We start from the raw sequence: 207,410 nt of genomic DNA on the forward strand, positions 1-207,410 counted from the left end.
TATAGATGGAAAGAGTCTAGCAATAGAGTTTACCACCAGAGCAGGGGTTAAAATAGGAAACAAATAGTTTGGTAAACAATAGTTTATCAAAAGCAGAGGGCATATGTGCAAATACAATTAACAACAGAAACTATGAACAGAAAAAAAATATTGGGATGATACGCAAACTTGATTCCTGACATCGGGAAATATGCATAATAAATTATTAGTGAACACAACAAGACAATATGAAGTAATAGTGTTCCAACACGTGATTTACAGTTGTAAATTTCATTCTTTTTTACATTTACACTTTTTCCATCAGAATAAGTGAATATACAATTATTTACATTGAAAACTTGAAAATACCTGTGCATTTTGTCAAGTTTTAACATTTTAAGTTTAAAGGGCTGTTTTACTGGAATTATTTTGTTGTTGTTTTTTAATCAGTGACACATTTATGTTTGTATAGATATAAAAGGCTTTGATGGGCATAGTAAAGCTTTTTGGTGTCTCAATAATCTGTTATTTATTGCATGAGTATGCTAGATTATTGAAAAGAAAAAAACAAAATATGTCCACATTGAACGCCGCCTCCCGCCCGGAACGTAGCTGGAGATAGGCACCAGCAACCCTCCCGACCCCATTAGGGACAAGGGTGAACAGAAAATGGATGGATGGATGGATGGATGTCCACACATAAGAATATAAAAGACTTGCACAACACAGCTTCTTTACCAATTTCAGACAAAGGGGGGAAAAACGTAGGAGGACCTAAATAAACCATCCATAGTTACCTAACAATAAGTGGCTAAACAGTCTTCCTTCAGGGTGTTGCCTTCTTCTTTAATGAATATTAATGAGAACATCTCTGGTATGAGGGAGGTAGAAAAATGTTTACTTCAGCGACAAGGCAGAAAGAGAACGTTGCTGCTGCATTAAATACTGGTGGGCATATGAGGCTGGATTGCTAAAAGGTTATTGATCTATGTTAGCATGAATTTGTTCCTCTGGGTGAAGGTTCCAGAGTCAGATAATGTTGTTGTTTCAACTTCTCAGCTGAAAGATGAGAAGTTTGCAGGAGTTAATGATGCGTAAACATGAACAGGAGTCTTTTTGTGTTTTTTGTATTCTGAAGAACGGATGTGTTGGCTGTTGGGAAATGTAAAAGTCCTTCGGCCTACATCAGTTCCTGTCCAGTGTGTCTAATATTATGCTGATGTATTGATGTTAACAGAAGCATCTGGTCTTTAAAGCTGTACAAGGTGAGAGGATTTCTTTGAAATTCTGCCTTTTGTAGGCTCAACAGGGATAGAAAACTCAGCAGGGCAGCAAAAAAAAGCCATAAAAGCCCTTTGTTTGTTTTTCAAAGATGTAACATTATAGTAATGCCTTAGCGAGGGTCAAAATCACTTGCAACAGCTGCATCCTGAATCACTTTCCTGCTTTTCAGTTTAATGAATGCTCTCCTCCATTTTGGTTAAGTATTAAGGGATGGCTGATTTTTCTCACCAAATTGTGATTGCTGATTATGCTCTATAATTAGATTGAATGGAAATATGATTGAGAAAAGGGGGAAATACATATAATATTTCACAATATCTCACATTTTCAGTATTTCTCATATTACCTGTCCTGACTTGCAATACAGATAAATAAGGGCCTGAATTCACATTCATAGCCATTTTTGAATTTCTCAGTTGGATTATAAACATTCACCTCAAGTGTAGTTTTTGCAGGACGTTTCCAAAATGAGATAATGAGCTTTTGAGCTGCTGCATCTAGAATTAGTTACAGCATTTGCTGCAGGCCTATTATCATTTACGCATAATAACTAAAGAAGATCCAGCAGAGTCATGAGTACCGTCTGCTGTTTCAGTAGTTTCCTGAAGTCATGTGAAAGTCAGCTACATGCAAGATCAGAAATTTAAGAACTTTGCCTGCAAATGTTTGCATGTTACGCTTTTAATCAGAGGCCTTGACTTAAAAATAATAATAATAACAATAATGGCGGTTTTGATTTAACTTTATTTTCTGGCTCAATGACAATGCAGTAAGACTGGGAGGGAAAAAAAATATTATTTTGGATTTGCCTGATAATATCTAATATTAAGAGCATTGACCTGGGAGGCGGGCTATGTCTGCCCTAGAACAACCTTGGAAGCTGAAAAATGAGCAGGTTTTGCTGCCAACTCTGCTTCATGCCCTGGGAGGTTTCAGAAACTGAAACTTAAGTCCCCGTTGAATCCTAACTTGGATCCTCAACTTGTTTCCTGATTCAGATCACAAAATAAATACCTACAGCTTATTTTAATCCACAGAAACCCATCACTTGTTCCACCTCTTCCTCTCACTATTATTTTCTACTTTGACTATTCCCCTCCATAACATACAGATCATTAGTGATTAGCAAACATGTCTGAAAAAAACCCTTGATGTTTGGTCCTTCTCCTGCACTCACGGCTAACATACGGTGAAATCAGAATACTCACCTCCACATGACTGTATAGAGTTGTTATAACCCTTTTCTCTTTATTGTCAGATCACTTCCTTGTTTGCTGCTATGAACATCAGATTGAGATATTTCAATATGTGCAATTACCCAATAAATTTACGTTTAATTTTTGTCCACAAGTCTTGGTGCGTTCAGATATTCAAGTCACAAACTGGCCACCATGATGGTGTTATAGAAATTCATGACAGTATACTGTAAGTAATGTGGGAACACTACTGTAAATAATTTTGTTGTTAGATTTTTCATGTATGTCTCAAAGTTTTGTTCACCCGTGAATAAACTTTTTCTTCGCCGACTCTTGAAGTGAAGCAGCAGGAGACAGAAAGTAGACTTTAAACGGAGGCTGCAGGGTTGTAAAGAAAAGAAGGTGGCCTTGGAAAGATGTCATGAGGGATGAAAGAGTGATTAGAGGCTGAACAGCAGAAGACATTCTATTATGATGCATTAAAGAATATTGTTCCAGGCTACGTAAAGAATGAGACCGGTGGGAGAAAAGCAGGGCCGAGGAACTTCCAAATTCTCCACAAGAGAAAGGGGGAAAAACTCTGAAACTTATTCAAATTGTAACAAAGTAGGGAGCTTTGTACAAATGCGTTTTACTTAGTTACTGTATATGTGTTTCTTGGCGGGGGTACAGGTGGGATGGAACTACAGAGACTTGAATACAGATGCTACCAGCTGCAGCATGGGGATTGAAGCTCTTATTCCCAGAACCCTCTGGAGAGAGAAGGAGCTTTAACGGATGGAGGGTAAAAATAGCAGTGGCACTGAAATAAAAAGCTGATCCATGCTGCCAATATCAGCTCATAGTCCTGTGAAGGGAAACTGAAAACCGAGCTGCCAACTCTCCTTCATGCCCTGGGAGGTTTCAAACACTCAAGCTTTACAATTAACTTAGAGAAGTTGTTTGATTAGTTTCACCAATTCTTTAATCAAATTTGTTCCACCGGAAATGAGCAGAACCCCACCACTATGCACAGTTAACAGCAGAAATGTACAAACTAAGAAAAACGAAACATTCTCTGTTTTAAATGATTGCAATTAAGTCAAACAGAACCTTTCCTGTTTAGGTCAACTGGGACACCATAATAATGAGAGACATTTTTATTACTTTCTTGGAAGTTAGAATGTTACATATATTAAGACTGCCATGCCTTAGAATTTGGCGTAACAGTGTCATTGCCTTTTGTAAACTTATTCAAAATGTGTTAGCAGCATTTGGGTTAACGAGAGGAAACCTGGCAATGTATTTTTAGAAAATGCTGCTTCCTTGCGTAACATCAGGAAAAAATCCAGCCAAGACATGGAAGAGTATGGTGTTGCTCCAAAAATTTGGTCGAATTTTCACATTTCTAAAGCTTTGAATGGCTTGAACAAATGTCACATTAATTTTGTTCAAGCAATTAAAGACACTAGGTGAATGTCCACACATCTGGACCGGACTCAACATGTCTGCGTCAACTCCAGAGCAAAAAATAAATAAATACCTTTGCAGATGTGCACATGCTACCTGGAGTTAGTAGAAGAGTGTAGTAGTCCAGGGTTTAACAAGGCCTGCCTAAAATTGTCTGAAAGGCCATTTAGACCAGGAAGAAACTATATGACTCTAAAAGTAACAAAAGAAAACAAAAAAAGACGGAAAACAGTTTGTAATGCGCTGAGGAACAAAGACGTTAAGGTGTATGGGCACGAAGACCAACATTATATGTGGAGAATATGCTGAAGCACACCATCCCAAGGGTGTAGTACAGAAGTGGGGTGTGTTGTGGGTGTGATTCTCTGTAGGATGGACTGCTGCACTTCACAAAATGGATGCCGAACGTTATGAGTAAACATGGCAACAAAATTTCAAGAAAAACCAGAAAACTAAACTACGCAACACATTGGTCTTTCAAATGGACGATGACCCAGCTGTACTGATTAAAAAGTCTGTTTTGGAGTGGTTATCACAAAGCCTGATCTCAATCCTGTAGGTAATTCGTGAGCAGATTTAAAAAGGTGTGTGAGCAAAGCGGCTTACAGCGCTGAGTAAAACCAGTTCTATCAGGAATATCTGCTAAATTGTTGAAGGAAAAAGAAAATTATAAATCCAGTATTTTCTGCTTCATAAAATTTTAAGCAGTGACATGTGCAGAGATATAAATTTGAGACATTTATGGATCCCTTAAATTAAAACTCTTCAGCCCTGACCTCTCCCTTGATATCTTTAATGATAACTTTACATCTGCACTGTCTGGTGGATAAATCCTGCAGCCTTTCCTTTAGAATCACAGGCTCACCTTGCCCCTTAGATAGTTTCAGATCTACATAATGAATGTTCATTTTGCTGATTCTTTATTAGGGACACCTTCAGAAAAATAATACTGCAGTTATCAGGACTTGATTTAGGAACAGTTTAATCAAGCTCTCGGGTTCCGCAGGAGCCAATTGTCCAGCCAGGTCTACTTCTTGTGTTTGTTTCAACTTTACTACTCAGGTTTGCCCGTGTTGTGTTTCTGTTAGTGTTAAAGTATTTTCAGAATGCACAGGAAAGAGGTCTTACACAATGCAGTTGATCTTTCAGAAATATGATAATACTGAAAGGCCTTCACTCGCTATGGCCAACGTTCAAATTTGGTCTATATTCTACAAAATCAGCTGCACTATTCAGTAAGTTGTTGTAAAGTTATATTAACCAAAACTTTGTGCTTGGGGTTTCTTTCTTTTTTTAATTTGTTTTGGATGATTCCTTTGTTGTTTATTCACTTTCCTAAATCTTGCCATTTTAGTTTAGTATTTTGTGTTAGTTCATTTATTCCTTTGTTTTGCACTTTGTGCTCTGGATTTTGTTCTAAGATTAGTCCATTGTTTTCCTCTTTATTTGTAATTCCTGTCTCAGCTCTGTTTATCTTTCACAGTTCTTCACCCTGCCAGTTTGTTCCCCTGTACAACTATTCCCCATCTCCTGATTCCCCTCTGCCTGCATTCTCCATCAGCTGTTTCTACTTGCCTGTGATTAGCCCTCCTGATTCCAGTGTTTTTACCGTACTAAGGCTGTGACAATATGGCATCCCCATTTTGAAGTTAAGCTAATCTAAAGCTATAATATTTTAAACCATTTATTAGATAGTTTTATCAATATAATCATGACACTCAAGATCTTGAAGTGGCCCAAAAGGAAAATGAGTTTGACACTACTGATAAAACGATACCACAAAATCTAATATCGCCCCATGCCTAAAAAACATGTATACAAATCAAGAGTCTAACATAACAAAAACATACTTTACAGATTTGACAGGACTTCATGTTTCAGAAAATGTGCTTTAGAGGTATTTTTGTAGACGGCACTTTACATGGCAAGATAAACAGTAAATTTATCTATATCTAAATCTATAACACCAAAATGTTGGAAAGTTTGCATGTTTACATTCTTTGTTAAACTGCAATGCATAATTCAGTTCCTGCATCCAGTGTGAATTGAATCACACAAAACGTATTCACCTTGATCATACACTACAGAAGGTGTTTTGTAAAATCCAAAATCAAATTAAACAAATAGAAAAAAGAAGTTTTAGATTTGCTGGTTTGTATGCGTGGGTTTGTTTGTGAACACATCCATGGGAAACATACAATTCTATGATATTTTGTTTGACATTTCAGATGGCTTCAAGAGACGTCTTTGCCAACCTCTACAGCCTGTCAGATTGGGGTGTGTGTGTGTGTGTGTGTGTGTGTGTGTGTGTGTGTGTGTGTGTGTGTGTGTGGGGGGTGTGTGTGTGTGTGTGTGTGTGTGTGTGTGTGTGTGTGTGTGCAACGCTCAGCTGGAGCTTTCAATTTGCATTATCCAACTTCTGTGCATGAAGGCAGTATTGCCAGAAACATGTCTTGTACTTTCATTGTATTGCATTTGTGTACACAGCCAAAAAGCAAAGATGTTTTTACCCTTCAGTTTTCTCATTGTCAAGTTTTTCTTTTTTAATTATAACTTGGTTATTAAAATTTCTGAAAGGGTCCCGGGGGTGAACAATGACTATGAAACACTTCAAAAATAAAAAGGGGTTGTATGTTTGAAGTCTTGATGCTTCAGACGCACCACAGTAAAAATATGTAGACAGATAAAATGTGTTTAAAGAACTTGTCTTAGAACAGTTAAAAATAAATTATCTAATCAGCTCTGTTTATTTCTGAGTCTTATCCACTCCCTATAAGTAGAGTCAATATAACACCAGCCATTATTCATACATGGCTGCTTCCTATAACATTTACTCAAATACCACAATGCCCTCTAGGTTAAAGAATGCACAGCTGACCCAATCATTTTACTTTAGTTTCTTTAATGTGCTTTTTTTCCATCCATTCTTGCCGATTTTTTCCCCTGCATTGTTTTTCATTATTTTGCTGGGCTTTTTTTATACCATGCGTTGCTGTGCTTTTTATCTCTGAAAAGTCTCAACAAATGAATGACTTGACATAAAATGAATTGGCAGCTAAACAAAACAAAATCAGTAATACCAAACAACATTTTTACAATTTTATTTTTAGATGATATGTGATATTGTTTTGTTTCATAGTAAATTCTAAAGATTTTTGGCTTTCAGATTTATTTTGAAATGCCTAATAATTTTTTTCATTATTTTGAGGTCATCTTGCACAAAGACAAAAAACTGCAAGATTATGACAAGAAATAAATCAGCTCCAGATAAGTGATTATTTCACGGCTAATCATTTAACTATTACTGTTGCTCTGTTTGCTAATTGGGTGTTTTTGTTTTTCTTGGTTTAGGTAGAACTGATTTGCATTGAGTTTTGCAAGAAGAGAACAAAAAGGAAAAATAAATTACCTAAAATCTTGAGTCTGATTGCTAATTTCTGAAAAATAGCTAAACTTTCATTAAACAAATTAGAATGCAAAAATATAAAACAGTGATTGACATCCAAATGTCTAACGTGCAACTTCATGTTTTTCTGGGGGTTTTTTTTGTTTTTTTGTTGTTTTTTTTGCCACATGACCACAAAACCAGACTAACAAGATAAAAGATTCCCAGCAGAAATTCCTTTCTCTTCTCGTTACCAGAAACGATAACATAAAACTCTGAAGTATCATATTTCTTTCTCCCTTTGAGCAGAGAGGCAATATCTCACGTCTGAACATGGCAAATAAAAACGTTGGCTCCATAAAGCCCATCTGGGTCTGAGGTCAAACTGACATTGCCACAGCACGGACTTTTTGTAGTTTGAGTACTGAGAGCCTTACTGAAAAGTGTAATAACTGAGAATGTGAACAAGTGGTCTTATATATTTATGAGTTCTCTTTACTCCCATATTCCTAATGCTGGTGGGAAGACAGAAAAATAAAAGATATTTAAAATATTATCTAATGCTTAATGTATGTCTTTCAGCAGAAATATACATATTGCAGCTTCTGCGTCTTTCCAGGAAATGGCTGTGTGTGTGGGAGTTTACTTCTTTTTAGATGTCAGAGGTCAGGTCTGTTTTTTTCTTTTTCTGCATTCTGGTAAAAGCCGTTATTGTGGAAGAGCTGTTGGGTATACTAAGTTAGAAACAAATTTACCTCAAGCATGCTGTGTTTTGTCTGCCAGTCAGTACAGTCTCACATCATATATTTTGCTTTATTAATGACTATTTAATCAATGTACCTTTTTTATTTTCCCCCAGGCATAAATCACCAGTTTGGAGTTTCTGCACACAGAAACATAACCATCATTCCTCGTTTTTTTATATATATAAACTCCAAACAGAGAGGAAATGGAGCAGAGGAAAATCAATAAGGCTTTCAACAGAAAATTAAGATTTATCGCCAACTATGCTGATTTAGAATCATAAAGCTATCTGAATACATGCTAATGAAGATAAATGAAGATTGTAGCATTATAACTTCTTGCATCTGCTGATTTCCTTTATTCTTCTTTCCAGCAGGGTTTATTTGAGAGCTCTGGACAGACCGTGCAAGGAAGCTGATGATCTCATAATGTTCTCTTGGGATGTTTTATTCGGGAATAGCTATGAGGAAATACATAACAGCTGCAGTTCTGGAGCCCTGCGTATTAATCTTGTATTAAAGTCCCTGTCTAATGCTTTGATGTGTTTATTATGACTTTTTTTTTAACACAAAACTTTTAGTAGGATTTAATAATAAATAATATGGATGGATGGATGCATGGAATGACTAGCAAACAGTTGAACCTTTCAATTAAGGTATCATAGAGAGAAATTATGTTATGATTCTGGGGAGGTTGTGTGTTGCCCATGTATTCTTTACTTTTGCTCTCTGCTCTAATCCTGCTGCTGAGTTCAATAATTTCATCACAACTTTTCACAAAAAGGATCAGCAAAGCTCTCCTTCTGATCTCTGGTTGCTGTAAACAAGCGCTCTCTTTGTGAAATGTTCTTACTATTTGCTCATCGCTGACCTAATGTCTGTCTCTAGAACATCTTATCTTCATCTTGCATTTCTGCTAGAGATGGAATTCATACCTGAAGGAAACATGATCTTGAGGATCTTTTCCTCAAGAGGTAAAATTAGGATCATACAAACTTCCATCAATATATATTCTATTGTTGTTGGATTATCTGAACATGAGGATGAGTCTCTGGAGATCATGTGTTTAAAACAAGAACAAACCCCCCAATTTCACAATACTTGCAGGGCAATTTAGCTCAATCTACAATAATCCAGCAATACCAGCTCTCTGATCTGTTTTCTAAGTACTTTTGTTTGTTGGTCCTCCATCCTCCTTAGAAATCAGAAAACCTAACTACATATACTGTATATCTGGATTCTCAGCTCCTCCCATCAGCACTGAATGACCTTCTCATGACAAGTAAAACATCACTTAAAACTTTCTATTTCCTTAGAGCCAAATTAAACCCAATCTCTCGCTTATCAAACCACTTCCTGATCCACTTATTCTTCCGCTGGCGTCGGCGAGGCAAATTAGCATTATTCAACGTATAATACATCTTGTGTTTAACCTTACTGACAGGAAGTCATCGCCTTAGTGCTTTTCGGCTGAACAAAGCTCTAAACACATGACATATTCAGTTACACACAGTCAAGCTCAGTCCAAATTATGTAACAATAGCATCAAATTATTTTGGTCTTTAAAGTTTTATGAAAAAGATTCTCAACCTACATTGTGCAGTCTAGCAAAATATGCCTGCTATCTATAATCCTTTGCAAATGAGTATGAATGACTATTTAGTTGAAGAGACTTTGCAGCTCAAGTGGGTTCTAAACAAATCAGCTGGAGGTTTGGATTAGATCTTGTAAATTGAACACATAAAAGAATATTAAATTCTGTATTAAGACAAATAGTGCTTGAAGGAGCTGGAAACAGCAAATAATGCTGATAAGAGTTTGCTGGAAGTGACATTCTGAGCAGAACTGGACTAAAATCTCCACTTTCCACACCTGCATTTGACACAAACGACCAGCTGGTAGATGAGAAGCTGATAAATGATTCCTGATGAAGCTCAGATTAGAACAGAAAATGTAAAGTTTGGAGGCAGTCTTATCTTGTTTTTTCCCACCAGAAGTCTTTGCTGGACTTTTTTATGTTTGTTTGCAAAGACACAGAAGAGAAGTGCTGTCCTTGGCAGATAAAATGAATTACACTGTGTATCTTGTTCAGATGGACCCAGTCAAGGAATGAAATATATTAAAGGGATGCATCACCTTTTTCTGACGTCAGGTATTTTTTTATATACGTATGATTAGTTCTTGCTTTATCTGCAGTAGTAGGCAGAGTGCTATTTATTTTGAGTCAGAGGGATTCCTGATATATAAGACCGCTTGTTCACTTATTTTAGTCACACTTCAATGTTTCAGATCATCAAACAAATATTAATACCTCGAGACAAACAACCTGTGCAACTATAAAATACATTTCAAGTCAACCATTTCAGCTCCAAGGAAGATGGGGATTGTACTGTCAGACCATTAGTTTCTGAAACCACACAAAAACAAACCTCAAAGGCATACAGGGTCAATGCGACCCCACTGGACCGCGCAGAGTAAAAAACGCATGTAGGCGGGGTCATTTCGTCTCTTTAAGACAACTCCTGTGTTCTTAAGCATCTCAAGAACACAGGAAGGTTAAACAATTTTGAGGTGGTTTTACTGATTGTTGCTTTGGATCATTGTCCTGCTGCATAACGGCATCTTTCAGCCTACTTCATGTTGCTGGAGAGGTTCTAGTGATTTCTTGCTTTAGGCAGCATTGAGACCTAGGATTGTCTAATAAAATTTACAAAAAATGCTTCTTAATTTATCCAAATATAATTGTCCCCTTTTAACTACGGGGGCAACTTTATGTTCACAAACAGCCGAATTGGAATTTAAGCCTTGTAGGTTTTTTTGAGAAGAAAATTCTTTAAAACCTGGAAGACATAAAAAATACCTTGTCATCTTGTTAAGAATCCCCTCAGGGTTCTGCACCAATTAATTTTTTCACAGTTGCTTGGATAGAACACCTTACAGAAACAGCTGAAAGCCAAAGCTCAGCCTAATGTTATCTTTATTTGATAATTAGTTCACAGTAACTGTACACGGCTCAGTCTAAATTCCCACTTTAGAAGGCAATTTGAGAGCAACTCTTTGCTCGTCACGGTCTGGAGCACACCTAAGTGAGCCTCACATTTTCTCTTCATGTGCCAACAAAAGTCAACACTCAACCTGAAGAGACCAAGAAAGATGTCAGAAGATACAGCTTAATAACACCTCTAGGTTTGAGGTGGAGGAAGTGAAATTGCAAGCAGCTGGTATTCTGAGTTGCTGCTTGTTAACCCCAAAAATGGGGTGCACGAACGGTTTGTAGTCCTATTTGCTACAATCGTGCTCTACATGCATATAGGTTCTATAAAAGAAGGAATACACCAAGCATGATTTCTTCCAAAGTGATTTTCCCAATGCAAATGCAAATGAGTCAATGTAAGTTCAGTTGAAATCTTGCTGAGGGGTAAGAAAGTTTGTGACAGCAAAACATTCTTCTTCTGTAAATAACTGTCGTGAAAGTGTTGGACTCACACTTGAGACATTTAATGTGTGTCCGAATCCATCCCAGTCTGTGTTACATTTATTTTTTACCAGCTGCTGCCACTCATATAACACATTGTCAAGTTGAAAACAGCTTTAGAAACACAGTAGGGAACCACGAACCCCTGTTATTTTGTCTGTCAGTTGTTTGATACAGCGACAGAGAAAAGTTAGGAAGACTTGAGGGGGGTGGGAGGGGGTGGGGGGTGTGGAGTGGGGTGGGCTATTGGTCCTTGAATTCAGGCAAGCGAGAGTGCCTTTTCAGCCGAGCAATGGGCTGGGATGGCTGTGGAAAATAAACAGCAGACCTGAAGAATCAATTCTGTGTGGCTGTCAGAGGATTGTCAAACTCCACTCCATGATGGACAGTCTGGATGTTCACAGTCTATTTGCCGCCAGGCTGTGGAGCGGTGAGTAAGTGAACCGTGCCGGACCGAGCACAGACAATATGAAGAGGGAGTGCAGAGCAATATTTGCTGTTGGCGTGCTAGATCAGCATAAACGTCAAGGCTGGCCTCCTGTGGCCTGAGGAGTCTCCTGGAGGGGCTCCAGGCCTGGATGTGGGTGTATTGTTGTCTAAGGTTGTGTCGATATGTGCAAGTGTTTGCAGTGTCATACACATTTGTCTGTGCGGCTAAGCTAAATGGCAACATAAATCAGCCTTGAAATTTTAATTAACCCAATCCATTTACTTATGGCCTGATTTGTTTTTTGTGGTATGCGAGTAGCTGAGATAAATTCACAGGGAATCCAAAAAGAAACGGTGCTAAAGCTAAAGAAAATTAAAAGCTTATGTAGTTGGGGAAAAAATCTATTCAAAACAACCTAAAAAGTTTTAAAGATGCTTATAGAAATAAGTCACAAAATAGACACTGAGTCACACCTACCTGACTCTGCATTTGTGTCGACAGTAAATTGTGCAGGATGTGGCAACGGAATGGTCCTTTGGCATTGTTTCCCTTAAAGTTTATTTGTTTATTTATAGAGTAGCAGGGTATATCCAAATATAAAATAGACTGCTGACCATACACAGATGACATTGGCATCTTCTGAATTTTTAATTTCTGGGCCAAATTGCCCCTTTACACAATTTGTACCTTCACTGTGTACACAGACATTACTATTTCAACCTTTTTACACCCCCGTACTTGTAAACTGTTGTTGTATTACACCCTAATTAGCCATAAAAATATTTCAGTGGATTTCTTGAGTTTGGAATGTAGTCATTTGTAGTGGACTGTGTAACCCTAAACAGAAAAACAGAACCTCATCCCTTCATAATACTTTTTACTATCCAACAACCCAGTCTTTCTCAGACAGGATATTTACTTTGCATGTATTCAATCAGCATATCTGAAACTGCCCTTGTTAAAACTGCATTACATTGCTTACCGTTATTGCCTCCTCAGCAAGCTGATTTTCAACCCACCTCTTTTCCTAGCTTTTTTTTTAAATAGCTGTTATGACTGAATACACAGATGACTGCTCTGTTCTGTAGTGTGATGATGGTTCTTTGAAATTGTTCTATATCAGACAGACCACATTTCAGACAATCAGAAAATATTAACACATAAAAAAAAGACAGGGCTAAGGCAACGTGTATGGTGTCACTCTGATAAGTGTTGGTCAGAGAGACAAAGAGAGAGCCTCTGTGGCAGATCATTTTTGCAAACAGTGCTGTGTAGCACGGACCTAAGGGTAAAAGTTTAAGCAGTTTGTGTCTAGGATGAGCGGGCTCTGGAGAGATGCTACCTTCTCTTTTTTTTTTTTTATCCAAGACTCGTACAAGTCCTGTATAGAGGGAAGGTTAGTCCATCCAGAGAGGATCCAGATGATCCTCTGTAATAAACAATAAACCTGTCATGTTTTGTGATTGACCCAAACCACACAGTGATGGATATACAGAGGATAGACTAGAGTAATAGCCATTCTGTCTGTCTGTCTTTTAGTAATTGCATTAGCTCCAGTTTTACCTTTCAAACTTTTTTTTTTCCTGTAAGTAGTATCACTGAAGCTCTTGGTTGACTGACCAGGTCTCTGTTCTCAGTTGTTTGTCCTCGGTTGGGCTCGCATGGTCACAGTCCAAAGATGCACATGTGGCTTGTCAAAACTGGCGGTGTTCAGGGAGCAGAATTGCAGAAGACAGGGTCAGCTGTTCTCTGCAGAGCCTCCTCCTCTGCTTGTATCACAGCGGTTCACTGTGAGGGAGCATTCATGCTCCATTGCTCTGGTCTGAGTGCTCAGCTTGCCTTGGGGTGTCTGAGTCGTGCAACGTAGGACTGTAAATCCTCCTGTGTCTGATGGCTATTGATTAGATATTCACATACCACCTCCCACCCAGGAGAAAATAGCTCTGACCTCGACTCTCTCACTTTTAATCCCTTTTGCTGCTGTTCATGGTGGTGCTTCTACAAATTGGACCTTACATAGATATAGCAGTGTGCAGTTTATTTTGCAAAATACAACCAGAATTCTTGCTTCTTTTTAGCCTCTTCTCAGTAAATTAGGCTTCTTGTTTTTGCACTTTTTTTTATATCACACTGTTAATTTCCTCCCTCAGCCTGACCGCAGCTGTGTTTACTTGAATGACAATATTTTGATTATAGACTATATTCAAAAAAGGCACAATTAGTCCTTCTAGAGAAGTATTATATTTGGTAGCATATAGAAAATTCTATTTATACATTTGTTTACATATTGCAGAACATAGTCTGAGTGAGTCATCTCCATGGATGCACATTCAGATTACTGCTCAGGCTGACACAAAATAGCGTCTCTATCTGTAAAAATACAAAGCACTGCCTTATTTTTCCCAAGACCCAAAAGTGCAACTTATTGCCTGCAAGTTCTTCCCTCAACTCACTGCTGGAGCTGGTGTTACTGAAACAAGCAGGTCATTTAAGTTTTAAAAAGATACAACTAGATGCTTTGGGAACTGAAGTCCTACAGTTTTTATATCCTACCTGATGTTTAAAAAAATCAGGTTGTTTGCATATTCATTCAGTGCCTTTTCCAATTATTCCAAAACTTTTAACTTGTTCACATTTTTCAAAATTGCTTAGAAGGAAAACATACATCAGTTTAAATTTTGACTGCTAAAGATTTGAGTATTCTCAACATAATGCCGAGCAGGCATTGAGTCTCCCCAGTCAATGTTATAAAAGACTGTTTTACTTCAGTTTTAGCTGTAAGTCTTTGATATACATGTCAGCTTTTAACAGCTAGATACTGACATTTTAGCCTTTTTTTCCTTGCAAAACAGCTCATGCAACTTGGATGAGAAACGTAGGTAAATATCAGTTGTCAAGACTTACCACAAATACTTCAGGTTTGGCCTTCAACTAAGCCAAAACACATGAACACTATTTGATCTAGACCATTGTAGCTATGGTGATATGGTTTGAGTTGTTGTCAAGCTGGAAGGAGAACCTTTGGAGAACCTATTAGTCTTTTGCAGGCTCTAACGTGTTTTCTGTCAAGTGGCAATCCATCGTTCCATCAATTCTGACTGGTTTCCTGTCTCTGAAGGAAAACATCCACATTTCATGATGGTGTCTCCACTCTGTCACCATAGAGAACTTGGACTGAGAGGAGGAATTTTCATTTTGGTTCTCTCTGGCCAGAGCAACCTCTTCAGCTTGTTTGTGTCACCAACATGGCTTGTGCAAACTTTGAAGGGGATTTATTTTATCTTTCTTCTGTCAGTTGTTTTCTTCTGGCCGCTCTTTCCTAAAAGCCACATTTGTAGGAATCATGACCAATACTTATGCATTAAACACATTTTTCCACTTGAGCTGTCGTTCTCAGTTCAACTCCATCAGTTATCATGGACCTCTTGGCTGCTTCTATGATAGCTTTGATCTTTATAATGCACTTTGTACAAGCATTGGAAATGCATCATTTCCCTTCTACTTCACATTTATGCATTGCTTCGTGTTGGTCTCTCACAGAAAACTAATAAAATACATTCAGGTTAGTGATTTTAATTTGGCAACATTTGAAAAAGGATTCTGTGGGTTTTAATACTTTTATGAGTTACTTTCAGCATTGCAGTCATCCCGGCTTGCATTATTATTTTTGTCAGTATTTAGTGAAAAAAAGAAAGATGAATTCTGGTCAACAATAGATGCAACAAATTCTGATAATAGCCTTCATGAGGTTAATGTCGAAGTAACACAGCAAATGTAAACATGGTCCCTGTGTCTTTAACTTCCAGTCTTCTTGTCATTTTCTCTTTGTTGCTGCATCATTTAGTCCCACTCTTTCACATTAAGCTGTCACGCCTGTACCTTCTATGTAGGACATAACAAGCACTCTGGACGTAATTGCCCCCCACTGGGAAGGCGTGGAAGCATGCTGTGTGTCATTCCTGATCATTTTAATACATGAGGAAGAGTCTTTGTGAATGAATTAAGCCCCTCAAAGACATTTTTCCTTTCTCTTCCACCCGTCTTGAGAGAGGGACAAAACCTAGCTGACCAGGCATTCAATTGCACTACTATTGACGTGTGCTGCAAACAAAACTGAGAGAGTTGCACTGTTAACATAACAAGCAGATGAATCTTTGTGGATTTGGAAAGTACCTGCCGTAACACCAGTGATGCGCAGCAAGGTTCATGGCTGACACTGATGTCTCTGGAGTTGGATGTACAAACATATAAAACTCAAAATGCAACTTTATATCTACATTTTGACCATAATTGAAATGTCTACTTAGTTTTAAAGCTTTTAATTATGCTTCATATAATCAACTCCATGCTGTTCCAACACATGATGTATGGTATGATTATGTCAGCGCTTTGGAAATTTCTGATAGATAAATCTACACATTTCTTTTAGCTGGAGGCGCACTTGTGTCACACCTTGTTTGAAATTATAGGAAAGTCAAGGTAATCAACCACAAGCTTTTGCATGGACATAGTTGTACCCTTATTTTCATGACAACAAGGTTCACGCTCCTGCTTCAATCAAGTTCATACTGTTCAATAACATGACAACAAGAAAAATAAGAATTTCATAGAAAGTCATGGTTTACTGAAGATAATTTTTTGGCTGATCTCTTTAAAAAAAAAAAAACTAAGAAAATTATGTATAATCTTTATTTGCATATGAATTCCATATGCACATCATTCTCCAACACTGTCATAAAAATAGTCTCAGTTTACCTTAATTTTTACATAAAGGTCTGCCTCCTCCCATGGAAAAGATCCCTAAGGAGAAGAGTCGACCTGTGTCAGTTCTTTTCTAACTGTATTTTCAATGCATAAAAGAAGAACACCTGTTGCCTATTGTACATAGGTGCTCAGTACTGCCCCCTGTCAGTGAGGTGCATTGCAATCTACTTCACCCTATGCATTTTCATTCAGCATGTCGAAAGACATTAAATATATTAAGTATATTAGACAGACTGTAGAAAGTCAGCATGAGCGCCAACATACGTACATGTCTGCTAAGACATGTCGGTAATATAAAGGAGGCCAGAAATGGGCATTCTCCAACTGCTTGCATCAGTCAGTGTTTGACTCACTGCTCACTGTCTCACCTCGCCCTTCTCTCATGTATTTAAACATTCAGTTTTTACCACAAAAGTGTGTAAATACATAGAATGCCAAGTGGACACATCGATTTTCTCTTATGATGGTTAGTGTTTTACTTGTCATGATTTCCATTATTCCTCTACTGCATGTCACTGCGTGAACCATAGAAGCACATGAAAAGGAGCAGAACATCAACACAGAAAACACTGGGAACAGGTCAGTTTGACTTTTACTTCTTTTTTCTTTTTCAGAGAAAACAAAAAATGATTTGGTGCTTGTTCTGCCCAGAAAACCCCTTCCTCACACATTCAGGCAGAGTCAAGCTAAATGGCAGTAAATGTAATTTAGGAGACCAAAATCGCAGCTTAGTTATTTATAACTGAAATGTGAATAAAAAGCCCACTACCTTAAGTTACAATCAAAACTGAACTACATCATTTTTATTTGCTCCGTTTATTTCCATGCACCATTTTACTGTGTATTTATAACACCTCCCCACATGCTGTATATCAACCCGCAGCTTTTAGCTAAAAATATGGGTGTAATCTAATTTCCAGGTGAAAGCGGATATATATAATTTTTTTTAATAGAATCCCAGTAGGGTTTCTGTGCATGGAGGTCTTGTCGTATCTGAGAAGCAGGGATTGGAGCCATATATGTCATATTGTGCACGCATTTTTGTGTGTGACAGTAGAGAAAACACAAATTGGAAATGGGGGAGCTTATTTCTGATTTTCCTTGTGAATGCAGAGTTGAATGTGTTGGGAATGAGGGAAAATACATCTCGGCTTCTGCATGTGTGGGAATTATTGTTGGTGTGTGAGGTAGCAAGTAAACTGTCTGCATGAGTTATTGTCAGAGAAGCAATTGCACGTAGTCTTTGAGTTACATGAACATATTTTCAGAAATTGCAGGGTTGAGTGTGTGCTTTCATTCCTCATGTGTGCCTAAGTGTGTGGGTGCACGGACTGCCCAACTGTGAGCTGTAGGCCTGCCCAGGAGCCTCCAAGAACCGTCTCTCAGGTGATTTAGGAAGCTATCGATTTCATAGTTTTTCTTTGTTTTACCGCTTTCTCATAAATAGCAGATCAAACTCGCCCCTGTTTGTTTTTGTTCTCTTCCTCCTGCGGGCTATTTACTCTGACATTTCCTCCACCATCCTTGTTACATGGTGCAGGAAAAATCATTTTTCTTTATTTTTTTTTCAGCATCTCTGCAGACTCTTGCAGAGTAAAACAGCAGTGGTGATGATAAAGAGCCTGATGCAAATGAAATATCACGGATGAAAAACTTTTGATGAGCCCATTACGACTGTCGGTGTACAAGTTTGCAATAAAAAAAACAGAAAACAAAAAGAATATGTGCAGTATTAATGTAGAGAAATTTTAATGTTTAGTTAAAGGGGCTAGTGCATCAAACATGTGTCTGTTTTCTTTTGCTGTTATTGAACATAACATAACAGAAAACATGACTCCCTCCATGGACTTCTGTCACCAATACTCTTTTATGTTCAATCTGCCTTGCCTTCCTCAGATCCAAGCCTTGCATGGGAAAAGAATTAAACCTCACATTCCCAATATATGGAACATAGAAGTGGCAGCATCTGAATTCTTTTCTTTAGCAGGAACAAGGAACCTTGTGCGAGGTGATGGGAATGAGCAAAATACCAAATAATACTGGCAGAAAGCCTGTTGAACCCAGCAAAGGACCTGGGTGGGTGTTCACCTTCAAGCAGGACAAATACGGTAAATATACAAGCAGAGCTACAATAAAAGGACTTAGAACAATTTTTTTCCCCAGTGTTTGAAACACTCAGTCAAATATCCAGTCTGACCAAATCCAATAGTAATATGTGACAAGACTTGAACATTTCACTTTGATTTTTCAATCGTACTGATGTTGAGCAATTCTGTAAAGAACAATGGGCAAAAACCAGATAAGGTGGTTCTGAAAAGTATTAATTCAGCATGAGGATTACAGTATCACACATTTTTCAGTTTTTTATTTTATCATACATTTTTCAGTTTATTTTCTCTGAAGTGTATGTTCTTGTTTTTTCATCCACTCCACGATTCTGAACTATTTTGTGTCAGTCTATCACATGAGATCTTAATAAAATGCATTGAACAAAAAATGAACACTTTAAAGATTACCAATAACATTTCGAGGTGCTGTTCCGCTAGATGTTTTCACACATCAGTGTTCGAGGGTTTTGTTTTTTGCCTGTTGGGAAAATGGATTTTATGTGGTTCCGACGAAATTGAAAAAGCAGATTTAACAGAGGTTTAACCGCCACACGTCTCCCAAAAAACGGCATTGAAGTGTAATACAACCGAAATCTTCAGGTGAAACCCTGACACTTGTGAAAATAGGACTATAAAACCTACATGATAGAATCTTGGTAGGCGTAAGGAACAAATGCATATGGGCAGAGATCATTTAATATTTTCTTTTTGAAACAGAATACAGAAAATTTAAAGTATGCAATAGTGGCATGCCTTAAGATAGGGGCACTAGCCTATCCTTTTTTTCTCTGTGCAACATCTCCTCTGTAAGTAAATGAAATGTACTTTGAGCTTTTTAGATTTAGTTTCCAATTTGAATTTAACTGTTGCTTAATCAGTCTTAGACACATTTTGCTTCACATTTTCTGAGCTTTCATTACGGAAAGCTAGTGCCTAGACAAAATTTCTTTGCCAATGTTTCAGGTTGTAAACGTCTTCATACCACTGATGTGAATGTCAGTATTTCACAGAAGATTCAGCCTTTGCCATTTGTCAACATTAAACATCCACCACCGCTTTGCTGGATAAACTAGACTCGAGTACCAAAATCACTGTTGTGTTGAACAAACGAAATCTGATTTAACACATTAAGTTACACAAGACAAACACTGTAGTGAATCAATTTGCTTTCAACGGACACTTTTTGCTAGTTACTTGGGTCAGCATGTACAGTCTGAAAGGTTAGCAGCTCCAGAGCAAGCTGCAGGCCATTTTCTGTGGTCGGTGGTGCAGATAGAAAAGTCTTCACTGCCCATTAAACCCCATAAACCTCCGTCATAAAATTGTTATCTCTTCAGTTGCTGGATCACTTTTGATGGGTGCATTTGAAATTTGTCTTTTGCATAGAGGCCAGCTATATGAAAGATGTTTTGACCTTTTTATGTAATATTTGAAATTTCTTCTATTTTAAATAGTTGCATGGAATACTTTTTGAACTTTAAATTCTTTAAATTGTAGTGCAATGTCTGAAGAATTGCATAAAGGAAAAAATTTAGAGCTCTACAATTGCTGGATTCTGTCTGATTTTTCATCACAAACCAACAATTGTACACATTGATATTGTGTAATATTTAAATTGCAGTTTTATAAATTGTGAAGATCTGAAATACTGCCATGCAAAGGATCATTTTTCTCTCTAATGTATAATTTGGATCAACCAATTGTTGTTGTATTTTAACCAATATTATAATATAGACTAGCTTTAGACCAATTTTGTTATCTACAGAAATTTACAGCAGAGTTCACAGTTTGATATAACACCTTCTGAGTGATATTCCAAATAGCAAGATGTGTCACGCAGACAGAGTCCATGCAGTTCAAATAGCAGTAAAAAAAAATCCACAGTGTGGTATTCACATTGAATCATAGAGTATTTCTTGTGGTCTAAGGGGACATTAAGTGGTGAAAAACTGTTTCTCTTTTGTCCCCATTCAAAAGCAACATCATTTTGATTTATTTGTCATAAAACCCCTTTTATCTGAAAATAGACGGCACTCTGACGGCCTGCTACTCAAAAGTAGACAAACTACTCATGAGTATTTCAAAAAGCCTGACTTCAGGAAAAGGCGGTCTCCTTTTTAATATATCTCACTCTTTGACTGGGGGCATCTGAACAAGATAAACAGTGTTATTCATTTTATCTGCCGGTGACAGCACTTCTCTTCAGTGTCTTTGCATCCGTCATGTCAAACAAAAACGAAAACGTCCACCAAAAGCCTTCTGGGGGAAAAGATCATAATAAAACTGCCTCCACTCCAAGCTTCATATCTTCTCACCTGATCTGGGTGTCATCAGGAATCATTTATCAGCTTTTGATTCACCAGCTAATCGACTGGGTCAAATGAAGGTGTGGGAATTTTCTCAAAAATATCACCTCCAGCTAGTTCATAGCAGCAGTGGTTTCTGCTGCTGGCTCTTGTCTCCGTTATTTGTCATTTTCAAAAAAAAAGAGAAAAGTTAACGTTCGTTTGTGTGTTTAATTCACAGGATGTAATCTAAGCGGAAGCAGAGATTTGCTTAGAACTTGCTTGAGCTGTGGAGTCTCTTCAACCAAAGCTTTACATTATTATTTCCAAAGATTATAAATTGCTCTACTTTGCTGAGCTGAATTACCAAATTCATCACGACCATTTTTATCACAAATACTTGGTGATAATAAGTGAATATTTGATGACGGGGTAATAACACCGAAGTTACAGCAGGAGCAATAGCATTATTATGATGATGATGATGATAATGATGACGGTTATCGTTGTGGCTCTGATGAAGTTGATGATATGCTGTGTGACTGTAATAATAATGACAAAGGGGCTGCAGATGAAGAAGGTAATAAGGTTTTTAATAATAGCATCCAGATAGGAGTTATTTTCAGGAGTCAGATATGAGTCTGGCTCATGGAGATTCATTTCACACCTTCGTATTTCCAGGATTTGACTCATGCGTGGCTGTGCTGGTTTGTATGTTCCTTTGGGATATTTTTAGGGCTTTTAGTCAAAGTGGAATTATCAGATTGTCAGATGTGACAAGTTGAGGATGCCGGGGCACGCAAGACTTTGCTGAAATGCATAGGTGTTACTTAAATCGCTTGACATAATATGCAACATATATTTAGGTGCACTGCAGGACAAAAAAAATAGATTTGTCTGTCTGGGACCATTGTGTCCATGTGCAGCCAACATTACAGAGCCTTTATCAATTTTGAATTAACTTGCAATCAAGAATTTCTTTCAGAGTAATGAAATGAAACCCATTTATGAAAATATAATTTAAATAGATAATCTAAAACGGTGATGTAATTATGTTCCTTGCATCAAGAAGATTAGATCCATTTTTTTCCTGCTATAATTAAGCCGATGTCATTTTGGCTTCAGTTGGTAATTCTTTTCTGAAAAATTCAGATTGATGACTTTTTTGTTTTTGTTTTTTTTTTTCCCCAATGTGCTTCTGCGGCTATTTTGGAGTTATAAAGTCTGTCCCATTTAAGCACATAGATAGAGGGGAAAGGAAAGGGCAATAGAATCAAAGCAACGCTTTTTGATGAGAGAATAACATTCCAACATGAGGTAAAGCTAAACAAAAAGGAATCTTACATAGTACTCCCTTTTAAAGAAGTATAGGTAAAAATGGGTCTCTCTGTAATTGCACTTTGAGTATTTTCTTAAAACGAAAAAGTAAAATCCTATCATATGAGGATTTTAAAATATCCTCATATGATGCCACCATTGTGTGGTTAAACCTTGAATCATTGAGCATTCAACTCTATTAGAACCAAATAATTTTCGAATGCTTTAATTTAAACCTTTTCAGTATTTCTGAATGTTTTGTTTTTTTTAAGAATTCTTCTTTTATTAGTTTTTTTTCCTGATAATTTCCTGTCCACTTCCTGTCCACTTCAGATGAATGGTTCTTTCTCTGTTTTTGTTTTTGCTTCCTGGGCCACTTAGCTGTGATCTATGATTAGTGTAGACATTAAAATTGCTGCCAAGCTTCAGGGACACATTATGGTGTCGCTGCACATAACAGGCAACTCAGCAAGGAATCAGTTTTAAATTGAGTCTTTGTTACAAGACAATTGTCACAAAGTCACACTTTTATCCTATTTGTTATGTTCAATCCATAAATGAAAGCTAAAGATAGCATAAGGTCATAGACAAAATGAACTGATTCCTTAAATTTTTTTATGTAAAAAAATCAACCTAAGACGGACTAACGAGCTAATTTCATGCAGAATGGCCATGACCATGACACAAGTCCAGTCCAGTATTTTCTGACTGCAAGGTAACCATGCCAACAACTCTGCCACCTTGCAGACCAAGACATTTGTACAACTTTGCAGTGGTAAATACTACATTTTTCCATTTTGTCAAGTTAATGCCAAATACTCCAACGTCTTTGGTTGGATTTTCTTGTGATACACCAACAAAAAGCTGCACAAAATGTATTCAGACACCTTTACCCTGATGCAGTTAAATAAAATCTAGTCCAGCCATTTTTCTGCACAAGTTGCCTAACTAGTAAATAGAATCCATCTGTGTGTAATTCTGTTTACAATACTTTTGCAAGGCACTGTTGGCCAAAAGTAATAATTGTTTCTAGTATCATTACCCATCTTTACTTGCTCTATGATAATGACAAACTGGTTGTAGTTGATGAATAGGAGGATGCATGTGTGTACTTGTAAATGATGCAATAATAATGTGTTAATGAGCACACTAATAACTACAATGGCATGAGAATGAAAAGGAGCTTGAGTGAAGATAGTGGCAGTAATCAAGCTAAACACTGAGGCAGTTTTATGCCTAATGGAGTGTATTTTGTGTCTATGTAATAGTGCAAGTGAGAAACAGCTTATTTCTCTGACAGGGAAGCATCATGACACAAGCATTATGTATAGCAGGAAGGCAACCATGGCAACGATTTGTCTCAGCATAATATCCCATGCGCACAAGGGTCCAAATTAGTTACAAAGCTTCACTACGTGTTTGCGTTTAGCTAATTTCTACTAAACTATCTTGCCAATTTATCTTCCCAAACAGTCTCTCAATTTGTCTGTCGTTTTCTAAGGATTCATTGGGGTTTTTGAAGCAGGCCCCATAACCAGCGGATATGTATCTCAGAGAACACAGATGCTGCGTAGCCGGCTTCACAGAGAGCCGCAAGATCCCTCCGCAGATGTGCTCATTTCTGGGAGCAAAGACGAAACGCCACGCCTGTGTGCAGGATTTGGACACATCATCTGGAAATTATGCAGAAATAAACTGCTAAATAATTCATCTGGGGACAGATTCTGCCTCATGGTAAATAATGGGTTTACTTTATGTCAAGCAGTGTGCCCTTATGACACGTTCAAGCAAAAAGCGCTAATTAAGCTGTAATCAAAGAAAACTCGCCTTTGTTAAATGATCCATAAGCTAAAGTCTCAAGGGTGTTTAAAAAAAAATACAACAAAACAAAAGAGAAGAGATTCATTCAAATTAAAAGATTTTTTATTAATTCATCACACCGCTGATCGAAGACTCTCAGCTCGTTTTTTTGTTGTTGTAATTATTTTAGAGCTGCTGACCACGACCTCCCCCCTGGGAAGTTCAAGCAGCAGAATATCAATAAAGTAAGAAAAAAAATAAAATACTGAGGTCCATCTCTTCAGTTTTAGGTCGACAGCAGAATGTGTTTGTGTCAGTCTGTCTGTGGGAGTTCAATTAAAGCAAAGTAGATGAGAGCCACCCGCGTTCTCTGAAGACTGTGTGGTAAGAGGAAAAAAGAGAAAAAAAAGAGGAAATTTTTAATATAACTTCAACTAGTGTTGGTGTTTGCTGTGTTGATTTTCTGTGGAAGAGGGGTTTAAAAGAAGCCAGGCCAAACTGATCCACTGGAATGAGCTCTGGGGGATAAGTCGGAGGATTAAGTGAAAATGTGAGAAAGTTTTTTTTTTTAAAAAGGAAAAAAGTCAAAAAAGAGGGAAAATGTCTACAGCACAGAGAGAGGGAGATGAGTGAGAAATGAAGATGAAGTGAGGCAGGGAGAACAGACAGAAAACTGTCTAGGATGTGTTAGGACAGAGGATGAATATTTGAGGCTATAGTTAAAAAAAAAACTTCTAATAAAACCAACTGGCTTCTGGCTGCCTTGGAAAATGGAAAAAGGAGGTGCTGCGTGTTGAATCCAGGGGCCAGTGGAGCAAGACAAGGCCTGGTGAGCATGAGCAACTTGGCCAGGCCTTTCTTTAGGGGCGAGACATCATTTACAATCGGTGGTTCTTTAGCTTAGCCAGAGAAAATGAAACTCCTCTATATCTTAAAATCTGTCACTTGCTATAATGCACCACAATAAAACACATCTCATTCTGATGACATGATGAATGGTGCTATTTGTGTCGTGACTCCTGCTTCGGTTGCGTGACTAATGCAAACAGCACAAAACTTTGCCTGAAAACAAACGCCATGGAATGAAATCGTGGAGAAAATGAGCCTGCTTTGGCCGACAAAAAGAATCGGGAAGCTGCTTTGCTCACAGTAAACACAAATCCTTTCTGCTGGGGTTCCAGTAATGACTAAAGATACCTGCTGTGCTCTCCCCGCTTGTTCCTTTTACACCTCTAGGTTTAGCCACTGCTTCGCAAGCCTGGCAAACACACAAAATGTATTTTGGTGTGCAAAGTGAAAGTATAACTTTCAAATAGTACAAAACTGGCCAACTTTTATGCAAGATTAAAATTCAAAACCAAAAATACTTGTCTAGCAACTGAACTTAGACATAGGATTCATTTGTTAGTAGGTTTTGAAAAGCTTTTAAATTCCCTGTTATTTATACAGTAACCCAAATAGAATAAAATTAGGTTTCCTTGCTAAATAGTTGGGTTATCTAACTGTTACGGTCTGACCAGTAAGGCACAAGGACAAAGGCATATGTAAAAAAATATTTTCTATTTATTTTTCCAAAAATTCTTCACAAAAAGACTTCCAACATCAAATCTCAAAACTAGAGCAAAATGGGCCCAAAAGAAATCAACTAAGGCATACCTAACTCAGGATAACAAACCAAAAACTGACCTCACACAATGAACACACAGGGGAATTTATACACAAAGGCTAGCCTACACAAATGAGGAGGGGAGGTGGGAAATGAGACAAAGACAAACAATGCATAAACATAAATAACTAATTCAAACCAACACATTCTGACTACAACACAACTGTAAAAACAAAACAACCTAACACCAAAATATTTTAGCAGTTATGCTATTAGTAGAGAGAGGCAGATTCTTTAACATCAAGTCCCCTGCTTCCAGCAGCCTGATGGTTTATTCCACTTCCTCAGTATGTTGTTTTGAAACTGTGTTTATGCTTTCATTATTATTATTATTGTTATTATTATTATTATTATTATTATTATTGTGGCTGCAAATTTGTCCTTGTTCAAAGATGCATGTTGTCTAATGTGACCAAACTGCTACTTGTCAATTAAAATTTTTTTGTAACCTTGTATCCTTTAGAAATTCAGAAACTGTGCTTTGTGCCACAACTGTCTTTGAATCTGCTCCTGAAAAGCTTTCCAAAAATGTGAAAGAACTCTCGCAGGATGCAAAGCTGTTTATTTTAAAGGCATAAAAACACGCTTCAGGCAAAAGGCATTTCCGTAGAGCATAAACAAACTCTGAATATATTTAGCAACTTGGTGCATCGGTTTAGCTTAGCCTTACTGCACTTCTCTGTGACTTGTTATTAAGTACAGGATGGAAGTTTCTCCTCCTTGGCTGTCCAAATATTTCTTCCACGGTCTTGTCTTCTTGGCAACAGCAGCAGTTCACCGTGATCTGAAAATATCGAGCAGAACAGAGCTCATCAGGGAAACTGCCACCTCTGTCGGTGCAGAGCAGACAAGAGTGAAAAGGTGCAACGTTCACAGAGAGCGGTGACATGAGTGAGTGGATTTGCCTGAAATTAAGAACTGGTGCCCGCTGAGATATTGGACTCACCTCCCCATTACACATAAATCCCCGCTGCCCTCATTATGAAGTAAATTAATCTTGTCAGATGCCCAGACATGGCTGGATTTAGGCTCACACTTCCCATCTATCTTGACAGTGCGGCCTTTGTCCTCATCAGAGAGAAGAGATGCCCTTGTCAAATGTAAGAGACTCTTCGTTGACGACTTTACAACGTGGTGACTCAACGTCTTCTCATAGTACGTTGAGTCACCATGTTTTCTTCACCAGGACTTTGTTTGGATAGTTCATTTGGCCTGGACCAATGACAGCCAAGAATTAAGTCCTGTAGTGAAAACCCACACCAAGAGTCTTTCTAAAGTAACCTTCTAAAAGCTTTATAAGCTATTTATAACCAGCACATGTTAATGTACTTTATATTTTTATTTCACTCAAAAGTTTTATTGTTTCCCCTGAGTCCAGGGATCTACAACTTTCACAAAGGCTCGTAATAACTTTGGACAAAAATAATAATTTTTACAAATGCTATATTTTTATAATTAAGATGTTTTCAATTCAGTTTATTTATGTAGCACCAATTCACAACAATATGAATTGGTGCATGTTTTATATGTTTAATGTAGTTTTTTTTTAAATTTTCATACCAGAATGAAACCTGAAAAAAAGATTTTTGTAAAAACATTTAGCTATACACTGAAAGATGAAAACAGAAAAAAATGCTACTTTCTAAAAAAAGATTTCCTAATTTAGACATTTATTTAAAATTACAGAGCTGCCGTCCAAGGGAAAAAAAATGAAGAAAGTAAAACCATATTATATCATAAAAACTTTATCGTTCTAAAAATTTTTCTTGTGTTTGCATAGTATATTATCATGTTATTACAAAAATAATTAAAATTTTTATAATATAACATTAATAATACACATTGTATGGGTGCATCTTCATTAACAACACACATCTTTCCAAGCATTTTATTGAAGTGTGAGTGTGTATTGTGTGTCTTCTCTGAATCTCATGAGGATAATTACATTTTTGTCATTTGCAACTTTGTGTTGGACTATCACATAAAATGTCAATAAAGTACTTGGAAGGATTAGCTGTGGTGGCACAGTGGGTTAGCACGCCCCACGTTTGTAGGCCTTAGACCCGCGGACGTCGCGGGTTAGACTCCCGGTCCCGACGACCTCTGCCGCATGCCCTCCTCCAAAAAAATGGCGCCGGCTCAGCTGGCTGCCTGCAGACACAGCTCCTGTCGTGTCCTGTAACTGCGAAATAATTTCCCTGCTGGGATGAATAAAGTAAATATTATTATTATTATTTGGCTTTAACTTGACAAACTATTGAAAAATTCAGTGAGTATGGATACTTCTGCGAGGAGCTGTATCGGCCTTTGTAAAGGTGCACTGCCGTGATTTGCCTGTCATTATTCTGTTCTTGCATCGTCTTTAGTGTAGCTATCAGCAGGAAGAGGAGCCCTTTGTCCCATCCTGCTGGTTAGCAGACTGAAGCCTGCGCGGCCATCACTGCATCCGCGCTTGTCACTGTCGGGTTTTTTATCATTAAAAGAAGCCCGATAGCAGGGAGAAATGAAACACGTGGTTACTCCTTCTTCCTGTCTGAAACTGATAGGTTTGTTTTTTCCTCAGCGTCGTTAAGTTTGGTGCGTTCAGTGATGCCTGAATGGACTGTGTGATAAGCCATTGGGAGGATTTTTTGGAGAGTGGGTTAATCTTTGTTCTTTGCATGGTCTACAAGAGAAAAATCAGTTTTTTCCCTAAAGTTTATGGGAGGGGTTGCAGCACTGCTGGATTCTTGTTTAAACGTGGGAGGGGGAGAATATGGTAATCGCAGGTTTAAAATAATTTTTTTCTGATTTTCAATTCTACACCACCGAAGGATGTAAAAACATGTAATAGTAATTAGGTTTTTCACATTGTGGGAGCAGATTGGTGACTTTAAATGTATCCTGAGGTCAGCTTTCTTAATAGAAAACATTTCTAAACATACTGTGCAGTCTGTGCTTTTTCAGTTTGTAATTAAATGCTCTGTTCCCTGGTAAACACCTACCAGCAGCTGCTGGAACAGTGGACCAACAGGAAACAAAGATTATTATAAAATGTTTTACCCTTTTTTAATATTAAAATTTAAACATTTTAATTGTGAGTCTTTAAGACATTAGTATGCACATTCTATTACAAAGTTTCATTCAAAGGTTTTCAGTTTAAGTGATGCAACCCCAAATGTTTTGGTGCAGCGATTAAAATGTTAGAATTGAAATATCCTTCGAACATGTTCCTTTTCACAAAGGATTCCTTCCAAGTTCAGGTAAATTAAAAAAGGCCCATAATTACCGTGCAGAAATCAGTTTCATTTTCTTTTCGGATTAGACTGCAGATTTCTTTAAAAGATGTGTAGGCTTCTAGTATTTCTTCAGGTTTATAAATACTCTTTCAAGCCATCTCTTATTTTCTCCACTTGTAGCATAAAGAAATCTCTAATGCACAATATGGATCTTGTGTTTTTAAATACAACCTTAAAGACATGCCTTTTTCAAGCTTGAAAAGAAACACGATTGCACAAAGCTTTCAAACGATACACATTTGAATAGCTGCCATTGTTAACATTGTTAAGAAGCAGTATTGTCTGACCAAGGAGTCTGGATAGATTCTGTTCTCCTATTGAACATCTTTCACAACCATCATGGTTCCTGTGAAGTATGGAAAAGAATGGGACTTGATTTAAATATATTTCTATTATAAAAAGGATAATGGATATGGAAAAATCTTTGAACTGTGCTTGTTGTAATTGGGTATCCATCCACCCACTTCCTCAGTCTGTGGTTTTAGAAGGTCCCAAAATTAAAGCCTGACCACTGTTGAAATGTCTTCCTTGAATTCCTGGTGAACTTTATTCATACTTCAAAAATGAGCCAGACAAATAAAATGTGAGTTTGTAAATGTGTGAAAATTGTATTTGAACAAAGAGAATAAATCATGGGCCGATGACATCTTATCGATACATCAGCTCCATTCTTTTCTAAGGACATAATCTTCAAATTTAACATCAAACTGTATTGAAAACAGTTTGAAACTAGTCAATGAGTTAATTAAATCATGATAAAATTAAAACCTTGGGTTGATAACTTGGCACATTGTTGTCAAAAGTGTTGTGATTTGAAAGACACCTGAGTTTTTCTTTAATATCTATATGATGATCTGAGATCTAAAGTTTTACTTGATTTTTTTTTTTTGTCTTAATTTAAACAGCAGGGCTGTGAGCAAGGCGCAAAGTAATGAACAGCACTCCCAACTTGACCCCAAAATCTACTGGTGTTACTATTGTCTGTGAAAGAGTGTGTGTTTTCAATTGTGCCTTTAGGTACTGTGAATTACTTTTTTATTTGCTTGATTCTTTTTTTGCCACAGTTTAGTTTTCATTTCTGAATCATTGTCAATTTTGGGAAGATATGGCTCAGAAAAAGCAGTTCTGAAACAGGAAAATAGTGAAACAGCCTCCAAAGGACCATTGTTTCAGGAAAAGGTTACTCCAGTCAAAAACTGACATTTTGAAACCTGTTTCTGACCGAATATTTTTCCTTTTTTGTTTTTTTAATAAATTTCCTTTTTTATAAGAGCATAAAAAGAAGTACCTATCAACCCCTCTTTGTGTGATTTTGAATATATTCACACAGTCCAAGCAGAAGTAGGGAGTACTGACAAAGCTGCCCACATGCAGTGCAAGCAACATCAAAAATATCTACCATTTACTATCCATGTATCACCACTGGATCTGCCAGATGCAGCAAGAGATTTCCTAGAAAACCAACAATCTCACAAATTAGAACAGTGACTTAGCCAGGCCCCTAACTACAGCAGATTTGCAATAATATCAACTACCACAATCGAATTTAAATTCCTTCTTGACTTGCTGTGTACAAGACTGGGCTTTAGAGCGGTCATGTTGTAAAGATGACAAGGATTTTATTTTTTTTCTGCAGAGGCAAGCACGGCTGCTGAGTGCAGTGTCTGAATTGAAAAGAAATCCCCCTCTTACCAGTAGATCTTGACCTTGAGTCTTTGTTTTACTTTCCATTCAAATGACTGGCCTTTTCAAGCTGAGTGTAACTACTGATGAGTTTCATGGTTGCACCGATTATGCCCTTCATTATCTGTAAATGCCAGGCACTGCTACAAATGGAAGACTTGGAGCCATTTAAACCTGCTTCTGACAGTAAACACAGGTGCCTCCATCAATCATGAGATGACACGAGTACAACAATATGGAAGTAGATGTCAGCTTCACAGTACAGGGTTCATAAAATATCCTGTCATAAACACTAGAAACCCTCATCACTTTCTAGAATGCCAGTGCAGGCTCCTTGCTCTGCAACGCATAAACTTGTTTATGTGTTGAGAAGTAAAAGTACGAAAAACACAAAAGAAATAGAAATGCGTTGGAGAATGATTGGAAAACATTTCAAAATGTACACCCTACACCAGTAGACCCCAACCCAATCCCTAGAGTGCAGTTGTACTACATATTTTTGATGTTTTCTCCCTCCAACACAGCTGATTCTAATGATTATGATCCCATTACCTCCTTTGCATGCCTGCAATTGCTGTAGAAGCCTGTTAATCACCTACTCATGTAACCCAGGTGTGCAGCAACAGGGAAACACCTCAAACATGCAGGACAGTGGACAATGAGGACCAGGATTGAGGACCTATGCACCAGATGCTGGGTCCAAGATGTTAGTTTTTAAGTGTTTTTATTTACACTTTCAGTCCTGGCTGGATGCAATAGAAACATCCCTGAAATGTGTGTGCTTGAACGTTCAGTAGCTTTTATATTTAGCCTTCTTGAAGACACCTAAATGTTTTCACCTAACCCAACTTTTTGAAATCATGTCTGATTTCAACAATCCTAGTTTAATCTGAAGAAAGGCATCTCCAGTTCCAGATGTCAATGGTGGCTATGGACTGTTGACAATGTGCTGTGTTGTTTTTGTGCCTAACATACTTTTTGGAATTGGGGCCCAAAAATTTAGGTTTGCTTCATCAGATCACAACTCTTTCACCCACATGGTTTTAGAAAATATTACAAATCTCTGGATATTTTCTTAGGAACAAAGCATTCAGTCTTGCAATTCTACTCCTCAGTGCAGAAATAGAGAACACAGTATATAGTTGTCACATGTAGAAGACAGTCAGTCCTTGTTAGAAAACTCATGCAGTGCCCCCAGTATTGCTGAAAACTATGGCTTCAGGTAAAGGATGCATGTTATATTTCTTCCTCTAGTATTTTTTGTCAACTGTACAGGATATATGCCATATCTGGAAAAGGTTTTGAGATGATTTATCAAAGTCTCATTGTTTTCTCAGGGCTGTGTATACTTTTGAGAGACACTGTATGTATTGACGTATTGCTAGCATGTTAGCAATTGCTGCTTCATCTCCAGACATAATACATTGTTTATATCTAGTCGCCCCTCAGGAGTCACTCTGTCCTCAAAGCATGTTTCTTTTCTGTACAACATCTATATTTTTATTTCTCTTGTCAGTCATTATAAAAGAAGTGTCTGAAGGAAAAAGTAAACACTGCAATTGCTCAAGCTCTTGGCAAGTGACCCCTGGTGAGCAGCGTGGTTGGAAAAAAGGGATTTGTTTACAGCCTGAGTGCAGATCGCTGCTCTCTTCTTCCATTCTCGATGACATTTAGCAGCCAACGGCATCAGGCGACACCGAGGACTGGAGACCTGGTCATAACAGCAAGTCAAAATCCTGCTGCTAATCCAGCACACACCATGGGCTGGGTGTTGAAAAAGGTCAATACTGTTGATCCCGATGAGTCATTAAGTGTGTAAGTGTAAGTAGGTAGACGAGATGCGAGATGACTGTCTTTTATCTGAGGTTTTAGTTTTGTTTTTCCATGTTGAGTACCCTTGTTACCTCTGTACCCCAGAAATCCTTTCATCTTTGTTTTAGATGCAGCTGATGCCATCGTGAAATTTCTAGCTGATTTGGAAAAGGATGAAAGGAGGATGAAAATGATGGCGATGATGCAGGGAAAGCTGTTGTGTCAGGACTGAGCTCCCTTTGCTGCAAGGTACCATCACACCTGTTTTTGCATCGACAGCCTTGACGGGACCTCCTGTAATCACAATTTTTATCCAAATTTAACCAATGGGAGACTGTCACATTTGTTTCTCGTTGAGTTCAATCATTTGGCGGATTTACATATCCCAGCAGTTAGCCTGGTGGCACAAAGATGTGGGTGGCATTAAACAGAAATATCAACGAGGGAATGCAGAGTGCACATCATACTGATTTCATATCGACTAACGCACAAGCAGAGTTTCACACAAAATCCTTAACAAAAACCATCATTAGTGGATTCTGCTGTGGATTATGTTTGCCAAGCTGCACAGAGTCATGAGGATAGTAATGCTACTGTGATATTACACTGCCATCTAGTGTTTGAGATAAAGAAAACCATCTCAGAATTTTCTACACAACCAATTTAATTTCTGCATTGTGCCTGCATTTGGCAGGTACACCATGACAACCACTTTGTTCAAGAATTTATATTAGAAAGGTGAAAAAGTTCAAGGGATAGAGAGAGGTATAAATAGCAACAGCCCCATACTAATCCATCTGACTGCATCAATATGAGACAATTTTAGATTCGTCCTACACCTTTTAAGACAATATAAGTATTACTATAGGTTAATATGGCCTTTAATGTACTGCAAGCACGTTTTTAAATAAACCTCAGATTATGATTATGACCTGCAAGGAAAAAATCTTTAGGATACATGTTTCATTTAAAAAAAAATTTTTTAAATCTTTTAAGATCATTACTCATTTTAAATGTTTCAAATATGCTGGTCGGCAATGTGATATTTGAGGACTTTTGCAGTGATGTTCTGTTAAAAGGTTTTAAGTGAGTTATTATTTTACCCACAGAACAAAAGTGTCTTGCTTTTCTCATTTAGTATAGTTTTATGAATGTGTGAAACAGCTCTAGATCTGCATCAGTAACGTGTCATTTGGTGAATGAGTCAGCCCTGCAAACACACCCTCCATATGTGGAGGGCTGAACTCCGTATATGGCTGATACTCTTAATTAGCTATGAATCAAGTCATACAGCTTGAATTCGATAGGCGCATAAGACAGCCAATCACATGCAAAAACTGATGTGAAAAAGGGAACAGAGGGGCAGACACTCAAAGGCTAGAATAGTGATATAGGTGAGATACACAGAGAGGACAAAAAAAATGGTCAATTGGATTTAAATTCAAGTAAGTTTTAAATATTTTACTAAAATGTTAAACTGGACTTATTGTGTTTCCCTTTAGACAACCTAGGATAGGTCTACGTGTTATGCAAAACTTGTTTATTGCATTTTTGTTTTTCATGACATCATTCTCTGGTTAAATTTTTTTTGCTCAGTTCTGCCTATTTTGATCTTATTTCAGAATGAGCTGTTTTAAGACTCAGTTTATTTCATGCAAATAAGCTGTTGCCCCCCAACTCAGTGTTTGCACTAGCACTTTATATGAAAATGGCTGCAAACAGAACGCAGTTGTACAACCATATATGTGACCTTGAGTCAGACCTTGAAGAGGAAGAAGTGTAGCCTCCTACACAACTATCAAAATGCACCAAGTAGTTTCTGGATGGTATAGTCAACAACACTTGTCTTTTCCAGCAGCCATTATATAAATTGATACAGTCAGGTGACCAAACATGCTCATCTTCTAACAATAAAGTGGACGGCACTGTGCTAGATGAGGGGCTGGGATCATCTGGGGTTGATAGGTGAGAGACAGTGTTCAGTGATTGTGACTTCAATATCGGGGGGGTTGAAACTGTTCTTTTTCCAGAACCTAAAAGCATTAAGTTATTGCAAGAAAATTTCTGGCTGGTTTTGTTTAGTGCTTGGACTATTTCTAGAATCGGTACAGGCCCAAATAGATGTACAAAAACTTGCAAAAAGGGAATCTTTCATAATAGAATCTCTTTGAACAATAGCAAACTGTATTTTTTTGTCATGGAAAAAAGCATAGAAATAAGACTTATATGAGAACAACAAATAAAAATCGATTACCACTTTCTTCTTTTCCTTTCGGCTTTTTCCCTTAAGGAGTCGTCACAGCGAGTCATCTGTCTCCATGTAAAACTTGATTACCAGCTAATAAACTGTAATTGATTGACAATTTGGGTAAAAAGAAGGTAACGAGCGACACTAAAGGAAAAGCCATGTGGGAGCTGAGCAAAAAAAGAAACATTTTCATCACTAGTTTGCAGCGGATGGTTGAAATAAGTTGTTGATTATTTGCACCGGGGACAGAGTTGGAATGCAGTGCGCCACTAATTATCTTCTTGTGAGAAGCATACACAGAACATAAAACAGAAAATATTCCCTGTCAGAGTACCTAGCTAACAGAAAAATGTGGCAGTGTAAAAAATCTATAAAATGATGATGACTTAAATTGCTATAGCTTTTTGAATTGCTTTAGTTTTATGATTACTCGGATCGGAAATGCTATTCATGTTCAGTTGTGTTTCACTCAGGAAGATCTGGCGGTGAACCACATCCTGCATTTCCTATGATGATAACCAACCATTCTAAGCAAAATAACGGTTTAAAAACTACAAAAAATTTAACTCAAAAACAAATTATATTCTTTTTGAGATTATTTTAAAAGGCAAAAAACCTGGTCTCAGACTCCAAGACCAACTAATCTGGATTTACAATAAATGAAAAGGTCAAACGTGTCTTTTACTGCAATTTAATTTCATTACAGTTTGAATTTAGCTCATCTATGAAAGTCTCAGAGATTTGTGAGAGAACGTTAGTAAACAAACAGCATCATGAAGATAAATAAACCAGAACGGTGAGGGTTAAAGTTGTGGTGAGATGAAAACAGAATTGGAAAATAAAACAGTAAAGTCCACTGACCACACCATCCCCTCTGTGAAACATGATGATTGGGATGCTGTTCTCCAAAAGCCAGGAGGAACCTGGTTAATGGAAAATGGACAGGGCTAAATGCAGGGCAATCTTGGAAGAAAACCTGTTGGGGACAAAAGAATCAACACTGGGGGAGATGCCAAAAAAAAACCCCACCTCAGAATAAAGCCAGAGCTTTAGTGGAATGGTTTAGATTAAAACCTGTTCCACATTTTCAGTTTCTCCACACCTGTTTAGCTGTGGAGAATTTAGGTGTTGACAAGTCCACACCTAAATTCAATTAAGAATATATGGCAAACTTGATAGCCAATGCTCACACACCACATTATGTTTAATCAATCATGAGTTTGTTTTTTTAAAGGTCTAGCTACTAAAAACTCTTAAAAGACTTGCAGCTGTGATTGTAACCTCTAATTGTTGCTTTTGTTTGGCAAATAATGTGGATGAATGGTTCACCGTTCTATCAAGATCTTCCATGCATGTAGAAATGCATACATTTCTATTTTACACAAGTTTTTTCTTTAAACTAGGACCTCAACTGGGCTGCACTGCAAGGCAACAGTGCTACTCTGTTGTCTTACAGCACTCTGGCCTATAGGTAGTAGCATATTACCTCAGCTAATGCACAGTTCCAGCAGGTGTTTGCTAATTGCTTCTGGCTAGTCTGAAGGAGCTGAGTGAGGGAGTAGCAGGTATAGGCTGCTATTTGAGGCAGAACCCCAGAAGCTTGAAAATTGCAGCACCAGGGAGGAGCTGCCGCTCAAAGGCAGTGCTGGGTCCCACCAATTGTTTTGCGCCGCTGAACGGTTGCCATTGGAGATTAAAGGATTTCTCAAACATACATGAAAGATTCAAGGCAACACTCCAAATGATGTTGATGAGGGAAAAACATTAAACACAATGTAAAGCTAAAATAAGTCGACTTAACGTAATACTGCCCCTTTAAGTTAATTGCTGTCTCTAAATTGTCCTTAGAGATGAGGATGTGGTTGTTTATCCTGTGTTGCTCTATGACGAACTGGAGACTTGTCCTGGGTGTACCTTGCCTCTCACCCAATGATCGCTGATGACAGTCAGAAGCCCCTTGTCTCCTCTCCTCACCACCTTGCAAAGATAAGCTGCTTTCGAGAATGAATGAATGTTTGAACCTGTCATTTTGCAGCACATAACTCTGGGTTCTTATGTTTGTTTTTCTTTTTCTTTTTTCAGTTCTGCATCTTGTTCTGAAAAGCTGGGGGAAAAAATCTAAATGAAAAGGTCAAGAGGTTCCACCTGCCTCTCCCTTCAGTGTAATCGACATTGAGGGTTATGTCAACTGGCTTCACCTGCAGGTGGTTTGGATGGTGTGTTTGAGTTTTTTATTATTATTATTATTATTTCATTTTTTATGTTTCAAACTGCTAGGTTTGTTTACATAACCAGTTTGTGGGATGTTCTCTTTTGAACACAAAAAGCAGGTGAATGTAATAGCAATTCAGTTGGAACAAGTCATGTGAGATTTAGGCAATTTTCATACCTGAGGTGTTTAGACCACTTAAAACAACCTCTGGTTCACTCCCCTATCCTGCCCCACCATTGCTGTGTGTCATTTGTGTTTATGTGAATTCAGCGGTTGCACTTAGGTGCAGATAAAAATACTTGGTACAATTCAATTATAACTCAAATGGCTTAATAATGTCTTGTTAACAAAGAGCGCTCCAGCTTGGCTCAGTGCGGTTAGGTATGCTATTTTATGGTCCAACGTATTCAGGAGAGTATTTCCAACACTAGTTGAACTCTCACTGGAGGGTCAGGTGGGTGTTAAAGGCAAACACTTAGCATGGCATCATACTAGGGCAATTACACTAGTTTGTCTTATACTTGTCGCAAGCAGTGACACTTTTCTTTCCCCCAATCAAATACTCTGTCATCTGAGCAGCTCCACCCTTACCATATAGTACCATTATCCTCTGGACTTACAACTGAAGAGGGCCCAGGAATGGTGCAGTAAAAGTCAGTTGAATGTCTTCATTTGCAATGGAAACAAATAAAAGAGCTTACTGAAATGCACTGACCTGAACGGTTCCCCTCAGTGGAAACAAGGCATTCATTTTCCATGTTTTCTACTAACTCAGAGCAAAGCATCTGCTTCCTGTATTTACATTTATTTTTGGTACTCCTGCCCCAGACACATCTGACCAATAAACAGACTGAATGTTGTATTTGTAGCAACAGTTTTTGGCTTGTGTGTGTGTTTTGTATAAAAAACACAAACCACTCAAAAAGTTACAAGTTAACAAACTCAGCAGCTGCATGCTAGGTGCACAAAGGAGCGTAATCGCAGATCCTCCCTTCTAGAAGACTTCGTAACCATCACTGCTCTTGACAAACAAAATAAATGTGTACATCTCTGCTGTTGTCAGCACATTTTTCTCATTTCTTTTAGATAATCTGTTGTTTCTTTTTATCCACAAATATACATGCACTTTTTTTGTACTTATCCAACCCATTCTATTCTATTCTATTCTATTCTTATTTGGACCAAAGCAGGCTTGATTCACAGACGTCTAGGCCTGTGAATCAGGCCTAGACGTTTGTGTAGAAATGTGCAGTTCCTCTTATACCACATGATGGCGGTGTTTTGCCAGCATTAGTCATTGAAACAGCTAAGTAAGACGGAAAATATGTGTGTAACAAATGTAGGCGAGGGTTGTTATTGTGATTCAGCTCCTTGCCACAGGAGAGAGAGACCTCTCAGAGGCGCACTGCATATTTTTCAAAAATTCATGAAATAGAGGCAACAAATAAAAAGCCTGTGGGTATTATGAATTTGATTTAGTGGCTTAATTCTCACGGGAGACAGAAAATGGGGGTAGGAAAACAGCATGCAGTGGTTCATGGAGTGTTGTGGTAAATTATACATTTAGAGGCAACAAATTGCAACCTGAAAGCTTGTTTACTGTTTCACAGCATCCAGTACTAAAAGAAGATGTATGCATGTGGTTTGTCTTTCCTTTGCAAACCAACTTGACCCCAACTGGGGTAAATTCATGAGTTTAAAAAGGAATAGTTATGTCTACAAAACATTAGCAACTGTGCTCACATTCCTCTTTGCTTCAGGAAGGCATCATTTAGCAACATGAAAGGTGTGTGTGAGGGAGAATGTCTCTATTGAGTATGTTTCAAGTTAATGAACTTCTGCTGTACAAAGCTGACCCACCGCAATAAAAAATGAATGCCATTTAATCTGAATGATTAGACCAAATCACTGAATAAGCAGGTCTTTGCATAGAGCAGAATTTGATGAAGTGTAACCTTTACGGCACCAGCCGTGTAACTGATGACTGATCCAGAACCTGTCCGCCCAGGTTTGCTTTTAATAAATGTAAATGGGTAGATTTTGCATCAGCATCAAATAGAAAAAGACTAAACTTTTTCCCAAAAGCTGAGAGTGCAGAGGTGGAAACTGAATCAAGGAAAAATACAGATAAACAGATTTCCAGCAGGCAAGCTCATCCTTCAAGTTTGACTTTAAACATGGACCTTGTCCAAAAAAAGAATCTGTATTCTTCATTTTCTTACACTTGGTCCTTGAATCTTTCCTTCAGGAGATTTATCAACTTGTTAGCTATACAAGTTTCTGATTTACTGTCTTTTAACTGAAATTATACTTATTTTAGCATTTGCATATGTTTCTACTCCATTTTAATTGTTCTATGAAGTGTTTGCTTCATCCCTTGTTAACCAGCTCAATATTTTTAAAAAACGATTTTCATCTCTTCTTGATTCATTTACCTTTGAGCTGTCATTTTTGCATGTTCACTTGATCATTTTGTCAACATTTCAGTTCCTTTTCTGAGTGTCTCTGTTTCAGTTTTTCATTTGTTTTGATGTTTGCAGCCGTTTTGCATGTATTTGCTGCAGTTTTGCATCATGCGCCATCTCCCTGCTGTCCTTTTGTGTTTAAGAGTACTTCCCTCCGCATTTGCACTGGGGTTTGTATCTATTTGTATTCATTTAGCATCTCCCTTTAGTCAGTTCTGTCTTGATTTGCATATTTATTTTGTGTGTAAGAGTTTGCAGTCCATTTGAGTTTGTTCAGTATCTCATTTTAATTGCTTTGCACATTTTCTGCTATTTAAATTTTTCTTGTGGTTGTGCGCTTCACTTTGTGCCATTTTGTAGCTCTGTGTAATTGTTTTGCATCTCTTTAGAGTTGCTCCATGAAGCTATGTGAAAATTTAATAGAGTTACCAACAAGGAATACCAATTATTTTTTAAACAGTGTCTAAACCAGAGCTCAGGAGTCAGGAGATGAACTCAATCTAACAGGTTGTTCCTCAGAATTGTGAAGTAAATGTTTGTGTATTAGTTTATTCAACGCAGTTTAAAATTGTTTATTTCATTTTAGGAAAATTCAGTATTTTTAAACTTTAAATTAAATCAAGTGAATAGTTCAGTTTGGAAAAAAATTGTAAACTCACCAACAATCCTCAAATTAGCCATTTAAAACATATATATTTATATATTTATATGTAAATTAATTTTAATGTATTCACCAGTGTTTCAAATATGCTTCATTTTATTTTTATTACATTTAGTCATACTATTCAATTCTCTGTATAATATAAAATTTCTTTGTTTAGTGTAAATTCTTCTCATATTCCAAACTTGGATTTTCCATGCATGATATAAAAGTGGATTTCAAGTTTGTCTTAGATTCCTAATCTGCAAACTGTAATCTAAAAAGATGAGGCTGAGACCGAGCACACCTCTTGGGAAGTAATAGGCAATATCGATATAAATGAGGAATGATCACTTTGCATTACACTGCATGGCTCCAGAGGAGAAGGGAGTGACTCCAGCTGGCATCATCTCCTTCTCTATGTGAGCCCGAGTGAATGCAGTACAACAACCTGACACTGGTGTGCGCACTGCAGCTTCCATTCCAACCCACTCACACCAGAATCCGCAGCAGCCAAAATCAAGCCAACCTGCATCAGCCACACGCATGCAGGAAATTAATTTGCTACGCCTTCAAAATAAATCACCTATTCTATTCTATTCCCAAGCCTCTGCTGGGAGGTGGAGGCACTTTGAAAACAATGATAAAGGTGAGTTCTGCATATGGAGACTGAGGAACTGATGGGAGAAATTTGTGCTTCATTTTTATTTATGTTTGCGGGTTTCCTTGCAAATCTGCAAACGGCAGATTTTAACTCACAGTCAAAACAATTAGTAAAATCAGAGAGGGCAGAGCCAGAAATTAGCAGAGATTATTGGGGCAGAAGCCAGAGCAACTGAGTTTTTTGGGGTCAAAAAAAGAGAATTGCTCTTTTTATTAAATATATGTTTTTCTAAACACCACATTTTCTAAGTTTTCAAAGTACAAACCCATCAATCATTTTGAAAAATAAAGGCAAGAAATCCTTTAAGATGTGAACTTAAACACATTATGAAATGACTAAATAACATCAACTAAATATAACTATTAAGTCTAATAGTAATTAAGGGTAGAATATTTTAGCAACAATGCTTGATATTTCTGTTTTAAATGATTGTGTAAACATTGTAAAATAATGGGGGAAACATTGCCCTCTTTCTCTCTCCCTGGTACTTTCACCTTTTACTGCATTTATGCATTATTTATAGTTATTGCTGTCATTAACACTTTGTTCTCTTAATTTACTCTTGGCCCATGCTTAGCCTTGTCTCCTTCCTGTAAAAAGCCATTGAAGACAACCCTTTACTATAACTTCTGTCTTTTGTATTCTATAGATGAATCTACTGGATTAGCATTAGTCTCTTTAACCATGTTTCTCAAAACATTGTCCTCTAACAGCTGTATCTGCTACTAATTACGTGTATCGTATTTTTCTTTAACAAAGAAAAGTGACTGCTGTATCCTTTTAACAGTTGGTCATGGTGCATGCCGACTCACTATTCATTTACTGTGGAAAGCCTAATCCATTTAAAAAGTAGAGGTTTAGGTTTATGTAAAACTGACTTTTTTGAGCTTTATATCATGTCATCATGAAATTACACTATGTGCTTGGAAAATATGACACCATCCCTTTAACAAAACTATGAAAGTCTGAAGATTCTCTATTGTATGAGCATAACTGCTGTGTTTGTTGGTTACTTTCTATGCAACCTCTGTTACACTATATGGTTGTGAATTTGCCTCAAGTTATTTCTGGATTTATTAATGCAGCCGAGGTGCCTGTGTGTGCATCTTCTACCAACACTAAGCATCACATTGCAGGCCCTTTGTTCCCATTTAGTGGTAAGAGTTTGAATGACATCCAGTTGTGATTTTGCATTATTCATCTGTATTTGAAATACTGTGGTGATTAACCATTCAGAAACTTAGTCAATTTCAAACTCCTGGTCTGCGGCAGAAACAATAAAATTCATGAATCAGGGAAATTTATTTAATTGCTTTTCTTTTCTGCACTCTGCATTTATTGCAGTAAATTAGACCTACCCCCTGCGACAGACTGGCGACCTGTCCAGGGTGTACCCCGCCTCTCGCCCGGAACGTAGCTGGAGATGGGCACCAGCAACCCTCCCGACCCCATTAGGGACAAGGGTGAACAGAAAATGGATGGATGGATGGATAGACCTACCCCTAGGCTATACTTCCTTAATTTAAAAGTTGCTATGTGTACATGATTAAGCATGTGGTTCACCTCAAAAAGTCATCTGATTACAAATGTGAAGTTTGAGATTTAGATCTTGTGTTAGTGTGGGAAGTTTGCTCACTTCTGCTGACTTGTTTCTTTGCCTCAGGCTGGGTCTAATTCTAATGGTCCTGTAGTGTACTTTGGATTGAACCGCACTTTATCTTACTGGATCTGAATTTCATAATATGATTTTATGAAATGATCTTGAATTGTGTTCCATATTTCTGGAGATAAATCGACGCTTTTTGTAAAGATTATATGTCTTTAAGTTGGCGCGATGTAAATAAACTGACTTGATAACTTCACAAGTAAAGCCCCGGCAAAAATGCCACTCAAAGATGAAATTACAAAGACTTTTATTTTTGAAATTCTTCACCGGATGTTGTGTTTTCCCTCCTCCCCGCTCTGTGTTGACACCGGCCATTCAGTAGATCCCCACCGAGCAGACTGGACTGCCGTATTCAGAGACCCAAGCTCCTCCAGTTCCTGTTTCCGCTGCAGCCTTTCTGCTCAGTTTTCTGGAGCAACAAGACTCGCAGCAGACCCAGCCTCCAGCAGCCTCGCCGCCGTCCCTCCGGTCGGATGCCTCTGGAAGCTGGCGCGTCAGATAAAGGTAGGAAGCGAACTATCGCTTTCATTTTGAACGCAAACGCTGTAAAAGGAGGCAGCGCTTCGGCTTACATTTCCCGGCCTGTTGACTGCGTCGCGGCTGATGAGATCAGGGTAGCCAAATAGCGGTCACGGCAGAGAGCAATCCCTGTTACCGTTATCTGAGCGCCGCTGCTCGGATGTGTTTGTGCGTCTTCTGTTGGGGATGTGAGGATGCTAGCCGGTGCTCCGTGCCATGCTTTGTTTATTAGTGAGCAAAGCAAGTAGGACCGGTGTTGTTACCTTGGTTTCAGTTGTGAGACCGTACATTCAGTGTGGTGGATGAATTAATCATTTATTTGACAGCTTTTCTTTCAGGTACAGTTAGAGCTAGAAGGCACTTAGCTTAAGTATAAGTATTGTTTGTGATGGTGTGGCGTCTGCATGAGATAATGCCGTAAAAGAAAGAAAGAAGAGTGAAACACATGTGACCCACAACCTGGAAAGAAACCCGCATGACACAATTAGTTGTGCATCCTCTTGTGTCGTCTTGTTTTGCTGCGAGTGCAGCTGCCAGTTTGGTCAGCATCATCGCTGCGGCCAGGATGAGAAATGTGCAGGGTGATAATCACCACAGCCAGCCAGGCAGGAGTTTGCTTTCAGTGTCTTGAGGTGTGGTTTAATAAGGCCTCTGATACGGTGATTAAACGAAACGGTCTGGCATTACACCAGGATAGTGACAGGGTGACTTCTGTTTCACACAACTTTACAAAGCTGTTATGATTACAGAGGCCGGAAGACGTCATGCAGAAGCAATGATGTGCTAAACGTGGATGGTGTGAAATGACTTGGTGTAAATGTGCAGCTCTTTGGAAACTGCACGCATCCAATACATTGCATGTAAATATTTGTGACCTGTTCACTTTTCCATGATTTATTGTTACCACCACAAACTGCACTGCGTTTTATTGGATTTTTATGTAATAGATCAAGCAAGTTATAGGGTCTTCTCCAGCCTTGCAGCTCCAGAGGAATATTTCTTTTGTTGCTGTTTCAGTCATATTGGATGTAGAGAATCTGTGAACTAATTGTCAAGTCTTGCCGCAGATTCTCAATTAGATCAAAATCTGGACTTTGACTATGCCATTTTAACACATTATATAATCTAAACCTATTTTGACTTCAGTTTTCTGGTTTTTGTCCTGTTGGACGGTTTCACTCTGCCCCATTCACAAGCTTCTTTACAGCCTCTGACGTAAGTTATTAATGAACTGTCCTGTGTTTAGTTGCATCCATCGTGCCATCAACTCTGACCATATTCCCTGCTCACATTGTGGGGGGGCGGGGGGGGAATCCACCACATGACACTGCCACTACCAAGTTTCACCACAGACATGCCGTTTTTAGAGTTGACAGCACATATTTGCTGTCATTTCTGGCTCGTGACTTCATTTTGACAGCCCGTATTTGTGGAGTGCACCACTAATAGTTGTCCTGCCAACAAGATGTAGAAAAAGTCCAGTATTATTTGTTATCTCTGCTGTTTATTTTATAAGACTCTTTTCATCTTCCTCACATGACAGCAAACTGTTTTGACAATAAGTGCCGTAATAATTCCAGACTCCCAATCCATTTGCACAAACATTCCTACTAGAATTGCAGCTGCTGGTAAGGCGGAAGGAAACTCAACTCCTATGGACAAGTAATTCATCATTAATGTTATCTTATAAAGCCTGCCTTGGTTACTGGCAGAGCAGATTGATTGAGTTAGTTGCCCTAATTCATTCATGAATAAGTAAACAGCCGTATATGTTGCGGCGACAGCACTTTGTGCCATAGTTGGAAGCGGTGATGGCGGGGGGGACGCGAGTCTTGTACTTCGGCAGCAGCGACCAGGCCTTACTCAGATAGATGTCTGCCTAAATCTAAACTGCTTTCAACTGTCAGAGGCCAATTATTTTACGTAAAGCAAAAGTGACTCACTGTTCGGCTGCAATTTGCTTTGATCAGGGCTGTCGTGCCATTTTTTTTTCTTTTTTTTTTTGCACTGAACTTAGGTATTCATATCTGCCAAGTGCAAATAATTACATTGGAGTAGTTAATTCAAGGCTGTGCAATTTTTGATGATTAAATCAAATAATAGCAAGGGCAGTCAGAATTATTCTTAATATTTTCAAGAAAGGCTTTGAAGCTTTTTAAAAATTTTTTTAGTAGAAACCAGCTTTGACTTTTCAAACAAATGACTTCAGCACGCTGGCACCTTTCCTGTCATGTTTACACCTAGTCACATGCATATGTAATGCATTTTGAGAAGTAGGCTCTGTTTGCTGTATTTCATTCTCTCTCTTTCTGCCCTTTATGGCCCCACGTCTAATACCTCACACCACTGTCTGTCTTCATTTTTTGACTAATGACTTCATTAAACACATTAGTGTTGCTCTGCCAAAGCCGTTAGGCGCGCTGCACTGAGCAAAAATTGGCGGTGACTCCTGTGATAATTTAACCTGTATATAAAATGTTGGCATTTGTCACATGGTGAGGAGCCTTTCTGTGTTTGTTTGGCTTTTTCCTTTTGTGCAGCAACTCACTGCCAAGTGTAGTTTTATTTATAATAGCACTCGGATTTGTTTTTCATTTCAGTTCTGTCTGCAGCAGCAGCCCCGTCACCTGCACAGCTAGCGCCCATGTTTGCATGAAAAGCCATTCTAATTTCAAGCATCACAGTGTTTTGGCTCAGTGTACAGTGTGTGTATAATGCTTGATATTGGCTTCAGTATGCTGTGTATACATCCTCTTCCCTGCTTTCGTTGTTCCAGATATATCTTGGGTTTTTCCCCTCCAAAGACATCAGTAGGTTGATAATGGCGATGGGGTTTTGGGGGGAGCCTGAATGAAGCAGAATTTATTTCTAAGAAATATTTTGAGGTGGAGTGCCTCATACTTTGAGCATAAACAACAGGAAAGTAAAAACTCTATGCAAGACCTTGAAATTCTTGTATCAAATTGTGTTGACAGAGTGACCAAAGGAAGCATGTTCATAGCGAAGCATTGTATTGTTGGAATTGTTCATCTCAGTGCAGGGAACCTCAGTTTTAGGCTAAGATGCCTGTGTTAAATGTGGGGAATAAATATCTATGTGTTATGTGAAGAAAACAACGTTTGTTTGCAACTGGTTGATATTTTGTGCAATATTTGCCTTTCATGTTGGCTTTATTTTTTCTCTGCCATCTTTTGAAACCAATTACTAATCTAATAATGCGTACAATGGCAATAATAACAATTGAACATGTCAGTATTTTCCACAATAAATGTATTTTTAATGGGGCTATTGACACAAAATTCACTATCTGAGTTACATAAACGTACAAAGAATCAAAAACAAAACAGTCAATAAATTAGGTTTTGTGTAATAACGTGGAATGGCACAGAAAATAAATACTGAAAATGCTTTGTGAAATGTTTTCAATTCTAAGGAGAAAAGCCTTTGTTGGTATTGACAGTTTATATTGTTAAGCTGGTTAAGAATGTCCCAACTACATTTATCTTTTTGCTATATGAAACCACTTTAGTACCATATGCTAGAAAGCAACCCCACACCAAAATATTCCCAGTTCCTAACTTCACAGTTGATATGCTGGTTTTCATGTTTCTCTTACAAACATGGTGTGTGCAATTTCATTTAAAGAGTCCAGTTTTAATCCTATGTCCTAAGACGATACTCTCCCAGTGTTATATTGGTTTGTTCAAATGTTCTGCAGGAAACTTTAAACAAGCTTCAAAGTGCCCATCACTTAGGTCTGAGTGTGCATGGTTAAAAAAAAGTCACCCCACGGTTCCCAACTTAGCCAGTTTATCGATAGCAATTTTTTTAGACCAAATAAAAAATCTGTATTGGCCAAAATTGGAATCGGCAGGTCAGGCTTTTTAAAGATTGGTCAGATAAGTGCACTCTATTGTGAGTGTCATTAGAGGTTTCTATGTATGTATCAATTACTTGGGCTTTTAACCACTCTTAGTGTTAACTTCATGTCAATAAACCTATTGAAAATATATAATACACATTTTTTTGACATGATCAGTACTTGTTTTTCTCCCAGTTCTGTGGTGAAGACTTTTAAGAGAACATCATCTATATCGTATGTATGTAGGCACTGAATTTCTTTTATATATTTTCAGAATGTGGCTAAAGGCCGAAGTCTGTAGGAGAAAGCTGTTCCTCCATCAGTCTTTCCTCGCTGTCATCCTTTGCGGAGGGCCATTATTATCTGTATTGTAAGACAGAGTGTCTGTCTGGTGATTGTGTGAGCCAATCACAGGGTGAGTGTGAGACAGGTTTCCATGGAGAATGGTGGCGAGGACCGGCCTGAGAGGCTGCTGAAGCTCAGCTTGAACAAGCTAGACTGATCCAGGCTGATAGCATTCTCCAGCAGGTGAAAGAGTAAGGCCCCAGAAGCCCCTTGCTGTTTATCTTCCTGTCTCACTGAGGAGTTTGGAATAGTTCAGTTTGAAAAGAACAATAGTAGCTCTACTCAACAGCTTTGTGGCATTAGGTTGGATTTTGTTTCTATACAATGGATTTATATAACATAGAGCTATCTTTTGTTGGTTATCAAAGATGCTACGATGTTAGATTTGGGTCATAGTTTAGCTTAGAATGTGGCCTGCCTTTGTTTCAGTTGTTACCAGAGCAAGGGCTTGACCTGAACGCTACCTCAGACGGTCTGCTACCCTGGCTCTGTTTGGCCCTGCAGGGATGTTGCTCAGCAGGAGAGAAAAAAACCCCAAGATAACATTAGAAAAGATGTGTATTTCTGTCCTCACATTAGGCAGACTTATGTGTGTTTGGTTTTGCTATATCTTGGGCAGTTATTGCTACAGCATCCATGCCTGGGAAGTGAGTCTTCTTGGCTCATTGGGGCTGTCCAGAAATGGGCATCCTGTACTTCCATTCCCCTTTTTTTTCTTGGTATAGGAAGAAGCACATAACTTTGTAGTTCCTTGACCTCCTGTGGTTTTGCATAAATTTCTTCCTCCTTCTGAATTAATCCTTGCAAGTATTCATACCCCTTCCATTTTTTTCACATTGTGTCATGCTGCAACCATTAACTTCATGGAGATTTTATGGAATTGAGCAAGGATTAGCAGCTCTAGTCCCAGTGAGGTACTGTCCTTTTATCTTTGGATACCACTTGCTTCCTGAACTATGCAAGTTATAATGGCCAGATCTTTAAAAACTTTCTGTCATGCCAAGGAGGTTATTTTATCCTTTTGAGTTAGGTGTGTCAGAGTAGATATGCATCCAAATGTTGCAGGACAGTGGTGAGCTTTTGGCCAGTGTTCGGCTCTCTTCACTCACACTATAAAATCCAGTGCAACTAATTGGCATCTGTGTGTAATGGAGTCCCACTAAAAATACAGCTGTTCTGTTAGGGCTTTAGAGTTTTGTTGGAGCACATTAGGGAATAAAAAAGCCCAGTTTGAAAAAGGACTGTGGTTAAGCTATTAAATAATATCCCAAGGTCTGGACTCCTCCAAAGCACATTTTAATCCGTCATCCGGAAATAGAAAGAACCCCGCTGTGAAACACTGTGGTGGCTACATCATGCTGTGTGGATGCCTTTCTTCAGCAGGGACAGGGACACTTCTCAGAGTTCACAGGAAGATTGATTGAGCTACATACTGGCCAATCCTGGTAGAAACCCTTCAAGAGGCTCTGGAAGTATTTTAAACTGCACAAAGGTTGACCTTCTGGCATATTAATGACCCTAAACCTATAGCTAAACCCACAATTGTATAATTTAGAATGACGTATTTTCATATCTTAGAATTGCCAACTCAGTTTTTAGAACTATAGCTGAGAATCATTGCAAAGATTTGAAAACCTATGTTCCCGAATGCTCTGATTCAATTTGACTGAGCTAGAGCTATTTTGCAAAAAAAAAGTTCATAAATTTCTACATAGCTAAATATTTTTAGCTACAAAAGCAATGAAAAACTGTTGATACAGGGAGACTGAATACACATGGATGATATATTATTCAGATTATTTGTAAAAGGAAAAAACACAACAATCAATCTCATTATTGTGTTAATCTGTCATTTCATAAATGCTACTTGCTACATTAAAACTTTTTTTGTGTGTAGTTCTGTGAGTGTGATCAACTACATCAGAACAAATGAAGGTTTCCAGCTCTTTTTCTTCCTTAACAGCTGAATTCAAATGGGTATGACACACAGTGGGAACTTTTAGCTCATCAGAAGTTGCTCAGGGATTCACAGTGGGACACAAACACCCCCCACCATCCACACCCCCATCTTCCCTCAAAACCTCCCACATCCTCGCAGATTCCCCTGGTGCTCAGTACCCTTGGCCCTTAAAAGTGCCTTTTAGCTGCTGTGAGTCCACGGCTGAGGACGGGATCAGAGCGAGCACGGAGGGCTGGAGGGATTCAGAGACGCTGTGAAAAATTCTCAGCTGCCGGAGAAGACACTGTGCTTTCTGGGTTTTAGAAAGTGGCACCACACAGCGCCTTACCTAAAGCTGGATCTGAGTTCGCTTTGGTCTTCAAGACCTTTTTCTCTGAACTGGAGTGTGTTGAGCGCACAACCCACTCTGATAGCATCAAAGGATACGCAGGACAAAGGTTTTGGAGTTTGGAAAAAGCAGATAGAGGAAGAGATTGAGATGGCTGCCTTGCTTCAGGCACAAACACTCAGATCATTTCTAGAACACAACAGAACAGCTGAAGAACCAGACGCTGGACATTAGGATCACAGTGACAATAGCCCCAACTGGAACTCAGAGTCCCCAGGCCCACAGCAACATGCAGAAAGACAGAAAAGAGCACGACTATGAGCTCATGTGACAGAACTGGTGCAGTTCCCACACTTGGGTAGAAAAGGTTGTGTGACAGGCCTGCCTCTGCGTGGGGCAAAATTTGGGATTATTCTGCTTTCAATGCCGAGTCGGAGTTTCCCAGCAGCCACTCCATCGCCACACACATACACACACGCGCATGCCCTCACACGCACACACGCTGAATGTCCTCCATTTAGCCAGGAATATCTGATTTAGTTCTAACCAGTATCGAGTGCCCTGTGTGTGACCTCTTCACGTGTCCACAGAGGGTTCATCCCCAGGCCCTGGAAAGTGGGCACTGGAATGTGATGAAAGGTGGGCATTACCTTGCTCACAGGTGGGGAGCTAGAAGTTTCACTCCTGCTAGTCCTCCTTCCTGGAGGGCTTGTTTGCATTAGTAAGGCAACATTGTGATTGCTGTTGAACTATTGATCTTGAAGGGGTCAATTAATCTCTCTGACCTGCACCGAGAGGTCATGAAGCAAGGTTACTTGCTTTGTAAAGCTGGAAGTGATCCAGTGTTACTTAACACCTAACCCCTTCCTCCCTCCCTCCCATATGTCTTTGCCAAGTTCACAAGAGGTAAGGTGATTAATGTGGATGGTTTGCTGCTCTATATCTCTCAATAAGTTCATTGTAAGTGCATGTGGCATTTGCAGTGTGTGCTGCTGATGATGTGGCGGCGTGCGGCCGTTGGCTGAAACGGTTTGCGAGGGATCGGAGAGGATTGGCCTGATTGGATTTCAGCCGCAGGAGTCCTGTCACCTGGCACAGCGTGGTGCTCTGGAAGTCGGCGGGGCGGTAATCAGACAGCAGTCAAACTGTGAAGAAACCGCAAAATCGTCAGTCAGGCACTGATGGCACACTTACTCACAATGGGGAAAAAATGCCAACAAATACTCTGTATAACTCAAGGGGGTTGTGTGTAAGATGGACAGTAAAAGTTCACAATCTGAAGAAAGGAAAGGTTTCTATTTTCAAGGAGTGGAATCATAAGAGAAAGTAGAAGGTGGAAAAATATCGGTGTTGGAGTGATTTGCTTGTTCTGTTGTTTACTTGCTGAATAAATGAGCTTTGGAAATAAGTTGCTTTTTTATAAAAGATATACATCCATCCGTCCGTCCACCTGTTGAGTAGTCCACCCATCATGTCTTTCCGTCTGTCCATCCATGCATTTGCCTGTACTACCAGCCAGCCCGGAGTTTTTGCAGGTTTTCCATATTTAAAGGCTGATCACCATAGAAACTGATTTTGACAAAGACATACATAGAAGTACTAAACTATTTTGTCGCCTTTAAAAACTCAAATGCAGCTTTTTTTTGTCTGGATTCCAGAAATATCCGCCATGCTTACCGTCTTTTTCTTTTACGGGTCGAACTAAGATGCTAATGCTTCTGTTTGCTTTTCTTTTTATAGCGCTTGTTAAAAAGCACTCTGGGAAATATAGGAAATCACTAACTCAAGCCAAATATGATGAAAAACACAAACAACAAAATTGTAAATATACCAATGAAAGCTGAAATGCATTGTTTGGTACATATTGTGCTTTTCAAAACATTGCGGATGTATCTGAGGACACGGCATGCTTTAGTTGTTTTATTTTTTTTTATATCGCTGCACAATGGAGTGAGGGGGATTTAATTGGGGTCATCAGCAAAAGATTCAGCTGATAATGCAGAGAAGGAAGAGGAGTGGAATTTTAAGTAGTTGCCTGTTAAAGGTACATGGATTTGTTATAGCCATAAGAGACTGAATGTAATCCTTGATCCTAACATCTCAGGCCTTTTGTTGTAAATTCAAATAGACCAGAAATGATTTCCGTTATCCTTGAAACGTTTTTTTTTTCTTTTTCTTTTAGCATAGTGAGCAGCATGGCCATCTTATTGGAAAAAAATTATGAAAAGTGGATTTTATGTTCATAATCATACAAATCATTCTCTGCTAGGTTTCTTTACAGCTGATTTAAAATTCAGAAACTTTCCTCAACTTTCACAGTTTATTTCCTTGTAGCCAGGAGGAACACGAACAGACTTTCATGATGATCCGACAGTAAAAAAAAAAAAAAAAAAAACGACCATTTTGTCACCGTTAATGTGACTCAGCGCAGGTGATATATTCACTTGTTTTATCGCTTTCTATCAGCTTGAGTTCATTACCCTTGGCCACTGCATGCTATTTTTACAATCATTCTGCAACCCAAGGACAACCGACGTGAAGGAGCAGCTGTGATTCCCACAGTGAGCAAGCTTTACTTCAGGCTTTCATGCGGTTGGCTCAGCAAAATACTAAAGCGCGGAGCAACTAGATCTACAAAGCAGGGAGAAAGCATCACATCAGCATGTTTTGACAGTTATTGTAATTGCAGTGCATTTAAAGAAAGGATTTATTGTTATATTAACCTAATAGATGCATCTTGAAACATTTCCAGGAGCGTTCCGCTCCTAGAATACGGTTGTAATATCTCTTATTAGACCTCACTGTGATGTTCAATTTATGATCGCTTAATGGTATTCCTGGGTATTAGGGAGCTCTGTTGGCCAGGAAAGTCTAATTTCCAATGCTTTGGTTATTGATTGAATTATAAAATGAATTTATAATGCTTATGTTGCAGCCAGTGCAATATATATGCTCTTCTTTTATTTTATGCTGCATTGTCAATAAAAATCCTCTCCTTGTGCCAGTGCAGATGGAAGTTATTTATTGGTTGCAGGGGCAGTCAGTCTAAGCAATGCGCGTGCTTTATGAAAAGCAACATGCATTACTCTCGAGACAAAGCAGGCAACACAGAATGACAGTGGTTTTTCATGTACAAGAAACAATTCTGCAAAAATAAATATTTGCAGAAGTGAAAAAATGGGCTGCTTCCATTATCAGATGCTATGTTGAAAGTAAATTGAGATGTACAATTAGTATTGTTACTTTCTGTTGATATCTGATTCATCTTTTCATGTGTAATCCCTCTGTTTTTAATATTTTGCATAGCTGCAGCTTCCCAGTTAATGATTAAGGTTTTAAATTGTGTTGTCTGTAAATTTGCTCTTCATACCAGTGCTTCAACGTTGATCATTCCTCTACAATATATAATCTCCTTCTACATTAAGCTTCTTATTTATTATAATACAAGATTATATGCTCTCTGGTGTCTCTGAAACTTCAGTCAGTTATGCTGCACATTTTTTACTAGCATTTGTAGATTAGCATTGGCACAGTTTGATACTTTGTAGAATGGAAAAAGAATCTAGTTCTTATTTTCCCTTTTGGTCAATTGTTTTCCCTGTTTACTTTTTATATCGTGGTTTTATGTTTCAAATTGTTTTGGATTCTTAAAATTATAATTCTGTGTGGTATTTAATTAATTCTACATTGAGCAGGGATTTGTTAAAATCGAGTTAGATTTCTGAAACCTTTCCTTATATGTTTGAAAACATAAGCATTAGGATCATTATAGATTTTGAATTAAAAAAAAACTGAAATATGTGGACAAATTAGATTGTTGACTAGATTATTGTACCCTGACTACAGTTTCATCAGAAAACAGTTTGTGATTTATTAATAAGCTAGATGTACAAAAAAACAACAAACAGGCTTTTCCTGATCAATATCGATTATTGTTTCAATTTTCCAGATCTTATAAAAAACAGTGTGCATTTTTTCATATATTTTGATAGATGTAACAACTTTTGAATTAACAGTAAAAATTCAATTGCTAAATTATTCCTATTTATGCACCAAAGCCTTTATCTTATTTTCAACTGAATAAAGTGCCCCAAAGTACTTGTTGTTGCTTAACACCATTACAGACAGTCATTTTTTACATGCAGTATTCGGTAGAATATTATAGTTCAAGTGTCGTCCATTCACACTCCACAAGTCACTCATACATTTTTCTAGTTGGGTGAACTATAACCCTCTTAAAGCCCACACCATATGTAAATTTTCAGTTGTTGAGATGCTGGAGCTCATGGAGAGAAAGGCAGGGACATTGTGTATTGGTTAAGAAAGAACTGTATCAGGAAATTGTGTGTGAGCTGTAATCAATACAGTGGACCTCTGGTGTTTGTGGGAGTTGGGGACTACAACTGCTCACCAATCCCTGAAATCTGCAAATACTTGACAAATAATTAAAATGTTTATAACTACCTATTTTAACAGTTCAAACACCAGATATACCTTAATGTGCATTGATACTCACAGTGGAAACCATCTTGGAGGTTTTCCTTATCTCTACCTTTGGAGATGCAGCCAATTGGCACCAAGGAAAATGAGTGGTCCTGGGTTGGAGGCTTTGCAACCACCAGCCAATAGCATATCAAGTAGTATTTAATCTGGGTATTTCAGCTTCCCATGTGCTTGAGAATATTTTGGGCATGGGAATAAAAACTGTAAATAGGCAAATATTCCATGAATAAGTTAGTTAAGTACAACAGAAAAATCCACAAATACTTGACCGTGAAAAAACAGGGATCCACTGTGTCTTCATCAAATCATCAAATTTTTTTTTTTTAGCCCTGACGATCAGAAGCAATGAAAGAAAATATAGTCTGTTCTGATCTTTGGCTGATTCATTAGTGTATATTTGCATGGAACCTTTATTGTATTAGGGCATTCTTAGTTTGTCTGTTGTTGTAAACTCAATTTTTCACCACACTCCGAGTTACATTGCAAGTATACCTAGAAAGAACAAACAAGTGAACAAAAATCCTTGCAAGTTTGTTTTTTTTTTTGGTTAAGTTTCCTGTCACTAACTTGCTTTCCCATGTCAGCACTCTTTAAAATAGTGCATTTTGCTGCCTCTGCAGGCTTGTAAATGCCTCTCAGCATTTATAAGAGTGGTATTCACTTATGGCAAGAACCTCAGTAAACCAACGCAAGGCCATATCCATCTGACACTTCTGCCATGTAGCCTCAGAGATTTTGCCCTCTCCTATTGTTCCTCTTTTCATACTTTCATTGCACAATCTGACATTGTCTTATTGCCAGTGCCATCGGTGCATGAAGGACTTTGAAAGGCCAGTTTGGCAGACCCTGTCCTCAGTTTTAGCTTTTGTCTTGAAGAGCAATAACAACATGCCAGTCAGATATGAGGCTCCTAATAGGCCTCAATGTGATGACACAGCTGTCCAAGACCCATTATGTTGTTGGAGCTGTAAGACACATTGGAGGAGGGGAGGAAGGAAAGCCACAGCAAGTGCCTGACCGCAGTCCAAAAAACATGATGCAACATCATTCACTCAAGCAGCAGGGAAAGCATGACAGAGGGCCGAGAAAACAGCATGGAGTTCGAGCCAGTGGGACGGATCCTGTCTGCGTCAGTTGCCCCTGAGCCAGTTTTGACGAGGATTGAGAAGACATTCATGTGATGCCAGACACGCTACCACGTTGGTAATATGCATCTGTAGAACAGCTACGTGACACGCTGGATGAGAAAAACAGAAACATGTCTTTGTGTAGCTGTTTTTTGATCTGACAACAATGCTACAAATTAAAGTCGGCATATCAAGTTAATGTGGAGCTTTAAATACCTTCCAAGAACTCTTTTTTAACTCTGATTTTGGAAGATAAAGGATTATTGTTGATGGATTCACTTTTATGGCTGCATTGAAACTTTCCATTTTGAAACAAAGAAAATAAAGCTGGAAAGCTTTCTGAACTGCTTTGCCGTGACATTGCAAGATCAATGAGGCACAATGAAACCCCATATGGCATACTTACTCAGTGTCATTTCACGTTAATACCATGTTATGGAGTCATTTAGATACCGATAGATCTGATCTTCTGAGAACTAATTTTATAGGCATTATTGAACCTAGATCTTGGGAGTAGTCAGGCTTCATGTGTAACTCAGCCCTCCGTTTAAAAGCCGATCTATCTACTCAAGTGAAATAACAAAACGCCTTTCTCAATCATAGCAGCATCACCCACCTAACTCGCTCTGTTCGTCCTAATTGAGGCACTCTTGAGCCACGTTTATCACTGTGGCAACGTTACCCCACAGATAATCATTGTCTTGTGGATTAACATAACAACAGAGAGGAGGCTTTGCTTTAATTCCACCAACACTGGACCAAGCTCCTTTGTGTCGGCCTGCCTGTCGGGCTTGTCTTAACTGGGATTAGAAGCTTGGGCCCTCATGTTGTGCACATGCCCTCTCCTCAAGAACTTGGCCTAACTTTCCATTGTGCCCTTGGATGGTTCTGATTATTATGAATAGTAAACATGCCTTGGGTAATCAAAACTTGATAAGAAGATTACCTTTTAAGGTGTAGTAGACATATGCCATCAAGCTTTGGTCTGCCATTTAGACATGGACTGTTTACCAATGTCAATGAATGAAAAGGTTTAAAACAATCGGGGTTAAAAAAGAGAATGCCATTCCTACAGACTGAGGTCGTTCTTAATTTTTACAGGACAGAATTTTTGGACAGTCAGAGCAACAGAGAATTGAGCATCCTCTGTTGCTCCTACTAACATTATGGAGCAGTTGAAAAAAATGTTGATCATCTGATAAAATTCATACAATCAGTTTTTTTTTATATGTAATATTGTAAAAACTGTGATAATTTTAATCCAGGTTGTCAGATTGTGAAAGTCTCACTTCGGCCCGTGTCTACTACCATTTAACTGGTAACTAAAACTAAAGGGCATTTCTTTTTAAGAAAGAGGCAGAAGTGCCAACCAGCTGAGTTCAAATTGCTTATGATGCTGAAAGAAATTTGTTTTAATGTTAGTCTAAAATTGATCTGCCAAATATTCTTCCTTTTGAAAAAGTGACACATTGAAAGCATTCTTTCTAAAGTAAATTGACTGAATTTAAATAGCACTTTTTGTGTCATAATGACCACTTAAGGCACTTTACACCAGAAACACATTGGTTCCTTTCCAGGCAAATGAACCAATGTCTTAATATAGCATTGGACACACACAGGGCTGGTGTGAATGCACTCTTTATTATTTCTGTCATGTTGTTTGTGCAAAGGCAACTGATTCTTTAAAGTTGAACATTTTATATTAATTGTGGTTCAAGTGTAACATAAAACCTGAGTTTACATGGAAGTAGTCTAAATAAGTAACAGAAATTGTGACAAAATGACTTTTACCTAATGGTACTGAACCAGCACACATAAGTGCCCTGGTTGGTGTCATTAGAAATGAGTCACAATTGGCAGCAAGTGGGTGGCTGGTGGCAGCTGAAGGGAATGGAGGCAGGCATGGAACAGGAGTGTGCTGTGCCGTCCTATGCTGATCTTGTCAGAGCAAAGCGGTGCTCCTCTGGGACACTGGGTGTAACCATTTGTGTCCTCCAAGCTGCAGGGGGGTTGAGGACTGAGGCGGGGGAGTGAAGGAGAAAGTAAAGACAAACAGTGGGGAGCAGGGGCAGCCACTGACCTCGAAAGCACACAATATTAAGAAGAAGAATAAAAAGCAGTCTTCCCAGTGCTTCACTAATATGCGTGGTAATTTAAAGACTCTACAGAAAAGAAATGTCAGGGATGTGTGGGTGGGCACATTTCAGAGAAACCGAGAGAGAGAAGGAAAATGATGCATCAACAATCTGCATGGTGGTTTCTTGCGGCGAACCAACTCTGGCTTCTTGAGCAAACAAGTGGCGAAGCATGCAAAAGGAATTTCAGGCCCTCTCAAAAAGATGACCACACGATGGCTGGGGAGCTCCTTTGAGCGATTAGCAGAGCCTTTATGCTCTCACTGCACAGACACAAACCTGTACACACAGTGATCTTTGTTCCATTTATTCAGTGATTGTGGTTTCACGCATCTTCCTGCAGCTGACGTTATCTAAGTCCATTATCCATTGCTAGGCTTTTTATCCAGACTGATAAGATGTGTTTAAGGCCAATGTTTAATTTAGTGTAGCATGCACTGAAAAGTGCTTGGCAAAATCATAGCAACCTGATATGGCCTGAAGCTCTGGATAGCATTTCTGTAGTATTTTGGTTTTCTGTAGTGACTGCTTTGTGAATTCTCTTGAATGTTCTCATTTTGTGGTCGGTTTTTCAATAATAGAAGATCTAAACAATCAAAACATCTTGTTTTTTGTGTCCTTGCTTCCTTGTGGAGCTGCGCACGAACAGTTGGAGCGGAGGGGTTTGTGGAGGGAGAGTGGTGTGAGGCAGGGACCAGGTGACATCTGTGACCTAGCACAACATCGGTGGATGCTGGACACATGCTCCCTCCTCAAAAGCTGCTGGCACTGTTTCTGCCTCACTGGGCCCATGCCCACACAAACACATCCCCAAACGCACACATATATTTTCTTCAGTTCAAGAGCTGCTTAACACATTTCTGTCTAATTAGTTGAGTTTAGCTAGTTTTGCATTTTCAAACAATTGTTTAGCAAACATGAAGCCCTGGCGAGTGTCAGGATCATCCGCTTACAAATCACAAATCCCTGAAATGTACATTTTCATCAAATCTGATTGGTGAGCTTTTTACCTACAAATAAAATAAAACTCATCTCACAAATAGGTTCTTTCTAGTGCACATCGGTGCACAAAATGCACTCATATAGGCACCAATGCAATTATACACATTTCCATTGCTTTGCAAACATTACCATCAGTTCATAGTTTCGTACCTTGTATCACACCCACAAAGTGCATTTAATTACAATTCTTTTGCGGTAGACCAACACAATGCAATATATTGTCGAAAATTGAAAGCAGAAATAAAACATGGTTTTCGAAATGACTTCAAAATGTGCTCATCCAGTGTGTATGCTCACCCTTAGCCTTAAATAAAATCCATGGAACCTCATCACTTAATTTCAGACTCCATCTGTGTGTAGCATGGGGACTGTCAAGGAACTGGGACCAAAGCTGGGACAACACAAATATTAGCTGTGACCACACATGAAACAATATTAGCTGTGAACCCAACAAGTCTAATCTGGCTTTTATGCGAAGGCAGTTAAAATCTTTTTAATGTTTAAAAGCGGAAGACAAGACAGAAAGAATGCTTACAGTATGCTTTTGAAATTCTAACACTGTAAAGACAAATGATCACTTTTAAATATGGTGTTGGCTCCATCATGATATAGAAAGAACATTCTTAAGCATGATAAGGAAGCTGGTAAAAGTAGACAGGAAGATGAATAAAGATTAGAAGAAATGCTAGAGGCTGCAAAAGACTTTATATTACGGTGGGAGTTCACCTTTTAAAATGAGTATGACCCTAAAAAGACAGCCATAGTAATAATAGTACAGAAATATTAAAGTACTCACTAATGGGGGCTGGTTAGATATGACTGACTTTCTTTCCATTTTTTTTACATGAACAGATATGAAAACCATGTATCATTTTCCTTTCTTTTCACAAACTCATTTGTGTTTGTCCATCACACAGAGAAAATCACAATTAAATGTCATGAAACAAAATGGTGGAAAAGTTGAAGGACTGTTATTACTTTGCCATGCTTGGCTAAGTGCCTGAACTGAAACTTTTTGCAGTTTCACAAAGTGATAATCAGGTAATTAATCATAGTTTCTGAACTATAAACCTATTATATTTAGTAAGCCATTAGCCGTGTTATAATTGAACTGTTAATTAAAACGGAGACCATATTTTTCCTTTATTAAGTCCCAAACTCCCCTCAGTAGTCGATTTTGCACTCAGTGAAAAAGGAAATATTGAATAATGTCTAAAAAAAAGTGAAGCAGCCAGCTTTTGATTAACTTGTTTAAAAGTAATAAACTACTCTACATAGCATTGCCACAGGGTGGCAATAAAGGCTTCATATGTCATTAGGTGTCCTAATCAGACATATCTACAATATGTGAAGAAAATTCATTAGTAAATGATTGTCCTGAAGAAATATCTCTCAGGAGTTCTGGGATCCTCACACACAGTGTTTGCATCTCTCTTCCATAACCTAGCAACTTTTTGGGAGACAACTTGTTTGGCTTGTTTGTATTGTTAATGTTGTCTTTGACTATAGTGGCCAAGATAGGACATTGAAGCGATAAGTTACAGAGTATATTAATGTTAGCATTAATATGTAATTTTTTTTGGAGTGACCCAGACAGAGACCTGGCTTGGGTTCAAACGATAACATGGAGATCTATCGTCAAAATACCAGTGAAGACGTGCAAAAAGCTGGTCCACTAATTAAGGAAGGGTTTGATTTCTGTCCTACTAATAAAGATGTTTTAATAATAATTAGTTTTTAATATGCCATTAAAAAGAAAGTTTAATAAAAACACGGAAAGTGTTTTTTTTTAATTAATGGAGCTTTTACTTTGTTTTTCTAATTTCTGTGAGCTAGTTGCGTCATTTTCATTCAGAAGCAAACTTTTTTGATAAATTAACATGGTAAGTTATCGTAGAGGCTACAGTGATTCCAGCTCCTTCTGAAAAATCTAAGTACTGATATACCCAATTATAGTTAATACATAACACAAGCACTCTGCCTTTTATTGCTTCTGTTGCTCTACCAACACCACCAGTTCACTTAGCGTAGTTCCCAAAAACTCAAAGTAATCCACATCTAGGACTATGTCATAAAAGGCACTAGATTCCTGCCAAAAGTCAGGATGTATATTTTAATCTTTTTATTTTCTTTGCATGCACCTCTACCCCTCTGTATAGCTCATCACTTCCCTTCTCTTCTCCCTGCAGGGAATACAACTCTTCTCCTACTTTTTTGCATATCTGAACGGGAGTGATTGCTGCTGAAATGTGCTATACAAATAAAATTTGATTGATTGATTGATTGATCCTGATAAACCAGACTCTGCCTCTGATCTTTTTTATCTGCTTGCATCTCATGCTGTAAAGTCCTCTTCTGTTTGTTCTAAGCTCCTTGACAGTTTTTTTTCTCTTTTGCCCCCTCATCCCTCTCTCCAACCCACTACTTCTCTCAGGTGACGGCTAGGGCCACGTACTGGTACGCAATGAATCAGACTTGTCAAAGTAACCAAATTGTATGTTGACCCGCATCCCAACCCCTAGTGTTTATCAGAGTCTATGATGTACTGTAGCTAGATAACCCCCTCCGAACTCTTGCTTTCTTTGTGCAGTATAGATTTGTTGCACTATATCTCTGGCAACACAAGGCTCTCCTTGCCTGCAGAGGGTGTGTCCAGCGCAGGCTACGCTTGGATGCGTCAGGTTAATGCTGCTGGCTAGCACGGATCCAGCAAACAAACATCTATTACTGAAAGCAGGGAGAATGGTTATACAGCCAAAAGGCCACACACAGAGTGTGTGCATACGTGTGTGTGTATGGTTGCATCTTTCGACATGATTGTGTAAGCATCCACGCTGACCTAGTATGCACGGCGCATTTCAAGAGGAAACTGTTTCAGACCAGCTATAACCAGGCTTGGGGCTGTGGTGTAATAACATCAAGTTGTACTTGGCAGAAGAAGAAACCTTTAAACAGATTGCAGCAGCAAACAAGTTTGTGTGCAATTCCTGCTTTGTGAGGTTTTTGGTCAGCATTATTTAACTCTTGCAAGCTGGAAATGAGAAATCACTTGTTGATGGTTGGAAAATTAAGCAGATTACTACGTTTTCCTTAAACGTAAATAGAAAGTCCCTCAATTTATTTTAATTCTAAATTTTTTTTTTATTATTTTTGTTGTATTCTTGGCTGAGAATTCAGAATCCAGTTTGCTTGCATGAACCACCCCTCAAAATTCATTGAACATACAGTATTTATGGGAAAATGATTGTGAATTGGCTTCACCTTACAATTAAATATTGATGAGTCTGGGAATCAGAGAAAATAGGCAATTTGAATGTCACCTGAAGCCTTCAGGAATGTATTTCAACTTCATTTCCTTCTGCGCAAGATAATAAGTTCAAATATGAGTTCCCTTTCTTGGCAGCACAAGACACAAAAAAAGCCTGGGGAAGAACAACAGCCTTATGAATTACTTCATTGGTTGATTGTTGACCTTGGAGGTGAAAGTGTTTGTTTTTTTAAGTAAAAAAAAAGGGCTAATTACTAAAAAGCTCCACTGTAGGGTATAAAAAGGAATAAAAATCTGAACATTTTAAGCAAGCACTAGTTGGTTTAAACTTTTGATGGTAATTTATGTAAATGAACCAAACAAGATAGCTATTGCTTTGTTATTCTTATTTTAAGTTCTAATATTTCCTGTATTCCCTGAAGATAATATTCACAGAACAAAAAAGGTATGTCATCCTCCATGGCTGTATTAGACCCTAGACAACGTTCCCAATTGATCCTATTTTACTCCATTGACCTGAGCGGACATTAACTGGTTGTTATCCATATTGCACGCGCTGCCGAACGCATTCATGCGTATCGCCTGGTGGACGGGCGGGGAAAATGCGCGACAGCTTCTGCGGTGGCTGGTGGGCGGCGGTGCTGGAAACTGCGCCAGAGCTTCTGCGGTGGTGAGCGGGCTGCGGCTCTGGAAACTGTGCGAGAGCTTCTGCAGTGGCTGGAACCCCCGCGGTGGCCAATAGGCTGTAGCGGTGCTGAGCTGCGAGGGCCGCTCGAGGCTGCTTGCAGCTTTAATTATATTTGATATTTATTGGGGTGTCTGAATTCACAATGATTTTGCCCTCTATATTCCGGTTTAATTCTAACAGCTCTGGAAACGTCATCAAAGCTTAACCTTCATACAGTAATCATGTTGCATGTTGTTGCTTAGTCTACAGCAAATCACAGAAATTTCATTAAGTCTAAAGATGGATGGAGTGGACATTTACCGGCCAATAGCGATTTCTCACTGAAACTCAAACTAACTTCTACGAACTTTGTTTTAATTCAAAATTAGATATAATATAAAAAATGTTGAAAATGCTGCAGCTTTCTTCATGTAGGTAGTGGTTTTGAATCCAGCTGAAAATGAAGGGATTACAAGATTACACTTGTTCATGAATGAAAGGACTCTGCATGTCTTTGTACTTTAATTTTTAGGACACAGTGCTAACTTCTTTTCCGTTCATTAACTATTTTTTTAGTAGCAATGGTTCACTTTGTCATAGTGTTCCCATAAAAAGAAAACTGATCAGGTTTTCAAAGGCCAATAAAAATGTACAATTTTCTTTAAGGTCTTCTTTCTTTTCCAAAGATTATGAATCTAAATTCATAAATCTCCTCTTTAAAAGGTCGGAAAAAGGACTTTGAAGTACATTGAGTTTGTTGATGCTTTTATTGACAGAAAATGCTAAGAGTCCTTAGCTGAAAATCTGATGTCTCTTCATTGGAACTATAGTGTGAATCAAGGGGAAAGTGGCTCATCCCTATCTGTGGCTAATAGGATTGAGTAGAGGCACATTACTACTTTTTGGTAAAAAAAAAAAAAGAAGCTGATACCACATTCAAGACATAATAAATATGTCAGCCCATTTATGGAATGTCAGTTGTTCTTAAAACTTGTTTAGAAATGTAAACAAATGTACTTTGGCTCCGTTAACTCTTTGCCTGGCTATATTTTGTTGTAATTTTTGTAAAAGTAAGTCTTGATATGATATTGTTGGCATTTCAGCCAGCCATAACAGCAGCCCCTCATGTTGAAGGTGAGTTCAGCATGGTAGTTCTAAAACGGCACATTACTAAAATCTGTGATATATTTTAACCTGCATTAATTCATGTTCATCTTTGAGTGCAAAAGGAAAAGAGAAAACATTTGGGAAGATTCTCTTTTACTAGGCTTTCCCTCCGCTACACTTTGATATTTTCCTTCCGTCATATTTACCCTTGACTTTGTATTGGCCTAAGAATGCAAAACAGTTATTTTATGTGAAGTCGTTCTGGTAAAATGCACCTCCTTCGGTACGATCTGTCACACTCTCAGAACCTCATTTTCTCTCCATCTGTCACTGTCTCTCGTACTTCTTCACCTTCTCTTCCCATTTCTTTCATATGAGTTGATTTACAAACAAAAATAGCTCGCAGATATGCAGTAATGTTAAAAACTGGGACTCTTGAGTTAGTTCTAATATTCCGTCAACTCCTCTGCGTCTCCTTTGTAAGCTCAACACTTGCCGTAGCTCAGGTGTGAGAATGAGGTGGCAGCCTGCTCTCTCTGTCATGTCCTCGGCTCCCACTGGCCTTCCAGATGGCCTTGTTGTCACGACCGTACCTTTTGGCTCACACAACACTCCCCGCCTCCTTCATCAGCCCTATCCCTAAGCCCCTTTCTCCTCCAAAAAGCACGCAGATGGAAATTATTGTGTACGTGTAGAATATCAAACAAACAATTCCTAATTAGGTTGTTGTTTTGGATCTAAAACAAATGGTAAAGCAGAAAAAGCCAAAAAAGATCAGGCTTTGTTTAGAAGGTTTATTTTGTTGCCAATGTTCCAGAAGGCTCAATGAGTTGGCTTTTTTTTTGTTGTTGTTTTTTACGATGTTCTTCACATTTGATTTGCATGAAAGAACTTTGTGGTGGTTTCCACACCTTTTGGCATCTTAAAATAATTTAAATTCTTTATTGCAAAAGTAAAAACATCATTAGGCCTGCAACATTTTAGATTCTTCATTGGAATTACTGATGGGCATGTTTAGTGCTAGTTTAAAGTAGGACTGTTTAACAAACTGCACATACTTACATTTGTAATTTTAAGACAAAAAATAAATACTGGCACACCTGCCAAATAAATGATTGCCATTTAGTTGGGATGTGATGGCAAAGATTTCACCCTTTGCTGTAGTTCTCTTACAGTGAGCTTTGAAGAATGTTTTTATCTCCTTTTGTGTGGTGGTTAAAGAAAATTGGGTACTAAGCCAGCGATTGCAGTTGTGTTTTTCCTTTGAATTATTGTTCCGATTGAAGAAATTGTCAAACTAGAGATTTTAGAGGATTCCTTGGGAACGTTTAGAAAACCTGGGCTGAAAGAAAAAAATTTCCCTTGGAGATATCAGCTTCTTGTGCTGTATTTTTCTAATAAGGCCAGAAAAAAAAAAACAAAGAAAAAACTCTTTAGATTCATCTGTGCAGGAGGCTTCTGCAACAGAAAAGTTTTTTTTTTAATCCCTGCTCTTTAAATTATTCAGCAAAAGTCTACAGATGGCTGTTTCGCTTTTGTTTTGAAATGCAGTCATGCATGTTTCCCATCCATTCAGCACTGTGGATTCACCGTGAGGTTTCTGATGGGAAACCAACCACTTGCTTCCTCCTTTGGCCACAATGCGAAGCAGCTAACCCCTGCTTGTTGTTGAGGAAATGAGGGCCGTCCGTCTCACCGTGCCACTCTGACGTGGTTGTCATTTTTGAACTTTGATTCGAGCCCCCTTGTTCTTGGTTTTAATTCTGTTCCCATCATCTCCCCTTTCAGTCATTATTGAAACAAGGTTCATCTATTCAAAGACATATTCCCATTCGGTCTGTGTCTCAGCGGCGCTCCTTTTCATTAACATGCCTCATTCTCACCGCGCTCCTCTCGCTGTTAATACATTCCTCCTTACTTCCCCTGGTGAATTCCTCTGTGGTGTGTATAAATAAGCTCCCATTTGTTGTTCCTATCATGATCATCTCTCTTGCTGTCCTTCCCTCCCTTTCAATCTCTCCCTGTATACCCCTCACCTCCTCTCTTCTTCATAACCTTCCTCTCTCCCTGTTTGCTTCCAACCTCGCTGCAGGGTGATCAGCCTCCTCCCACCCCTGTTTCTGCTCTCCCTGTCACACTGGCCCCGCCATTCTCATCCATCCAGGCCTTTCGCAGAGAGCTAAAGGCGTTCAAAGTCCGTGACTCCGCTGCTGACCTGTCTCTCGCTCAAAAATAGCGCCGATATAATCAAAATGAGATACATCTCTGCCGCAGGTGATTTTAATCGCAGAGTACAGTATGAGTCGCTTTTGTTCAAGCCCTTTTCAGATCAGCAACCAGAAGACGGAGGGGTTTTGATATTTTTTTTCTCTCTGTGATGTGATCACAGCCAAACTTTATCTGAATTCAGAGTTTTTCAGGGATTTTCATCCATATCTTGCAGTCCACTTGGTATTCTTTGGTTGTTGTCCACATAATAGACCACATCAGCACTATTCTCTTCAGAGCCATTCTCCCCCACCTCTCACAAAAGAGTTAGCACTTCTCCGGCAAACTCTTGCTTCAAACGGCGCACCCCGCGCTCACGCACACAGCAGCGTTTGAACGGCAGAAATCCCAGTCTTGATGTATAAAGTGCTCACAAATGAAAAGTCCCCCAGAATCCTCCTCGGTGGAAAATTGAGTCATGGCCCCTTCTGCTTGCGTAAACTGACAGACAAGCCAAGCGAAAAATGGAATCAAAAATGTCCCTTTACTCGGGAGTGTGTGGGCTTGAGCGGTGACAGTGTGCAGCTCTGTAACAAGCACATGCAAATCAAGTCAATCCAATCCCCCAGGCTCATTAAATAAAAAAAAAATGTCACTGAGGACAAAAGCTGGAATCTGCTGTAACCTTGCATGTCCATAATAAGTGCTCTTCGCTAATGTGGAGTGGAAGGATGTAACGCAGGTTGACATTATGTGGCTGGCTGCTTCTTGAGTCTGAGCTATTACTGTAGATTCTGATTAGAGAGGAGTGTAAGTTAATTATGTATTCAGATTGACCTGAAGGGACTCTTTCACTTAAATGTTGCCTCATTATTGATTAGTAAGAAAACAAACAAAACAAAACAAAAAAACTAATTTTCTTTCAACAGTGACACAACATGATATAACACATAACACTTCTCTAAAATCTTTCAGTAGCACAGTTAAAGTGGAATATGCTTTATGTTTAGTTGGTTGCTGTGGACTCCACTGTGCTGAGTTTCCACTTATCTATATTTATTTTTAGTGTTGCGTGAGTCAGTGAGTAAAACCATTCTAAATTTATGTCTGATTTGAATACATCAGCCACTTAAAGCGTCTTTCCCCTTTTCTTACTCGTCTTTTTCCTTTCAAGAGCAATATAATCTTTAGTAGTAACAAGAATAGAAATTGTGATTTTTTATTTTTTTTACTCTTAAATCTTGTGAAGGCTAGCTACTATTTGTAGCTTTCAGTCTTGTTGAATTTCAGTTGCTTCTGCAGACACTCCATTACGTAGCCTGTTCTTGTTTAGTTAATGCTTTATTCAGTTGTCAAGTGATTTGTGTTTAAAGTTCACTACCATTACGATCCTGAAATGAAAATCCTAGCTTAAATATTTTAGATTGAAGTCACAACTCAACCACACCTGAAGCTTGGCTTTGAATCAGGTTTCTTTGGAAACAGAAACTGATAGTTGGACTCTTCCTTGATGACTTGAGTAGTAAAAAAAAGGCACAGTTAGATTGCATAATTTTTCCCAGCAATGTTGATGCCTTATATTAGCTTTCTGTTCAAGTAATTACTTTTTTGGACTTAACTATCAAGAGTCAGCACACAGCTTCAGCTACAACAGCTAGAAAATAGTGTATCTGAGTGTAGTGATGGATTCAGACCAGAACCTTCGGATACACATAAAGACGGTTACAAAATTGGCCTTCTATCACCAGAAGAACATTTCCTGGATTAAAGTACTCATGTCCCAACTTGATCTTGAAAAACTCATTCAGGCATTTAGCTGTAGTTGAAATTAATCACTGCAACAGTGTCTTAAGAAGTCTGATAGTCAGTAAAATAGCTGCAAATGATCCAGATGCTGCTGCTCGTGTTCTCACTACAACTAGGAAAATTGAGCATATTATACTAGTTTTAAAGTCCTTACACTTGCTCCTTGAAGCTCAAGAAATAAACACTAGACGTTGATCAAAGGCCCAGAAAACTGCACTGATTCTGCAACATTAATTTCCTTTAAATCAAGTTAGTTTCCTGTGATTAATAGCAACTAAAACATCATTAACAATAATCTTTTTCAAACTGTCATTATTTTTCCTATCCTTCCCCCTCTACAATATAATGTTTTTCCTTATTTATTATACTTTCACATATTTTTTTCTAATCACATAAGCTCTTTAAAGTGCCATGTTGCTTAAGACGTTTTATACAAATAAACTGCCCTGCCTTGCCTTATTCCAGGGGGGAGTGGTTGCTACATTTTGCTACATTAGCTCTTACTCCCTTCTGTATAAAAAGATGTATGATGATGGCAAACAACAAAAAAACTCAAGAGTGGCATACTTTTTAAGTAAAACTGGTGTTCCAAGTTTTCAAACTTTGCTGCACTGTCCCCAAATGAGCCCTTTATATAGTGCTAAAAAGACAGTAATGCACCATGGCCTACATGTGCGTTTCATAACTACCTTTAGTGCTACATTGGTAGTAAAAATGAGCCAGAAGTTGCTCATTGGTATTATCTTATCTATATAAGCCCACAGAAGTTGCATGCGCATACAGGATGTGGGCTAAACCCATAAAACAAATGCAAACACCATATTTTCTGCTACATCACTGGTTTTATTAGTGTACTGCAGAAACCAGCTGCGGGTCTATAGAATAGGACAAACAGAGGTGGACAAACGCTGGATCATAGTGCAAATAGCTTTTTATGGTTAATATTGGTTCTCATGCACATTTCACCAAATGTATATTTATATCTATATATAAAGTAAAGAGTATGTGTATATGTGTGTATATTTATGAAATGAAAGTTTATTGTAAGGTGAAACACTAAAATATTGAAGTGCACCTTTTTTTCCAACTTTTTTTATATGAAATTCAATTTAAATTGTAGCCGTCCAATTTAATATTTGAGAGACTGTTAAAGCAATTTGTTGTGTCTATAGAAGTGCTTTAAGCTGCCTTTTTGTGGTCGTGATTTAATAGGAGGAGAAACAACATCACACCATTTGTGTCTGAGGGAGAGCAGTCGGCATTACACAGCTCTGCAGTTACAGACCTATGAAATCATTGCAAATGCCACATTTTAGTGCATACAAGCGATCTCTAGTGGTCATTGGGTTAGTGGCGTGGTAAACTCTCAACAGGTCACCAGTACATGATAGGAAAACACATGGAGAGAGAAAACAAAAAGTACATTAATTGTTGACGTGACTACATTTTTATGTTGTGGTAGGAAACCGGATTACCCATAGAGAAGATATGAATTCTTGGAAAGAACATACAAACTCCATGAAGAATGATCCTTTGTCAGGATTTGATTCAAAATATTACTTAATGGAAGGCAACAGTCCTAATAACTGTGTCGCCATGCTGCGTGTAGAAAATACAGCTTTCTGTTGTTCTTCACACAACTTTTTTGCTTACTATTTTGGCCAATTGTCTTTTTCTCTATGAAAATGTTTGACTCAGATTTTGTCAGCACGAGCCATGCATATGTACTAACATCCTAAACGCCTTAAAAATAGTTCTTGACCCAAATTTCTGGATGTATTTCTGGTTTTCTAATTCACATTTGTACTTGAAAATGACCAACACAACTGTAGAAACCATGACCCTTAAGTCAGCAGAGTGGAAAGGAGAACCCATTTAAATCAGGCTGCACTGATCTTTGAGTCTTTGCTCACACTGATGGGTCACATATGTGCAAAGAGGACTTGGGCTCTGACAGACAGTCTTCATTAATGCTCCACTCTCTGCTGCAGAGTCGAATCAAGGTGCTCCACACACGAGCACCCTTAAAAACTGAAGCGCTTTCACATGCATACATCCATCTAAGCAATGATACAGGCAGGCTAAGCGTGGGCACTGATGGCTTCACCACCTCAATCGATGGGTGCTTAGAAAGGGAGGGAAAAAAGTAGATGGCAGGCCACTGAGAATGATGGAACGGCTGGTATGACCCGTTGACTACTATGTGATAGCAAGAGCTTAGCGGCACTTCTGCTCAACATGCAAAGCCCATTACATTAACTCACTTGCAATCCAGCTGTTTCCATTAAACGCTTCAATCGTGAAAAATCGGTCGAGCTGTCAGCAGATACACTGAAACCGAAAAAGAGAAAAAAAGCCTTCTCACTCCCAGGTGTGAAATTATGCTACAAACAAGCTGCATTCTGTTTCACTGATTGGCTATTTACCCAACGCTTGTATGCAGAGTCAAAGCAAGTGCAATGTTAGAATTGGTGTATTGTCATAAATTGCCTATGCTAGGTGTAACCGATTTCATTTAAATATCCGCCTCCACAAAGACCTGGCAGATGCCACGTGTTTCAGTATGTGATCCTCACAATTTACTGCGAGACTTGGCAAAGCTTAGTGCAGTGTCTGTCACAGTGTTCTGTTTGTGCTGTCATTCAAATGTTTACTTCCTGATAGCCATCTGAAGTGTAATCAGCAATATGTGCATTGACTCTAAGCCCATTTAGTGGTGTGATTGAGTCAAACGATGGACAAACAGGCAAAGCCCCTGCAAACATTTTTCTTAGATAGAGGTCAATCGCTGACCGAAGCTGCGTCTCCCTGATCCGTCCTTGACCTTACTGGTAGTAAAGACGTTGAGAGTGCGGCAGAGTGCAAAGTCAAGAGTATACACATGGCGCTTTGTAAACAGCTGGCTTAAGCTAAGGGGAAGAAAAAAAATCCAATTTCACTTTTTCATTGTTTGTGATCTTGTTCAATGATGGCTCAATTATACAACTTATTTTCTTGCATACATACTAAGATGTTTTGTCTTTAATATAGTTTTATAAAGTATTTTGTATTTTGCATGCATTTTTTAAGCTTACTGGGACAATTATTGGCTTCTATATTAACAGAATTAAAAGCTATGTTAGCAATTCTCAATGTCTAATTGTTGCATACAGTTGTTGCTGAACAGGAAGTGTAGAGAAATAGGTATGTTAAAGTTGTGTATCAGTGGGGTTATTGAAGGCATAGAATTTGAAGCATATTACATGCTTTTGTTTTTGTTCTTTTTTCAGTTGTATTGTCAAGAAGCAAGAGTTTAAAGTCCAGATTAGCTTGATGCTATCACGCAATACATGTTGCACTAAGTAGAACATTTATTTACTGCTGTTTTAAGAGTATTAAACACCCACTTAGTATTTCTACAGTTCTTATTGCACAGAACATTATATGTTTTTACCATTCTGGTCTTTATAGAGTAACAAGACCATAATAAACCATTATTAACTGGTTAATTAGTCAGGCTATCTACTCCATTAGCAAGTCTGCTGTCTGCTACTTAACAGCCATACCTTTCACAGTTTGCCAACTGTAGTTTTAAAGCAGCGCTACTTTACTACGAGACTTTGCCATACAGAGATACTGCAGAGAGCATGTCTTTATCATGTGAAATAAGTCATGTATTAGACAAGAAGATATAATGAAAAGCTCTAGATATTGTGTATCTTTGTCTGAGACTCTTATTTTGAAGTAGGAAAGATAGTGAGCATGTTTGAAAATATCTTTACATGTAGCAGCTAACAACAGAAAAATGATTTGGTGTTAAAGTAGAAGAGTTAACTTCCCGTCCCTTTTTTTTTGTTTGTTTTTGTTTTTGTTTTTAGGAATCTCACAATTTGTCAGATCAAATTTAAACCCAATCAAATAGAGATTTTTTTCAGATAGAATTTTACATTATTTTATTCTACTTGAATAAAAAGGCCACTTTTAAGATAGAAGACCACAAAACAAAGACTAGACTGAATCTTTCTGCATTGACTACAGATTACTAAAACCCTGTTTGGGATTTATAAAACTGAGAAAATTAGTATTGTTAGTTAACCAAGAAAAAAAAAATGTGGCAAAAATTTCATTTTGCATAGTTCTCATGAGCCGAATAAATCTTTACACCCCCTGTCTGTCTTATCTACTTTGTTTGCTGAAAATCTCAGATTGCCCATAATAACTGGGTTGCCGCTTCCTGTAAGCTCTCTGTCTCGCCTCTTTCCTGCATCAGCAACATCTCCTCTTCAGCTTGTAGGAGATTTGAGGCTTGTATTCCAGGCATTAGAAAAATCTCCGTTTGCTGCCCCTGTATAATAACACCTCTCCGGTTGGCATCTCACTCATCATAACAAATGTTAAAAAGTTCAAGAATAACTGTCTGAAACCGCCCAGTCAGGACAAGACAAACTAAAATGCAAAACCTGTGTTTCAGAGGAAACGTAAAGGGAAAGAAAAAAAAAAATCCCAGAAAGACAGGTTAATTTTTTTTTGTAATTTACCCAGTGGTCTCTTTTCTTATTGCTCTGTATAATTACAGAAGAAACACTTGAGAGCTTTTATGCTTTCTTCTATAAAATTAGAAGTTTATTTACAAGAAGTAGTTTAAGGCCACTGTCACTGGTTTGTTTAGTGGGAACCAATTACGTGTGTAGATCCTCAAAAGGCTGTGCTTAAAATATAACAAAGCAATGAAGAAAAACACCTTTACAATTCTTTCAAATATGAGTATGTGGAAACAGCCAGGTGTTCCTCTTAAAGTCTCATTTTTAAGTTTTAGTCAAACACAAATTTGCGAACTTAAAATAAAAAATTCTGAAGTGTGTGATTGAAATGGCGTTATTAACATGAATAAACTGGAGTAAAGCACAGAAATGGCATGACAGAGATTTAGAAAAATTTATTATGACAGAAAATCCAAAGTAATAGCAAAGCCATAAATTACGGTGGACTTGTCCTTTGAAGCGTGTGCTACATTCCCTCGAGACTACCTCTCTGTTTCAGTAGTTCCCACACGAGTCAAATAGCTGCCTCCTAACTTTTTTTTTTTGCATAAAAAAGATGTTCAATGAATCTAATTATTCTGATAGATTATGTTCACGTAAACGTTGAACACTGGGCCCTGCTTGTTGGTTTGAAACGCTCCTTCCCTCACGGTCTCCTGCCTAATTAAGTTGTACCAGATTTTCTTTCCCCTCACCATCCTCGTGCTCCGCTAATCACATGAGACAGTTGCAGTCAGGGACAAGACTGATCAATCTCATTAGATGAGCTGATACATCTGAGGAAACTGCATGAGTATTGGCTGCTGGACATGCGGCGACAAATGGAGCCGCGTGACTCGGTGTCTGCTTCAAAGTGCATCCCTTTGAGCGGTTAGGGGAATGAAAACAAGTTTTGCTCCATCAGGAGTGCAACGCGGAGACGGGGTAATGAATTCTAGGGGGCTGAGCATGCTAACGAGTTCATTATTGCTGCACGGTTTAGGAGTAATTACCATTTTGCATCCAAAGCAAGTCAAGACTGAGTTGCGCTTGTCAAATTAAGACAAGTGTGAACTCATAAAAAAGTATTTGCATAAGCGTGAGAATGCACTATGTGAATTTGTTTACCCGGCTGTCAGTGGCTTTAGTTTGCTGACATACTCATATAACCTTTGGTGCATTAGACTGTAACGAGAATTTAATAGCATCTCCTGCGACATGCAATTGTAAAATAAGTCATTTTGATTATCATAGCTTGCAGCTAACTAAAACCATGTAATTTCAACACCAATAAAAAAATATTTTCAATACAGAATGTTGCTATCTCACATGTGAGAGTTTTAGATAGTGACACTTAACGTGTTTTAAAAAAACTAAGGGGAAAAATATAGACTGTATTTGCACTCTGTGGTCTAAAGTTCACTTTTTAGATAAAAGTACATTTTTATTTCATTTTCTAATTGAGGTCCTACAGTTTGGAGAAGGAGTAGAGAGGCACATAAATCAAGTTGCTTCAGATCCAATGTGACGCTTCCACAGGAGGACTTGACAAGGTCTGTCACAATAACAGATTTTGCTGGATGATAAATTGTCCCAATAATTATTGTGATAAATTATAAGATTGCTGTTTTTGAGACCTTTTCCAAGTAATATATTGGTAATGGCAGAATAATTTGAATTTTTCTTCTCAAAAACTAATAAATATTAATTTTGTAAAGAACCTTTGACACGAGAGCTGGAAGATATTTTAAATACCCAAAATAAAACACAACTAAAAACAATATTATTCTTGAATATTGAAAAAATTGAAACATGAAATAAAATGGATTACAATGTCTCTGTGAACAAAAAATATTAATAATCAGAATGCAAAGTATGACCCTAGTTTAAATGGCTTAGTCTCAACAAGTACCCACACTGCCAAAAGTACCAATTACTGATTTACTGGCCATACTATCACTGTTGACTAGCTAGCAAACTGACCTAACCTAAACCCTATAGAAAATGTAGCCATTTCCACTGGAGACGAGCTGGACACTGCTATAAAAGTAACTTAGGCTGCCAAACTGCATTAATGGAAAAATTAATGAAAAAGGATCCCCACTGAGTATTTACTATATTGTGGATGGTCATAGTGTACAGCAACATTCACGCAATATTTAAATTTGCATAAATTTATAAATTAATTTGGCTTTTAAATTTATAAAAGCCGAATTATTATTATTTTTTTATCAGCTGTAAAAGTTTGAAATATGTCACTTTTGTATATGTAACAGATGTACAACAAAAGTTACACTTATTTTAGTTAAGTGAAATAAAGTACGTCTTTAGTGCTGTAGCTTACTGAGCTGCACTTATTTGTTTGTCATTGTTCAGCGTTCACCTGCTTAACTCTGAACCTTTCGCTCTGTTTCCTTTTCTAGCAGGGGATTGGAAATGGCACGTTCCTAATAAGCAGCCATGCATATAGCCCGCATCAGATAAGTAGGTTCGTTTTTTTTTTTAGGTCTCGGAAGAACATCATTAATTATAAAAAAGAACAAGCCCTGAGTAGTTGTCTGTGTTGCTACTCTTATTCCCTTACTTGCCAGAATACGCAGCCACAGAGGAGGATGTGCGAGAGCATCCCCTGTAAGCCTCAGAACTCTCTGATGCTTCATTAAATCTCTTTGCAGAGGTTGCTCAATCAATGTTCCTGAAAAGACGGGATTTTAAGAAGATCCCAACAGACGTGTAGAGAGAGATTGATTCTGTACATCAGCGGATGTGTGACATTGGCAGCTTAGAGCTAAAATTGCTCCGGATTTAGTCTTCCTCGAGATTTTAAAAGGTTCATTTTACTAAAAAATTTTTTATTCATCTTTTTTCAAAGACCATAATTATTGTATTAAATTTTTAGCATATGATCGCTCAATTGCAATTCCCTGATTTTCTCATTTGTTTGCTTTTAACTGGTAATTAAATCCATCAACTGAATGATTTATAGCCTCAAATTAGGAATCCTTGTTGTTTGCTTCTTCTTTGTTGTCTTGCACATGTATTACTTAAAACATCTTTCATTAGAGTGGTTACTGAATAAATCATAAGAGCACATGAGAGAAGTGATTAAACTTCATTATGTTTTACAGTTAGGGTGTAGCTCCTCTTCCTTGGACTCATAATTAAAGTAAATCATGCCTCCCATGTTGTTGTTATTATTATTATTATTATTATCATCAACAGGCACATAGGGAAGCAAAAAAAAAAAAAAAAAAACACAAAAGTATAAGATCTAAGGCTACAAAGGCACAAAATGTATTCCCAAATAAATTTGCTAAATTGCATCTGTAGCTGGAAGCACATTACATCTGTGATCAGACAGATACATAACTAGAAATGATGCACAACCACATTGTTGGCTGTGCTCGTTGCAAAGCCTCCACCTATTGGTATTTATGACAGAGTGCCTTTGTTGTTCTGAATAAACAGAGATATTACTGCGAGCACAGAGTTCAGCCCTCACTGCCAGCTAGCCACAGGCACACGCTCAGTCTTCTGGGTAAGAAATATGTTCACTGCTGGATCAATTTGAGCGCGAATACCACAAGTCAGGGGAAATATATGACTCTAACTTTCATTTTAATGTTCATCCCTCTTAAGAGGCTGCAAAAGCATTCAGCGGGGGAAAAAAGAGACATTCAGTAGGCCCATTACACAGTTCCAATCAGGGATTTCAGTCGATCAGTGAGAAGTTTAGCAACGCTCATTTGATTCTTCATTCTTGTTCTTGCGTTCCAAAAATGTATACCAGCCACAGAGTTTTGTAAAACTATTCATATTCCTTCGATGTTTCATATTTTCTGTCACAACAACCACAAACTTCAATGTCTTTATTGGGATTTTAAATGATTAATCAATGCGATGTGGATAATTGGGAAGCGGAAAGAATATGATAGAAGGCTTTCAGATTTTTCAGATGCGTTGCGTGCCATTTTGTTCCATACAGCTGTTCAGTGAAGGCCTCATTTGTTGAAGAACATTCATGAACAAGTAGCATAAAGAAGACCAAAGAATGCGCCACATCACTGAGAGTCAGGGATGCTGTGCAGAACTTTAAAGACAGTCTTAGGTTATAAAACTTTATCCAAAAGTGCAAAGCTTGTGGAGGCACAACCCAAAAACTTGCAACAGTAATTGCGGTAAATAGAGGTTGCACAATATATTGACTAGGAAAGCCTGAATACACATCCATACCACATTTTAGAAAGTTTTGAAGACCTGTTCCTTCTACCTCACATTCATGCACTACTTTGTGTTTACCAAAAAAAAACAAAAAACAAAGTTTTGGGTAACACAAACAAAAAGGGAGGAGTAAATAGTTTTGCAAAGTACTGTGATTTAATATAACAATTATGGTTTCGACAAATCATCTCTAACTTCAACAGAAAAAAAAAATTCTATTTTTCTGGTTTCTAACAACGGTTGTATCAAAACAGCTGCCTTGAAAAACATGCGGCTTCTCTGCAGGTGTTTAGCTTTGTAATTTTGACTGAAGGTTTGCTCCTCTTTTCATATGCATGCCACTGCAGGTGCACAACTGAGACTTGGAAACTTCACATTACAAAGATTGCTTTTTTTTTTCCCTCTCAGAAATGGGAAACTTGGAAAGAGCTTCTTGAAAATTTGACGTGATTTCCGCATGGTGAATATTTAGTTGCTAGGCAGCAGTTTTTTGGCATCCGATTGCAATTGTTAACTGAACAAAACAGTGAAAGGTGTGGCAAAAAAAGAACAAAAAACAAGAGTAGATCAGATTCTGTTTTATGAACAAAGTGGCAATTTCATGCGGTTTGAGCCGAGTATGTTGTTTGGATAAATTGGACCGCATGCTGGACAGCTGATTACCAAAATAAGGCCTTTAATCAGCACGGCTCAACATTACTGCAGCCTCCTAAGAAGGGATTTTATTCAAAGCTCTGAAACTTCTAGTTTTTCTTGGATTTAGAAAATAACCTGAAAATTTCAAAGTAAGACAGAGCTGCTGTGGACTTACAGTTGAAAGCAGATGTTTACAGGAGATATTTTATTAAATGTTTTTTTATTTTTTACCCTGTCTGATGTTTAAATATACTAAATATTCCTGCTACATATCAGATAGGATTACCCAAAATATTTATATTTAACTTTTTTCTTTCCTTTAGGTTACATACATTCTATTAATATGTGGTATCATTGCCTTTTAGGTGAACCTTCTAATATAGTTTGGTGGAATTTTGACCCATTCCTCTTGACGGCAACACAAAACTAAATCAGTATTCCAGACTTTCTCCCACACTCTTTTTTTCAGTTCTTCCCACAGATTTTCTGTGGCATTGAGATAAGAGCTTTGTCATAGCCAATCCAAATCACTGACTCTGTTGTTAAGTTACTTTGCAACCACGTGGCAACATGATAAGGTTTGTTGAACATTAGGAAAACCCATTTTGTCCTGTTTTATCATAATGTTCTGCATATTGTCACCTGATGAGGCCATCTATTATGTAAAGTGCACCAGTCTCTCCTGCAGCAAAATACTTCCACTATATGATGCGGCCGTCTGCATGCTTTAGAGTTTGGAATGGTGTTGTCAGGCTTGCAATATCCCTTTTGTTCCAACAATGGGAATATTGGTCTTTCTGACCAAAGAGTTCAGATTTTGTTTTGGCAAATCACAAGACATGTCTCCAGAAATTGAGTGTATTTGCAAATCTGTCTTTGTGTTTGTTTTAAATTAATGGCTTATTCCTCTACTAAGAGAAAACGATGGTGTCTTGTAATAGTTTTATTAATATCTGGTACCATAACTGCATGATGTTTTTGCATCTTTAGATATTTTATCATTATTCACTCATTATCTTCAGGGTTGTGGCTGCTACTTGCCGCTCTCTACCACAGAAGAACTCCATGACATTGATGCAGAATGTTCCTAATATGATTCTCCATCCACGCCCAATTTCTTCCTCAGATTAAAAAAAAAATCTGTCATATTTCTAATATCAGGGCATAATAGTATTTGCTGAGCAAAATCCGTTTAAAACCTGTTTTTTTATATAATGGCTTCAAGTGCGTGACATTGCCTGCAGCCTCCTGCCTTGAATAGTGGAAGGATGGGTCTAATTTTGGGTAATGGGTGACTCAGCCGGCTTCCTCGTGTGTCCCACAGTGGGCTGCAGATGGTCGGTGAGCCACGGGTGCAGGGAAGCCATTGTTACACACACATTCAGTCACACGATGCATCAAGCCTGTGACACATGCAGCCAATTCTGGCATTTGTCAAGCCACATCCAGGGAGAGGATGGTGGAAGTAATGAGCCCTGCTCAGCTATAGGTGAGCAAAACGCAGGCGGAAAGGGTTAATCAGTAGCCAAGATAATCGAATCATTTGTCATCAGATTAGATTAAAGCACTGAACCTTTCCTGTGGCGGTTGCAGGGAGCTAGCTGCTGCTCTGGGACTACAACATTGATGGGAAGTTATCCTGTGCGGTAAGTGATTGCTTACTTTTTTCGCTTGAACTTATCCGTACATAATTGGAGATAGACACAAGGTAGACTGCTTGGAAGCTGCAGGTTTTAAAGGTGTGTTTGGCCCTGCATACTGGCTGCTGGATGCGGAGAGGTGAAGGCGTGGTGGGGATTCGAGGGGGTGGCAACCAGCAGCATGCTGGTTCCCAGTGGGGAGTGTGACTGAGGGAAGACAGGAGCCGGGTGCTGCAGTGCTTAGTTTACATTCCACGGAGTCGGTTAAGCTTCACCAAGCACTACTCTGCTTAGACATGCTTACAGACACACACACCTACACACCCCCACGAGCGCACCCTGATGTCTTTGCAATTTGTCTGAAAATATAGCTTTGCTACTCTCCTCTGCTCCCCTTTGAACAAAACCCCTGTACTTCCCAGAACCCCTCATCATACTTTTTCAACTGCGTGAACGGATAACAAACCATCACATCTGTACCACTTCACCTCATCCCCGCCCTCTTTCTTTCCCAAGTTACCTTGGCAACAGCGTCACCTCACTTCATTGTGATGGAGTGTGGATGAGGAAGAGAAGGTCCTGCGAGGTTGTAGCGTGCATGAGTCGGTCCCAAGGGGAGCGCAGACCCGTTTACAAGACAACCCAACAGCATGGCCCTGCCGTGAACCTCCCTACGGCCCCTCAGCCCTCGGAGACTGATTACCAGAGGTCAGAGGCCGATGTGTGTAACCCTTCAGAGATCAGCTGTGTGACCTGACTGCACATAGGGCTTGTCCGGATGGTTAGGCGGTAACATGTCTGCTGTGGATCATCTGTGAGCCACTGAAGGATCAAGGGCGGTGCTAGCATCCCTTCTGTAGAAATTAAAAACTCAAGTAAAGTAATGTGTGTGTAGCTCTTATTTTTTGTGTGTGTGTGTCATATGGTGGCTTTGGGATTTATGCTTTTGGGGAAACATTTTAATTGATGTTTCAAATGTTTGCATTGCCATGATTGTTTGCGATACTGCTGAAGAGTGATGGAGCTATTTCCTTTGAGACTTACTGATTGCCTTTGTGTCAGGGGAGAAAAATAATTTCTTTAGGTTTATGATCAACGGTTTTTGTTAATCAGAGTGCCTCTGTGTTGTTACTATGGCTGCTATTGATTCAAGTGTTAAAGTTAATAATAGATTTAATTATTTAAAAAAAACATTGCTTGAAAATTAAGCTGTAAATGAAACCGTGGTAGGAATTTTCACAGGCAGTTGATTTCAAAGTGAACCTATTAAGCAAATGTCAATTTTTGCATGTTTTTGTACTTCCATTTGGGTCTTTAACAAAGCTATCTCTACTGCTTCTAGAAACAGTTCAAGCGCTAAACATACATATATATATATATATATATTTTTTTTTTTTTCTAACACCCTTGAACCCAGGACCTTCTTGCTGCAAGGCAACAGTGCTACCAACTACGCCACTGTGCAGCCCACGCACACACACACATTCACATATATATATATATATATATATATATAGAGAGAGAGAGAGAGAGAGAGAGAGAGAGAGAGAGAGAGACACAGAGAGACACAGAGAGAGAGATGTATATTTAGCGCTTGAACTGTTTCTAGATTTTCAGAATTTACTGAATTTGATTAAAATATGCAAGAAAAACAGAAGAGAGGATGAAAAAGTATTTGTGTTTCCAGACTTCTCTTTTCCTTCCATCAATCCATTAATCAATTAGGGAATTTCTTAGACAACATGCACTGAAATTCTTTGTATTGTATTGAAATTCATTTCTAAGAGGGAACTCCCCCGTTATTATCCACACATAGAGAAGCGTTCATGGGCATCTGGGGCTTGGTACAATGTGACCTCATCTACTTCTAACATGAAGGGTTTCTTTAAACACAGCATAACTTAAACTTTCTGCACAATATTCACAAGGAATGTCTTTAACCTGAATAAAGCTATCTGTCTGTATAGCAAAATGTAAATATTTAATTCAAAGTGATACTGTCTTAGCTGTATTAGTTTGCTGGAAATATGAATATTAGGTCCTACAGGGGTTGTCATGGCATCTGGTAACACACTGCTGCTTTATGACGCATGCAACCCTGGGCTCCTGCAGAGTGAAGATATAATGAATGCTTTAGATGGAGCAATTTTTTTTGGTGAGAAACAATTCTGAGGATTGAAAGCAACAAAGCAGCAGTAGTAGTGATCATAATGATTTGCACTGGTGCAGTCAGCGGCCTTAATAAAGCCAACCCTCATAAACTGAATACATTCGCAAAGCTTCTGTTATTTTTGTCTACAAAATGACATCTAAAAGCTTATTATTGTAATACAGTGCAGCAGTGTTTCTATTATGCTGAACAAAAACACAACTCTGTGCAAACCCACCACCAAGTTCAGCTCGAGAAATGATCATAACAGTCCTCTCTTACACAGCCAACAAAAAGGCATTGTATTCCTGACAAAAGCAGCACGTACCGCAGGACTGTTGCACAGGATTGCATTAGGGTTTACAATCCTTTGTTACATATTTTGCCCACTGTTGGAAGACAGCTACCAACTTAGGCGCTGCTTTCGACAGAACAGCTGAAGCAGTTTAAACAAACAAAACTTACCAGACGTTATGAATGCTTTCAAATGCAGTAGGTTTTTCGCTCCGTCACATAATACTTCTGTAAATTTGCACGATCAGGTTAAATGACGCCCGACTCGTTAGTCTGTAAAAGAGAGGGAGACTTTTTGCGCCTGAGCAAAGATGCGATATTGAGCCGACTCAATGAAATGTCAACAGAGGCCCTGCCAAAATACACCCTACTTCGGTCTGGACTCTCAGCCGAAATCTGGTGAGGGCGTGCGTCTATCAAGTGGTTGGAGGAGGATTTATCTGTATACAAATCATTAATACCCCCCCCCAACTCTTCATCAATGTAACCGCTTGCCAACTTCAGGGGAGATCCTGCATATGCTGCAGGTTTGTGCGCTTCACAGAAAGCTCAGCGCATGTCTGTGCTTGGTTATATCTATATTTATGGAAGAATTCCTGGGCTGCGTGAGTCCTGCCCCGTTTCTGCCTCCCCATCCCCATTACCTGCAAAAATGACATTAAGGAAGCGCATAAACATTTCTAGCATCTGACAGGAAAACGGGCTGCACATATACCACGGCATCAGATAATTCAAAGCAGTGGCATGTGACAGGTCGTGCAGATAATGTTCGTTCCTTTCTACCCCTGCAGTCCCACAGAGCTTAGTTGAAAGGACCTGTAACCCAGCGTGAACAACTTTTTTTTTTTTCTTTCGTAGGAGACAGTCTGTAATGAGAAAGCCCCATTATGTGTCCAGCAGGAGCTTGTGCCTTTGCGCAGCAGCATCTCCCACAGTTACCCATGAGGTCTTTCTCTTTGTTAGTTAAGGGGAAGAGCAGCCGCAGACGTCCCTCGCTCTCTGCTTGTTAGCCAGCAGTAATGACAAGGCTGTGGGGAGCCAGGCAACCAGGCCAAGATGCTGGCAGCACGTTCCCCTCTGCTGGCCCTCAGCTTACCGACAGGAAGAGGAACAGAAGCAGACAGCATGGAGGACACACTGGGAGGATCAGATCCAACAGACTGGGGAGGAAAGGAAAGATTGTAGAGCAGGATGAATATATATGTTTATATTTTTTTTACCTTTGCCCAGACCGAGACCAAACCGGGCCATTATCAACAGGCATACAGACGGGGTCAAGGAAGTACCTCTCTTGTTCAAAACCTGGCATAATAGCTGGCTTGCTCAGCAGCACCGGGATCAATGCATAATTTGTACAGAAATTGCCTCTTACGGTTTGTGTTTCTCTGGGATCCTGAATTTAAAGGGACGTGATTTGAATTTCTGAGTCAAGGAACTGTTTGCATCGGGGCAACGTTGCAATAGAAATCTCTGCAGGGAAGAATTTCCCTAACCAGTCATAAGGATCTCACGTTTATCTCATGATACAATGCAATACTGTAAACACAAACTCTGCCTCTGGCATGTTATGACTTGAAGTGCATGTACATTATAGCTGTACCGGCTTGTCTTGCATGCCGCATGCTTTTTTTTTAGATTTATCAGAGATGGAGTCGCACTGAAAAATTTCTTGGTGATTGTAATAGGCCCATTTCAGCCTGATGACCAGCTGATCAGTAAGCTATAAAATAAAAGAAAAGGATTTTTCCGAAATGTGACCACGCCATACTAAGTGCTCCCAGGTCATGCTAACACCTCTCTATGTTGTGGAATTCCGTGTGAAAAAAATATAGGAAGTTGGTTCTTGTAATATGATAGGGTAGGGTAACCCTGTAGGGTCCTTCTACAGTAGAAGGAGGGACTGGGTTGGTCGGCATGCTTTTTCAACTGTCTGGCATATTGGATTTAACAAGTATTTTTTTGCACTTGCAGTGAATAGTCAGTAGTTGATAATGTATTGTATGATGCGCTAGTGTCTACCTCAGTTCTGTGTGCATTTATAACATAAAAATCCCCCAAAAACACAAGAAAATGGCTTTTAGGTAGCTGCCCACTGCAGTGACCACTGGCATGAAAGTGAAAGTCATTTTCAAAGAAACAAATAATTGAGGAGTTGACTTTTTAAACCATCTCTAACATCAGCTGTTCACATTTAGAAATGTTGCAAGCATTAATATAACAGCAGTCTCTGAAAATGTAGATCATCATCAAATTGGAGATTTTCAAAAATCCCCAAATTTCCATGACAGATAAATGTTAAACGCGCCAACAGATGGAACAAAACAAAACGTGCTGTGTGTCTTACCTTAATGAACTGCAGACATATCTGAACCAGGCGTAGATAATACAGTTTAAGGACTGATTCTGTTAACCAGGCAATTTTTGTTTTGTGCATTGCTTGTTTTTATGTCACAGCTTTCCAGATCACTCATTCAATGGCCTAGATACTTGAGGGAAAAATGTAGAACTGAATTTAATTGCTTTTATTTTAAACCAAGTCAAAACAATTGGCTCAGTTTCTGTTAAAATATAGTATACCACATTGGCTATTACAGTTAAAATAATAATTTGCTTCTAATGTCTATTATCTGCCCAGTCCATCACAGGGCAACACACACATGCACACATTCTCATATCTAGGTCTATGTCTCAATAAAACAATTTTATACGTATGAGCAGTACAATAATAAAATTCAAACCACAATTGTTTAAAGCTGTAGTATTTTGCTACATAGCCTATACCTAAATACTGTATACCAAAATAATGCATGGGGAGCAATGGAAATAATTCCTATGTTGCTTAAAATTTAAATGCACTAAGTATATTTAGTGTATTTAACGTAAATTATGCTTCATTTGAGGAAGATGAGACCAAATGCAGTCGGAAGTCGCTGCTTTGGTTTGTTGAGCTGAACAAGAAGCTGCTGATGCCGCTTTAGGGGAGGATCAGCTTTTGAGGAAGGATTTTGTTTCTCGGCTTGGCTGGCATTGATAAGCTGCGGCGGGGCGGTTGTCCCGAGCCAGGGCCCAGCACTTGGTAGACAAGAGCACAGATAGTGCAGACTTATTTAGTGGGTCTGAAGATAGTGAACTCCTTAATTCCTCATGGTGAAGCATGCTTTTGGCTCAGGCGTCCACTCATCGGCCACGGCCATCATCCATTCTTTCCCTCTTTCTCATAAATTTGTCAGGGCTTTTCAGAAAGACCAATCTCTTATGCAGAAAAAGAGATTAGCTTAGCTCAGCCTTCTCTAAAGCCTTGCTGGCTGCAGTGCTGAAACACAATTGCCTGACCAATATTGATCAGATCGGGATGTAACCTTGGTCTCTCAAGATTGACCTCCACATATAAGCCTGTGTTTGTAGTTTTGCATAATTTGTTCAGAAAGGGTTGTGCTTATTTTGATTTAATCTTTCTTGATTCTTTCAGCTTCTTCTGCTCGAGTGTTGAATTCTTCCTGTGACGCCATCAGAAAGTTAGTACAGCAGACTCTAAAACAGAACAGAAATGGTGACTGGATCTCCACAAGAGCAAAATGGGATAGCTCTTGTTATAAATAGATGTCATCAATCTGAGAAAATGTCCTTCATTTGGCATTCGTCAGTCCTGGAGGGAGAAATGCATATTCAATCTTGAACAATGAGTGTCAGTCACTCTACTTTCATCCAACACATGACAGCTGTGCACAGCAGCTGCTTACACAGTCAGAGAATAGTAGCTGCAAGAAAGTCGGAGGGAGAGGAAACACAATCAGTGTGTTACTGACAAACCTGGAACATGATTGATGGACAGTTCATACTGGACATGATGCACATGTAAAAGTTCATACCAGATTCTTATGTGCACCATGTAAAAACACACATCATCCTTTTCTTTTGTCTGACATCAAATAAGACGATTTCTTTTCTGTTTCAGCCAGTTACGATTAACAGATTTTTTCCCATTTGCTCAAAGAACATTTTAGAGAACTTTTATTTTGCTTTCTTTAAACTTAGAAGTTTGTATACATGAAGAGTGTTATGCCTTTACTAGTTTAGGAATGATGATGATGATGATGTCTTGGCTTAAAAGATTTTAAATCATTTAGGTTAAATTGACACACCACTTTGGGTGTATTTAACGCAACAGCTCAAACAAACTTGAAAACTAGCTGAATTTTGGGTAACATGTATAAAAGTGCTTCAAACAAATACAAGTTCTCAAGGATGTTTATTTGTCACACTATTTTTTTTTTCAAATAAAAATCAGTTTAACAGTTTTCATAGATATATCTGGATATATTTTAAGTAATATTTCAAAGCAGAAGTCATGTAGGCTCAAGAGATTTTGTTGCATTAAAATTTTGTTGAGATATTACTCACAAGTTGATTAAATTATTCCTTCGTTTCTGATTGTTTTTAGAGTAAAAAAGGGGGAAGCCTACAAGCCAGAGTATACAATTCAAACTACAAAGTGGCAATGAAATCATCTGTAAAGTTAAAGTCAAAGAATAAATTCAGTGACCCTAACTTTTGTATGATTTAAAATCAAAATATAAGGATAAAAAAGTTTATATATCTTTTTATAAAGTCTATGTGAAAACGGCATGACGTCTGATGCAAAACGAGTTGACCGTTAACATCCCAAAGCATCGTGAAGGAGTCCATCTGTCCCCTGCAGGATGTCCCTCAACTGATCCTCCCAACTGTAAGGGCGCCAGCGTGTTCAAGCAAGGATGCAGCTGCTCCCAGCTGGATTGCTGTGTTCTGCCAGCAGTGGAAGAAATGTTTGGTCTTTCTCTCCTCACTTTCAGCTTTTACCAAGTCACGTTGTGTAAACTTCTGCTCTGGCTTTCCTGTGTACTAATAAGGCCTCTGTGGTGCCTGCTCCGGATGGAGGGCAGGACTCCATCCGTCTGTTTGCACTAATGCGTAAATGTATTTTTGTTCTTGTCCGTACGCAAGGAATTTTGTTTGTAACTGTGATTGCGTTAGCCGCACTCGCCAAGCCTCCGGTTTTCTCGTTTGCGGTTTGCAAACTTTGATTTTTAGCGACAGATCCGTGATGGAAGGTAGAAGGATGGTGGCAGGTTTCTCAGGGGCCAGTGCAGACAACGGGGAATTGCTTCCTTTTATCCACTAGTAAACAGCTTCATCTTCTTCACGTGTGCCAAGGGTTTTCTTCCCCTTATTGACTCTTCCTTTCGTTCGTGTCCAGCTGCGGAATGCAGAGTTGAGCTATTTGTGGCCAAGCACGAGTGAATACGCCGGAAAAAAACAGGAGCTGGTTTTGAAAAGCCGCAGAGGGAATGTCTACCGCGGCCTGTAATTGTCAGTTTCATTACACTGAGATAAGCAGTTCATGAAAGTCAAGGCTGAACATAGTGAATCTGATTAGTGTCTCCAGTCAAGCAGAAATGCTTTAGTTTGATGACAGGATTGTTTTGCTACAACACCAGAATAAACTCTTCTTGAACCAGTCAAAGCAAATCATCCCTCCATTCATAAAAAAAAGAAGAAGGATCGGCACAAGAAGGAATCGGTTACATAATATATGCATTAACTACTAACAACTTACAAACAGGTCACATCGAGTGGAAAGAATCATCCAAGTGGAAGCTGATGGGCTGAGCAGACCCACAACAACTCCAGACGTAGAGGCGGAGTGGAAGAGACGGAGGTGAAGTCATGCATACGCACGAGTACGGACCTGAAGCAGAAAACACAACCTGACGGGGACGTGGCGGTCTGTCAATACGGCTTATGATGCATTCAGACTGATGCAGCGAGAGCATAAAAAAGGCGGAACTCTTTAACAAAGATGAAAGGAAGTGAATAAACAGTACTGGTAAACATTTGCTTCTGAAGTGAAGAACTGTATACCTTGGAAATGTTCTGAAATAATCAAGAATTGAACTTCGTTTTGGTTCAGTCCACCAGATGTTACTACAGTTCTTTGTAATTCAGTCTTTTTTGACAAGTTCATATGTAAAAACCACCAAGCTTTCTGGAAGCTTCAGAGGTTTGGTAAAGAACTAACAACATAACCTTCATCAGAGAAAAACACCAGAGGTTGATGGTACCTCTGGAGGAGCTGCAGAGATTCACAACTCATGTGGAAGAATGTTCTCTCAAACACAAATTGAACTTTTAGCCTTTTTTAGAACACAAGAATACATGACGTCCAAGTAATATTTCAAAGCAGAAGTCATGTAGGCTCAAGAGATTTTGTTGCAACGTCATGAAAAAAGAAGCCAATTTCTCAAAAATATGAATTACTTGCAACATTAAGTGTCTGTTGCAATCAAAAGCGCTGTTCCAAAGAATCACCTTTGTATTTGCCATACATTTACTCTATTGGACCGTTTGAATAGACTTTCACTCACCATGACAGACGCCCACACCTGATGTTGATTTTAGTGATTGAGACGATAAAGAACCCAGAGACTGGTGGGACAATGTAATGAAGAAAAATGTATGTTAGGCCCAATATATCTCAGTTATCAGTGAGCAATCATAAAATCAGTTACAATTGAGATGCAATATTAGGTATAGAATTTTATATTCCGAGTGAATACAAAAAGTAACTGTGAACATTTTACCAACTTCATTCAGCCTACTCGAGAGAAAATGTGGGTGGATTTTTTTGTACCTAACGCTAGGGTGAGTCAAATAAGGAAGTGTGATGATGATGATTATGACTATATAAAGTTTGGATTTTTCTAGGCTGAAGATGCTCCAGTGGAGCAGTGTTGTCTGCAAAGCCTCCGGAGTTTTTTAACAGAAGGCTAAATGAGTAGTTCATACGTTTAGCACTGTAAATGACAAAGTAACTGACATAGTGTTGAAAGTTTAGGGAAATATGTGTAGCAATATATATCATATTGGTAAATATCGCAATAACAGCAGTATTACTAGAGGCTATCAATATTGGCCCAAATCTTCATATTGATGCATCTCTGATAATTAATCCTGAATTAGAGTAATTCAGGAGTAGAAAATGAACTTGTAACAATAATAGCTCACTTTTGTAAGTCAACCTGGACCAAAATTACACAAAAATCTGAAACTATATTTAATGCAATAATAAAACTAAAAATCATCAGTCTCACAAAGACACTTTTTGCTTTCATCTTTAGTCAGTTTAATAGATTAATCCTCTTTTTGCACAACCTTTTTATAGGTTTTGTGTCCATGGGACCTATGGGATGAGAACAGAGACACATCAGCCATCTGCTGTTGTGGTTCACTGCGTCGCCCCCTTTGTTTCAACTGGGTTGCTATGAAGGAAATGTATTTTCCGTCTTGTACGTAAAGCTATATTTGCACATTGTAAACATCAGCTGCGGAGCTGGAGCGCAGCCCGCTGTATTTCATATCTGCTTGCCTCTCTGCTCCATCCGCCACGCACTCAGTCGCCGTTCGTTCTGAACCACCCACCAGGCAGCAGCTCCCAGTAGGTGTCAAAAAAGAAAAGTTATTTGTATTTTGTGCAGCACACCAGTTGATTAAAGCACAAGCGGACATGTCCGGGCAAAAGAAATCGTTTGCTCACCCTTTCTGAATACAAATGCCACTTTTCAGATTATTTTCTCCATAAAAAAATTTCAAAATCGTCTGTTTCCTTTCACTTCAAAAATATGCACTGCCTGTCTATTACATGGAGTCCTAATAAAATTTACGGCTATGATGTGACAAAATGCGAAAGAGTTCAAGGATTACAAGGCCGTGTACATCCAAGGCTACTGTTCTCATGAATTTCATAATTTCTCATTGTTAAATTAAAGTAAGACTGTTTAAATATTTTCAAGTGACCGAGACCCAAACTGATTAAATTAGAAAATTCATTACAGGCTTACCCAACGCTGTTCCCTTCAGGTCCCACTGGGTTGGGGTTTAAATGCCAAGCTCTAACCAAATTCAGTAAGGATGAAGAAGAGGAAATGAAGTTAAGAGGAAGCCAGGGAGCAAAATAAAATGGAAGATGGAAGAACACCCGCAGAGGTGTTCATATAAGGGCAAGGCAACATAATCTCTCATCTACACTTGTCAATTATTAATTTCACAGTCTGCTTGTTATTTATGGAGGTTGGGAGCATGTCAGCAGCACAATGCAGACAGACCAGTGGTTGAAGGTTGAGCCGATGCTTTATTTTTGTTCCATCTCACTTGGGTATCTTAAGAAACGAGAAAGAAAGAATGAAGCTGACAGTAAAGGCAGAGCCCCTGCAACGTTTTGCTTGCCAGTGACGTCCCGACTTCTGCTCGACTCCGCGTCCCAAAATAGATTAAACTTCAACAATCTTGTCTTTTTCGGTCAAACGTTCTTTTAATTCGGTAACATTTCAAAATGCATGAAACTGCTTTGTTTTGTCGTTGCAGAAAGATTTTGTTTATGCACATGCCAGGAAGGTTACCTTGCAATCAGCTGCCTGGGACAGGTGCCAGCTAATTTTTGTTTTTCCTGTCAAGGTGAAAGCTTTAAGGCTGAACAGACCACAGGAGTTCTTCACTGATTAGACTTAAAGTCAGCATATTAGCCATCCATTAAGGGGAAAATGATGGGAGTTTATGTAGCGCAGTGATGAATCTCTATTGCATCTCGTGTTTTTTTCATTGCCACATGTCTCGTCTCCTCTTTTCCTTCCTTGCCTCTTTATTATTTTCCACGTCTGTATGTCTCTAGAGCTATTTCTCTTCTTTTGTCTGCCTCTACACGCTTGAGCTGTGTCCTTTGCCCTCTTCCCTGTTTTTAGTCTTCCTCTTCCACAGCTGCTCGCGTCTCGCCTGCCAAAGCTCGCTCCTCTTCATCTTTTCTTTTTCCAGCCCCGGTCGTCTTTGCTTTATGACTCAAGCCTCAGAGAGAGAGCTTTGAATTGTTGCAGGGTGGTTCTTACGTTTGCCCTGAGCCAGGGCATAATGGGAGTTAACCGCCGGCTGTAAATTCGGCCGCAGAAGATGCGAGGGGTATGAAATGTTCAGCGGTGGGGCGTGCTGCTTATTGTGCTGGAAATGTAACTTATTGCACATGAGACTGCCGGGCCCCTCTGTTCTCGTCAATCCTCGCTTTTATTGGGAGATTGCAAGAGAAGATCACAGCAATTTTTCCTCACCGTCTCCCTCTGTGGCTGGTGTTCCCTAACCGCCTGTTTCAACCCCAGACACATTTATTCTCCGTTCGTTCTCATTGCAGTGCTTTTCCCAGTTTTCCCATTTTTTTCCCCCTTTCACTATTATCTTTTACTTGCTAAACTATTCACACACCTTAAAACGTTTTCACATCTTGTCACAGTGCTACCACAAACTTGATTGTGTTTTATTGGATTTTTTTTTCTCGTGGGATTACTCTGATACCCCTAAACTAAATCAAGCAAAAATAAAATAATTCAGAAGTCACCTGATCTCAGTAAAGATCTGACTTCAGAGAACACTAGTGAACAAAGAGAATCATGAAGAGGAGGTTTAATATACAAAACACCTCAAAGAGCACTTTTCAGTTCAAACTCTATTCATGAAAATAGTAGAGCACAAAAACAGACCTAACAAAACTGCACTTAATGTAGCTGCCTGAGCAAAGAGAGCATTATCTTAAGATCAGAGATTCGACAGAACATTTCAGCCTTGAGGTGTAAAATTTAGAAGAGGCCAACCCCTGGATACTAGCAGACTCACACATTTAATAATATATTATATGTTATATATATTGAATTCTGTATGTAAAGATGCTATAAATACTGATCTGGAGCTTTAAATGTTGTATTTTTCAAAGGGTCCCTGCCTTGGTTTACATAGTGTGTACCCAAATTCTATCCTGCTTGTGAAATTGTCTCGAGGCTGTGTAACATCTCTGCGTTATTTCCTCCCAAAGACGTCACTGCGTCTAATCCAGAAGCACCTCATTTGTAGTCTTGTCCTTTCTTCCTGGAATTGATGACATTACCATGAAACCACCTTGCATTATGCCAGCCTTGTGTCAATTTTGGCACACCTCAAACTGACAGCATCTATCTTTCTTCCATTCTGCCATTTTAAATCCATCAGGGCCAACTAAACCTTCAGCGAGGGCCGTAAAGAGACAGAAATAAAAAATACCGCAAAGGAGGGTTGCTGCTGCAGTGCACAGCGAGGGGAAAATAACGTATGTTTGCGTCATTTAGAAACTACAACCCTATTTATAAACTAAGAAACCAGTAATTATTAGTATCTCTGGACTCTTTAGCTTTTACTGTTATTTTGCATTCACTGCAGACTGCAGACAAATTATAGAAATGACAATCATCAGTATTTGGTCTCACCACTTTTGCAACTTTATTCTGATTGTAATATGAACAATGTGAATGTTCAGAGGATCTACTGAGTTGAATTACACATCTGTGTATATTTGGGGTATAAAATCAGGGATCATCTGTAATGGTGCCTCTACCACTCTCTCTCATTACTCTCTATGCTTACTTTTTGCCTTGGTTTTCCTTTCTTTTTCTGTTTCTTTTCTACTGCAAATGAAGTTCATTCAATTCATTGCATATTCATGTTTTCCAGCTCGGATTTAATTTTGTTTACAAAACGTTTATTTTACTTCCTATTTTATTGATTTACATATATTTGATCATCTGTTTCCACATTCATCCATCTTTTCCATCCATACATTATTTCCATCTGTTTGTGCAAGCACCGTAATGCTTCCACTCTACTTGCTGGTTCTGTATTTAAAGCTTGGTCAATATAACATTTATTTCCAGTAAATGTTTTGCCATGTAATTTAAAATGCATCTAAAAACAACTGAGAACTCTAGAAATTTCTAGTCCGGACTCTTATGAAAAATGTCTAGGAAGCTTGTTTAGAATGACCTAATGAAGACTGGCAACCTCTGCATGGGGTCACTGAAAACCCGTTCACCCTCCCCTCTCTTTAGCCGGTCCCTGGCACCCCGGGCTGCGAAAGGTCAGTCATCTTTGGGACTCATTATGTGGAACAGAAACTGGAACAGACAGTAAATGCGTGTGAGTCCCAGCAGCAATACTGCTCGAGGTAGAGGGGTAACTCTGACCCTGAGTTTATTCTTTTCGCTCTCACGTTACGATGGTCAAGGTTCTTCGCAGCCTGCAGTTGGGCTCACACACAGGATTTCTTTACAGCGCTGAGCGTAGAGTAAATGATCGATTTGGAATTTCTCTGCAAACCGCCCATCACCACATAAACACCGACACCCAAGGTCCCTGGCTCTCGCTGGAGGCCTGATGCATGCAGCCGCTTGGATGTCTTTGACTCCTGCACTGTAAGTTTGTGTCTCTCAAATACAAACGCACGCTCCATTGCAGAGCCAGTTCATCACCTTCCCTGACACGGAGGATTTACAACGCCGCCCTTGACCGTGGCTCGGCCCTGAGATCCACCTTCTCTCGTCAGGAGACAGATTGGGTTGGCAGGTGTGACACGCTCCCAACTCCACGGTTTTATGTGGACATAAAAAGTAATAGAGCAGAGGAGTGATAGGTGCTTTTCATTGCTAATTATGTCCCTCTGTGGCAATTAAAACCTGTTTGCATACACTGTTGGCACAAATGAGCCACATCACACCCCCGCCACTTGGCCAGTGAGGTGTATGTGGGTGCGTGTATGCATGAGTACCAATCTTAGTGTCACCCTGGGGACGTGAGTCCATGTGTATCCTGCTGTCAGCGAATTTTCCACAGAGATAACCTTGAAGAAGCGGCCGGGCACTTGGCTGGGACTCTGAGCGCCAAACTGGAGCGGGCCAAGCGATGGCACCGGTAGAACTTCTCCGAGACCTTTAGCCACTTTGAGGAGACTTAATCCCAAAGTTGCAATGAAGTGGAGCAGCTTAAGTGCTTTAGTGAAAGCAAAAGCACACACAGTTCGTTCATGAAAATGAAAGACCGTCTCTGTGGATACCTCTTGAAAAGAGGGGAAATAATTGACTTTTGCTCATCCTTATTTGATTAGAAGTTAAATGGTAACATTTAAATGATCTCCCAGGCTTACATTACTCTGGTTTATCAGCCAATGTACTTCAAACGAAACTTGTCAAATTACCTTTTATTTCGATGATGTTTTTTTTCTCAAGATGACTTTTTTATTTTAAATGAAGGAATCTTTACTATATATATATATATATATATATATATATATATATATGAATACGTGAATATGAATGAATGAATATGAATACGTATATGTGTATATATATATATATATATAATTAGCTTGCAGTTACTCATGTATACTAGTAAGAAATGTAAATAAATGAAAGATTTTTTTTTCCAAATTGCAGATAGATATCACAGTAGCGCAGTTGAATTTGTGTTTTGTTTGTTCAAATCATTTAACCCCCTATTTTTCCACTGGAATGTAAAGAGATCCGTCTCCTTTTGAGCCCATTTGTTACTTTTTCTTTTTTCTGCAAATAAATTTTGGGTCAGTTGTTTAAGTGGGCCACTAAATCATTTGGGTCTGTCTGAAGAATTTGCTGGCTGGCCAAGCAGTGGAGCTCTTGGGTCCATGTCATTGAATATTGCCCTACATACTTAACGTGGTAGAGTCTTTTTTTGCCACTGCATAAAAAACTATGGATGCCCTGAACAGTCATTCATTGTCTCTTCCAATTGAAGAATAAGAAAGTCTAAACCAATAATAAAAAAGTATGCCTGACTAGAACTGTCATTCTTCAGCTGATGTTTTTACTCTGCTATCATGTTTCCCTTCCATTTTTATATGACTTGCTATTTGGGGTTCTAAAATACTTCAATGCAGTTTCAGTTATTATATGGCGACAAAGTGTCTAGAAAACACTGTTAGAGAATACCTTTATATCTTTGATCAACAACATAAAGTGGAAGGCTTATGATAAGTTTTACAAACTTCCACAAAATATAGACTAGCTCAGCGTTTCCCAATTCCAGTCCTCAGGCCTCCCTGCCCTGCATGTTTTAGGTGTTTCCCTTCTGCTACACACCTGGATTGAATATATGGGTGATCAACAGGTTTCTGCAGCACTTGATGGTCATGCAGTTATTTGAATCAGCTGCTCTGGAATAGAGGCACATCTAAAACATGCAGAGCAGGGGGGCCTGAGGACCGGAATTGGGAAACGCTGGACTAGCTTTTAAAAATTGGACACACAAATTAGCTTGCCAAGATTTTGGTTGATAAAACATCCCAGGAAATACTCAAACAAAATGTTAAATCCTGAGTTTAAGAGTTTAAAAATAAGTTTAAAATAATCAGGAGCTTTATCTGAAACCTTATCAGATTAAGGTCTTATTTAAAACGTAAATTGATTTATAAAATTGATTGTACACAGCTGAGGGATGTAAACTCTCTTGACAGAGAGCTTTAAGACTGAAAATGGGCAGTTCTTGCTGATTTTACTAAATTAAATAGAACTGAAAAATGTATAAATTAACATGTTTATTTTGAGGTTTGAATTATTGGGTTACTGTCGTATGCCAGATTTCTCAGCAAACCATCTACTACACAACAAATGACTTAATTCATCACATCCTAAATTGTGACATGGAAAGAAATAAAATAATGCAATATTTTAATCAGTCTGTAAATGTAAGCTACGTGTACTGTAATTTGTGCACAATTATAAAATGGCTGCATAATAAACTCCCACTGAGGACATGACCGCGGTTTATAATACGTTTGCTGTAGGGTCTCTCCTTCCATATGTGTATATTAAAATTCATTGCATTTATTTGGCCGCCGTGCCCTTTAGTCCCCCGGCTTTCCATCAATCTATTTTCTCCAATTTCCCCCATGCTTGTCCTTATGCCCGACTTTCTCTCCGCCTTTTAGCTGAAGTTAATGGACTACTGCACATTCGGCTTAGAAATGTTGTGAAGTAAACAGCAGCTCATGAAATATTTACCGCTCTCCGATGTGTGAGGGTGGATGCCTGAATGTCTGCGGATGCAGTCAGCTGTAGCCAGCGTTTTGCCCCCCCCCCCACACACACACACACACACACACACACCCTCTCTGTGTGGCACACACTTGCATGTAAAACACCGGGGGCACCCCAAAAAGCTATGGGTGCCTCTGCATCTTGGCACAGAATCAGTATTGAAAGGCAGCGCTGGGAGGGGTAACGTTCTGTTGCTGAGTGAGGCACACATTTTCTTGCATTCGTATTTACTAAAAAGTTGCATTCTGATAACATTTTGGTCTCTGATGGAAGCAAAAATGTGAAAAAAATATTGATTTGTTAAGAATTATAAGCTTTGTTAAATGTATAATAATGTTTGGAAACCAATCAGATTCATATTCTGCTAAAACGCATAATGTAGGTGGAAATGTTTAGTTTAAGTTCAGCCATGACCTCTCAGATTTCAGCACCACACCTGCCACCCTAGAACAATGACTGAACACCACAGTTTAGTCCAAGTGGAGCCTTACCATTGGTGGAACCAGTAGACAAACATAACATAGCATACTTTGCTAAAATATATTAAATATGCATTAATATATTAAATCAGGAAGGCAGGGCTCACAACTGCCCTGCATTGACATGGCGACTCTTTTCCCCTCCATCTATTAATTAAGATCCCTATTTGACTTTAGTATTTTATGTAATATAACTCAAACTGTCTTGAACTCAGTTGAAAAGTTGTCACCATTGTGTATCTAAAACTACTTAATTACGGTAAAATAAATATTCCAAGAACAGAAGGTTGCTGAACTGAATATTTATGCCAGGAGGGACTGTGGAGATTTTGCTGCCAGTTATGAGACTATAAGTAATCACTGTAGCTTAATGGCAACAGAGATGTGTGTTTGTCAAAAAAAAACAAAAAAACGCCTGCTCAGCAAAGACCATTACAGGATATATTATAGATAAAAACTGCCGCCAGAGTTGGCATTTTTGTTGTTAATGTTTTGTCTCTGTAGTCCAAACAGAAATTCCCCCGCATTGTACCTCATAAACTGATAAGGACCATCAAATGTCTCAAACCGGTGATGTGCTGCACTGGAAAAATCTAAATTGTTTGGAATACTTTGACGTTATCAGCAAAAACCCATCTGCTCCTCATTCGGGGCTCACATTGGGTTTTATATTCCATATAAATATTTAAGTATTGCTTATATGTGTAAGTTTGTGTGAAAAAGCTTTTCCGCTTTCTTTAATCTTTCTTCCCCAAGACTGTTCCGCCTTCATTTCCAGATCTCTCACCTGTTTCTCAAGCACATCATACCTCTCCTCCACCATGTTATATGCCATGACATGCATCACATCATGCTACATAACCCCTTTGGGTTGCCAGTAGCAACACACAGAGTTTATATATAATCCTCTGAACAAGCAGAAATGAGAAGAGAGTACATACTGTGTATACACGATTCAGAATGTTTTAAGAGGCGTTCCTATATCGTTTAGACACTTCTTTATACAATGTCTAATATGGGTGACAAACTCCATATTGTCCTTGGAGCTGAGTTGCAGTGTTGGTGTAAAAGAAGCCGCTGTAAGCTGAGCTGCATGCATAATTCAGTAGTGAACCTCATCGCCGTTCTTATTGCCTGGAGACCGGGGGCTGCAGATAAATGACCCCTGCCATGCCCTCACACACCAAAAAAAATCACCAACAGACCCAAAAGCAGGTCAGTCTTACTGACCCCCAGGCCTCTTCAAGTTGCTCCTGCTCAGCTACATTTTGTGATGGTGCCAACAGTCTGTCCTACAGGGTCACTCACACCTCAGCAGCTCAGACCACAAAAGGGAACGTAATGTTATCGAAAATTCAAGGTGAAGAGAGAGCTTTGGTAAGCTCGGGTGTAGCAGGTGCAGACAAAGGTTGTGTTTATGAACAGCACAGGCCCACTTATCATATCCATTTACAAAGAAGGAAGGCGGTATGTTTAAGGAGACACGTAGCTCATCCTGCCCATTACTGTTAATAGCTGCATTCATGTCTCCACTTTACTTTGAGGCTGAGGATTTAAGGCAATAAAGGAGAAAACTTTTCTAAAATCCCTCGGTCAGCAAGTCTGTCACACTGTCAAACTTACATAACTGTCCCACAGTGGGGAAACTCTTATTTATTTAAATGGCATTATTATCATTTCCATTAATAATGTATACCCTTCTGTTCGTTTGACTGAAGGGCAGATGTGAAAGGGTTCTGAAATTGCTCAAATCTTCAGTGGAATATTACTCTGGCAGATTTTCATCAGTGGAACAAATTGTGGCGGAGTATCATAGCAGAGCAACATTTTCTCTTTAATTGGGTTACTTTCTGCGGACAGAGGACTCAATAGACATCGCTTCATTCTTTTAATTATAAAAACCAGGCTATCTGAAACTTTATAATGTGTTTCTCCTCTCCTGTGCCACTACATCAAAGCCAAAGCCGAGCTGAAAGGCATGATGAAAAGGAACTATAGAACCCTTTCTGCTCATTCTGAAGCCGCTGACTGGATTTGATAATTGTCCTAAGGTTCAGTTGGTACAAATGGCTTTCATTTAAACACTGAATCAACATTCAAACCTGCAGGTTTCACACATTCAGAGCAGAGTATGTTTATTTACCAGAATCTTATTGAACGTGGTCATGGTCATATTTTGCTGCTGTCTTTGTAAACTCAAGCAACGTGATTACATTATTCAATCTACTTATACAGTTTTTGACTGGAATTGGCAATATAGACCGTCCAGATATGCTGTGTCAGGAATGTCTGTTATGATTTTCATTTTACTGTTTGGCAGGAATTAGAGCGGCACGGTATTTTAGAAACAAGCGACATTCGATAACACTGATGAATGTTGCGATAACTATATGAATTGCGACAGTGAACAAATAATTAAAAAGTGTTTATGTCTTTCTCCTTTGGGTTCCCGGCAAACAAAGAACTCAGATAATGAGCAGGTGGAAAAATCATTACTTCTGTCACTGCTAAAAGGATTTTATAAGAAATTGCTTGAGGTCTGCTGTTTTGTAGTAGTAGTTCCTTCATGACTTGACCACTTTGCCAGCTCTAAACACTAGGATGTTTTATTTGGCCTTAAACAACAAGGATTACCAAATAAATTACTGTTCTTGTGGTAATATATTAATACATACATAATAGGAAGTGTCATTAAATGCTCAGTTTAAAGATTTTGAAGGATAAAATATCAATCAATCAAGTTTATTGGTAGCTGGAGAAAGTTATGGCACATCCACATATTGATTTGTTCTAAGCTGTTTAATGCTGGGTTCAGAGTCGCCTGGTGACTTTGTAATATAGAGTCATTTACATAGTTATGGTAGCTAATCTATTCCGATAGTAGATTTAGACTTTGTAACTAGCCCAACAATGGTTATGCTTATGCACAAGTTCTTGTAATGATATGCTTACTGTGTAGCCTAAATGCCTCTCCAAGCAAATGCTCACAGAAAAAACTAAAGTTAAACAGTAATTTGCAAATTGTTGCAGTCATACAGAAACTCAATATCTCCAGGAATTTAAACTTTTAAGGAATGAAAAATGTGTTACTTGTGAATGTAAATTCACAGACTTTGGTGAAAGTCACAAGCTATGTTTGATCATTTTCACAGGGTATTTATCAGTGGAACAGCCGAGATATGACTAAAAATAAAAATGCAAGGTTTTTGCCTCAAGGAGACAAATTGCTTGTTTTCCCAAAACTTAAGTCACCACAAAATATTACGTTTTCTTTTTTTGTTTTTGCTTTTTTACACTGTTAATCTAATTTCTTCTTAATCTTTTTTTACAACTGGTTAGAACATTACACACAATGGAAATATGAATATAAGCAGAGCTGCAATTAAGGAACATTCAAGAACACCTGCTTTCCCACTGCATTGCAGCAAGCAGGCTGTCAGATCACAAGATGTTGACTAAGTAACTTTATTAACTTTTTTATTCAAGCCTTCGCTTACTTATTTTTACACTTTAAGACACAATGCCATAGAAACAGAAAACATGTGTCATCTCTTAGAAACTAAAGCTGAAGAAAAAATACTTTAATTACTAAAGCAAAAAGACAAGATGAAAGACAACCAGTTGTATAAGAAGATATCAAAACTTTACAAAGTAGTGCTATTTTTTTGGTGCTGACTGGGTCTCTTTGCTTATGACTTTTATGACATTCAAGGTTGACAGCATTCAATGTCATCGTCACGTAGAGGCTCGTGGGATACAGTGGACCCCTTGCAGTCCCAGATCTTTTAGTTTAAAAGTTATTGGAACACCAACCTTGTCATTAACGGCTCCATTTCCCTGAACAATCAGAATCGAGGAGTTTGAACCTGCCAACACTATAAAACCACGGAAAGAAAAAGAAGCTGATATTAAAGGCCACTGAAGTAGTTATTTGTTACCTAGCAACAATAAGCTCTCCAGTGAAGTGGTTGAATAATTAGGTCCTGTTTGCCTCTAGTGCAAAAACAGTTGCATATAATAAAAAAAAGATCCTTTTTGCCTCCTAATGCAGTGACTGTATTTTGAACTTGCCTTGAAAATAAATACCTTTATGCACAATATATTCTGTGACATCAATACCCCTCCATTGAACCATTTAGTGTCTGTTTTCACTTATTAGTATGAGCTTCACAAGTAGGTTAAAATTAATTTCAAAATCTTGTCAAATCCGATTTAAACATTGAGAAGTTTCACATGTATCTGTTTTGAGTCTGATGCACTCAAACCCCTTTTATGGTTCCTCAAACACAGAGACAAAGGTTCATTCAGCCTGGCTTTTAGTGAAGTCCCAATCATGCATTATCTAGCAGAGTGCTATCCTCACGCACCTCTTATTTTCCATAATAAAACACAGCTCAGCACTTTGTTGTGCTGTATGCATAAAAAGGAGCTTCTCGCATTCCAGCTCAGGTTAGGAAGAACCGTAACTGTTGCTAACTACTTCACAGATTTCAGTATTCCTACATTGTTCAGTCAGAAGTGAAGAGGATTCATCTGCACCTCTGTGTTTTACTGGGAAGTTTGTGCCCCCGTTGTCAGAACACCCCCTAAAATATTACAGCATGCCACCGTTTATGTCCTACATATCAACTTTAGCACTGCTGTAAACATGAGCCACCGCTAACTCGTTTCCTCGCTGCCACAAGAACCCAGCAGGAACATTTTTACTCAGTTTCTACAGCTCAGATGGAAACACAAGAGAGGCTGCAGCATGCCAATCAAGCCCATCCCAACCAGTGCCACTCATGGAACATCTAGGATGTTTGGCATCATTCCAGCTTGCTGTTATGATGGCACACATGTAGATGACTTGCACACGCATGCACATATCTGCCACTCTTCATCCTGTCACAGGTCTGGTCTCGGTAACATGGCAGGGCTTTGTTTGGGAGTTGACAGCGAAGGCTGCTTCATAAACTCAGCACGCATTCATCCCCATCCTCTCTGCTGCTTGGGGATGAAGGAAAGAGGTGATCCAGCGTTTGTTTGTTTTTTTCTAGTTGTTCCTCTTCTCTGGTAGTGCACTGAATCACTTTGAGACGGGTTCAATCTGTCACAGAGCTTATTAGAAAAACCTTTTGTTGGGTTTTTACTCCAGACGTGGGACAGTGACCAGAATTGGACAGTTTTTACTTGATAAGTCTCGAATTAACGATCATTGACAAAATACAAAAAAAAAAAGTTAATTAAATGTACCAAAATTCTAAACTATCACTGTTTTCCTTCTCTTAATGCATTAACCAATTGGTGGTTTGTTAACAATAAGCTAAAACTTAGGGAAATGTGTAAAGTTTCAATTCAATTAAAAAAAATGTAATTTTATCCCAAGGATAAAATAAATCTGAAGAAGCTTCTGACTGAAGACTAGCTTTATGTTTTATGACTGTCATGACATGCTTTTCCTTCAGCAAAAACAATATTTCACAGTAACATGTCCTGCATGGCATCATTAGTTGTTGGAAAGGACTGCTAATCCACCTCATTTGCTTTTGTCCGCTCTTCTTTAAATCTCTGTCTGGCCATATGTACAGAAAGACATTTAAGTTGTGGTTATGATCCTCGCCCATTTTGATGGATGAAAGAGATGACGTGAACTTCCTCCTTTTCTCTCTGCTCTTTGGTCCTGCTCTACATCCAAAAAGTCTCCAAGATTTTGGGTCATAGTTCAGGTATTATTTGAGTTTTTGTGAAGCTAATCAGCTGGTTCTAGTTTTGAAAACAGCACCTTGTTGCCACGGTTACTCATTATAGCAATTGTCTGAAAGTAAAACAGTAGCAGCAAAAATCTTTCCCACTGCACAGCATCCAAAACCAGAGGGAATAATTGGTGAAACATTCGCTGCCTCAACCAAAACAATTATGCACAAAAGTCTACAAAGAGAACAAATCAGAACTAATGTAACAAAGCTACTCCCACATGGTGCTGCCATTAGTGACGCAATTCTAGAAAAATAGAGGCGTTGATCTTATATTTAATGCTTTAGGACTCATAACTCCCATATCCATCAAGGACCCTGCAATACATTCCCTTCTTTTATTTGTTGTTGTAGTGTGAATTTGCAGATCAGAAAACCGGAGATCGACCAGAAAAAGCATCTCTAATTCTTTTTCTGAATAATTTAGCAAAGGTTATGCTTTAACTGAGGGTTAATGCACAACCCTTGAGGGAGAAGATGGGTGAATATGTGGTGACTGGACTGAATAAAAAAAAAAGAAAGAAACTGAATCTTTTAGTGTCCTTGCTTGTGTATATGTGCATGCTGAGTTCATTGTGGATGTGTACAAGCGTGTACATAATGCGCGAACAGGCTAGACGCAGAAAGTGGAACATCCGTGTCCTGTCTCTACAGAAGTGCAGCTCAGCTTAGGGACTGCACATCACTGTGTAAATGCAAATTGCAGTGTCATGCTGATCAATCCTGTGGGCTGCTGAGACAGGTTTCTGTCGGGACCAGTCAGCAGCATCCAGGGCTGCTCTATCTTCTGCACGGCGCTGTCTGTCTCTTTCCACTTCGGTTGTATAGTTGCTTTTCGTCCATCCTTAAAGTGATTCTATTTGCCTCAGGACATATTTGCAAATCAAAAAATAATTAATGAGCTGGTTTGCATATCAGAGTTAACCACACGTGACCCGGCTAACTCCTTTTTTCTTTCTTTGTTTCTGCAGAATGCAACTTGAATAAAAGAATCCAGTGGGACTGGACGAACACAGCGCAGTACTCTTGGATAAGCTGGTCAGCGCGGAGCCGAGGGAGAGGTGAAGCCACTAATCGGGCCGTCATGCTTTAGCACACAGGAAAGACTGGCTGATCACTGGAGAAGCACCGTTTGCCTTTTCATAGATAATCCTGAGCCACAGAGGCGCGCATCTCCCACTTATCTGCCATTTGTCATCCTTGCAAAGATGCCAGTGCCAAGATTAGCGCGGTGGCATTTCTGGTGACGGAGCACACAGCTTGCGTGTGCATCCAGGCAGGCAGGCCGGCTGGTGGATCGACGGACGGACGGGCACACCACAAGATATTTTCGGTGGGTGTGGTGGAAGCATGAGGCCCTGGGCAGGCTCTTGGCGGTGGATTACCCTGGTGCTGCTAGCCTGGGGCACTCTCCTCTTCTACATCGGTGGCCACTTGGTGAGAGACAGCGAGCATCCAGAGCGGTCCAGCAGGGAACTCTCCAAGATTTTGGCCAAGCTTGAGCGGCTTAAGCAGCAGAATGAAGACCTGCGGCGCATGGCAGAATCTCTCAGGTAACAAAATGTTCAAATTGACAGATTTATCTTCAACACCAAACTAATTGTTGCTGTTGTTTGCATTTAGATATATACTTTATTAATCATGTCCTCTTTATAATATAATCTTCAAATTAATTGAATTAAGATGTTTTCCTTGCAGAGTTACCCCACCCGCAGACAACACTGCTGGGTGGTGAGATGCTTTAAATAATACATCTTTTTTAAAAAAGTGTTGGTAGTCAAACTAGTTACTATAAATGCTTTCTGTACTAAATACAAATTTTTTTAGATATCCGTGTTTTACATTGGCTATTGCTATTAAATTAATGGCAGCATTCATGCTAACAAACATAGCTAGACAACAGGTAGAGAAAGCTGCTCTATGTGCATAATAACTGAACAGTAGATGGAAACATAAGTCTGTCTAATGTTCAAAGTTTATGCCAGTACCATTAGAAGTAGACTTATAAATTACAACTTTAGATTGGTTGCTCAGATATGACTATTCTCTCTGAAAGTATATGGAGCAATGGATTCGTTAGCAAAGTATTATATCAGTGAACCACGAGACTTTTGCAACTAAGTATTTTTGGACACATGAAAACAAAATGGAGACATTGTTCTATAACCAACTGTTAGTTTGGCTTGGTTTGCATCTTCAGAACCTGGGTTCCTCTTTTTACCAAATTAGTCAAGAGTTAATTGCAAGTTCATCTGTCCTACTGATGGAATTCTGTTTAAATGTATTAGTCGACAACAAACACAGCAACAAATCGACAATTGAGTGGCTGAAAAAGGGAAAAATCAAGATGTTCCACTCGCCCTGTCAGGCCTCAACCTGATTAAAAGGGCATGGTGGGGTCCATAAGAGAGCTGTGCAGGAACAAATGGCTGAAAATTACCTGACGCAAAGCTGTAGAGACTCAGGATTGAAATTAGTTAAAGTTAGGAATCATTGGGTCTATTTAGTTTTCTATGTTTAGCTTTTCCACATTGGCTCCTTTTTTTTTAGCCCTAATATGTAAAACATTAGAATAGAAACATCATTGGAAAAACTATGGTAAAAATCTGTAAAAGCACTATATTTATAAATGTCTAGTTAGTTGAGGCTTTCACAGCATCTGTGCAAATCATCCAGTGGAGGACATTTGCAGGACGTTATCTTACCACTGGCTGCTCTGTAAATATTTGAAATGCTTTTCCAAAACCACATAATTCCCTGGGATTTTGTTTGTACTAAAACTGATAAGGTGAAATTTTGAGTGTTTTTTTTTTTAAAAACACTCAACAGTGGACATAATGCACCTGTTAAAGTCCTGCAACCACCACATGCGGTCGCCTCACTTTCAGTCCAATCACAAGAATTAAAAAAAAACCCAGAGCAGTCGATGGCTTGTGGTGAAGCTTCATCAGACATCCACGATTGTAGCAGCTAATCAGTGGTGTGATAGATGCTGAGTGTGACAGATGGATAGCGTGTCACACGTCTCACCAGATTTAGATATTTTAAAAGACAATAGCACATTGTGCAAGTCCATTAACCGCTCAGCGTCTTTCACACATTCAAGCTATTTGTAACAGTGAGGCAGATGGTTCTGCTCTTATCACCGCATGCTGACAGCGTTTTTCAAAACACTCAAACCCCAGATCTAGACATGGATGTGTGTGAGCTTGCCGCCTTCTACGAAAGATGCGATTAGTGCGTTCTTGCGTGTGTGTGTGTGTGTTTGTAGTTTTAAGGGAAAGCTTCAGATGTTGCCATAGCTGTTCCTCTGTGATATTCTGATTCACTTTGATGCGAGGACCTCATCGGTGCACACAAACATAAAAAAAACAAACACAAGCATTACTTCAGACAGCTGGTCCTTGATTAAATCCCCTGCTTTTGTAATTATTCAGATTTGGCTCACAAACACAGGTGGAATTCACGGTATCAAAAAAAGGAAAAAGGAAAAAAAAAAACAAGTGCAGCTTTCAGTCGATGTCCAGATGGGTCCCTGACACACTGCGTGCTCGCAGCTTGTTATTGAGTTCAGGATGTTGATCTGGGACTGAGGACTCGGCAGTTGTTTACTGGGGTAGAGCAGCGTTGCCTTGTCAAGTCCCACTAAGCTTCAGCTAAGTATCACAGAAGAAAAGCCAAAAGGAAACTGCTGGTTTGCTGAGGTTAAGCTTTATGAGCTATCTACAGCAAAAGGGCTTATTCTGGCCTCTATTCACTTCTATATTTTTAAGCTTGGGGTTAGGCTGCTCATAACTCTTGAACTTTCTGACATTGTTTAACTTCAGAACCACAGACCTCAATGTGTGTAATTTCGATTTTATGTGGTAGAACAACAGAAAGCAGTGAATGTTTGTGAAAGAGGAAAATGGTGTGGTTATTTTAAAATTAAAAATCTGAAAATTGTTGTGCGTATTTGTTTTCAGCCTGCCTGAGTCAATATACTTGTTAGAACTATTTTTGTGCAAATACAGCTGCAAGTCTTTGGTGTATGGCCTGGCCAGCTTTGAAAATCTAGAAACTGAAATGTCTTCCCATTACTCCTTATGCAATAGCTCGAGCTCTGTCAGATTGAAAAGAGTGCATCTGTGAGCATAAATTTAAAGTCCTGCCATTCTCAACTGGATTTAGATAAAATCATCCTCAAACACAGTGTCTGAGCCACTGTAGCATATGAAAATGCTTTAATAAATCCCAATTGCAAAGTCATCTACACAAATGATGTTTGCTCTGCTGGCGGAGAACTGGGAGGGGCTTAGCAGGAGTGGAATTGATGCGGATGGGACTTTAATACCACCCACGGGCAAAATGTGTTGTTTTGGCCAAACCTTTCAAGAGTCAAAGATATCCTGCAAGTTCCCAACTCGGTTGATGTGCAAAAAGCCTCGGTGCTCACAGGCTGACAGGAGGGAGAGAGGAGAGTGGATGGGAAGAGGCAGGGCCAGGGGTGGACTAGCTGGGTCAGGCTTGGAGCCCATTCATAACTGCTTGCAGTTCTAGTTCCAGCTCTAGCTCCAGCTATTTGAAGCCTCTAATTGTTTGTCTTCCAGGATTGTGTTTATCTCCGTCCGTCTTCCAATTAACTCTGAACAACATCTCCATTTCTGCCATAGAAAAGTATCTCTGCAGTGTGACACTCCAACCAGCATTTATGAAATAGCACTTTGTGCATCTAGACAGTGGAGTTCAATGCATAAACTATCTTTAATAAAGGATAGATTTTTGGATAGAACATCTAATATCTACCCTGTCAACAGATTCATCTACATCAGTCTGGATGTTAACATGGGGTAATTAGTGCTTTCCTTGCTTTGCCTGTCAGTTTATGAGGACAGACATTGTTTTCTTTGTGTGTAGTTGATCTCTACTCTTCTGATGTTTTTAAATGTGGACATTTTTCAGACTTGTAGAAAAAAATATTTTTTTTATGTAGTAACAGTTTGCGACAAATATCACTTTAGGGCAGATTACGGAAATATATTTAATTCAATTATTCAATCATTTATATGACTAAATGACTGCCTAATTGTTCGATCCTAACTATCAAACAATGCAGTAAAGTTTAGTTTACTATTCAAACTGATTTATCTAAGAATATCCAGCAGATTTTATTGAATCCACTCATCCCCAACAAGCATGTAGCAACAGTGGACTGTTAAAAAAATCATGACTCAATTTACTTAGACTTTTTTTTTTTGCACTACTATTTTCCCACTAAAATACAAATAGGAGTTTGAATACTTTAGCAAAATTGCATGTACCCCATTAGTGTCTGTTATTCTTGTATTATTGGCTTAAAAAATAAATGAGTTGCCAGTGAGCTGTCCATCATCCCTGCCGCTGGCTCCTCTTCATATCTACTCCTCCTTATTTTCCGCCTTTTCAAACCTCCTTCACCTCCGTCCTCCACCTCCACCAACAAACTGCTGACAGTGGAATGTCACAGAACGGCCGACTGTGTAACAACTCGCTAGTTTGATGATCACCTAATTCGGCAGCTCACTCGTTCCGCTAATTTGGAATGAGAACACGGATCTCTGTGCCTCGTACAAGGAGCAGAGTCGATTTCTAGGCGAGCATCCTGCCTACATCTGATGAAAAAAGACAAATTCATCCAAAGCGCCTAACTGTCACATCAAGTGTGCTCATTTTTTACAAGTGGCCTCAGAGAAATTTAAGCCCATAAAAGTGACATTATTACATATCATGTTGAGTTCTTACACTGTGAAAAACTCATTGCATTCGAACTGATTTATAGATCGGAGTACAATTCAACTTGTTTAGTGTCATTACTCCACAGCAGCAAGAGATAGATGAGTTGGGCATTATCAGGCTGCATGGTGCAGTGATTATATATCTGACAGAATTCTAATGTTTTATTAGTTTTATTTTCTTTTTACCACCAAGTTGGTTTTTCAGTTAGATCATTTGATAAATCACTGACAGGACAAGAATCATGTGGCCCTCCAACAGATTTCTTCTTTTTTTTCCTTTTTGGTCACACTTTCAGTTCAATAAATGCATTTTATTGAACTGAAAAATGCAGTTTTGAAATGATGATTGTTTTTTTTTTTAAGAGAAGAAAAGCAATGTCATTTATCAAAAAGTAATTACGCCTTAAACGAGAAAACTGTTCCACCCTTGGTGGCAACAGCTGCCATTAAAGCGTTGGCAGGGAGTCTTTTACATCACTGTGGAGGTAGTTTGGCCAACTAATCTTTACAGAATTCTGACAGAGTTCTGGCATCTTGGATGGTTTTCGAGCATGAACGGCTTTCTTAAGGTCTAACAACGGCATTTAAATCAAATCTACATCCAGACTTTACCCCAAAACCTTCTTTTTAAAAAAATATCCATTCAGGATAACACCTGCTGGTGTGCTACACGTCATTATCCTTTCACATCACGAAAGTGTGCTTGAGCTTAAGGTTAAAAGCTAATGGCTCTTAGCCCGCACTCAGTTAGGGTAAATGGTTCAGGTCCAGAAGCAGCAAATCAGTCTCAGATCATCACACTGCTGCTATTATTTATTACTGTAGATATTATTTTTTGAAATGCACACAAAAAATCTTTTTAAAAACTTTCCCTGGATATTTTTCTGAAGGTATTCAGATTCATCAACATCTGCTTTGGCTAATCTGGGATTGACTTTTTTTTATATCTTTATTGGCCAGCAGTTATGTTGTCCTGGTAACTCTTACTCTTTCTTTATACTAGAACATGCTGAGTTGCTTTTGGAGATGTTTTAGCTTACTTCATGCTGTCGGATACGTTTTCTTAAGGAGATATTTTAGAGATTTGGCAGAAGAGTGAGTTGTCTGATTATACAATTTATTTCATGATCTGAAACATGTAAATGTGACGGCTAAGCAGAAACAAGATTAAATCTGTTTTGTTTTATCCTAGCTTTAGTCATCGTGCGCAATTCTTAGGACAGTCATGTCTGGTTAATCAGCGTCCGTCAACGCTTGGATTCAAATTAAATTCACCTGGCTGACCTACAGATGCAGTCCAATGAATCAGGCCACTCTTGAGTGATGTGAGTGACAGGCGTTGTGCCAACCCACCAATCACCCGGCAGCATTAATGAGAGGTGAGCATGAGGTCGAGTTGCTCGGCCTGTCTGGCTCCACCCTCTCTGCAGCTGTCAGTCACCCCGGGCACAGAGCCACTGCTCCTGCAGAGACGATGACACGCGCCAGCCTGATGGTGCGACACCAGAGGGAGCAAGGGGGTAAGAGTGACAGCTGGGGTGAGTGATGAGGATCTGATCGATGTCCCCCTTTTCCACCCTCCTCTGGCATGCCAACAGAGGGGATGCAAGGATGGAATGAAGGAGGGTGTGGGGGATGTTTAGGAGGAAAGGGGAATCGAGAGAATGATGGATGGCGTTAGGACTTCACTAAGTAAAGAGCAGCAAGGAGAAAATGAAAAATGACATCTGAAGGGATGAGAGGAGTTGCAGAGACCACAGTCATTGCCCTAATCGGTTTTATTTGTTATTTCAGCTTACCTTGGGGCCAGCAGAATGTTTGCTGTTGTGCAATAATGTCAGAAACAAGCCGGTAAAGGAGATTTATGCGTGGCGTAGCACTGTTACAGTCGACGCAGATCTCTAAACCCCGTGTAATGTGTTCTGCGAGTTAAAATGGATGCAAGGAATTATTTGCACACACGGGGCCATGTGACTCAGATTTATGTACACTGAAAGAGAGAAAAGTGCATCTCTAACAAATTGTGTATACATACTTCAGCGGAATTGTCTTTTAATGGTATAGGTTATTGACCATTAGACCTCAATTACTCTCCTTATGTGTCCTCGTGTGTTTCTCAGTTTCATTTTGTCTACAGTTGCTCGTAAAACCTACCATTTCCGAATACGTCTGCCTCATTTGGGTCTCTTATCTTTCAAGTCAAATAAGAATGTAAATTTTAACCATGAAAAACTCATTTGTATAGCTCAGTGTGATGAGGTCACTGTCTTCTCAAGTAAAGGTTGGAGCGAGGATTGACCTTGTGCAGAAACTGGCGCCACTTCAGGACCTGAACTCCAGTCGGTCCGCAGGGCGCGCTCAGGCACACATAAGCCTCATTGTTAGGACTGTCTGTGGTCGGGACGTCTCTGTCAAGTAGAGCTCAGAGCGGAGCTGGCGAGCTAAAGATGTTGTGGACATGTGAGGCGGGAATGCAGTATACAGAATCAGTTTACTTGGAATGTTAACGTTTGAATCCGTAGACATGAAAGCAAGGAAAAACTTAAATTGATTTGACATATGATAGCATAATGAAGTAAAACAAAGCCACTGTCTGAACTATTCTTTAAGGCTTCAAAACCGATTTAAGTTTTCATAGTAAAACAAGATTTTTCCACCCATTTCCCCCCACTTGACTTATTGGAATCAAGTGGTGTGAGGTACAAGCAAAGGCACTCAGTTATCAAGAAATGATGAAACACAGTTTTCTGAGGCCACCTTTACACTGAACTAAGCCCACTCTCTTTTGAAGTATTACAGAAAAGTTTTGGGGTGCATCAAAAAAACAGGACACCCCGGTTTTGTGTAATGCAGGATTTTTTCTTGTTTTAAACATGAACTTAAGATTGAGTTGGAATTAATTCTTCATGGTGGCTGCATATCAGTGGAGGACTATGCTAGAAGCAGTGTTAGCTCAGGCACGATGTGTAGCCTGAATGCCAAGGTATGAATTGGTTATCAGGAAATTTTATTGAGAACTAGCGATGCTGGTTGGATCCTAAGGCTGCAACCTCGTCACACACACGCCAGAGTGGCTGCTTTCTGAATATTTTTTCTACCACTGTTGACTATCCAGCTGCTTTCATGGTGTGTCTTAGCACTGCACTGGCAGCTACAAACATATGCTTACATGCAGCTAAAAATGAACAATCCATAATTTTAGTTCACCATTATTCTCACACCTTGCACATAGAGGTGAATATGCAATGTTTTTCCTTTGAAAAGTGAGTCACAGATATAGGGAAGAACACTGCTCCAAATGTACAATTTGGAAAATATTTGTTAAAAGAGCTGTTTAAATGCAAAGTGCATCAAAATTTAATGATTTAAGGATATACCTTTTTAAATTCAGAAGAGTAGACCTTGTAATTGCACATTAGAAAGTTGTGGGAGATCAAGAGAATCTGAAATACCGCACTATGCAGGATGTGGAGAAGCGCACACTACCAAATGACACCTAAAGATTGGTTTGTGGGTAAATCAGAAGAACCTGTGAGAATTTTAAGCTGCAGTTAAAATGCAAAGTGCATCACAATGTAATCATGCATGGGTATATCCGTTTAAACACAGGCCAGTTGGTTCTTTGTACAAAGCCAAAGGGTGTCCATGTAGCCTTCTTTCATCTAGACCTCAGAGAATGCTTCACATCACCATCCATATGTATGACTTTTCAGGTCAGCACATAAGTTTCCTTTTGAAGTCAGCCTGAGTATATTAAGTCTTTCTACAGGAATATAGGTGCAGTTTTGCCACGCGGGCCCCCACTGTTCAAACTCGGCCCCTCGGCTCTGATCACCTTGTGAACTCTGTGAACACTGGGTGTAGAAGTGGGAGGCAGTGGTTTCACCACCTGAGCTCAAGTAAAATATTTGAACCTTACCTGCTTCTCGACGCAGTGCTTAGAGGCAGCAGGCCTCATCCTCCCCCTGCTTTCAGAGCTCATCTTTTATTCCCCTGTATTCCTCCACATATTTGCATGCAGCTTCTCCTAACTCTGAGTTTTCTTTTCATCTCTTACCTTTCCTGTGTTGTTTTATTTAGATGTTGTTGAATCCAGCTACCTTGTCTAATTTCTCCTTCAGGTTCAGTAGTCTTTTTTGTTGTTGTTGTTGTTGTTCTCTGTTTGCCTTTTCTGGTGTATCTGTTAGTTTTGATTCAGCTCAGTGTTTGGATATATTTTATATCGACAGATCTTGTTCTGGGTGCGTTTTCCATGACTGATGCTATGACAAGTGCACCGGCAATTTGTATTCTAGATAACCCTCATATATGGTGTTCGCACTAATTAGCCTGTGCTCGTATGGCCTATTTCTTCTGCCTTGTTCAAGAAGATATCAAGTTGTTTTATGTCACCGTTTTAGCAGCACTTAAAACCCCTGGAAAGTGATGAAGCAAGTCTTCCTTTTTGTATTGAGGTGTAACCAGCATGTTAAGGTGTGGCCTATGGGGAAACGCTGCTGAATATGGTACAAAGGATAATAGAGGAGAGGAAAATGTCACAGGGTTTTATTTCCATGATCCGTCTCAGGGTCTTGTAACGGATACACCATAGATCTAATAATAACAGGAAATCTGAATCCAATAAGGGCGAACTCTGTTCTTGGAAAGTATGAAAGGTTGATCATTGTCCATCATTGGTTTACATAATGTCTGAGTAGAATATTCTGCTCTTTTTCCTACAGCTTCCAATGCCCTTGAAGTAGATTGTTCAGTTAGTAGTCAGTGAAGTGGGAGGCAAGGGCTTCTGAGGGACCAGACTCGCACATTGAAGGGAGAGTTTTGTGGCGAGAGGGGCCGTTGCAACTTTAAAAGTCTCATCTCTATGCCTGCAGGCGACTGATGTTCTTTACTGAAGGAGCAAATTGAGTTTGCATGCCTTGATGATTTATTATGTCTATTGCTCAGGGGTATTTGCAAATACAATGCTGGAAAAAAACCAGCGCATTTTCTACCATGTTAGTGCCGTTTTTCTTCCCCTTGACTGATATAAACTTGGTGCTCTAAGGATGTCAAAGTGCTCAGTTGTGGTTTCGGTGCATGTGTGTGTGTGGTAGTTATTCACGGTTAACTGAGGGAGCTGGAAAAATGCAAATTCAAATTTGCATTTATCAACCAGAGATAATTCACTAAACACTTAAAATGTGCAACAATTCTGCAGATAAATTTAGATATATGCAAATGAAAATAGTTTATTACTGTACATTAGGTTAATTGAACTGAACGACTATCCAGACAAGCTTTCAGCGGTAATGAAAAACAGCTTCTCCACTTGTGAATTTGATGACTGCGGTATGTTTTTTTCTTTCATTCTTCCTTTTTTTTATCACAGATGTCTATGATGTGGAAGAGCCTGAGATGATCTCACTCATCACACTTGTGGGCTTGGAGCAGTGATTTTATACGGCATCTGTGATGAAAGTAGTTTTCCTATTTGTTTTAGCACTATTGTGATGATAAAAGACCAGCTGGAATGCTGTTGCACTCTTGTAACGACTGAGTCTTAGAATGTGAACATTTCATTTAAGTTCTTCAGATTATTCCAGGGCATCTAGATGAAATTAATCTCATTTGGAAACTTCCTTGTTTGTGTTCAGACTTTAGAGCTTTAGACGTGCATCTGAATGGTTCAGCAACAACGTATCCTGTCCTGGCCTCACTTAAGTTTTATTTTCAGAATGATTCCTGCAGACTTCGTTATGACAGTAATGACAGCATGGACAAAGAAAAAAGCTGGTAAAATGAGCTTAAGTTAGAAAATAATTTATTATACTCCTGGTAGATTTAGATTCGCAATAATTGTGATTTGATCAAAAACTTTGTTTCTGCATTTTGACTTGTTTCACAAATAGATTAAACAATATTAGCCACTGGGTCATTATTTTGAAGTGCTTTCAGACATGAATTGTTTCTGATAATAACAGCAAATAAGCATGTGTTAGGTAAAGTAAACTCTAGACTTTTAATTTCCCAATATTCCCACCAACTGTCACATTTTCACCAAAATTCCTGGTTCCTTTTGGAACCCCTTCTCAGCCTGATGCAAAGGTTTTGACTTGTCCATGTGGGAAGCATTTGAATGACAGAAATTTATTTTGTAAACAAGTTCTATGCATATTTTGAGGTCAAGAGCATCTTTTATTGAGTGATTCATTGGTGGTTTGATTATTTGGTTGGTTAAATGGCTGATTTGTTGATTTATTGTTTGATGTTTCAGTTTATAACATGGTTTTTGATTCTGTAGGGTTGGTTGCTTGTGTGGCTGATTAGCTGATTGTTTGGTTGTCAATTCGTGTCTTGCTCAGTTGGTTGGTCAGTTTCTATCTGCAAAATGGGAGTGCTGCTAGTATTCTGAATTCTGTGTTTGGAATTACCTACAATGTCAGTGACTCACAAATTAATTTCTAAGTTTTGAGTGATGCTTTTCAGATTTTTTGCACACATTGAAATTGAACCATCATAAAAACGGACTTATCAAAATGTAACTATCATAAAAAATTAACCTGTCAATTTGTACATGAGCAGACATTAAAAAAAATTGGCAAATCAAATACTTATTTTCCCCCTCAGTACGTTAGATTTGTTAAATTTAGTCATCACTCTTGTAAAACTGAAGTAAGAAAAAGTTGAAATAGTTGTTTTTGCAATTTCAACCTTACGAGCTTATCAGTTGCTTCGTCGTGTCGCAACTGAATATCACTCTGGGTTTATAATTGCTTTTTATATTTTCCTATTATTCCACATAATCATAGCATTTTTCTGTAAATTGCCATTCAGTTCACAGGTTATTCAGCAGATACTCAGGACGTAGTTCATGGATGAGTTTGGAAGCAGATGAGAGGTCGAACCCAACAAACATGGATTTTATCCGGTTTGTATTCTGAGCACAATCTTGAGCTCAAAATTAATACACGGGGCCACAACTTTGGGGGTCTACACTGGAATTTTAACAAATTACTTTTGTGGAAGTTTCAGCGGTGAACATTGTGAAATGCAAGCCTCCGCAGCTCAGTTTTCTCAGCAACTTTTAAATTGAAAGATGAGACCAGAGTCACCCAAGCAAGAGACGTCTTGAATCAGACGAACCACAGGATATTCTTACCGCTTCGCCTACCTCCTGAGTCACAACTGACAATTAGAAGAAAGTTTTTTGACTAAAATAGTCTGCAAGTGGATGCCTTGCGGAATCCATCTAGAGTTATTCAGAGAATAACTGAGCATTCCTAAAAATATTATTTTGTTATTCCGTCAATGCATTGGACTATTACGTTCAGAGTTTTTGACATGTTCCTGCCATTAATTTCCTAAGCCACCCGATGTCTTTTTGGGCCTTCCAGGATACCAGAGGGTCAAGCAGAAGCCGGGTCGCTGGCGGCAGGAAGGCTCCGCTCCCTGGAGGACCAGCTGACCAGAGCCAAGCAGAAGATTCACAGTTTCCAGAAACTAACTGGAGATGGTAAGTAGAAAGGTGTTTTGCAGTCTGGAAAACCTTGGAAAGTGTCAGCATTTTCCAGGTTTGGATTAATATGACGGGGGGAAAAAATAGAATCTGGACAGGTATTTATTCTAGACTTCAATTTTTTTCTTGTAGTCTCAAATTCCCATCCATCTGTGAGTCTCTATCTCCACTCTGTATTCAACCATTCATCCCACCTTGCTCTATATCATCAACCCACTCATTGGTCTGTTGGTCTTCCTGTTAATCCATTTGTCTGTAGTGTTTGCTGGTTCCATTTCCAGTAATATCTACCTTAAATTCATTCTGAAGTCTTTCATTTATACCTTCGACAAAGATTGAAAAGTATAAATGAAGAGAAAATCCAGAAATCTGCCGAATAATGAAACTTAAAATAGGCTCACCCAAAACGGCTGCAAGACGGGGTTTGGCACAAAGTTGGAGCATGTTGAGCATATTGTAAGTGTGTGTGGGCTCACGATATAAATCTAGATATGGTGTGAAACCTCTCAGCTGCTTGTGTGAGCTTTTGCCTGCAGGGACGATGTCAGTTCAGGCCAGTGTTCAACCCGCTGCAGCCTGACGACGGCAATGATGACGGTGGAGCCACAGCGTCAATGGGGCCGGGTTATATGTGTGTGCTTCCTACTATAAGCAGTGGTCAAAGGGGCAGGAAAGCTGTCAGGTGAATGGGGGAAACGTGTGAATGAAGTGGGAGCAGTGTGAATCCCCCCGCCGGCAAAATAAGAGACTGAGAGGGAAGAAAAGAGACGGGGAGAAAATAAAAAAGGACATGTGAGCGTAGAGGGCAGTGGAGGGTCAGTTTTTCCATCATGCTGCAGGGGAGAAAAAGCTAAAAATACCCTCCAGCTTTTTCCACCAGCAGAGCGGGTAAAGTGAGGAGAGTATCTGAGGTAGAAGGTTTAAAAAAAAAAAAAAGAGCTTTACCATCTCCAACACCACCTCCAACTTCTCCTGCTTGAGGCTGTTCTTCTCTTTGCTCTGTTCTTTTCCATTCTGTTTCTCTCAACAGAAACCAGGGCAGGCACATGCAGTACCCTTGTTGGCTGCTCCACATTGTCTGGGTTCAAAAGGGGTATAAATTTCCTGTGTGTGAAAAACATGAGAGAGATTATGCACAAAAGCAGTGATCAAGTGTTTCCTAACGATGTCAAAGTAACCTGGGGTCAGAGTTCCCGTCGGCACATTTACTGGCGAGAGGTTATTTATCCACTATAATCAGAATCTTTTGAGAGCGTATTTTGTTTCTTCAGTCTGCATTTGAGTCTGCATTATTGGTTCATTCTCTTTGATCACACCGGCCGCTTCAAAGTGTTATAAAACCCCGCCGTTCTCTCCTCCCTACTCTCCCCGCAGGGCCCGGCCCCACGCAGGAAGAGCTGCGCAGGAAGGTGGAGAACGGCGTCAAGGAGTTCTGGTACTTTGTGCGGAGCGAGGTGAAGAGGCTTTCCAATGTGGAAATCAGCGAGAGGCAGAAATATGCTGACACACTCCTGCAGGACCTGGGACATCAGGAGAGGTGAGCATGTGCAGCAGCCTCTGAGTTAGGGAACTTCTTTACTCCTTTTAAGCTCGGTTTGCACTTAGTTCCCTCGAGCAATATACAGTGCTCTAGGTTTGTGTTCCTCAAATTGTTTGGTTTGTTTTATTTATTTCTAATTTGAAAGATTGAAACCATTAATGAGACACACAGGAGGCCCATGCTCCTTGTAGCAGTGCATTCCACAAATTTCTTATTTTATATTGCTGTTGGTAAATCTAACACTACACACCACTTTGAAGCCACCAACCCCGCCGTGGAGAACAGTAGTGGCAGCATCATGCTGTTGAGATGCTTTTCTTGAGCAGTACTGAAAGACAAGTCTGAAAAAGACTTGTGGCAATCAGAATCAGAATTTCTTTTATTGTCATTGTGCAAGAAAGCACAACAAAGTTTGTTTCTACAAATTCTACAAGGATAGAAGTTTAGCTAATAATCTTTGCAAAAGCTTGAAAACTGTTATTCATGGATGATCTTGACTCAGTCTAACTGAGCTTGAGCTGTTTTGCAAAGAACGGGCAAAAACCTTTCCATTTGTAGGGGTGCAACGCCGATAAAACAGTGTTTATCAGCCCTGTACTTAGATGTGCTTCTTTTCCATCACAAAGAAACCTGTTTACATTTTTAGTTAGGTGTGTGGCAGCAAGAAAACACCTAAAACGAGCAGGACAGTGAGCCCTGAGGGCAGCGTTTAGAAACACTCTGTAATCCTCATTGTTGTAAGTGCAGCAAAAGATGGCATATTTTTTAGGTATTTGTTAACAATAAATGTTGAATGTGTTGCTCTGTTTTGTTTTGTCTCAAATAGCATCCTGATAAAATGCATCAAGTAGCTCTATAGCAAAATACAATAGCCATTGTGTTGTCCTTGAAAATAGAGAAACATGTCTGCTTCAATTGAGTTTTAGACTCTAATGTGTGATATGAGTTTTGCCGGTGTGAAAAAAGATGGCTTTTTCTTGTCATAGCCATCAAGAAAAATGACTTTGTGGGACTAACAGCCTGCTATGGACTTGTGTCCCTGTATTAACAGGTTATTGGATAATAAAAGGCTTAAAAATGTCTGAAAGTAAAAAAGCCATCACAAGAAAATGGTTAAAAGCAGAACATAACATTTAATTAATGCAAAATATCTATCTTTTTTCCATAAAGTAACTTGTAGTTACTCTGACAATGACCTCTGCATGATGTGAAGAGAGCCCCGTCTATAGTTCAGTTATTCATGACTCAAAATAGGCAGTAGAAAAACACACAAAATAAATTATAGAATAAATCTACAGGTGATTGAAGCCAGTTTGATGGATGCAGATAGAAAGTTTGCAGTGTTTTATTTCATAAACAGAAAATGTTATAATTTATTTTCCTAAATAAATTATCTTTAGCTAAACACTTAAGATAGCTTAAATGTGCCAGCAGAGACACTCATTAATCCCAAAGCTCTATGGAGCAAAATATATTGTTAAAGTACTTTGTGGAACGAAAAACATTGGGGGATTGCCATGTCTTTTCAAAGAAACTATGAATTATTTATATTTAATAATACATTTAAATTACATACATTTTTATCTGAAGCTTGTTTTTTTCTCCTGCAGTCAGAAAGTCACTTATTACCAGATGGTTGCAGTTTTGCTCAAATTTTTAAGCAAATACATAAAAATACTAACATTTTCCAAATCAGAATGTCTTTTAAACAGTGTTATCTTTCTTAAAAACTACCCTCCCAACCTTCATTTTCTGTTTCTGTTTTATTTAAAGACAACAACAAAAAAACTCCCACATTCACAATAATAATAAAGAAAAAACATCAACCAAAATTGCTTCTTCTCTGCTAGGACTTGATTTGGATCCTGGCAGCTCTAACACTGCTCAGCAGCACACGCTCCTTTCAGAATAACAAAGGACAAAAAAACACGCCCTCTGAGTCACCTGGAATTAGCTGCAGAAGGAAAAGTAGGTGTCACATTCCTAGATGTAATCCTTCCTGAGGCAGTTTACAGGACCTATTGTCTCAGGCATCGCTGCCTAAGTAGCTTTCCAAAAAAGAGATTAACCACCACATACACACAGACTAACTGATGTGGCAAAATATCTTGTCTGTATTTACTTACCACGTCTCTCTCTTTTTTTGATTAACTTATGTGTGATAAGGATAGAAATGGGTACGGAAGAGGATTAGGGCCACTGAAAAAAAAAAAATTATGGCCCAGAAAAAAAAAAAAATCTCTGAATTTTCATGTAAAAAAAAAAAAAAAAAATTCAGTGTCCCGAAAAAAAAAAAAAAAAATTCAGTCCCGAAAAAAAAATAAATAAATTTCAGTGTCCAAAAAAAAAAAAAAAAAAAAAAATTCTGTGTCCCAGAAAAAAGAAAAAAAAAAAGAAAATTCAGAAACCACAATTCTGACTTTTTGCTAATAAAATGTTACTTTACCCAATACTTTCCTGGTATGGTTTTCAATATGTTGATTAAGCTCATTTTCCATTTGAGCAGGTCTAAAAGCTATAGTCTAAATGCATTAAAAGACAGTTATCCCTGATAATTGCTAAAAATATATAAACTGTTGCATTTGAAGGAAGTCACAAAAGCGCTCTAAAAATGTTCTCATGTTTTTTGGAATTTAGAAAATACAATTTTGCTAATTCTAACTAACTTAGAACAAGAAACGTTGGGGTGGTGCGGTGGAAAAGCACAACCCATGTATGGAGGCCTCAGTCCTGAATGTGGACATCACAGGTTCAAGCCCCGGACTGATGACCTGTGCTGTGTAGCTTCATTACTGGCTTTCCTGTCTGATCATTCTCAAAGGAAGAGCAAATAAAACCTTAAAAAGTAGGAAAAGTTTTGTCTTATAACGTCAGACGGTGAGAAAAAAATTGCACATGACTTTTTTTATTATTATTTATTTTTTTATTATATATATTTTTTTACATTAATAAACTGCTCATAAATATCTGGTATCAACTCTACTATGCAAACTCTTGGTAAACAAAACAATGAAGTTCATTTGTATTTCACAAAGAACTGGTTTTCATGTGTTCAATTTATGACGTAATTCTTGCTGTACTGCCATTTTGTTCACATCTCAACCATACATTGTCAATATCTTTAGTTTAACAGAACAGCATTGTGTTTGAAAAAAATTTATATTTTTCATTAATCATAATGCATACCCATTTAAAAGGATTGATATTTGGTACATAACTGATTATCATAGAACAATAATTAACTTTGCATCAGCGTTGTTTCTTCAAATGACAGTGTGAAAGCAAAACAAACTATGGATTGGGAAATGAAAACATGTCAACAAAACTGTATGTTTTACTTTTATCAGCACAGTAACAGCTTGAAGACTAATGTCAGGTCAAATCAGAACTCTACAATAAAATTATGACAGCAATAAACTTTCATGTTCTAGCAGAATGATGTCGAAAATGTTATGTTTGCTTGCACACAATATGTCTTTAATTAAATGCAGTGCAGGAAGTCCTGTTTAGAGAGCACCTATCAGACATTGCAAAAACTATCAAATGGCTCCGTATGATCGAGATAAACAGCAACACTTTTTAAATTATCTTTATGCGCACTGAAAGTTACGGAGCCCCCTGAATTTTTTTTTTTTTTTTTTTTTGGGACACTGAAATTTTTTTTTTTTTTTTTCGGGACACTGAAATTTTTTTTTGTTTGTTTTACATGAGAATTCAGAGATTTTTTTTTTTTCTGGGCCATAATTTTTTTTTTTCAGTGGCCCTAATCCTCTTCCGTAAATGGGAGAATGAAAAGCAGTAAAAAGAACAAATGTGCAACTTCATCTTATACATTCTGCTCAGGATAGGGCATGCTGTGTTCCGAGTACAGCCTTGGTCTTGAGTGTTTTACCGAGTAAAATAGAAATGGAGCTCTAAAATTGAAGTATGAAAGGATTTTCCTGTTTTTCCAGTGGAATCAGTCGTTGCATTACGAGCCGCTTTTTGGGCTCATTCTTCCTTTCGGATATGGAAATAATGTTGATGTTCACAGCTGGCAAGCAAAGAAACATATGTAAATCTGATAGAAGTAATGTGTAGTGATTCTGTGTTCGTAGAGATTCCTTGGCTGTATGCTAACCATCACTTAGCATTAGGAGTGTTAATTAAACAAACCTCGGGATCTGTCACATAAAAACCCATTAAAATAAATTTGAATTTGTGGCTGAAACATGACAGAATGTGTGTTATTTCACGCTACTTAGTTATTGAAAAAGTGTGCCTTAAATTATATCGTTTAATAGTTTACTTCTTATTACTGTGAGGCCCAAAAATAACAGGGTAGTATTTCAAACTTGCTAAGCAGCTTAAGAACTTGCTTCTGTTTGTGAAAGTAGATTTGTGCGATATTGCGATATTTTGTGGTTCTATTGTGATACCAGTAAAAATTATGGTAAAAAAAAAAAATTACTTCTCTGTAAAGTAGAGAAGTACTACAAATGTTTGATGTAATTATATATTACATCAAACATTTAATCAACATATGGGAAATATGAGAAATGCCCACCCCTATATGAAAGTCATACGTTTAACTTTAGGACAATGCCTTTCGTCCCCCACCTTTCCTGTCTGTTTTCTCTCACATGATCTGTTCGTAGTCTTGCTGTAATCTCAACTTGAAACTCTGTATTTGCATGTCCGGTCCTAACCTTGCAGGGAAATGCACGACCGAAATGTTTGAGTGGCCTTCACGCTGCACATATGAATGACCACAAATATTTATGTTGGCACACACAAACTCATCTGCAGGGCTTCAATGCTGCGTATACGTCCTCTGTCTCGGAGCCAGATCCCACAGGGCCTGTTGGCTGATTCCTTCTTGCTCCGTTTTGCGGCCAGCCAGGTGTGTTCCTTACCGCACTGGGCTTGTGATGGTTCCCCTGTGTGAAAATTTTTTAGATCCATTTACACACCACACACGCACACACACACCATGCCTGCTGCTTCAGAATGTTACAATGAGTGATGATACTGTCTAAGTTAGCTTAGAAAGACACTCTTCACAATGGCACACTGCTGAAATGAGACAGTGCGTTTCTTCTGCTTTGTGTGCATGTGTGTGTGTGGGTGTGTTTACATGGGCTGCTGAATACATGTATAAGAGTTCTCCGTCGCACAGGATGTGACTGATTTGGGTCGAGAAGTGAGTAATAAATTAAGCTTGCGTAAGTGTGTCTGAGTGTGTGATGCGTTTGCCCTTAGCTGCATATATCAGAAGTCTCGGGCATGTCTGAGAGTGGATGGCCACGACGTTAGGCAGTGTGTGACATGCACTCGGATTTGCTGTCAGTGGGATGTAGATGGCAGACTTAATCCAAAATACAGCTCAGGAGCCAGAGAGAAGCTGCTGTTGTCAATCAGCATCATAGATGCATAGGTCGTCTTCGAATCTATAAATATCATATAGGAATTGAGTCTTGAAATGTTCAAAACCAGGAATGATTTGAAGGCCTTAAAATATATCAACATCTCTGAAGCTCACCTTATTTTTTTAAAGGATATTGTAATCTTCATTACAGGATTTTATTTTATTTTATGGTTTTTTTTTTTCAATTTGAAGAAAGCAGTACACATATTTGCTAAAAATGTCTTCTGCTCATGATCCTGGCTTTTAACGAATAGGAAAAGTAGTAATCCGTGCTAACAATAAAGGTTTAACCCGACTTAATGTAAGATTAAAAAAAAAACCCAATAGATTATATGTATTTTTATATCATGTATATTAAGTCTGGTTTAAAAGTTATGCTCACAAATTGTTTTGTTTTTCCTGAAACCTTTGCATTACTCTCTGTTTTGATTTATTTGGTTCTGGTCTTTGTTTGGTCCAGCTGTATGTTATGAAATGTTATGAACGGACCGCTGACCAAACCAGTATAATTCTGTCATGTCATGCTGTTACATGTTAGTTGTTGATAGTATGCATAATTGAGAGACATGCAGTGCTTAATGTTTCTGCATACACAATCTAGTTTATGATAAACAAACAAATACTTATATTTATTATGCTAATTGCAGAACCTTATGGGTTTATGGCAACCACAGACCCCAGATAGCTTGACATTTATTCAATAATTTCATATTTATTGCAATCCAAGCATTTCTTGGCAATGCTAATATTGCGTACACTGATACTGAGATACATTTGCAATATGTGACGCATCCCTGGTTATTGGAATCATAAGTCACATTCTTTACAGTAGGACTTGAGTAAATTATTTTAAATTACTTTGTTCTGAACGTAAAAGACAATAAAATATTTTATTTGAGGTACAAGACAAGTTGCTTCTCATAATAAAAAAAGAAAAACAAAAAAAACCCCCACACTTTTCATAACTAATTTTCCATGTCTCACATTCCTCTAACTAAATGCACTGAATGCCTCCATTCAGTTCACATAGTCTTGCAAACAGTGGAACCTTTCACCTTTGGTGGCTTATGTGAAACTCTGCTTGTGAAAAACAGCACTGTGACCTATTGGGTAAGCTCTACATAATGCTACAAGACTAAAGCGAGGTATTTCCCCCCATGCAGTAGGTATAAGTCTTTTTTATTTTGCCTCTGCTGTTGTCAGGTTCAGAGAACAGCAAGCAGCAGAGCATGCGAGTAAGCTGCTTGCACAAGCAGACTATTGTTCCTGTGGTTTATTCATACAGAGGCTGTACTGTAGTTATTGTGAGAAAACAGTTAGAAGATATTGGAACCTTACACCAGAGTGATTATTTTTAGGGCTACTAATTTCTCAAAGGTCAAGATTATCCTGCAAAGTGGAGCTCTGGACTTAATAAAATTGTTCCGTTACAGTGAGATGTAAAACAGCTGCAAGGGAAAAGGTGATTTCGCCCCATAAAGTTGCCAGTTCTACAGCCGTATTGTGCAGTTTATGTAAAAACAGTGTGTTAATTTTTATTAGTTAATAATAACACCCAAGTAAATGTAGCAATGTTTCCCTGCAGACAGCTAGCCCTCTGCTTGTAATTCTATTTTCTTGTTTTTTTTTCTGTTTAACTTCCCACGGCATCACCAGATGCAGTGTTTGGGCACTGGGTGATTAAACACCAGCGAATGAGAGCTTGTGGCTGTGATCGTCTATCACCTTCATTCATACAAAACATGCTCCATTGGCGAAAAGTTAGATTTGAAATAAAATCCAGGAACAAAGCAGCTCCACATGGCTGCTTATCATAATGAAAGCCGAGTTCATGCCTGTTTTCATACCGATACGTACACCGGTTACTGAAGCAGGTATTGCCATCTGTTAATCTGTTTCTGAACTGCAATTTCACAGTTTATATTTGCATTTGGTAATCTACACCAGCACAAACACTACTCTCAAAATAATCAGATGCTCAAATAAACAGCAAGCTTGGTAAACAGACCTGTATGTGGATGCAGCGTTCTCCTGCCCTGGTGGTTACATAACTCATCATGTTTGTTTGTAACTTTTGATTATATCACAATACAGTTGCATTTAGGTTTTCAGCTTTAACCTCACTGCTACCTAAACTATTACCCTTCAGCAATATTCTGGTGACACTTACCATCTGGCAACTGGTAGCAAGCAGCCAGCACCTCCTTTTCTCTTCATTTTGTTTTTGTTTGCAATTCTACATAAAATGTATTCTGTCTTTTTCTTTACATTTTCGGTAGCCAGAGCTATAGATCAGGAATTAACAAACCGTTAGATAAAGATGGGGGGTATTTTTTTGTATTTTTTTGTACACTTTACTTAAAAACTTAAAAACAAATACCTATACTGTTTGCATATCCATAAAAGGCCATATGCTTTTTAGTGTGTTTAGATTCTACTGACTTACTTACTAACGCCATACTGAAAATAGCTGAAAATTAAAAGTGATGAAAATGCAGACGTTTAAAAAATACATTGATTTAAATGCATATGAGTTGGATTATCTACAGTAACAACAATAATTAAAATCACATCCAAACTGCCATGATGTAAAAATATTTTCTTCTTTGTCTTTTCTTTGACTTCTTCATTGTTGTCTTCTTCAGTTTTTCTGCTTCTTTTTCTGCGCTCTTTAAATTTGCAAAGTTAATATTATAGCCTGGGATAACATTTTATAGCAACAGCAATAATACAAATGACAATAATAATTTTACCTGACTTGAGTTAGTATTATTATTAGAAGTGCAATTAATGAGTTTGCAAAATATAAAATCCAAAAAATGCTTTGGTTTTATTTAAACCCTCCTCTCTGTTTTTATGTTGGGTTGTGTGTTTATCCTAGAAAGCAGAATGAGCATAACATGTTTTATAGAAAAAAATCATCTTTATTCAGACTGTGTTTATATTCGGATGTTGGTTTAAAAAGTAATCTCATTGATTGAAAATGTGTGCTTGTTTCTACAGATCCATCATGACAGATTTATACTACCTCAGCCAGGCAGATGGAGTTGGCGAATGGAGAATAAAGGAGGCTAAAGACCTGTCAGATCTGGTCCAGAACAGAATCACCTACCTACAGGTACCTACAGACACACCTGCTGCTCAGGCCAGCTGGCCCGTATTCTCCTCCGCACAGAAACATTTAGACAAAGCTACATTGTTTGCATTCATCCGAGTGTCTGCCTCACATGGACGAGCACGCATACGCATTTTTCCGCTTTTTTTTGGCCTTATTTGCACCATCTTTATGTGCCAGCGTCAGTTTCCACAAGTAGCAGGTAAAAAGAATGAAAGCAGCCGGTTTCAGCCGTGGGATCTGACAAGCGGGATTCTTGTTATTTGTCAGCGTTTTCGAGTCAAACGCACACACACGCTCACATTCCAAAAGACAGATGGAATGACATATCTGCAGACATGCACACACTGAAATGTCTATGCAGTTTAAAGACAAATACTCCCATGCCCAGTCAGCCACATTGCTGCATGTTCAAAAAATACACACGCATACACACCCCTACAGTATACATATATGATATTCAGGACTCATCCCCTGGCCTGAGCAGCCCCGCTCCCCTTCGCCGACTCTGCCGCCGCAGGCTTTTCGAACAGGGCGGTGCGTTGCGGCAGCGGGTCCTGCAGCATTAATGAGCCGGTGTGTTTGATGAAGAGGACCCAGTCAGTCTGGCTGGGCGGAGACGGCACCACTAACAGCTGCTGTCACCACTGCTGAGGGATCACACTGCTCTACCAGCTGCCATCACTAATTCATCACACACACCCTCATGCGCACGCGGTCGCACACAGACGGATTCACCCGCACCTACAAGCAACTGTTATTGAAGTTGAGCCATAAGATTGATGCTTGTGCTTAAATGCAAAGCGATAGCCTGTATACACACACATATGTGTGTGTGTGTGTGGCTCTCTCATGCAGTTCCATACATCTATATGTGCACCGAGACAGACAGGCTCCTCCTTCTTGTACTGCTGTCGCTGCCACCTGCATCAGCTTTCCTCTTCTTTCCTGCCATAACTAACTCCATCTGTCCACTCGCATCATCCAGCAGCCACGGCTCCTTCAGATGGAGCTCAGTTGTTTTTTTTGTTAGTTTTTCTTTTACTCTGATATTTATTACTGTCTTGTTTATTTTTTGTATCTTCATTGCCTCCGTGGTTATTTTCCCAGCGATAATTCATCACAGACAAAATGCGCCTGGTAACAATGAGTCAAATCCCAGCTTTGTTGTGGTTTCTCATCAGCGACACAGTTCTCGTGGCATCATGCCATCGTCGGAGCTTTGTCATTGCTTAGTTCGAAGAATACATGATTACATGATGACAACCAGTAAAGTATTGCAAGAACTGTTTGAAAAGATTATTTATTTTGATTGAAAAAGAGAAAAAAAACAGGTTATGTATGTGGTTTCAGTGGTGTCTGGAAATCATGGAATTCAATTTTGCTCTTTTCCAGTTTGGAAAAAAAAGGGAAAAGTTTATCAGAGGATGGAAAAATATTAGAATTTCAGGACTTCAACCTCTGTCCTTCCTTCTGTACTTCTTTCTTTCCTTCCTCTGTACATTTATTTATTCATTTATTCCTCATTTAGCCCTGATGTCCTTCATCATGTACTTTTTCCTTCCCTCCTTTCTCATATAGCTTTTCTTTCCTCCTTGTGTCTTTTATTGCTGCCTTCTTTTGTTTCAGTTCTTCCTAGTGGACATCCTTTCTTACTTCTTCACCTTATTCCTTGTCATCTTTCTTGTGTTCTTCCTTCCCTCCTTTATGACAACCCCTCTTATCTTACCTGTGTCTTTCCTTATTTGGTTTTTAATTCCCTCTCTTTTGCCCTTCCTCCTGTTTATTTCCCCTGTGTCCTATCATCCTTTTCATATGTTCTTCTCTCGTTCCTTGTCCTTCTCCCTTGCTGTTTTAATGTTCCTACATCTTTGTCTTCATGGCTTTCTACATGCCCTTCTTCCTCGTGTCATCCTCTCAGTCCCTTTAGGGGTTTTCCTTCATTCCACTATCGGCTGTAGAAGTCATTGCCACAAGCTTATGGTTAACGTTTTTTGTTTGTTTGATTTATTTTTTATTTTGAGCTGTAAACAGAGGACTGCAAAAGCTGTAAATTTTAGTCTGAAAAGGCCTGGAATTTGTACGTGGTGTAAACATTTGAAGTAAAAATGTGATTTGGCCATTGTAAATGCTGTTAAAATATAAATAAATGTGGCTCAGTATACGTTATTCAAAAAAGAGAAAAGGGTAAATACACAAGGAAAGTTGATTACTGTGAAATGCAACAGACATGTTTCCTTCCTTTTTTCTCAGTATAAAAAATGTGATCAGAAAAATGTTTAAAACATTTAAAAAAAGGAGCTGGAGGTTGTTATACCAAGAAACAGATACCATCAAAATAACAGGAAATAATGTATTGTCTGTTTTTTGTCGAATTGAGGGCATTTGGGTAAAATGACTGTGATATCTAATAACTTGATAACTTGCTTTTCACTCCCCAAACACCTTCTTTTTGTTAATCGTAACACCTTGTCTCCTCGGCTTTTATTAAAGCAGCTTTCGGTGGTGTCATGCAGCGTCCTGGGATCTTCTAATGCCAGACCTCTAATAAACATAATAGCATAAAAGCCCTTGACCAACCAGTTATTGTTACATTTCTGCACATGGCACATAGTGCCACGTTCTATTTTGAAAACTGACCTGATTCTTTCTGCCTTTCTCATGTATTTGACATCCTGTCTACTTTAGCAGATTTGCACAGCTTCCAAAATAAACCAGGTGGGTTTAGCAGATGGTCATTGTGTATAAACCAGAGCCAAAAACTGAAGCTTGTCCTAGCGTTAAACTTAAACAACCACACCAGTCTCTAAACTTATAGAACGTCTATTTAAAACAATGTGATTAAGTGTAAATTGCTCATAAAAACAGCTGGAGCTCTGGGTGGTTTTTGAATAGCCCTGGAACTTATTAGGCTATTTTTACTTATAAACAATACAATTAGTTTGTATTTATTACCTTTAAAAAGTTGTATATCCACACGCTGCACTGTAGAAGCGCAACTACTTGAGCAGGCGGCTGGTGATTATTCTCACAGTGTTTCAGTTCTGTATTAATGTGGTTATTAAAAAGCTTTTTTTTCCACAGTCAGAGAGATGTGCAAATGACTGGAGATGGAAAAAAAAAAGTTCCTCCGCAGAATCAAGTTGGACGTATTTTATCCAGATCGAATTAATAAGGTGCTCTTAAATATGTCTGTCATCATTTATAAAAATGGTGACAATTTTTTCTTGTTAGAGATGATGGAGGGGAATAAACAGGAGCATTTTAGTAAACCATAACAAGTGAAGTGTTTGGTTTTAGCTGCTGTTTCACTCTTTTCTGTCCAGCCCTAGGACTATATTTCTGGTTCAGTTCATATCTGAACCAGAAATTTACTTCTGGTATAACAAAGTTATACCAGACTTGTTATAACATATAACTTTGTTAGTTGGAAAGTAGGATGTTCTTACACATATGGTGCTTTTTTTCTAAAATGTAAATGTCTCGTGATGATTATGATTGTGATCAATCCATCTATTTGTTAATTATTGTTCTCATCTATGTATAAAGTCATCTTTTTGTCTATTCAATCTACCCACTGTAGAAATATGCATATTTAACATTTTACTTTGTATTTTGAAATTGACTTTAAAAATGAGGAACTTTCTACTGAGCCTCAGACTAAAAGCACATTGACTTTCTGTTGCTGAAAAAAATCAATTGGCTGTAAACTGTCAACAAAACAGGTTCAATGTAATTAAGATTTTTTGGCGGACCATTATTCAGAGTATTTGAATTTTTTTTATTTTTTATTTTATATTGCTCATTAAAACTTTGGTGAAATCTGTCAGTGTTGCACTGCTGGTGTTATTTTTTATTTCTAAAATAACACCAATAAGAATACAAAGCCTGATATGAATATACCAACAGTGATGAACTGTTCTTTTATTACTCGAGGTCTTTTGCCAGTGGGAGCACAGAAAACGTCCTACATTCACTTTAAGCATCTTGAAGTGAGTGGATAGGGGGAGCACTGTGGATAATTACCTGAGGTTATTATTCTGTCATATTCAGTTGGTTTCAGCCATCGCTCCTAAACCAACAATAACTCTGTGGTCTGCTCGGATCCGAAGTGCTCCGCTGCTGACCCTGGGTGATAATATGTGAGCAGAATATCATTTAAAGAGGTACTTAACCTACAGTACGCTGCCTGTGCGTGCAGCTGGCGTCATTATCCTTGAGCCGTTCCAGCTCCACCATTGGCAACACTGGGTTCCAGTGACGGCGGCTTCGCCTCGGCACGACTCGTGCCATAAAATGACCTCACGCAGATTCAGTGACATGCCTCTCTATAGAGAAAGGAAGCTTTGAGAAGGTCGTTTGTAATCAGATGCCACTGACTGTAGATTTTAGTGGGTTATCTTACACCCATGGGGCTAATGGTGAATTTCCTTCTATTTTCATGTCCTTCTGAAAATAGAAGGAAATACCTGTGTGGGTTGCCGTTTCCCTTTTTGCGGCCGTTGTACTTTGAGTTATCGAGAAAGAGAAGCGTTAATCAGTTTTGGCCATCTTCCTGTCCTCTTTTGCTAATTTGTTTTTTTTTTAAATACCATCTTTTTTAAAAACTTTAATCGCTCCTTATTTTTTCTCTCTTTTTTACTCTCTTGTTTTCCCCTTTACTTCTCCTGCTAGCGTGTGATAGGCAACGTTAGCCGGTGGGTGTTGGGCAGCCTGATTACTCTGAACTATCCACAGCTGCAGCAGCCTAATGAGGAAAACACTCCCATCAGCGAATAATTGCTGTTTAGGAAGCCGGTTGGCTTCCAGTCGCTCAGATCGGCTGCAGAGCGGATCACAACCCGCCCGGCAACTCGTCGGTGACATAGCGTGCAGCAATCTGTTGCGTTCCACTTGTTCTGTACGTAAAATAGACGGTTTATTGTTCCTTTTCCCAGCCCCTCTTATTCGATATTCTTCCCTTCAAACTGCATAACGTTGCAGCTAATTTTTGAGCTGATGAATTGAGAGAGAGAGCATCGGAAAATGAGAAGGAGGAAGAAACAAAGGATATTAAAAGATAGGACTCCGAGAGAGCAGAGGGACGGCTTAAGAATTAGCTTAGGAGAACCACAGCGAAGTAAAAGCATCACTGAAAAAGAGAATAAGAGGAAACAAAAACAACAATGAAAAGATTAAAGGATAGAGCTGGCACTATTCTTTATTTTTCAATTTTTCTTGTTAACAAATCACCGGAAACGACTAGACCTGGAAATTAGTCAGTGTCTGTCAGTGGCATTCAGCCTATTTTGAAAGCAATCAGTAATTTTCCAAAACAGCTGCTAAAGAGCACTCTATCTTTTATTGAGTATCACCCAAACAAAAGCCAAATATAGATTAAATAGCTCTATATTCTTCAGGAATGAATAACTCTGTAGTGAATATCTGGGTTCCTACACAGATTTGAAGTCTGGAATTTGATTGAGGTATTCTCCAGACTGGGATTAGCAAAGACAAAAAAAAATACAACAGAGTGGGAAGAAATATGCAGATCTCCTCTGACACTCAATTTCCCATTTTTGGTTAAGAAAAATGCAGACCCATTAATCTCTCTATCTGTCTTTTTATCCATTCATTTTAGATTCCTTCCTTCATTTTTCCCTTTCTGTTCCCCCAATCCTTCTTGCTTTATTCCTTCATTCTTTCCTTTCTTAATTATTTTCCTGCTTTATTCATGTCATCCTTTGATAATTTTTCCTTCCCTGCATTCTTTCTTTTTTGCTTCAATCTTTGTTGTTTGTTTTTACTCCAATCCATCCATCCATTGGAGGTAAAATCTGACCATTGTGTAAATATCTGCTGTAAATTAATAGTGAACTTTTGTATTTGCTTGTTTTTTAAATCGTCAGAAATATCTGAGAATACAAAAGTAAAAATTTGAAAGTAAAAAGGTGCAGGAAACCTGGTCAGATGGGATCTTCAACACACAAAATTATCCCCGGAATTGCTTTTTTGTTGAAGAAAGACAACACTGATAAATTTGCATGTCCTTAAATAAAAGGGTCTTTTTGATTACAACAAAATAAAAAGTTTAGCCTCTTTCAGTAAAGCAGAATGATTGAATAAAGAGACAGCTGGAGATAAATAGAAGAGGTCATTTTAAAAGACAAGCTAGGGGAAAATCATGAGTAGGCAACATAAAATTCAGAGTTCAGCACAAGACCGGCAATGAAAACTAATAAAACAATATGAGCCATGTGTTAATACGTGTCAGAGATCAGTCTTCTAAGAAACTCAAGGTGAAAGTTGAGTTATAAAAAAAACGTTGAAACACTCTCTCCTTTTTCTCCCAGAATCCCCCAGATTGCAGTAAGGCGAGAAAGCTGGTGTGTAATATCAACAAGGGCTGCGGTTACGGCTGCCAGCTCCACCACGTCGTCTATTGCTTCATGATCGCGTACGGCACTCAGCGCACGCTCATCCTGGAGTCGCACAACTGGCGCTACGCCCCCGGCGGCTGGGAGACCGTCTTTCTGCCCGTCAGCAACACATGCACTGACCGGTCCGGGGCTTCCACTGGACACTGGTCAGGTGGGTACTTCCCCAGTGACGCAGTCACACCATGAGCTGCATCTAGCGCTAGTGCAGCGCTAATGGCAAAGTGAACTAAGCAGCTGCTCTGTGCTTGGGTTTTCACAGTTCAGAGATCTATTATTTGAACATGTTTATTGAGAATCAGAGTATTTATGTACAATTAAATTTGATTTATTGGTTTCAGTGTAAAAAAATTTGACAATTGTTTAACATTTAAATTTAAGATTCAACGGATTAGCAAGTTTACTTCCTAAAGCACAAAAAAAATAATATTCATAGGTTGATTATGGTGTTACCATAGCTACAGTCAGATGCTATGAGTTTAATCTTTGTGATTGAGCTTCAAATTCATCTCAGCAAATAATACCCAATTATCACTGATTGCATTCCAGCTTGGTCCATTAAACATCTCCAAAGGTTTGCTAAACATTCCACCAAATATATAGATTTAGTGAAATGCTGTTAGTGGTAGTGATGTTCTTAACAGGAAGAGAGGCCCCTAAATAACAGAGGTATGGACTCGAGTCATTAAAATCAAGACTTGAGACTTGACTTTGACTTTCACACCAATGACTTGGGATTTTACTTGACTTGAAGCTGTTTACTTGAAAAGACTTTTGTTTGAAAAGGTAATTGTAAGGATCCTGATCGTGACACTGTGGAATAGTTCTGAGTTCTGGATGGTAATGCAGCACGTTATTTTGTGTCTTAGTTAGTGATTCTGGCTAGTTTGATTCAGGCAACATGTTTTTATCAATACTGAGATGTGAAATTGGCTGTAGATTTAACCCCACTTGGACTGACAGATATTTATTTTACCATCACATCCAAATTCAAAACCACTGTGCTTTATGTGCAATGACTGCATTGTGTGTTTGATTTTAAAAATAACACATGGTCTATTACTTACATTTAACATAATTGGAACATTGTTTAAAAAAAAAAAAAGGACTCAAAAGGACATAAAATTCCAAGCTCCTGTCTTGACTTGACTTGACCGTCTTTACTTGAGTCTTGACTCGGACTTGAGGACAAAGACTTGAGACTTGCAAAAGAGTGATTTGGTCCCACCTCTGCTAAATAATAATCTGCTTAGGGCCCCATATAACCTTGGGCCACCTCTGCTCTACCATTGGCCCTGCCAGCAGTAATTATGATAAGTTACCTAATTATCTTTTTTTGGAATAACCCCATCTAAAAAATGTCCCTGACCTATTGTTCTCATGTAAAAGTAAAGTTTGATGATTGTTGCTGCAATGCAGGATGAGGTTACTTTGTATTGGCCTTATTGCAGAAAAACCCAAGAACAAATAATTTGGGATATATTTCCTATAAACACATCCGCTTGCCCTTCTGTCTTGTTTATGCTTGCAGTTTTCAACTGAGTCGATTAATCCTTTCCTTACATCATATCCATTTCAGCACAGGTCAGAAATAAATTCCACCAATCATAGCAGTCTTATGAAGTTTTAATTCTGCGTGTTTTTCTCAGTTGCAGTCCCTGGACTGGAGCACGAATTCACTGATGGCTCTTATATTTTCACATTAAAAGCTGCTGCTGGGCAACGTAAACATACTTCTGCCAAAAATCCATTTTGACATCAATATTTAATGTCATCCGGAATATTGAGACAGTGTTGTTTTTTTTTTAAACTTGCAACTACTTTTTTACATATTTCTTCTCTAATAAATTATGAACATGCAGTCAGCGATATGTCTGGTATGTGCCTTTAAATTTGTCATGTTTCTATTAAGAGTTTTTTTTAGCATTGGTCTAAGTAAATGTCCATTAACTCAGGTTCTGAGCACATTATATTTTTAAACTGAGGTTCCTTGTTACATTTCTCACTCTCGCTCATACATGCAGCAGCCCAGTCATGTCAGCACGGCCTTGTGTTGTTGGCAGGACTTTTATTTGTGTTTGGTGAAGGTTAAAAATTCATCAAAGTTTTTAATTTCCTTGTTCTCCACCATTAAAACATCTTGTCCTTTATTCAAATAAGTCTTTACTGTAAACAACAAAAATCCATTTAATAAACAGCACAAGAAGCATAAAGTTATATGCGTTAAATTAGGTTTTGTTATGTTGGGGGTTCTGCAATTTCATGGTTGATGTACAGTGCTCTCCACCATTATTAACACCCCAGCTAAAGACGGGTTAAAAGTAAATTAGTATTTTACTGTAGGAACATTGTCCCACTCTTCTCTTCAAATTGGTGAAGACAACCATACATCCTATTAAAGGAAGGTAGATGTGTTTTGATCTTAAAGAGTCATGAAATGCCCTAAAGAAAATAGCTACTGTAAACAGTTTTTATAGCGAGCAAAAGCAAAACTGGACAAGGACTCAAGTCTTGTCTTGTCAACGCTCACAATGAAAAAATATAGTAGAAGAAAAAACTCTAAACCTCAGAGTTGAAGAGCTGCAGAAAAGAGAGACATCTTGGGGTCATCAAGTTTCAGTCGTAACCATTAGACGGCTTCTAAATGCTAACTGGATGCTTGAACATGAAAAACAATCTTTCTGTTAGGCACAAGCATAAATTACGTTCAACAACATTAACTCTTTTACTTATTTTACTATTTTACTTAAATCAGTGATTGTGTTGCATATTGTACATCTATAACCAGGATGCTCACTCAACTTTTTTTGCACCGTTACTTAAAAAGCTTATGAATTTATTTTCACCTTTAAATTAGCTGCTAATCCCAGAAGTTTGCATCCCTCTGTCACTGACATGCTTATAATTTTATTTTATTTTCTGCAAAGAAGGCGAGCTTTATGCTTTTATCTTTCCTATTTAATTGCTTTTTACTCATTTCATTTTAGGTCTCATGAGAGTGTCTGACGCAAAAAAGTAGTTTATGCACCAACCGAGGGGCAACAGGGACGCGAGATGACAGAAAAACATGCCTCTGTTGCACAAGCTGTATATGGACGTGTGTGCATGCTGAGCATTGAGGTTGCATCCCGCTGAGTAAAAAGCAGAGATATCATTACTGTTTCAGTCGCGATGGTTGTTTGGTTGTCTGTTGCGGTTAGTGACTCAGACAGATGCTGGTGGTTTACTTGAATCCTGTTTATTATCATTCGCTCCCATTTTTAGAAAGTAACAAATTGGAACTTTGAAGAGAAGGCACAGCTTTGCATCAACTTTGTGCAAATATCTCCCAGCCCATATTGCACACTGGTGTCTTGTTGCTTTTATATTTGCAGCATATCTGTAGCTTTTATGCAACCAATGACCGTCATTTTTCATTCTGCAAAAAAAAACTAGCCATAGGTAGTTTTTTTTTTATTTTTATGAAACACAGATGATCCCGATTGCTAAAGGCCTGCAGCTCTGTCCAGCACTTACAACACCTTCATGTGTTCAGTGTATATCGCTCAGGTCTCTCTGTGTATGTTCCAGAGAAATGCTGCAGCAGTAAAAGCTTTAAACTTTTACAGGCAGGAGTGGGCGTGCCAATAGAGTTCCCCAGGACAGAAATGGGTTTATAAGATTTTGTTTCTCTGTTCTGCTTCACTGCCAGTGTTGGCTGAGGAACAGTAAGTGGTGTTTGTGTGAGTGGGATTTTCCCGCTTTATAAGCCATTACAAAAGACATGACGACATGGAAATAAAAACTTAATAAATTACCTGTAGTTCTGCACTCAATTTCAATCCTCATTATAATACAGTGCTTCATAAAAGTATTTATGTCATTTTATTGAGATTTTGTGACAAATAGTCACAAGGTACCACGTAATTATAGTTATGTGGAAGGAAAAGGTTACATGATTTCTAAATTGTTTTACAAATATAAGTAATCTAACTGGTAAATAAAGTTCAGCTTTGTGGAATTTAATATCAGTATAAATACAGCTGTTCTGAAAGGGCCTCAGTGGTTTCATACATTGACTGTAAAAGACTCAAAACATTGTCAATGGTTCAACCTGAAGATACTGCCAGTTACAATGAAATAATTTAGATTAAAGTAAACCCATCCCTTCTGACTAAACTCAGGCTATTTTCCAAATAAGTTCTGGTAGAATTTTAGGTTTCAGTGTTTTTTTAGTTTTGTGACATCTGGGGGCAATTGGTGGCACTTGGTTTATTTAGCACTGTCACGTGAACATTTGTATTCAAGTTCAAAGGGACTTGAATACAAATGCCTGCTACACTTTTCAGATTTATAAGTGTGAAAAAGGTTAAAAACTATACATCATTTTATTCTCCTCCCAGTTCTACTCTGTGTTGTGCAGGGTTATCACACAGAATCCTGACAAAATACAAGTTTGTTTTTGTAACATAATATTTTACAAGTTTCAGTTGTTACACATTTTTGCATGTATATTTACTTCAATACGCCGAAAAAATTTAAAGCACTAATTAACAGAGTTTATTTATGATCTTAAGCATTTAGTGCGGCCTTTTACCTCAATTATTTTCTCTCTCATAGCTTCTCTGCGCTCATCTTTGAATTCTTTCAGCTCTATATTTTTATCGTATTGCTTCATTTGACTTGTGCTCTCCTGGGCTCCCTCTTCTTATCTCCTGCTCTCCCATTGCCTTTTCTCTCATATTTTCTCGCCTTTCATATGTCCTTTTTTTGCTTTTTAATGTATTTCCCTTCTTCCCATTTATGTGAGTGGTGTGTGTATTAAAAGCTACATTTTAAGGACCCATATGTGCCATATAATATAATTCACGCCCAACAAGTGATTCACACTGATTGATTAGTGTTTGCATATGTAGGATAACACTGTAGATACAGGCTTTTTAATGTAAAAACTGTCATTATTGGTTTGTTTCTGTGACTTGTAGGTTATAGAATTTATTCTGTGCTGTATTCCTGAAACCAAAACACAACCTATTCTTTGTATTTATGTAAAATGTGCCTTCAATGTAGTTTTTCATGTTGTTTATGCTTACATAGGGGTGAACCTTTCTGGAGCCTAATGCCTCAAACCAGCAAAATTCCAATTTCCCCACAAATCATAACATGGATAGCCTGCTCTCTTTTAAGTGCTTCTCTTGGGATCTGAGACGCTTACAGACCAAAAGAAGATGCATGCTATGTGTGTCTGTGACATGGTATTTCTGTCAAGAAAACGTATTGCTTTAGGGGAGGAGGAGAAGATAAAGACAAAGATAGCGATGGAGCTATTATTGGAGCCGCTGATTTTCTTCTTGCAAATGCGAAACGGAGGAGGGGGAAAAAAAACAAAACATTGCAAGAAATGCACATTCACACAAACATAACCCTCAACTCGGATTTGCTCCATCGCAGAGATTAAATGGCTTGTGGCCTAAAAAAAAGTGGAAAATAATATAATTCCAAATGAAAACCTAACCGTTGGACAGACAAGGAAATATAGATTAGTGATGGCCTGGTCAAATACAAAAATGAGACATTTTATTGTCTTTAGAAAGGTTGGTGCAGATCCTCAGCCATCCAGGATAATGGATTGCTACATGTTATAAATAGAACTGCAAATGTTTTTTGACGTCTTCATCCTAAATCCAAAATGCTTTTTCAATTTCAAAAATGAGTTGGTAGTATCATACTTTAAAGTTGTCAATAGTCAAACCTGAACTGGCCTCCTTGGGTCACTAATGGGGCTGTTGAGGCCAGATGAGACACTGGAGATGCCCTGCATTCATTTCAGTGTTTGGGTTGTCACTTGACCATCCAATCATTATCTCACAATGAACAAAGCAAGTTGTTTTGGCTGCATGTGTCAGTGTGTCAATTTCTGTAAGACGGCTTGGGAATATGAGTCAAAGCTTTTGAAAAATGAAATCTGAAGGCCTGTTTAGGGATATACGTCTCAAGAACATCTTGAGATGTATATAAACTGCTAAGTCTTGATCCAAAGACAGTTGGAAAATGATTGTGGTTCATGAAAGCCTGAGCAATGTATAATAGTATGAACATTAAAAAAAATGATTTATGCAATATTTAAATCCCTGAAGTAAAAACTCTCTGCCTTAACATAAATTTATTTGATCTTACTTTGATAGAGTAAAATTTCTGATCCCTACTTTGGCTGACTAGTTTTAATTCGAGAATTAAATGAAATACATAGTGACCTAAAAGAAGAAAAGTCCTTAAGGTTTCTTGAATCTAGCAGAAATGAAAGAATCACCAGATTGCTGCAAGTCAGTGACTCAATGACTAACTGGATCAAAAAACTAACTTTTTCTAACTAATATCACTTTGGAATGCATGCAACTGACTTAAAGTCGAATTGAATCGTCTATATTTCTGTATATTAACTGTGATGTCTTGATTTTGTTTTGTTAAATGCCTTGAGAGATTATTTGTTGTAAAGCTGCGCTATAAATTAAGTGAATTAAATCCCAATGTATGCATTGAAGCATTGAAGAATATGTCCCAAACATTTGCCTCTAATCAAATTGTATTACAAATCATGCTGTTTGCTAGACTGATGGAACCAAACAAAAAAAAAACAACAAGTTTTCAGTTTTGATACATTTAATGACTACAAGGAAGAATTATTTGACCCGCAGAACACATCACCGGTCACAGCCGATGAAAGGGAAGGCTGGTAATTTTCTTTCACCGGCTCATTGATTCCCGCAACACTATTTGAAATATTGAGGCATTTTTAAGGGGAAAAGCACAACTATCCCCATTTGACAACTTTTGGAATATTACTTTGCATTCATGCTGTGAAGAGGTTCTTCCTCCAGGCCTTTTCATTTTGATAGCTACACTTTTATATTCTTTAATCTTTTTAAAAGAAAAACAGGTTGAAGCTGCAGGGCAGTTTGCCCCCGTCCCCAGTTTATTTCTCCATTTCACACCTATGCATTACCATTTCATCCCCTCCGACAATAATGTCTAACCTGTAAACAAACCATTTTGTACCCATTTGCTTAAACCATGTACGGTACTGGAGATAAATGGTCGTAAATTATTGTGTATATTTTTATTTACAGACCGTGTGAGCTTTGTGGTCCACTCTATTTTCAGCTATTGTGTTTAAGACGCTTGTTTAGCTCACTTGACTCAGAAGACATAACACATAATGGGGAAAGTAACTATTTTTATGGATATATCTCACTTTTTGAAGTCATGTTACTGAATCTATTCTGAAATTACTATAAGCTGTAAAGAAAACTTGCTTTGAATGGTCAACTGTCCCAGGGGGGTAAGAAACGTCCCCTTGACGAATTGATGTGCTCAATATTAAGTCTTCCAATAAACAATTTCATTTCTTGTTGGGTTTTTTTCGGAGGGGTTGAATTACAACTGTAAATTTGCAATTATTTGGTGAAGGTGAAAAATAACAAGTAAACCTGTAAGATATCATGGCTGCTTAAAAAAGACAAAAAATGTTTTTGTTTAGACAAAAAAAAACAATTCCATTAACCTGGTACACATATTTTTAAGGTAATCATTTAAATTGAACATAATTAGCAAATACAAAACTTTTATTATTATAATGTCAGTAGTGATTTTTCCTTTAATTGTTCAAAAGGGTATAAACATTTAACATTCCATTGCTTTAAGGAATTGTAATAACAACTTTATTGTTTTATTGTTTTAATACAATGTTTAATTATTTTTTGAGAGACTCCTTCCTATTTCCAATCAGAAACAAATCTTACCCAAATTAAGCTTCTTTAGAGGAAATACAGATTTTATTAGAAGTTTTCTACAATATAGTGTTTGCTTTAGTTAAAATATTCAGCGACAATTACAAAAACCAACTTTACTCTTCTGGGTGATAGATGACAATGCCGATGAAGTGTCTTCCATTCCTTTTTCCTATTACCTTTTGTTAGAAGCCATGACAAAAATATAGAAACTCGAATAGCATAATGCCGGGATTTTGATGATCTAATAATAAGTGTTAATGCCTAGATCTAGTCCTGTTGCCTTATCTCTGCATATTGTTGCATCTTTGAAGCAAAGATTAGAACAACTGAAGGTTCCTTCTCTGGCTAAGTTCAAATTCATATGTAGAAACCCAGTTTATCTTTAAAACCGTGACTGGCTGACCAAAAAGATAATTTGTCCAAGAAAGTGCACTCCTTTGTGAAAATATTTCTGCATTGTGCGTGATGCTGAGAGCAGAAGGCGAAACATAATGTTCCCTGACATGCAAAGGCTGAAACAAGAGATCTCAAAGATCATAAATTCTGTCTCAAATGTATTATGAATGGAGAAGCTCAGCACTTTGTGTCTTGATGGTGTCACCCTCGGTTCTCCAGTTTCATAGTCTCTTATGAAAGATTTATTGGGGCCAGTACACATCTTAGACTCCAAATACAATACAGGAACTTTTCTTTTAGTTCAGATCCATATGCATCGGAAGAGGCTGTTACAGAAAACATATGCCGAGGTTGTGCAGTTAAGACATACTTGAGAGAGGCTTTGTGATCTAATTAAGTAGCAGTGAGAAGCAGACATACTTCATATCTCTACATCTGTGCCAAGAAAAGCAGGCTTCAAAATATGCCCGTTCCCCCTTCTATGAATCATGCCAATGTTGTTATATAAGCAAAGACGAGCCTGGGAATATTTTTTCTGTTCAATATTTAATGCTTGTTCTAATTTATATTCAGTTCATACTCCGGCGCACACACAAATCCAAGCCTTTTTTCCTCTACTTGTTTTTAGCATATTTTTTTAGCTACTCTGTTTCTGTGAAAGGCCGTTTTTAACGAGTCATTATGCCATTTATTTGGAAGCGTCTTATGGAGGCTGTGTTTGCAGCTGTGCTAGAGCCTGTGTATGGCAGTTACGAAAGTCATTTTAGTCTGACAGAGCACAGGCCTCAAAACTTGTCTTTTTACATAATTCAAGGGTTTTATACACATACACACACACGCCAGCAAACCTAGCTTGGGGTTTAAGACTGAAATGGAGTGAAGGTTGTGTCTGCCAGGCACATCCCTTCTGGCGAGATGTGATTAGCTGAAGCTCTTTGTGTGAGTTTGAGAGTGTGAATGCAATTTCTGTTTGTTGCCATTTTTATTTGGACCGACATAACTTATCAATGTCTGACCACATTCATTGTAGTTCACGGGACTTTTTTTTACCATCTGCACATTTTTATAAATTAGTGTGTGTAGATACATGGAGTTTGCAGGCTGGTACATGCTTGTAACCTTTGTTCTGACACGCAGGTGCACAGCTTCTGCATTTATGTATTTGGGTGCACAGTTGGCCTTGATGGTCAGGGAGGTCTGGCAGTTCAGGCAGTTGTGCAGTCCAGAGGACTGACCTTCATAATCAGCTCTTGTCAACCCTTCTTCTTGGGGCTGCTTCCAAGCAGGACTCAACCCTTGGACCATCCAGTGTTGGTCCACAAACCACCACTTCCTTTTCCTTTTTAAGTGGACTGAAAGGTAATTGTAGCCTTTGAGAAAGGGCAGGTGAAAGTCATGAAGCTTGATTATGGTTACATGGTTAATTATTTTTACCATTCCTGCTAATTATGACAAATTACAGTTATAACTCTAAAACCTCATTATGACAACTACTTAAGAGTTCCAAAGATTTTGATGTTTTAAACTTAAAAGATATTTTTCTGTCCATGACACCAATTAGTTCTCCATAATTAGACATTTGCGGCCACCAAGTCCCAGTCCGTTTCTTAAAGGTAATAAAATTGATGAATTTGTGTCTTTAAAGTGGAGTAAGATAATGCACCTCTATTCTATAGTATTGTGTACTCACCAATGCGACTCCATAAATCGGCTTGTAATGTAACTCAGTGCTGCTCTAGTTAACTGTATGCAGACAAAATTAGGATCGAAAGTTGCTGCGAAACATCATAAAATGTGATAAAGTGTTTCAGCTGCTTTTTGTGTAATGTTTGTTTTTCTCTGGAGTTTTCCTAATGGGAAACTTGCTCATCTCTATAAATTTGACAACAGCTGCCTTTTAGCAAAACGTAAACATAAAATTTCATACCCAAATCATCTGAAAATGCAATGGTAATAGATCATGTAGTGCAACTTTTATGTACATTACCCAAAAATCCAGATTCCTTTTTCAAGTTCACGGTCCATCATATAACTTTTGACTTCTGGAAGGATGTTAAAATGATAAGTCCAAGTAATGAAAATGAAATGGCTGAGTGATGAGGTTTCACAGAGCTGATGATGTGCCTCTTCTTTGAACAGCAGTTCAATGGGAACTTTAAAAAGTGTGACTGGACAATGGCTGATTGGTGGATAAGATTGGTCAGCGTTGGCACATGTCTGACACTAAGATGTCAGACACTAAGATCTGACATCTTAGTGTCGGATATCATAGGTCACCTTTATGGGTCCAAAAACAGGGATTTTCTTTATCCTTATCAATTATTTTGTATGTTTTCTGATCTAGGGGAGGCTCATGATAAGGATGTTCAAGTTGTGGAGTTGCCCATTGTGGACAGTCTACACCCTCGGCCCCCCTACTTACCTCTGGCAATCCCGGAGGACCTGGCCCCGCGTCTGCAGCGTCTGCATGGTGACCCGTCTGTCTGGTGGGTGTCGCAGTTCGTCAAGTATCTTGTTCGCCCTCAGGCGTGGCTGGAAAAGGAGATCCAGCAGACCACCGCCAAGCTGGGCTTCAAACATCCCATCATCGGGTAAGGACACTTAGCTCTCTCTTTTTTATGTTTGCGGCCTTGCTTTAATTCAGTGGTTACAAAAGAGTCAGTTACTATGGTATTCCTCTACAGTAGAATTCCTTTACTATTAGAGAAAAGAAACTGAAATGTTACTCATTATAGGGTTTTGCTTTGTATTGCTGCACTGCCGGCGTATACTCAGCTTATGCTCATGCAAATCAACTAGTTTAAAGAAATTTCATCACTCTGTACTCATCACTCAGAGGTTTTTATTTATCTTTTAAAAGCAGTTTGTTTGATCATTTCTTGTTTTTGTGGTCTCCCTCAGTGACCTCAAATCAAATCAGCTCCTTCAGTTTAGCTAGGAACTTGCAGAATTAAATGCTAGAGGCTGTTTCAAATTAAATGAAATTGGACGAGACAAGGAAACTACACTTTTTATTAGATGCAGTGGCCTAGCATCTGTTCTTTTATCTTCAATGGCCTCTGTTAATTAAGTCGAACTGTTCGCTTCATTTCCTTCGCTGTCAACCAATGTTTCAAGAAGCCGGAGCATCACAGTGAATTTATCAATTTGTGCTATTATTAAGCATTATTCATCTAATCAAAGTAGTCTCGCTTTGTTTCAATGACCTCTATAATCCAGAAAATATTAAACACAAAAAGATCTATATCTGTGTATTTGTTGTTTATTTTGAAATGATCCCACACACAGAATTATGTTTTATCAAAAACTTTTTTTTCATAGCTAAATATAGTTTCAGATACATGCAGCATGTGCTCTTTTGTACTAAATTCAGCCCACAGATAAGTCTGTTTATAACAAGACACAACAAAAGAGTGGTATGCTTTCCTAAAGTGTACTGTTTATAGAATAAATCTTTTATTTTTTTGTTAAAATTAATACTGAGTTTAAAACGCTGGGCATTACTTTGAAAGATCTTCATTTCTTAATAAAAGCATAAAACACAAAAATAGTCCAAAAATATCAGACTATGGGAAGATATCTATTTTATTTTATTGTATTTCAAATTAGGTTAGAAGATTATTCTTTTTTGAAAGTTATTCATTCATATAATATTTCATAGGAAATCCTATAATCTACACGTTATATTTTCATTTTAATTTAGTCTTCAAAAGGTTATCAAATCAAAAGGTTAGTAAAATATTATGTATAATATATAATAATCAAATTTAAAAAATCTCTTACCTATAAATTGGTTTTGCACAGTTTACATGCATTTCCATATTGCAAATTATGTTGACTAATTGTCTGTCACCCATCTAAGTCTTTATATTACTGTTATGAAACTACACGTATAAAGTTTAGATGAAAATTTCAGATAATACTACGTAGTAGGGTTTATTTTATATGCCTCATTACTGCTCTGTTTGGACTGGGCTATCTGCAGGAGTTCACCACTGTTTTAAACTTACTTCGTCCAGTTCAACAAGTGAGCTCTAACTCACTTGCCGTTCACAGTCCATCAAAAGTTATATGATGGACAGTGAACTTGAAGAGCACCCTATCAAAATACTGAAGACCAATTTTGAGAGCAGCACTCTCTTAAACAGCTTGTACATTTTTTAGCTGTTTACTTGTTTACGTTTCAGCAAATCCCCATCAGGCGCTGCGGCAACCGGCTCTTATGTTCTGTCAGCTAGCATTTTCTCCAGTCGTGATATTCTGATATTCTTCTTTAGCAGCATTTTAAATCTGAAATCAAAAAGACTTTGCAAATAATTCTTGGCAGTTTTTCTAGCACACATTGAAGCGTGTTGCAGATGGTACGGGATTTACCTTAAGAAGGCAATAAGCATGATGACTGATTAACTGTCAGACACTGGGAAGTCTTTCAAATGACTTTCAGGTTCTTTCAGGTAGTTGTACGTCTCTGCAGAATCCCATAAGACTAACTCTGTTTGTTTGAGGAAGATGTTTAAAACAAATGCTTAGACTTAGTGTATGATGTTTTTTAAAGGTTTACCCGTGTCTTATCTTAACTGTCTTGTTTTACTTTCATGTTGCTGCTTTATGTCTTCATCTGTGCCCTTAGATGAAGTCATAAAGGGGGTTTGGTCTCCCATCCTCTCCGACCAAACCCTGGCCCTCAGATCTCCTCATTTATGATTGTTCTTCTGTCTTCAGTTGTTCACTCTGCTTCAGGGTTGTTCAAATATTTTCCACAGTCTCTCTTATGTACCCCAGGCATCATGCTGTACCTATATTCCTCCAACTCTCGCAGTTTTCCACATGTTTCTATCACTGCGCTTTGTGCTTTCCTTTGTACAACTCCCAACACACGACACATAGCCCTCCCTTTTTTCTATCCATGTCACCCGGAGAGGGGTTATTAAAATCATTTGGGTGTAGAATAAAGCTTTTATCTCTCGTTATTTGGCTTTCAGTAGTGCCACTTCGCACTGATGTCAAGCTGCAGGAAAAAGCCTGTGTGCATCTAAAAACAATGTGGAGGATGTAAAGGTTGAACTGAAAGTAAACCACAGAACTAATTTCGGGTATGAATGGTACCCTTGAATTTTGTGATACTGGAATAAGAGTCTCCCCCTAGTATGTTATACTTGTTTTGTTTGCTCTGTATTTTTTTTATTTTTTTGTCTTTTGTAATTTCTAAGTATTGTTTGATTTTTATTTTTGAATGTATTCCAAAAATTTCAAAAAAAGTAAAGTTATAAAAAATAAAAAGAAAGTAAACCACAGAAGTAGTGCGAAGATCGGGCAACAGGAGGGCAGGCTTGGTTTGATGGAGAGGGTGTCGAGAGATGTAGGATGACATTTTGCCCCCAAAGTCTTTCGGCGAACTCACACAAGTCCCAAACATCGCCATCACTCTCTCTGGGCCGCTCCCTTTAGACCCGTTCTGCAGCCATAAACTAGGAGCAGCCGTCAGCACAGATCCAACTCGCAACAATTTAGTGCAGTGTAATATTAGCCAGAATACCCAGAGAGAAAGTGCTGTTTCAGTCAAAAACACGCTTGCATCCTCCCTGTGCCCAGTATGGTTACCAGCAGGTCAGATTTCTCTGTGTGCTCATCAGTTTGGTGTGTTCAGTATGGTTGGAGCTGCAAATTTAAATAAAAATAACTCGCCTTCTGAGTTTACTTGTTTGAATCCATTATTTAGATTTTAATTTTGTATGCTGGTGTAAAAAGAGAGCAAAAGAAGCTTCTATGTCTGAATATTTAACTCGCATAAAACATCATGTTGTCTGCCTCTAGAATGGAACACAGGCAGTCGGAAATAATATGGCCCCTATATTTGTTTGAGGTTCTGGTTCCAGTAAGTAATTGTTTCAACCTTGTTTGTTTTTTGAAGCTATGCATAATCCTCCACTTATGACCACCTAATTGTCTAATCATGATGTACTCAGATTTTTTCCATTCATTAATCTATCCACAAACCTTTTTCAAAAAACCTAATCATTTAAATTACTTTCTGTTGTAATGAAGTGAAGCCTCTGCATTCAATTCATTTAAATACTATCATCTTCACAATTAAATCTGATTAAAACAGGATAAGGGTAAGTAAGATTTATTTGGTCAGCTGTACAGAATGTGTTCTTCCGCTTGCAGGGACTGAGGAGGTCCATCAAACATGGGTCCAGAAGTTTTCATATGCAGTATATTTGTTTAAAAGAACATGCGAGACAAACATTTGTTACTTCATAGAGTTCATTTAGTAGCTTAAAAAAACTCACGATGGCTTTGTCTTTTCAGACGGCCCATTAGGTGTTGATGTTCATGATTAATCGCACCTTTATTATGGAGTGTGAAATAAGCAAAGCATACAAACCCACCTTCTAGCCTGGTGTACCTGGCTCATTTGTTAGTGAAGCAGACTTTTTATTTCCCATGTTTATTCCTAATACAGCTCATACAGAACCAGCCTGGCTGGAGCCGAACACAACTGGAGGCAGTCCTCCTTAATGAACAAATTACTTATTAAAAGCCATTATGACTGCAGCTTGCCCCCTCTCCTCATATACATTGGTAGAACAATTGCAAATTGTTAAAGAAATTCTTAAGAAATACTTTACATACGAAATATGTTGTTGAATAATTTTAATTTTAATAGATAAGGGCAGACGTAATAGATTATGTGATTAGTTGATGGTGGCTGGCTGCTACGGCTCATTAAAGGTTCTGGACTTGTTCTGCTAACAACTAGATGCAGCAGAAGCTGATAAGAAGATACTTCTCTCAACTGTGTGCATGTAAAGAAAAAAACAAAACCCAAAGAAGCATGCTTTTAGCTATATTTTCTCTGCATGACAGCCATAATAAATATAAACTTAAGGTTGGTAAGGTAACTCCAACTATCCAAGTCAGAAGTCTGATTTGCAATAAAACAAGAACAGCAATTTCAGCATTTCCCCTTCCCCTACAGATATCGTTTCCACAAAACTATTAATATTTTGACCTTTATGACGAAACAGAATTGTGTTTTTTTTGGGTTTTTTTTCTGAACATTTTGACTTTATTTGTGAAATAAACACACACAAATAACAATTTCACAAAAACTGTGAGCTCAACTTCCTGGGGGGAACAGATTAAATAAAAATCTCAAAAACATGAGTGGAACAAACATGACAAAATCAGGTGCATCACTGCAGGCTTGATGGCTCCCTGTGCTGGCATATTCTGAATCATGTTTTCCCTCCATTCAAGTCGCCATATGCCAGTTCAATTGAAAGCAGTGGGGGATTTGAATTGACATGAGCCGTTTCAATCTGAGAATATGCTTTGGAAGTGCTACAATTGTGCAATCATTGCTGCTCCTCTTTCGACTCCTTGCAACCTTGACAGCTTATTAAAACACTTTACTTTGGCTGCTCTTTTAATTCCCCATTATCTATAATTTTACGCAATGAGGAAGCGTCTTAATAACAGCTCTGGCATGTTTTGATGTCAAAGCACGTGTTGCATAAGCAATGAGTTTATTGCTCGTGTGTATGTAATTATGAGCTGTTTTTCTAAAGACGGGAACTTTAATGGAGGCTGCGGTTTGGAAAGACAAGTTTCCCTGAGTTTCTGTTGTCCTCTCGGCTGGCTTCTGATAGACAGCCAGAGCCCCGAGGTCAGTCTCCAACAAATAATTTATTCAGTCTATGTGCTATTGTCACAGTCTGCCAGAATCAGCACTTGCTGTGCCTTGTGTGGGCGTGTTTGATGCCATTAATGTATGCTTTTACGCCCACCGTGAGCATCGCCCTGCCTTGCCAATACTGTATGAATAGACGGGACTGAATTGAATCACTGTAGTGGCAGAGTGGGAGAGTGCCGTTAGGTTCGAAAGAGAAACCGGAGGGGGAGTGGAGTAGCAGAAAGCTGCGCGGTGCGTCACTACGGCCTCTGTTGCTCTGACAGATGGAGAACAGGGCTGAAAAAAACAGAGGTTTCACAGGAACAAAGAAATGCAGACATGAAAGAAGGAGGTGAGCAGGAGGGAGGGCTCCTCACAAAGCCTGATGTCAGGACCTCTGTCCGATCACAGACAGAAGACCAAATGAATCACTCCAACATCCGTGTCACCCACTCAACCTTCTGTTCTCACCTCCATTCTTTGGCTTGTGTTTGCCACGTAAATAAATCAGAGCATCCTTGAACAGGCACTGATTGATCTCCTGCCAGAAGCAGAAATTAGGTATAGCTTGTTTATTCTTTTTCCTTGAACCTTTGAGGCACTTTTTTTTTGTGCTTTTGCCTGAGTTTTTTTTTTATATATATATATAAAGGTAGTGGATGCAGCACAGCGGTTAAAAGAAGTCATTGCGATCCGTAAATCAGTTGAAAGATACTGAACAGATAAAAGACAACAATTCTTTGTCCCTCTGAGGATTTCCTCACCCAAGATGTTCCAATGGATCCTTGACCCAGTGGATGGGTTTTGCAGTTCCCAGAGGGGAAATGTGCAAGTGTTTGCTTGCTGGAAACCTATTGAACACCATTATCATTGTCTTCAGTAAAGAATTTTTCACTTTGCCATAGCGTAACAGTCATTTTACCGCTTGGTTCCTAGAGATGAGAAGGTATCACCACAAGGGGGCGCCTATTCCCTTTTTTCTTTGTTGTACTATTGTACAGAGTGAGAACTCATTTTCCACGTCATTGTAGAGAGAAGCATCGTGATGATGAGGTGCAGAGCGGAAAACTATCCTTACTTTTCTCGTGTATGAGAATATAATGTTAGTACCGTGGAGATCTGGCTTTACATGGACGAAGTGAAATAAAGTGAAAGTGTGGAATACTTCAACAGTGCGTCCTGCTGTTTTGGGTTAGAGTGGCTAACCACCATTGCTTTCTCCTTCTCCAACCTCTCACCCCACCGTCACAACAGGCCAAGAGGCTGCTGGCCAAAAATGTAGACCATGCTTTAAAGAGAAAAACTTTGCAGCTGGTTGCATGTAAAAGATGACTGGCTTCTGGAGAAACTGTTTTCGGCCAGAGAAGATAAAGATTGAACTATTTGGCCCCAATGACAAGAATGTTTATTGTGTCAAGAAAGTATTCCCTTCCAGGTCTGGAAAAGTTTGGAAAATGTTGGAGTTTCCAGACTTTCTTCCACCCAGGCCTTATAACTTCTGAAAATCAAATTTTCTACAAACATTTTGAGTTTTATATTAGTTATTGGTAAATCCACAACACAACTGTAGATTAATATCATCACCATCACTATTTTGTTTCTTGAGTCACTGACTGGAAACCCAAAGCTAAAAGCACACTGAGGAATCAAGTAAGGGCCATTTTAGTGCTCTTTATTTATTCAGCTGAATCTTTTATTTTAAAACTAGGTCTGGCTTAGATGCCAGCAAAGAAAACATTAAGACTCCACTTTTTTGCAGAAAAAATATCAAAGATCACAAACTGTAAAATAAACAGTATTCAATACTATTACTTTAAACTACTAAACTTTAAGCAATGTCAAGGAAAATCTAAATCGGTCTTAAATGTCCAAAACATTTGAAAATCTGCCAGCAAAATCTGGTCTGGAAAAGTAAAAAAAAAAATGTTGAAATGGAAAATGTGTCAGAACCCTAAGATACGAGAAGCCTTTAAAACCAAAGCTGTTAAGCATGGCGCTTACTGTGTCATGTAGTGGAGCTGTTTCCCTGCTGCATTTCACAAAGTGGTTTTTAATTAGGAAGGACAACTACCTCCAAATCTCCATCTCCACTTTCAAACAATCTTCTTGCCAGACTAATCCAGGACAGTGTTGGATGGTCAAACTGGAAAATGATGCCAAGAAAATTACAACTTGTTTCAAAATTAAGAGAACAGGCCCCAATTAGCACCAATTAGCTACTAGAATGTCTTTCACAGTCACTCTACTGGTTGGTAAAATATTTTTTTGCTTCACTCTCTGTATGTCTGGACAAATACTTGGTTCATGGACAGGTTGGGCAGCTCGTATACGGAAAATGTGAAAATGCTCGCTCGTTTTTCCGACTTAAATGGGAGATCTCTCAGATTTGGAAATTTCATTTGCTCCCCGAATCTAAATGTGAATCTAAATGTCACAATGCAGATTTAGTGGCAGCTGGTTTCATCATTGAATAATTCAGGATAGAAAGAAATTTTGTTTCGTCCTCCATCAGTTTAAGGGTTGTTTCTGTGCCAGAGAGGGAGTACTTGTCTTTTTATATTTTCAAGCTGTGCTCTTATCCTCACATGTAAATTCTGCGACCATGATTTCTCTGTTTTTCTCCTTCTTCCCTGGAAGCAATGAACAGGATGCTAAAAAGAATGACAACTGGGCTCATTACTTCTTTTCTTTCCTTTGTCTTTGAATCTCCCTATGATTTCTACTATAATTCCCTGTTTGTCACAGTCTCCTCATAGCTTTGTTTTTCTCCTATAGCTCTCCTGCTGCAACAATAAAATCATTTATAAATTGGGTAATTTCAATGGCTTTTTATTTTATTAAAACAGCTGGAGAATTTTTAAAAAAGATTCCAGGAAAGGAAGCTTAAAGCATTAATGTTATGGTGCCTTAGTCCTTTTGGTGACACTTTATTTGACCGGTTGTGAATAAGACTGTCATGACACCATCATAAACATGACATAACAACCTGTCATGAACATGAGTAAGTCTTCATTAAAATTTATGACTGTTGTCATAAAGTGTCATTTGGTAAATCATGAAACATTATTCAGAATGTCTTCATTATGACAACTTGACATTAACCAAGAAATCATGATCTGACATAAACTTGTTATAAAAGTATTATTATTAGTATTTGTTTGTTTTAGTTGTTAATGAATTCATTAATTATTTTTTCCATTCAGCAAATAATGTGACTGCTGTCACACAAAGCTTCCATCACCTTGACTAATATTTTTTTTTAAATGTTCTTACAAGCAAAATCTCTTTTACCACGTCTCACTTTTTGTATTAAAAATTAAAATAGATTTATGCCTAAAAATAATTGCACCAAAACATTACTCTTCATAGCGTGAGGACATCTTTGTATTGTACCACAAAAAGTATTTGTGTTGAACAACTTAACTGTAATTATCACAATGGACTAGGACAAAAGAAACAATACAGGTTTTTGTAGACATGCAGTATAAAATTAGATTTTTCAAAAGTTTTAATTCTGCTTCAGGGATCAGCACATTATATTAAATAAAAGGAGAAATCGATGACGAAATGAATTATTTGATTGTATTTTGGCATGAAAAGCAGACTGCTGTTTTGCGCTTAAGTTGGAATCTGAAGTGGAAGTGCAGTTCTGATGAACTGGCAAGATCAGTACTTACTAAATTTAAAATATTAATTCACATGTTTGACATGTTTTATTTTTCTTTTGAAAAACATCAAAGTATCGAAATTATCTGTGGCCTGCAGTGCTCGTCTATATAATCATGTGTTTTTGATTTTTCAGGGTCCATGTAAGGAGGACGGATAAGGTGGGCACAGAGGCGGCCTTCCATCCAATAGAGGAGTACATGAAGCACGTGGAGGAACAATTCCAGCTTCTAGCCAGACGCGTCAATCTTGACAAGAAGCGGGTTTATTTGGCCACAGACGATCCCTCCCTGCTGCAGGAAGCTAAGACAAAGTGAGTTTTTGTGATTTTGTAATCACAGCTCAAGTGCAGTGAAAAAGTATTCTCCCTTACATATCTGTTTATTTATTTTGCTTTTTTTTGTCACATTTAAATGATCAAAGATAGGTTGGATGAATATAAAAATTTGTTTTTTGATGATGATCGCTGTTTATTATAGAAAAAAACTACCCACACCACTGAATGAAAATATGATTGCCCCACTTGTTTAATTATAGGTGGCTTAAGTGACTAAGTTTAAAGTGTTTTCAGTAAAATAGCAACACCCATTCCTGTTGAATCAAGAAATCACTTAAATACAACCTGTCTGATGACATGAAGTAGGTTAAACCATCTTAAAAAGCACTCATCATCTTCATTTGTTTGTTTCTTTCCTCAGGTATCCGGACTATGAGTTCATCAGCGATAACTCCATCTCGTGGTCAGCAGGCCTTCACAACCGTTACACCGAGAACTCACTGAGAGGCGTCATCCTGGACATCCACTTCCTGTCTCAGACGGACTTCCTGGTCTGCACGTTCTCCTCACAGGTTTGCTCACAGCAGTTGACTCTTGGCTTGAAAAATAACCGTGCATGCTATTATATAGCATTTCTTAATGGAGTTTATTAAAAATTTAACTGAATGTTGTGTAATATGGAAAACAAAAAATTTGGTTGAGAGGTAGCAATTTCTTTGCAACTTTAGAGAACAAATTGCCCAGAACTGTATTATTTTGAAAATCATATGCATTAATTTTTACACTAAAAAATTTATCTGATGTGCATTTCGTTTTCTGATACCTTCTGCTGACAGAAAATATTTTACAGCTGTAAAAAAAAAAAAATAGCAACAGTTGATGTTTTCTACTTTGTCACAAGCCAAACTGGAACAACTTCATTAAAGACACTCGTGATTGTCAACAACCCCATTGTCCTATTTTCCCTCACGTTTCAAAGCGCAGAAGCAATTACCCCATTTACTACAGCTTTGATGTCGCATCACTCCTTCGATTATTTTGGCTTCCAAAGTCGTGTTTATTGCAAATTTTTATGTGAAGTGCAAAGGCCTTATTCCAGTCCTAAAAATAAAGTGAGAGCTCCTTGATGCCAGCATATAATCTTGGTTTATAAACCTACATCAAAGATCTCACAGAGTAAGGTGCTTAGCTCATTTTATGTTATCCCTCTATTCTATAGAAACACAGTGCTTTGCTAAAGTATTCATACCACTTGACGTTTTTCACCCTTTGTCATATTATAACCACAACAGCAGTTCACAGAAATTATTGAGATTAGCTAAAATGTAGAAGTCGCATGTGGGGTTCAGTCCTGGGGGATTTCTATTTAATATTTACATGCTCCTTTAGCACAAATAAGATAAGTTACCATAACTACGCAGATGATACACAGCTCTACATTACGATGTCACCAGATGACTATGAACCCATCCAAGCAACGAACAAAGGTGTGCAGCAAATCAATGTATGGATGTGCCATAACATTTTTGTCAGCTGAAAAGAAACAAAACTGAAGTTATTCTCTAGAGTTAGCACACAGATTCAGTTATTACAGCTAGAAACTACTGATTAGGCCCAAAATCTGGGTGTAGTGATGGACTCAGATCTGAACCTTCAGAAACATATAAACTTAATTACAAAGTCAGCCTTTTATCACCTGAAGAACATTTCTGGAACACTTCCCATGCGTTTATCTTCAGGCGGAATGATTACTGCAACTATGTCTTCACATCTTGCTTGTTTCATAATTTATTATTGTGTTATGTTTGATTCATGTAAGTCACTTTGAGCTGCTTTGTTGCTGAAATCTGCTATTCAAACAAACTTGACTCAATTTACCTTTGGTTATATTTAAATAACTGACCCAGCTAACAGAGTAAAGGGGGTTGAATAAAAGCCCATAAGGCACTTTCAAACACCATGGGTCATTTTCCATCTTGTTAAAAAATGTAATATATTTTTGTCAATCACATACAATCTCAACAAAACTTATCAAATCAATCAATCAAATTTTATTTACCGTATTTTCCGCACTATAAGGCGCACCGCATTATAAGGCGCACCACATTATAAGGCGCACTGTCGGCTTTTGAGAAAATTGAAGGGTTTTAGATGCGCCTTATAGTGCGGAAAATACGGTATATAGCCCATTTCAGCAACAAGGCATTTCAAAGTCCTTTACATCATAACAAACACAAAAACACAAAGTCATGCAACATAGAATCAACAATCAAAACATGACATTAAGTAAAGTGCCATTGTTAATGATTACGTTTCAAATACAACTCTAAACCGGTGGGTTTTTAGTAGTATTTAAAGGAAGTCAGTGTTTCAGCTGTTTTACAGTTTTCTGGAAGTTTGTTCCAGATTTGTGGTGCATAGAAGCTAAATGCCGCTTCTCCTCATTTGGTTCTGGTTCTGGGGATGACCAGAACCAGAAGACCTGAGGGGTTTGGAAGTTTGATACAACAGCAGCAGATTTTTAATGCGTTGTGGTGCTAAGCCGTTCAGTATTAATTTATTATTAAAGCTTGTTGTTGTGTTGTGACAGAATGTGGAAAAGTTTAAAAAGTATTAATTATTTTGCAGGGCACTATTTCACTAATTTGAAAGCACCTTTTTAGACTGTAAAAATAATCCTTGCTTGTGTTTTTTTGTCAGGTTTGCCGTGTAGCCTATGAGATCATGCAGACACTCCATCCGGACGCCTCCTCTTATTTCTACTCCCTAGATGACATCTACTATTTCGGAGGTCAGAACGCCCACAATCAGATCGCCATCTACCCGCACCAGCCACGCAACAGCGAGGACATTCCCCTGGAGCCTGGTGACGTGATCGGCGTGGCCGGCAACCACTGGGACGGATACTCCAAAGGCATCAACCGCAAGCTGGGACGCACAGGCCTCTACCCCTCCTACAAGGTCAAGGAGAAAATTGAGACGGTGAAGTACCCACTGTACCCCGAGGCAGACAAACTGCTCAACTCTCAAAACAAGTAAAAAAAGAAGACAGTAGGGAAAAAAAGAAGAGTATGGAGAAACATGTAGTCTCCGGTTCCAGGGAAGGAGGCTGCCTTTTTTTGTACAGAAGAAAGAGGCGTACACGCTGCGCTAAGCTGAGAAGAAAAGAAATAGCCTGCACCCAGGGGTGATAGGAACAAAATGCACTCTGTGTGTGTGTGCGAGTGTGTGTATCTGCGAAGGCGTGTATGAGTGCGTGCACTTTTGTAAATGCCTGTGCATACGTCAGGTCACGGAAGACTTGCACCCTACCACTGCTCCCTCTCCCCAGCGCCCCCACCTGACGTTTTGACGTTGGGTTTGTAGAGATACGTAGACGTGAACATTGATTTTTAAAACAAATCAAGAAAAAAGAAATAAAAAACAATTAAGATCTCCACGCAATCGGGCTGAGCTGTCCGTCCTGAAATGACACTGGGACTACTGTTAGCCTGGCACGCCCCAGTACGAGCTTCGAATCAATGACTGAAGAAACAAACAAAAAAAATCAAATTATGTGTTTTGATTTTTATTTAATTCTTTCCAGTGGTTTTGATTCTAATCTTGCCTTGTTTTTCCTCATGTACTTTTCTTTGTTTTTTGTTTACTGAATGTACTGTGTCCTCTTCTTGCCATGCTTCTCGTCATCTCACCGTGCTTCCTCCATTTCATGTCATCACGTGCAATTAATTTCACTGAAACCATGTTGTGCTTTTATCGAGTGTTTTTAACGGTCTTAATTTTGTGCGCCTGGGGCTTGTGCATTGTATACTGTACAGTGTGTGTGCTCGTGTGTGTGTGTGTGTGTGAAAGAGAGAGTGAAAAGCAGAGAAGGACGTGTGTGATCATGTGTGCCTGTGTGTGAGGTTAAAGTCTAAGGGGCCATGTCATAACCATGTGCCTGGTTATTCTTTTTTGTATATCTGAGTGAACAGTGTTCGGGCGGCGGCAGTGGGGACTCTGATCGGCCCTTAGCACTTAGATCAAACCACGAACACCTGTCACTCCACTGCTAGCGATAAACAATGATTAGGTTGAATGAAGAGTGATAAACTCATGGTGCACCGATACACGAGCCGTCCCGAGGCTCACCAAAAAGAAGCTCTCCAATGATGATTAGGTCCTTTTTAAGCATTTTTTCTGTCTCCACCATTGTCGTTTGTTTTCCTTTTTTTATTTTGCTGTTTTAAGATTTGAAATAAATATATGTTTTTTTTTAAAGTGCTATGTCATATCAAACCTCCCCACCATGAAGGCTTTTTTCATAACTTATGTTCTTGGGCATTGTCTTTGATAACCACAAATCAAATAAACTTGAGAAACACATTTTTCCCTCTGGTTTGATATGTTTTTCCCCATGCAATCCATCTTGCCCAGTGATGGACTGGTGACCTGTCCTGTGCCTTTTGACTACTGAAAAGATTAAGCAGGTGCAGAAATAGATTGATGGATTGGATAGAACTACAGTATATACATTTATCAATTCTTTCCCACTTGTGTAGGGGCTACTGCTATAAATGTAACATCCAGCATGACTTGTTAATCTATAGACATACCATTCATCTAAATTGGGTAAATTAGTGGGTAAATAGGAAGGATCTTGTCTCATAGCTCTGAAGGGTTAAGACTAAAAATGTAAAATGACACCTGGATCTGATTGGCAACCAGTGTAGCAACTTTAAAATAGAAGTTATACAAGTTCATCTTTTTGAGCGAGCCAGTATTCTTGGAGCAGAGTTTTTGACAACTTGAAGACAAGCAAGATCCTTCTTGTAGGAACAAGTAAACATGTCATTCAAGTGCACTTGTTGACACTCTTGATATAAGTTTTGAGATGTTTTTACAATGTATTTTAAATTATGTTTTAGAGAAAAAGCTTAATCAAATATAAATGTTTTGAGTCTGAGTCACTCAGTTGCTGTTTATTGTCATACATGCCACTGTCCGGTATCAAAATCTGGCTTTATCTGTAAGTAGATTATTCAACCACTACTTAATGTTTGGTAAGCAGTTAAACAAAGAGGACAGTTTGTGAACCTCGTGTGGCTTAAATGAGCAGCATAGCTGAATATCACAGGATAAGCATCATCACTAATTCGCTCAGTTATATGGCAAAAACAAGGAACAGCCCCAGTCCAATCAGGGAACCTGGAGGCTGTATCCTGATACCAGCCTCTTTCCCTCTACTTGTTAAGATTGCCTCAGGCATGCAAGTGAGTAATAAGTATTTAAGTGAGGAAGAGAAGCTCACTAATGGTGGTGGAAAAGTTTTCCTATAACTGCCCTAAATTACAACTCTTTCAATAGGAGACAGGCATTGGTCAAGCCAAGCAGAGCTGCCAGAGTGAGTGAGTGACGCAAATTAAGAGCTGCACCTTTTTGGCAGAGCTCTTACTCCACTACAACAGAAGAGAGAGGCATTACTGCAAATAGGGCTCCACTCTGCCAGACCATCTGATTCTCTATCCTAATATCGCTCATGGCGATACTTGAACTCTTTTGCTTGAGGCAGAGCAATCCAGTTGTAAACCATGACAACAGACTTGGAGGAACTGACTCACATCCTAGCCACTTCGCACTTGCCTACAAATTGGTCTAGTGTGCACTGAAAGCCATGACTTGAATAGGATTGCCTATTCAAGTCATGGCTTTCAGTGCACACTAGACCAACTAGGGAATCCAGGTGGTAATCTCCTCGATTAGAAATTCAGCAATCTGTTGGAGTCTCTTCTTCAACACCCCAGAATAAACTTTCTCAGGGAAGAATAGTGTGGTCAACCAATTATTGGAACACATTCTTGTTAAATACTAGGACCACAACCCCCAGTCTGCAACTCCACAGATGTCATCTGAGATCTCCTTACAACACAGAAGAGGCATGTCAGGCACAGTCCAGCAATGTCCAGACCGTTCAGTGTCTCTGGGTCAGTCTCATACACAGGAGGAACATGAAATTGTGGAGCTTTTAAGCTACGTCAGTGACCTCGGCTATTGCGATACACTTACCTTTCTCCGTCCTCAATCTGTTCCACAGAGAACATTTTTACTGGATTGAGGAGTAACTGGCTTCTACCCATCTGTAGAATCAGCTATTTATATTTGGAGACTCTCTCAAAGGTGTCCATCAGTTTTTGAAGAGCAAAAGTTTAAGTTAATCGTTTGACATTTTCATCCAAAAAAAAGAGGACACTGGCATCGAAAACATCTGTCATTTAAGGATCAAAGAATTAGGCTTTAGCTGTTAACTTCAAATACTATCACTAGTTTGTCTTATAAATCATGCAGTTAAGAAAGTGAACTCAGTCTTCCATCATCTCAAAGCCAGGGCTCCTAAAGATGTCATTGATTTGCATTTCAAACTGAATGCCTTTAATAGAGACATTTCATTCCTTAATTTAAATATAGCATGTGACAGCTACATGACATTTCTGCGTTACACTCTGAAACATTTCTCTCCATGGAGACTCAATGTAGACCCATCAATAAAGTACCAGGAAGACTTCTTGCTCTCGCTTATTATCCCATTTTCTACTTCCTGCACGTCTTGATCATTTGTGATCTTGTTCAGTGTGTCTTATTTATGGGCTGTCTTGTTATTTTGTTACTCTTGAGGGCTTTGTGGGGAGTTTCATTACAGATCCCTCTTTAATTTCGACTGATCTGCATGCTTCATTGGATGCCCATAAGGAAAGTCACAGAGCTGGCAGAGAAGATTAGCTTTTTAGTGTAAGCAAGGAAGAATAATAGTTGTTTTTTTTGTGTTTCTCTCTTTTTTTTTTGTTCCCACTTAGCTTTGACGAACAATATGCGACCAATTTGGCCCACGTTGACAAAGTGTTCACAATGCACATGCTGCAACGAACATATCTTTTCACTGGGAAAGCATCCCTTGCGGGCTTTATAAATGCACCCAGTAACTGGAGGGCACTTTAATTAAAATACACTCGTCGCTGTCACAGCGGCCTGTTACAGTCATTTAAGAGAGACGTTAGTTCAGTTAATTATTCTGTTAATTGGCCAGCGCTTCTGATAGATAACACTCAGGTTTTCAACAGGCAGATTTCTTTCTTTGTGTTTCTAGTCTAATTAAAGTGTTGCTTATTAAGAGCACAGAGGCTATTTGTGAGCCTCCCACATCGAGTCGTGGCTTAAAAGGGGAACCTTTCCTTACATACACGCGTCATAACGTTCAACTTTTCCCCCTTTTTTTCAAATGTTTATCTTAAATCAATAATTGTTACAGATGCCCAGAAATGACAGCTGCTTTAGACTTTGCTCACCAGGAAGCACTGATGGGGCTTTAAATGTAGTTTATTTCCTCTAAAGTATTTTTTTTGCCCAATTCTAATAGATTCTGTACAACATCTGCAGAGAATACACTTTAGTGGCAAGAACTGGTTTCAGTATGTGCCATTAAAAGTTGTTGTAATGTCATGTTTGAAGTCAATGCAACTTATACTGTAGTTCCTCTTCTGAAGTCACTTGTTACAATGATTTTTTTTCTACCACTTACAGTTAAGTTAAAGAATAAAATTGCAAGTTGAGAACATGTTAGAGCAAAAGTTGTAAAGTTACATTTAAGTGCCTAACTGAAGGTTTTCTTCATTTTTTTGTCTTCATTTTTTTTTACACTATGCAGTAGTGTAGAGGAATTTTCACTTTAAGAGTTTGTCTGAACTTCAATACATGAATTTAACCAATTAACCACAGTTGAGTTCAGTATTATGATTAATACCAGTCCTGTCGAATGAAGAATCCCTCAAATAGAAAAGCCCAAAGTAGGTTAAATGATCTCAGAAAGCATTACCTCATGCCCCAATCTAAGGAAATGCAAAAACAGATGGGGAAACAAAATCTATGACGTCTATCAGTCTTGAAGGCCTTTGGGAACTTCAGCATATCACATTAAAAGTGATTATCCACAAATTGGGGAAACATGGAATAGTGGTGAACTTTCACAGGAGGGGACGGCCTACCATAATCATCCCAAGCCAAGAGTGTGGCAATGACTCATAAGAGAAACAGAACAACATCTAAAGGATTACAGCCCTCACTTCCCTCAGTTAAGGTCAGTGTTAACGATTCAATAATAAGAATTTGGGGGGGGGGAATGTCATCCAACACAACACAAAGGTTTGTCTCACATTTTAAACCTTTTTGGAGGTAGTGTTTTCAGTTACATTGGGCCATCAGTGTATGATCTTAAGCTCAAATGTGCTTAGGTTATACCACAAGTTTACTTCCAATAGTTCAAAACAAATATGTGAGATGCTTTGGCATGGCTAGTGTATTTCAGATTGAGTCATAGCATTTTTGTCAATTTAATTTTATGCCCTTTTACTCTGATTTGAAATATGCACAAGTGACATTTATATGCCAAATGCTGCCATTAATTTTATTCAGTACTATAAGCTATAAGTGCCTTTAAAACAAGGCAATTGTAGTCTTTAAGTTTCATTTCTCGTTCAAAAGGCTTCCTCGGTTCTAATGATGGGTTTTCCAGGTTTTTATTATTCTAGTAATCAACACTTGCTTTGCTTTTGACACAAGTCACCCATCCTGTGAAACGTTTGGGCTGTTGTCACTTACAAGATGCTTCCTAAGGAGCTCATGAAGTGTCTTAGTCACGTGTTTCAAGGTGAAAATGGTTTTGAAACCACCTGGGCATGAGAGTTAAAGCCGCACTGTCTGTGTTTGGCAGGTGAAACTTCAAGATGTTGTCCCCCTTTAAGCTAATATTTCTTGATTTGAGCTCTGGCTTACACATGAGCATAGTTGCACCAATTCTTTAAATTACTGGTTTTGATTTAATCTCTTCCTATTTTTATTCCCTGGTGTAAACAAACTATTGTGTAGCCATTCCTAAGCCAGAATTAAAGGTCCACTAATGTGCAAAATTTCACTTTTTGCATCTCCTGCTTCCAGAAAAAGAAGAAGGGCAAAAAGAACGATACCCAGGTAATTTTTGGGAACAAGTAAATGTTCTGCTGATTTCTGAAACACAGCCTATTTAAAGACCGGTAAATTGTTGGCGTCACAATTTGTTACCAAGCAACCTCAAACCAAGCCCAGCCCCTCACCTGGCAACCCAAGAGGAGCACCGCCCACTTCATTCAAAACGTGAAGGAACATGTTTTGTTATGGGTTGCAATACATAACTTGTGCCATGTATTTTCTCCCAGCCACAAAGAACAGAGTTGCGCGGCTTAATTTCGTTTTTGCTGGCTATGTCCCTGCGATGTTGCCAAAGAAGTTTGCGCTAATCAGTTTTGGAAGGTGTCCTCTGAAAACTACCAACAGAACACGGCGAGATTTCCCAAAAATACTTGGACCAAAGGAAGGTTCTGTTCCTACTGTTCATCAGAAATCAGCAGATGACAGCGATGTAAGTAGGCTACATAGTAAAGTTATGTGTTTTGTGTTGTTGTTTGGCTGGAACATGGCAGTTAGCATAAGCTAACGCGGTGCTAAATGAGGCCTCCTGTGTCACACTCACCATAAGTTAACCGTTTACTGTCGGGATTGTTGTAAATCGTCTACAATGAGAAGATGCTGTGCTTATGAAAACGTGTCAGACATCTGGACATTACCAAGACTTTTTTTTTTAATCCCATGTTGAGAGAAGTGCTTCTTTTTTTTTAGCCTCACAAATATATAATTGAAAAGGGTCGTAATTGCTTTAAAAAATATCGGTTTTTGTGCTGACTTATTGTGCTTTTGGGTTTGCTTTGGGGTCAAAGCTGTTAGGTTTTACCACTGTCTGCATTGTAACCATTTTCACGGGTCTGACGCGCTAATGTAAACAGAGTTAGGAGGGTTTGGCCAGCAGCAGCTCATTTGCATAATCTTTACGTAGCCCTAAAACAGCGCAAAACAGGCAGAACTGATCTGGTGGTGGTGCTGGTGTGGGTCTGTGTTTAGGTTCTCTGAAGTACAGTTTTGAGCCTTCCGAGGCTCTTTGTGTGTATTACACGGTCTACATATTAAGAGATCTGGATTTAGGAGAATTTGCATGGTAGCTGAGAAGAAGGGGAGTCAGGGTTGTTTTCTCTAAAGACAGAGTTAGGAATACCATCTAGAAGGTACATTTGGGGGATAAGGTGAGGATCTTTTGCATTTACTTACTGGAATATCCTTTTTTTTTTTGGATAAAAAAAAGGATATTCCAGGATTGGATATTGTGATATTGTGATCAATCAATGGAATCAACAAAGTAACCATGTTTGCACAATAGTCTGGAGTCTTTTACAAGGCATTTTGCAAATCAAGTGACATGAACTGAACTGAGTTGAATGAGTGTAATGAAAATAGTCATTATGAAAACTGAAGATTATTAAAGATATTAAGCGACAAGATGAGTCTTTAATGTATTTTAGCTAGATAGCTGGAATTAGCCTTATTATTTACAGCTGACTTGATATAGATGCAGTACTGTGAGAGCATATGTCCCCCATTACAAATTTTTATTACACTTTTCTTGGCAGGAGTGGCCTTTTTAAATTAGAAGGTGGGCAAGAGGTTAAATAGAGCAGGGTAAGAGATTCAGTAAATGGCCCAGAGCCTGGGAATTGAACCCAGAACAGCTGGGTTGAGTGTAGGCACAGCATATGGTCCACCTGCTTTACCACTGAGCCACAGGATTTACCCCGTTACGCATTGTTTTTTTCTGTTCTTACAGTGAAATATTTTAATCAAATGCTATTGTTGCACTCAAGACCGAAATTGTTGTCAATATGTGCATGGGTCAGGTTAGGGGGAAGGGGAGCAAAAATGGCAAGAGTATTGATACTTTTTCACAAATTGTATGAATGTTCCTTTGTATTAGCTCAGTTTCACATAACTGCAGGACAGGATTGCTGTTTGCCTGTTTTCCTTGTGCACTTTACTCAGATTTCATGTGGTTGGAAATAATTGGGATCTCGTACATACAAAAGTCAACAAAACAAACAAAAAAGTTTAGCTGTTTATATATCTTATAGCTGAAATGTTCTACATTGTCCCAGTTTTCATTGTCATGTTAGTGGAGAGTTGTGCTAACAAGCAGTTCTGCAAAGGCTGAGTTTGCCACAGTAGCGCTCTGAAGTAAATGCACACATCAGCATCCTAGCATTCTAATATTTAGCAAGTAATGTGCTTGACACCACAGTGCAGCTTTCTTTATCGTGGTAACATTTTCTAGCAAATACTCAAGTACAACTTTTCATACTTTTGGATGAGAGGAGAACCCCACAGTCAGAGGTCAGTCTGAGTCTCGTGCATAAAAACATTCATAGCTATTTTTTTTATTTATTTAGTAGCTGTTTTTGTTTGTGACGAACTTAAGCTGCTCCCTTTCATAGTGAATGCAAGCTGTAAATTGAGAAACCTTTCAAACTTTATGTACTGTATTTTGAAAAAAGCTGGAACAATTACCATCAAGGGCAACAGTGTGTTTTTTAGGGCTGCTGCATATTGATTAAGTTACACTGATGTCTCAGAGTACTCAGTATGCAGCACAGGAATCTCCGCCAAGCTCACTGCAGCTGTCTTAAAATAACTTTTAGATGTAACTATAAAGAAGATAATTTAACAAATAGGACATTAATAAATAACTAAGCCTACATTAAAGAGGTGGAGCGCATATTCAAGTGTCACTAACTAATAAGCTAGTTTTCCTTTGTTATACATTTGCAGTAAATGTCACTTAGATTCCTCTATGTGATACACAATAACTTGTCAGAGGAAACAAACCGTTTTATATGTCAGTAATATACTCGGTGACTTAAATAATAAAAGCAGATAAATTACTACCTATTGCAGAGACCTGCTCACAATGACGCACCCCCACAGATGTGGATTATCATGTACTCATGAACTTTTCTAATACATTTAATCATGTACATGGAAGAGCGGAGCAAATCAAGAAAAAAAACACCTTTTTTTTTTTTCTTCTCCCATTGCAGTGGTGAATAAATTTTTCTGATGTGGAAATAACTTCCTAAAGTACAAAATAATCATATTTTGTAAAACAAGTCTTTGCTATATTTAAGGTTTGAGTAATTAGATGTAAAGATGGGCAAGGAAGCCATGCATGGGTTTATTTAGCTAGAGTATAATCCTGGAGGTAATTAGCTCTTTAAATGGAAACTAATGCCTCATATTGACTTTGTTTTGAACCAATCTTGAGGACTGCAAAACCCTGAATGGGCTATCCACATAAAAACCTATAAAGAGTGATCAATAGCTTTGGATATGGACTTTCTCTTAATACTTAGAGATTTCTGTCTGAAAGTTTCTTGTGTGGGTGTAAATCTGTCAAAATATAAATTATATTGTATAAAGATGGTCGGGTGCTTTGTTGCCTGGTTGAAGTCTAATCTAGTAAAGGGCAGTTGAATTAATTCTGACTGAGTCATGAAAATAAAAAAAAGGAAATGGGAGCAATGATTGTAGTCCTCGACGGGTGCAATCAGACCTCTGCTGACGTGAAAGTAACAAGTGAAAACTGCCCCATGATAGATTCCCCACATCAAAGCAAAAAGGGAGCAATTTGAATTAGAAATTGTGAGGTTTTGTGCAATTCAGACAAGATTATAGATGTCAATTCCTCTTTATCGTAACAAAAAAAAATGGAAGCAGTTAAGGTTTTATTAGCTCAGTGTTTTTAAGTCCCACTCAACTCTTCTGTGAAATCTTATTGTATAGGGCTGATTTCTTGCAACAATACGGTCCAAATTAAGGTGGGAAATAACTCAGAGCAAGAAAGGCATTTTGTCAAATGCATGCACTCTACTTAACCAAGATCTCTGCAGTTACCCTCATAAATCAGTCTTTCTAAAGGAGTGGACAAAAGAACACCATATACTTTACATTTCCTGTGTTACATTCTGTGTTTTTCATCTTCTTGCAGTATGATGCAAGAAAATGATACTTTGTTGACAAAGTAAACAGATGTCTACCTCCTTCTAAGCATTTTGGTTTAATGAGCTGAAATTTGAATATGTCTATTTGATATTGTTAAGGCCTGTAATGAGGATTATTTGAGACGCCACAGAGAATATGGGGTCAAATGGCAGCAAAGAAAACAGACATGAAGGAAGATGAAACAAAGGCAGACAAAAAGAGTCCCTCGCTCTCTCATCATGTGACTTTGCACAGTGAAATAGGGTTTAAGACTCTTATTTTGAAGTTGTAAAGAAAGTCACTATTACACTGACCTTTTGTGTTGAAAGATTTGGTTAAGCTTTCACCACTTTGAAAATGTTTGTAGGCAAATATTTTTTGGGGAAAGACATAGCAGAAAATATGAATGAGCTATTGGCACTGTGGAAATTCTGACTGGCTAGTCCTTTACCTCTAAGGTTAACATATCCCACTGACATAAATATTTGCTCAGTTTTGTTTTTTCACTTTTTGTGTGTGTTTTGGACTACATTTTGACCATAGTTGGTAAAAAAAAAAAAAAAAACTAAATAGTATATAAAAAAAATAGACTGGGTGTCCTTTGTCACCAAAAACTCCTATTAATGCTTTGCCTCCTTCTCATTAGCCCAGTGTTGCATATTTTCTTGTGAGCTAAATATTTCATACTGTGTAGACCCATTTTGTAAATTAAAGGAAAGACATGTTAACAGAGCAGGTGACCTTCTTACACATGATTGGTGTCAAATCTATATTTCAGATCTTTTTAACATAAACAGATATGCAAAAGTATGAAACTCACAAACTTCTCAAAGGCATTTGCCTGTTGAAATATCCAAGATTTTCCATGTATCCAAATATGTGAAAAATGTATTTGATCAAAGCTGTGAAACTGCACTTGCTCATCCTAGTTGTTAAGTTAAGGCCCACTGTTCTGTATAGTTCCCATCTAATATTTCAAACTACTACTTGGGGTACTTTGCGGTATCAATTATCTTGAAGATAAAATACGAACAAATTAGCTGAGATGTAAACCTAATAAGTTCAAACAACCATTAAAAAAAGAGTTTTTCAAGCACACAAAATTTTGTTTAGTGTGCTCCTTTTGAGAAAAACATCTCAAAAGGAGAGTGTAGAGGAACAAATTTTCAAGAACTCGCATATGAATGGAACCAGATGGCTGTGAAACCAAAAAGATCTGGTGGCCACTCATGGAGTGTTTCATTTACCATCTGAAACGAATTCAACTATAATCCAGTCCCAAAATTAAAAACTAGTCGGTTTTGCCAACCAGTATGTTTGGTCATCAAGCAAACATAATAATAAATTTGTCAGGATTTATGTTTAACCCAAACAGGTTGTGTGGTGCTGTACAAGTGAGATGTTTGAGAGATAAATCAAAAGGATTAATGGTAAATAAAATAGAAATGGAATTTTCTTTTTTAATTGCAGCTATCAATAAGTTTTATATAAAGGGTAGCCATGTTGGATTTTGAGATCAGGTTTAGTGTAATTCCAACATTGGCTGAACTATTAATTTTTTCATCTTTAACTTTTTTTTCCTAAGTTTTTCCTAATTTTTTCCCAACTTTCAACTAATTGTTGGTGAATACGTATTTATCTCTTTCCCAGTCGTGTTGTAACATTGCTTTAAAATGTCTTGTATTATGGTGGTATTTGGGAAACTGGATTTTTTTTTTTTTTTTTTTTACTGAAATGGTATTTGTTCTACAAGTTTTTTGGAACCACTGTTTCAGATGTTGCCCTTCTCCTGCACACCTGACACAAATGATTGCATCAACTCCCCAGCATGATGTCAATTTTCTCAGAAAGCTATTAATAACCCACATGTTTAGCACAGGTGCGTTGCATCAGATAAACATTTAAAGTATGCAAAATAATGAGCACCAAGGGTGAGAGGTTGGTAGACCACTGATCAAGTCTTTGCTCATGGATTTTAAGATTGACATGGCACACTTTAAAAGTGACACTAACTTATAGTCTATAAGTCTGATTCTTCCCAGATATGTTTCATCAAAATTTGGTCACTTTGAATGTAAAAATAACTAAAATCATGAAGGTCAAGTATTAAAAACTAAAGCTTCAAACTGTTTTATAAACTAGAAAATTTTATGTTGACTCATCTTTTGCATATAGCATATGATCTACAGTCATGCAAAGTGGATTCCCAATAAGCTCCCTGAGTGCTTCCACTGATGAAAATTGGATGCAAGTGGCTTTGGAGGGATGTTGACACTGAGAACAGCTGACGTAAGCAAAAAAATAAAAAATGTTTCAAAAGATTTCACTGGTTAGATTTATAGCACTTTTTGGCCCAGCATGATAAAAAAAAACTGGACTACTCCATTCACTCAGGACATTAAACTACTACTCAGATTGCAGCCTCAGGTCCTCTAAAAAGAAGCCCACCTGCCATGGTCCGATTTAGCACTGGAGGGGAAGGAGTTGTGGATCTGCCAGAATAGCTCAGACTTAACTTTTTCTTTCGACTTCTTAAAACATTTTTTTGATGTCTCAGGTCATAGAACATTTTCTGTTTCACAGTCTTATGTGATGTTTGTTCATGTCTTCATCTTCTTTGGCTTTTTTTTATTATGCTTATTTCAAGCAAGCAACAACAACCCCAAAAAATAAAATAAACTGCTAGAAAATAAATTGCAAAAAAGAATTCATTTAATTTAAAAAATATGACTTTAGTCATCCGAGGAGATGGGTTGGACAGACAAACTTTGAATCAATATATAAATCAATAGAATAAACATTTAAGTAGTCTTCCTAATTGAGCCTTAAGATTTAAATTCTGATAAGCAGTTTGCCTCCACGGTAAGAGCAAGCTTTAAAGGGCAAGCAAAATATAACCTGATAGATTAGATTTTGATCTAAACTATCAGTGTCTGCATCTGTCATATTCCAAAAAATAAAAATTCTGTTCAACTCTTGTCAACCTGAAGGGTGACAATACTCCATGTTAACATACGACTTTTGTCGGGAGCGCTGTACTGATTTCCTAAATATCAGCAGAGCAATTCTGCACCGAGTTGACAGTTGGAACACAGCTGGTTAGAGTCACAGATAATTGAGCTGCAGCTATTCGACTCTCTGCAGCTTCCCTATTTGTTGCGAAGCAGACAAAGCTTTTAGTAATAACAGCTTTGATGAAAGGCCAAGCATGTTATTAGCAGTGGTTTCTTAATAATGGCATATCAATGCCTGATGATATGTTATTATAATTTAGAACAGTTTTATTGTAAGATAATTGTGGGCTCTCCCAGTTCAGGTCTCAGTGTTTACATAGTCTGGTAATTTAGTAAAAGAAATAAGGAAATTTGTGAAATAATTGATGATTTTGAAACATGTTTTACAGTTTAAAGACCAAATAATAATTACTGCACTTTAAATGCATACTATGTGCAGAGAGAAGTAAACCCAGCCAAGCTTAATGTTTTCAAGCAAATTTGTATCTTAATTTTCCACATTTAGATAATCTAGGCCACAAACGAACTACTGAGCCTAAAAAAATCTCAATTGATTTGGGGAATTATGATTTTTCTTTTTTTTTTTTTTCTTTTGGGGGTCAACTGATGGGAAAAAATTTCTGCAATATATTTTTAAATAGCTTAAACTTAGAAAAACTCATGTTAAAATAAGTCTCATGCCAATTACTCTTGAATTCTCAATTATTGATTAGATTTTCTTTTTAAATTAGGATTTGTAAAGTTCCCATCACCTGCACTGTTATTAAAATGTCCCTTTATGACACAGTCTTCATTTCTAATTAGTATTTCTTTTACTGGTTTGTATTGTGGAGTGAGAAACATTTTTTATTTTTTTTGTCTGGGAAAAAGTGTTCCAAGCCTTTTCACATATTGTGGTAATAATTACAGCTTTGTAGTCAATACACTGTATGAAGATGACTAACAATTGTTCTTTTGCTAGATAAATGTATCTAAAAGTTCCACCTCTTAACCAGCACATTTTCAGTGCAGAATCACAGATGAGAACTCAAGAAAAGAAGTGTTTAGAGTTTTATTTTGTACTTGGGTGCAAGTTGTGGAAAACATGGAAACTGCACAGGAAGGCCCCCAGCAAGATTTGAACCTTTGATATTTTTGCTGTGGGGCAACAATGCCAACCAGTCTTCCACCAAACTGCTAGTATTTCAGAAATCTTTACACACCTTGAGGGGCAGTTCCACAAATGTTCCCAAATGTGCTGAATTGAACCACGCTGCGCAAACAGAGCTGAGTACATTTCAGCTCTCTGTGGCACAGCGCTTTGCTAAGCCAATAAACAGCTTTTTTTTTTTTTTGCCCTTACAATGCCCCTTTAAAACAATTAATAAAATAAAACTCCACATTTTATTGTGGAGTTTTATTTGTCACAGACCGTGGACAAGTCTGTGACCAACAGGTTGGAGCTGTCTTTTCAGTAACCGAACCAGGGCTGAAGAGAGTGCTCAAAAGAAGAAACCCCATTTTTAATAGGTTTTCATTCAAGTGATTGTAGAAAAAGAACATTATATGTGAAGGAGCATGTTTGATTGAATACAGATACTTCAAAGGATTGTTTGGGTTAAATCTGTGCTTTTGTTACATAAAGACAACATTGTGCAGTTAGACCCCCTTTGTGCATGGATCAGCAGCCGAATGGATGTTTTAGTGGAATGCACCGTTATCACCATGATTAAAGAAAATGGTTTACTATTACTCTTTGTAAGATGGACATTTCATAAATGGAATTATAAATGGGGTTCCACTTATTCCTCCCAACAGTGTAAACAACATGCTAGAGGAGCATCGTCACTAAGAAAGTTGGTGCAGTAGTGCAGTTGCCTGCACTACCTCTCCAAGAAAACCATACAACTTATTTTATTTTAATGCTTCATTGTTTCAAAGCTTATCTCATAATTGTGGATGAAATGCAAGTCAGTCTTTTATTTTGTTTTTTTACATTGGTAGAGGGAGAATTTGTTTTAAATATAAAGCAGCCAATGGCCAACATTTCAAACTCATTTATTTTTTGATATTTGGCTATTACCTTTTTTTTTAAATCAATTTTCTTCTTAGGGTCAAAGTTTTGCCAATTTCTTTGGCCCTAATGACCGTGGTTTTATAGGTTGAAATGGGCTGACTGAAACAGTAGCTTCATTCTTTTTCCTTGCCTATATAGATCTGATGGCAGAGACATTTCAAGTGACTCTCTTGCATTGGTTTTGGTTTTAGGACCGGTCTACTACACACAAAGATTCAGAAGCACACATGGATGATAACGTCAGAGTTTCTTGCTCCGAGACCCGACGGGTCAGAACTCACTGTGGTGAGCACAGTCATGATGATTGAAGGCTTGCTATTACTGAATGACTGTACTGTGATGTTTAAAAGCATGTAGTGTCACCCTAGCAGTCGCAGGCAAATGAATCACACACTTACGGCCCACAGAGCCACAGTGTTGCTGTTCATCCACAAACATAATTGGTTATCTCTTCAGGTAGAGTAGATTGTCTCTGTATTTTGAAATGGGTAAATATAACTCTAACATGGGCAGACTCGCCAATACATCAACTTCTTCTCCTGCGACTGCATTAAGAATAATACAGAGTGATTGGCATCAAATTAAGCATGAAGCAAACATTGGTTTAGATGTTTGGTTATGTATGCAGTATGTTTTTCAATGATTTGATTAACCATTTGTGGTTTGTTTCTCTGATACTGAATATTGCCAAGGACTGACTAGATGGCAAAAGCTGGGCCATCATATTTTTCCCTCTTGAAAAAAAAACTAGTGGCATAAAGATTATAAATACCCTTTTTGATTATTTTGCCATTGACAACCAAGCAGACTGCAGTATAAAAGTAACTGAGCATGGTAACTTCATGGTGGCAATATTCTGGTAAAAGCATAACCTTGTAAGTCAAAGAACTGGGAGCAACAAGTCTGTTTGGCTTTTTTCATCTATGAAGCAGCAGTATGTAATGAATAAACTTAAAATTTAATTAGTAACATGTATAAAACTAAAATCTATAAAAAAAAATGTCTCTGAGCAAGTGGATATCAATAGCAAACCTCTATATTAAATCTACCGAGAAAAGGTTTTTCTCAGACTGTGAGTGCTTTTAAAACTAAAGTGGTTTTTCATTTTGGCTGTTGACAGAATCAATTCCTCTCCTCATACAATGATTTTCCCCCAAAATTTGAAAGGTCTCTTCTGTGAATTCTGGGCTTCAGGAAAGATAATATTGTGTGTCAAAGGCAACATGGATAACTGAAAACATTGTAGAAGCTCATCTGGATAATAGACACAGCTCTACAGGTGACCTTGAAGGCACACTAACTTTCACTGAACTATGATTACTAACCCGTCAAAAGCTACTTTAAATCAAGAGAAATTCACTTCATTTATCAGTCATCACTTAATTTCTACCAGTTTTTTTAATTTTGAATATGTGCATCTTGTTTTCTAGCGCATCTCTAAATGTACTGAAGGCAGACTTCATATGAATAAGCTCCTGAGAAGTTCCTTTATCCCTAGATTTTCTATGTTTTTTTTTTTTGTCACATTAGAAAGTTTTAAGTCAAACAAACTTTAAGATCAAAGATATTTATAATAAATGCAGATTCAGCTGACATTTGGTTCTGTTAAGGCCAGAGTTCATAGTTCAACAGAGACCACAGTACGAATGTTAGACCCACTGCTGGCCAAGAAATACACAAACACTTGTCTCGCCAAATACTTGTCTCGCCTTAATAGTTTCTAAAGATTTGGGGGAAATATTCTGTTGGCTGATGAAATCAAAGTGTCAATTTTTGAAATGTGGCCTCCGTGTAAATTTGACATAAACTAAACCAGGAACAAAAAAAAAAATACCAATAGTCAGACATGGAGCAGGTGGTAGTGTAACAATACTGGGCTGCTTTGTTACATCGGGACCTTCACGACTTACCTGATGGTTTGTTTCTCTGATACTGAATAATGCTCAAGAGCAAAGGATTTTAAAGGGAGTATCTAATCATCAGTTTGTGATCTTAAACTTGAGCACACTTTAATCATGCAACTGAATAATGAACTAAAAGACCAGCAAGGCCACCCCAAAAGTAAAGATTTTGGAGTGGCCTAGTTAAAGTTGGAGTTAAATCTAATTGAGATGTTGTGACATAATCTTATAATTGCTTCTCATACTCTTAAAAACCTGCAATGTGCCTGAATTGAAGCAATTCTAGGAAGAATAGTAGGTCGCTATTACAACAATAAGCCCTTCCATCCAGGGATGTAAAGGACTGACGGCCAATCACTGCAAATGGTTAACGGCTGTTCTTGCCTCAGATTGTGGACATAGCCGCTTTTTTATGTTTAGGGCATAATTACTTTTTTTGCAGAGCCAGGATGACCTGGGTGTCTTCATTTAATAAATGAAATACTCATTTGCTTTTCGTATTTACATTTCTCTTTGTATAAATGTTTGATCTGAAACGACGAATTGTACAAATATTGGGTAAATACTTTTTGACAAAGTTGAAAAGCAATCTAAAACAGACATGTATTTCAAGCACAGTTTACAAAATAACACCTTTATTGTTGAAATTGTTGCATGGCCTCAAACACATCTCATAGGTTGTATGAAACTGCACTTAGGAGCAAGAACGGTTTGGTTATTTTAAACGATATTCTGAAATCTATATATGCTCTCTTGGGCCTGCATTGATGTAAGGTGGACCTGAGGAAAGGGGGGGACTGTTCTATTTTCTTAAAAATTATGAAAGTCATCCAGCTTCTTTACATCTTCACATTGTTATGGATCTTAACTTTTCAGCTGTGTTCTGCCTAGGAAACGGCATTAGTAAGCCACACATCGATCAATAAACAGGAAACCTACACACTTCAATGCCTGCAGCATTTTCATATCCTCTCTTTTGAAGACAGTGTGACTTCTTTTGACAGAACACCTTTTGACTTTCCACGTTTTATCAGCATTTATATATGTTACAAGGAAGTTCAACCAGACATAAGTTATTTATTGTCTGGCACTGAAAAATGTACATCATCTCAATCATTTACTATTATTTCCCCATGACCATAGTTTCCTTCCTTCTTTCTGCATAGTCTATATGAGATCTAATCTCACTTGCATTTCTGGTGATTATGCTGTCGCATGGATTAAAGTCTTGTTCTCAGCTAGTCTGAACATCTTGAGTTTAATGCTCCATGCACTTCTAGAATAATACTAAAACTTCAACACAACCAACTAAACTACGGAATAAAGTCCAACACTTCAAAATGATTATTCCTTAGCTGAAAGGTACTGATGCTGGAGTTCAAGTGTTTTTATACCACAGGTTTCCTGGATAGTGATGTCACATTGTGAAGTAAAATAATGGGCATTGTGCCAGTGGTTTTGTCGGTTTTACTGTCCAGCGCTAGGAGTAATGTTCCTCCTAAAGCGTCTGCTCTCCCTCTGCGTGCCGTCATGAAGCTTGCTGCAGCAGCAATAGAAAAGAACAAACCCCGCCTTCTCTCCCTCCTCCCCGAGAACTGCTGCCTGCGGGGTTTAGCCCGCTGTGATGACCATTAGCGTCTGGCTGAGGCAGCAGGAGATAACAGGTGATTTAAGGCCCTGTACCCCGACATAGCCAGAAAGAAATGGCCGGCTGCTGCTTATCTCCCCCTCTGCTGTACTCCACACACTTTTACATTAGGCTCCCCCTATTCAGAGCCATCTGTCTTCCCAGTCAGGGTTTGATAAAACCTCCAGCGTTCTTTACGAAGAGGAGGAGCGGGAGACGCACACCGCTACCCCACCTGCATACTTATGCGCCTGCAATTCAGAGGTGGAAACTGACAACACCTCACTGCCTGAATACTTCATCTGCAGTGACTTGGAGCCTAGGGCGACACAGTGAGACTCAACAACAATAGCTTAGCGCAGCATGCAGTTACACGCAGGATACAGTTCCTGGTGGTGATAGGTGGACCTGTGTGTAACATCACCCCTGGACTAATTGCAAATCAATGATCTTGCTGAGATGAATGTAGTACATAATAATTGCCTTTGGCTTGGAGTGTATGAGCCATTCAAGACTGGTGCAATATACACCAGTCACAGCAAGAGAACTGATAAAAGCTGAGATGTTATCATCCCTGAACACTAAAAAAAAAAATAAAAAGCTCTACCGTCATAAGACTTTCTACCTCTGAACAGCTCAAAGTCAACGATGGGAATATAACCGATTGCTCTGACAGCTTTTCTATGTCTATAGAGTGCTGATTAAATCTTAATACCATAACATATTGGGCAGCCTCTAGTCAGAAAGGAAAGGATTACTCCATCCATCTCGGATGTGCATATGTGGAGAAATATCTGCTATCTCTAGGGCACGAGTGGAGAAAAAAAAAAATGCTTGTTATCTTAAGGACAACACAGAAGATCCAGAGATTGGATGTAAAAACTGAGATGGTTAAATTCAGCTGAGGCTCAGAGCTGTATAATTGCCCTGTGTTTTCTGTGCTTCCTGCTGAGGAGGCTATGTGGGCAGTGGCTGTCTTCCTTTGGTCCCTGCTCTGCAATTACGGTGTCATTGTGTGACAGTGGAACAGCCTTGGCAGCAGTAAAAGGACACAAAGTTCTCTTGTGTCAAACTTGACAAACTGAAAGAAGAGTGGATTCTGTTTTATTCTTGAATGTCATTTCTTTCCTCTTGCTGTCTTCCATCTCTCTGCCTTTTATGTGCCAACGCTTCCATTAACCTTTGTCCCAACTAAACCTGAGGGCCAAGTACAAGTTGAGAATTACAATTAACTGCATTGAACAGGTTAATGCAGTCTTCTTTGAGACTTTACTGCAGGTCTTTAGGTCAAATCACAAGTGGAAGTGCAACTGTAAAGAATATACTCTCAGTAGTGGATGAGCCCAATTTATTCTCACAATTGGACGGCTGAATGGCAATGAATAGGTTGTCTTCAGAATATACTATCAGGATTGCATGTCGTTTTGAAGCCATTCAAATCTTTGTTGACAAATTGGATGACATTAGATTAAGGACCTAAAGCAGGGTTTTCAAACTCCAATTTTCAAGGGCTAATGTCCTGCAACATCTGTTAGAGGTATTAAGGAAGAATAATTTAATGTTAACTTTGGACAAAACGTTTGGCTCTTTCCTCCTTAAATCTCCCGGATCCTCAGCGGGCGGCGGCGTGCTGCTAAAGTGAAACAACAACAAAGCGCGTTGACGTCACAGATCACAGAATTTAATTCCATACAAAGCAACGCATGAATCAATCAACAAAGCTGCAGAGTAACAGAGATATGCATTGTTTACCTTATACAAACAAAGACAGACAAGGGAAAGACAGACAAACACAAAACAAAGACGAACAAAAAAAGCAAAGACGCGTCTTTGGAGAGAGCCGATGTAAAAAAGGCAAAATGTTGGCCGCTCTCTGAATTTTTTGTGCTGACACGAAATCTTATAGTAAGGAGGTGTTTTTCTATTTAATTTATGCACTCAAGGCGTTCCTCTTGTTGACCAACTGGAAACTCCCTTAAGCACTCAGAGAGACTTGGAACTCCCCCTAATTTATGGCGAAGACCAAAGGGCCATCTGGTCTCTGGCAAAACAACAGAGCGGACCGCTTGCCCTGACCCCCCGTGGCTCCCACGGCCATCCCGGGCACAGAACAATCCTGAGATAAAATCTCACAGATACCTGTGAAATCTATCCAGTGCTCCTGCCCTGCCGGGAATGCTAATTTTATGGCTCCATGGTCTGGCCTCACAGCGGGGAGGCCCCTGCCTGTCTGAATGCCTGCTCATCTGCTCAATCCCAAATGCTCAACACAAAGCTGTTCCAAATAAGAGTGTTGAATATACCTTTTACACATGTCGTAAGATTAACTGTATTAAGCACTGAAAATAATCATTTTTCCTTAACAGAGGTGAGGCTGACACGTTTTTTTTTGTTAAATGGTTTTTCATTTTCTTCATGAATGTCAACTACTATGTTCTGGTCTACAACATAGAAGTCTTGGATAATACATTAAAGTCTGTGGTTGAAATGAAACAAATGTTAAAAAAAAAAGTTAAGGTCGTATGAATATTTGACATCTTTTTTACATTTCTTAGAAATAAAACTTACAGAGAAGCTAAATTCTTGCTCTGCATAATGTATCAAAACTGCAGTCCTCTTGTGAACAATTTCACAAGATGTAATCCATTAAAACCAGGGAAGAGATGGACTGTGCTTGTGCCATTTCGACTGGAAGTTTTGCCAGCTGGCTCCTAACCAATGAAAAACTGTTTTAATACATTTCTCCGGCTGTGATAAATTTACTGCCACGTTTTGTAATAGACCTTCGTGCTGGCCTGCATTCAAAAGAAATGTCAGCTTCAGTTTGATTATGTCTACTTTCATCATATTTTAATTCAGGTGCATGTATCTGACAAAACCTCTCAATTATCCAGCTCATATCTGAAGATGCAGCTGTTTAAGGAGCTTGAATGAGTGGTATTACCTATAAGCCTTATTACGGATAAGCCCTTACTTTCCTGAGCATGTTAGTCATCAGAGTAATTCGACTGAGGATACTTTCTCTGTCAATTATCCTTGTTCTCGTTTTGGGGAAGATTACAGGAGGCTGGTTATGGCTATTTTTCACGGTACTCCGGTATTTGATCTCTGTCTTTTTAGGTAAAGCGTATTCCGCCGGTTGATTCATCCCTAAACAGTTGATTTATGTAATGCTGACTTGCGGGATTTAAACAGCAAGTCTGGGTTTTAGAAACATTGCCCAGTAAGGCTTTTGTATTTCAAGTTGAGCTTTATTTCTTCCACGCGTATGAGTGGAGCCTTGAACTCTGAAGACACAATTAGACATGCTGTTAGATTGCTGCCTTAAGCAGCAGTCCCCCTGTGATGATGTCCTTGCCATTGACCCAGCTCTTCTGTCATCTTGGGTGTCAAACCATGTGCATTGACACAGTTGCTCACTTCGACTCTGCTGCAGCGGTCACCCTCAAACAGATCTCCAGCCTGGTGAACTGGGTTTCTCATTTTACATCCTTCTCCTTTCTGTTACCCTGAGCAGGGGGTGAATGAGCAGAAGAAAGGCAGCCTAAAAGGAAATCATGGCTGTGTGTTTAGAGTGTGTGACAAAGGTTCACATGGACATTTTTAATCTTTCGCTCCAGGCTGTTGTTGCCACAAGGTTACAGGCTGCAACCATGGTTGCAAACCACTTCTGTATTACAACTCCAAGTGACATTTCATGCTGCACTCACCTTCACCACTCCAAAGTAATTTGAGACACAGTTTCTAACAAATCTGGAATCTTGCACTACTCTGGATTTTGTTCAATTTACAGATTAATCCAATACTTTCATATAAATTTGACTCTTAGAACATTTTTTTCCTAAATGCACAACACTGATGGGATTAGGAGTGTCTTGTTAACAGGTAACAGGGATTTCTAATATTATAGAATTACAGGAATATAAAATAACAATCAATCATCCATACCCCATGAGGATCAAAAAGAGAAATGAGGGATTAGCTCATAACTATACAGCAGGAGTTTTACCTGGAGTGACCACAAGCACCATTGGCAGCACACCATGCTGGAATGAAATGCATTGGTGCCTCTTGCTATAGAGCACACACATACTGTACTTTCATGAGTTTGCCAAGGAACATTTAAATGATTCATAGACTCCTTGGGTGAAATACGGTCAGATGAGACCAATATCAAAATCTCTGCCATCAAAATATGTTGCGATGTCTGGATTTAAAAATGTTGAGTATGATCTGACACAATCTGCAAATTCAACTGTAGTGGCATAAAATATGAGTTTGGGCTGTTTTTCTACCAGCATAAAATGACTTCACCTTATTGAAAGACTAATGCAAAGAGGTATAACCTTTATCCTTCGATCAGAGTCTAACAGAAAGGCAATAGGGGTCTCCCCACATGAAAAAGGCAATTTTATCAAGGCAAGAAAAGGGTAGCTTAAAATCTTGAGATGAATGCAAATATTGTGACCAACTGAAGAAAATACCTTTATGCTGTGCTTTGCAAATTAAAGTCTCTTCTTCATGTTCTAAGTCCTGCTTTGCTTTAGGGTCAAAGACCTATTAAATTACATGGCAACCCATTTTTAACTTTATGTATTTTTTTCTAAATTACTTGGATGAAAGTCCTTTAGCAATTTGCAATTTGACAGTTAGGTTTCTGTTGCCAGAAGCATAAGTCTGGCTGGCTTTTTGACCACCTTTTTTGGCAGGATAGGAAGAGCTTGTTTAGGCTTGATTACATGGAATCAGCTTTTCAGCGTATTCCAAGATTTTTGTTTGCCTGCTTTATCCGAAATGAAACCCGTTGTAATGTGTTTAGAATATTTGTCCCGTTTGAACATTCAACTGCAGGAATGAGTTGGTTTTTCATGTGTTTATGATGAACTGTAACGGCTTTAAAACGTGTCACTATGTCATCTAAATGAAAAATCAAGATTTGTGATTGGTAATACCAGTATTGCATAATGTGATTTATCAAAAACCCTTCAGGTTTTTTTGTTTTTGTTTTTTTTACCCCATCCTGTAATAATTTTACCTTTGCTCCAATGATCAAAAAGACTTACAGCGCCTTAAGCAATCACATAAGAGATCCCAGCTGCCTTTTGGACTTCTTTCCCCCCTCTATCACTGAAAGCCTAAAAACCAGCCGCATCTCAACATGCAAAGGAAGTTGCTGTACACGAGCCTCTACAGTTGTAAAGCACTTCAGTAGGCGGTTTGAACCGTCAAACAGATCTCCTCCTTTGAGAACGTTTGCCCATAAATGCTGCCTGGCCAGAGCAAACAGCATTATCAAAGGCTCACCCACCAAAACCACATGTTTTTCAATCTGTTCCCATCTGGCAGCTATAGCAGAAGCTTACCCCCTCTCTGCAACAGCTCAGAAGGAGCTTCTCCCCTAAAGCGGTGACCCATCTGATCTTCAGCACCGAGCATCATTGGATTCATTACTGCACTGTCTCTTTTCTTGAGTTTTGAATAAGTTTTCTTTATATTATTCCCACTATATATATATGTAACGCTATACTGTTTGCACCAATGCATTTATGCTTGTCTTCATACTATTTTTTAAAACTATTTCTTAATACTTAATGCATTTCATTTATTTTATATAGTATAGCTGATCACATTGAGAAGATGCTTTGCTAAAATAAATATTTTACTTTTTATAGCACTTTTTTTATTTGACAGCCACAACTTAAATCTGTTGAGGTTATGTGTGAAAGACCAACGCCAGCTAGGGCATAGATGTCAAATGTAAAGATCATGACAAATGCTTTGATTTTTAGTTTTTTTAACAATCAAACATGTAAAGTGAAAAATATAGTGTGTTTTTCAGTCCTGTGTTATTCTGACACACCTAAATAAAGCCCAGTTAAATTACCCTCAGAACTCGCCTAATTAGTAGGCTTTACCTGTGCATAATTTAAGATGTTCTGTGAAGGCCTCAAAACTTTGTTAGGGAACATTACAGCAACGTGAAGAGAGCCATTATTGAAAATAGCCATAAGTCATCACATTTTGCAGTTTGAGACAAGCCACACAGGGGAAACTTCAAAACAAATGAGAGATGCTCTAATTAACACACCTGTGGTCTAGTTTGACCACAGGTGTCAAACTCCAGTCCTCAAGGACCGGTGTCCTGCAGTTTTTAGATGTGCCACATGTACAAAACACTGGAATGAAATGACTTAATTACCTCCTTCTTGTGTAGATAAGTTCTCCAGAGCCTTGCGAATGACCTAATTCTATTCAGGTGTGGTGCAGCAAAGGCACATCTAAACGTTGCAGGACACCGGCCCTTGAGGACTGGAGTTTGACACCCCTACTCTAAACAGACATTTGATGGGATACATAAAAATGGATAGCACTAAAATACAGGGATATGTGGGGATGAATTTGCCTTCCAGACTTTGTTGTTTGATGTTTAGTTGGAAAAATGCTGAAATGCACCTATGTGTGGTCAAGCTTTTATACATAAAAGCTTGACCATGCATATATATATATATAATGCAGAAGTATACCATATGCATATCCCTTTATTTTTCTTTTTTTTAAATGGATATTTCTACATTGAATATATTGGTGTTTGCTGTTGGCAACATTGTGCACATGTATGTTAGCCTTCAACACTTTTCTTCTACCCGTTGCATTATGAACCAACTCAGTTCAATTCTTCTGTACAATAAGGGAACACTCCTTGTATTGCTGTATACATTTGTTGTGAAGCACAAAGGTGGATTAAGTTAATGCTTGAATGAGTATATCTTATGACCTGGAAAAATAAAATATTGTCCATTTTCCTGCTTTCTTTGTTTCCTCCTGTCTGATCCCTCCAAGCTCTCTATTGTTAGCCTCACAGATTGTCCTTGGTTTGTATTTCAATGTGGCTCTGATTAAAGTGTTTCCATTTTTCTCCCTCGTAAACACGTGAGAGAGGACAAACAGGATTCAACTTTCTGTTCTTTCTATGTTGTCTTTGAGGTGTAATTCAGGCTTGACACTCGTTATAGTTTCTGTTAGATCTCATTTCCTGAAGCTTCCCAAATCACGGCTTTTCAAAGTAAATGTTCTATTAGTTAGTGAAACATTAAACAATATTATTCTGTTAATTGCAGTTTCAGCTTGAACTTCAAATTATACAGTTAATTAACCAAACCCTTGCACATGGTGCTCATGCCAATTTTATCCCCATGGCCCTAATAAAAGCCGTGTCACCTTGACTGTCATCCCCTCTCAGCATGAGAGGCAGGTTGAAATTACGTGAAAGTATTTATTAGACTGCACAAGCACGCTGTTCATCAGCAGCACAGCAGGGGTAATCTCATTTCCAAGTTTGGTGGAAAATTTAACTTATTCACATCTTCTCAGATGTTTGCTAATTTACTTTATACCCATAGCATATGTTATACTGTTCCAGAGCTAAATTTGTCCCTCAGAAATTCTAGGTTACTCACCCAGGAACCGTCAGCGTTTGGATATTAGTAGACCAATCTAATGTCTAAAGGCGGAGGTTGAGTAATGGTTTAACAAACTGGATGATCTTTCATCAAAAGGTTTTGTTCTTACAGTTTAGGCTCTGATTTGCAGGGTAAGTTGTGGAGAGTCCACATGTATTTTTTTCTTCTGTTCATTCAACACTTAATGAGCTTTTAAATCTGTGGCTTCCTATGAGAAAAAAACTTGAGCAATTAACACTTAATTACACATTTGTGTAATTGAGTTACAATGATAAGTGACCTCTAATCATGTAGAATCAGAACACATTTAACTCCATTACTTTTAAAATTCTGTTGGATTTTTAATAGGACTCTGTTTATGCAACTTAACAGCCTTTTGTCAATCTATAACTCTTTATTCAAATCCATATGCTGCACTTTAGTTGCAACATTGTTCCATTCCATGTGCAGTGTATACAAACCATTTTGTACCCATTTCATATCAGTTTGAAATCAGCCATTCACTTAAATAATCTGACTACATAGATTTTTAATACACATACAACACAAATTGTTGGTGCAGAAGTTAAAACAGGAAGGTAGTTTCAATAGTTACAGCAAACAACTGCAGCAAACCAGTGAATATAAAGAAGGAACTTGTCTTCCTCGCTGTGACTGTTTCTAACCATTAGCTGGGAATTTCTGAAGATGGCAGTAGGACCATAAGGAGAATACGGAGACTTTTTTTTCCCCCACGAGATTATCTCTCATGTTATACTGTTACAACATAGTAACATTAAAAAATATATATGTACCAAAACATTTTTATACCATTTACCTACTGCAGCTCTAAGGGGATGAATAATCATAATGCTCAAACTTCCCTCACATTCGGATATATTTTTTTATTTCCTGAAAACTATGTTACACCCTGTTTCCATGGTGATAATCCTGGTTTCGACCTGGTTTCGAATCTTAATAAATATCAGAGAGCATAACTCCTGATCAAACCAAACTATTGTTGAGACCTTTTGTTGAAGGAAACTATTTACTACAATCTGAAAAGCTTTCTTACTCCAGGCAAACTGACTTTTGGAGTATCAGAAAGCCTTTAAAATAATTTGAATTGTGATAAAACATATATTTTTTTAAATGCAATACTCAACAATAAATGAATTCTAACAGCTTTTTAGGAGCTTGAAAGCTTCCAAGATGAGTTACTGAACATTGGTCATTTTCAATCAACAGAACTTCTATTCTGTGGTTATCAGAGAAAATGTCTGCATGCTGCCTTGTCAGGATGAATATAAAAAGTGTATTACTATTTCAATACATCTTGATCACAAGCCAGCTCTTATAAAACAATTTTCAACTTAGAAACACAGGGACACAGGGAAAATACAGGGACACACTCCATAAAACATGCCTGTGCACAGTGATGACTGCAACTGTGGAATGCTTCCCTATTAATCAGGAGTATGTTATTGTAATGATATTAAACCATCTTAGCCAGTAGCTTATAAATGTCTGTAAAGGAAAACAATTATAGATTCAAAAAGCTTTAATACATGCTATTATTGTTTTTCTCCTAGCTCTTCAAGTCTCTACATAGACAGGCAGAAACTTTAGTCTCTAACAAGACTTCTTGGGTGTAACATGATTTTTTTTTTCCTGACATGATATAAATTGGTTTCTTCTCATGTCTGTCATCTGACAGCTCCATAGTCTCCCTCAACTGATCATGTGTCAACCAGCTGGATAAGCTCTTGACTGGTCCCTCATTTAAAAGGCATTCTGTTCCCCTTATGCAATTTCTCTGTTTCTCTTTTCTTTTCTTTTTTAACCAAAACATTGGATTTTTTTTTTTTTTTAGATATTGGAATTTGATTTCATACTTCCTACTTTATAACTAAACCTGACAGAATAGTTCTAAGTCAGATGTGCCAGATGCTTTTGATGACTCTAGTAGAAATGGCACAGTTCTACAAGTCACCAGTTTACTTCAAAGACAGTAAAAATATGCAATATGACTGTTAGGTTTGGAACTACTTAAACCTACTAATCGAAATGTCCCCTCATTCCCCATGAACTCCAGCTACAAGTGAGCCTGATGCTAATCTGAATAAATCATTATTTAATATGAATAACAAATTACTAGCTTTCTGAGTAATTTTACACACATTTTTCATAAATTCAACCTTCATTCTTGTGAAGACATCTGTTCTTGTTGGTGTAAGATAAAACCGTGAATAATTCACCCAGTTGTGAAGTCACCTTGATTGCATCCAATCTTTTAAAGACTTGAGAACAATGTCTAATGAACTTCACTTTGACATTTGTCAATTTGCATAAATATACCATAAGCCTAAAGCGGATTGTGATGGGTTCATACTGTATCTGTCAGACCAGCTTGAATAATGACATGCAAAGCAGTAATGTGCCGCACTGTGTCTTTAGATTGTCACAGGATTAACATAGCTGAGCTTTTATTCATTCTGGGAATGTTTTTGCCGAGTGGGCAACTTCCTTTGCATACATTCTCTTTTATTGCTCTGCTCTTTTTTACAGCCACCATTCCTGTAGCGTATATCCTCTCTAGGGAGGTTTGCTCGAACAATTCTGTGTTGGATTTGTTGATGAAAAGCACCACAAAAACGCAGAAATATAGCCTCCTCGCCTGACAGTTTGTTTCAAGCAGACCTGGAAGAACAAAAATTATGACTAATAAACTGAACAAGGCAACAGAGGGTATGTTTCAACTTGCCTCCAAATTAATAATTCACTGACATCGATTGAGATCTAGAAGTCCCAGAAAAGTTCATGTTTTTGATATCTTTATATGAAAGTTCTTCTTTCTTTGTCTTGTGGAGCACCATCATGAGAGTTTACAAGACAAAGCCAAAATCCTAGTCAATCCACCCTAAAAGAGAGTTTGTCTTGTGTACTGAGGAGGAGGTTTGCAGCACAAGGGTGTCATAATCAATATTCCGGGGAGAAGCTGGCAAGGCTCCTGTGAGATGAGCTAAAGACAGATCTTATCTGGTGAACGACGAAGAGAAAGACAGCTGAAACAAGAGTTAGATGGAGGGAGTTCGACATTAGCTGAACAGCCATTCTCCATCAGAGATAAATGGAAGAGGATACGCTCTGAATTATTTATGTATACCAAAAATAAAATCAGAAAAGCTTTTCTTGCTCCTTACAAACTGATGAGTTTCCTGGAATCCTCGGAGACTTGGAAACAACGTAGGAAGAGTTAGAGTTTGTGCAGGGATGCTTATGCAGGTCCTTTTTAGTCAGCTGAAATATTTGCGGCGACATTCATAACTCGTTAATGATCATGCATCTTTCAACAGCGAATTTGCTGGGACTAATTTGTCTTGACAGGATGTACAGAATGACTCAAATTGCAGTTTGCACTCAATTAAAAAGGCTCTAAAACTACAAAGTGGACATACAATTTAAACTTTAGCACATTACTGTGATATATGCAAGTTGGCTGCTGTTGAGATGTATTAGGAATGGGTCCTTTATGACTGTTGTTTCAGAACGGATACAATAAAATGGTTTGCAATATGAGATAAATGAGACAAAGTCCCTGATTGATGTATGTTTACAGAGTAGAATGATACTGTTAAGTCGGTTCGGAGGTCCTTTTCACAGAATTTTGGGGTTTAAAGTCTTTTATCCTACACTTCTGTACTGTAGATATGAAATGCACTTAAGGTAGGGAAAGGCCCTAGGCCAACTCCTGCTTACCCTGCAAGGTGAAAATGCAATGTCTTAACCAATGGTAAGCTTGATAGTCTCATAAATTTCTTTCCACTGGTACTGACCTTTAAGGCAAGCCCAAAAAAATTGGATCAGACTGCAACCAAATGTCCTCCGGCCATCTAAAACTTTATTACTTGGACCTTGTAGAGACATTTTAAAAAATGTCCTGAAAGTTGAGCCTAACTTCTCAGATTGTACAAAAGTCACTGAAATCCATCTCTTTATTTGCTTTGTCTATTTTTCTCTGTTAAGGATGGCAGAGGAATGAATGGTAGACTAATACCTGTCTCTAATGACCGTCTCAAGCTGGCAAAAAGCCAGAAGCAGAGTAGACCCTGAACAGGTTGCCAATCCATCACAAAGAAAAACAACTGTGGACACACATACTCCTACCAAGGGAGAATTTATGGTGCATCCGATTTGTATTCAGAAGGTATAACTTCTGAGTTTAAATTTGAAAAAATTAGAGTCCACTGCAGCCAGATTTGGTATTTTCCCCAAGCCACGCTGAGTTCAATATCCACCAAGGCTGTCACTCTTATAAATATCAGAAAGGTTGTAGCTTAAACTTTGACTGTAACTTTTAGCTGTTTAAAATCTAGAAGGTCATTAATCTTTAACAAAATTAAAAACCAAGTTAAGAACTCGGTGCACCACCTGGAAACCTGAAACTAATAATTAACAATAATGATGTCAGCCTTAGTGCCTATTGGCCTGAATGTGTCACTTTGTACAGATATGACACCTGGAAGACAGAGTAATGAAACCCTCCCAGCAAATGCACACAGATTATGATAAAACCAGCTCTTCCTTAAAAAGTGTAATAGAAACTATTTAAATTAGAGGAATTATTACAATGAATTTTGCTAAACTTTACTGACTACTAACTATCATTCTATTTACAAGATGTCTTAATGACAGCGTGTGTAAGGGTGTATGGGGCATGACAGACCAGAAATAACTGTTTTCTGGTTGGGTGTTGATACAGTTAGAAAACTCTATTCTGAAAACAAGATGGCCACCACGAACAAAATGACAATCTAAAATAAAGCAGAACGGGGGGAGGGGCACATGTTTTCATGTAAGATCACTTGTTTCATACAGATTATTTTAAAATGCATGGTAGAGAGAACAATGGAACTTGGGAACAGCAAGATTTCTAGAAGAAATATGTCGATCAAGAATTGGCCTCTGAGATAAATTGTTCTGATCACTCTGTTTCCCCAAGTCCAATTACTGTATATCTGGATTCAATTGGCTACTAAGGAAATTCCCACTAAATTTGTGCTGTTGATAAAACTAAAACTGAGCAATCACTACTTACTACAAGCAAGTGGGGCTTTTTCAGGAAAATGAAAACTTGGAATGGTTTCTTGGAGGTCAGGAATCAAATTTACCATTGGAGACATCTTTAGCAAAGCATTGCCTCAGGAAGATGCGTAAGGGAAGACATACTTCTCTTACGTATTCCCTTGAAATCCTACTAGCCTCCTATCTCTACTTCATTCTATTTAGGCTTTCAAAAAGGTCCCTCTGTTAAAGGGTGGCCATTTTCCATTGTTTATTTCAGTCAGTAAGGAGTACATGCCCTCTAAGAAAGTTTATGTAAAAAAGCCACCCAGCCATGTTTAATTATCCTTTTCAACCCATAATTTAGAAAGCTAAAACAGTCTCATATATTACAATTAAAGCAAATAAACATTTTCCTAAGAACAGGAAAAAAACAAGGCATCAGTAATGTAATGTAAAGTGTGAAACAACTTTAAACTTCCTCTATACTCAGAAATTTACAACTTGTATCCAATATTTAGAAGCAAAGACATCATTAGAGTAAAAAATAAAGTCTGTTTTTATGGTTGATATTCATACAGTGTTGACATATGGGAATGGTTTTGCCTGAAGGGAATAATTTAGTTCAGGATGGAGTGTGCCTTAAAATCACTAGCACCGTATTGTCATGTTTTTTCAGCGCACATTTAAAAATGGCCCTTTGAACATAATACTTGTTCCTCTAGACCCTCAGCACTATGTTCAGCTTATTCAGATAAACAACAACAACCAGACCATAAAATGGGGCAATCAAAGCTGAAGCTGTGGAAAAATAGAACAACACCAACAGTCTTCTGATAGCAGTCCCATGAGGGTGGAATGCTCTTCACTCAACGTGGAGGGAAAAAAAAGTGTTTTGTAGACCGAAAATGGGATTTCACCATCAGTGGTACAGAAATCACTTTGGCAAGAGCTCTGTTGGGGGAAATGCAGCATTTATTAATGGATTTAGACTCTCAGGAAGCTCGACAGCATCAAGTTTAGCTCAACTTTCATCACTCTGAGCTGCACTTTATTAACCTCATTTGTATGTAAGACTTGGCTGTGCTTCTAGGTGAAATGGAGCTGCACAACACCTCCGGCTCCAGTAGTTTCCCCACTCAGAAAGCACTGAGGAATGATAATTAGCATCCTGGTTGCTCTCACAAATAATGTCATGATGGACTTTGTAATTGAGGCAGACACCCACACTGGTGTTGGTTGCTCCACTTCACTTCTCTTAGATGAGTGCTACAATATGAAACGTACTAAAACAATAATCATGTTTCGAGTTAGGCTATATATACAACAGGCTGATTAGCTATGACAGATCATTGCAGTCCAATCTCCTCAATTACTGCAGGAGAATCAAATAACACTACTGTATTTGAATATAAAGTATTACACGAGCCAGAAGGCTGCAGGTACTTTTGCCTCTAGCTGGTGAGGCGGCACATTCTTTGGCTGTGAGCAGTTATAATAAGTGAAACTGGAACCATTGGGTTTCTTAATGTTTAGGTTCTGTTTAGACATTTAAGCCATATGTTGGCTAGCAAGACATATGTCTAATTGCTTCCTGTTTGTTTTTTTTTATTTTTTTTATTCAGTATCTGTGAGGCTTAGGCTGGTGCTTTAGTTTAGTAACTGTCTTACTTGCAGCAGAAAATGATGCAATTGTTTTCACTTTAAGTATTTTAACTAATGGACAGACGGAGCAGGGCCAGGAGAAATATTTATTAAGATAAAACAATATTGTAAACCTACAGTACGTTACTTCACATTATTTTAAAGAGCCTGTTTCATCATATTTTGGCCGCAAATCTAAGTAGTACTAACGTAAATAAATTGGCTTCTCCTCCGTATTTCAAAAGCAGATGAATAATTTTAAAATTTTCTGGTTCATTAATATGCTCACGGAAAAATAAGATGGAAGTCTGCTGCTTCAGAAGAAATTTTAATTGATGTTAAATTTCTTACTGTTGCCAAGCACTTTTTTTGGACAGGGATGATGATTCAGCAAGTGACTCAAAAAACACTGAGAAGTTGGTGTTTATTTTCATTCCTGCAATTTATAGAGAGCTTTATTAGCTGTGATTAACCTGGAAAACAAGATTATTTTTTTCATAGAAATGAGTCAACATCAGTATCTCTGTTCTGCAGATTCATTACATTTTTACAGCACGTTTCTGCAGCTTGAAGATAGATGGCAGTTTTCATGGATGAGAGCCGGCCCGAAAGGATTACAGCTAACGATGAGTGGATAAAATGTTGTTGTGCAACAATAGGCTTGGTTTGGCTATGAATAACTGTTAAAAAAATGCAGAAAGCCATTACTAACAAAACTGGTAATTTAGATCAAAATTACCAGAAATTATCAGGAAATAGCTTAATAGTTATCAGTCTCAGTTGTTGTTAATAAATACCTGCCTGATGAGGGTTTGGTATTAAAATAACAACAGATGAAGAGATAAGTCCATCACTGGTGTTTTTTCTACACGCATACAGAAGTAAGTTTTTGAACAAAAATAATTAATAGTTAAAATACTTCAATCAACAAAGTCACTACACTAGCTATCCTCAACTAAACTATTAAGAAGTAAAAGTGAAAGAATGGAAACCACTAAACTACCAATAAAAATTATGCAATTATGTCATGTTGAGTGTGAAAAACCAGATTTATGCGAGAGGCATTTGGAAATGAAGACAAGTTATCAACTTTAGTCAGCTTAGGTTGCACCAGAGGTGACTAAATATGCTGTTGATTACTCAAATACACCAAATATGGAAAAAGGTTTGTTTTGAAAATGAGGCCAAGATAGCTCTAAGCTAATTAAGATTAGGTTAAGAACAGTAATTGGTATGTGTTCAAAACAACTAGTTCACAATGCAAAGCAAGAGTGAAGATAAAACATTATTTTGAGACGGTAATGTTTTATTAAATATTATAAATTGCATAATTTTGGACAATTGATTAATTATTAATTAGTCTTCCTGGTGATGGATCTAAATAAGTATCTTGGGTTACTAAGAAGGCAGATTTAGAGTGTTCTCCCTGACAAGGTGGCAGCTTAGCTGGACATGCAGAAGCTCATGCTTTTCTGTTTCAAACAATCTTTTACGTTCAATGTGTGCTTTGAGCATTATAAATGACAATAATTGTTTGCTGCAAAAGGTAGCACAGGGCTAACTTTAGCATCAGTTGTTACCTTAGTTTAGCTAATGCTTAGATTTTGGGGAAAAAATGGCATTCAGCAAGTTCTAATAACCATTTCTGTAGCTTAGTGAGAAGAGACCTGTCTGCATGGTCTTTTGCAGTTGCTTTTGCTAACATGTAACATGTTCTTGCAGTGAAACTCCTCGTCTTTCTCCTAAATCAAAAGTGGGTTAATGCAGTACATTCTGGGATTAACAGTTTTTTAATACCAGTCTCTTTGTACCTTGTATTTCAGTCCAACAATAGTAAACACAGGAAAATCTTTCCTCTTATAAATGGTGTCGGAAAATTATTTAACCTCACAGTTAAAACCAGAAACTTGGTGGCCCCATAAGAACAATTGCAAAAAGTAATTTTGTTTGCATAGCTGTAGGACTCAGACAAGAGTGAAGATGCATAATAGCCCTATATTTTCTCTTCTATTTCTCACCAACTCCTTCCATGAGGACATTAGATGTGCTTTAACCCAGTTGGTCAAAGTTCAGTTCAACTGAACAGCAGAGTAGCATGTCAAACAAGCACATCTTAAACAGTTTCCTTTAATAACTACCACAGCATGCCTTCCAGCTGGATAAAACCTGAAGGAAACACAGAAATATTGCAGTTGTAACGATATATTGAACAAAATCCTTTTATTTAAGCCATAATGCAAATGCCTGGGAGCAATGTCAAATGCACAACACACAACAAATAGCACAATTAAAAGTGAATATCTTAGCCCCACATTATTTTTCATTTAGCACATTCACAAGAGAAGTCAAACACAAAATATAATGAAATTGTTTTTTTTACCCCCCCCACAAAAAATGGGATCTTGTCAAAGGAAACAGAAAATCAAAATAAATTCACAAACATGAAATCCAATAAAAACCAGCATATGAATCTATATTTTTCTCTGTATTGTGGTATGAATTTCTACCCTGTAGGCGAACAGACAAATCTATTTATCACATGAATCAGATGAACTTCAGTCTTTAGGAATATGAGATTACTGTGAATAATGTGACGTCTTTTATTGAGTTGTTTCTGCACAGCACTTAGCTGCAGTTTTCTTATTCTTGCCATGTGTTTGTCCTTTCTGCAGTATCAATATCACATTTGACTAAATTTTCCCCTTAGCCACAATGGGTCACTGAGCCATTTAAGTGTTCAGATGTTTAATATTGGATTTTGTACCTGAGGGAGAATTTGAAATGATGATTTATGCAAGGTTTTAACTGCTCCCTCAGTTGACATCAAGCTTCATTGTCTAAGTGTGGTTCTGAACGCCCCTGACGGCACAACCAGATTCTCTTTTAAAGACTAAAATCCATTGCTCTTTAACATTTCCCCACGAAACAATATAGATTTTTTTGTGTTGCTATTTTATCTCTGTCTTTTTCACATTTTTTGTTTTTTTTCCTTGAATCTCGTCAGTGTGGGGTACATGTGTATTCAGCTGACAAATGGGAATCCAATTATTTAATCTGAAGCTAAAGTGCTGACTTTACAGAGGCGCCTGTTGTCTCCAAAACCCATGGGTCTGAAAGTCCGTCTGCTCGGGGCATTCCCCCCAGAGTAGCATCTGTTAGTGCATGTAATTACTCGAATTAATCAAAAATTGTTACAGGAAACCAAGAAGGCTTGTGTGGATCTGAAAGCTGTCTGCAGATAGTTTTCCTAATAGCCTGTGAATCCATCTTCTACTAAAAATGTCCGTAAAATTGAAAATAAAAGCTAACCTAAAATTTGTTTTGCGTGTACGTTGAATTATACTTTTTTTTTTCTACAAATGCTGTTTCCTCTATGTCCATTCAAGTCTTCCTTCATTTTTGTCCACTTCCTAATTTTATGAATAATTTAAGGCCCCTAGGTAGGAACATTTCTCTGCTTTCCTGCTTTTTTGCTAAAGCAGCACGTTTCAAATGGTCGCACATAAGATGATGTACATGAGGTTTTAGAACCTGCTTGCCAACATAAAGTAGGGGGGAAAAAAATCAAAAAGCATCATACTGTGCCTTGATTTGAAGAAATTCATGGACCAATGAGAAACAAAGCCACTTACCTCCATCATTCCAGGTTAGAAAGGTTCTTGTTATAAGGCTTTGAGACTCCCATGAATCACCACGAAAGGCATCGTCCTTAAAAAAGCTTGTTTTTACTTAGTTTCTACTCAAAATCTTGTGGTTATTGAAAATAATAATAATAAATTAAGTTGTTTTCAAAATCTTTCATCAGTTTGTAGAAACTGACTTAAAAAAATCTAAATCAAATCCATCGCTGCTTTTATCTCTTTCCAGTCTATTTTTTATTTAAAAAAATAAAAATAAATTCCTTTCAGAGTTTTATCTCTAGATTTTTTTTGTCTCCAATTTTCCTTCAGTTCCTCTTGTGGACTAAAATTATTTGACTTTGACCACATCTTACAGGCAGATAAGCCAAGGATCAACCTTAAATCAACAGATAGGACCTTCCCCGCAAAACTAAGAGATCTCAGAGCAGTGAAGGCGATAATCAAATCATTTGTCCAATCTCTTTATTCTTCAAAAACCCACCCGAGGTCTAAGCTGCAGCAAATCTGATAGTTTTTTTTTTTTGTTGCCACATAATAAACACGATCATACAAAGAAAATGACAGCAAGGATAAAACTCTGAAAGTAATTGAAAAATAAATTCAGTACTCCGAAGGAGAGGAGACTGTGTCAGTCCTCGTTTTACAGTTCAGAGAGAAATTTAACAGACAGGATTTGCTAATTTTACTTTTTTCTTTCAAAGAACCAATACGACTTTAGCATACATTATGAAGGGGTCTCCACTCTGTCCCTGAGTCTTCTGTTTTGTTTTAACAAAACGTTCACAAAGAAAGCGCCACACTTTCCTGCAGACAACTTCCTTTGTGAATGATGACTTTGTAATTTCCATCCAGGAGTTTTTAGCAACTTGACATTTGAAGGCATTTTGTGATGAATCTTACAAATGTACATATTCCTCACCACGTCCGATAAGCGCTCCCCGAAAGTATTTGTGTGGGTACCAAAACCGAGTTGTGAAAGGGGACTAGTTGAAGCAAAATATCAACATTGTGTCTGTATTTTATGCAGAAATGAATTAGGACAGCAAGCTTCTAACCAATCACACCTCATGTCGCGCAGAGTTCTGCAAAAAAAAATTCAAGTCTGGCGTCTCAACGGGGAGGAGTACATCACACGAGTCACATGATCAACAAGTGGATGAAGCCACAGGCAAAAACCATGAAGAAGACGACAGGAAGTAGTTGGATAATTTTTTAATGACTAATTGCGTGAACGACCTTATTCACGTGTAATTTTAATTAGAATTAATTTTAATTTAGTTAGAAAAACCCTAATGCTGAAATTTTTTTTTTTTTAGCATTTATTGACAGTTTTGTGAACATTTGTAATAGAAACATGACAAGTGTTGATCTTGCAGAAAAGCACAGATAATGACAGAAGTACTTGGCAAGTAATATTGTCCAAAGGATAATGTTTACATTAATGGCAGCTTCGATCCTTGAAGGATTTTGTCCATAAAAATAGATGGTTATACACTGAATCACCAGGTCTAGTCTATCATCCATGAAAAGACAAACTGTGGAACTGACAGAAATAAACAGATAAATGATGGAACAGTTTTTAAAACTGCTCAGTGATGGGAAACATTCAGAAACCATTGGGTTTAAAATGCACATAGCAGTCACTTGAGTTTTTAGGATTTTTAATCATAATCATATCACTATGATCTCTGCATCTATTCTCCCAAAGTTTTGATCTGAAAATCCTCAAAGACTTAACTGAAGTCTCAGGTGGAGTGTTTAATCGTTTTAGTTTTTGATAAGGGATCAAAAACAGAATTATAAACAAGAACTAGAGAATAAATATGTTTGTGACCAAATCTTGTTTGTTACCCTGAAGGACTCGGAAGCTTTCAGAAGTGTTTCTACATGGTGTGTGAAGGCTCAGGGCTACTGTGCTTGTCAGATCACCAAAATCACAAGCAGTCTGACGCTGACATTTCAGCTGTGTGTGCGCGCGCCATTTCCTTTTACAATTTCAGGTTTTCCTGCTGGTGATCTTTACACAAAAGTAAATGTTGCTTTGCCATTCAACAGCATGTGCAAACCTGAGATTGCTCTCAACTAAAATAGTAAGGACTAAACACACAAACGGAAAGAAACCCGCTTGTTCAATGCATATTTGATTTGCTGCTTTTACTTCTTCTTGTCACTTTTTTTTTTTTCAGGAAGCTCTTGTTTCCATGCAACCAATCCTGTCTTGCCGAATCTGCCTGTTTCTTCTTGCATCTATTTCAGAACTACTTTGAAAGCCAGAGTATAATAAAAACACATTTTTATCATTAAGAAATCATGTAAATGGCCTAGTTCACTCTGCAGCAGAGTGAACTAGGCCTGCTGCTGGTGAATAGAAAATAAGTTGTTAAAAATATTTTTGTGGATCTTTATGTCCAGCTCCTCCTCGACATGCTGTAAAATTAATCTTGCATTTACATATTAGGAATTCCAGTATTTATTGCTGTGAAGAGAGCCATTCTACATAATAGCTGTTTTTGAAGCACGAAAGGCAGTGCTCTGTGTTGTTAATTAAAACATTAGGCAGGGTTGTTATTTCCTGTGACAATCTTCATATGCAACACGTTTATGGCTCTGCACAGAACTATGGAAGAAAGCGGCGCCAGCGAAATACCCGAGTGAACTTTTAACTACCCCACTTATGTGGGACTGAAAGGCTGTGGTGCTCATTTCATGGGTAAACATGTATTTCCACTTGGCTGCCTTCCATCTACCCTATGTGACAGTCACTCAGGCTGTGGCTTACAATGGCACTGTTGTGGGGTCTGAGCAGAGGACTGAGCACAACACCATATCAATTTCTCATCTGTAGCTTTTATTTACACATTAACGCATGGGTACTTGTCGTCTTTTTATGTCTCACTGTAGACCAGACTATGTTTTTCCTCTTTCTTTTTTCCCCCTTCCTCTCCAATTTCTGCCTTCGCCATCATCCTCCTTATCACTTCACACCTATGCAGGCTCACATGTGCTTCACGGATTAAGCTGCCAATGTTTTATGATGCATAAATCGGTAAGAAAGTAAAAATGTAATTTGTAGATTCTGCTAAGTAATTTCACATCAGAGTGACTTATCACTGAACTGTGGATTGAGACATATACCTCAAGGTTTTCAGCTGAGGATGGTATGGTGTTTTTCAACTGGAGAGAGGCAATTTTTTTTTAATGTAAATTAGCATTTAAAAAGCCATTGTAATTGAGGCAGTGTTCCTTAGCATTGTAACATGGGAATGTCAAGTGATTTAAGCCATACCTTTGATTTGTTATCTGTTCAAAAATATTTATTTATTCTATGCCCGAGAAGTTTTCAATCCATCTGGCAAATTGCTCCAAGTACTATGGAAACCATTAGCCTCAGCAGCTGTTGCTATGGCGAAGATTTTTCCTGGAGGCATGAATATAAGATGGAGGGAACCCAGATTGCTTCACTGTTGCATCTGGATATAAAACACCATGACAGAGTTGCTAAATTGAACTGACTGGGAGAAGCACAGTGGCTTCTTTCTCTATTAGCTAAACAACAGTGACTGACTTTGGATATTTCTGTCATATTGATGTACTGTAGGTTATTTGTTGATTTTTTTCCCCCTGTGTTTTGAATAAACAGCACTTGTTTATTCCAAACTTTTTATGACTGAACATAGATTTATAACAGTTTTCAATCCATCTGTCAAATTAATTAATCCATGCTGGCGAGCTTACTTACAAAACACATCTTCTGTAAATGAGAATGACTACATATTTTCTGTGAAGGGAATTAACATGATTGTCAATTTAGTCCAAAAGAACAATCGTCTTTCTCCAGTTTTGTCTTGCAAAGTTTTGTAACTAAATGATCAGACTAATTATATTTATTCAAACACATTAGGTTATATAAAAGTAAGCCTGAAAACTATAAACTCTCTTGTATTTAATTGGGATGTTAAGTAACAGGTGGATTTTATGTAATCGTGAAGTGGACAAAGGATGATAAATTATTTTTTAAAAATCTTTTACAAATGAAAACCTTGAAAAGCCTGTATAATCTCATCTGAGTCAATCAGCTGAACGTCTTTTGTTTGCAATCGCAGATGGATTTATTTTTGGAATATGTCTTGACCATTTAGAAGTATTTAGCAATATTTTTGTATTCTTTCTTGCAGAAAAGCTCAAGCTAGGTCACTGCGATTGATTGGCGTCTGTTGGAGCAGATTTTTAAAGACTTGCCACAAATTCTCGATGGGATTCAAATTTGGACTTCGACTTGTTAACTCTTCCATCGTAGCCCTGGTTGAGTGTAGTGTTGTCCTGTGGGAAACGCAACTAAACAGTCTTCCTCATAGTCTTAGCAGGTTCTCATGTAGGATCAGCCTCTGATGGGAAGTTGTATCCATCTTTCCATCACCTCTTCGTTTCCCTGTCCGTTAAAAAAAGCATCCACACAGCATTCTTTTTTTTTTTTAGTCTTGCTGTGTGGATGCGTTTGCTGAATACTTGACTTCAATAAGCAACTGGCAGAATTTTATGAATACCATAAAATACTTTTCCTTGCCTCTGCAGTCACACGAGGCTTTGACTGCCGATGGTTTAAATTAGACGATCAAAAGTGCAAATACAGTTTATCGTTGAAACTTTCACCGTATGTTTTATTCGCACCTCCGGTATATTGGATTTTTAAGCCTATGAAAAACTTTTCGACTTTCAAAAATGCAATTGCAACTTAATGGATTTGTCTATTTTTTTTTCTGGCTCAGATTTTGGAAAATCTGACTTTCTGACAGTTTTTTTTCTTTGTAAGCTTTAGTGCAAAGGTACAGTAGTTAACACTATCCTCTCAGCTAAAACATTTTCCGACCTTCCTGTGAGGAGGTTTTTATGTGTGCGTTTCTCTGGTTACTCCAGCATTCAGCTGAACAGTCCTTGTGTAAGTAGCGAACTTTGACCGCAGTGTTGTGAAGCATGACTGTGGAGCTAATAAACTGAAGATATATGTCAAAGCACTCCCGACGGAGCTGAACGTAGCCGATCAGTTTGGAAACAAAGTTCACACATCTCATATTGCACTCTGCATCACGGTTTTTCAGTATCTCTCTACCCTGATGTTTCTATTCATCTCCTTTTCATTGTCAGAACATTGTCATTGCTTTTGTTTTGTTTTTAGCATTAAACAGATGTTTAGTCATAGCTGACAGCACTGCAGCTTTACACCTCTAAAACATAACCCATCTTATTATAAAAACTGAATTCACTACACTCCAGAAAGTTTTACAGTTGCACACAAGGTTCCTCACTGAACCCTTTGGATAGCGCAGTCTTTATCCAGCCGTGACAAAACTAGAGTTAGGTAACAGATAAAAAGGTAGATTTTTCCTACCTACCTGGTAGATAAAAGTAAAAAAAAAAAAGTATAATATACCAATGCAAAAACTATGAATCTCGAATTTTCTTAAACATAATTTTCTATGATGTATAAAACAAATTTGTGGCATTCTCCAATTTAAAACCACAAAGTTATCCTTCCTTGCAGGCTTAGTCGACACCAGACTCTCTCTACTATGCTGCCGTTCTCTTGTGGTTTCACAGAAATTCTTTGATTTAATATTTATGTATTGGTGTTTTTGATTTAGCTTCTGTAAACTGTACTACAAATGCAGTGACATCAATCACTACATACATATTACATATTAATTAGTGAATGTAAGTACTTAGATGAGGTAATTAAGACCGCAAGGAATTCAGATTTCAAGATGCACAATGCATCTAATAAGGTGAAAGGAGGATTTAAGTGTTTTAAGCTAACATTAGGTAATAGAAATATGCTTGTAAAATAAAAACAATACTAAACACCAAATTAAAAAAAACATGTTTAACTAATTAAATTCAAAGCAATATCAGAATTGGGATTTGATATCTGTTTTCCTTTAAAAGAATTGAGTTTAATTTGTGAAAGATTTTTCAGATTTCTAAGTGAATCCCGATCAAAGACTAGATTTCTCTAGTCTCTCTTTAAAAACAGCACATTGCCACAGAAACACTTTGGTAAACCACCTTTGGCTGAAATTCATGCTAATTAAAACTCCATTCTACAAAGGGCAAAAATAAACAAAACAAACGCCACATACTTTTCCACAAATGGGTATTTGAGTGCATTTGTGATGGACTGAAGTAAAGTGGAAACATTTGCTATTTGGGTAATTAAAATTATTTTGTATGTAATGACCCCATTAGCTGTGCAGTTATTTACAGTACTGGCACAACGCATTAGGGATTTTCTGCGTACTGGTACATTTGAGAAGGTGAAAATACACATCTGTTAGGACTGTTGGTTGTTTGCATAGTTATATTGTTGAGAGAAAAAGTATGCAATCATTCTGTATGTATCACCACATGCTAGTTTCATAGTTGGCATATAAGCTGGCAGTTCAGCCCTGGTATTAGCTGGAAATATTCAGAACATAATATAGCAAAACAACATTCAGTTCTGGACTTTTTTATTGTTTACAAACAAATAGAATTAATCTTAGAAATAACTGGGAAAGGATTGGTTAGAAGAGATGCGACAGCATTATTACTATTTTGTCATTTTTACATTTTGGGCATTTAAGATGCTTTTGTTTGAGTTTATCCAATATATACAAAATTAATGGAAACATTATGTTTATACATTGCCTGTTCAAAACAAAGTCACCACCAGGATTTAACTAAAAAGAAAGTATGAGCCTCCTGTTTGATAATTACTGCATGGCTGATCATCTGTCTGTTGGCAACAGGCTATTTAACCCCAACTGATGCAGTGAGTAGTTTCTTGTTTCTTAAACAACTATGTCCAATTGTCCAAAGCAATATTAAAAATTGGAGGGAAAGTGGGGAATCATTGTCTTCCAAGATGACAATGTCAGTGTTATTTGAGCTCTAATTGTAACAGTGGTTCAGGGATCCTGCATCGTCCACCACAGTGTCCATACCTTAGCCACATGAAGTATCTTTGGGATGTTCTGGAGAAGACTTTTTGCATTGATCAGATTCTCCCATCATAAGCTCTTGGTGATGGTCAAATATTATGTGACCTTTTTTGGTAGTAATTCTTTTTGTTTGGCCAGGCAGTGCAGTTATCTTTCATAGATGTAATATAATATGCCATCCATGGTTGTCTGTTGTGCATTCTTGCTACTACAGCAAGTAAAAGAGACAGCAAAAGACATATTTTTTTAAAACACATTTCCAACTGCACTTTTTGTGCAGGCAATAAATATACAGGCCCAAGGTACAAATATTTTTTTATTTCAGACAAAAACATCAAACATGAGAAACAATGTTTTCTGCCAGGAGAGAGAATTAAAAATGATCCTGAACTGAAGAGGCAAGGCTCTATTTGAAATAACCTGTGCTTTGGGACTGAGGTTTGTTATTCCTTGATGCTCTATTTTGAGAAGAATGTGGGTTTTCTTATTTTTTCTTCTCAGTTATATGAGAATAAAATAAATTTAAGGTCCAAGCATTTATTATTCAAAACAGAATTGATCCAGTGCTAAGGAAACAGAACTCTGAGCAAAGACTCAAATGACATAGAAAATCTATAAATACAACCTGCAAAGAACAAAACATGACTGAATAGGTCTTTCTGTCTTAACATATTAATATCTTGGTTATGAATAGTCTTTTACAGCAGTATACATAATACTAAAAATATACATAAAACTCGTAACTTTTCCTGCATTCTTTTTCTGCTGACTGAAATTCACCAAAAAGTTTTTTTCTGTCTAAAATGCCTTTGGTTAAATTTTTTTTAGCCATTGAGGATAACCCATGGTTAATGAAAGAAAATTTTAGAAGTTATAATTCAACTGTAGTTTGGTAATCGGTCACATGTCACGGAGTGAAGGGAATAAGATTAGAATTGGTGTTTTAGATATATTTTTTTAATCAGTTCAAACTTTTTTGATGGAGCCCAACTCTCAGAGGCTTCAAAAGTTAATCGAAACTGTCAGATGAGGTAGAGATATAAGGAATAACTGAATTTCTCCCTTTGCTATAAATCCATAAGAGATCAAGGGTATAATGATGAGAGGGTGAATGTCTGTACACTTGGAATTTAAATAAAAGGCGATATATGAGCAGAAATGCAGAGTATAGTTGGGGTTTTTTTTCAGGTACTTGGTTCACTACAGTAAAGTAGTTTTAATATCTTGGTTCGGAGATAAATAAGTCTCATTGTAAAATGTCTACAACTTAACAGGATCAAAGATCTTGATGGTGAGTTGTCTTTAGATCAAATCTACTTCTAATCTGGGGATCTTTTTTTTGAGAAGTGGTTTGTAAAGTTTCATCAGAAAGGCCACTGGTTCAAATCCCAGCCTGAGCTGTATCTGCATAGGAGTTGCATGTTTTCTACAATATCTTCTATGCATAGATTACTTTAAATTGCCCCTGAGGAAATATGTGTATCTGGCACAGCTGGCCTGTGATGTACTGGCAACCTGTGCAGGTACCAAGCTTCTCCATTACTATGAACAGGTAATGGAGAATTTTTCCCTTTTATTTCAGTTTATTTATTGCAACTGCCCTCACTTCATGTAGTACATAATGGGCCAGAAATAACTACAGAAATTAAACAGCTGTCCTGTTGTTGATGGTGAAAGAAATGCTTTAGGCTGCATGTCATTTGCAGCCTACAGCAGGATAACATCTGTAGCTCTGTCCATCTTTCTGACAACTATCCATATATCATGATGCTTCTATAAATATGCAATGGCAGTTATTTTGACACACAAGGTTTTCCATGTTTAAAAAGTTCATCTAAATTAGAGGACCTTCTTCTGTAGTTACTATGTGGCTTATTGCCAGTGGGATTTGAGGAATGTATGACTAGTATTTGTCATATAGCCAAAAGATTTCCCTTCCTGAGCTGTTGATCTACCATGACTTACCATGGTCCTCTTGACTGCTTCTCTGACAATGATCTCTTTTCCTGGCTTGGAAGTTTAGGTAGACAGCCTTGTTTTGGTAGGCTTGCAGTTTTGGCATACTCCATTTTAGATTTCAGAAGAGAATAAAAGAAGACTTGAAAAGAAAGGTTGCTCTTTTGTAGCTAAAATAATTAAGGGGTTAATAAAAACAATAGATTTAGCCAACAATTTAATCATAAATCCACTTCATCCATCTTAACGGCATGAGATGGAGACTGAGAAAGTACCTATGCTAATAGAAAACCTAAACATATCATAGAGTTTTTCCAAAGAAATTAGGTAACGTAGATGAAAGCAAGGGTAATTCAACATCTTTGATGTGTTAAATTAATGTAAAAATTTTACTTTTGCTTTCATCCAACAATTTCATCCAGATTCATGAGTGTGAAATAGTGTTTGGAGACTAATATGGTAACCCCTCTCTGGTCGTTGTTTTATGCTAGATAAGGTTTTTCATGGCAGTTCTTTTTTTTTCTTTCTTCAAAATAGTCATATCGTATTTAATTGTACTTCTTATTTTTATCAAACATCAGAATGAATTCCACATTTGCTTGAAATTGCAATGTGGTGTTGATAAGCATCACGGAGTGGGATTTACTTCTGTGGAGGCGTGAACTAATCTCCTAATAATGAGGTCCATCTGCAGCAGTGGCAACAAGCGCAGCACCTGCACTTTAATGCTCGACGCCGGTCGACACGGACGACATCATACTGCCAGACTAATCGGCATTCACTATCAAGCCTGAATATAACTCTCCATTTCATTTGAACCTCAAATATTGCTGTTGCCAGATACACCTGTTGATTGCTGCACTGCTCTGCCTTTGCACCCGCCTGTTGCTGCACACATGCACACCCCCGTACCGCCCGCTCTCCCTAAAATGGTTTCTCCTGCATAGTTTCCATAGAAACAGTCTAGTTTTAGTGATCTGTTGTTTAGCCTCAGACAGACTGGCTAATTTTTTCTTTTTTTTCTTCATTTTTTTTACAATGAGGGTCTTTGATGATAAAGAAAGCTAGGTTGCGGGATTTACATAATGAATGGATGCCACGCTAGATCAGTCACAACCCAGAGCTGATGATTGCTTTTTGATGAATTTCTTTCCCCTGTGTCCTTAGGTAATTCAGCTGCAGAGGTCCATTCTGTCCAAAAAGGGCAATACACACATTTAGACATTTAGGTCAGCTTCTATCTGTTTATCTGAATGCAGCCTTGACACAGCAGTCATAAGGTACAAAACCAAAAGATTACATTTTACATAAAGCCTCACAACAAGGCCAGCAGATAATGGCCACTTCACATTCAGCTTTATTGGGAAGTTTTGTTTTTTTGAGGACATCTGAAGACTTTTTGCACCTCGGGGTAAACTTAGTCATCCATGCAAACATTGTGAAAGGCCTCTTCTAATCTGACCCATGCGAAGCACAAAGACGAGCGACAGATATACATTTATATACGTCCGAGTTTGCGTGCCACACTGTGGAGGGAACGGGGAAATTTAATCGCTTCTCAACAGGTGTGAATGGTATTGATTTTTGCCTGCATTTTGAGCTCCAAACCCTCGGGAAGGGACACGAACCCCTCAATCAATGCAACCTCCCCTTGGGGTCTACCACCACTCTAACACACTGCCTCCTATTTTTGTGAGTGTGTGTAAACAATGGATTCTTGTGCTTATGTCTGTGAGGGTTGTACAAAGGTGAGCTTTAATGCGCTTTTAAAATTGTTGTTTCTTCCTGTGGGGAAAAACGTAAAGGTCTTAAACAGAGTTCTGTTCAGTTTTCAGCTTGCAAAAATACTTCACCTGTTGCTGGGGAGAGGAAGAACATCAAATAGTTGAGGGAGTCCGTTTTGGCTTGGTGAGTGCTTACGTCGATAAAAGGCCTTTCCTTTTCCGTCTGTCAGAGAGCTGAAATTACGTGACCTCCGGCAGAAGTGGTGCCACTGTGATCTGACCCCTCTTAGTGGCATAATCTCATCTGCTTGCATTTTTTTTTCTCCCACTCTGCCACTCCTCTATCTATATCCAAACTCGCAAACTCCCACTTCTTTGTGACTCTCCAGTAATGCTTGCCTCAGCAGGCAGGAGGGCCAAATGGACTGGATAAAGGGACTGTGTTTACTGCCACAGCTAATATCCTCGTTAACACTAATCTATGGGGAGTGTGAAAGCCATGGCGAGAGATGGAGGCTTTTCAAAGCGGAGAAAGAAGGGAGGAATGGGTAGAATGGAGTTTGGGGGGGCGGGAGACTAGGAAACAGAACCAGACAGACTGAGAGACCAGTGAGCTCATCTGAGCTTTTGATACCTTTCATGATGGAATGAAAGGTATGAAATTAACTTCCCTCAACCATCCACTCCCCCCTCTGCAAGCCGGCTGCACTGCGCGCTCCCCATGCTGTGTATCTGGCACACAGACCCACACCTACACCGCAACATAAATTCTCTCATACATGCAAACAAGTATTCTCATTAACAACCCAATGATGTTGGCAAGCTTCCATGCATAATCTGTGTCTCCATTAGACACACACAGCTAATGGATCATTACTTTAAGTATGTTCTCTGTCGAGCATGAACCTTGAGCAACAGAAAATCCCCATGTGGTGCAGAGGCACGCAAAGTTCAGGCTGCTTGTTCAAAGGTTCTCTGATCATAAGTAAAAAGTCATTGTCTATGGCTTAGTTTTTTTGAGGAGGGCAACTTCTCTGTAAACAAAAATCCTTTTCGGGCCATCAGTAAAAACTGACCTGGACTTGAGGTTGTAAAAAAAACGCGAGATCACTGTTTTTTCACCTGTTCTGTCTGAAAAAAAATGGATGTAATTTTGAAACCGTCTGTTTCAAAACACAGACGGCAACATCTGTATTTATTGACAACTCATTGTGTTAAACTTTGAAATAAGGGGTTTTATATTGCATACATCTCATAGGACAAGCATCTCTAAAATAAAAATGGAGTAATATTACATAAGTGTGGAAAAATAAAAATGATTCTAAGCATCCAAATTAAACCAAGAGCATTTTAAAAAGCCATCTTTGCTTTGTTTAACAATAATACTTAAGTACTACTGTTAAGTTTTGACTTGTCTAATTCTAAGGTTGTCCCAATACTAAAAATAATTAAATGTGCTTGTATTTTGCATTTTTATCAAAACAATAATTTTTATTTTTTTTTCATAAAACTCAAAATATTTTTTAACAATCTCTCTGCTCAATGTAGCACTGCCAGCTCAGGTTTGATCAGCCCAACCACAACTACAGAAACACACTTCACCTAATTGACACACACACCTTTTTTTTTTTACATAATATTTGTACTTGCCCCCTCAAGAACCTCAGCAGATCAAGAAACAAAAGTCTCTGAGATCTTTATGTGAACAATGGCTGGGAATATGAACCTTTTCCTTACTCCACCTATTTTGCTTTAGCAGTCAATTGGGATATCATAGTTCTCATTTTTTGAGGAAGCTGTTTTTGTTATTTTGTTATCTTGTGTGTATGCTGATTTTTACTAAATCCATTTAAAGACATTAAGATCAATTTAGTAAAAAAAATTACTTGGTGTAAAATTTAATCGCAACAGATGAGTAGGACACTGGCATACGTTTGAAAGTAGCCCTTTACTTTGCTATATTTTCTTAGATGCAGAACTGTTATAGCATTTGAAAAGCCAGATTCAGTTCAGTTACTCCTTAACTTGAGCTGGACACCATATAACTAAGATCAGGTTGAGATGAGTTGGACCTCTATTTCCTATTCAACACGAGCTACAAAAGTCAACCAATTCAGAAGGAAGTAGAACTAACCCTTTGACATAATTTCTTATGTATTTTCATTTGCCAGTTGAAAACCACATTATGAGAAAAGAGCAAAACTTTTAAGTTGTCTATGTAATTCCACATCTGCTTTTGTTTAAACTGTAACAAACGCTCTTTTTTCTGTTTCTGAATGACAAATGACTCACATTTTTTCTTATCACACAGATTGTTGCACAAGACTCAAAGTTTCCAATTCCACAGTCCTCTTGAAGGAGTCAAACATATGTCAGCGCTCAGACCGACGATCAAAATTCAGCATGGAGAGTACTCGCTGTCAATTGGACTGGCCTTCCATTGTCAGCCATTTCTCAAACACACCCCAACATTTTGCTTGTGCTGCTCCCCACTTGCTGATTGCATCTTTCATGTCAAACCAGAAAGCAATTTTTCTTGCAGCTATGAATCATCCCTGCAGATCCGTTTCAGAGTTAGAAATAATAAATTGAAGCCTTGGACAAAAATAAAAAAAAGGTTGTGTGCATCAATCTAGTGCATTATTTGCTACAACCCCCCATCCCTTGAGGTTGCTTCACTTCTAGTACAGGTTGTTTAAACCTGTACTATAACCGTACAAACTTGCCTGTTAAACAAAACCCATTCACATCTCCCTAGATGCTGGTAGTTGTCCTGTTGTGGTTGTTATTTCTGGGTGTCAAAAAGTAATGACTAGAAGGTTGTTAACATTTAGCCGTTATGTTTTATGTTCACATTACTATTAGATATATTGTTCAGTATTTCATTTTGCGTGCTATAAATCCCAAGGACATTGGGTACACTGAGATTGTAAAGCTGTAAAACACTTAATATTGTGTTTCTTCCCCATGTGCTGATTTACCAACAGGTTGAGGGCAGTGGATGCAAGGGGCAGACAACACTTTACTGGAAGTCAGTAACAGCAATGCACTTTAGCTATAAACTATATATATACGTATATACTGTATATATCACATGTAATAGTGCTCAAAGTGCTTGAAGCTCCTCAAATCAAATCACAGCAGGAGACAAAGGGTTAGTAAGACATAAGAATCAAAGTATAAATAAATTCCTAGATTTGCAGTTTTGCCAAACATAATTATATTTCAGGGCATCAGAATAAAGTGGTCATATAACAATCACTATTACATGCTAGGATTAACAGCATGTAATAGGTGTTAATCCTACACCAGCTTAATCAGATTATCTCTTCTAAACCTAATTTAGGGTAAGACTTGAGGATATTAGAGATTTTCCGGACCCATTAGACTGAGACCTGGTGCATGCCACACTTCTGAATTTTTAATAAATGTTAAATTGTAGCTCCAGTTTACTTGGTTTCCTTTTACTTGCACTTAACATGTCTGCACTGTTTTGTGTTGGTCCATAAGGATCTCCATAAAAAGCACAGAAGGCACTTATAGCTGACATGTTTTGTTGTTGTTTTTTTTTTTTGTGAAGGGTTTTGCCTGTTTCAAGAACAAGAGAGAAATGCTAATGCCAAGGAGAAGGCGACTGATGGTACAAACCAATGGCTTGCTTTAAGCTTAAAACCATAAAGCTGATCTGATGAATTTTAAGAAATACAGCATCCCTCAACATGTCAACACAGATGCTGGCAGGCTGAGATTTAACGAGAACACATAAAACTGATGCTTCACATTTTACTCACAAGTCACAGTCCCACTGTGAGTCCATCCATGTTTTAAGATCACTCTGTTGTGCTTTGGGTTGTGATGTCTGGAGAAAATCCCAGCTGTCACTGGCATGGGTGTGGCACACTAAATGACCATGAAGAACATAACACAAAGCACAATAACATTTCACATGGTGAACAAGACAAAGACACTTTCTCCTTTTTATTTGTTCTAAAGTGATGGTTTGTCTGTGGTTTTGATGTTGCTCAACTCTGTAATTGGTATTAAGGTTGTGCTAACCAAAACTTATTTCAAACATTTCTATCGCAGGTCAGGGTGATTTCACTTCGACATTACTGTCAGCTTCACTTTTTGTTATTAACACACACGCCACTCATAGGTAGCCTCTTGTCTTCTTTTTTTCAGTGGGTTATGAAACATTTAAACTCTGCTGGATAAAGCTGGAGGTTGTTCGTTTCTCCTTTTGGACCATGTTAAAGAATTAAAAGCTTAAATGTCAAAAAGCTTATCCTGTCAGAAGATTCACCAGCTGTTAATCCTAGCATGTAATTGTTTCTTTTCCTTATCAGCACATTTACAACAGCAAACTGATAAATCTATGCTTATGGATTCAAATGTCAGCCTTACACAGCCTGCTTTTGCTCTTCATTTTTTTCAAATTAACTTGTTATTTTTATCCTGTGGGGCGTGCTCAAGTCCTTGTCTCTCTCTGATTTCTGTTTAATGTGCACTATGGATTTGTCTTAATCAAATCGTCATTCACCATGAAAGCGACTGTTTTGGTAATAGCTATGCCTCTGAAAAGTAGATACAGCTTTCACACCCATTTTGAGTCACTGAGCAAATGGATAAAAAAACATTTTTTGAATATATTCCATAGAATATCTTGAATTAGTCATTCCTGGGTTTTTTCTCGTGTATCAATATTCCCTGGGGGTTTAAAACATAAATGTTTCCAAGTTAGTGGAGATCCATGCTTACAAGTGCCGAGGAGTATGTCGTTTTAGGGTTTTAAAAGCTAGAAATCCACATTATTGCACTGTTTCTTATAGTTTTTCATTTAGTACCTCTGAGGTGAAAAGAGCCTTTTTTAATCTCCATCTTTCATACTCTGAATTTTTCACTAACTGGGGCATAGGAACCCCATATCAGGTCTCCAGGTCAATAGCTACGAATGTGAAAAACTGGAATTACCTTTTGGGTCAGTTGGGTGGACTTCATATAAGAATGTATACGTGGAAGGTGGAAGATCAAATAAACTGGCTTAGGAGTATCAATTTATTTTTGTACATTAAGTATCTGTGTGAGAAGGACGAAATATATTAGCCTTGAGGCTGGTTGAAAAATGCAGCCATTTCAAAGGAAAACAGGTTAAAGCATTTATATTTAATTTTTCTTCACTTGGGTGCATTACATCAGTATTTTTCAGCCCTACTCCTCAAGGCACACTGTCTTGCATGTTTTAGATGCTTCCCTGCTGCAACACACCTGATTCAGATGATTGTAATTCAGCAAAAGCCTGTTAATCAGCCATCAATTGATATCAGGTGTGCTGAAGCAGAGAAAAATGCAAAACGTGCAGAACAGTGTGCCTTGACGGCCACGGTTGGGAAACACTCCCTTGGATTACGTATTCAGCAATCAATACTGATTTAATAACAGAGAATGGTACTAAGGAGCTACCATTGTTTTGGGTGATGGAGTCAGATTGAAAGTGTGTAACTTAAAAGTATGGAGGGCCTGGCTGTCTTGCAGTGTCAGAGCAGATTTGCTCCACAAAGGAGAGAGTGGGAGATTCCTTAGACGATTAACTTTATTGACAAATCACATCCCTTAATGGAAATCACAAGTGATAAAGTGGGCAATTCTTAAAAGTTAAAAAGAAGTCAGGGAAACAACAGCAATCACAACCACAATGAAAAAATAACAAAAATGAAATAAATCGAAATAGGAAATGTAAATAAAAGATCAAGATATATAAACTAAACCACCACACAGTTTACCAATGCTAAATTTCCCCACATAAGAGACGAAGGTCATGCCCTTCAATATGAACAACGATTGCTCTCTGCAGGCATCAGTAGGATATAGTTTATCCAAAACCCCTGACAGGTTATGACCTACAAAACATGGGATCAATTCATCTCCAGTAAATGCAAAACAAACGCAAAAACAGTCATTCAATATTTTGGAAGTAAGGACACTTACTAACTTTTAAAAAATTCAACGTGCATCAGTTATTGTGAGACGCAGGCAAAATTCCAAACCGTAACCAAACATTTCCACTGAACTCTCAGCTGACTCTTCCTCCTCTTTGACTAAGTATCCCACTATTATCCTAAAGAATTTTCCAGCACACTCCACTGCATTAGGTTGTTCTTTCCATGTCCATCTCCCCCTCCTCCCCCTCCTGACACCTCTTCTGGGCCGGGATGTCCGGCTCCACCTCCTCGATGGCCCTCTCTGCACTGCGACACTCCAGAATTTCCTTTGCCTGCTGCTTGACTGCTAATCGGGATTGGTGGGGAGGAACGAATGGCTGCGAGACATGGTTTTCCTCTTGAGCCTATAGAACTAGGCCAAGGTCACTCGTATCACTCTTTCGCTGCCACTGCCCACAGCCAGCGGCAACAAAGAGAGAGTGAGGGGCGTAGGACTTAAAGGAAAGAAAGATAAGGCTGAGCTCTGCTCTGCAGTCAAATGAGGTCTTGTGAATTGAAGAAAACACTAGTCAATAGCAAAGCTGTGGTTCATTTTATTTTTCAAATTAGCAATTAGATGGAAGGCACCGAAATATTATCATCTTATGAAATGCCTATTTACCCTTTTTGATGAAATATTCAGGCATGTCACCGTGCGTGAGAGTGAGCCCATAGGTAGCCTATTTTCTGCTCTCTCCTTGATCAACACTCATCAATAATTCACTCACGGCCCATTAGTTTTGTGAGAAATGCCAGAGAGCAACTTAAACTCGTCAGGAATTAATTTCTTACTCGCTGTGTGCCAAAACATATGGCATGGAAGCTGCTCTCATTGTGCATTTAGAGAGGCTTCACTGAGCAGAATAGTTACACCGTACACTTAAAAGGAAGACGGCTGGCAGTTGACCTTGAGGCAATATTTATATCAATTCCAGTCCAGATCTACATGAGATTGTTGGTATTGAGCGACT

At 38.2% G+C, this 207,410-nt stretch overlaps 1 protein-coding gene across 2 annotated transcripts; it reads left to right on the forward strand.

The window, feature by feature from the left end:
* Positions 1–42,855: 42,855 nt before the first annotated feature.
* fut8b (fucosyltransferase 8b (alpha (1,6) fucosyltransferase)) lies at positions 42,856–154,865 on the forward strand. Of its 2 annotated transcripts, XM_028040569.1 has the most exons (11): positions 42,856–43,053; positions 101,960–102,541; positions 102,687–102,719; positions 114,115–114,233; positions 115,611–115,773; positions 124,187–124,301; positions 130,631–130,868; positions 141,224–141,470; positions 150,360–150,536; positions 150,922–151,072; positions 153,201–154,865. In XM_028040569.1, exons 2-11 carry the CDS (start codon positions 102,339–102,341, stop codon positions 153,537–153,539), a joined length of 1,785 nt encoding a protein of 594 aa, XP_027896370.1. In that variant the 5' UTR covers positions 42,856–43,053; positions 101,960–102,338; the 3' UTR covers positions 153,540–154,865. The 2 variants fall into 2 exon arrangements, with proteins under 2 accessions (XP_027896370.1, XP_027896371.1); XM_028040570.1 differs by lacking the exon at positions 102,687–102,719 and having other exon boundaries at positions 42,857–43,053.
* The last annotated feature ends 52,545 nt before the right edge of the window (positions 154,866–207,410 follow it).

The sequence above is a fragment of the Xiphophorus couchianus genome, chromosome 15 (genome assembly GCF_001444195.1).
Source record: "Xiphophorus couchianus chromosome 15, X_couchianus-1.0, whole genome shotgun sequence".
In the NCBI taxonomy this organism is placed as follows: Eukaryota; Metazoa; Chordata; class Actinopteri; order Cyprinodontiformes; family Poeciliidae; genus Xiphophorus; species Xiphophorus couchianus.

Coding starts and splice junctions, on each gene's coding strand:
- fut8b (XM_028040569.1), top strand. CDS start 102,339: ATGAGGCCCTGGGCAGGCTCTTGGCGGTGGATTACCCTGGTGCTGCTA. Junction 115,774..124,186: donor GACCTGGGACATCAGGAGAG/GTGAGCATGTGC, acceptor TTGTTTCTACAG/ATCCATCATGACAGATTTAT. Junction 141,471..150,359: donor TTCAAACATCCCATCATCGG/GTAAGGACACTT, acceptor TTGATTTTTCAG/GGTCCATGTAAGGAGGACGG.